The following is a 255,869-nucleotide window of genomic DNA, read 5'->3' on the forward strand; positions in this document are numbered from 1 at the left end:
GGCAGGGTGAGCAGTTGTGGCAAACTCGGCCCAGTCGGACGGAGCGGAAGACCCACGGCCAGCTGGGGTGCCCTCCGCCCTGCTCCAAGGAGGAAGGAATCCGAGCTGGGAGTTTGGCGCCGACGGGAAGGGGGGCACCAGGGTGGTGGGCGAGGCCCAAAGAGAGAAGGCAGGAAGCCCGGAGGAGCGAGTGGGGGTGGAGAAGGAGGGGAAGGGAGAGGGCGGACAGGAGGGGTGGAGAGAGAGAAACGGAGAAAGAGAGGAGGGCTGCGGGGAGGAGAGAGGGGAGGAGAGAGAGGAGGAGAGAGGGGAGGTAGAGTGGGGAGAAGGGGAGAGGAAGAGAGGAGGACTCGGAGGGGAGCGAGGAGGCCGCGGCGGGCTCAGGGGCACGTCGGCCGGGCCACCTCCGCGAGCCAGACGTCGCCATTCCGCTGCTCGGGGCGCCGCCGCCGCCGCCACCGCGCCCGGGGGCCATGCTCCCGCCGCCCCCGCGCCAGCCGCCGCCCCAGGCGCGGGCGGCCCGCGGCGCGGTGAGCCTGCAGCGGGCCTTTCTGCGCGGCCCGCTGGGCGTGCTGCGGCTGCTGCAGCTGTTGGCCGGCGCCGCCTTCTGGATCACCATCGCCACAAGCAGGTACCAGGGCCCGGTGCACTTCGCGCTCTTCGTGTCCGTGCTCTTCTGGCTGCTGACCCTGGGCCTCTACTTCCTCACGCTGCTGGGCAAGCACGAGCTGGTGCCCGTGCTGGGCTCGCGCTGGCTGGTGGTCAACGTGGCACACGACCTGCTGGCGGCCGCGCTCTACGGCGCCGCGATGGGCATCATGATCAGCCAGACGCAGAGCCACAGCTACTGCAACCTCAAGGATTACCAGATGTCCTGCGCCTACCACGCCTTCCTGGCGGCCGCCGTCTGCGGCGGCCTCTGCCTCGGCCTCTACCTGCTCTCAGCGCTCTACGGCTGCTGCCGCCACTACCAGGGCGAGCAGGAGGTGGCGTGAGGTCGCTGCGCCGCGGGGCGGGGGACCCGTCCTTCCTGCCGCCACCGCCCCGCGCCCGTGCGCCCCGGCTCCCTCCCCTCGCCTCGCCCTGCGTTCCTGCCGCCGCCCGCGCCCCGGCGCCCGGATCGCAGTTTCCGTCCGACGGCTTCGCCGCAGTCCAGAGTCCGGACAGCTGCGCCGTCTCCTGGGACCAGGGCAGAGCCGCATCCGAGGGGCGGACGCACTCTTTCAGTCGGGCCGCCCCGAGGCGAAGCCTCGCGGTTCCTCATCCCCTTCCCGGCCGAGAGCGAGACGTGGACAGGCGCCGCGTAGATCCGGGGGAGGCTCCCAAATTGGAACCAGTCTACTGGCGGCGCCACTGCCCCCTCCCTCTCGCTCCGCGTTCGGAAGAGCACCCCCTTGCCCTGGCCCCTCTTCCAGCCCCGAGTGCTGAAAAAGGCAGGCATGACGCCGCGGGCGGAGCTGGGGACGGGCCTCCACTGGTCCTGGGATGAGCGACGGGTGTGGTTTTAGTTTGGGATTGTGCGGGCATCCTGCGCAGTCCTTCCGGGCCATCCCTCGGTTCTTTGATGTCTTGCGCTGGGGCCCATCTGCAAAGGTGAGGATGGATAAGGGGGCTGTACCCTTGCACCTTTGGAGTCTTCTTTCTCCTCCTGTTCCGTCTTTGTCCTCGCGGTTCACGGAGGCCAGTTCCTAACGCCCACCAGCTTCCCTGGCCTCGCCTTCCCAGCCTTCCTCTCACAGGTTTCTGTTCCGTCCCCACCTCCCAATATCTTTTTTGCATTAGGGATACCACACCAACGTCAAGGAATGCTAGGCGAGCCCCACCCCTTTCTTTTTGCAGATGGAGACTCAGAGCTTGCTCTTGCGAACAGCCAGAAAAAGATTAGAACCCGGTCTTTGGACTCTCAGTCTAGCGTTGTTTACTTTAAAGCATTGGTTGTTCCCAGGAATCCGGACTCTGGAGCTACCCTCTAATAGAGGGTTTCAAGGCCCAAAGGGTTTGTCTAAGGTGCTTTCTCCCCTTCTTGAAGATTCACAGTGCTCATTAGCATATGAAAGGCTTTGAGAAGTCCTGCTCTAAAAGAAGCCCAAGTAACTTAGTTTATAGTGTTAACTGCCTCTGGACCTGGACCAGCTTTTTCCACCTAAGGTGCCAAGCAGCCGTGCGTCGTCCTGGCTCTCATTTATCACCAAGGGTCCCGACCCATTGGCTGTGGTCTGTTTGAAGACAAGGGGCACTCCTTCTCTTTCCCAGGGAATTTCTATAGCAGAGGGAGGCCCCGCACCTGCTCCATTAAAGAGAAGATAGCCGGCCGTGCCAGGCCAGCGAGAGCCTGGGGAAACTGTGGATTGAACATTCCTTTACATTGTTTGGGAAATGAAGCCAAGGTTGTCCAGATGGTTTCCTGGTTTCCCAGTCAAAAGGAACATCACCTGTAAGAGATGCTGGCATTGACCATAAGCAACTGGCAGGGGTGGGTCACACCAAACAGAGAAGAAAACTCGGGATCTGGGATGAACAGCTGGCCCAGCCTTGGTAAGGTAAGATGCCTCTTGGCTTTCTGGCGAGCTCATAGGCCTTTGAATAAAAAACCCCAGAGCCCGCTCCTTTTCTAAAAGATAAAGGATTTGGGCTTCCCTGGTGGCGCAGTGGTTGGGAGTTCGCCTGCTGATGCAGGGGACACGGGTTTGTGCCCCGGTCCAGGAGGATCCCACATGCCGCGGAGCGGCTGGTCCCGTGAGCCATGGCCGCTGAGCCTGCACGTCCGGAGCCTGTGCTCTGCAACGGGAGAGGCCACAACAGTGAGAGGCCCACGTACCGCAAAAAAAAAAAAAAGTTAAAGTGTTTTTATTCAGGAGCAAGTTGAAGGGGTGACAGTAATAACCACAATGTCCAAAGGGTTATGACAACAATTCAACCTTTTTGCTAAATCCTTCAAAGGTCTGCTCTTTGAAAAAGTTCAACCCTCTCTGGATTAGAAACTAGAATAGGGGAAGCCAGAACGCTTTTTTGTGAGCGTGTTTGTAGAGTTTAGGAAGAAAAGTCTTAGGTTTCTCTGTTGTAGTGGTGAAGATCTGGGTGGGGATGTGGAGTGCTTTTGTGAGTTTTACATAGTCACCATCTTTACATCTTTGTGCCCGGCACTGCTCGAAGCACTTATGTATTCATTTCATTCTCTCAACAACCCTACTGAGCTGGGTTCTAGTATTATTTCCATATTCTGTATGAGGAAAATGAGTCACAGAGAGGTTAAGTGACTTACCTAGAGTCTCCCAGCTGGTGAGTTCGGATTTGAACTCTGGCAGTCTGACCTCTTCAGAACCAGGCTGTGCTGTATACAGTAGGGGGTCAATACATGTTAGATGCTGTTAACATGGTTATCTTTATTTATTTTAATATTTTTGTCCACACCACGTGGCTTGTGGGATCTTAATTCCCAGACCAGGGATCGAACCTGCACCCTCGGCAGTGAAAGTGCAGAGTCCTAACCGCTGGACCGCCAGGGAATCCCCATGGTTATCTTTGGAAAAAAAAATTTTTTTTAATTGTGGTAAAATATTCATAACATACAATTGACCATCGAAACTGTCTTTAAAGCGTACAGTTCAGTGGCATTAAATCCATTCACATTGCTGTGCAGCGATCAGCACCGTCCATCTCCAGAACTTTTTCATCTTGCAAAACTGAAACTCTGTGACCATTAAAATTGTGGTTATTTGTGTTATTGTTGTTGCTATTGTTTTCTGTCCTCCGGGAAATCCCAGAACACTGAGCCCTTCAGCATCTCAGTTAGGCTGGGGTCCTGCTGCCATGCTCCAGGCAGGGTACTTGTTTCCTTAGTGCCCACTGCTGGTGCCAGCCAGAACCTGGGGGTGACCTTTGCTGGGATACTGGAGGTGTCTTGGAAGCCCAGCAACTTTGGTTCTTCTGTTGCAGATTTCCATGCTGTTGAGGCCATGGAAACTCCCAGAGCCAGTCATTCTGACCTCTCCCAGGGCCCCTTCCCTGGGCCAGCAGAGGGTTTCAGTGTTTTCACTGGCCATATAAGGAGGTGGGGAGAGGGAATAATCTTTGCCCAGCAGCTCCCTTTCCACATCATTCGGTGGAAGAGCCAAGACGGTGAAGGTTCATTTTGCCTTGACGTAGAGAAATTCCTATTCTGCTTGCGTTATGACTTGGGCACAAGCTTCCAGATACCTGGAACTGAGCCGTGCACCCCTGAACCCTAAACAATGGCTTTTGAGCTCCAGCATGTGTTCTTTTCTCTTTTTTAGATCATCACATAAGCTGCATCCTCAGCTCAGATCCGGCCCTTTGAGGACCTCTTCTTAGCCCGCAGCCCATAGTGCTTTGTCTGTGGTTAGCTGACCTTACTCAGGAGCAGACGTATCCTTGGCCTTAACCGTACCTTATACAGCCACATGTGCCTGAAACATTCCAGAGCTCACTGGCTCGTCTAGATGTGCCTTCCCACTTGGCCTCCCACGGCTTCTCCAGATGTGAGAAGGACATGAAGACAGCTCCCACACCCATCCTCTCCTTCCCCTCGGGGCCCTGTGCCATGGGAATGACTACCTGAGCTGGCCCGGAACTTTTGGATACTGGAGGCAGTCTCCTTGGCCTCCCTCTCTGGACTCCAGGACTCGATCCAACCTGACCCTGCTGTGGGCTGCCCCCAGCCCAAAAGTCTGGGACCACTTGTGGGCCCAGGAGAGGATTTCTCCAGTATTCTACAAAGGCCAAAGAGAGGGTGTGCGTGGGAGGGTGAGGGAGGGTAGGGAGAAGAGGGGACCAATGTGCTTCTTTCAGTAGTTTAGTGGTGATTACTAATATGCTTTTCTGAATAAAGTTTGTTTGTCTGATCTGGGTGTATGTGTCTTCTCTCCTGCCCCCTGCAGTAACACTCTGTGTCAGGTCCCCTAGCCTCCCTCCATCTTCTCATTTTGCCACATTTGTCTGCCTCCCCGGCTTCCCCTTCTTTCTGGGAGGGAAAGAAAAATGAGGTCATAGATTTCCAGTACAGTTAGGGCAGGGCACAGGAATCAGGAAGAGAACTCCCTGTGTCTGTCCCTGACTGAGGCTGAAGGGAATTCCAGAAGCTCCCACCCCTGCTCTCAATGGACCCTCTGTTTGGGAAGTTCCACTGCCTGATAGGCAGGCACAGAATGACTATGGTCACAGAACCAGAGGGTCCTGTTCTGGTCCAAGCCCATCATATTACAGAAGGGGAGATGAACCCCAGGGTGGAGTGGCAACTTGTTTAATGTCACAGAGCTGACTGGGGCCAGAGTGGGGTCTCCTGGAGCCCAGGCTCTGGTTATTTCCTGCAGATCATTGTTCTGGTGTTGCCTTCTAGACACACCCAATCTGGTCCCCCCTCTCTGCCTTCCAGCCTCAGCCTGCTGACTGAGGTACCCTGGAAAGGGCTGGAGGGCAGTTAACAGGCTTCTTGTCGGCTCCTCCCTCCTGTGACCTGGGCCTGATGTCCACAGCCGGGACATAGAGTTCTGCTGGCAGATCTCAAAGCACCCCTAGAACAGCTCCAGGCAGGGATCTGATGCTGTGTGTGCTCCACACCCACTCTCTTCAAAGCACCCTCCTCAAAATACAGCACAGGGCTTCCCTGGTGGCGCAGTGGTTAAGAGTCCTCCTGCCGATGCAGGGGACACGGGTTCGTGCCCCGGTCCGGGAAGATCTCACGTGCCGCAGAGTGGCTGGGCCCGTGAGCCATGGCCGCTGAGCCTGCGCGTCCGGAGCGTGTGCTCCGCAACGGGAGAGGCCACAACAGTGAGAGGCCCGCGTACCGCAAAAAAACCCAAAAACAAACAAACAAACAAAATACAGCACAAACTCTCTCTCTCTCTTTCTCTCATCCTCCTCTTCATGGTTTGCATTTCCAGGTTGGAGGAGAATGCCACCAGCTGCCCAAGATCCTCCCTTTCTCCCCTCTTCCCTCTGTGTCAATTAATGAATATCACACAAAATAAAAAGTGGCCTTTATGCAAAGGCTGGTAAGCCACCTGCTCTACTTTAGCTCGGTGGAATATTTGCAGTTGAAAATGTTGCATTACCTTATTTGATCTTGTCACCAGTCTTAGAGGTTGACATTGTCACCCCCATTCAATAGAAGAAATAGAGCCCCAGAGAGGAGAAGGCCTTATCCATGGTCACATAGCTGGCAAGTGGCAGGACTGGACCTGGAAAGTAGATGTTCTCTTACTATCCTCAGCAGCCAGTCGCTAAGCCCTGTGGGCCTCTGGGCAGGCTCTGAGGTAGAGGTGGAGTTTGGTTTTCCCTCCTAGAGACCAGGTGTTCAGGAATGGTCTAATCTGACATTTCCTGTTTAATGCTGGGGGCACTTTGAAATAAGACACTGCTCCTTGGGGACATAACTGAGCCCATTTGGGTCTGGGGAATCGGAGGGGTTTGTTCATTTCTATCTATTACTTTTCCTGCTTTTCTAGGATGGGAGTGGGATGGTCAATGGTGAGGAAGGAGAATTAAGAATTCCTTTTCAGGCATAAAAAGGAAAGGGCAGGGATATGGGAGAAAGGTCTCGTTAGCACTATTTATATTTTTATTGTTTTTGTTTGTTACAATTGTTATTTGTAGAATAAAATAGTAATATATACCCATTAAATTTTTTTACCTGTACAGAAGTGTACAAAGTAAAAAGAGAAGTCATTCGATCATCCTAACCTCACACCTGAGCAATAAGCCATTGTTCACTATTAAGCCTTCTTCCTTAATTTTTATAACTAACGAAATATCTGGATGCTCACCCAAATACACACATATACATTGAGGCTCTTCTACAACTTGCTTTTAAAATTTAGCAATAATATAGTTCTAAACACTTTCTAATGTTCTATAATATAATAATATAGCTCTAGTCCTTTTAATTTAATTTTATTATTTTTTTGGAGAAAGAGTTCCACTACCACAGTGGGAATTTTTATTTTATTTTATTCTTTTTTTTTAATTTATGTAATTATTTATTTTTGGCTGCGTTGGGTCTTTGCTGCTGCTCGTGGGCTTTCTCTAGTTGCAGAGAGCAGGGACTACTCTTCTCTTCATTGCGGTGCGCGAGCTTCTCACTGCGGTGGCTTCTCTTGTTCTCTTGTTTGAGCACAGGCTTTAGGCATGTGGGCTTCAGTAGTTGTTAGTTGTGGCGCACGGGCTTAGTTTCTCCACGGCATGTGGGATCTTCCCGGACCAGGGATCGAACCCTTGTCCCCTGCATTGGCAGGTGGATTTTTTTTTTTTTTTTTTTTGCGGTACGCGAGGCCTCTCACTGTTGTGAACCCTCCCGTTGTGGAGCACAGGCTCAGCGGCCATGGCTCACGGGCCCAGCCGCTCCACGGCATGTGGGATCTTCCCGGACTGGGGCATGAACCCATGTCCCCTGCATCGGCAGGCGGACTCTCAAGCACTGCGCCACCAGGGAAGCCCTCTTTTGCTATTTTTATTACCTATGTTCCAGATGAAATTTGTTTATTTGTGTGTGTGCTCTTGCCTGACATTTGTATCATGGATGGTAATTCTGGACTCAGAATAAATTGGAAAGTTTTCCATCTTGTTCTGTTCTCTGGAATAGTTTAACCATATCATTTTACTGATGGGTTTAATAAAATTGTCTACAAAATAACCTGGTCCTGATGCCTTTTAGGAAGCTTTTTTTGTTTTATTTATTTGTTTTTAGCCAAGCTGTGCGGCTTGTGGGATCTCAGTTCCCCGATGAGGGGTTGAACCGGGGCCATGGAAGTGAAAGCCTGGAGTCCTAACCACTAGGCCACAAGGGAACTCCCTTTTAGGAAGTTTTTTGGTTAATTCTCTCAGTTTCGTTAATGGTAATTGGTCTATACAGGGTTTTTTGTGGCTCACCTACTGCCTTTCCATTCGTGGCATTTTTATTCAAGTTGTCTCTCCCATTAATTCTCTCATCTAATTCTCCAATTTAGAATGAGAACTTTTTGAGGGAAGAATTCCAGGCTATTCTTCTCTATATTCCCATGAAAGGCACATAATAAGTAGTTATTTGGTGGAATGAATGAATATTGGTGTTTAGCTGCTGTAACAAACACACCTCAACATTTCAGTGGCTTAATATAACAAAAGTCTATTTGTTGTTCACATACAAATCTATTTCTGCCTCACATAGTTGTCCATTGTGGATATTCCAGGTCAGTGGGAGGTTTCCAGGATGTGAGTGATTCAGGGACTTAGGCTCCTCCCACTTTGTGGCCCGCTATCCCCTCTGCTTTGAGCTGGCATTTGGGAGAAAAGCGGGAGGAGTAGATTTCCGACATTTAAATGCCTTGGACTAGCAGTGACTCTCATCACTCACTTCTTTTGGGGAGTCACATGACCGAATAATCTATATGCAAGGAGGCTGGAAGGTGTAGTCCATGGTGGGGCAACAGCTGCCTGGCTATACAACTCTATACCCTGGAAGAGGGAAAAGGACTTTTGGGTGGACAGTTAACTGCTTCTTTGCTGGGAGGCCACAGGTTTTATTGCTGAGGTTTTCATTGCCTTGCTCTTCGAGACTTTTTTTGCCCCTGTGTTTGATGAATGGTTGTTTTCATGGCTGCCAAGAGCTGTTGAGTAAGAGTATAACAGCAGACATTCATTTCCGTGCTGTGTTTGTCCAACAACTCACTGTGTCACAGCTGGAAAACTCATTACTCGTGAGGGCTTCTTTCCCAGGTACAAGAACATAAAGATGTTATTTATTGAACACTTTTCAGAGCAATGGCAGTGAGTTATTAATCCAAAAATATACCCAAATATTAAGTTTAAATACTAGAGTAAACCCAAATATTAAAGAGAATCTAAAAATACATATCAGTCAAATGTTTCTTTCATTTATTCATTCATTTAAAAGAATTGAAACAGTTCCTGTAAGATAAAATTTCACGCAGAAATTCTCCGTTTTAGAGTGTACAATTCAGTGGTTTTAGTATATTCACAAAGTTGTGCAACTATCACCACTATCCAATTCCAGAACATTTCCATCACCCGAAAAAGAAGCGCTGTACCTATTAGTCACTCCCAATTCCTTCTTCCCGCCAGTCCCTGGCAGCCACTAAATCAATCTACTTTCTGTCTGTATGGACTTGCCTGCGCTGGACACTTAGTGTAAATGGAATCATACAATATGTAGCCTTTTGTGTCTACATGGCATAATGTTTTCAAGGTTCATCTATGTTGTAGCATGTATCAATACGTTCCTTTTAATGATAAATATTAGTATTCCACTGACTGGATATATCACACTTTCTTTATCCATCATTCCTCTGTTTAAAATTTTTAAAAATTGTGGCAAAATACACATAACATAAAATTTACCATCTTAACCATTTAAAAAAATAAGTTTATTTATTTAGGCTGCATTGGGTCTTTGTTGCTGCACACAGGCTTTCTCTAGTTGCGGCGATCAGAGCTTACTCTCTGTTGCGGTGCACTGGCTTCTCATTGCGGTGGCTTTTCTTGTGGAGCACGGGCTCTAGGTGCATGGGCTTCGGTAGTTGTGGCTCGTGGGCTCAGTAGTTGTGGCTTGCAGGCTCTAGAGCGCAGGCTCAGTAGTTGTGGCGCATGGGATTTATTGCTCCACGGCATGTGGGATCTTCCTGGACCAGGGATCAAACCTGTGACCCCTGCATTGGCAGGCAGATTCTTAACCACTGCACCACCAGGGAAGTCCCCATCTTAACCTTTTTTTTTTTTAAACCGCACATTTGTTTTTATTTATTTATTTTTGGCTGTGTTGGGTCTTCGTTTCTGTGGGAGGGCTTTCTCTAGTTGTGACAAGCGGGGGCCACTCTTCATCGCTGTGCGCGGGCTCTCACTGTCGCGGCCTCTCTTGTTGGGGAGCACAGGCTCCAGACGCATAGGCTCAGTAGTTGTGGCTCACGGGCCTAGTTGCTCCACGGCATGTGGGATCTTCCCAGACTAGGGCTCGAACCCGTGTCCCCTGCGTTAGCAGGCGGATTCTCAACCAGTGCGCCACCAGGGAAGCCCCCTTAACCATTTTTTAAATGTACAGTTCGTTGGTATTAAATATGTTCACGCTGTTGGGCAACCATCTTCAGAACTCTTCTCATCTTGCAAAACTGAAAGTCTGTACTCATTAAATAATCAATCTCCATTCCCCCTCCCTCTAGCCCCTGACAACCACTATTCAGTACTTTCTGTCTCTAGGAATTTCACTGCTCTAGATACCTCATATAAGTGTAATCATACAGTATTTGTCTTTTTGTGACTGGCTGAGCTCTTCACTCAGCATCAATGTCCTCAAGGTTCATTCATGTTGTAGCATGTGTCAGAATTTCCTTATTTTTTAAGTAAAAATAGCCCATTGTGTATGTATACACCACATTTTGTTTATCCATTCATCCATTAATGGACACTTGGGTTGCTTCCACCTTTTGTGATTAAAACTGCTGTGAACATGGGTATACAAATATCTCTTCGAGACTCTGCTTTCAGTTCTTTTGGGTATATGCCCAGAAGTGGCATTGCTGGATCATATGGTGATTCTGTTTAACTTTTTTAGGAACTGCCATATTGTTTTCCATAGAGTCTGCACCATTTACGTTCCCACCAACAGCACACAAGGTTCTTGTTTCTCCACATCCTCACCAACACTTGTTATTTTTTGTTTTACTCATTTATTTTAAAACAAGCATTCATTGAGTACCTACTATGCCAGGGCTGTGCTATGTACTTGGCAGAAACTGGGACTGGCAAGATGTTAAGTCACAGTCCCCCTGCTCTCAGGAATTCAGGACACAATGAGGGAAATAGTCATGTTCAAGAGAAAGATTGAAATGCAAGGTGAGGGACTTCCCTGGCGGTCCAGTGGTTAAGACTCCGAGTTTCCACTGCAGGGGGGTATAGGTTTGATGCCTGGTTGGGGAACTAAGATCCTGCGTGCTGCGTGGCCAAAAAAAAAAAAAAAAAAAAAGAAAGAAAGAAAGAAAAAAGAAATGCAAGGTGATAGGTGCTTAATAGAGATGAAAGAGTTCTGTGTAAACACAGAGGAGGAAGTGAGGAATTATTTGGGGAAGTCTTTACAAAGAACCTGATATTCAAGCTGGATGTTAAAAGGTGAGCAGGGGGAGATGAGGTGGAAGGAAAGGTAATCTAAGCCGACAGAACAGCACACAGCAGCCAGCCTCCAAGATGGCCTCCAGGATGGCCCCGATAATTCTCACCTTCTGGTAGTTATGCTGTTGTATAATCTTCCCACTATGCATTGGAATGTTGACTAGTTCGCACTCGTAAAACCAACAGGATATTGTGAAAGTGACAGTGTGTGACTTTTGAGGATATGGCATAGAAGACCTTGTAGCTTCCTGCTTTGCTCCCTCTTGGATTTCCTGCTCTGGGGGAAGTCAGCCTCCATGTCGCGAGGACACTCGAGATGCCTTCTGGAGAGTCCCAGGTGGAGAGGAACTGAAACCCCTTGCCAGCCTGTCAGCACAAGAGCCAGCACCAACCAGTCTGCTATGTGAGGAAGCCAATCCTTCAGCCCCATCAAGCCTTCAGATGACAGCAGCCCTGGCCAGCATCTGAGTACAACCTCACAAAAGCCCCTGGGCCAAAACCACCCACCAAGCTGCTTGCAGTTTCCTGCAAAAACCACCCAAAAGCCAAATAATACATATTTATCATTGTTTTAAGCTGCTAAGTTTTTTGGTTTTTTGCGGTTTTGATAAGCCAGTAAGTTTTGAAATAATTGTTACACAGCAAGAGATAACTAATGCAGCTAGAAGCATGAGAAGATCTGGTATATGCAAGAAATGGTGGCACGAGAGACCATCGCCAGAAACCCCAAGTTTAGAGAGGCTTCTGAACAAGTCTGTGTAAGAGTGGGTGAGAGCGCCATCTGGTGGAGAAAGCTGTGCTTAGACATTCCCTTCTCTTCCTGCTCATATTTTTCCAGCTTGTTCTACCTAACATTTCTTGCTAATACTTCTCCAAGAGCCCCAGTGAAATTCAATTATGTGGACCATATACACACTTGCTTATAGATTCAAAGACTAACCTCTGAAAAATGTCATGTTAAGGTATTAATTATCCTCTTTTTCTATTTTATTTTCTCCCTTAGTCTCTCCCACCTATCAGCTATCCAGGGGAAAACATCAGTGGCACCAGGATTTGAGGCAAGAAGTGAAGACTCAGAATGCTGGAGAAGGGAAGGAAGGAACCAGGAGAACTTGATTATGAAAAATCAGAGTCAGTTCCCAGAAAGCAGACTCCAGTTGACCAGTTTCTAGTTACCAGGGGAAGCCTTTGTTCATTGATGGGCCATGACTGTTGTCCCTTTCTGGTCTTTAGAGCCTTTTTGTATCCTCCAGTGTTTTCCTCAAGTAATGTCTAGGAGTTCTGGAATGATGTCCCTCAATTCTATAGCTGCCAGGAGAGAGAACCAATAAAACTACTAGCTACAGTCAGCCTGAGGCCAATGGTCCAGGCAGACCTAAGAAGGAGGGATTTCAAAGAAAGTGAAATCTACCTTTGGAGTAAATTACTGAAGGTGGAATTACAGGTAAAGATAATGAAGAAAAAACATTCTTCTTTCTCTGCTTCTCCTAGCCTCATCTTAAAGGAGAGGCAGAGTCCATCAGACAAGACTGGCCCAGCCACAAAGCCAGGCCCGTTCCTCTAAAAAGCAAGGGGATTTCTGAATATAGTTTAGTGGTGAGTGGCTGATTTGTATCTGTCTACCTTCTGGTTGTTTGGAGGGGGAAGTGATTCCTTCTGGCTGGGGCAATCAGGGAAGGAGTGTAGACATTTGACTCCTGCCCAGATGAATGGGTTGGATTTGGACCCAAGCAAAAGTGGGAGAAGGGCATTCCTCCCGGAGCTCACAGCACAAGCAATGTAAGGAGACCAGAATGCAAGGGGCACTTGAAGGTAACAATGGAGGAGTTCAGTTGGCTGAAGTTAAGAGGCTCCTGTAGGGAAGTAGCAGGGGATGAGGCCAGTAAATGCAGACTAAGGTGGTGATGGTATGGTTGGGGGAACCAGGGTCAGATGACACAGAGGTTAAAATCCCAGCTCACAGTTGCATACTAGCTGAGAGACACTGAAGTTCCTTGACAAATCTCAGATTCCTCATCTGTGAAATGGCGATAACCCTAATAGCGTTGTTGGAGGAGGACTAGCTAAGATAATGCCTACAGAGAGCTTAGTCCAGTGCCTGGCGCCTGGTAAGCCCTCCGTAAATAAATGTTAGTGTTATTATTATTAATGCAAAGGCATCGGATGCATGCTTTAAGGGCGATTAACCGGGCAACACAGTGAGAAGTGGGTTGAATTGGGAAGAGCTTGCACAGGACCCTGTACACAGTAGCTACTCAGGAAACGCTGAACGGAATTGCATTCTCTGCTAGGCATCGGGCAAGCAGGGATATGGTTTCTGCCTTTTGTAAGCTCACGGTCCCCAGGGGGTGAGGTAAGTGCCAAATTTGGTGAGGGGAGGATGCAGACGTAAATTCTTCAGATTAGCTTCTCTCCAACTGTTCCCTGCCGGAATCCAAAACGACGCGGGGACAGCGAGGGGTGGGGTTCCCTAAACTCCCAGGGTTTAGCGAACCGCCGTCGGGTAGGACTACAGCTGAGCCCAGGATCCTGGCTGAGGAAGAAAAGGCGCGCAGGCGTAGTGCGGACGAGGGCGCTCACCTGTCCTAGAGCGGGCGGAGCTGAACCCGGGAGTCGGGCGGGAGGCGGGGCGGGAGCGATGACGTCAAGGGCACGCCGCCGCCGAGCAGTCGCGTCCCGGAAGCGAGGGCGGGGGAGGCGGCGGAGGTTCTCAGTACTGCGACTTCAGAGAGGCCTTGGGAAGAGGCGCGTCGTGGTGGGGCGGGCCTGAGGAAACGCGCCGGGGTCCGGTGGCCCTATCAGTGCCTCCTGGCCGTCCCCGCCCCTTCCCCACCGTCGCAGCGACCGCTTAGGTGAGGTGCCACCCCCACCCCACTCTGGTGTGTCCGCCGACTGGGCGGAGTTGGGCGCCAGAACGCCGCGGGGGCCGCCACCTGCTGGCCCAGCGACCTTGGGTGTGGTCTTCTGTGGTTTGGGTCTCAGGGCCCCGTCCGGCTCCCTGGGCTGCAGGGGTGATGGTCCGGCCTCTGCCGGCGCAGACCTGCTTCACCCCTTCCTGGGCGCTTACTTCGCGCCCGCCTTGGGTCCTTTCATCCTAGCTCCTCCTGAGGGGGTCTCGGGTTCCTGGTGGCCCCTTTGTTACCCTCCCCTTCAAACACCCTCCTCCCCCCGTCGTCCCAGATCGCAGCCCCTTGCCTGGAACTGGCTTTTGTTGCTGTGGGCCAAGGGTCTACCTCCTTGTTTACTGCTTAGCGTTTGGGTCGGACTTTGAAATTAGGAGAGACGGTGAGAGTTTTGTGGCTATCCCCATCAGAGAAGAGAGGAGGGAATGGGGTTTTATGGAAGGTGGTGACTGCCCCATAGGGTTCAAGGGGAAAAAGGGGTGGGTAATGGGCAGGGATGGTTCAGGAGGTTGTTGGGAACAGAAGGGAGAGGGAAAGCTTAGAGCATGCAGCAGGGCGGAAGAAAGCTTTGGGGTCCTGGAGGGTGGGCAATTAATTCACTCACTCAGCGAGCATTTATTACATTCCCATTGTGTGCGGAAACAGTGGTGAGTGGAAGATGTAGTCTTTGACCTGCTGGAACTCAAAGTTAAGAGGGGCAGACTGGCAAGAAAGAAGGGAGTTTTGCTTGGTGTGATAAATGCTGTTAGGGTACTGAGTACATGATCCTTTGGGAGCATTGGGGAGGGTCTCCCAGTCCAGACTGGAGTTGTTGGCAAAGACTTCTCAGAGCAAGGGAGTGCTGTTTAAGCCGATACCTGAGTGATGAGTAGGAATTAACTAAGTAAAGAGTGGGAGAAAAATATTTCAGGACATCGTTTCACTTGAGACCCCAGGCTGCCTCTCACCAGCAACCATGTGTGCTTGGTCTTCATGGTTTATACTCTTGATGGGTCTGTGGGGAAAAGAACATTAGATGGAGAGTCAGAAGAGCAGGATTTTATACAGTTGACCCTTGAACAACGCAGGGGTTAGGAGCGCTGACCCTCTGTGAAGTCAAAAATTGGAGTATGACTTACAGTACGCCCTCCCTCCACGCGGTCCCTCCGTATCCGCCGTTGGGCATCCGAGGATTCAACCAACTGCAGATTGTGTAGAACTGTAGTATTTACTGTTGGAAAAAATCTGCATATAAGTGGAACCGTGAAGTTCAAACCCATGTTGTTCAAGGGTCAGCTCTATCTGGGTCATTCACTTCACCTTGCTGAATGTGTCTTCCTCTGTGAAATAGGCTTTCCACCTGTAGCCCTGCCTACCTCATAGGTTTATTATGGCATCACATGAAATAATGCAAGTGGGGCTTCCCTGGTGGCGCAGTGGTTGAGAGTCCGCCTGCCGACGCAGGGGACATGGGTTCGTGCCCCGGTCCGGGAAGATCCCACATGCCGCGGAGCGGCTGGGACCGTGAGCCGTGGCCGCTGAGCCTGTGTGTCCGGAGCCTGTGCTCCGCAACGGGAGAGGCCACAGCAGTGAGAGGCCCGCGTACCACAAAAAAAAAAAAAAATAATAATAATGCAAGTGAAAGTGTGTTGGGCATTGGAAGTGCAATGCAAATGTCAGGGATTCTTATGGTTACAGGATGCAGACCTCAGAGCGAGAGGGGTGTGGGCCAGAGGTGAGCCCCAGCATGGTCCCCGAGGCTCCCCTGGAGTCTCCAACTGCTCCTGCCAAGTCCCCGGCGTTTGATCTTTTCAACTTGGTTCTGTCCTACAAGAGGCTGGAGATCTACCTGGAACCTCTGAAGGATGCAGGTGATGGTGTCCGGTATTTGCTCAGGTACAGATTTTATTTAGGGTTGCTCTAAACTGCTGGGCCTTCTGCCTTCCTGCTTTGTAATTGCACTGGCCACTCAGGCAATGGCTGGGTTATCCTTTCTGCGCTGGTGAGGAGCAGTTCCGGGAGGTACTTTGGGCCTCTGGGTTTATTCTAGACCCTGTGTCTCAGGCCCAACCCAGGAGAGGCAGGCACTGGGAACCATCTGGCCTTTCACCAGGATTTCTTCTTTGTGGCTGAATAAGCTCATACCTGAGGACTGCTAGCTAGCCTTGACCGTTGGGCCTTTTATATCCAGAGCAGGCTTTTTTTCCCCTTCTCTCCCAACATTAGCATAATTCATATTAAAATTAGGATGCAAATAGCTATGAATAAGCAGATACTATTTTCACTAATCCTTTAGGATTATGGCTCTCAAAAGTTTTTGTTCCTGTTCTACTTTGATTTTCATCCTTGGTAATTTTCTTTTTTCTCCTTTCAGCTCACTTTATTTCTTATGCTAAAGTATTTAAAATTATAGATATATACCACTCTGCTCCCTAAACACATTATTTAGTTTGTCTCTAAATAATAATGACTTTTTTTAAAAAAATAAGGTAACATCATACCTAACACAATTAACAATGATTCCTTGTTGTCACCCTATACCCAGTTCATATTCAGATTTTCTCAGATGGTGTAAGGAGGGGCTCGCTTTGTAATCCCACCATGACCAACTAGCTGAAATGAATCGTGGTCTTCCTTAGGGGAGTGTGTGGGCTCTGGAAAGCACGGGGCTGTGCTCTCTGGCGTTTTCTACTGTGTGTGTGTGTGCACGTGCGCGCATGCACCTGTGCATGCAAACGTATGTGTGTATGTATATACATGTGTTTGTATGTATGTGTGTTTTGCCTTTTCGTGGCAAAGCACAAAAGTTAAATATATCCTGCCCTTCTCCTTTTCCAGCACTGGTCTCTTAGTGCTTCTTGGCACTAATGTATTAGGATTTTTCCATTTTATGAAATTAGAAATCTGAGGATGTGGTGGGATTGACTAAGCTGGATGGAGGAGGAGCATCGGGACTCAGAAGCCCCCAGGAGCTTATGGTCTCCGAGCCGCTGGGAGATGGAGCGCTGGTCTGTGAAAGTGGCTGTCAGATTAGTTTGTGTGTTTGGTTGTTCTTTTCTTAGTAAAGAGGATTCGACTTTGCAGAGGGATCTAATCTTGAGCTTCTATGAGGTCTGAAGCCTGGAGCTACAGTAAATTTTTAAAAGACTTCTCTCTTCTGGGATCAGCTACTCCGGTAGGTGGGTCTCCATGACCAAAGTGTCGGTAAAGACAGATAGAATGGGAGAGGCTGGGAATTCCCTCGCGGTCCAGTGGTTAGGACCCTGCACTTCTACTGTAGGAGGCGCAGGTTCGATCCCTGGTCGGGGAACTAAGATCCCACATGCCACGTGGCATGGCCAAAAAATAAACAAACAGATCTTTAAAAAAAAAAGAGAGAGAGAGAGAGGCTTTAAAATGAAAGCGATATCAGTGGCTGTGTGCTATTTTATTTCTGAGATGGGATTGGCCTTAGACCTGACTTAATTTGCTTTTACCCTGGTAGCAGCCACTAGATGGGTCTGAGGCCTAATTAGGGTGGTGTAGTTGGAGTGTATGGAATTTTAAGACAAAAGCAGAGAGAGGTCATTTCACTCCCTTACTCATAACTCTTGTTAAAAAAAAAAGCACCCCATAAATTAGTTAACCTCATTTAGTAACTGTGAAATATCCCAATTAGAGCAAAAGAAAATGCATTGAAGTTCTGAATACATTGCATCTTACCTGTTGATTTTTCTATTTGACTCTCTCCTCTGAGGCCCCACCTTATATCCACTGACACTGCTCTTTAGAATATAGGTGTCAGTGGCTTCGTGATTACGTCTGTGCTCCCTTTACCCTGTTAAATGTCCTTTATCAAGGACTAAGCCAGCACCGTTGCTCGTCTTCAGCAACCTGTCTCTGATTTTCTTTCCTCCGTCTTTGGGGGCTTCTGCTTGGCATTTGGTGGTGGTGGGAGCTGGGTCTGTGTTTGCTTCTAAAAGTTCCAGTTCACTTTGGGTGTGTTTGCTGAGGGAATGCCAACCCTGGTTTTGTCTTCATTTTTTATATGTTGAAATGAAACCTTTATTATTTTCTTTCCTTTGGAATTAATGTATGTTTAAAACAAACTCTCAAAATCACAGAAATAAGAGAAAGTCGCAAATAAGGTCAAAGAAATCCTTTACATTTTGTTCTCTCAGTTTCCATATTAGATGAGTCTTGTGCAGTAAGCATGTGTTCTTATGAAATTGTAAAAAAAAGAATACGTTACATATCAACTCTGTCTCAGTAAATACAAAGAATAAAGGAAAACTCTTAAAGAAGAATGTCATTGGCACCTCTTAAAGAGAATAGAACCTTACAAAACACAGGTTAAACAGGGTTATAACATTAACAGATAATTTCATAAATTCTTCCTCCTCCTGGGAAAAGGTTCTACAGGTCTTCTGGTTCTGAGAGGATGCCCTTTCTCACCCCGGGGCCTAAAGTGTGGCCTCAGCTCCTCTCCCGGTCGCCTGTCCAAGTGAGAGACCCACTTTTCATTTCTCCCTGACCCTCTGAGCTCCAGGGCCTCCTCTTCCTCCTGGTTTTGAAGACCCGCCTGTGTGCCCGTCTCCCCTTCCTGGCTGGAGGGGCAGCTGTCTTCAGTGACCAGGACTCTCTGTGTTGTAGGTGGCAGACACCATTGTGTTCCTTGCTGACCTGCCTGGGCCTCAACATCTTGTTCCTCACCTTGAATGAGGGTAAGAACCAGGGGCCAGGGTTTTTTTGTGAATGGATGTGGGGAGGAATTCTGAGAAGCGGCCCATGTGAGGGAGCCGCCTGTGTCGCCATGGAGTTGGCCTCCCTCTGTGTCTGCTCGATGTCAGAACACAGGCTCCTGAGAGACCCACCCTGGGCTAGAATCCTGGCCGGGCCACTGGTGTGACCTCAGAAGTTCTTTAACCTGTTCATTAAGGCCTAATTTTCCTCATCTCTGAAGGGAGGATAGTAACAGTGCTTTCCTCAGAGGGTCGTTGTGAGGAATGAGATAATCTATGTATAACACTTAACACAGTTCCTGACACGGAATAAGCAGTCAGTACATTATAGCTGTTATTATTATTTCCTTCTGGACTGAATGCTGATGCATTAACCTTTTCCCATTTTGGTTTCTGGGGTCATTTGGGGACATGACATGGGGTGAAGGTACTAGGAAGGTGAGCTGATCAGGGATTTTTGCCACATCTGTTGATTTTCTCTGGCTCAGCAAGTGAGCCTGGCCGGGGCTGCTGGGCAGTCACCAGTGGTGAGGGGTCTGTGGCATGAAGCCTTTGAGGTTGATGTGTGGACGGGTGGGTAGCTGGTGGGGTCCTGGATAGTGCTGTCTCCTGGGGACCTTTTATGACAAGGTATGCTGGGACCCAGCCCTTTTAGTCGGAACTGGCAGATGGCTGCAGAAAAAGCCAAACCCCTCAAGGGAAATGAGTGAAGGGCCTGGGGCAGAAGTTCTGAGGAGCTGAGTCCTTTCTTCATGCTTGTTCTATTGAATTCACATTTCTCAAGTGTCTCCTTTGCCTCCTGTGGTTTCAATGGGTTGAAAATAAACCCGTTTCACATAAAACCTCATCTTCTATGTCTTAGTAGGACTCTTCTTTGTCTGATTGAAACTCAGATATCCTTCCCAGGCTGTTAGATTTTTCTAAATATATTTCCAAAGTAAATCAGTTCAGATGACAGATGTTTAACAAGCATTTACTCAGTGCCCGGTGCTCTGTTCGCTTGCTTTGGAGGGTACCATGTTAACATGGAAGAAGTTCCTTCTTTGGATTTTCTTTTAGCCTCACCATTGCTCGATCCACAGTGGTCTGTGGTATCCTAAACTCCAAAGGAAGGCTTCCAATCTGCCCTAGTGGCCCAAAGATCAGACTGTCAGTCATTGGGAGCTCCCAGCGGCCAGACTCCAGGCACGAGCCACCTGCTGTGTGCTGTGTGCTAGTGTAGTGATTTTTAATATTTTAAAAAAAGGGTCTGGGGCTACAGCAGTGACCAGATGGGGGAAAGTCCCAGCTCTTAGGAGCCTGCATTCACAGAGGAGCCAACGACCGTATGTGTAATCTGCCATGCGGTGATAAGTTCTATGAGGAAAACTAAAACTGGGTTAAGGGGCTGGAGGCTGTGGGGGGGCGGGGGTTCTGTTTCATACTGGGTGGTTGGGGGAGGTCTTTTGGGCAGAGACCTGGAGCAGGTGAGGGAGCGAGCACGTGAACATCTGGGTGGGCGGAGGCTCCTGGTCCTGCTATCTGCTTATCTGCAGTGTTTTTGCTCCCATAGGTGCATGGTACTCAGTGGGTGCCCTGATGATTTCCGTGCCCGCCCTGCTGGGCTACCTTCAGGAAGTCTGCCGGGCACGGCTGCCCGAGTCTGAGCTGATGCGGAGGAAGTATCATAGCGTGAGGCAGGAGGACCTTCAGAGAGTTCGCCTGTCTCGCCCCGAGGCCGTAGCTGAGGTGAAGAGCTTGTGAGTATGGAAGGGGCCAGGGAGGTGAGGGACAGTGACAGTACCAGCTGCCACCACACTGAGTGCTTGCTGGGCACCAGACATTGTAGTGGGCAAACCATGGATGTTATTTCATCTTTTTTTTTTTTTTTGCGGTACATGGGCCTCTCACTGTTGTGGCCTCTCCCGTTGCGGAGCACAGGCTCCGGACACACAGGCTCAGCGGCCATGGCTCACGGGCCCAGCCGCTCCGCGGCATGTGGGATCCTCCTGGACTGGGGCACGCACCTGTGTCCCCTGCATTGGCAGGCGGACTCTCAACCACTGCGCCACCAGGGAAGCCCCTCCTTTCATCTTTTTAACAGTTCTGGGAGGTAGCTACTATGATTGTCCTCCATTTATGGATGAGGAAAAAGGCAATTGACCAAGCTGGGATGGGAATCCAGATCTAGCTGATTTCACAGTTTAGGGTCTTGACTGAACACACGCACACACACACACACACACACACACACACGAGCCACTGCCTGGGTTCAAATCTCAGTTCTGCCATTTAATCGCTGTGACATTGGGCAAGTTACTCAGGTTCCTCATCTGTTAAATGGGATAATTATAGGCTTACCTCATAGGTGGTTGTGACAATTAAATGAGTGTCTGGTACCCAGGAAGTCATCATCACTATGCTGTGGAGGAACTTCCCTAAATGTGACAGAGCTGGTACTTCTGAGGAAGCACCTTACGACTGTTGGATAACATTAACCATAACAACTTCAGTGGCTCTCTTGAAATACAGCAGGGGTTCTCATCCCTGCCTGGGCAGCAAAGGCCTCTGTGGAGCTCCAAAGGAAACTTATAAACCAGTGGAGGGCTGGGCCCCACCCCAGAAATTCTGAGTCAGTTATCTGGAGTGGGGCCTGGGTATCTGCAGTTTTTCAGAAAACGTTTTCACTTTGAAATGATTTTAAACTTACAGAAGATTTCCAAGAATAGTACAAAGAACTCCCACATACCCTTTACCCGGATAGAACAATTATTAACATTTTGCCACGTTGGCTTCATCTGTCTTTCTACACTAAGACATTATTTTTTTTCTTTCTGAACGATTTGAAAGTAAGTTACAAACATCTTGCCTATTTACCCCAAATACTTCAGCATGCATTTTCTAAGAACAAGGATATTCTCTTCTATTTCCGAAGTCCTGTAATCAAAATTAGGAAATTTAACATTGATAACATTAGCATTAGTACTATTATCTAATAGTTGTTCATGATCAAATTTTGCCATTTGTATTAATAAGGTCTTTTATATAAGTTTCTCCTGATCTAGGCTCCAATCCACACTCGTGGATGACATTTAGTTTTTATGTCTCTTTAGTCTCCTATGAACTGGAATAGTTCCTTGGTCTTTGTTTCTCATGACTTGACATTTTAGAATAGAACATGTTTATTATTTTGTAGAATTTCTCTGCATTTGTGGTAGTTTGGTTCCTCATGATTAGATTCAGGTTCTGCATTTTTGGCAGGAATGTGACAAGTGACATTGTTGTTGTATCATATCAAGAGGTACATGATGTCACTGTCTGTTATGGGAGATAGTAACTTTGGTCACCTTGGTGCAGGTTTCTCCACTGTAAAGTGACGATTCATTTTACCCTCTGGAGTTAGTAATCTGAGGGGGGATACTCTGAGACTTTGTAAATACTTGTTCCTCATCAAATATACACCCACTACATTGAAATCCATTGATAGGTCTTACTTTCATCAATTTATTACTATGATGGTTGCAAAGGTGATTTTCTTTGTTTGTTCTTTTTTCTTTTTTTGCAAAGGTGATTTTCTAATTGTCATTATTACCTGACATTCTATAAGAAAGAGCTTTTCCTTATTATCAATATGAACGTAGGAATTTTAAATTTTATTCAGTGGGTTATAATTTATTATTGTCATTGTTAATTTTGATCTCAGTCCTAGATTTGTCAATGGAGCTCTTTTGAACTGGCCCCTGTGTTCTTTCAATGTGTCCCCATCATTTTTGAGTGCTTCCTTATTCTGTGGTACAACAGAATGTTCACATTCATCTTGCACATTCCCTGCCCTGTTCTAGAATCAGCCATTTCTCCGAGGAGCGCTTCAGAAACCAAGATCTGGGTTCTCATTTCACAAGCATGTGCTCTTTGCTTTTGGGGGGCATCCATTTAAAAAAACTCTTCATGTCAGTCTACCTTACATCCCAGGTGGAGACACATTGCTCTACATCCTGCCATTTATCCTCACAGCTCCAGTGCATCTGGGAGGTGGGTACCCTGCTCCTCCTATTATAGAGGAAAACTGCATCCTTGGAAAAGTTAAGTAGCCAGCCCAACATCAACATCTAGGAAGAGACCAAAGCAGGAACCTTGGCAAGGGTTCAAAAAAGGGGGCTGAAGTGTACGAAGTTTCCCCAAACTCTCTGGTCCCTCTGGGTGAGGCAGGGCGTATAGCTTGCACAAGCCCCCTCCCTATGTTGTGTCTGCAGCTTGATCCAGCTGGAGGCCTTCCTGAGCCGCCTGTGCTGCACTTGTGAAGCCGTCTACCGCGTGCTGCACTGGGAGAACCCCACCGTGTCCTCACAGTGAGTGCCCGTCCGCTCCCACCACCGCTGCCCTGAGGACCCCAGGCAAAGCCAGCTGCCTCGAGAGGGCTCCTGTTGCCCTAGCTCAGGGGAAAAGAGCCCACTAGGCTCTTGTGTGCAGACCTGTACGTAGGCTTGTGGGCTTGAATGCGCTGCTTTTGTTCAGACACCTTCTTTTAGGTGCGGTCATAATATTTTAATAATAGAAAAATAACTCACCATGGAATCTCCCACCCTGATACAGCAGCCAGTCTCATGTTTGGATTGCCTTGTAGAGTTTGTCACATGCAAATGCTCTCTATAGCTCATAGTGTATGTGAGAACCCGTTTTTTTTTTCACTTATTGTTATCATATAACTGGTTTTCCATGTTGCTACATAGCTTTTGGAATTACTTGTAATACAACATTAATATAGATGGTGATTATACTATACTTTATGGAACCATTCTGTGATGTATTTAGTCAGTTTCTACTTTTGATTACTAACCCTGTAGTGCACATTTTTATGGGTATAGCTTTAATCTTTTGAAATTTTTTTTTCTTAGAATACTAGGATGGAACTATTGAATCAAATGAAATGAATGTTTTTAAGGCTCTTTGTATATGAATAATAATGACAACTAATACTTGTTTAGCCTTCCCCTGGTGCCAGGCACTGTGCTCAAGGCTTTCCATGGTACTGTCTCACTCTTGGTAGTAACCCTATGAGGAAGGTGCTATTTCAGTCCTCATTTTTTTGGGCCGCACCACTCCACATGGGGAATCTTAGTTTCCCGACCAGGAATCGAACCCATGCCCCCTGCGTTGGAAGCACGTATTCTCAACCACTGGACCACCAGGGAAGACTTAATCCTCATTTTACATGTGAAGGAAGTAACACTCAGAGAGCCAAGGGACTTGCATAAGGTCACACAGCAAGAAGTGGCAGAGCGGGATTCAGATCCAAGTCTGTCTTATTCTAGACTTCAGAGTCTAGATCCTGAGGAGAGATGTGTGTTGGACCAGTTTAGGCGGCCCTGCCCGTGTCAGTTGTGACCTGTTGGTGGTTGTAAATCCTTCCTCCTCACTTTACTTTCCAGTTGTTTGATTAGCAGATCTTGTCAGCTTATTAACTGTTCCCATAGCTGTTTGTTGCCCAGACCCCCGTGTGGGTGTGCCCTGAACCAGTTTCCTTCTGATCTTACGAATTTCTTATCCTGTGGTTCCTCTCTGTCGATCCAGGTTCTATGGGGCTCTTCTGGGCACGGTTTGCATGCTGTATCTGCTGCCGCTGTGCTGGGTCCTTGCCCTTTTAAACAGCACACTCTTTCTGGGAAATGTGGAGTTCTTCCGAGGTAAGCCCTGAAGAACCTGACAGAGATGGGACCCGGCTCTGAGGGCTGGTTAGGCTCCCCTTTATCTCTACGGCTGATCATCTGTTTGCTGTGCCTTCCACAAGGGGGCAGCACCACACTAGGGTCCTCCCTTGGAGAGTGGTGTGCTCTGCCTCTCAGATGTTCAGTGGGATACAGGGGAGGCTGCTACTAGGGGTCCCTTTCCCTTCCCCAGACAGATGAATCACTGCTCACGTGACATGGTGGCTTCTGGGAGACGAGGGAGGGATGTTTTCCCAGTGTTGCCATCCACCTCCCAGGATGCAGCCCCCCAGGAATTGCTGCCTCATCTCTGTGATCCCAGAGTACCTGTCTGCCGTCTGGCTTCGAAAGCACTGAAACAGTCTGGAGAGGCCTTGAGCCGTAGAAGCCTGGGCCTGTACATATGTTGGGGTGATTGCTATACTTGTTTTCCTCCCTGTGGTTGGAAATTAATTATAGAAGCCATGATTTATCAGGCACTTACTACATTTAATCTCTCTTTAACAATCTCATGGGGTAGGTATTGGTACATCTGTCTTGTTTATGAGGCTTGGGTTAGGTGACTTGTTCAGAGTTATGAGGGCAACTGTTTCCTGCTGCCGAGAGGGGGTGCTGGAGGAGGCGGCCAGCTGGCTGCAGTAGTGGGTACCCCCAGAGCACTGCTCATTCCATCCTGATTCTGCCTCCCACCCTGTTCTCCTTGCTCTGGGTAGTGGTGTCTGAGTATAGGGCATCTCTGCAGCGGCGGATGAACCCCAAGCAGGAAGAGAGTGCCTTTGAGAGCCCGCCACCGTCGGATGCCGGGGGGAAGGGCGCTCTGCCGGACTGCACACCTGCACCTGCACCCACGCCCACAGAGGTGAGTGCCCCTAACCACCCAGGCAGAGCCTGCTGTGGGCGGGCTGCCCAGCCTCCCTATTACCAGCTTGTTCATACCAAATAACTCCTGGGCTGGCCTCTAGTTCCTGCTCCTTCCCAGGCCCATCTCCTCTGAAGTGCTTAATGGTAATGACATAGTTAACTAGTAACAAGAGCTACGCTGTGCTTTATTGAGTGTTTACTCTGCTGTTCCAAGTACTTTATAGACGTTAACCCCCGGAGGTGTAGGTTATTTCTGAGAATGAGATTATTCTCCTTTGTAGAAGAGAAGGCTGAGGCACAGAGTGGTTGTCCAGGGGCAGTGGGCCCAGGACTCAGATCCATGCCCTGTGGGTCTAGAGCCTGTGCTCTCAACCACAGTGCTCTCCAGCCACTGTACGTCCTTTTGTGGCCTTGGTCCCATCTCCCTGTCCTGCTAGGTTACAGACTGCTCTCTTTCCCCTGACTTCTTCCTTTCTGGCAGTTGTGTCATTTCCTCTGAAGTGTGAACCGTTGTTTTTCTTTTCTTTTTCTTTTTTTTAAATTAATTAATTAATTTTTTGGTTGTGTTGGGTCTTCGTTGCTGTGCGCGGGCTTTCTCTAGTCGTGGCGAGCAACTCTCTGTTGCGGTGCGCGGGCTTCTCATTGCGGTGGCTTCTCTTTCTTGCAAAGCACAGGCTCCAGGCATGCGGGCTGCAGGAGTTGTGGCATGCAGGCTCAGTAGTTATGGTGCATGGGCTCTAGAGTGCAGGCTCAGCAGTTGTGGCACACGGGCTCAGTTGCTCTGCGGCATGTGGGATCTTCCCGGACCAGGGCTTGAACCCATGTTCCCTGAATTGGCAGGCGGATTCCTAACCACTGTGCCACCAGGGAAGTCCCTCTTTTTTTTGTTTTAATAATTTTTTTTATTTTAAAATTTTTGACTGTGTTGGGTCTTCGTTGCTGTGCGCAGGCTTTCTCTACTTGCGGTGAGCGGGGGCTACTCTTTGTTGCGGTGTGCGGGCTTCTCATTGCAGTGGCTTCTCGTTGCAGAGCATGGGCTCTAGGCGCGCAGGCTCAGTAGCTGTGGCTCGCGGGCTCTAGAGCGCAGGCTCAGTAGTTGCAGCCCTGCATTGGCAGGCGGATTCTTAACCAGTACGCCATCAGGGGAGTCCCTTGAACCATTGTTTTGAGAAATCTGGATGCTGGCTCCGGGGAGGTGGCCCTACCTTTGGGGCAGGGCTGCCATCTCTCTGACTGTAATAGAGTCTCTCTCCCCAGGACCTCACGCCAGGCAGTGTGGAGGAGGCTGAGGAGGCCGAGCCTGACGAGGAGTTTAAAGATGCAATTGAGGTGGGTGGCCTTCCCCGGCACCCTCAGCTGACCAGGTCAGAAGTTGGGTGGTCCTGGAGCCATGTAGCTTCTCACATTCCAAGTCTGGGTTTTTAAAGTTTTCTTATGTCCAAGTGAGAAGCTGAAACTTGCTCTGAGCTAAAACTCACTGGTTCAAAGGGTGCCACTGAACCTCCACCCATCCTTTTGCTGACCTAGCATCTGTCCTGGGTGCCCAGGGCAGGGATGGCTCTGGAAGCCTCTGGAAAACGCCCTGCTGGGGGAGTGGGTCATTTACTGCCTTGGCTGGGCTGTGGGCTTGGTGCCTTAGATGTGGGGAAGGCAGATGTGGAGGAGGGCACTGCTGGGGTCTCTGCCTGCTCTTCTGAAGGATGAGGGTGGTAAGATGTCCCTTTGACGGGTGAGGATGGGACATTGGAGAAAGCAGTTGCATGGCCAAGTGCTAAGGCAGAGAGTTAGACAGTCTTCCTGGTTTTAGGACAGTGGTTCACACTCATAGTTTGCAGAAGTGTTTTATTTGGCATGAGAAGCTTTAAAATAATTTTTTGAGCCAATATTTAAAAATGGAGAGATTGCGGTGGAAACTCTAGATTTTCAGTTTTTCTAGAAGCTCGGAAGCTCTGGGAGCCCTGAGTCTGCAGCAGTCAGTGTAGCCGAGGAGTGGCTGTCTCCTTTAGAGCAGTCACACAGTCCTCACCACTTCCCGTCCTCCCCGGTCACCGAGTCCTAGTGGCAGTGCCATTTATTGTCACGTTTGCACTATGGCGTTTCTTTTTTTTTAAATATATATTTTAAAATTTTATTTTATTTATTCTTTTTTTTTTGGTTGTATTGGGTCCTCGCCGCGGTGCATGGGCCCTCTCCAGCCGAAGCAAGCGGGGACCGTTCCTCACCGCGGTGCATGGACCTCTCACTGCGGTGCACGGACCTCTCGCCGTGGTGGCCTCTCCCGTTGCAGAGCATGGGCTCTAGGCGCACGGCCCCCAGCAGTTGCGGCACGTGGGCTCAGTAGTTGTGGTTCACGGGTTCCAGAGCGCAGGCTCAGTAGTTGTGGTGCACGGGCTCAGTGGCTCCGCGGCACGTGGGATCCTCCCAGACCAGGGCTCGAACCCGTGTCCCCTGCGTTGGCAGGCGGACTCCCAACCACTGTGACACCAGGGAAGCCCTATGGCTTTTCTTATAGTTGGAAATCACTTCTCTTCATGTCTCTTTGTAAAGTGGGGGATATAAGAAATGGAGGTTTTGTGAGTTTTCACCAGGCCTATGATTTACACCCAGCCCGCTTTACTATTATTACATTAGCCTCGTCCATGTGGGCATTTACATTTTCAGCTGCTAAGATTTCTCTAAGACTTGAAGCGGCTGTGGACTCTGAGTCTTGGTGGTGGTGGTAGGGAATATATATAGCAGGGGCTTTCAAGCAGGTTTGTTCATGACCTAGAGTAAGGAACACATTTTACATCTTGACCCAGTTCACACTTATGTCTGTGAAATATGAAAAACTTAAATAAAACGAGTTTCCTGAAAAATACATTGTAAGGGATATTTTCTTTCCTGTTCAATTCTGTTCTATTAAGGTAATGACCAAATTAATTTCACCCAGTTTGAAAAACAGTAATACACAGCTTCCCCCAAGCTTATTTGATGTTAGGGTCCTTTTACAGGGGCCTCTGTTAACGTCACCCTTTGGGACGTGCTCAGACAAACTCAGCATAGCACTTATGTGCTTCCTTTCCTTTGGGGGCCCCCCTCCCAGCAGCTTCCTTCTTGCTATCTTCTCTCTGTTTTCTCTCCTTCTCCCCTGCACCTTGGGAGGCAGGAGACCCACTTGGTGGTGCTGGTAAGTAGCAGCCTTGGTGAGGTGGGCAGGGGCTGGTGGGATGGGGGGAAGGGTGGCCGAGCCGGTGGTCGCCACGCCTCTCGGGGTCCGCCATGCACGCAGATCCCGGAGCCCTGCCACAAGGTGGGCAGAACTGGAAGCAGCTTTTCCCACAGGAGGATGACGAGGGGGCCCCGTGCCCGGCAGAGGATGAGCTGGCCCTGCAGGACAACGGGTTCCTGAGCAAGAACGAGGTGCTGCGCAACAAGGTGTCGAGGCTCACGGAGCGGCTTCGCAAGCGGTACCCGACCAACAACATCGGTACGGCCCAGGGGAGGGCTGGTTGGGGGCGCCCCGGCCGTGGGGCCAGAGGTGCTGGGTTACGAGGAGAGCAAGGAGTAAAGCTGTGTCCACAGGACCCTGGGGAGGTAGCACATGCACAGAGGGACTGAGAGGGAGGGAACGTGGGTTCCTTCTTGTGTCTCTGTCCTTATTAAATTTTGAGGGAAGATGAGGAATTCAGTTCCAGAAGCGCCACTCCGGGACTGCAGAGAGGTGTGGTCCTGAGGCAGGCAGAGCTGTGGTGGGCAGTGGAGTATAATGGCTGGGAACTGAGTGTGGAGTCTGAGCGCCTGGTGCAAACTCCAGCGCTGCTGGATGTCCTTGAGCAAATTATTTAACTTCCCCCTGCCTCAGTTTCCCCTTTGTAAAAGGTGGATAATATAAGTTCTTACCTCACAGGGTCGTTGTAGGTCTCAAACGAGATAATGCTCATAAAGTGCTGGCACGTTCACAGTAAGTGCTTTGTAAGGGGCGCTGTTAACGTGAAAGGCCCTGGTCCATCCCGCAGGTGCCTAGGAGCCTGTCTGGATCTTTCCAGTCCGATTGGAAGCAAGTTGAAGGAAACAGTGCCTTCCCCTGGGGATGATGGAGCCCTGATGTTTCTTCTCCCCAGCCAAGCTGGTAGATTGGCTAGTCCTTATTTTACTGGGCATGGAGGTGCACCCAGGAAGGTAGCTTTGGAGAAGGGCGGACTTGACTGTTAGCACAGCTCGGAGACCTGGCTCTGATCAGGAGAGTGGGAGTCGAGCCGAGCCATTGTGATGAAGTTATAGCTGAAGCCTGGGGAGCCGGTGACTTGGGAGTCACCCTGGTCCTGACGCAGAACTTGCTTCTGCCTGCTGTCAGCTGACAGGAGGAGGACGGTCTGGCTGCGCTGTCGGTTCTGGTGGGAGTGAGTTCCGGGTGCTGCGCCCTGGGAGAAGCCCCTGGGGTTTATCTTGAGGCGTTTGACCCCGGGCGCTCAGGGCCTACCTTCCTGCCCCTGCAGCAGCCAGGGCAGTTGTTTCCTGAGCGTTAGACCTCCTGGACATGCTGTTTCTTTCTGCTCTGTGAACGTCCCCAGTCATTCAAGATCCCTTCCTTTTATTTGTGATGATCGCTGACTGCTGCCGAGTGCTCTGTGTTCAGTGCGCTTTCACGTACACTGTCTCATTTAGTCCTTAGAAGCAGCCAGGTTCTGGAAGTCCCAAGTGACATTACACAAGACTTAATACTCTTGTTCTGGCAAATTATACTTTTATATCTATGAATTGTAAGTAAAGCCCCTTAGATGTTCCCACTTGGTGGGTGAGTAACCTGAGGTTGAAAAGAGTGATTTGCCCAGAGTCTTCAGCCAGTACATGGTCGAGCTGTGTCTCAAATCCAGGTCATCTGATTTGACTCCCATGTTCTTTCTTTTTTAAATTTATTTAATTTATTTATTTTTGGCTGCGTTGGGTCTTCGTTGCTGCACACAGGCTTTCTCTAGTTGCGGCGAGCAGGGGCTACTCTTCGTTGGGGTGCGTGTGCTTCTCATTGTGGTGGCTTCTCTCGTTGCGGAGCACGGGCTCTAGGCGCGTGGGCTTTAGTAGTTGTGGCGCACGGGCTTAGTTGCTCCGCGGCATGTGGGATCTTCCCGGACCAGGGCTCGAACCCGTGTCCCGTGCATTGGCAGGCGGATTCTTAGCCACTGCGCCACCAAGGAAGTCCCCATGTTCTTTCTAGCTCATCATCCTCCCTTTGCCCTGTGTCTGAAGTGCCCTGGTTTTATGCCTATCCTGTTTCTGTATTTGGCTTTTGGTTCAGATAATCCCAACCAGGATAGGTGAAGGCTTGTCAGGTTCCCACGAGGATGGCAAAGGCAGAAAGTGCTTCTTTTCCTAAGCCCCCCTTAGCCCTCCATTCTTCAAGACTGCTTGCTGTCCCTCCCTTGAGATATTCTTAAGCTCTGGGCCGTGAGGGCAAGTGTAGCAGCTCTGTCTTGGGTCTGCCTCCCACAGGCCGGGGTGAGTGAGCTGCTTTGGGGGCCGTTCCATTCTGGCTGCGAGTGGATGAAGGGGATGCACGGGAGGAATGAGGGCAGGCTGCTCACGAGCTCCTCCGTGAACTCCGAGTGGGAGAGTCCTAGTGGGAAGGTCCCCTCTACCCTGGAGGCTCCGTGACCATTGCCTTGGCAGGTCTGTGTGGTCTTAGGCTCCTTCCTGCTCTCTCTGCCCCCGTGGCATCCTCACATGGTGAGTCAGGACCTTGGCTGAAAACGAGCAGGAAGAGTTGGTCGGTGTCGGAAGGGATCGGGGTGCCCTCCTCCTCCGCATGCCTACCTGAGATGGCATCGGCACACAGAGCCCTCCCTGGCTCCAGGTCTGTGCGTGGTACAGGGCTGTTTCACTAGACCACGTGGCTGTCTTGGGGCGGTTGGCCCTGGTACTCCATCCAGTTGAGAGGGGCCAGAGTGTCAGTCTTTGAGCAGCTCCTTTCCCCTGTCCCATGCCCCTTGCTAAGGAGAGCCGGAGGTGGGCTGCCTTGACCTAATTTGTAGTGTGGGGGACAGAGTCTTGGAGCAGCCTGTTTCCTGGGTTGGCATTACCAGCCAGCGGGGCGCTATGCTCTTCTCTCTTTTCCTCTGCCAGGGTCACGGGCTGGCTGACAGCAACAGCAACAGCATCTGCCTTAAGCCCATTGTTTTCAGGTTTCTCCGGCTCCAGCTAGGGTCCCCTCTCCTTGAATGCCGGGAGTGTCCTTTAGCAAGAGCTGCAGGGGATTCTGGCTGGATAGAGGAAGGGACCACATCGCTTTGGGCCTTTGTGTGAAGGTGAGGCCTGGTGCTGTGTACCTGGCCAGACAGATGGTCCAGGAGGCCCAGCAGTGCGCCCTGAAGCTGATAATTCCTCTGGTTAGATCACAGGAGGCCTTTAGACCCCAAGTCTGGAAACCTCCTTCAGTAATCTTGTCCCCTCTCAGGTTTTTCTAGGACCCTAGCCGGCTCTCTTCTGGGCCCACAGCCCTTGGTTGGCCTCTCTGGTCCCCTTTTGTTAGCCACCCTCCTGCCTAGTGTGGACCCCTGCCTTTTCTCCCCTGGCTCACTGCCCCCCATCTGCATGGAGATTTCTGTGTTGAACTATAGTCAGTATTCGTGGCGGCAGCCCTTGCACCTTTCCTTGTTCTCATAAATTTTTGCTTCTGCTTCTGGAGCTCATTGAAGTCATAAGGGCCCAGTGTGGCTTTTCCTCTCCTCCTCCATCCTTTTGATTTTTTTCACTCACCTGCATGTGCCCCCTTCATCAGACTGTGTCCTTGTTGCAGCCCACCTTTTCCTTCTTTAATTTTCCTGGAAGCAGGGGTGGGTGGTGAGCACAGCTTCTATTAAGCCCCTTTGCCTTGATGTCACCTTGAAAAGAATGGTCGGGGGAATTCCTTGGTGGTTCAGTGGTTAGGGTTCCGCTCTTCCACTGCAGAGGGCATGGGTTTGATCCCTGTTCGGGGAACTAGGATCCTGCATGCTGTGTGGCGTGGCCAGAAAAGAAAAAAAAAAAAAAGATTGGTCCCCTCTTCCCCATCTTTCATCTCTTCTTACACCCCCCTTGCCTCCTTCCAACAGTTTTCTAAGCTGCTACTGGCTTCTCTGCTTGAAACCGTGTCTGAAACCTTGTCGATTCATTGTGTCTGGTGGTTTAGGCAGGATCTCTTTCCCAGCTGTATATCGCCCCATCTGTCCACCACTCTTAGTGCCTGTACCTCTTGCCCTGTGCATCTTTTTGGAAGGTGCCTGGTTCTGAGCTTCTCTCCTGGAATCTTCAGATGACAGAAAGCAGGAGTCTGGTGTTTTAGGAGGCATTTCTCTCTTTAGCTGTGGGCAGAGTACTTGTAAGGAGACACTTTGGAAAGGGTTGTGTCAGGCAGGTTTCCTTAGAGATCATTGGAGCCACCTTCTCTGAGGGATGCCTGTTGTCAAGTCCCTGCCAACGTGGTGTGATTTCCAGGGGGTAGATTCTGCTGGATGCTCTGCGATTTGGGCTGGCCCTACAGGTGGGGGGTCTCTAAGCCCCAGGTGGGAGCAGGGGCAGCAGCAGTGTATAGTCTGGGACATCGATTCTCGGTGGCCTTCGGTTTTTCCTTCTTAGTTTGAATCCCTCCTTCTGGCTCTGGATCTGGACTTTGCACTCTGCTCCCAGCCAAGGAGTCTGGGCTGGGCTGGCGCCCTGAGTGTCCCCATTTAGAAGAGTCAGGAGAAGGCAAGAGTTGCAAGGCCTGGGCTGGGTCAAAGCTGAGCTGCTGCCTCTGTTTCTCAGGGAGCTGTACGGGCTGCTCGGCCACCTTCTCAGTGCTGAAGAAGAGGGTAAGTCTTCTTGAGGGTGTGTTTGCTGGGGACTTGGGACGAGATGTAGGGGAGTAGCTCGAGGTCACAGATGAAGTCTGACTGCTTGGGCCACATTGGGCCTGAGGTCTGGTCTGAGGTTTGCTCAAATGAGTGGGTCTCCGGAGCCCTGCCCCTGTGCCCATGCCTTCACCAGCCTTCTCGTGGGATGTCCCATCTGGTTTCAGTCCTGACCCGCTCGGGCACCTCCCCACTCCCATAGTTGTCCCAGGTTCTCTGGGTGGGGCCAGCTGGTGGAAAGGAGCTCCACGTGCCCGGGGGCAGGCGATCCAAGACTGACCCTGGCTCTTGTCTGCAGCGGAACTGCAGTAACTGTGGAAACAGCTTCTGCTCTCGGTGCTGCTCCTTCAAGGTACCCAGGTCCTCCATGGGGGCCACAGGTGAGTGGTGCAGGCTGGGGGTCCGGGCAGCGGGAGGGCGCGCCTGCCTCCCACCTCCTCTTGGGGCTGCTGTGTGTGGGCAGGGAGCCAGGGGTCAGTGAGAGGTCCAGGGAACTCGGGATCTCCTCCATCTCCCTTTAACAAAGGAAAAACGAAAACATTTGATGCGCGGACAGGAGTATATATATATAAAACGCACCTGAATCGTGAAGCGCAGTAAGGACTACCTCCCACCGCTCACTAAAGTTAGAAAATAGAGCACGAGCAGCACCACCAAGCCTCCCAGCGCCACGCCCGCCTTCCCCAGGCAGACCACCTCCTGAATTTCATTCTTTCTCATGGCCTTGGTAATGCTTTTAACTAAAAAAAAAAAAAAAATTTCTTTTCCTTCTATAAAAGCTATACCTACTCATTGTAAACAAAACAAAAAGCCAAAGAAAGGAAAACAATCTCTCCCAGAGAGAACTGTTAGGCGTGGACCCTTCCCGGTCATTAATGCCGTCACACACGGGATAAATACATATGCATGTCCTAAAAAAAAATGGGAGCATGTATTACATACTGCTTTGCACTACGTTACAATGTTAAATGGAGTGTCCTTTTTTCATTCTTCTGGTCATGCTAGTAACATACGCTTATTCTAGAAGATTTGGGAATTACAGAAGAAGAAGGAAGAGAAAAATAATCTTGTAATCTTACCACCCAGAGATAATAACCACTGTTAAAACATTCTGGAAAATTTTTTTCTGGTATTTTATTTAAAAAACATTTTTAAAGGTATTCTTTTGGTGCTAAAATAATTTCTAATGCATAGAACATCTGGGTGAGGCCTGCTGTTGGTATGGTCACCCCCAAAGCCCCCAGTTCCCATGGAAAGAGAATTCTCTGAGGGCAGGCTGGTGAGCTGGGACAGCGAGCTTGTAGGCTGGGCGATGGGTGGTCTGTGTGGGGATTCGGGGAGTGGGGAGGAGGTTCTAGTGTTTGGGGCCATGAGCCAGAGGGCACGAGGAAGCGTCTCACCAAGTTCTTCCTCCTTTTCAGCCCCTGAAGCCCAGAGAGAGACTGTGTTTGTGTGTGCCTCGTGTAACCAGACTTTGAGCAAGTGAGAAGAGGGCCCAGGGTCCAAGTGGGCGCCTGTCCCTGGGGCCAGCAGTAGACCCCGCTCTCCCCACCCTTAGCCCCATGTGGCATGTGCTGGGCAAATGTGGCCTGAATGCTAGGTAGGCTTCCCCTTCCTGCCCTTGCTGACTCCAGCCAGGTTCTGGAGCTGTTCTCCACTCCTACGGATGGCCAGTAGTGGTTGCTCTCAAACAAGGACTGGAGTGTTTGCCCTGCTCTGCTCTGGGCTGTTAGTGGACTCAGGGTTAGGCAGGGAATGTAAGTTAGAGGGCAGCAGTGATCCAGGCCTGGTCTCACCTGGGATCAGGGTGTCCCTGCAGGCCTGGGAATTCTAGAAGACTGGAGGTCAGAGATTGGGAAAAGAGATTCTTCCCCTGCTGGATATTGGGCCAAGCCCTTGCCCTTTGAGAGCCTGCAGAGGGCTTGCACATGTCCCAATTCTGTTCGAATGTCCCTTCAGGCATCAGGACCTCATCATTTCCCCACCAGAGGGTGTGGTGAGGGCTATCAAGACCAAAAGTACTTCTAGAAACAGGGTTGAAGTTCCCAAATTCCCCCAGAGGAGGACGTGTCTAGGAGGGCCTGGTAGAATCCTTCAGTGTTAAGCAGAGCAAAACGGGCACCCCAGCAGCTCAGAGGGCCTCAGCCCCACCTTGCAGGGACCTTGACTTACAGAATCTCAGCCCACATGTTATTCTGGTCTTTTCAGCTCTGCCCGGTAGATGCTGGGCACTCAGATCACTCCTGCTTCCTGTGTTCAGAGCCTTGGGCACCCCTTCTCTGGCCTAGAGCTACAATTCCCCTCCCTGGCCCCTTGTCCCATGGAGTGTGAGACCAGGAAGCAGAGCAGAGGTCCTGAAGCCCTCAACCTTTGGGGGCCTGAGAAGTGTAGGATCTCGCTGGGCTGGGTCTCAGATTCCAGGGCTGTTCTCCAGCAGGACAGCAGTTATGGGATAAGGCCACTTGGGGTCCCTATCCCCTCTCCAACAATTTCACATTCACTCTGGGCTTCTAGGGGCACAGTGTCTCTCCCGAAGCCATGAGCAGGCTCAGGCACCCCTTCCCTCCCCAGGAGCTTCCCTGCCTTTTTGAAGTATTTATTTATTTATTGCATGGTTCCCGGGAACATGTGGCACAAGGAATGGGATAAAGAGGACGGGGGCTTCTCCTACCCTAGGATGCTTCCCTGAACTCATGGGCTGCCTGGGACTCAGAACCCTGGGAGGCGGAGACGTTTCTATACCCTAAGCAGGGACACAAGGTGGCAGGTTGGGGAGACAAGGATCATCCTAGGCCAGCTTTCCCTCCAGGCCAACCAGTCTAGGAGCCAGGGGACTTCTCCAGGCCAAGTGGGGCAAGTCCCTGGGGAACCAGGCGGGCTTTGGTAGACCCCTTTCCTTGGGATCCTGTGGAGATATGAGAGTTAAGGGTCCCCCTTCCTCGGGTCCTGTGGAGAGATGAGAGTTAAGTGCTTGTGCTTTACTTACACTGGAGAGGAACTAAAAGGATGTCTGTGTATATGGAGAATTGTCAATAAAAAGGCCTCAAGCTTCCTATGTTTTTGTCCTGGTCCTTGCATGCCCCCTCTCCCTGAGGCTGGAGAGCCAGGTCCCCCCCAGCACTGGCTGAGTTTGCAGGCCTGGGCTGTGTCTGCAAGACGGGGCGGAGGGGCTGTGGAGGCTGAAGTTGGGGTGTGAGCTGGGGTTGGGGGAGGAAAGCTGTGCCTTGCGCAGGAGGGGCTCAGCGAGATGCCTGTTGGATTGACTTGTGACCACATTGTGAGGGCTGGGGGTTGGGCTGGGGACCAGAACTTGGTAAATACTAAGCGATGCAGGCTTTAGAATGGAAAGATTTTAGCTAATCCCTCTGAGAAAGCAGAAAAGGATCAGCCCTGGGGGAGGCTGAGAACCAGCCGGAAAGAGGATTGGCTGTGAGATGGTAAGTAGAAGCAGTTCCCTGGGAGCTGGGGTTTGGGGGGTGTTTACTGGGTGCCAGGCGCTGTGATACGTGCTTTACACACATTATTTCATTTAATCCTCAAGATGGCCCTAAGAGGTAGGCACTTTTTCTTCCCTTTTTACAGGGGAGGAAATTGAGGCCCAGGGAGGTTAAGCAGCGGCTGCACGAGGCTTGGCACTTTGCAGACCACAGCTGGGTAGAAGCGGTGTCTTCAAGACCTTCGGCCTGAGGCAGTAAAGGGGGGTGGAGAGACTCTGCCTTGGAGTCGAGGTCAGGTTGCAGCCACATCCTCATGACCCCATGCACGTGCAACTCAGACTGCGGTGCCTGAGGGGTCCTCGCAGCACACTGAGGCCTCGGTCTGGGAACTTCCCCTAGTACGGGGGAGCCCCAGCAGGGGGCCCCAAGAGACAGGGAAGCAGCCAGAACCTTGTCCTAGCAGTTTTTACAGAAGAGCATGTTCACTTTAAAAAGTACCCAAGTGGCAAAAAAAAGTACCAAAGCGACCTCAGTGGCCTGGTAGTCCAGAGGAACAGTAAAGATGCTGGAGGAGTGGAAAGTAGGGCTTTCGAGCAAAAGGGGACAGCAGTGGTAGCACAGGCCCAGGAAGGCAGTTTTTCTCATGGAGGGCGTGTGTCATAGTAGGTCAGTTGGAGGGATGCTCAGAGATAATCCAGTCCAGCCCCTCACTGTGGGAGCCACACCATACCCATTTGAAGATGCGGGTTCCCCACAGCATTGGAGGATGGAACCAGAAGGGACTTCCCTTAGAGCAGGAGCAGCCTGCACTAGCCAGAGAGCATCCTGGTGACAGTAGAGGCGGGTGCTGCGATGGACCGGCTCCACACTTGGCCCTGTTCTACCATTGGCTGCAGCCACATTGGAGTTGCTGCAGGGGGCTTGCCCCCAAGCCTTTTTGTGCTGCTTTCCTCATCTGTAAAGTGGGTAGATAGTGATCTCTATCTTGTGTGGCTGCTGTGAGGATTAAATGAGATAGTCCACTCCAGGTGGGAAGCAAGGTGCCTGGCACATAGTAAATGCTCAATAAACACTAACTCATTTCTCTCATTCTGGCTATCTTTAGGAATATCAAAACAACTCTGCCCTGCATGGCTTAGAACAGCAATTTTTTTTAAAACTAGAGAATAATCATAGATTATTTTCAGGAAAGAATGAGGCCAGAGTATAGTTTGAAAAAGCAGAGTCAATATTTTATGTTGGGAAAATGAAAACAATGTCTAATGGTGAAATACAGACTATAGCACAAGTAGCTTTCAGGACATGGGATTCAGAGTGTGAGAAACATGGTTTTCATCATTGGGGGTCAGTGGCCTCATAGAAGGAAAGCCACCTCCTTGTCCCCTTGAGGTGCGTGTGAGGGCCTCAGAGCAGGCCAGTGATGGACATCTTCAAAGTGCAGGTGCCACTGGGAAAATGGAGCCATGGAGGGTTTTACTAGCAGTGGATTGTGCCTTCCCGCTGCCTGGGGTCCACAGCATGGAGAGGACCAAAGGTGGGATGGCCTGGAAAGCAGATTGTCCGTTGTAGAATTGGATGCCTGGTTTAAAAGATGCTTCCCAGTTTGTTCTCAGGGACCAAGTGAGGGGACAGTAGCCAGGTCTGCGACAGCCCTGGAACCTGCTGGGCAGACCTGGATGGATGGCCAGCTCCCACGGCCTGGCTTGGGTTGAGGGTTCTGGCCATCTTTTCATGGGTTGCTAGTGGTGGGGAGCAGCCTCCAGTGAGCCTTGGCAGACCTTGAACTGGCCGTGGTTTGTGGGGTCTTTGGGATTTGAGGTCGCTGGCCACCTGGCTCTCAGAGCTGAAGCCAAACGAAGTGCCATTTTCATCCCTTTGTCTCCATGGAAGCTTCGAGGCCCTGGCTCCAGCATCTGTCCTGCAGCTGGTGGCTCTAAGATCATAATACCTACGTTTATTGAGCACTTGTACTGGGCAGTAAGCTGAGTGTGTCATCTTATTTAAACCTCGTGACTGTCCCCAAAGCTAAGTTCTGCCATTAACTCCATTTCACCAATGAGTAAGTGGAGGCCTAGGGAGGTTAAGTAACCTGCCCCAGGTCACACAGCTAGTAAGCCATGGAGCCGCAATGTGAACCGTGCCACAGGTGCTTGTGGATGCCTCAGAGAAACTGGTCACCATAGCAGTCCTGGCTGTCACCTCCCTTCTGTTCTGCCTTGTTCCCACTAGCTCCAGGAGGTTCTGAGCCATTGAGCTAACAGGAGGGCCTGCCCACCACCAGCCCTAGTGAAGTGGGCTCAGCCTCCAGGGGAACAGAGGCAGCCTTGTGGCAGGAGCTCCCCCAGCTCCCAGCACTGCCCCATCTCCTTGGCTGGGTCTGTTGCAACACCCTAGGGTAGCACATTCCATTCTCTGGCACAGCTGGGGGCTGGAGGTTCTGGATTCCCCTGGCCCCAGCAGAGCCTGCTGTCTGGGCTGGGACACTGGGTCCCAGCCACACACATTCCAGCAGCAACCACCCCCCACGTTGGATTTCCCAAGGAGTGAACTTTAGCCAGGATTACAGTCGACTAAACAGTTGTGGGATGTGAGCTTCCTTTGTGGGACCCGAGAGGCTGGATGCTGATGGGGCTGAGACAGGAGGAGGGGCGAAGGGGTGGGCTGCCCTGGGATTCGGGAGAAAAGCCATGGTTCAAGGATGGCTCTTCTGCTGCTCTCAGGGTGCTTGGAGTGAGATCTGAGCAGGGTCCCCAGAAATCTTCCTGGGAGGCAGGGTAACAGACGCATGGCTGCTTGTACTCTGATCCTGCCCACCTGTCCTCAGCTTTGCCCCCTGCAGGCAGTAGTACAGGGGTTAAGAGCATGGGGTCAAATCCTAACCACACCACTAAGTACAGCTGTGTGTCCTTCAATGCGTTCATTAACCTTTCTGAACCTCAGTCTCCTCACCATTAAAATGGGGATAATAATAGTACCTACCTCAGGAGGCTTAAATTAAAATGCCCAAGTGCTTGAATATTTATATATTAATGGACTTGCTATATACTGAATGCTACTATAATATTATATGTCTTCTTTTCTCTATTGCCCTACATATTACCTGGGGATGTATTTTCTGATGCAAAACCACAAATGTGAATTCTCTCCCGCTTCTGGAAGTAACAGTTCTGGCCTTTAGATAAGATGTTCCTGTCTTTTCCTTGCTTTCCTGCCAGTAGCATTTCTTAGTTGATTAACAAATCAATTAGGAATTTAATAAGCACTTATTTTGTGCAGGCACTGTGCTAGGTCAAGGCCTTTGGTTAATAAAAATACTAATTACCATTTAATGAGCATCTTCTAAATGCTGGGCATTGTTGCCAGGTATTTTTCATACATTTCCCTGCTTAACACTCAGCCGCCGTGTGAAGTAGACAGAATCACTCCCGTTTTCCAGCTGGGAAATGTCCCCAATGTCACATGGTCATTAAGTCACAGCACTGGAAACCAGAACTGGCCTCTTCTCGCCTGATCCTGAGTGTCATGGGCCTACCCCAAAACCCTTCTGTTCTCTATCAGAACTCTCATTTTGCACCCAGCTGAGACACTTCCTCTGCTCCCTTGCACTTGGACTGGCCATGTGACTTAGTTTTGGCTGGTGAGCTTAGTTTTGGCTGGTGAGCGAGAAGTGGAAATCTACCAGGTAGGACTTGTTGGGAAATTACTGTTTTCCTGATCAAAAGGACCAGAGGCAGCTGACGCGCCGCTTCTGCTCTTAGCCCTTTCCCGCCTTGCTCCCTGGAATGTGGCTGAGAAGTTGGGAGGAGGAGGCACCACCCACTGGCAGAGCAGGAAGGCAGAATGAGCCTGGGACACGGACCTCGCACCTCCGGATCTCTTGAGTGGGGAAGCCCCGCTGTTTCTGGAGGGTTCTGCTCCACGCGGTCAGATGCCGTCATTCACCGGTACGCCGCGCAGATGCTCGCTGGGCACCACCAGCCGCCCGTCTCAGGCTGGCCAGGAGGGGGTGTTCTGTGGCCGAACTGAATGCAGGGAGCGCTCAGGCCTTGCAGGGCCTCCTTGGTCTTTGGTCCCAGGGAAGAGACTGCCGGGGGCTCTGACGGCAGGTGCCGGGGACAGAGCCAAGGTGCAGAGCAGGGCCTGACCCCTTTGTGGCGGTGGGTGAGGAGCGCCTTGCTGGGGCCTCGCAGGATGGGCTAAGGGAGCCCCTCCCCGCCCGCTCCCTCTCATGGGCTGCCAGCACCTGACAGAGGTCAGTATTGTGCTCCGGCCAGAAGCAGCCTGAGTCCTGTGTGTTCAGTGAAAAAAGAATCCCTGGTCCTGGTTGACCCTAGAAGGGCCTGTAAATATTTGGTCGGGGTAGGAGGCTGGGAGACAAGGGGCGGTTTCAGGGAGCCAGGTGGGCTGGGCAGGCTTTGGGCGAGGGTGGGAGGCAGCGGCTTCCTCAGAGGTGAGGAGAAACACGCAGGCCGCGGCCGCCCCGACCTGTGTGGGGCACCTGACTGCCAGGGAGGTGACTTATGGGCAGGCTGTCAGACCACCTGTGAGCCCGCACTGGCCCCTTGTTTCTCTGTGGCAGTGCGCTCCTCTGAGAGCTGTGGAAGCAAGCTAGGGTTTTCCTCACCTCAGGAGAACGTGGCTCCATTGTTTTGGAGGATCAGCAGGCCTTGACTGGACTTGGCATCCCAGCTGTACCCCAGTTGGTGAGGAAAGCCTTCTGGGGGTGTCCCCAGCCCCCTGCTCTGGTACGTCTGCCCTGTCCCTCAGCATCTGCTGGCAGTCACCTCAGGACTCTTTCCGGGCACCACCCCTCCCAAGTTCTGGACGCGTTACTGACAGCAGCCTGTCACCTCCGTTTCAAGGCTTCTCCCCTCACTGTCCCATCCAGCTCAAGGTAGCAGCCTCCATCTGCACTGAGCTCGCTGAAGAAGCCCCCTGAGGCATTATAGCTGGTCCGCTCCCCGCGTGCAGGACCAGGACCCTTCCAGCCTGAGGTAGCCTCAGCCCCTCGCCCTCCTGCCTTAGCTGTCGGCTTATCCGGATGGAGGTTCTCAGCCCTGACTGCACACCGCCCCAGTGGGCATCTAGAAATGCTGATTTTGGACCACCCTCCAGAGGTTCAGATTTAATTGATTTAGAGCAGAGCCCAGCAATTTGTAAAAGCTCTCTAGATGATACGAAGGTTTATGTATTAAAATGCAGGTGTGGGGTGGGGCCTGAGCTTCTGTGGTTCTCACCAGCTCTGAGGTGATACTGATGCTGTGGTCCAGGGACCAGCTTGGAGTAGCACCTGTCCACACCATCATCTCCTACACGTCCAGTGCCCAGGGGTGTTTGAGCTCTAGGGGTAGGAGTGACACCTTTAGGCCTCTGGGTCTTCAGAGGCCCAGCCTTTTGGGGGCTCCTCAGAGCAGGCACTGCCCGTGTCAGGGAGATGCTGCAGGACTGTGGGAGCCTTCTGATGGTGGGAGAAGGCTGGGGAACTTGGCATCTCTGTCCTTCCTCTGAGACAAAAGGACAGTCATCTCCATCGCTCAATTAGTCTCGTTGTGAGGATGAGAAGGGTGACCCTCTCTATGTGTTCTCGGGGGATCCTGCGAAAACATGGGAATTGCTCTTTTTAGGCATTCCAAGTATGTCTGTGTGGACAGGCCGTGGGTTACAAAAAGGCCTCTTTCGCGAAGTCGTTTCTGAACACCCCACCGAGGAACCAGCTGATAAAGAAATCACCTGGTTAAAACCAGTTTGTTTTCTTTGATTTAATTAAAAACTTAAAAAAAAAAAAGAAAACCAAACCCTACCTGCATCAGTCTAGTATCTATGGCCTCACAGCAGTAGCAGTAATTTACTGGTCATCAGGATAAAAGGGACATGCGGAGGCTGAGGAGTGCGCGTCTGGGAGCGGGGCTGGGCTGGGCTTCTCTCCGGTCCAGCGGGAAGGGAAACGGGCAGAGACGGGGAAGGAGGGGAGGCGTGCCTGGAGGGCACTGTGACCCTTTCCTTTTGGGGGGGCTACAATGAGGACACGTGAAGGGGCCCTGGGGGCCAAGAACCGTCCCTCAAGTAGCTCAGCCTAATACCAGGACTTCCCTCTCCCAGGCGAGGCCCCACCGCCAACAGAGGGGAGCTGACACCACCGGCTATCCTGGAAACCACCTCCTCAGGCTGCTTAGAGCTCTCTTTTCTCTCTGCCTACTTTCTCCCAACTGAGAAACCTCTGCTCCTATAGGAGGAAACCTTCAAGGACCCCAGAACCCCTCGGTCAAGGACAGCCTGGCTCCATGTCCATCCCTTAGTGCCTGTGCTGGTAGCAGCTCTGCACGAACCACCCTCCGGCAGGGGCTGGGTCAGCCTGGGAGTAGGGGGAGGCCAGGTGGGCAGGAGGAGAGAGTGCGCCCCAGGGGTGGAGACAGAGACAAGGCACAGCTGGCTGGGTGGGGCAGGGAGGAGTGCCCTTCAGTGGGGCTCTGCGGCCCCATAGAAGAACGGGTAGTAGAGGGAGCAGGGGTAGGAGAACATGAACTTGACCGCGAACTTCATCTCCTTGTTCTTCTTGTCCCAGCGGTAGACAGCCGTGAGCAGCAGCTGTCCGTCCACTTTGCGGCCCATGACCAGGAAGCTGCCGGCCAGGCTCTCCAGCTGTGGGCAGGGGCAGCCAGCGCCGTTCTTCATGTGCAGCACCAGCCTCTTGGTGTCCTTGCGCTTCAGGGGCCCCGGCTTGAGCAGTTTCTTCTTTTTCTGGGCTCCAATCAGCTTCCGGTCCGCGTTCTCTATCTTGATCTCTCTGATGCGCATTTTGACCACTGTGTGTCGGGGTGGACAGAGGGATGGCCTGAGAACCGTCACGTTTGCTCAGGACGCTGGTGGCCCCATGCTTGGTGCTCTGCCTGAAGCTCCAGGCCTGGGGCTTGGGGAGATGGAGCTTCTGCATGTACACGCTGACATTTATGAAGCTCCCATCATGTGCTGGACTCGCACGGGCATTATCATGTTTCATCCTTGAGGCGTGGTGGGGAAATGAGGTTTGGAGAGGTGGTGATGTGCCTGAATTCTAGAGCCTGGGTTGAACTGAGGTCTGGCCTGTGCCTCTCCATGACACCAGGTGCAGGGTGGAGAGCTCTCCGTGGGGAGTGGAGCTGGGTGTGGGCTCCCTGGGGAAGGGAAATATTGGGGGTGGAGCTGACCAGTTGGAGGGAGGGTTTGGTGGAGGGGGCGTCCTTGTGATGGAGGAAGGCTGGATTTCATGATCTCTGGGGATGCTTCCAAACGGATTTCTGGCTGCACGTGTGTGTGTGTGTGTGTGTGTGTGTGTGTGTGTGTGTTGCAGGGGGTGGTGTTTGGAGCAGTGGTGGCTCTAAATGCTAGACAGCCAGCTCTGGCGGGGGGTGGGGGGGCCCTTCTCTGTCGCATGTGCTGATTTCCATGGGTAAGTGCTCCCACCGTGACCCACTGAGTCACGGAGCGCAGGGTTGGGAAGCACCGCGTACAACCAGCTCTTGCTGGGCGAACCCACTGCTGTAATTTGTGTGCGACTGTGTAGTGTGGGTGGGAGTGTGGAGTGTGGTGCTGTGTGTTTTTGTGTGTGAGAGAATGTCTGCGGTGTGTGTAGGAGTGTGAGTGTGTGGGGTAGTGGAGGAGGTGGTTGAAGGCCAGAGAGCCTAATGGAGTTAGCGGTGGTCACTTAGGCCAGGGTCCTCCTTCTGCGGGCCTCTGGGTCCCCATCTCTGGGAGCAGCCAGGGAGAAGCCAGAGAATAACTTTGGCCACCCAGGAAAGGACAGTGTTATAAAATCTCTTTCCTTCTCCCCCACCCCCTCTTTCTCTCTCGGGCACGCACACACCTTGCAGTAGTAGTGTCCTCTTTCCAAACAGACTAACGACATCAAAGACCTGTTGCAGGAAGGATTTCATTGCTTTCTCTTTTTCATAGACAGAGGAGGCTAAGACACAAAAGGGGAGCTGACCTGGCCAAGACCACATGCTGGGCTGCGTGGTCCGCACAGGAGCCAAGTCCTGACTGCCCCAGGAATGGGGACGGATGACCACAGCTCCCCTGGCCAGAGGTGCATCAGGTACTAGGCAGAGGTGCCCAGGGACGAGGGGGCTGCACTTCCATCCTGGAGCCCATCTCTCCCCTCTGCTACCTCCATCCATCTCTGGGCCAAGCCTCCTTCCCCTAAAGAGAATCCAGCCCTGGAGGCCCTTCTGTAGAGAGTGTCAAGGGAGGGCTGCCGGAACCCTGGCCAGGGATGGACCATGGCCTTGAGGGGCTTTTGAAGTCCCTGGGATGACGTGCAAAAAAGAGGTACATTCCTCTGGGGAGAGGGCAGTGGCCACGTGGGCTCTACACTCACCGAAGTCGCTGGAACACATCTGCTCCATGAGGCCATCAGCGCTGTGCTCCATCTCACACTGGGCGCAGATCTTGGTCACTGAAGAGAGAAGCAGGGGTGGGGAGAGGGGATCAAAGTCCATATAGCCACTTAGGGTTCAGGCTCCCCCACTGACCAGCCACCTCCCCCTGCCAAGCCTCCACTTCCTCATCAGGAAACAGGATGATGATAATGGTAATGCTCACTGAGTGGCTGTGAAGTTCAAAGGGTCGTGAAGGGACAGAACTGACCAGGTGGGCATGATTGCCCCGTGGCCCTGGCAGCTGTGACCATGATGTGCACTGTCTTTTTCTAAATTTTGTCTCATTTAGTCCTCAGCCTATGAAGTAGGTATCGTTATTCCTCTTTTTTCTTTCTTTTTTTTTTTTTTTTTGCGGTACGCGGGCCTCTCACCATTGTGGCCTCTCCCACTGTGGAGCACAGGCTCCGGACGCGCAGGCTCAGCAGCCATGGCTCACGGGCCTAGCTGCTCCGCGGCATGTGGGATCTTCCCAGAGCGGGGCACGAACCCATGTCCCCTGCATCGGCAGGCAGACTCTCAACCACTGAGCCACCAGGGAAGCCCCATTATTCCGCTTTTAAAGAAAAGGAAACCGAGGTCCAGAGTGGCTACCCAAGTCTGCAAAGCTAGTGAGAATTGAGCTTAGAACTCAGGATTTGTGACTCCTAGACTAGTGCTAGGGTGGGGATGTTTGCGGGGTCTTTCTAGGAACCCAGGCTCCAGACAGGTGGGTAAATGAGTGACGCCGGCAGGGCAGGGACTGTGGTAAACTGAGGAGCACCCAATTTAGCATTACCAGAACTTCCGATTTTTCAAGGGAAGCCAAAACTCTTTTTGTATGAAATATTCTCAGTTTGTCTGTTGGCCACACAGATACCTCGGGCTGCCTCTGGTCCTACCACACAGCATCTGACCTCGCTCTGTGTCTCTGCCTTCTGGTGGGTGCCCCATCATGGGGGAGAAAGGGGCTCAAAGCGGGTGAGAGTGGGAGGGCAGAGCCAGGTGGGAATCCAAGCCTGGGATTTCCCTGCTTTCCAGGATGTTAATATTTGGGCTCCAAGAAAACCAGAATAAAGGAGCCATGCCTAGGATCCCTACTGGGGACTATGCTGTCTCTGCTTGAGCTGCGTCTTTCTCCCCTGCTTCCTGGTCCCATTACTAACCTGAGAATAGGGGGTTTCTCTTCTCTCAACACTCTTTGGTCACAGGACCCCCACCCAGCTGCAACTCTCAGATCCTGTGTGGGTGTGTAGGACTGGGGACTGCATGGGTGAGGTTAGCTTTGAGGGGTGGGTGGGGTGTGGTGGAGTCCAGTTGTTTCTGGGAGGCCGGGTCAAATGGAAAATGGGGGAGTGGTGCTGCCCCTTGGGAGAGTCCCAGAGCCAGGGGCTCCCTAGATTCTGGGTATTAGCCACCCAGGCAAAGCTGCCCTGCTTGGTGCCACTGTTTATTCTCCTGTCTGGTGCCCAGCCTGGGCTTACTCTGCCTGGAAGGAGTCTGGAAGAGGGGGTGCACAGTGAAGGGGGGGCTGAGATCAGAGAGGAATTAGGGGTAATGGGATTGGGGGTGGGTGGGTGGGAGGTGGCACTTAGGATCTCATAAATGTTGGGAACCTGGGATTGCTTCCTATTTTACAGATGAGGAAACCAAGGCTCAAAGTTGAGCAACTTGCCCAAGGGCTCCTTGTCAGGGGCCAAGCCTGGCAATCTGCTCACTCTTCTGCACTGAGCCTTACCCAAAGGTCTCCCAACCTGGGGGACTGGGGAAAGAGTGGGAAAATTAAGGGTTCCCACGTGCAGAAAATGGGGACAGGGTGGAATTCATAGCCCAGAGTGTGCTTAGCAATCGTGGGCATTTGTGGGCTGAGAGAGGTGATAAGGCATTTATTGGAGGCCTCAGGATGGAGTGACAGCATTGGGCTCCCCCAGGGATTCCAGAAGCTTGGGAAGGTGGGAGCTGTGAGGGAAGTGGGGGAGGTTTCAGGAACGGAGTTGGAATTGGGGAGAACCAGTGGGAATGTCCACAGCCGCAGGTGGGAAGGCTGGTAGGCTTCGGGCGACATGCAGGGCTGAGCAAAGACGTGTGTGTGTGGCACCTCTGGGGGCTTGAAGAGCTGTGCTAAGGGGTTGGGGGAGCGGCATCTATCCCGTCGGAGCGCGCGGGGCGCTGGGGGCTGGGGGTAGGGAGATGGCGGCGGCGGCAGCGCTACCTGGAGGCGCGGTGGCGGGCAAGTGCCCGAACTGCACAGCGATGCAGAGGTCGTTGTCCAGGGGGAACTTGTGGCAGTGCAGCATCTCGGGCCAGGGAAAGCCATAGGCCTCCATGAGCGGCGCGCAGCCGGCGCGCACGGCCTCGCACAGCGAGCGGCAAGGGTAGATGGGCCGGTCGAGGCAGACGGGCGCGAAGAGCGAGCAGAGGAAGACCTGCGTGTCCGAGTGGCAGCGCTTGGCCAGCAGCGGCAGCCAGCTGCTCGCCTGCTGCTTCACCTCGGCCAGGCTCTCGTGCTCCAGCAGGTTGGGCAGCCGCATGCGCTTGTAGCCCACGGTGTGGCAGAGCGGCAGGTCGGCGGGGATGTCGAGGCACTGGGGTGGTTTGGAGTATGAGCGCCCGTGCAGCGGCTCGGTCTGCCAGCCGTAGTAGTCGTACTCTTCGCCGCGCCCCGGCGCCCCGTGCAGCGCCCCCAGCAGCAGCGCCAGCGCGGCCGCCCGCGCGCCCCCCGCCGCCGCCCGCATGGCTGCACAGGCCCCCGATACTCCTGCCGCTGAGGTCGCCCAAGTGGGTGGCAGCCTCGTTCCGCGCCCGCGCGCACAGAGTGATCCTGGCGCCTCCCACCTTGAAGCTCCAGCCCCGGCCTCGCCGCGCGCCCCAGCCAATCTCCGGCCGCCCGGCCCCCTCCCCGAGGCGGGGAGGCAGGGTGGCGCCCCCCCTGCGCCTCCTGCCCCGCGGCCTGTGCGTCCCGCTCAGCGCCGGCTCCTGCGCCCCTCTCCCGCTCGCCCATTCCCCTGCCACTGACCCAGCCTCGCCTTGCGCCTCTCCCCGGGGCTCCCTCACTTCCCTAGGCTTCTTCCTCGCCCCTCGCCTTCTCCATCCTTCCTCCTTATCTCTCTCCGCCACAGCCTCTCCTGTTCCTTTTCTCACTCACTTCACTTGGTTATCTCTCCGTCTCGGCCCTTACCACTCTGCTCTGTTTTCTCTTCCCTGACACCTCGGTTTTCCCTTCTCTCGGCAGGAGGCTCCTGGCTGCCCACACCCTCCTGGTCCAGGCAGGCAAGTTCTTCACTCCCAGTCCTCACGCATTTATTGAGCTCCTGCTTGGTGCCGGGCAGCGTGCTGACTGTGTGCAAGGCTCGAGGTGCTGGGGAATCAGAGAGGGATATGATCCAGAACCCACGTCTGGGACATCACAGCTTAGTGGGGGCAAAGATAATCATACCTACTATTTAGTGAGCGCATATTAAGTGCTTCAGACACTGCACAGCACTTCACAACCTTATCAACCGTTTCCAATGATAGCTAACACTTATTGGGTGCTTCCTATGTGTCAAGTCTGTTCTGAGCATATTGCATAAACTACCTCATTCAATTCTTATAATAATGCTATTAGGTGGGCAGATACTATTACTATCCTCACTTTACAGATAAAGGCACTGAGACAAAAAGGTTAAGTAAAGATTGGTGCCAGGACTTGAACCCAGGAAGTCTGATTCCAGAGTGAGAGCCCAGATATGACCAGGACGTCTGGGTTCTGAGTCTGCAGGCTTAATGACTGCGGTGGGAGGTGCTCAGAGAGGTGAAGTAACTGGCCCTTGGTCACATTGCTAATAGATGAAGGAGCCATCATTTGAGTCCAGGTGTTGGGTTCCAAAGGCCAGGGTTTAACTACTCTGCCCTAAGATAAATTCCAGCCTAGGGTAGGAAACGCTGAGGGAGGAGACTGTACCTCCTCTGGGAGCCTAGAGAAGGAAGGAATTGAAGAGGATATCCAGGGAGGCATCACAGAGGAGGCAGCTTTCAGGAACCCCATGTCTGGGGTCTTTTCCTTGTCTGGACCCTGCCTGCCATTGGCTTTCCTGTGGGAGGAGCTTTGGACAAGAGGCTTGGGGGTGGTGGTGGGGGGCTCCTTCCTGAGAACCTAGCTGGGGAACTGACTGTGTGCAAGGCTCGAGGTGTGTATCCCACAGATGGGGCTACAGAAATACAAAAGACATAGGCCCTGCTTCATCTGATCCAGTTGTGAGAAAAAGACACAAGGCAGGGCAGAGGAGGCAGAAGAAAATTAAGCAGACAGAGCCCTAGGGTGGGACAGGATGTTCTTTTGATGTCCAGGATGACCTAGTCGGGTCTGGGGAGAACAAGCTTTCCTGCCCCTTCTCCCTCTCCCAACCCCAGTGTGAAGAGGTTCTGGGGATGACCACTCAGAAGGTGAAGGACTGCTCTCTGCAGGGCCAGACAGTGTAGTAATGGTGCAAGAGCCTGGACTCTGCAGATGGAAAGAGCCAGGTTCAAATCCAAGTGTATACTCTCTGAGTGACCTTGGGCAAATACTTAGCCATTCTAACCCTTCACTTCTTTGTTTGTAAAATAGAACCGCCTCAGCAGTTATTGTGAGGGGCAAACAGGATGGTGCATGGAAAGAAAGCCTCCTGCACAATGCCAGCACATAGTAGATACCTGGGAATGTTAGATTGCCAAGGGATGTGTGACTTTAGGGGAGAAATGCGTGTGTTCTGAAAGCTCCCTCGGACACCTTGGCCCTGGCTCTGGTTTGGGACGCTCAGCGGCAGCTCTGCTCCTTGCACTCCAGCTTACCCCTCACCACCCGCTCTGGGCTTGGCAAGGCTTCTGCACTCCGGGGGAGCTGTGGTTTCAGTCCCTGGCGGGGGTGTTGGAGTTCCCAGATGGTTGTACAAGGTGCTGGCTCCCTGTGTAGCTGGTCTCCTGTGCTGTTCTTGGCATCCCAGTGCCTGGCCTGGACAGAGTGAGGCATTGTTCCTGCTGCTGCTTATGTAAGGACTGCACATGGTCTGAGAGCCAGGAGAGTCTGTACCTGGCAGTTCCAGGGGCTCCGAAGAGCAGAGGGGCCAGGCTAGAAACTTCCTGGAAGAGGAGGATGGGTAGGCTTTACCCGGCAACTTTGCCTTGCGGACCCCTGCGGCGCCCTGATATGGGGCCCATGATGAGATTGAGGAGGGAAGCCCTTCACAGGAAAGGAACCCAGGTGGGGGGCTACACCCTGGGGTAGCTGTTCAAGGATGCTCTCCCCCTGTGGCCAGAGAAAGGAAGAGGCTGCGCTCTGATGTCGTATCCCTTTCTGATGAGGCCGTCCCAGGGCCTAGGCAGCTGGCTGGGACACCTGGCATGCTGGGCATCTGTCCATCTTGGAGCGTCGGCTCTCTGTCCAGGCACACGTTTCCCCCAGCTGATGGAGGGAACCACTTGTTCAAAATGTGTATTCATGGTTTGTTGTGAGCAAAGTTCTACATAGAGAACTCTTAGATTAAACTTGCTACTTATGGGGAATTCCCTGGCAGTCCAGTGGTTAGGACTGCGTGCTAAGATCCCGCAAGCCATGCGGTGCGGCCAAAAAAAAAATTGCTAATTATGTTATCAAATCCTACATTTTTCTGCTTTTTTAGTGCCTACTTCAGTGGTTCTCCTTGTGGTCAGGGTTCCCTTGAGGGCCCCCAAGTGCCTTTCAGGGAGTCCGCAAGGTCAAAATTGTACGTAATTTGAAGATCCACTCAAGGTGCAGGATAGACCAATGGATTTTAAGGATTTTACTCTGTTGAGTAAGAAAAGTTTATTGATGCGGATTCAGATTCTACATTACAACCAACATTTAAGGAATTGTCACCTGTCAATTTTTTTGTAGTATCAATTTGATAGCCATAATATCTAAAAAGGCTATTAAAATACTCTTCCAATTACATTTCTCTGTAAAGCCAAATTTTCTCCATATATGTCAACCAAAACAACATACAACAGATTGAATGCAGGAGGTATAAGAATCTGACTGTCTTCTATTAAACTAGACATGAAAGAGATTGCAAAAGTGTAAGACAGGGCTTCCCTGGTGGCACAGTGGTTAAGAATCCACCTGCCAGTGCAGGGGACACGGGTTCGAGCCCTGCTCCGGGAAGATCCCACATGCTGCGGAGCAACTAAGCGCATGCGCCACAACTACTGAGCCTGCACTCTAGAGCCTGTGAGCCACAACTACTGAGCCCGTGTGCCACAGCTACTGAAGCCCGCGCGCCTAGAGCCTGTGCTCCACAACAAGAGAAGCCACCGCAGTGAGAAGCCCGCGCACCGCAACTAGAGAAGGCCTGCACAGCAACGAAGATCCAACGCAGCCAAAAAAAAAAGGTGAAACAGTGCTACTCTTCTCACTAAATTTTTTTGTTTTGTAAAATGTAATTACTTTTCACAAAAATTTATGTTGACATATAAGGGATTATTACGGTTATTTGAAATGAATTAATATATAAATTTTTTCTCAGTTTTCATTTTAACCATTGTAGATGTGATATAAATGGTAGATATCTATATAAACAAAAGTTCTTTGATTTAATCTAAAACCTCAATAATTTTTAAGAGTGTAAAGAGGTCCTGAGACCAAAAAGTTCAAGAACCACTGGCTTACTTCCTCTGTTCATTTCTGATAGAGGTGTATAAAATCTACTTTGTGAGGTTTGCTAATTTTTCCTTTTCTTTTCTTTTTTTTTCTTTTGATTCAATTTTGCTTTATATACTTTGAAGCTGTGTTGTTAGGAGCATAAAGTTTCTTTTTTTAAAAAAAATTATTTATTTATTTTTGGCTGCGTTGGGTCTTCGCTGCTGCTTGCGGGCTTTCTCCAGTTGCCGTGAGCGGGGGCTACTTGGCTACACTTTGTTGCGGTGCGCAGGCTTCTCACTGCGGTGGCTTCTAGAGCACAGACTCTAGGTGTGTGGGCGTCAGTAGTTGTGGCGCACGGACTTAGTTGTTCCGCAGCATGTGCGGTCTTCTTGGACCAGAGATCAAACCCGTGTCCCCTGCATTGGCAGGCAGATTCTTAACCACTGCGCCACCAGGGAAGTCCCTGGAGCATAAAGTTTTGTGATTATTGTATGTTCTGGTTGGATTGTAATTTTTATCTGTATGAAATAGCCTTCTTTGTTCCTTTTAATCTTTAGTCTTGGGAAAAATAATTCCATGAACTAACATTTAGCTAATGCCTGCTGTGGGCCAGGCATACACGAGTAAGAGTCTCAGTCCCAGCCCATGTGGAGGACACAGACACACGAAGGCAGTGAAGTGTAGTGGGAGGAGCCAGGGCTTTGAGTCAGCCTGACTGGTGGTGAATTCTGACCACATCCTAGTTGTGTGTCTTTGGACGCATGTCTATTGAACTTCAGACCTGCGTTTATTCATTTGTAAAATGTGGTTAGTAACGTTTATTTACTGGGTGGTCGTGAAGATTTACTAGATAAAGGATGAGAGAAGCACCTGGCAGAGTGCCTGGCGTACAGTAGCTCTGTGATCAGAGCTATAACAGAGCCAGGAGCCAAGAGATCTGCCCCATTCATGCCTCTACAAAGCCTCTGGGAGAGGCAGTGTGTAGCAGTGGGGAGTGCACCATGCTTGGATTCTGAAGATCTGAGTTGTATGTTTTCAACTTAATAGCAAGTCCTTCCCACACCCTGAGTCTCAGTTTACTCATCTGCGGACATGAGGAGGAATGCAGTCTCTGCCCTGCATTCTCCATGGGGCTGTCTTGAGGATAGTGAAGAGGAAGGGGGCTGGAATGATGATGGAGGTGAGGCTGTGAGGAGCCTTGGCTTGAGGTGGGACCTCTTCCATCCCTGGCTGTGAGGAGGTCCTGCCAGCACAGGCTTGCCTGCCTCCTGGAGGGCTGGGATGCCCGAAGAGATGAGAAAGAATCTTGTCCTTGTTCCAGAGCCTCCTGGAAGTATCTGCCTTTTACAGTCTCAGTGTTCCTCTGCTGGGACACCTGTTTTCATAGCAGCTGCTGCTGAGTGCTCAGCAAAGAGCGCAGGGTGAGTGGTCTGTGAAGTTAAGAGAACTATTAGTGCTAACAGGGAACCACTTCTATTGTCCCCCAGCATCCTCCCATCCCCCACCACTTTCTATAAGAGGAAACTAGAACTTGACCTTCCTGATTTCCAGTCCAGTGCTCTTCCTACCACACCTACAGCACTGCTTTACTTTCCAGCGTTTTAGTTTTGTTGATTGCAAAGTCAACATCTGTCCCATAGGCCCCCCGCTGCGCCGAGCCTTCCTGCTGCACAACCTGTGCTGTGGGCAGCAGTTCAAGAAGGCCTGTTCAGGATCTCTGGGTGCCCTGGTGGCAGTGGGGGCCTGGTCCTGGAGGGGCTGGGCTCACTGTCACTGAATCGAGTGGCTAGGGAGGTGACGTAGTCCTTCCTTCTATGAGCCCGGGCACCAGCAGGCTCTCCATTTGTCCTGGATCTCATGTAGCTCTGCAAAAAAAGCAGAGGCCAGTCTTGTCTTGGGCCTGCGCCTTGGTCTAGTCTAAGAATGACTGTCTGAAGTACAAAAGGAAGTGCGGTGGAGGGTGGGCACGGCTGGTAGTCTCTGGACAGGGCTGGGATGGAGAGAAGGCTGAGTAATGCTCTCCTCTCCTCTCTGAGTCCCCAGCACACCTGGGAGCCCTGAGATGTGGCTGGTGGGCAGCCCAGCTAGAAGCACATCAGAGAGGCAGCCAAATGTTTGGGTTAAGACCACAAACCCTGGGGACTTCCCTGGCAGTGCAGTGGTTAAGACACCACGCTTCCACTGCAGGGGACACAGGTTCGATCCCTGGTTGGGGAACTAAGATCCCGGATGCTGTTGGCATGTTCAAATATTTAAAAAAAGGAGGAAGAAGAAAAAAAAAAAAACCACGAACTCTGGAGCAAGACTGGATTCTAATTTCCTCAATGCTACTTGACCTTGGGCGAGTTATTTAACCTGTCTGTGCTTCAGTTTCCTCATCTGTAAAATGAGGATAATAACAATAGTGCCTTATAGGATTATTGGGAGGATTAGAGTTCATTTAAAAAGTGCTTGGAATGGTGCACAGAGGAGAGCTTTCTATATAATTGTTAGTTAAAACTATTGAACGTTGGTACGACAATGGTCTTTAGAGACTGTCACCAGATTCTGTGGCTCCTTGCTCCTAAATTTCTCGTAAATACACCTGTGCTGTCCCTTTCTCACTGTTGCTCCTCCTCAATGCTGTCCTTCCTCACTGCTTGGGGCTGCCTTCTGGTCTTATTTTCCACTCTGCAGGAGCAAATCATTTCAAACTGCAAACACGGTAGCCTCACCCTTCAGCTCGAGACCCTCAGTTGCTCTGATTGCTTTTAGCATAAAGTTCCTCCCAAGGCTCCAGGTAGGCCAGGCCTTCTGGCTGGGCGCACTCGTAGAACCCCAGACCTCCCTGTGCAGCCCTCATCTCCTGTTCATCATCTCACTAGGTTGATTTTTTTCAATTTCTGGCTTCCCAGTAGGCTGAGGGTTCCACAGAGGTAAGGCCTATCTTGTCCATCTCCGTTCCTCTGGCTCCTAGAATACTGCCAGTCACGTAGTAGATGCTCAATACATGTTGCGTGAGTGAATGACTGACTGGACAGATGAATGCTTGGTGGAAGGAGGCGGCGGGAGAAAGGAGTCTTTGGAGCCAGATGGGCTCAGGTGGGAGCCAGCTTCCTTTAACCTTTCTTGGTCTCTGTTGGAATTCTTGGGAGGCCCAGGGAAGATCCGGAGGGCTATAGGGTGACTGTGGGGAGAGCTGGTGAGGACTGAGCGGAGTAAGTGGAGTAGCATGAGATGCTTGCTGAGGGACTTGGGGTGATGGACAAGCCCCCTAAGCTCATGTAGACTTCCCCCGCTCCCTCCTTCCCCCTACTCTCTTGAACACTTGTTTAGGGCATCCTAGGTGCCTGGCATAATGCTCTGTGCTTTCCCATATATTACCTCATTTAATTTTTCCAATAGCACTATGAGGGAGGCATTATCATCCTCATTTAGTATGAGAAAATTGAGACTCAGAGAAGTTTAGTAACTTGCCCAGAGTCACACAGCCAAAAAGCAGAGCCAGGGCTTGAACCCAGGATTTCCCCCTGTAGCTTGTGGATTCCTGTCTGCATGTGAGAATGTCTGGAGGGAGTTCTACACTGTCTAGCACTGACCCAAACTGCCTTGCAGGGGAAGGGGAGCCCTGGGGCCAGAGCAGAAACTTCAGTGGGACTCAGGTAATGAGGCTGCAGCAGGTTTGGCCCTGGTTGCCTGGGCCACTGCCCTCAGGGAGTATGAGGTCTAGAGGGGCAGCCAGCCGATGAACAAACACACAAGTATCTTCTAATCACAACTAGAGTGGGTTCCTAGTTGGGGGCTTGGAGAGGTGCCCCAAGCCTCTCGGTGGAGAAGAGAATGAGCCCTGAATGCAGTCAAAGGCACCTATGATTAGGCTTTTGCCTTTACTGCTTATGTGGGAACTTGGGTAAGACACAGCTCCTGGTGCCTCAGTTTCCCCATCTGCAAAATGGGGACTTTCCTTTTGTAGATTTGTTGGTAAGATTAAATAAGTACCTGAAGATGCGTAAAACTGCTCTAGTGTGAGTGCTGAAAGAGTTTTGTGCAATCACAGGAGGTAGGTGGTGCACGGCTCCCACTCTCAACCCTGGCTGTGGCTGCATGGGGCCCTTGGGACCCCAGATTTATAAAATGTTTCAGCTGAAAGCTATTCTCTATTCTGCTGGTTCCTGACCACCCAGGGTCTGGGAAGGAGCTACTAAAGCTTCATAAGCTATTCACCATCTTTCCCCAAATCAACATAGAATGGTGCATTTGCCCGTAAATAAAAGAGCAGATTTCTTTGCTTTTGACTGGAATTACATGCTCTCAGGATGGAACTCCTCTCATGCTGAACAGAAGTCAATTGGCAGTCTACGCCTCTTTGATTAATTTAAAAACCAGAGGCTGGGAGAGGGAAGTGAGTGGCCCTGTAAGGGGAACTATAGGTCAGAGAGGCCCCAGGGACCTTTGTGCTCCAAGTGCAAGGGAGAAAGTCAGGAAGCCCCCAGGAGGTCCTGGAGGGCAGGCTGTGGAGGGGAAACCCAGGGCAGGAGTGGCTGGGGTGAGGGCCGGCTATTGGGGGAACCCTGGGCAAACAATGGCCTCATTAAGGAGAGGGTACGGGTGGGGAGAAGCCGGGCAGGGCCCCGGCCAGTGAATCTCCTCTCCCCCACTCTAGCCAATGGAGCAATTGTCCTCTGCTGTGAGGGAGCTGGGGCCTTGGCCTGGGAACTGCCGGGCGCTTGCCCCGAGGGCCGCCGACGTGGTCACAGCTTCTTTGCCTGGCCCCAGAATGGGTCTTCTGTGCTCAGACGCTGAGGGTTCTGGCTCTAGTGGGGCTACCTGGTCCTTGTTCTTCCATCTGGCGGCGATTCAGGGCATGGGTGCCCACACAAGGCTCTCTGGAAGGGGCCCCTACTTCTGTCCTGCCCACTTCTGGGTAACTGAGGCCCCAGTTAGGTTTGTCTGAGACCTGGGCTCAGCCCGCTTCTTTTGGCTCTCCAGTTCCCCACTCACCCGCTGTGCTGTGGCCTTGGATGTCTTGGCTCTCAATTGTTTCAGCTGTAAAGCAGGGGGAGTTGGGCTAGAAATGCTCAGCTGGATGGATAGGCCGCCCCTGCCTGGGTTTGGTCGTCAGGACCGTTGGGGCTGCTGCTGGCATTTACTGGGCAGGGACCAAGGCTGCTAACTTCCTGTATCGTCCAGCCCAGCCCTGCACGACCAAGGGTTGTCCTGCCCCAAAGGCCGGCAGAGCCCCTGTGAAGCACTCATGGATCAACACTTTTCACCAATGGTGTTTTTAAAGTAAGGAGATCCTGTTTCCAAATAATGTGGCTTGTGGGAACTCAACAGATAAGACAGATGAGAGGGGTCGAGTGTGGTAAGGGCTAGGGTGGGCCAGAGCCCTACCCACCAAGCATTCCCGTCCCCAACAGTGGCCCCTGTCCAGTATGAACTCTCTCCAGGGGTGCATGCAGCCGACTGGGCCCTATTTGGCTGTTCTGATTGGTCAGACCTCTGTTCTGATTGGTTGGTGGCTACCCTCATCGGTCATCTTCTGAAATCAGTCAGTGTCTGCATTGTGCCACCTGTTCCTCCTCACCCCTGCATATGCCCCATGGTGTTTTGTTTTTGTCTAATGGTTGGAAGTATGATGGGCAGATGAGGTTTGGGGTTGACTTCCTGTGCCTGTGAATTGTCCCTGGCCTCCTGGACCTACCTTGACTAAGCCGGCTGACGTGGGCTGTCACAGGACACACCCCACAGCCAGGAGGGGGGAGACGTTCCCAAATTTGCAGTGTGAGGCCATCAGCTTGGAAGCTGGTTAAAATACCCATTCAGATTGCTGGGCCACCTGCAGATTCCAGTTCAGCATATGTCACTCTCAGGTGGTTCTGATGCAGTGGCCTGGGGACCAAGATAAGAAATACTGGCCTTGGAGGGGGCTGTGCCCACTCCCCACTTCCACCCCTCGTCCTGTTCATGGTTGCAGCCACTCTCCAAGGCTCATGGACCTCCTTGAGGCTAAAATGAGAACTCTTTCCCTTCTGGAAGCTCCACACGACCTGCCTCCTCTGCCTGGGGATGTGGTTAGTTGGCTTCCTGTCCTTCTTACCTTCCCCAGCACCCAGCTCAGGGCTCTGATTAATAAACAGTGTTAGCAGACGTTTGTATGTCCAGGCATGGTGCTAAGTTCATTATCATCTCATTTAAATCTCTTAGCAATGTTGAGAGGTAGATGTTATTATCATCCCTGTTTACAGATGAGAAGTCAGAGGTGATTGAGGAACTTGTCCAAGGTCACACAGCTGGGAATCTTCCAGATGGATCTGACTCTACTGCACATATTTTGAGTACAGGCAGGGCAGCCAGCCTGTCCCTCCATCTGCGATTTCATAATCACCCTTCAGTGAGTCTGACCCATGCCAGCACCATTGCTATTATTAGTAATATTATTGATGAGGATTTTAATCTTAAGACTTCCCCAGGGTTCATGTTTAACGTGAGATTCTCCTAAGGACAGTGGTTGAGAACTGCTTGGGTCCTGGTGAAGATTAATCATCTTTATAGGGTGTTTGGGAGTCACATCTGTTATCTTGCTTCATCCTTACAGCAACTGAGGGAGACACACAGTCAGTCCTCATTTTACAGGTGAAGAAATTGAGGCTCAGAGAGGTTAAGTGTCTTACTCAAGGTCATCCAGGCAGTAAGCGATGGAGCTGGAATTGAACAAAGCTCTGACTCTCCCAACCTTCCATGCTTTTCCACTGTCCCACGAGTCTGAATTATGCCAAGGCCAGGAAAACTTTCAGGCCTTTTTAGCCCCCCTTGAAGGGCTCTGAAGACAGCTCAGGGTCCACTAGAGACAAAGAGGTCTGTGCCCTGTTGACCTAGTTATGTGGCCAGGCAACTTGGGGTCAGGGAAAGGTGCATTCTTTCCCCTCCACTCACATTACCCAGCCTTTGGCTTCCTGGAATTTTTGTTAAAATTCCAAATCACTTGGCACTAAGTTCTCTTCCCCACAGTTTTTGCAAACAGGAACCAAGCACCCTTCAGCTTCTAGACTGCACACTTTCACACCCTCGCCTGCTTTAAACTGGTGCCAAGTCCCCTTCAGGAGAAAGCAGATATGTGAGCAGGACAGCCAGATGGCCAGAGAGTTTGGTTGTTACTTCCTGGGCCCGTCTCTGAAAGGACCCCAGAGGCCCACAGACCCCAGTGCAGGTCTTTGGCCTGCCACTCCCTGTGCAGCCTTGGGCTTGTACCTCCCTTCTCTGGGTCCCAATCTCCCCATGTCTTAAAAAAAAATGCCATCCTGGTGAGAGGGTCAGATGAGATAATGTATGTAAAGAGGTTTTATCACTATTATATTTGATTACCTGAAGGTCAACGTTGTTAAAAAAACTCTCTGCAGTGATGGACATGTTCTGTACCTGTGCCCTCTAATCCTGGAGCCACTAGCCACATGTAGCTACTGAGCTTTTAAAATGTGGCTAGTGCTACTAAGGAACCAAATTTTAAATTAAATTATTATTATTATTTGTAGTGAGATGAAATTCACATAACATGAAATTAACCGTTTTAAAGTGAATACTTCTGTGGCATTGAGTACATTCATAATGTTAGGCAACCACCACCTCTATCTAGTTCTAAACATTTTCATCACCCCAAAAGGAAACTCTGTCCACATTAAGCAGGTTCTCCCCGTTCCCCTTGCCCCCAGCCCCTGGAAACCACGAGGCTTCTTTCTGTCTCTGTGGATTTGCCTCTTCTGGACATTTCATAGGAATGTGGTCATACAGTATATGACTTTCCGTGCTGGCCTCTTTCACTTAACAGAATGTTTTTGAAGTTCATCCATGTTGTACCATGAATCAGTACTGCAGTCCTTTTCATGGCTAAATAATATTAATTTTAGTTAATTGAAATTTAAATAGGCCCATGTGGCTGGTGGCTACTGTACTGGACAACCAGGAACCTCTGGAGCCCTTCTGGGTAACTGAGGAAACAGAACCTCCAAGTGTCTGCTGGTAGCTGAGGGGATCCTAGGGGAAAGTGGAAGGAACCTGGAGGATGAAAAGGCTGAGAAGGGTGCCCCAGGTTCCCCAAAGGAGCCCAAAACTGTCACTGATGCCTGGCATGCTTGGTGTGTTATGTAAGTTAACTCATTCCATCCTCGCAGCATTTTTGACATGGGTCTGATTTACCATCATCCCTATTTTATAGAGGGGAAGACTGAGGCTCAGAGGGATTAAGTCACTTGCCCAAGGTCACACAGCTGGTAAGTGAGAAGAGATGGGTCTATGAACCTGGGTCTGGTCCCTTCCCAGGGCCCATGATCTTCACCACTAGGCTACACAGTCTTTTGACCCTGATCTTGGGAGCTGCCCAGGTGAAGGCAGATCCAGGACTCCAGCTGCACCTGCACAGACCTGCACACCTTGAGGCAGGACTTTCTAGGGAGGGCCATCCCATGTCAGCCTTCCTGAGCTAAGAACTGCTTGGGACCTGGGTCCCTGCCTCCTTGGGAGTCAGGAAAGTGTGGCTGACGGGACAGAAGAGGATAAGGTGTAGCCTCCCTCAATTCCCCATTGCTTATCAATGAGTAACCTGGCCTGTCAGGGCTCTCCGTGTCCTCTTTGGGCCCTCTTGGACCCTCCTTGATCTGGGAAGGAGACTCTGTTAATTACAGACCCAGAGTAAACAGGGCTGGGATAAACAGCAGATAGCTTTCCTGGCTGTGCTGCCCTTTGCCCTTTGGGAAGGGGCAGTGGGAAGAGGCAGAGAGTGAAGGGGAAGGAGTGGTCCTAGGAATGTCTTTGGAGTGGGGGAGGGAAGACTGGCTTCCTGGGGCCCCAAAGAGTCAATCTGTATGTCCTTCTGGAAAGAAAGCCCTCTGCTGGCCTCCGTGTTTGCTGTGCTCTGTCAGAGAGCTGGCCAGTGAGACTCTGACGTTCATCTCTTGTCATCCATACCCTTGTCGATCCCCCATCCATCCATCTTTTCATCCTCGCTTTCAATATCCTTCCATCCTTCCTTTCTTCCCTTCATCCATTGTCCCCATATCCGTTTTTCTTTCCTCTTTCTCATTTAATTCATCCATTCTTCCCTTATTCTGTCTGTTCATCTGAAAGTCCCTTCTTCCTGCCCTCCGTCTCTCACTAATCTTCTTATCTTTTCTTACCTTTTTATAGTGACCATGTGTTTCTTGAGAAAACTAGGGAGGAGTTTTCGGGGAGTCCTTTGAGTCATGGGCTTCTGAGTCGGGACCCCTGTGTGGCTCTGGTGGAGTTAGCTGCCTGACTTCACACACGCTGGCCACATGCTCAAGGTTAGATGGAGTCTCTCTTTCTCTGAGGGAGGATAGAACCTTGTTCCTTCAGCCTAGGGACCACATAACTGATTCTCCAAGGGGGGGACACTTGCAGAGTGAAAGGGGGGTACTAACAGTCGTACCCGGGCAATGGAGTGACCTGGCACTGTCCTGGGCACAGCAGAACATCTGGTCCCCCTTCCTCAGTCCTAGCAGGAGGGCCTGTGCTTAGACAGCCTTTCTCTCCCAAAGCTGAGCCTGGATTTGGGCTTGGTTCTGTCAGTAGCAACTTGCATCAGCATGAACCCCTTGGTCAGAGTTTGGTGTCTGACCCCATCTGGGAACCCACATTCAGTATGACATTGAACAGTCCTGGCAGGGCTTTCCAGAGGTTGTTTCATGCTAACAATGCAGATACTATCATACCCCTTTACAGATGAGGAAATTGAGGCTGAGGATGAATCGATTATCTAAAGCCTCACAGCTGGATCAATAAATCCCTCAACCCACTCCCAGTTCACTCAATAAAATAATGTCGGACCTACAACCCTGTTTCCAAACCCCAAACCTGTGCCCATTTTATAGATGGGGCACCTGAGGCTGGAGTGGGGAAGGTGACTTCCTAGTTAGTCTGTGGGCTGTGCGGTGGTGGAGACTTTGGCAGTTTAACCGAAGGGCAGGCATGGGCCCAAGGACTCCAGGAACTAACAACAGCAGAATGTAACAGTGGCTACCATTTATTGAGCCCCCATTGAGTGCCAGGCCCAGTCCTGGGTGCTTTGTGGTGACTCAGCCAGTTCAGGTGGGTGAGCAAGATGGCAGCTGGAGAACAAACCCCCTTAGTCCCCTTTCTCCCTGCTCCCCGCCCTCCTGCAGAGCTCTTGGGTTGATCTGGGGGCAGGATGTGTCCTCCCAGGGCCCAGGCCACCACCCATTAATCCCTAACTGCTGCAGCTGGGAGATAAGATAGCACCAGCCCATTAATCAAGGCTGCCTGGCAGGGACCGTGGGGGTGGGGTGAGGACAGCACCACCTCACAGGTGGAGATAAGCCCCCTTCTACCCTCAGGGGGCGGGGGTAGTGGAGGATGCTGGGAAGTTTGGCCTCAAGTTCCAATCCCTGGTATCTGGGCATGTGGGTGGAGACTACACTGGGTTGGGGGCAGGTAATGCTGGGAAAGGCAGCCCCAGGGTGCAGGCTGGGTTGAGAGGAGCCAGGAGACCTGGGTTCCAGCCTCAGTGCCCCCCCACCCCCACCCCGCCTCTGTCTTTAGATAAGCCACCGCACCTCTCTGGGCCTGTCTCTGCATCTGAATGAATGGGAGGGGGCTGGGTTAGACTACCTGGAGGGAACTTTCACCATGAATGTGCTCAGTGACCTGTGCTGGGACAGGTGAGGGGTGGGCTCACCTGACGCAGGAAGAGGGCAGAGGCACTGCCTTGGCTAAGGGACAACAGGCTGGGTGGGATTTGTCCCAGACCCCATGTTAGTCACCCTCACAGGAGAGCAAGTGGGCAGTGGTGGTGATGCTGGGGGCTAGGGATGGGACAGGAGAGGGGAAATGGGCCTTAGAGCCACAGTGCCCTTCAGGGGGCCACTCACTACTTCTGGGGGCTGGAATTGTGGAGTTTGATTACTGCCTTGTGTAATCTTGGGTGGGTACTCAACCTTTTGGCACCTCAGTTTTCCCATCTGTAAAAAGAGGATGGTGGTATTTCCCGCCTGGGATTTTTGTTAGGAAGATAAATGTAAAGTGCTTATTAGCTCAATGCCTGACAGATGGCAGATGCTCAGTAAATATTAGTGATTATTCTTTCTTTTGTGGCCAGCTCCACAGGGCCTGGACCCTCTTCAATGTGGATTCTCTGTGACCACAGCTATGGGGAGGAGATTGGGGCAGCTCAACCCTAAAGCAATTGCTGGTCCAAGGATGCTGATTATAAAGTGTGTTAGTTATATTTTTATAACTAATAAATGACAAACTTAACACAGCAAACATTATCTCCACAGTTTCTGTGGGTTGGAAATTCAGCTGCTTAGATGGGTAGTTCTGACTCAGAATGTCTCATGAGGTTGCAGTTAGGATGTTGTCCAGGGCTGCCGTTATCTGAAGGCTTGACTTGGGCTGGAGGACTTGCTTCCAAGTTCACTTCTATGGGCTGCTGGCTGGAAGCCACATGGCCAGCTTGAGTGTCTCCATGATGTGGCACCTGGCTTCTATGGGTCGAGTGACCGAGAAGCAAGCATGGAGGAAATGTAGTGCTTTTCATCACCTGCTCTCTGAAGTTGCACCATCACCCCCCCCTTTATCCCATTTGTTAGAGGCAAGTCACTAAGGCCAGCCCATGCTCAAGGGAAGGGAGGAATATCAGAGACAGACACATGCAATACCAGCTTTTCTATGCCTGGGTGCTCTGTGCTGGGAACTTGACACACATGATCTCTAATCCCCACAGCCACAGGAATTATGTTTCTTTTATGGATGAGAATACAGTGGTTCAGAGAGGCTAAGTGATTTGCCCAAGATCACCCAGCCAGGAGGTACCCGTGGCACTGTCTGGTCTTGGGAGGCCATTTCCCATCCCAGGCACCTCCCAGCTTCAGCCACACCCAAGCCAGCCTTGGCTTTGAAGCCACATGTGAGCATCTTGGGTAACAAGGCTTCCTTAGATGTAGGATTAGAAATAATACATGAGGCACACCTGCACAGGGCATGCCAAAAGCAGGGACTTTTAGAGCCACACTGACCTGGGTTCGGATTTTGACTCCACCACCTTCTCTGTTCCTCTGGTCTATATAGTGAAGTAGTAGTACCCACCCTGCAAGGATAGATGAGGTAGGTATGCGTGTAGTAGGTGTACTGTGCTAGCTGTTATTATCATGGGGTGGGACCGGGTAGCTCTCAGGGCTGGGCTGCTAGAGGACTGTCTTCCCTCTGAGTAATGTGCTCTCCTGGTGGAAGCAATGTCCCCCCTCCTGGTCTTGGGTCCCCCATCCAGGCCTTGCTTGGCAAATACAGAGCATCTGAGGCATTTGCTGCTTTGCCAGCCCTGTGGGTAGGGCTGAGGCCAGCGAGTGCTCCAGGGCTGCAGGCCTCAGGGCAGGAGTCCCCTCACTGTGGCAGGACTCAGGCCAGGATACTCCTACCTTCCCAGTGTTTCCAGCGTCTCCAGTGTGGAGGGACCTCCATGCACTTGCCCACTTCTGCCAGCAGAGGGAACAGGCACTGTGTCTGGGAACCTGGGAGGCTCCAGGCCCCCTCGTAGGGGGTCTCCGGTCCTGGAAGCTCCTCAGTGGGGTGGAGTGGGGTGACTTGGAGTGGAACTGGCAAGGGTGAAGACTTCATCGCCCATGAAGGGAGCCGCCTCTGGAGCCCTAGAGCCCAGGTTGGGGCCATGGGAAAGGAAGAGAAAGGGATCCAGAGGAGGAACAGAAGTAATCATTTCTCACTCCATAATCCGTTCAGTGAATGTCGTTCAGTGCCTACCGTGTGCCCCAGACCGTGGTGGCCCTGGGATCCCATGTCAGATGTGGACCCTCACAGGGCCGACGTTCAAGTGGGGAGGCTGGGACAGGCAGATGTGCAAATGGAGTAATTGCAAACATGATATAAAGGACATGAACAGAGGGCTGGGAGAGGCAATGTCTTGGGGCCTGGCTCCACGGCTCAGCTAGGTGACCAGGTGGGGTTGAGGTGAAGCCAGTCTGGGAATCTTGGAGTGGGAACCACTTCTTCTACATGGTCTTTCTAGCTTCGGGGTCCCATTGTCACCAGAAATCACCACATGTCACCATAGGGCCTGACTACCAGCCACCTGCAGGATCATCCCTGGAGCACACGCCTTGGAGGCCCTGCAGTTGGACAGGCCTGGCTTAGCCTGACTTCTTCACTTGCCAACTGTGTGATCCTGGCTGAGACACCTAACTTCTCTGCTTTGGCATCTCCAAGCACTAACAGGGATTCCTTCACAGCGTGCAGACTGGAATGTATTCATCCAGCTCTGCCTCTGGCCAGCCGGGGGGCCTTAGGCTCATGTGATAGTTTTCTATTGCTGCGGTAACAAATGTCCACAAAGGTAGCAGCTTAAAACAACCTACACACATTTATGATCTCAGTCTCTGTGGGTCAGGAGTCCAGGTATGGGTTAGCTGGGTCCTCTGCTCAGGGTCTCACAAAGCTGCAGTCAAGATGTCAGCTGGGAGTGGTGTCATCTGAGGCTTGGGGTCCTTTTCCAAACACACATGGCTTTTAGCAGAACTAATTTCCTTGTAGCTGTGGAATTCATCGAGGCTGCATCTTCAAGGCCAGCAGGAAAGACGTTTCTGCTGTGTCACCGGCTTTAAAAGGACTCACCTGATTAGGTCAGGCCCACCCAGGACAATATCCCTTTTGATTAGCTCAAAGTCAACTGACTGTAATATTCCATTATATTCACTGCTTCCACCCACACTCAAGGGGAGGGGATTATGTGGGCCATGTACACCAGGTGGTGGGAATCTTGGAGACCATCTTAGAATTATTAACATGATGAAATTATTTTGACTAGTAATCATGTAATGATCAGTAATGATTATTTTCTTAAATTGTTCTCTAGTTTCAAAACAAGCAAACACAGAAGAAATTTCAATTTTAAAGATATTGTTTAAATTCAGTAAAATATTTCACATATAAACAAAAATAGTGCTTACCAAACAAAAGCATTCTACTTCTCACTTCACAGTCTGTATCACAGCTTTTGATTTTAAACACAAAACAAGCCTCTAGTGGTCCCATAGAATGACAGAATTGAAGGAACTCAAGTTCTGGGGGTTTTGTTTGTTTGTTTTTTGTTTTCAAACCTAGTGGGCTATCGTTTTCTATTTTGAATTTACTGTTTAAATGCAGGAATGTGTCATATCATAGGGTTTGGGGACACAAATTGCACCTGAATGAGCTTGAATGAATCAGAACAGTTAGGAACTTATCCCAGAAACACACAGGCAGGAAGTAAGCAAGATGTCCTTCATCAAGTGAATGGATAAACTGTGGTACATCCATACAATGGAATATTATTCAATGAGAAGAAGAAATGAGCTATCAAGCCATGAAAAGACATGGAGGAACTTTAAATGCATGTTGCTAAGGGAAAGGAGCCAATCGGAGAAGGCTACCTACTGTATGATTCCAACTTTATGACGTTCTGGAAAAGGAAAAACTATGGTGACAGAAAAAAGATCAGTAGTTTCCAGGGCCTTGGGGAGGGATGCATAGGCAGAGCACAGGGGATTTTTAGGACAGCTAATGTATTTTGTATAATGTGGAATGGTGGATACATTGTATATTTGTCCGAATCCATAGAAAGTACAATGCAAAGAGTGAACCCTAATGTAAATTGTGGATTTTAGTTAATAACAGCCTATCAACACTGGTTCATCAGTTGTGACAAATGTACCACACTAATGCAAGATGTTAATAATGGGGGAAACTCTGTGCACTCAAATTTTCTGTAAGCCTAAAACCGCTCTATATAATAAAGTCTATTAATTAAAAAAAAATACCACATGTACAGATAAGTCTGCATGTATCAAATGCTGCCCAGATAATTGGAACTTTCTGAATTAACTGTCACCTGGAATACGATGTTTATTAAAGGATAAGTAATGAAAATGTGCTAATTGGAAGTTAACGTGTATTAAAGCCCAGCGGTAACCATGGGGCTTTAACACACTTTTTAAAAAAAATTAATTAATTTATTTGGTTGCGCCGGGTCTTAGTTGTGGCAGGCAGTCTCCTTAGTTGCAGCACATGGGCACCTTAGTTGTGGCAGGCAGGCTCCTTAGTTGTGGCATGTGAACTCGTAGTTGCGGCATGCTTGTGGGATCTAGTTCCCTGACTAGGGATCGAACCCAGGCCCCCTGCATTGGGAGCACGGAGTCTTATCCACTGCACCACCAGGGAAGTCCCAATACATGTTTTTTTGGTCTAATTTTTTATTGTCTAATTTTAGAAATTAGACTGACAAGAGATTTTTGAGGGAAGGATATTTTATCGCTGATATAGTTTAAAACTGCTGCTTGATGATAACAAAATGGAGACTGACTTTGGGATTGTTTTACTGGTTTTAAGACTCTCTGCCATTGCACCCCTGTTTCACCTGCACTGGGGTGGACCACGCCCGCCCCATCCTTGGTCCACCACTGCCAACAAGCTGGTGTTCTCCATCTCTGCACAGCGTGTCATTGGATGCTGCATCACATCTCGTGAGGTCTTGTTAACGGGCAGGAAAGGAACTGTTTTTTTTCTCATGTCTTTTTAAATGTTTAATTTTCAGTAAACTTTATTTTTTAGAGCAGTTTTAGGTTCACAGCAAATTTGAGCAGAAAGTAGAGAGCTCCCATCTACCCCTGCCCCCCACTATGGACATCCCACAGCACAGTGGGTACATTTTGTTTGTTACAATCGATGAACCTACATTGACACATCATTGTTATTCAAAAGTCTGTAGTTTACCTTAGAGTTCACTCTTGGAGTTTTAGCTCTATGAGTTTGGGCAAATGTATAACAACATTTGTATGTATAACAACAAATGTATAACAGCAAATATATCCACCATTCAGGAGAATAGTTTGACCTAAAATCCTCTGCCTGTTTATTCTTCCCTCTTCCATAACCCCTGGTAACCACGGATCTTTTTATTGTCTTCATAGTTTTGCTTTTCCTGAATGTCACAGAGTTGGAATCATACGGTCTTTTCAGATTGGCTTCTTTCACTTAGTGATAACGCATTTAAGTTTCCGCCGTGTCTTTTTGTGCTTTGATAGCTCATTTCTTTTTCTCACTGAATAATATTCCTTTGCATTAATGCGCCACAATTTATTTATACTCTCGTGTCATGTGTTCCTTTCTAAGGCAGTCGCTGGCAAGGGGAAAAGAATTATCACATGTGACTGCCAGGTATCACTTGGAGCAGAGTCCAGCCTCCTCTGAAGCTCAGGCCACCTAATATAAAAACATTCTTGAAGGGTTATTTAGTGGGGATGGAGTGGGGAAGTGGTGGTTGGGTGGGTAACCAGCAATGTTTGCTCCAGGGACCACACCTTTTTTTTTTTTTTTGAATAAATGAAAATTTTTTTCTCTCTGTGAAACAGTTCATTTTAGAAAATCTGAAATATGCATAAAGGTAAAATAAGACATAAATTACAGCTCCAGCTTCTGATAATTATATTGTTAGTATTATATGATATCTCCTTCCAGAACTTTCCATTTAGTTATAGGGACACATATAATGACACATTAAATCAGGACTCTTCCTCTTCCAGGTTTGCCTGAGGCATGAAGACCAAGATGCCCCGCAGAGGGAGTTGTAGGACAGACACTGTGGTTGGGAACCAGGGAGATGGCTGAGGGCAAAAGAGGATTAGGAACTGGAGATATGGGGGATTTTGAGAGAGTTTTTTTGTAGAAAGCTGTGCTATGAGTCCCAACCCCTTGGACAGTTGGGGTTCCAACCCCAAAAGGGAGGGGGTCCCCCTCACCTCAAACCTGTTAAGGTGAGCTTCAAGGAGACCCCTTGGTGTATACTTGATGTATGTCTCCTGGAGTTTGGGGGGGCCCAGGAGGTCATATCTGACATAAATCTAAGGAGTCTAGGGAATTCCCAGGTGGTCCAGTGGTTAGGACTTGATGCTTTCACTGCCGGGGCCTGGGTTCGATCCCTGGTCAGGGAACAAAGATCCCGCAAACCACATGGTGTGGCCCCCCCCCCCCAAAAAAAAAAACGGAATCTAAAGGTGAGTCTGTGGCTTTCAACTTGAGAAGGCAGAGCAAAGGGTGAGCAAAAAAACCCATCTGCTTTGGGAGCCGACTCCACTTCCATGGATGGCGAGGCACATGATGTGAGCGTGTTTCCTGTGGACTATCTGGGGCCGTGCGTGAGGGAGAGGTGGCCTGCAGCTGCTTTAGATTTGGCTTGAGAGGACCACCCCTGGTGATGGGACCACGGTCGAGGATGAGTATGATTGGGCCACTGGAAACCAGACACTTAGGGGAGAGAGGTAGTTAAATGCAGTTTAAACCTTCAAAGGGGTTCCTGGGAACCCCTCAGGTCTTACCTCTGTTTCCCCAGGTTTCCCCAGGCTCCTCCCCCAGGTCTCTCTACACCCTCCCTGTCTTGGTGTCCCCACCTGGTTCTTACGGATACTCTTCCCCACCTCTCAAGATAAAAGAGTCCCAACCCCACACCTCTTCCTGTGTCTTGCAAAACTCTGCCATCTCAGTCTTCAGCCCGATGTCAACAGGATCTCCCTCTGCTCAGGATTTTGCTGGTTGAAAGTTAGGAGAGGGCTTTGACAAAGGAGGAAAAGTTTGGATCATTTTCTCCCAGGGCTGTGACCAGTGTTCTACTTACTGAAGGGTAAAATCCCTTCATTACCATAAAAAACTCCCACAGGATAGATTCGCATGAGGAATGCCTTGCCACATGCTTTTTATTCCCTTCTTCTGGGACTTCTGTTAGAAGTATGATAGGCCTTCTTGCTCTGTCTTCTCTGTCTCTTCCTTTTACTTCTGTATTTTCCCTCTTTAATCTCTCTGGGCTATTTTTTTCAGAGCCAGAATTTCTATTTGGTTCCTTTCAAATCTGCAATATCACTTTTTATAGTTTCCAGTTCCCTGTCAGATTTTTAAAGTTTGGCCTTTAATTTCTTTAAACACAGTAAGCGTAGTTGTTTTTAGCTTGCATCTGATAATACCAATACTTCCTGTACTTTTGGGTCTGTTTCTACTGTCTGTTGTTTCCTTGGTTTTTCTCATGGATGTTGGAATACTATCTTGAAGACTTGGATTCAAAATCCAGAAAGTATTTTTATTTGCTTTGCATAAATGCTTGGGGGTGCTACTGTTCTGGAATCACCACAATTCAATTTCAAGGCTGGATATTTCTTGGTAAGAAACCAGGGTGCGGGCTTCCCTGGTGGCGCAGTGGTTGAGAGTCTGCCTGCCGATGCAGGGGACACAGGTTCGTGCCCCGGTCAGGGAGGATCCCACATGCCGCGGAGCGGCTGGGCCCGTGAGCCATGGCCGTTGAGCCTGCGCGTCCAGAGCCTGTGCTCCGCAACGGGAGAGGCCACAACAGTGAGAGGCCCGCGTACCGCAAAAAAAAAAAAAAAAAAAAAGAAACCAGGGTGCAAGTCTGTGCGAGGGCTGGTTTATGTCTTCTCCATACCCCACCTGGGGTGTGTAGTTCCACTACTGTGCAGGGTGTGGGTTTCAGAGTTCCCACCTGTGACAGGCTCTGGGTTTTCACTTCTTTCCCTCCAGCCCTGAGGGGACACTCAGAGCCAGCTCCTGCTACAGTACCTGTTTCTCCCAGGCAAGCAAATGTCCTCTGGACAAGAGCAGCTTTGTGGGCTGGGTTTCTCTTTCTGGATTCTTGTCTTCTCCCAGATCTTAGCCCAGCACTTCCTCAGTGGTTTGTCGTCTTTGTCGTTTTCAAGATGTTTTTCCAGTTTTCTGGCTCACCTTCCTTACACTGTCCTCAGTAGAGAACTGGCCTGAATTACCTTGTCCACCGTGACCAGGAGTTCACATGAAGAATGAGTGACTGTGACCTTCCTACTTGAGAAACAGCAACCCCTGCCTTAGTCACTACAGGAGGCTCTGCTGCCTTCCCGGGCTGATTTTCATCACAAAGAGCCCCACATTGGCCAAGAACACGTCCGTCCTAGTCATGCAGGATGAGTGATGCCATCCTCACGTAGTTACTCTCTTTGCCCCAGTTCTCCTCTTGCCACAAGTAGAAGTAGCAATAGTCAAGGCGTTAGGAGGTTTTGGTTTCAGTCCTGGCTTTGCCACTTGCTCGTTCTTTGCCATGGGTAAGGAAGTTACTTCCTCTTTTAGGTCTTTGCTTTTTTTAAAAAAGAAAAATGTTTATCTGCAACATGGGATTAAGAATCAGACCTCCTCGGAAGATAATGCCTGTGAAGATGCCCAACTTGCTGCTTGACACATTTAGATGCTCAAAAAATGTTTGATGAATGTTCATCTGAACCAGTTACATGACTATATCGATTTAGGGGCAACTACTAGAAAAATCTCCCAAATAACAATAGCTTTAAAAAGAATTTATTTCTCTTTCATGTATCAGATATCTGAAGGCAGGTAGTTCAGGGCTGGGGTGGACTCCACATTCGTCCGGACCTTGGACACCTTCCATCCTACGGCTCCTCCATCCTTAGTGCATTGCCTTGTGGCGCAAGGGTGCTGCTCAGCTGCCTCTCAGGCGGCAGGAGGAGGCAGGGCAGGAAAGGGCACACATTCAAGGGGACTTCGCGGCAGTCCCGTACAACACACCCGCTTAACTCCCTGGACTGGACCTGGCATACAGCTTGCACAGAGCTGCTGGGGAAGTGGGGACACGGAATCTCTGAGCTGGGTGGCACTCAGCTGTTTGTAAGGTTCTTTTTCTAAGGAATACGAGGAAAAGGGAAATTGGTAGGCCATTGGCAGTTTCTGCCACAGTGACCTTGAAGGAATCACTTTTCCTTGTTGAACTTCAGTGTCCTCTTCTGTAAAAATTGGTGGTGATGGTTGGGGCACTATTGGCATTTTGGGTGGTGTGATTCTTCACTGTGCAGAACTGTTCTAACGCAGTACAGGGCAATTAACATCTCTGGGCCATGCCTAAGTGCCAGTAGTACCCCCAGGCATTGTGACCACCAAAACAACCCTGCTCTTTTCTAACTGCCCCTTGGGAATAATACTAATCCCTGTTGAAAACCCTTGGACAAGACGATTCTAAAGTCCTAAGAGTGGCATTCTGTGAGAGCCTGTGATTCTATGATTCGATGTCACTTCTATGAAGTGATATAGTAACTTCATGTGTCACGTGGGCAAGTGGAGGGGAGAGGATGAAGATGCAAATGTCTGCTTCTTTAGTTCTCCCCAGCGTTGGGAGGAGAAAGGAATCATTATGCAGCTAGAGCCAAGGTCACTGGCCTCCAGGTGGTCAGAGGACGAGAAAGGACAGAGGAAGGAAGGAGCCAGGACAGAACTTTCCAAGGAATGGCAGGAACTCAGAACACCTGGTCCCACCAGGGGCCCACTGCCCCTCCCAAGGCCCTTTGCCGTGCCCCTGGAGGGAGAGCCATCTCCGGGGAAGCTGGCATGCTGGCCTCCGTCTGTCATGATGGCCTCATTAGTGGCTCCCATGTCCATTGGCGGGACCTCATAAGGGGGGCCCGTCTGACCTTTGGGGCAGCAGATGCTACATCTGGCAGGGCTGATCCAAGCCCAAGGGCGCTGCCTCCTCTACCACAGGCTCTCAGCCCTTTCCTGCCCGAGATCCCTGTGAGGGGTGGCAATTAGGTGGACCATGGGGTGCTCAAACCAGTGAGATCTGATGGAGCCAGGGGAGGACGTGTGAGGCTCCAGAGTCATGCTGCCTAGATTCAAACCTGGTTCCCACACTTATTTAACTGTGTGACTCTGGGGGACTTCCCTGGCGTTGCGGTGGTTAGGGCTCTGTGCTTCCACTGCAGGGGGCACAGGTTTGATCCCTGGTCGGGGAGCTAAGATCCCGCATGCTGTGTGGTGCGACCAAAAAATAAGTAAATAAAAAATAAATTAAAAAAATTGTGTGACTTTGGATGAAAGCTTTTTTTCTTGTTTGTTCTCTCATCTGCAAAATGGAAATAATAATAGTTCATACCTCACAAGGTTGCCATCAGGCTTAAATAAGACAATATGGGTAGAACATGGAGAAGAGTGCCTGGCATATGGTAGGTACTCAGTAAGTGGTAGTCCCTGCTCCTCTGGGTGGAGCCCCACCTCTCTCTTAATTCCTGGCCAGGAGATTCTGATGCACACAATATAGCTTCCAGGTTTTAAGCAACTTGCCTGAGGTTCCAGAGTCAGCCAAACTTCATGTGCTCCATCACCCCGTGGTGAAGAGACATGCTCCCCAGAGGGAGTGGGGAGTGGACCAGCTGAGGCCACACAGCAAGCAGAGCCAAGCTGGGCTCCACTGAGCCCCCAGCTGCCCTCGGCTGTGCCCAGCACAGTTCTGGAGCTCAGAGAGCCACCTGCTTCCGTGCAGACAGAGATGCAGACGCAGGCTTGCATGCAGCCTTAGAGCACTGCCTTCAGCCTCATCTCAGAACCTGTGCTGGGAGTTGGAACTGCCCAGGCCACAGGCAGGGAGGTGTAGAGGGGCCCACGAAGGGCTCCCTTGAGTTAGCCAGCAGCTCAGGACCCGAGTTGCTTGTTGCTAGGGAAGGTGCGGGTATGAATGGAGTGGGTCTTGGAGGGGGGCAGGCAGGGCTGGGTCCTGAAAGCACACGGGAGGCCAACAGAGCCACGGCTCGGAGCACCTCTCCCCTGCTCTACAGCTCGCCATCCTGCCTGCCCTCTGTTCAGCGGCCCTGAGGTGTGGAGAGGGGCGTGAGGACTGTGCTGGGAGCCACGGGGCTTGAGGCAGATGTGTGGGTGTGAGGTCAGGACCCACGCGAGTGCGGTCCTGGGTGTGGCATTCAGTATCCCTGAGCTAACATAATAACTACGGCACTATTGTTATAGAGGTCCATGAATAATGAATATGCACTAGCAAGGAGAATAACTATTTTTAGTGCTTTAGTGTGTTTAGTGCTTCCTATGTGCCAGGCATCGGGCCATGTGCTATCTCTGACTGTCTCCTTTAATCCTCTAGTCTTATGAGGAAAGTACTGTCAGTTTTGTTTTCAAAGAGGAAACTGCACTGTGAAGGCCTAAGTGACTAGTTCAAGGTCATGTAGGAGGTAAAGCAGAGGCTTGGACTGCTTTCCGTTGTGTCAACTTGATGGGTTACACACTGGACGAAGATGCCACTTATTAGCTGGGAAACACTTTGTCTCTCTGGATTTCCTTTTGCTCATCAGCAAAATGGTTTTAGATACTTTTATACTGATTATGTCACAGGGTAGTGGTTAGAACTAATTGCATGAGGGATGTGATAAATATTCGTAAGTTCACTCATTATTCAATCAGCGATGATTTATTGAGCCCCAGTCTGGTGCTGGGCACCCTTCTAGGGACCAGAGATACAACAGTAAGCAGAATAGGCGAGGTCCTGCCTTGGTTCCCCTCGTGGGATCTAAACTCTAAAATGGGGGTGGGGTAGGGAGACATAACAAACCAGTCAATGAATGAACAAGTATGCTGATTTCTCATAGTTCTCGGTGCCATGAATTTTAAGACAGGTGATGGGATTCACTCTACTTCAGATGTGTTGGTAGAGAGGGGCCATCTGAACAGGTGACACTTGGAGTTGGAGCCCGTTGATGTAAATCACCAACCATGTAAAGAATGTTATTAAACAATACATTACTAAATAACCAAAGATCACTGAAGAAATCAAAGAGGAAACCAAAAAATACCTAGAGACAAATGACAATGAAAACATGATGATCCAAAACCTATGGGTTGCAGCAAAAACAGTTCTAAGGGGGAAGTTTATAGCAATATAATCCTACCTCAAGAAACAAGAAAAATCTCAAATAAACAATCTAACCTTACACCTAAAGGAACTAGAGAAAGAAGAACAAACAAAACCCAAAGTTAGGAGGAAAGAAATCATAAAGAACAGAGCAGAAATAAATGAAATAGAAACAAAGAAAACAATAGCAAAGATCAATAAAACTAAAAGCTGGTTCTTGGAGAAGATAAACAAAATTGATAAACCTTTAGCTAGACTCATCAAGAGAAAGAGGGAGAGGACTCAAATCAATAAAATTAGAAATGAAAAAGGAGAAGTTACAATGGACACCGCAGAAATATATCATAAGAGACTACTACAGCAACTCTATGCCAATAATATGGACAACCTGAAAGAAAGGGACAAATTTTTAGAAACGTATAACCATCCAAGACTGAACCAGGAAGAAATAGAAAATATGAACAGACCAATCACAAGTAATGAAATTGAAACTGTGATTAAAGATCTTCCAACAAACAAAAATCCAGGACCAGATGGCCTCACAGGTGAATTCTATCAAACATTTAGAAAAGAGCTAACACCTGTCCCTCTCAAACCCTTCCAAAAAATTGCAGAGAAAGGAACACTCCCAAACTCATTCTACTAGTCCACATCACCCTGATACCAAAACCAGACAAAGATACTACAAAAAAAGAAAATTACAGACCAGTATCACTGATGAATATAGATACAAAAATCCTCAACAAAATACTAGCAAACGGAATCCAAGAACACATTAAAAGGATCATACACCATGATCAAGTGGGATTTATCCCAGGAATGCAAGGATTCTTCAATATATGCAATAGATGCCGAAAAAGTTTTTGACAAAATTCAACACCCATTTATGATAAAAATTCTCCAGAAAATGGGCATAGAGGGAAGCTACCTCAACATAATAAAGGCCATATATGACAAACCCACAGCAAACATCATTCTCAATGGTGAAAAACTGAAAGCATTTCCTCTAAGATCAGGAGCAAGACAAGGATGTCCACTCTCACCACTATTATTCAACATAGTTTTGGAAGTCCTGGCCATGGCAATCAGAGAAGAAAAAGAAATAAAAGGAATACAAATTAGAAAAGAAGTAAAACTGTCACTGTTTGCAGAAGACATGATATTATACATAGAGAATCCTAAAGATCCCACCAGAAAACTGCTAGAGCTAATTAATGAATTTGGTAACGTTGCAGGATACAAAATTAATGCACAGAAATCTCTTGCATTCCTATACACTAATGATGAAAAGTCTGAAAGAGGAATTAAGGAAACACTCCCATTTACCATTGCAACAAAAAGAATAAAATACCTAGGAATAAACCTACCTAAGGAGGTAGAAGACCTGTACTCAGAAAACTATAAGACACTGATGAAAGAAATTAAAGATGATGCCAACAGATGGAGAGATATACCATGTTCTTGGATTGGAAGAATCAATATTGTGAAAATGACGATACTACCCAAAGCAATCTACAGATTCAATGCAATCCCTATCAAATTACCAATGGCATTTTTTACAGAACTAGAACAAAAAATCTTAAAATTTATATGGAGACACAAAAGACCTTGAATAGCCAAAGGAATCTTGAGGGAAAAAAAAGGAGCTGGAGGAATCAGACTCCCTGACTTCAAACTATACTACAAAGCTACAGTAATCAAGACAATATGGTACTGGCACAAAAACAGAAACATAGATCAATGGAACAAGATAGAAAACCCAGAGACAAACTCACGCACCTATGGTCAACTAATCTATAACAAAGGAGGCAAGGATATACAATGGAGAAAAGACAGTCTCTTCAATAAGTGGTGCTGGGAAAACTGGACAGCTACATGTAAAAGAATGAAATTAGAACACTCCCTAACACCATACATAAAAATAAACTCAAAATGGATTAGAGACCTAAATGTAAGACCGGACACTATAAAACTCTTAGAGGAAAACAGGAAGAACACTCTTTGACATAAATCATAGCAAGATCTTTTTTGATCCACCTCCTAGAGTAATGGAAATAAAAACAAACAAATGGGACCTACTGAAACTTAAAAGCTTTTGCACAGCAAAGGAGACTACAAACAAGACGAAAAGACAAACCTCAGAATGGGAGAAAATATTTACAAACAAATAAACGGACTCAGGATTAATCTCCAAAATATATAAACAGCTCATGCAGCTCAATATTAAAAAAACAAACAACCCAATCCAAAAAGTGGGCAGAAGACCTTAATAGACACTTCTCCAAAGAAGACATACAGATGGCCAAGAAGCACAGGAAAAGATGCTCAACATCAGTAATTATTAGAGAAGTGCAAATCAAAACTACAATGAGGTTTTACCTCACACCAGTTAGAATGGGCATCATCAGAAAATCTACAAACAGCAAAAGCTGAGGGTGTGGAGAAAAGGGAACCATCTTGCACTGTTGGTGGGAATGTAAATTGATACAGCCACTATGGAGAACAGTATGGAGTTTCCTTAAAAAACTAAAAATAGAATTACCATGTGACACAGCAATCCCACTACTGGGCATATACCCTGAGAAAACCATAATTAAAAAAGACACATGCAACCCAATGTTCATTGCAGCACTATTTACAATAGCTAGGTCATGGAAGCAACCTAAATGCCCATTGACAGACGAATGGATAAATAAGATGTGGTACATATATACAATGGAATATTACTCAGCCATAAAAAGGAACGAAATTGGGTCATTTGCAGAGATGTGGGTGGACCTAGAGACTGTCATACAGAGTGAAGTAAGTCAGAAAGAGAAAAACAAACATCGTATATTAACACGTATATGTGGAATCTAGAAAAATGGTACAGATGAAGCAGTTTGCAAGGAAGAAATAGAGACACGGATGTAGAGAACAAACGTATGGATACCAAGGGGGGAAAGCGGTGGTGGTGGTGGGATGAATTGGGAACTTGAGATTGACATGTATACACTAATATGTATAAAATGGATAATTAATAAAAAAATTTAAAAAGTACCATTTCCATGTCTGCTTTTTGGAAAAGAGAAAAAAATAAAATAAAAAACAACCCTACTAGAGTACAAATGTAAGCCAATCATGGAATGAAAAGAGAAGATGCTGTAAAATGATGTTCCTGGGCAGTGAATTTGTTTTCACCTTTTAGAAATTAACTTTTATCAAAATGATTTATGCACATGGTTTCAAAAACCACATAGCAGTTCAACCCTTCTATGGCAATAGCACTGGTTAAACCCCATTTTCCACCAGCCCTACATGGGGTGCAAAAAAAAAAAAAATGTCACCCATGAGGGGTAGCGAGGAAGTTCTGGCTGGTGGCTGGAGCGCCGTAAGTGGAGGGGGGGAGCAGTGTGAGGGGAGCCGGGGGTCAGGCAGAGGCTGGCTGTGGGAGCCCTGTGGGCACTGGCAGGGAGCTTGGATTTTACTCTCATGGTAATGGGAACCCGGCTGGCTGTTGATACAGTTCAATGGCTTGATGATGTTGGGCTGACATTCTGCCACTCTTCAACCTGTCCCCACTGGTTGTAAGTGGCTGCGGCCACTCCAGGCATCACATCTACATACAAGGCAGATTCTGCTTACTACTTCTTTTCTTTTAATGTGGGCCTTTTTTTTTTTTTTTAGTCTTTATTGAATTTGTTACAATATTGCTTCTGGTTTTTTTTTTTTTTTATGTTTTGGCTTTTTGGCTACCGGGCACGTGGGGGATCTTAGCTCCCCGATGAGGGATCGAAACCCGCACCCCTTACACTGGAAGGCTAAGTCCTAACCACAGGACCGCCAGGGAAGTCCCATGATTTTGCTTACTTCTGACTAATCAGAATGGTTCTTAGCTGCAAGGGAGACTAGAAAAGGAGTCTGGTATAGGAATGAGTTTCTCCGACCCAAGACTGGAGGCAGGAAGGAGAGCTGGGGCTTGAGGTGGGGCGTGGTCTGCTGCACAGGTGCTTGTCTGTCACACACGGGCATAGGATGGTCTGGGCTGGGCCTGAGGTTCTGCATCTCAAACGAGCTCTCCAGAGATGCTGATGTGGCTGGTCTGTCGCCCACACTTCCAGGAGCATATGGGTAGACACCACTGGAGATCTTTAAAAATTATTTATTTATTTATTTATTTATGGCTGTGTTGGGTCTTCATTGCTGTGCGCAGGCTTTCTCTAGTTGCGGCGAGTGGGGGGCTACTCTTTGTTGTGGTGCGCGGGCTTCTCATTGTAGTGGCTTCTCTTGTTGCGGAGCATGGGCTCTAGGGCGCGTGGGCTTCAGTAGCTGTGACATGTGGGCTCAGTAGCTGTGGCGCACGGGCTCTCGAGTGCAGGCTCAGTAGTTGTGGTGCACGGGCTTAGTTGCTCCGCGGCATGTGGGATCTTCCCGGACCAGGGCTTGAACGCGTGTCTCCTGTATTAGCAGGTGGATTCTTAACCACAGCACCACCAGGGAAGCCCCACTGGAGAGTTTTAAGTAAGAGAGTAGTTACTTGATTTCTGTGGTTCTGTGGAGAATGCCGTGTAGGGGACAAGCTGGGACACTGGGAGGCTAGTTAAGAAGCCAAAAATCATGGTCACTTGGGTTAAGGTGGTGGCAGGGGATATGACTCTGGTGGGTGTTTACATTTTTTTTAATTTAGGAAATTGTGGTAAAAATACCCTTAAATTTTATTATTTTAACCATTTTTAAGTGTACAACTCAGTGGTATTATATATATTCCCAATGTTGTGCAACCATCACCACCATCCACTTCCAGAACATTCTCATCATTTCAAACAGAGACTCTGTACCCATTAAATAATAACTCCCCATTCCTCCCCCTGTCGCAGTCTCTGGTAACCTCTATTTTCCTTTCTGTTTCTATGTATTTGACTGTTCTCGGATAATTCATATAAGTAGAATCATATATTAGTTGTCGTTTTGCATCTGGCTTATTTCAGTTAGCATAATGTCTTCAAGGCTCATCCACATTGTAGCTTGTATTAGAACTTCATTCCTTTTTACAGTTAAATAATATTCCATCCTATAGATATTATGCATTTTGTTCATTCATTCATCTGTTGGTGGGTATCTGGGTCATTTCCACCTTTTGTCTATTGTGAAGAATGCTGCAACACACACGGGTGTGCAAGTATCTGTTGGAGTCCAGTGGTTGGTTTTGAGATATGTTTTGGAGCCAGACCATCAGAACTTGCTGATAGTAGGAAGGAAAGGCAGGGATAGAATTAAGAATGACTCCTGGTTGATGGTGTCATTTACAAAGATGGGGAAGAAGTTGTAGAGTGCTCTGCAAACATCGGGTAGTATCATTATTTTATTTAGAATTGTTCTGAGGGGTTATCAGCTATGAAATTGCCAGTAAAGGAACCAAAGCATCACTTTTGTAAGACAGACATCTAGGGCCTGGGAACTTAAATCAGGACTTGGCAAACGATGGCCCACAGACCAAATCCAGCCCACCACCTGGTCTTATATAAGAGCTAAGAGAGCTAAGGATAGGTTTCACAGTTTTAAATATAAATGTGAAAAAAGACCATGTAGCCCTTTAGCTGACAGTTGTTCAATTTTGCCTCTTGGCTTGCATAGCCTAAAATATTTACTGTCTGGCCCTTTACAGAAGAAGTTTGCCGACCCCTGGCCTAAATTAACTGGTTTGGCTCAGATTGAAGAGATGTGCTCAGTGGAAATAAAAAAGCAAAGCAAAACCAAATTCCCCCTCACCCCTGCTGACCTACTTCTGCAGTTTGTTTTTTTCCTTTCCCAAGAGTATGTGCTGATTGTACATACAGTAAATCATCCCACCACTCCGAGTTCCGCCCTCTGCAGGTCACTGCAGTTACCAGCTGCAGTCAGTTGTGACCCTGAAGCTGATTAATGCCAGCGCAGTGCTGTTTATCAGGAACAAGTGATTTATTTTAGCATCCAAATTTTAAATGGTGTCTATGCTTCCCAGGAAGCTGTCTGGTTTAGAAAATTGCCTATAATAAATGCATGCAATAAATCCATTGTTTTGAACCTGAAGAAAGATATTCAAGTTTTATAAGAGAGAATCAGTTTCTCCTCATCTTCACCAAATACGTGTTGTGTACGTAAATAATTTAAAACAATGGTTTGAATGGGTGCTAAATTACCAGCTTTCCAAAATGCAATCACGGCTCTTATTTTTCCAATTAATCATGGAAAAAAATCCATTTGCTGGTGTGTCCCTAGTGAGGCCTCCTAAAATATCCAAGATTCCATGGTGTTTACTCAGTCCAATGCGTTCGGTCGAGCCTTGAAGTGCTACATGGGAAGACGTCTGGAGAGGGTGACCTGTCCACTCATGGGCCCCAGCTTTCAGGGTTTTAACTGTCGGCCCCAGTCCCGGATGGTCCTGCACTTCCTCACCTGATTGCTCAGGGATGCTGTGGCCTGGCTCTCGGGGAGTTTGGGGCTGCTCATTCTTGAGCTCCCGAAGTTTTAATTCTTTCAGTTCAGGTTCACTCAGTGCCCGAGGGGCTGGGTCCTAAGAAGGAGTCAGCTTCAGCCCCAAGCTGTGCCCCTTTTTTGACGTCAGAGCCCAGCATTAGGAGTAGATGCAGGGCATGCACAGGCCCCCACCCTTTGGAGACCGTGCTGTGTTTTCTAGCAAGTTGCTCTCAGCCAACATCAAACCTCTTCACCGGAGAGCTTCCCACAACATCCCTCTTTGAGGGTGCAGGGCTTGCGCCGGAGACTTTTGTGGCCCTTTGCAAATTTAGCCCCCTGTTCCTCAGTACTCACTTCTGCATACCAAGGGAGATTGGGAGCAGTGGTCTTTGGCCGGTTGTGGGAAGTTCTGGGCAATGAATGTCTACTTGCCTCAGCGTTGCATAAGCAAGAGGGTCTCCTGGGACTCTGCCCTCCACTGAGAATATTGGTCCAGGGACGATTTGCTGGTTCACTTGGTGGAAGTGGCTGGCAGCTTCTGTCTTGCAAAGTTCATTCGTTCATTCAACAAATGTTTACACTGCATCTCTTACATGCTGGCTACTGTCCTAGGCGCTGGGGACACACCAGTGAGCAAAACAGACAAAGCTCCCTGCCCTCATGAGGCTATATGGGCATGCATTCAGTTCTGCTCTAGAGTGCAGCATGGTGATGGGGGGCCCAGAGGTGGGAGGAAAGATTTCTGTGTGCCTGTGTGTCCAGGTCGCTGGGAAAGGCTTCACATGAGAAGAGATATTGGCTGGGGTCTTGAATGCTGAGTGGGATTCGCCGGACCACACAGCGGAACAGAACTGGGGAACAGAATTCCCCGTTTTTTGCAAATAAATCAGCTCCAGGAGGAGCCACTCAGAGGAAAAGGTACCTGTAGGCTAGGCTGGGGCCACTGAGGGACTTTGAGTGCTGTGCCAGAGGGTGTAGACTCTGCATTTGTAGCCTCATTTTCAGGGTCCCCAGCAGCGAGCAACTCTAGGGGAGCCTTTCACAGGGACTTCAAGATGAGTGGCTCCCCCTACAGTTGGGTCCTGCCACTCTTCCCTTCCACTCTTCCGTGGTCATGGTCCCCCCCAAGTCTCCAGCCAAGGGCTGGCTGGGTGGGTGCCTTTTGGAGTGCACCCTGATATGCTATCTTATCCCCGGCCTTTCTAGCGATCACATTGAATAACTTGTCTCCTCCCTAGGCGCCTGTGTGCCACACCTCCTGATTTAGGACCAGAATGCATTAGCACCTGTTTTGTTTTCTCTCTGAGTACTGTCAAGGCGCCAGGTTCTCTGTGCCTATCTTTCTCAGCATAAAGTTCTCCTTTGGATACAGTGATTTTAACTGTGGGCTTAGCCCCACCTTGGGGCTCTGAGACAGCAGCAGTTGGAAGTTTGGGCCAGGTGTCCTCAAGTTTGGTCCTTGGAGCCTGCATCATCCTGCTGGAATGCAGAATCTCCTCAGATCTACTGAACTGGAATCTCCAGGGTGGGGTCTCGGTCAGCTTTTTGGACATGCCCCCCCAAGTTGTTCTTATGCATGTAAGAGAAATGCTCCTTAACATTCTGGGGAGCTGGGGCTAGGTTTCCTTGATTGGATTTCATGCATTTAGCACCCAGAGACAGTGGGACCTTGGCTCAGCTGGCCTCTGCCTGGTACTGCCGGGTCTCCTGAGTTACTACCCTCGAGGCTGCTGTTCCTGGTGGAGAGGGTGAATCTTTCTTCCTTAAAGCTGCATCTCCCTCTCTGGGATTTCCACCCTCTGGATCACACCAAGCAAGCTGAATGCTTCTCCCAGATGCCTCTCTTCAGACATCTGAAGGCTGCTGTCATGTCAAGATCCTTGGTGTTTTGGACCAGTCTTTCTTATTTATTTATTTATTTATTTATTTGGTTGTGTGGGGTCTTAGTTGCTACAGGCGGTCTCCTTAGTTGCGGCTTGCCAGCTCCTTAGTTGCGGCGTTCCAACTCTTAGTTGCGGCATGTGGGATCTAGTTCCCTGACCAGGGATCAAACCTGGGCCCCCTGCATTGGGAGCGCAGAGTCTTATCCACTGCGCCACCAGGGAAGTCCCTTGGACCAGTCTTTATTGTGATCTCTAGACTCGCTGCTCTCCTGCGTGCTCTCTTGAATGATGACTGTGTGCTCTGAACTTTCTCTGTATTCTCATTTTCTCTTCCCAACATCCTGATAAGTTTGCCTTTATTATCCCCATTTCACAGGTGAGGAAATATAGGCCCAAAGAGGCCAAGAAACTTTCCTAAGGTTACATGACTAGTTTGTGCCAGAACTAGGATTTGAACCCAAAGGCAACTAGAACACCAAAAACCAGAGCTCTGTTACGATCCCCATTTTACAGATGGGGAAATGGAGGGATCTGCCTAAATCACACAGCAGCAAGTGGTAGAGCTGCGCTATGACCCGAGAGCCTGCATTCTTCATCATTATGCCCAAGCCTGCCTTCCCACACAATCATCATGCCTGTATCAGAACCTCCGCTGCTTAACACAGGGGATGATGGGCACTTAGGAAGCCGCCCAGAGAAACGCTGGTTAATATAATTATTGAAATTATTCTTAGAGCTTGACACTGCTCACACGTTATACAACATTATGTATTATATATATTTTATATACATTTATATATTTATGGACAAATATATATTATGTCAAAGGAAATACATTTCCAAACTTGAAATAACTATAAGATAACTGAAATTGCTACTGTTGGGTGGAGGAGGGTATTTCAAACCATCTCTGGGAGTGACGGATACTGTTCAATACACCCAGTGCTTACTGAGCACCTATCACGTGCCTAGAAGGAGAGGCCCCTGTGTCAGACCTACGGCTGTTTACTCACAGTCAAACCCCTTCCTTGCAGCCTGACTCAGATTTGGTTCAGGTACTGGGCGGCCATGTGTGCTTCATAACCCCTTCCCCAGCCCCAAAGGCCAAATGTTAATAAGCCCAAACCAGCCATTCTTACCCCTGACAGAATGTTAGCATCACCCAGAGAGGTTTTAAAAGTGAGGAGAGCTCCAGACCACAGTTATGTCAGACACTGTCAAGGTGTGTGTGTGGGCCCCCCAGGTGCACTCAGGGCCAGGTCTAAAGCAGTCATGATCATTCCAGTCTTCTTGCTAGCGGTTGTCTTAGGTCTGGGTGTGGGATACAATGCTGGCCAATGAGACATCAGGAGAAGGGTGTGTGGGGGGATGTAAAGGGAGAAACTCTCTGCTCTTAATACTTCACTTCTGATGCTTCTGGTCACCCAATATGTGAGGGCTTTTCCTACACCAAGCAATTCTGTGACACCAGCTGGGTGTTGTCCAATTCAGTTCAGTTCTGGTACTATCTACCTGGAGTTAGCATCAGATTCCACAGGTTAAGGGCTCAGTCCCATGAGAGTGTCCCTCTCCTCCCAACCCCAACTTCGGACACCAACTGCAAGTCCAGGTTGTTACCTGTGCTTCTAACTCACTCTCTGTAAGTTGCACGTTCCCATGACTCTCTCCTTGAGTTCAATTAATTGCCTAGAATGGCTCACAGAACTCAGGAAAAGTTTACTTATGAGATCACCAGTTTAATATAAAAGGATACAACTCAAGAACAGCCAGGTGGAAGAGAAGCATAGGGCGAGGTGTCGGGGAAGGGACGCCCTCTGGGTGTGCCACCCTCCCAGCACCTCTACATGTTCACCACCTAGAAGTTCTCTGAGCCCCTTCAGTTAGGGCATTTTTAAATGGAGGCCTCATCACATAGACGTGATTGATTAAACCATCAGCCACTGGCGATTGAACTCAGTCCCCAGCTCCTCTCCCCTCCCAGGAGGCTGAGTTTGGGGACCGAAAGTTCCACATCTCTAATCACATGATTGCTTCCCCTTGGCAACCAGCCCCCATCCTGTGGTTGCTGATCTAGGGGTTTTCCAAAAATTCACATAAATTCAGGTGTGGTTGAAAGGACCTTGTTATGAATAACAAAAGATCCTCTTTTCACCTTATGGCTCTTATCACTTAGGAAATTCTTAGGGTATAATGAGCTCTGTGCCAGGAACAGGGATGAAGACCAAATATATATTTTTTGCTGTAAATCACAATATCACGGGGGAGCACCAGGGCACATTTTAATGGCTCTCCAGACAAGGGATACAAGGGTCGCTTCCTGTCTTTGGATGATATGGTGTGAGCATGGACTGCTTGTCACTGTTGCAGGCCTCTTATGACCATGTGGATAAAGTCAAGAGAATACCAGGGGGACTTCCCTGGGGGTGCAGTGGTTAAGAGTCTGCCTGCCAATTCAGGGGACACGGGTTCGAACCCTGGTCCGGGAAGATCCCACATGCTGTGGAGCAACTAAGCCGCGAGCCACAACTACTGAGCCCGACTGCTGCAACTACTGAAGCCTGCGTGTCTAGAGCCCATGCTCCACAACAAGACAAGCCACCGCAATGAGAAGCCTGTGCACGGCAACAAAGAGTAGCCCTCACTCGCCGCAACTAGAGAAAGCCCGCACGCAGCAATGAAGACCCAACGCAGCTAAAAAAAAGAGAGGGGCTTCCCTGGTGGCACAGTGGTTAAGAATCTGCCTGCCAATGCAGGGGACATGGGTTCGAGCCCTGTTCTGGGAAGATCCCACATGCCGCGGAGCAACTAAGCCCGTGCGCCACAACTATGGAGCCTGCACTCTAGAGCCCGCGAGCCACAACTACTGAGCCCACGTGCCACAACTACTGAAGCCTGCACACCTAGAGCCCACGCTCTGCAACAAGAGAAGCCACCACAATGAGAAGCCTGCACACAGCAATGAAGAGCGGCCCCTGCTCGCAACTACAGAAAGCGCATGCACAGCAATGAAGACCCAACACAGCCAAAAACAAAATAAATAAATAAATAAATCTTAAAAAAAAAAAAAAAAAGGAAAACAGGGGAAGCCAACCCAAAACCCGTGTTTTTGTCCAGCCACTAAATTAACATGATCTGGAAGACGCTTGCCTCCAGGCTAACTCTTGTATGAGATAATAAGTGACCTTATTATGGGAGCTACTTTAGTTGGGCATTCTGTTACTTGCAGCTAGCAGCATTCCTAGTTGTTATGGTCCCTAAAGAGCTTACAGGGCTACTGGGGGGGACAGGGCAGGGAGCACACTCAGGGAACATTTGGTCACCGTATGGCAGCAATAAGTAACTCAGCACCAAGCAGGCTGTTACAAGCACTGCAATGTGGGAAAGAAGGACAGGATTGATGGGAACTGCCAGGTTTGGGAAGAGTTCATGGAGAAGGAGGCGGGAAGGTGGCGAGTGGGTAGACTTGAGATTACAGAGGTGAGTCCGAACTTGGGCTTTGAAACCTGCCTCTACGGCTCACCAGCAGGGAGACTTTAGAGACCAAGAGTGACTTTACCTCTCTCGGCCTCAGTTTCTCAGCTCTTAAGTGGGGATGATAATAGGGCCTAAATCATGGGGTTTTGTGAGGATTTGAAAAGACACTTAGTACTGTGTGTGGCCCACGGCAGGCTCCCAAGTGAAAGCCATTGTGATGACTATTCCTGAGGCATGAGTCACTGTCAGAACCCTGGTTGCAGCCACACTCCTGCCACCAGTTCTGAACCAGCCAAAGCGCTTTCCTCCCTCTGCAGGTCTGGGCTCCCCTGCCGCACGTGGGGATGAAGAAGAAACTTGCCAGCAAAGCAGCTCTTTCTTCAGGGATGCTTCTATTTCTTTTTGCTTGTGCTGTGCCTTTGTTCTCCATGGTCTGGATTTCAGGGCTCGGCTCTTCCCCTGAGCCCAGATTTCCCCCTTCACACAGATCCTGAATTGGTCTCCAGGCCTGTGGCTTTTTTCTGGCCATGAATTTGGACTCCTTTGTCTTGCAGATCTATTAATTTTTTTTCTTAATTTAATTTTAATTAATTAATTTATTTGGGCTGTACCAGTTCTTGGTTGTGGCGTGCATGTGGGATCTAGTTCCCTGACCAGGGACTGAACCCGGGCCCCCTGCGTCGGGAGCACAGACTCTTACCCACTGGACCACCAGGGAAGTCCCTGTCTTGCAGATCTGGAGGTATCCCTTCTGACCTGCCCCAGTTGGCTGCCCTGAGGATAAAGCCTCCCTGCTGATGAACTGGCTCACAGGTTGCTGTGAGCCTCCAACTTCTCCCCCAGAATACCCCTGACAACAGAGGAGTGTGAACACTGTTTGAGTCCGCCATAGTGAGAAATGTATCTGAAGCCTCATGTCTGATCTTCAATTCATGTGGATTTTGCAGCTTACTTCCTGACTTTAACAGGTCATTTATAGTAGAAAAAGTTTACAATAACTAACCATTAGGAAAGAATACAAAGAACTTCCATAGCTGCCCTATTAATTAATGCATGGACTACAGTTGCAATGAGTCTAGCTGTTTTTTAGTTTTGAACTGAATTAAAAAGAGAGAAGGTCAGCTTCTTTCCTCTGTCCAAGGTTACAATATGTCAAAACCCCAGACCCCTGTAACTCTGTGGTTGTGAAAGGCAACAGTTCTTCGTGCACTAGCTTTGGGTAATCACCGATGAGAGACACCTGGAGTACCATCAAAGCCATGGGCCGGTGTAGCAGGTTCAGGCTTCTGTTGATGGTAGGCCACGTAGCCCAGGAAACGCCAAGAAATTGTTCCTTGGCCTGGTGATGCCATTGAGCTTTGCTTCTTGCTGCCTTCCAGGTCCTTGTCTGGCCTGCCCCTGCTTCTTATCAGGTCTCATCCATGTGACTTGAATTCTGCAACTGGTGTCTGTCTGCCTCTGCCCTTTGTGTCAGATAGGTTACGTGTAACAAAAGACCTAAACAGACTGTGGCTAAATCATTATGACACTGAATTATCTCAATATGAAGTCTGGATTTCTTCCTGGAGGATTCACAACTCATGGAGCATGATTCCTAGATGTCTGGCCATTAGGACAGAAAACAGCGTTTGCCAAGGTGTGCAACCTGCAAAGAGGGGTGCAGAAGATGGCTGTGCCTCTCACGTATGCTGATCTTGGCAAATCTGCCAGGGATGTCTTCACCAAGGGCTATGGGTTTGGCTTAACAAAACTTGATTTGAAAACAAAATCTGAGAATGGACTGGAATTTACAAGCTCAGGTTCAGCCGACACCGAGACCACCAAAGTGACGGACAGTCTGGAAACCAAGTACAGATGGACCGAATATGGTCTGACGTTTACGGAGAAATGGAACACTAACAACACACTAGGCGTGGAGATTACTGTGGAAGATCAGTTTGCACGTGGCCTGAAGCTGACCTTCAATTCATCCTTCTCTCCAAACACTGGGGAAAAAAAAATGCTAAAATCAAGACAGGGTACAAGCGGGAACATATCAACCTGGGCTGTGGTGTGGATTTCGACATTGCCGGCCCTTCCATCTGGGGTCCTCTGGTGCTGGGTTATGAGGGCTGGCTGGCTGGCTACCAGATGAATTTTGAGACTGCAAAGTCTTGAGTGACCCAGAGCAATTTTGCAGTTGGCTACAAGACCGATGAGTTCCAGCTTCACACTAATATAAATGATGGGACAGAGTTTGGTGGCTCCATTTATCAGAAGGTGAACAAGAAGTTGGAGACTGCTGTTAATCTAGCCTGGACAGCGGGAGACAGTAACATTCGCTTCAGAATAGCAGCCAATTTCCAGATCGACCCTGACGCCTGCTTCTTGGCTAAAGTGAACAACTCCAGCCTCATAGGGTTAGGGTACTCAGACCCTAAAGCCAGGTATCAAACTGACACTGTCAGCTCTGCTGGATGGCAAGAATGTCAACGCTGGTGGCCACAAGCTTGGTCTAGGACTGGAGTTTCAAGCATAAATGAATACTGTACAATCGTTTAATATTAAACTATTTTTCAGCATAGCTACCTTCAGAATTTAGTGTACCTTTTAATGTTGTATGTCTGGGATGCAAGTATCGCTAAATATCATGCTAGACTTCCAGGTTAAAGATGATTCAGCTGTAGGGTGTTACCCTTTCAGAGGTACAGAAGAAACCCAATTTCAAAAAAGGTCCTTTCAGCTGTAGACTTGAGGGGGAGCTTGCTGGCCCCTCTAGAGATGTCAGGCTCCTTTTTTACCTAGAAATGGCTGCAAGTGGAAGTTGATAATTTGCAGGCATTTTGTAATTTGTAAATTCTTATTGAGTAAATGAATGAAATTGTGACTTCCTGAGAATTGAACCTTGGTTTCCTATCCTGATTGAGGAGAGGCTGTTGGATGGTGTACACAAACTCATCTGAAAGGGACTTTTTTAGGCAGGGACTTTTCCCACCCCAATCCGTCACCTCTTTTACACCAAAAGTAGTCTGCAGGGTGTGGTAGCTGTTTCTTCTGTGCCATTTTGGGGTGGAGAAGGTGGATGTGATGAAGCCAATAATTCAGGACTTAATTGTGTTTTTTCTCATGTTGTGTTTTTTTTGCCCTTGCACCAGAGTATGAAATAGCTTCTAAGAGCTCCAGGTGCAAGCTGGGAGGAGTCTGTGTGACTGTAATCACATGGTGACAACACTCAGAATCTGAATTGAACTTCTCTTGTATTCTCGCCACTCAGTTTATTTTTTAGCAGTTTAATGGGTACATTTTAGAGTCTTCCATTTTGTGTGGAATTAGTTCCTCCCCTTCAAATGCTGTAATTAACATCACTTAAAATAAAACTTGAATAAAATATTGAAACCTTAAAAAAAAAATGAAGTCTGATCCAGAGTTGATGAGCAGCTCAAAAATGTCAGCAAGGACCAGGCGCTATTGATCTCTCTGTTCAGCCATATTCACTGTGCTTGCTTTTCTTAAGCTTATTACCTTTTGATGGCAAGATGGCTGCCACAGCTCCAGCCATCATGTCCTCACACAAGCACATTCCTGGCAGGAAGGAGGAGGAAGGGGTAGTTTCTCCCATTAAGGGGTAGTTTCTAACTCTTTAATCAGGAAGCAAGAAGCCTTTCAGCAGATTTGTCTTTATGTCTCATTGGCTAGAATGGTATCCTGACTACAAAGGAAACCGGGAAAGTGAGAATCTAGGAAAAGCAAATGAAATTACTGTGTTGGCTTTAGCCTAATCATGATTCATCTCCTGGGGCTAGAAAAAAACCAGGGTCTGTGGTGAGGAGAAGGGGCAGATGGCCTTAGGGTAACACTAACAGTATCCTCCAGTCTTTCTAATTTCCCGTGTCACCATCAACCTACTGGCTCAAACTGTCTGGTCCACCCCCTGCCTGTCTGAGGAGAAAGAATGGAACACCTCCATTGGGGTTTGTTATTAAATCTGTCAAAGGGAAGAGATGTCCTCTTTCAACAAATCTCATAGAATTGCACTCTTTGCCAGGCCTGAGCAAGACAGAGATAGCTCTCACCTCAACACATCTCAAGACTGCTGACTCTTGAGAACAGAGATTTTTCTTAAGAAAAAGCTGATCATTAATTAGCTCTCCCACACAATTATTCCCCAAATTAAGTTTGGGTACAGTGACTATCTCTAATTGGCTATTGTTATAGACAGAGAATCCACACGTCTGCATTGCTTTCAAATGCAGCATGGTCTAGGAGGGGCATGTGCAGAAGCAAGGGCACAGACCTGGTAACTCCTGCCAAGATTTGAGTCTTGGCATGGCCAATGTGACCTTGGGCAAGTCCTTGAACTTCCCGGGGCCTCTGTTTGTTCCACTCTAAGTCTGAGACCTAACAGCCACCCCCAGGGTTGCGGTGAGGATGAACTGGGACAACTGAAGCCAAAGGACTTGAAAGGGAGAAGGCTGTGGTACTCTAAAGCTGCAGTCACTTCTTGCCTTCACCATGAGCACATTTTCAATTACGTATTTGCACTTGAAATTGGCCACCTGCTGGCTGACTAACTTAGAAATCAGTTCCATGGCTCATTTGGGAGCAAGGCTCTTACACCTCGTTGGCCTTCTTGCCTCTTTTTAAGCTTGTCCCAAAGAGCTGGTGCCAGTCTCCAGCTTCTTGATTTGTGGGTATCTGTGAGAGGCTTTTCCCCTCTTTTCTTCCATTGCTTTTTTCTTTTATTGTTGAGGTAAAATTTATATGCAGTAAAGTCCACAAACCTTTATATATATATATATATATATATATATATATATATATATATATATATGTATTTTTTTTTTTTGCCATATGCGGGCCTCCAGCTGCTGTGGCCTCTCCCACCGCGGAGCACAGACTCCGGACGCACAGGCCCAGCGGCCACGGCCCACGCCGTGGCATGTGGGATCCTCCCGGACCAGGGCACAAACCCGCGTCCCCTGCATGGGCAGGCTGACTCTCAACCACTGCGCCACCAGGGAAGCCCTATATATTTTTTTAATGTTTTTAGCTGTGTTGGGTCTTCGTTGCGGTGCGCAAGTTTTTCATTTTGCGGTGGCATCTCTTGTTGCGGAGCACGGGCTCCAGGCACGCAGGCTTCAGTAGTTGCAGCGCATGGGCTCTAGAGCGCAGGCTCAGTAGTTGTGGCGCACGAGCTTAGTTGCTTCGCGGCATGTGGGATCTTCCCAGACCAGGGCTCAAACCCGTGTCGCCTGCATTGGTAGGCGGATTCTTAACCGTTAGTTCTTAACTGCGCCACCAGGGCAGTCCAAAGTCCACAAATCTTTAAATGTACTATGTAGGTTATGTGTTTTTCTGTATGTATACACCTGTGTAAGTACCATCCAGAGCAAGATACAGAACATTTCCATCACTTCAGAAGGCTTCCTCGTCCCCTCGCCATCAGTACCCCACCCTGCCTTACTCCCCACCTGCTGCTTCATCAATGCAGCTTGTCCTCACATCACTTAGTAACTCTTCTTGAACTTCCTATGAAGTGGCACCGTATACCCTGTATCTCACATAGTTCTTGCAATACCTTCTCTTCTATTTTCCTTTTTCTGATCAGTTTTAGGCAGCCCGTCAGCCCCTCTTCCTGATGGGCAGAGCTCCTCCCTTCTGGCACGTTACTCCTGACATTCTGATTTCATCTGCTGAGATGGGCAGAGCCCTCAGACATGCCTCCCCTGTCAGGGGATGTCCAGGACATGTGGATACTTCCAGAGACCCGCAGGCTGGGCTTTTTCTCCCTCTTGCTTCTCCCAGGGGCAGCTGTGAGGCTTTGTCCGCTCTTGCCATTGCTCTCAGAGGAGATGGGCCTGGGCTGGGGGCTGGAACCCCTGGGCAAAGATTTCTGAGGAGTGGCCTGAAGTGAAGACAAGCTGGGGACAAGCTGGGTCCAGGTCCTTGCAGGAGGCGTGAGAGGCTGGGGGCCTTTAGCGAGGGAGTGGATAAAACTGGAGACCCAAGAGAGGTCTGCACCACAGGGGATGCTCATGGAACATCCAGGGGTGCTGGATGTGAGTGAATTACCAGGTGTGAGTGAATTAGACATCAGCCCAGGCTTCCTCTGCCAGGGAGCCGGGAAGGGGCTCTCAGACAGGCCCCACCTCTGCTGGCCAGCACGGCTGACCTTAGGTGTGATGGGGCAGGAAGTCCCTTTTGACCTGCCTGTCCCATCTTGCCTTCACTTATTTGCTCCTGTAACAGCATTTGCTGGGAACCCCCTAGGCATGCTGGGCAGTGAGCTAGCACCGAGGGCACAGGGGTGAACACAAGGTCTCTCAACCCAAGGAGCTCACTGTCTAGACCAGGCTGCAAACGGCTGGCCCACTTCCATCAGATTTGACCCTCAGACGTGCTTGCTTCCACCCCCATAGTTTAAAAATTGGAAAACCGTCCATAAAAACCTGATTTCTGGCTTCTTTCAACAAATCAGAAGATCTGGCAACCATGGTTTGCATACCTACAGCTGGTGGGCTGGGAAGTGGCTGCTCCCCTCTGCACCCTCCCAGATGGGCATGCTCGCGCCAGTGTGCTGAAGTCCCCACCACTCCCTACGGTGCTGTGCCTTTTTGTCCTTTTCTCTCACCACTTCCCTGCCTGGCTCCTGTAGACATCTAATTTCGACAGGAGGAGTTAGTGCAGGCTTCACAGAGGAGGGCAATGCGTCTTGATCTCCTGGGAGCGCGTGTCCCCCTCCAAGTCTTCTCTGTATCCTACTCCTCAGGGTGAGTGATTTCATCAGATCCTTTCCCGGGAGGGGATTTACAGTGTGTGCTGGGGGGCAGGGAGGTGAGTGGGAGATCAGATGCTGAGCTGACGGCACCAAGACCCATGGAAGTGGTGCTTAAAGTGTGGACACCTGGATCAGAATCACCTAAGGGTGCAGGTTCAAAACGTGGACCTACTGCAGCAGAAGCTGGAGGGAAGTTTCCAGGTAATTGTTGAGGTCGCTCAAATTTGAGAACCAAAAGGAAGAGGAGGCTGGGGCTTATAGGGCAGTGGGACCAGGCAAATCATGTTTTCCGGGGCACAGCTGGGGACCCCACTCCACCTTCCAGCCACCTGATGGAGTTTTAGTCTGAACACCTCTACCCCTTCTCGGCACAGCTGAGGCCCTCACCAGGCTAAGGGCATGAGAAATGTCTTCCCCAGCCTTCCTGCCCCTGCCCCTGCACCTGGAAGAAAGGTCATGCTTGCTTTTGCCAAGCTTCGTCATTTCCCTGAATCTTTGAACTGTCAGCTGGGCAGGGGGCCTACTCTAGGGAGAGGGACAATGGCTGGCTGGCAGGTAAGGGCCACCTTGTCTCCCCTTCACCTTCTCAGCCAGGTGGCCTGACAGTTGCTGGGCTCTGGCCAGGGGGCTGGAACCATGGCCCTGGGCAGGGAAGGAGGAGAATTTGGCGATTTGTTCAAAGAGAGATGCTTTCCTGAGTTGGGGAGGCAGGACGGGGCCCTTGGATTACTTTTCCTTTGGAGCCTTCAACTGGGGGGTGGGGAGGTGTAGGCTGGGGTGGCCGGGGTGGGGCTAGGCTGCAGGAAGTGAGTAAGGAGGCCTCGTTCTCTGGATCTTGCAAGTGGAGGGTGGTGCCTCCCTAAGGGTGTGGTGTCTAGGGGACGAAATGCGAGAGGTGGTCACCCCACCCTTGCAGGGACCTAAGAGTGAGAGCCTCCTTAAATGTTGTCTCACTCACCTTCCCCTAGTCCCTGTCCTGCACTCGTGGTCACTGCACCTCAGGGAGCCCCTGAGATGTGCTCGGATCGCAGGCAAAGGATGGGAGAGCAGGACATCGAGAACATTCTTGTCTCTCGGACAAGACCATGCATTCTCAACCTTGGCTGTACGTTGGAAACCCCTGCGAGCTTTACAACATCCTGATGTCTGATCCCCATCCTCAGAGATTCTGATTTAATTGATTTGGGGTGCAGCCTGCTCTTGGGGTTTTTAGAAGCTCCCCAGGGGATTCTAGTGTGCAGTGAAGCGTGAGAACCTCTGATCTAGACCGTGCAGGGTGGGTGCTGTTCACTGGTTTTCCTTTCATGGGTTTTCATCGTGAGCAACAGACCACCAGTCTCGACACAGACTTCTAAGGGTAGTACAAGAACACTTAGAACAAAGCAGACGGGATATGAGGAGAGTGGAAAGAAAGCCCAGTTCCCAGTCTGTGCCAGACACATCGTGTTTTTATTTAACAACCAGCCCTGGGAGGTGGATATTCTCAGGCTCAGTTTACAGGTGAGGAACCTGAGTCTTGGCCATGTTAACCACTCGTCCGGGTCCCACCGCTGTGGGATGGCAGTGCCTCGAATGAAATGGATATGTGACCGGCAGCCGGCGGGAATGGAAGTCAGTGCTGCTGCTTTCAGACTCGTTTTTTTTTTTTTTTTTTTTTTTTTTTGCGGTACGCGGGCCTCTCACTGTTTTGGCCTCTCCCATTGCGGAGCACAGGGTCCAGACGCGCAGGCTCAGCGGCCATGGCTCACGGGCCTAGCAGCTCCGCGGCATGTGGGATCTTCCCTGACCGGGGCACGAACCCGTATCCCCTGCATCGGCAGGTGGACTCTCAACCACTGCACCACCAGGGAAGCCCCCAGACTCGTTTCTTAAACAAAGCATTTCTGGGGTCGGCTGGGGGCGTGGGGAGGAGGCTTGGCAAAGAACTGAGCCCCCAGCTCCTCTCTGCCGCAGGACAGAGGGTGGGGAGGAGTGAAGGCTCTTCTGGCTTCTTCTCTCCCATCAGAGTCTGGACAGAGTCTTGTCTAAGCTAGGTGCCCCAAGTGATTTTAAGGAAAGTTTCTTCTCTCTCAGTCCCTCACCTTTAAGCTAAATAGGTCCCTGGACCTAAAGCAAGTCAAGTAGTGTGATAAAAAGAGGGGACCCCCCGCTTCTTGCCTCAAAATCAACACACACACACACACACACACACACATACACATGCATGCATTCACACATGCACGCAGGCACATACCAGAGTTGCTGTAATTCCACCAGTTAGGTTATTGGATTCAACCAGAAAATACTTACGGAAGGGTAGTGGGGGAGACAGCTCAATCAGATACATCATATTGTGGGGAACTTCTCCCAGCATCCTTGGCAGACAGACAGTAAACACACAAAAACTGTGCCACAGAGGCTTCTGAAGATGCAGAGCGAGCATTTAAGGTGAGGCTTGAAAGATGCTGAAAGTTGCTATTTAATGGGTAACTTTCTGCAAAATAATCATCACTCTGGCTTCTAAAGCTGATGACAATGCTGTGAGCAGCTTTTTTGCAGTGGTGGCAAAGTCTGCTGTCTTCTGCCGTTAACTCTTTCTGCTTTCTCAGGGTGGTTCCTGCAGAAGCAGTGAAGCAGGGAGGAGAACACCAGGCCTGGTGTCTAGAGATCTGGCTGGAGTCCCACCTGGCCACTTAGTGGCTACCTTGCCTTGGGCAAGGGGCTTAGCCCTGAGTCCTGGTGTCCTCATAAATATACTGAGGAGTTTGCTTCCATCTAAGATGGAGTAACAGGGATTGGATTTACCCTTCCACCTGAAACAAAAAAACAAACAGACCAAATACATGAAACAATGGTTTTCAAGACGCTCGACATCAGGCCACAAAGTTCAGTGACCCCAGAGAGCTCAGTGATTCTCTGTTTACTTCCTTGTGAGAGTTGCTATGTCATGGCACAGGGGAGGGGAAGGAGGCCAGGAGGGCAGGGATGGAAATATACTGTTGTAAGGTTCTTATACTCCATGTGCAGTGGTGTGATATCACTTGAAGTTAGACTGTGATAAGGTTAAGATGTATCTTATAAACGATAAAGCAACCACTCAGATAGTAGAAGGTTAGAGTTAGTCAGCTAGTGAAGGAGATAAAACAGAATCATCAAAAATATCCAATCCAAAAGAAGGTGGAAAAAGGGAATAAAAAATAGAAAACAAAGCAAGATGGTAGACTGAAGCCTAACCATATCCATAATCACATTAAATGTAGAGATTATCATATATTTTGGAAATTCACCTCTTATCAGATATATGGTTTACAAATATTTTCTCCTACCCCATGGGTTGCATTTTCACTTTGTTGATTGTTTCCAAGAAACACACTTTAAATATAAAGACATAAATATGTGCAATGGAAAAGGATGGGGAAAGATATACCATGCTGACACTAGTGGAAAGAAAGCTGGAATGGCTATGTTAATATCAGACAAAGTAGACTTCAGAGCAAAGAATATTACCTGGGTGATCTGTATTTGTATATCTATATCTAATCTACTTCTATAATATAGGAAACGGTGATCCTTGCCTCATTGGATTTTGGTAAGAACCAAATGGGGTAGTATCTGGGAAAATGCCTTGTACACTGTAAAACATGATACGGGTGTAACTGGACCTTAATTATTAGAAATTGGACTACCTGAATCCTTATAAAGAGCCCAGCAGCTGTGTTGGAACTATTTGGTTCTCAAGGGAAAAAAGGAAATACCACACAGCAGCTCCGAGGTGGGCAGTGCAGGGCAGGCCGGAGTAGCTGGGGCCCAGAAACATCAGTGCAGTGGTGCCTGGAGGGCTTCCCTGGTGGCGCAGTGGTTAAGAATCCACCTGCCAATGCAGGGGACACGGGTTCGAGCTCTGGTCTGGGAAGATCCCACATGCCGCAGAGCGGCTGGGCCCATGAGCCACGGCCGCGGCATGTGGGATCCTCCCGGACCGGGGCACGAACCCATGTCCCCTGCATCGGCAGTCAGACTCTCAACCACTGCGCCACCAGGGAAGCCCGGTCTTTTTTTTTTTAATCGAGGAGAAATTCATAACACGATCAACCAATTCAAAGCACACAGTTCAGTGGCATTTAGTGCATTTAGTGTTGTGCAGCTGCCACTTTTCTGTTTCACAACTTTTTCATCACCCTGAAAGCACCCCTGTACCTTCAGTAATCACTTCCCATCCCCTTCCTCTCCACATCCCCTGGCAACCACAAATCTGCTCTCCCTCTCTGTGGATTTGCCTGTCCTAGTTATTTCATACAAAAAGAATCATACAATATGTGACCTTTTTATGTCTGGCTCCTTTCACTTAACATAATGTTTTAACATTACAACATAAAGTCGTCGAGTGAATCAGTACTTAATCCCTTTTATGGCTGAATAATATTCCATTGTACTGGTAGACCAGTTTGTCCGTTAATGACGTTTGGGTTGTTTCCACGTTTTGGCTGTTGGGGATTGTACTGTTATGAACATTCGTGAACAAGTATTTGCTTGAATACCTGTTCTAAATTATTTTGAGCACATACCTAGGAGTGGAATTGCTGGGTCACATGGTAACTCTATGTTTAACTTTTGAGAAACTGCCAGACTGTTTTCCACAGCAGTTGCACCTCCCTTTGGTGTTAAGATTATGTTATTCTAAGTGCAGGGATGATACAACACTATAGAACATTTGGAAATTATTTATTGAGCAATTTTAAAAAGTTTTCAAGGAGTTAAAATTATAAAAAAATTTTAATAAAAATATGTGGTTATTATAACAATTCAAATAAAGAAATTTCTAGAAGAAAAAAGTTTTTTAATCTGTTCCCCACCCCCTATCCTACTCCTGTCCCTGTGGCTGACCAGTGTTAACCCTTTGGTTTGTATCCTTCCAAAAGTTTTCAAGGCATTTATGTAGTTTTTGAATTTTCTTTTTTACATAAACATGTACTACTCTCTGTATTATCTTGCTTTGAAATCTTTCTGTTCATTTCTTGTAAATTTTGATTGTTCCAGTGACTGTCTTGGAGCCAGACTGAGGGTCCCTGGAACCCTCAGATCTGAGGTCTGACCTTGTCCTGTTTAAAAAAAGTCTGGCCCTCAGGTGTGCACAAGGCTGTGTCCTTGGGTGGCTGGATAATGAATGTATTATAAATTTCCTTTTGTTATCTGCATTTACAATTTTTTTTTTCAAAAAGGAATGTGAATTGCTTTATAATAGAAAAATAAAGTAGGGAAGAAGGATTGAGGGCCTGAAGGCCCTGGGCACAGCTTGTATCTTAATTTAGCACTTATTTCATTCCTCTCTCTTGCATAATAAGTTGTTTAAGTGTTTGCCTCCCTCGAGGGTGGACAGCGCTTATTCATCTGTTGCCATCCCTACTCCCTCGGAGTGTGCCAGACACACAAGTGGCCCCTCCAGGACTGTGGCCGAGGCTGCAGAGAAGAGGGGGGGTTCCAAAGGCCCCCTGTGCCCCCAGCTCAGCCTCATAAAAGGACGTGCATCTGCTCGGGGGTCAGGCCCTGGCTGGTCACGCTCCCTGCGTGGGCACCTGGGTCGGCCTCGTGGGGAGCTGGGTGTAAGGGAGGGGCAATTATTTATGGTGCCCCGGCCAGGGTACCCATGGCAGGCAGCACCCTGCTGAGGAAGTAATTAGAGTGCTGCCAGGAGCAGGAAGCAAGGAGGGTGTTGGAGGCTCCGGCTCCCTTTCCAGAGTTAAAAATAGCTGGTCTGTTGGCGGAGGTGGAGAGCCTTACACACAGGAATGGAGGTGGGAGAGCCAGTGCCTGGGGGGCACGGGGGTGGGAGCAGTCTTCTTGGGTTTGTCTGTCTGTCAGTCTGGTTTGGGAAGGTGCAGGGGGGCTCACTGGCTGGAAAGGGGCATGTGATCTGTGCAGGGAGGGTGTCTGGCCAAGGCCCTTCTTCCCCTGCCTGGGGTTCCTCCATCTGTCCCCACAAGACTAGCCTGCCAGGGCTCATGTTCCTGCTCGAGGCTCAGACCACTAATGGGGGCATCACGACAGCCCCACAGACCCCTGCTGGTCCCAGCTTCCTGCCTCGACGTTCCTGTGAGGCGCTATTAAGGGTCGGCGTGGGATTCCAGAGCCCAGGTTCGTTTATAGCATTTCTGAGGGAACGGTCTCTGCCGGTGCTGGGCAGCTGTGTGCCTGACTCATCCCAGAACACTTTATAAATAACCTGGTGGGGAGGAGGGATGTGGGCTGTCCGCCCCTGTGCCCCCAACACTCTGTGAGCAGGTGGCAGGCACTGAGGGCCCCAGGGCTTCCTAGATGTCAGGGTAGAGCAGCCCCACTCTGGTCGGGAGCCAGGGCCAAGGATGCTGGGGGAGGGGATTGTCAACTTCTGGAGATTGGCCCTGCAGCAATTCTGAGGCCCCAAGGAGTCTTCTGCTCAGCTATGATGTGGTTAGCACCCCTGCCTTCTGTGAGGTGCACTGGGGAATTTCTGGATGGACAAATTGAGCCAGTATGGGCTAAACTCGCTGGGTGACCCAGGACAGGTCACTCCCCCTCTCTGAGTCTGGTAAAATGAGAGGGTTGAGCTAGGTGAGTGCTAAGGTCCTGTCCAGCAGTTCCAGTTTTGATTCTGTGTCTGGCACATTGTAGGTGTGGATGAGTGGCTAGACATTCCTGCATCACAAGATGAGTGTGAGGGGGACCGGGGGGCAAGAGGAGGTGCAGTAACCCACACCTGGAGCTCCGTGTGCTGGACAAGGAGAATCTCTCGCTAGTCAGGGCAGGTGGACACTGGGAGCCTTCAACCCAAGGACAGCCACCTGGGTTGGGGGGAAGCAGGGTCTGAAGGGTGTGCTCAGATAGAGCCTGATTATTGTCCCTGAGGGAGAAGAGACATTTGACTTGTGTCACCACAGAAGGCCAGCTAGGACCTGGAAGGCTAATGTCAGCTCGGCGTAGCCTGTGCTCTTACTGCAAGAACCTTTCTAACTTGTGAGGTAGTGAGCTCCCTGTCCCTGAATGAATGCTCTAATGTAAGGGTGTGGAGGGACGGATTCCCCACGGAGTGAAGGGCTGTAGTTCAGTAGTTCCCAGTGTGGCAGGGAATCTGGATCCCTGAAGGAGTTTGTTAATAATACAGATCCCCAGTCCCCCCTCCCACCGTCGCCCCTACTGAGTGGGACTCCCAGGGGTGGCGGCTAGGAGTCTCTGAGCTATGTCATCCCCATGTGGGCCCTACAGTTCTGTGATGCTATGGTGCTGACCTCAGAAGGTTGGGGCTAAATATATCCCAGCCCCCTTACCCTAAATGTATCGTGCCGTGTAGGTTTTGAGCACTTTGCAACTACTGACACAGTGACAGTAGAGGAAGGTCAAGCAGCAACCTCAGGAGACGGTGAATGTGGTCTTAATCGATGGACTCGGCCCCCTTGGAGGCCATTGAAGAAACAAATGTCAGGCATCATGCTTTTGGGGATTAAAGTGCCAAAAAGGTTTTGGGATCTATTGAGGGAAACAGAACAGAGGGCCTTCAACAAGACACTTTGCTCTGTCAGCTAGTCCAGTGCAAACCCAGCCCCCAACAAGGGGGAGCCTGGTGCATTAGGAAGAACGTGGCTACACGCAAGTCCACAGCCCTGATCAGACTCCTTACACCCCGTCACTTGCTGTGTGACTTTGAGCTTGTCCCTTATCCTCTCTGGGTCTCTCATTTGTAAAGTGAGGGGGTTGGACTTTCAAGTCCTCCCTGATCTGATGTGTTGTAATACCTCAAAAGACCAGGAGCTGGGTATTTGTCTAGTTTCTGGCATCAAACGTTGTTCTGACCTGTTTTGTTGCTGTGGAGTCTCTCCTCCTTCTTCCTTCCCAAAGGATTCCTGCCCCCCCTTTTTAATTTCCCAGGGTCTGCTGGAAGTGTGACTGGCTCGGCCGATCAGGCAGGAAGGCCTTGCAGGAACAGAGTCAGGACAGTTGGTGGGCAGGGAAGGGGTGAATATGTAGGTGTGCTCAGGCAGTGGGGACAGACTTGGGGGCCGTGCCTGGTAGGGGCTCTGAGATGAGGGACCAGGGCTGGGGAAGCCATAGGCTGCACCTCAGAGCTTGACCTACGGCCAGAAGGGGGATTCCCAGTTAATTACTGTGAAAGTCCCAAAGAGTATGAGGCCCCCCAAGAGCACAGTGGCCAAGTATTAATGTGCAGGACGCTTCTGAAGACAGACCTGGATTAGGGATGGGGTGGCAAGGAGGCATTCGTTCATCTCCAGAGGGCACGCCTAGGGCCAGGCATTGCATTGCACTGTTTCCAGCTCTCACACAACCCATACAAGAAGATACTGTTTGCCACAGTTTGCAGATGACGATAGCAAGGCCCAGATTAAATGATGTGCTCACGGATACACAGCTGGTGAGAGGCAGAGCAGGATTTGAACTCGGGTCCCGCTGATTCTAAAGCACACATCGTGCGCCTCCTCTTCTGAGGGAGTGTCATTCTCCTAAAGCGTGATGCACCCATCAGCCCAAGATTCTGCCAGTATCTACCCAAGGTCAGGGTACGAGCATGTAAGCTAACATGCATGAAGGAAATGTGATTTAGAATAAAACTTCCCTAGATAAATTCGAAATATCCTAGGATAACCCAATACAATGTCTGCAGGGTTTGAAACTGAGGCCTGCTTCGTTGCAGGACTGATTGCTGGGGAAATGGAGGCGAAGGTGCGCTGGTCCCTGGCCTTGAGCTCACATGGTGCCTGGGAGGCCAGCTGCAGGATTTTTGCAACACCTGGTATTTCTGGGGAGGAGGGCATGACCTCTGTGCTGGAGGCAATCAGGGAGGTGGGGCTGCAGCTGTCTCTCAGAGCATGAGGTGGAATATTGCATGGCTGTTAGGAGTGGGAAAAGAGAGTTCCGGTGGCACAGTGGTTAAGAATCTGCCTGCCAATGCAGGGGACATGGGTTCGAGCCCTGGTCCAGGAAGATCCCATATACATGCTGTGGAGCAACTAAGCCTGTGCGCCACAACTACTGAGCCTGCACTCTAGAGCCTGAGAGCCACAACTACTGAGCCCGTGTGCCACAACTACTGAAGCCCATGCTCCTAGAGCCCATGCTCTTAGAGCCCATGCTCTGCAGCAAGAGAAGCCACCGCAATGAGAAGCCCGCGCACCACAACAAAGAATAGCCCCTGCTCGCCGCAACTAGAGAAAGCCTGTGCTCAGCAACAAAGACCCAACACAGCCAAAAATAAATACATTTATAAAAAAAAAAAGAGAGAGTTCTAGGCAGCTGGAAGAGCATAGGCAAGAGGCTCAGAGGCCTGGAAGGGTGTGTGGAGTTGGGGAAACTGGGAGCAGCTCTGTGGGGCTGGAGACGGGGGTAGGTAAGAAGTGGGGCTCTGAGAGACAGGGCTGGACAGGTGAGCGCAGCCAGACTGGGGAGGGCATGTGTCTGTGTGACTTTCTGACTTTGGCTGAGCCTGTCTCCTCAGATGTAAAATGGGAAAATTAAGGCCTTCTCTTGGTACAGGGTTGTTGTGAGATTTTAACTAGATAATGAAAATAAAATGGGTGGTACTGGGCCTGACACAGGTTCAGTAACTGGTGTTACTCTTGTGGTGGTGGTTGTTGATGACGATGATGGTAATAATAATAACTGGGCTTCCTAGTTCCCCTTTGGTCTATTCTTTTTTTTTTTTTAATTTTTTTTATTTATTTATTTTTGGGTGTGTTGGGTCTTCGTTTCTGTGTGAGGGCTTTTTCTAGTTGCGGCGAGCGGGAGCCACTCTTCATCGCAGTGCGCGGGCTCTCACTGTCGCGGCCTCTCTTGTTGCGGAGCACAGGCTCCAGACGCGCAGGCTCAGTAGTTGTGGCTCACGGGCCTAGTTGCTCTGTGGCATGTGGGATCTTCCCAGACCAGGGCTCGAACCCGTGTCCCCTGCATTGGCAGGCAGATTCTCAACCACTGCGCCACCAGAAAGCCCCCCTTTGGTCTATTCTTAACACAGCAGCAAGAGTAATGCTGTTAAAACTTGGCAGATCATGTCCCTCCTCTACTCACAAGACTCAGGGACTCCCCCAAAGCCACAGCCCTTGTAATAGTCTTCCAGCCCCTACATGACCTGACCTTCCCCTAACCTGTCTCCACACATGTCCGTCACTCTGCTTGAGCCAAACTGGCCTCTTTGCTATGCCTTGAATGTATCAAGTTACTCCTGCCCCAGGGCCTTTGCACTTGCTGCTTCTTTTTACTGGAATGCTTCTCCTCAGGTTTCCACAGGGCTCACTCCCTAGCCTCCTTTATGTCTTTACTCAAGTGTCACCTCCTCAGTGAGGTCTTTGGCTAAGCTGTCTGAAATCACAGACTGTCTCCCCTCGCCCATGCCGGCACTCCTCATCTCCCTTCCCTCCTTTATATCCTTTCTCTGTATTTATCACCTTCTAACATACTATGTATTTTTATTGTTTATTGTTTGTCACCCATTAGAATATACACCTCATGAGGGCAGGGCTTTTTGTCTGTTTTGTGCCCTGCTGTATCCCAGCATCTAGCTCACAACTGGTGCCCGTTAATACATGTCATTTTTATATTATCATCTCTGGAGCATGGAGGGTGGGGTGGGGTAACCTTCCCCTGCTGGGTATGGCCAGCCCATGACTGGGGCCTCCGAGCTTGCCTTGCTTCTTTGGAAAGACATTTCCTCCAGTCCTTCCTGTCTCTTCAACAGGAGCCCAGAACCTGCAGGCTTCTAGCTGACAGCCTCATCCCTCTCTGCAGGCTTCCCCACTTATTTCAAAACACAGCCCCCTCCATTTGCTCTGGGGCTTCCTCTCTTCCAGGAAACTCAGTGAGCATGGGGGCGGGTGGATGGCTCATTTCAGAGGAATTTCCCTGGTTCCGCAAGCAGCCCAGTGCCTGGGAGTCCAGGAGCCTTCATGGCCTGATTTAGATCCTGGGAGCAGGGCTCCAGCTGCAGTCCTCACATCCAGCTGGAACCCCATTCTGAGGCGTTTGCAAAACCTCCTGCCCTTGTGCATCCCCACTCCTTCTATATTACTGGGCTGAGTCCAAGCCTGGGAGGAAGGTACCATGGTCACTTGGTCACTCCACTGGGCCAGGCTTCTGTCTGGCTGTGGATCTCAGTGCAGAACTGGGGTCACAGAGGCAGAGGGGGCCACCTCCCCCGGTCCTTCCAGCTTTCTCTTTCTGCCCGACCACAGGGCCCCTGATGAGGTACCCCTGAGGGAATCCCTGCTCATTGTGTTGGGGGTATTCTTCTGACAGTGACTTCAGTTTCACAGAAACCTCTTCCAGATTCCAATTTCCCTTGGCTTTGTGTGTAAAATGACTCTAATGAGGGAGAGAAATCTAGACATACATGAGTAGCTGTAAGACAGGAGAATTTACATATCTCAGGTGTCAGGCCTAGGAGAGCCCTTAGGGTCATGAGGCCCTCCCTCCTCTTTTAAATGATGAAGAGCCCGAGGTCCCTAGAAGGACTGTGAGCTGTCAAGTGTCACACAGCTGGAGGACACTGAGCTGGGACTCAAAGCTGGGCTTCCTGACTCCTCATTCCAGTGCTCTTTCCACCAGCCAGGACACTGGGACTGGAATCCAGTCTCTGACCACAGAGCCTGTGCACGCAGCCATCGCTCCACGCTGGCACCAGATGGCCTCTAACGCCTGAGCCCAGCCTCTATAATGAGGCCATCACGCTTGTAGAGGCTCCTGGGCTTAACGCCTGAGCCCAGCCTCTATAATGAGGCCATCATGCTTGTAGAGGCTCCTGGGCTTGGCTTAAGATAGGCGTATGCTGTTAGGGTGGCAGCCCGCCCCCTTCATTAGAAAAATGCTGCCCAACTGCAGAGCTTTCCCTGGGAGGAAAGGCTTCCTGCCACTGAGCCTGAAATCCCCAGGGATTCCTTTGATTCCGTTTCACATAATCACACTCTCTCATGTCACCGGCAGTGCCTCCCTTGTAGGCCTTCACCCCCTTAAGGTCTTGCATGTAATGAACCTATTCCACTTAGCTTGGCAAAGCCCAGAATGTGGGTCTTTTCATGTTATAATTAATCCATTTCCCCTGTTCCTGCATTGTTTCAGATATTTCATCTCTGAATATCCTCCAATTTCAGAGTATCTTTCTGGAACAGTGGATGCCAAGAGCCCAATGCCAAGAACGTAATTCCACAATCGGGAAAGATCTCATTAGAAACAGACAGAGGAAGGGGCGTCCCTACTGGGCAAGAGTTGGACCCAGGCTGCCAGTAACAGGACCATCTGGAAGGTCTTCCCTCCTCCCTTCCTGGACACCCAGGGCTGCCCAGATACCAGTCTGAAGGCAGAGGGGGCTTCCCCAATGCCCTCCTGGGCACAGAGGATGGATGGAGCCCTCTCTGAGCAGGGACATAAGTTTGAATCCGTCTCCATGTCTCCTCTCTCAGCCTCCTCTTACCACCCTGGTCCAGCTTTTTATTCATTCATCAGACATTTATTAAGCACCTGCTACATGCCAGGCCTAGGGCTAGGCACTGGGGATACTATGGTAAACAAGAGGCACGTCATCCCTACCCTCAAGAAGCTTATGTTCTAGTGCATTGGAGTGACAATAAATAAGCAAAGCGACAGATAGATGTGAACAGGTGAAGTGCAAGGAGGCCAAGTGCAGAGTCCAGGGAAGGAGAGTAAGAGGGGCCACCTGGAGTGAATGGTCCAGGAGGGCCTCTGAGCGGGAGCACTGAAGCTGAGACCTGAAGGTGGGAAGGACCCTGCAAAGGAAAGATGTGGGAAGGTGGGTTTCTGGAAGAAAGGACAGGATGTGCAAAGTTCCACGCAGGAAAGACCCAGCGAAGGGGAGAGATGGATGGATGGCCAGCGTGGCATGAGCTGAGGTTGGAGGGGTGAGGCAGCCGAGACCTGGAGGGCTTTATGCATTATTGCAAGTACCTGCCTTTCCCACGGACTCACTGTGTGACCTGAGCATGTAGCTTAGCTTAGTTAAGCCTATGCCTTCTCTTTGGTGGGATGGAACTAGTAACTCTCCCTGTACAAACTTCTAGGAGGCTTTGATGAAATCCATGGAAAACACCAGTGCCTGGTAGTGGCACTGGTGCTCCATATGGGGAGCAATTCTTATTCTTATTTTCACCCCTAGTTCCTCAAGGAAAAACATCTCAACCCCTTGGCTCTTTTCCCATCCTACCTCTGTCCTCAATCCCTTCTCCTCTCAAATGTGGGACTCTCCCCATTCCAGCAGACACTCAGACAGAACTGATCAGACTTCAGCCTTAACAAGCCCACTTGTCTGAGCTCTGCATGTTCTAAATGCTGATGGGAGGGGAGGGGCTTCTGCCCTCATTGTGGGCTGGCTCACATTCCTTCATCTTCCCTTGATTCTCTGTTCTTTCTGATCTTTAAATTGTTTTAATTAATTAGTCAGCAGGCACAACAAGAATATTTCTGGAATAAGAGTACAGCGAACACCTGTGTACTCACCACTCAATTTAAGGATAAGAACGCTGCCTTCCCATATGCAGTCTCCCTTCCCTGCCCTGGAGCTAAACCACCTTCTGGAATTTTGTGTATATCTTTTTTTTTTCTTTTCTTAATGGTTTGCCGCTTATGTTTATAGACCTAAGTAATGTTTTAGTTTTTCCATGTTTTGGAACTTTATATACATGGAATGACACTGTAGATATATATTTTTTTAAATTGGGGTAGAGTTGTTTTACAATGTTGTGTTAGTTTCTACTGTACAGTGGAGTTCCCTGTGCTATACAGCAGGTTCTTATTAGTTATCTATTTTATACATATTAGTGTATACGTGTCAATCCCAATCTCTCAATTCATCACACCACCACCACCACCACCACTTTCCCCCCTTGGTGTCCATATGTTTGTTCTCTACATCAGTGTCTCTATTTCTGCCCTGCAAACTGGTCCATCTGTACCATTTTTCTAGTTTCCACATATATGCATTAATATACAATATTTGTTTTTCTCTTTCTGACTTACTTCACTCTGTATGACAGTCTCTAGATTCATCCACATCTCTACAAATGACCCAATTTCATTCCTTTCTATGGCTGAGTAATAGTCCATTATATATATGTACCACATCTTATTTATCCATTTGTCTGTCGATGAGCATTTAGGCTGCTTCCATGACCTGGCTATTGTAAATAGTGCTGCAGTGAACTTTGGGGTGCATGTGTCTTCTTGAATTATGGTTTTCTCTGGGTATATGTCCAGCAGTGGGATTGCTGGGTCATATGGTAATTCAATTTTTAGTTTTTTAAGGAACCTCCATACTGTTCTCCATAGTGGCTGTATCAATTTACATTCCCACCAACAGAGCAAGAGGGTTCCCTTTCCCCAACACGCTCTCCAGCATTTGTTGTTTGTAGATTTTCTGATGATGCCCATTCTAACTGGTGTGAGGTGATACCTCATTGTAGTTTTGATTTGCATTTCTCTAATAATTAGTGACGTTGAGCATTCTTTCATGTGTTTGTTGGCAGTCTGTATGTCTCCTTTGGAGAAAGGTCATTTAGGTCTTCTGCCCATTTTTGGATTGGGTTGTTTATTTTTTTAATATTGAGCTGCATGAGCTGTTTATATATTTTGGAGTTAATCCTTTGTCCATTGATTCATTTGTAAATATTTTCTCCCATTCTGAGGGTTGTCTTTTCGTCTTGTTTGTAGTCTCCTTTGCTGTGCAAAAGCTTTTAAGTTTCAGTAGGTCCCATTTGTTTAATTTTGTTTTTATTTCCATTACTCTAGGAGGTGGATCAAAAAAGATCTTGCTGTGATTTATGTCAAAGAGTGTTCTTCCTATGTTTTCCTCTAAGAGTTTTATAGTGTCTGGTCTTACATTTAGGTCTTTAATCCATTTTGAGTTTATTTTTGTTTACGGTGTTAGGGAGTGTTCTAATTTCATTCTTTTACATGTAGCTGTCCAGTTTTCCCAGCACCACTTATTGAAGAGACTACCTTTTCTCCATTGTATATCCTTGCCTCCTTTGTCATAGATTAGTTGACCATAGGTGCGTGGGTTTGTCTCTGGGTTTTCTATCTTGTTCCATTGATCTATGTTTCTGTTTTTGTGCCAGTACCATATTTTCTTGATTACTGTAGCTTTGTAGTATGGTCTGAAGCCAGGGAGTCTGATTCCTCCAGCTCTGTTTTTTCCCTCAAGACTGCTTTGGCTATTCACGGTCTTTTGTGTCTCCATATAAATTTTAAGATTTTTTGTTCCAGTTCTGTAAAAAATGCCACTGGTAATTTGATAGGGATTGCACTGAATCTGTAGATTGCTTTTTGTAGTATAGTCACTTCACAATATTGATTCTTCCAATCCAAGAACATGGTATATCTCTCCATCTGTTGGCATCATCTTTAATTTCTTTCATCAGTGTCTTATAGTTTTCTGAGTACAGGTCTTTTACCTCCTTAGGTAGGCTTATTCCTAGGTATTTTATTCTTTTTGCTGCAATGGTAAATGGGAGTGTTTCCTTAATTCCTCTTTCAGACTTTTCATCATTAGTGTATAGGAATGCAAGAGATTTCTGTGCATTAATTTTGTATCTTGCAACGTTACCAAATTCATTAATTAGCTCTAGTAGTTTTCTGGTGGGATCTTTAGGATTCTCTATGTATAATATCATGTCATCTGCAAACAGTGACAGTTTTACTTCTTCTTTTCCAATTTGTATTCCTTTTCTTTCTTTTTCTTCTCTGATTGCCGCGGCTAGGACTTCCAAAACTATGTTGAATAATAGTGGTGAGAGTGGACGTCCTTGTCTTGTTCCTGATCTTAGAGGAAATGCTTTCAGTTTTTCACCATTGAGAATGATGTTTGCTGTGGGTTTGTCATATATGGCCTTTATTATGTTGAGGTAGGTTCCCTCTATGCCCATTTTCTGGAGAGTTTTTTTTTATCATAAATGGGTGTTGAATTTTGTCAAAAGCTTTTTCTGCATCTATTGAGATGATCATATGGTTTTTCTTCTTCAATTTGTTAATATGGTGTATCACATTAATTGATTTGCGTATATTGAAGAATCCTTGCAATCCTGGGATAAATCCCACTTGATCATGGTGTATGATCCTTTTAATGTGTTATTGGATTCTGTTTGCTAGTATTTTGTGGAGGTTTTTTGCATCTGTATTCATCAGTGATATTGGTCTGTAATTTTCTTTTTTTGTAGTATCTTTGTCTGGTTTTGGTATCAGGGTGATGGTGGCCTCATAGAATGAGTTTGAGAGTGCAATTTTTGGAAGAGTTTGAGAAGGATGGGGGTTAGCTCTTCTCTAAATGTTTGATAGAATTCACCTGTGAAGCCATCTGGTCCTGGGCTTTTGTTTGTTGGAAGATTTTTAATCACAGTTTCAATTTCATTACTTGTGATTGGTCTGTTCATATTTTCTATTTCTTCCTGGTTCAGTCTTGGAAGGTTATACCTTTCTAAAAATTTGTCCCTAGAGGGACATGTCCCTCTAGGTGGTCACAAAGCACTGAGCTGATCTCCCTGTGCTATGCAGCTGCTTCCCACTAGCTATTTATTTTACATTTGTTAGTGTATATATGCCAATGCTACTCTCTCACTTCGTCCCAGCTTACCCTTCCCCCTCTCCGTGTCCTCAGGTCCATTCTCTACATCTGCATCTTTATTCCTGTCCTGCCCCTAGTTCATGAGAACCATTTTTTTAAAGATTCCATATATATGTGTTAGCATACAGTATTTGTTTTTCTCTTTCTGACTTACTTCACTCTGTATGACAGACTCTAAGTCCATCCACCTCATTACAAATAACTCAGTTTCGTTCCTTTTTATGGCTGAGTAATATTCCATTGTATATATGTGCCACATCTTCTTTATCCATTCATCTGTTGATGGACATTTAAGTTGCTTCCATGTCCTGGCTATTGTAAATAGAGCTGCAATGAACATTGTGGTACATGTCTCTTTTTGAATTATGGTTTTCTCAGGGTATATATATATGCCCAGTAGTGGGATTGCTGGGTCATATGGTAATACTCTTTTTAATTTTTTAAGGAACTTCCATACTGTTCTCCGTAGTGGCTGTATCAATTTACATCAGGATCAGTTCTTAAACATTTTTTTCTAGCTATAGTCACTTCCTAGATAATTTCATCTAGACCCATGGTTTTAAATACCATTCACATACTGATGACTCCTGAAGTTATATTTCCAGCCCTCTACCTCTCCCCTGAACCCCAACTTCCTACTCTACTAAGGTGTATAACGTGCATATCAAACTTCCAACGTAAATCAACTAAGCACATGCAAACTCTGTATTCCCCATTCCTACTCAGCCCTTAGTCTTCCTCCCTCAGTAAATAGCAGCTCCTTTCTTCCAGTGGCCGAGACTTCAAAACTCGGAATCATCTTTAACTCTCTTTCATGCTGCATCCTCAATCTATCTACAGGTCCTTTCAGCGTTACCTCCAAGTTGTATCTAGAATCTGGCCACTTCTCACCCCACTGCTCCTACCCTAATCTAAGCCACCACCGTATCTTGCCTGGACAACTCTAACAGCCTCCTAACTGGCTTCACTGCTTCTATCCTTGCCCCCCTGCCAACCCTAGCGTCCATAGTAATCTTCTAAAAACTGCAATTAGATAATACCACGCCTCTACTCTAAATCTTGAAGGCTTGCCATCTCACTTTCTGAGTGGAATCCAAAATCCTTATGAGGGCCTACACGTCATCTAAAACCTGGCTCCTGCTACCTTTCTGATTTCAGCTCCCATCTCTCTTCCCCTGGCCCACTCCAGTCTAGCTAAACTGGTCTCCCTGCTATTCTTTGAACACACCAAGCCCGCTCCTTTCTCGGAGCCCTTGTACTCTGTCCTCTAAGCTTCGTCACTCTTCCCTCAGATACCTGCATGTTCAATTCTCTCACTTCCTTCAGGCCTCTGCCCCAATTTTACCTTAACAAAAAAACTTGCCCTGACTATTTTTTTCTGAAATACCCCCTCGCCCCCGTCTCTCTCTCTCATTACCACGCTTTACTTTACTTCTTAGTGATGATTACAACTTGACATATTTTATCCTATTAGCTAATCTGTTATCGATTGTTACCCCACTAATATAGGTTCAATAAGAACAAAGTCTTTGTGCATTTAGTCGTTGCTGTATCCCAAGCTCCTAGAAAAGTGCCTGATACATAGTAGGTGTTTAACAGATATACATAGAATGAATGGATTGGTTGAATGCACTCATGCAGATGTCTTGGCTTCAAGTGAAGAGAGTGGTTTCCAGATGGCTGTCTAATTAATATAATCAAAACCACGTGTGAGGAACCGGGAGCGGTGTACATGGAGATCATCAGATGTGCATTTATTTATCACCAGAGGCCACCATGGGATCCACAGATACTTTCAGGTTGCTCCTTGGTGCCAAATCATTTGCCGAACTCTAAGGTGAAATGAAAATCTGCCTTTAACTTCCTTGGCATGTCATTATCCTTGGGGACTCAGTGTGTTCATCTGTGAAATGGGCAGTTGGAGATGTGGGTATATTCTGCCAATCTATAGTCTACAGTGCGCTGGAGGGAGGTGGTTCAGCTGGGAGGATGAACCACACACGCTCTGGAGCTTGACTGCCTGTGCCTGAATCCTGCCTCTGTTCCTCACAGGCCGCACGACCTTAGGTAACTCACTCAGCTTCCTCATTTGTAAAGTGGGAATAATAAACGGATAATAATAGCATTTAGTTCAAAGAGTAATTGTGAGTCTTATATAAGATAATACATGTAGAGCATGTAGGATATGGTCTGGCACACAGGTGCTCAATAAATGTTAGCTATTAAAAATGAGATGTTCTGGGGGAAGTTCTGAGGGGTCATTGCTATTAATGTGTTTTAAGGGCAATAAGCTATCCTAGAATATCAGATGATATGGAATCTTTAAAAGTGTGATAATAGGTTTTGCTAAGATGTATGTGGGTCATTGGCTTGGAGGAAAAGGGAACATACATTCCTGGCTCTCTACTCTGCATTGTGTGTAGCTCTGGCTATGAAACCCTAAAAGATGGACCAAACTATCTTTGGGTTGTGATCAAGCATGAGAAATTTCCACCCTGAGGAAAAATATTTGAAGGTTGCAAAATGAATGCTGGATTTGGTAGCCCATGATGATGATAGTGAAAAAGACACTTGAGGGAAGCTGTGAAAAATTTGGTATGACCAAATATATCTATATCAAGAAAATGAAGAGCATTGAGCAAAAGTCACGTGGAAGGAAAACCTGAGGAATACCACTATACATGAATGTAAATACTGCTTATAAGACATCTGAAGAATCTTATAAAAGCCAGCTCTGTGGAGATTCCCCCAAGAGCAGGTTGGAGAAATAATGAGCATATTAAGCCTATCAGAGACCAGGGTGGCTGTATTTTGTGCTGGAAAACAATATTTCCATAAGACCAGCAAGTTGATGTCTCTGAGTGAGAAAACTTGGAAGACTGTAGGTAAGCCAGGACCAGGATATTAAGCATGACATTGGGAGCTTTCCTGTCAACAGTTTTGATCATGTGAAACAAAATGGTGGCATCAAAATAGAAACTCCTCTCCCTTTAAAGCTATAGATAAAATTTGAAAATACATATCTATAGGTTTATAGATAAAATATGGAGTTTTCTGCTTCTGTGGACCATACATATGAGAGGATGTGCAACACTAAACAAAAGTCTTTCAACATGCTGTGGCTAGTATGAGTATCATCTTTGTGGCTATCTTCGGTAACACTGATAATTTCCAGTAAATCTTGTGTTTGCAATAATGAAAAAAATGTGATAATAATATTGTGATTAGGTAGGAGAATGCCCTTATTCTTAGGAGATACATGGTGAAGTACTTAAGAATAAACCCTCACAATGTCTGTCACTTACTTTCTAATAATCTAGCCAAATATATCTCTATGTTTCTGTGTCTATCTATCTATCAAGCAAATGTGACAAAATGTTAACAACTGTTGAAGCTAGGTGGATAGTATAGTTTATTGTACTATTCTTTCCATGTTTCTGTATGTTTGAAATTTTCAAAATAAAAGGTTGAGGAAAAGAAAGAACCCTAGAAATAGTCTAGTGAAGTCCAACACTCATTTTATAGGAAGAAGGTCAGGTGTGAAGTATTTACCTAAGGTCATGCTGCCTGAGGCAGGACCCAGGTCTGCTGGCTGCCCATGGCTCCCTGTGTGTGGGTTGCCGCTGTTGACCCTTAGGCAGCTGTGAGCTGCAGAGGAACATACCCAGCTTCCCCTCAGAGACCAAGGGGTGTATGGGTGTGTGAAAGGGCACCTGTGTTGGTATTTCCTTGTTTATTAAGCATATAGATAGGTCATCTGGTAGAAAGGTGTGATGTCGAAAATGTGAAAGAGGCACCGGAGCCAGACCTGCCATCCTTAGAGAGTGGGCGTACCCATTTGGCACCATCTGCTTGTGGTTTTTAATTGGAGATGGTGGTGTGTATGTCAACTCTGGGATCTCAGAGGAGAGAGGGAAGAGTAAGGGTTGGGGGCAGGGCCAGGAAAAGCAGCAAGGAGAGGCTGGCTTCAGTTCTGGAGCTCCCTGAAAGAAGGAACCCCAGGGTATCTCTGGGGATGAAACAAGGGTACATATTTAAAGAAAGGAGACGATTCTCTGCGGTCTGCAGCAGCCTCCTCTAGCTAATAGGGTTCAAGGCAGTGAAAAGGAGAGAGGGGAGAGGAGGGAACGTCCATGCAAGCCTCGAGAGGGGGCCACAAAGAAACAGAAGAGAAAGAAGAGGAAAAAAACGCAGACGAGGCAGCCTGGGCCACGATGGGGGAGGGGTTGGGAAGAAGGGCGTTGGAAAGGTAAAGAGCCCGCACCTAGGGGCCTGCGAACGAGTCGAGGACCCTCAGCCCTGGCAGGCTAGAGTGTCTTGCCCCAGAACGGTCCTGCCTCTCTCTCCTCCGAGTCTGCAAGTCCCTGGAGGCCTCGGTAGCGAGCGCCCAGGTCCTGGCTCTCTTACTAGGGGGAGGGGCAGGCAGGAGAGGCGGGGCCTCCGGGCCGGGCAGGAGCGGAGCTTCTGGCTGCGGGCGGGGCTCCTCTCCGGCGGGCGGGCGCCGGAGTCCGGGGCCGCCGCTTCTCCCACCCGATCTGCCGAGGCGCCTGGCCCCTCCTCCCCGCCACCCCCCACCCCCCGCCGCCCCCACGCCCGCCGCCCCTGTTAAAGATAAACCGGGACGCTGCCTGCAGGAGCAGCGGCAACCAGCGATCGGGCCCGGAAGAGCCTCGGCTGAGGCTTCGCCTCTCCGGCACGGCGACCTTATCAGCACCGCGGAGAGCACAGTGACCGTCTCCAGGACCTAGGCGCCCGCCCGCCCAGCAGCCCACGGGCGCACGGGTCTGCGGCGTCCGCATCAGCACCGTGGACAGCGCCCCGGGCCCCGTCTCTTTGCCGCCAGCCCACCTGCTCCCCGAGTCAGCACGGCGGACAACCCCCCTCGACGGGCCCCGCAGCTGCTCGGAGCTGTCAGCGCCCCCGGAACATGGCCACTGAGGTAGGGAGCGAGCACCGGCCCGCAGGCAGTGCCCGGCTGCTGTGAGAAGAGATCCCAGCTAGGGGCGGGGAAGGAAGACGGAGGGTGGGGTAGGATGGGATGGGGTGGTTTCCCGGATCGGGTCCGGAGGGAAGGCGTGGGGGAGGGGCGAAGTGGCCGGGGGGAAGAGAGGGGCTCCTCACTGGAGCTCATTTCACCCCTGGCGTGTCAATCTTCCCCATCGGAGTCCCGAAGCTGTCCGCACCACTTGTTGGCACTAGTGCCAGGTTTGCTCCCGGGGCCTCAGCTGGGGTTTCCCCTTCCCATGGACTGAAAGTCCTGAAACCACTTCCCTAGAGGCTTGGAGACGAGCCTGAGCCAGTTTTAGGGGAGAGAAGGCGGCTGGCTGCTGTTGCTACATGGTGCAGCCATCCAGCTTCTGAGCCCAAAAGCCTGGCTAAGAGATGACAGACCTGCCTTCACATCTGCATTTCCTCCCCGGGGGCAGGGGGACAGGAGGGGACAAAGAATCCTCAGGTCAAAACCCCAAGTGGTTGGTTTTAATGAGCTGCCTGCACCAGTTCAATTTTGCATATTACCCTTTCTTGCTTCTTCACCCCTTTTGAGTTTCCTGTACCAGAAGACCGCATTTCCCTTGTGTCCGATGGGAGGAGCTGCCTTCTTCAGGGTGTGCCTATACCTGTGTCACCTTCAAGGGACTTGAAAGCTGAACCAGGGACCTATTGACTGAGGGCAGGATCTATGTGCATTGCTTAAGAGATCAAGAATTACCTCCTCTACCCCCTCATTTCACAAGGGAAATGGAGCTCTTAATATTCCCACTTCATAAGTGGTAAAGCTAATACATGAAGGGGAGGACCTACTTAACACTCACACAGCGTGTCAGCTGCAGAGCTGAAAGTTTCTTCTTTGAATTTTGGAGTGGAACCCAGGACACCAGATTTCCCCAGTTCTAATGTTGACTTTTTTTGTGGTGTTTCCCCATTTCCAACCCAGCTGGAACACAAGCCAGGGGGACAGCAAGGGCTTTTGAATGATCCTATGCAGTGCCTCTGGGCACCCTGCTGAGCAGCGTGACATCAGTACCAAGTGTTACTGTTGTTATTCTGCTGTCGTCGCCACCACAGAACGAGGTGCAGTTGCTTGGCATCACTCGGCTTTCTGACAAGGCACAGGGTTAGCTAGGAGAGCTCGTCCCTCAGGACCCTGTGAGGGGACAAGCCCTGCGCAGACCCGTGGAGCTTGGTTTCTAGGGTGGAGGAAGGCAGAGTGCTCAGAAAGTGCCAGAGATACTGAGAAGAGGAGGAAGAACAAAGGAGAAATGGCCAAGGAGCTGGTCATGTTCCAGACAGGGCTGGCAGACTGCAGCAGAGAGGCTGCTGGTGTTGGACAGGAAGGGGAGACTTCAGCCACGTGGGGACAGTTGGGCCAGCAGTGTGGGCAGAAAAGGTGGCCACATCTGTGATGAGGCCCATTTGTCCCGGCAAATCTCCCTCTCAGGTCTGCTGTGGTTCACAGATTCTAACCAGCAGGCTTACATCTCTAGGTCGAGGCAGTGTTTCCTGGAGGCTGCTGTTAGCCTGCCGTTAGCTCTGCTCGTAATGCTTCCGTGAATATAGCATTTTCCTGTATACAAAGCACTATCACATGAGTGATCTCCTTTGAGCCTTAGAGCAACCCTGTGAAGTAGGCGAGGATAGTGTCATTATCCCCAATTAACAGATGAGACAACTGAGGCTCAGAAGCTTGCCTAATCCCTGTGAAGGAGCCAAGGAAGGCATCATTATCCCATTTTACAGATGATGCAGCCGGAGTGCTGAGACTTATTCAAGGAAATATGGCTAAAAAGTGATAGGGCCAGGACTAGAACTTGAGTCTTCTGCCTCCCTGGCCAGTGCTTTGTTTGCTGCATCCAGGTGTATCCAATTAGCCAACTGTGTTGCCCAGTAGAGAGTAGAGGACTAGGGGTCCTGACATAAGACTTTGATGGGGGAAGGATGCAAAGGAGTTCTGGAAGGGCTGGAGTATGGGGACGCAGGTACCCTGACTGGCCTGGCTGGTTCAGCTTGAGGGCAGAGGGATGGAGGAGTGCCCACAGGGTTGAGGGGCTGAGGACAAATATTGCCCATTTCCCAATTTGGCCTTGGGTGGACTCTGATGGCAGCACAGAGGGAGGAAGCCTCAGCTCTGCCAAGGCACAGGACGTTCACATTATCTGGGCTGCAGAGCGAGTCATTTTCCCCAGGCTGTTTTTACTGTTAGGACTGTGTTAAGATTACCAGGAAAAACCTGTTGGGAGAAGTAAAACCTCATGCCAAGCTCCTGTGGCCATTCTCTTAGGATTTTGAACGGGAGGTCCTCAGCTCCAGCAGAAAGTGTTTTGAGAGGAGGAGAGGGGAGAGAGGGAGGGAAGAAGAGACAGAGGGAGAGAATTGAGAAAGATTGGATATTCCTGGATGGAAGGCATGGAAACTGGATATTTTCTACTCCCTAATTTCTGTTTAGGAGTTAGCATTCGGGGAGGGGTGTGTGTGAGGACCTCAGAGGAGGGATGAAGCCTCCTGAGCCATACACTGACCTCATTTGGAAAACTGTAATGAGCCCATTTCCTGCGTGACAAACCTCTGCGAATGTGTGTCATGGGAGCAGGGTCTGCCCTGGAAACCAGTCCAGATGGCCGAGGACAACTGGGAAATGCTTGGCTGGGAGGGGCTTGTCCAAGTGGTGGAGTTTGGCCCCTCAGAGATTTTTAAATGCACCCAAGTAGCGTTAGCCAAGAAAGGCATTGGAGGTTTGATCTCTGAGGCATGAAATTAACAAGCAGCAGACAAGGCGCTGGGCTGGGGCTCTGGTACAGCCTGAGGAGGAGGCCCTGCGCCTGGGTTTCCATCCTGAGCCCGGCTCGGCTGCCTGTGACTCAGGATCCTCACTCCCCCTCCACTCCCCAGCCAGGGAGGATGGTGTCGGCTCATCAGCTGAACCTTGTGATTCTTGAGTTGAGTCTCAAACACATCCTCTGGCATTCACTGGTTTTTAACGAGCCTGGAGATGCGGGCCAGATGGGACCTCCTGTTTGTCTTGGTCCGACCTGCCTGGGGGTGCTCATCTGCCCTCCAGTGCTCGCTGCTCGCCGCCTCTGCCAAGGTGACTCTGTCAAGTGTACAGACCCCAAATGTGAGACCTGGGATGCCCACTCTCCTGGCAGCCTCCTTTTCCCTGCCATGCAGTTCAAAAATTGGTGTCAGCAGATCTCACCACTGATTTTCTCTTTCTTCCTCATGCAGGGCCTCTTGGTCCTGTCCTGACTCAGCTGCCAGCAGCTGGGGGATGGTGATGGGAGAGAGGGGAGGGTTGAGGAAGGTGAGAAGTAAGAGGCAGGAGACCCTGCCTTGTCTTAGATCCTACTAACTACAGATGCGTTAGAATCTTAGAGTCTGTGTGCTCTAAGTAGATCTGGGAAACTAGGGCTCTGGCGTACAAAGTGTGCCTGATACCATCCTCTAGCACCTCCTCGAGACCCCACAGACACTCTCCAGGGAGGGAAGAAGATCCCTAGTCATCCAGAGCCAGGACAGTGTTCTAAGGCTCAGAATATTGTTGGGTTTGGAAAGCGTGTTGACCCCTCCCACTCTGGCTACTTGAGAACACATTGATAAAAGCCAAAAGGAAATGGGACTGTACTCTGTAAGGTAGCCCCCTAAAATCTTAATGGTGCAATAAAATAGAGGTTTATTTCCTGCTCAGTAAAGTCCCAGCCCGGCATTCCTGATCAGTAGGTGGCTCTCCTCTAGGCAGTGATCCAGGCACCCAGGCTCTCTTCATCTTGTGGTTCCACTGTCTTCAACACATGGCTCTCTTGGTTTCTGTGGGAGGGGAGAAAAATCACAGAGGAGTGGTGGTCTTTATGAGCCAAGCCTATACGTGACATTCATCACTTCCATTCGCATTCCGTTCAGTCATACGGCCACACCTAACTGAAAGGGAGGCTGGGAATTAATCTAGCTGTGTGACCAAGAGGAAGAAGTGGCTGTAGTCAACAGCTAGGCAGTCACTAGAGACGTATACCTTCATGGCAGCACACAGTATGTCTGCGTCAGTCACAGACAAAGGAGGGTATTGGAGGGGAAGAAGCTGAGCCCGTTTCAGAATGGCTGAAGCACTGTTCTTTCCTTTTCTTTCCATTCTCACCATTATTTTTCTTAAGTTAGACCCACTTTAATTTTCCCCTGGACTACTACAAAGATAGTCATCCCTCCACCTGGCCCCCTACCCCAGTCATGCCCACTTCCCAGGCACCACTCACGAAGCTACCAGAAAGATCCTTCTGGGGCTAGGGCAGTCCATCCTCAAGATTGACAGGCTCATGTAGGTTGGTTTAGAAGCTCGGAGGAAGGTCACAGCCCCTTCCTTTTTCCTTTGAAAATACAACTGTATGAAACCTTAACCAGACAGAGCAGACACACTAATGAATAACATTTTTATATTACCAAAGCATTTTTTATTTTTCAAAGCTAACATAGGCTCCTACTAAATGTCAAGGGGACTCCTTCAATTAAAACCTTGATTAGGGGAATCAAGGACTATAGGAGCCCTTATACAGTATTTCATCCAATTACAATGCTTTAGGGTCACACTCTTACACAGAGCAAAATTCACTGGGATTTAGGAAAGTCTTGTTAGCACCATCCCAGGACCTTGATCCACCTGTCATCTGATCCTACTACCACACTGAAAACCTTTCTCTCTTTACTTATTCTTCCCCCAGCTCTTAAGCAATTTAAGTATCTTCTATCTTAAACCCTCCGCTCCAGTAGGAACTTGTCAAGCTCTTTGTGATCTAACCCTTGCCTTCTCTACACTCTCATCATCTACTGCTCTTATCTGCTCTGCAAACCAACCTCAGTCTTGCTGAAATCTGCCTCCAGTCATTGGAGTAGACCTTGTTCTCTGTTGTCTCCGTTAACTTTGCACAAGCTCCTCCCTCTGGGTTGCCTTTTCTTCCCTCCCTCACCCCCCTCCCCGCCACCCCCCCCACCGCTGTAGCTCCTTTATGACTCCACACAGACTTCAGGGAGCCTTTTCTGAGTAAGCGTTTCTGGGGGAGATGCTACTTCTCCGCAGCATTTATCAGTCTGATTCATTGTGTATTTACTTGTCTTCCTCCCTGGAGCTCACAGACTGTCTTTTGCTCAGCATCCCCAGAGCCTGGCAATAGTAGGGACTCAATAAATGAAAGCTGAGTGACTGAACGGATTCACCTTAATTACACAGGATGAACTGGCTGTGTTCACTCTGCCTTTGGGGCTTGGGCTCCACGTGGTTCCAGTGTCTGGAATATTTCACCCAGTGGGAAGCTTGTCTCAAATGCGGGTGATGGAGGCTGGAAGTGGAAGAAAGAGGCCCAGTTCTTCCGTGGAACTGAGCCCACTTCTCTGAAATGCTAGAGCCTGTGTCAATGTCAAGTTTGCAGGTGTGGACAAGGGACAGAAGTCACCCCACTCCTTCCTACAAGGGCAGGAGATTTCTTCATTTTCTGGCCTCAGCCCACTTTATCCACAATTTTCTCTGGGAAATTTGGATGTATGTGGGCCCCTTCTTTCCTGTGATGAGACGTGCTGGACGTGGAAACAATCTGTGGTGTCTCTGACTTAAGCCATAACCTGGCCTGAACCCATCTCCCTCTGAGTTCATGGGCGCATCACATCTTCCTTTGCCCCACAAGCTCCCCTCCCCCAACCCTGTCAGCTCTACTAGGCGGGATGGGTCCGAGGCATCAGTCTTGTCCAGTGCTGGGGTCCCCAAGCCACAGCCTGACAAGCTGTGAACATTTGATACTTGCTGAATGAATGAAAGAGTGAAAGACCCCACCATGCATGTGTGTGTGTGTGTGTGTGTGTGAGAGAGAGAGAGAGAGAGAGAGACAGAGAGAGAGAGAGAGAGACAGAGAGAGACAGAGAGAGACAGAGAGAAAGAAAGAGAGAGAGAGAGAGAGAGAGAGAGAGGATCTGGGCTAGCCACCAGGAAGTGTTTTCCTCTCGTTAAAGTTTGTTCCTGGCTCTGTTGGTGGTTCCAGAACCTCTCGCTTTGGCTCAGCTTTGGCTCTGCTTCAGGCTTTTTCTAGATCTTTCTGGGATAGCTAGAGGCATCTTCTGGAGTAAACTCAACAAGCCTGCTTCCCGCAACCTTCCTTGAACATTTGTGGGGTAGACAAGTTGTCCTGCGTTGCTGGGAACTTTCCTGACTTTAGCAATGAAAGGCCCACACCCCAGTAAACCCCTCAGTCTTGGACAAACCTAGAAGGATGATCACCTTGAGTGCGTGTCTCCTGAACGTCTCCCCAGGTCCACAATCTGCAGGAGCTCCGGCGAAGTGCCTCGCTGGCCACCAAGGTCTTTATCCAGAGAGACTACAGCGATGGGACCATCTGTCAGTTCCAGACCAAATTCCCCCCAGAGCTGGACAGCCGGGTAAGGATGTCTTTTGCTAAAGTTGGATCATAGACTATGATGGAACTGAGGGGCTTGTTAGAATACGTATATTTTTCCAAGAAAAAAGTAGTATAGGAAACAACTTGCTCAGCCACTTCAGGTGGAAGAACTAAATAATGTCCTTAACACTGTCTTGCTGTCACCTTCTAGAAAGTTAGAGCTGAAACACCTCAGAGATTTTCTAGTTCAGTGGCTCTCAGATTTCAGAGAATCACCTAGAGAGCTTGTCAAACAAATGCAAATTCCTGGGTCTTATTGGAATTTGCTTATTGGATGATACTAGCTGTCATCAGAGATGCTGACTCAGTTGCAGGACTGGGTTCAGGAATCTCTTTTTAGAAACACTTCTTAACCCCAGCTGCACATTAGAATTTCCTGGGGAGCTTAAAAAAATCCCAATGCCCAGCCCACACCCAGGATCAATTAAATCAGAGTGTCTGGGACTGGGGCCCAGGCATCAGCATTGCTTTAAATTTCCCTGGGTGGTTCCACTGTGCGTCCGGGGCTGAGTATCTTAATTTTTAATGAGGAATCCCCAGGTGCTGTGGAACTGGGTGATTCACAGATCCCACTTGGAGAATCTCTGGTCTCCTAGTACAGTGATTCTCATGCTGGGCTGCCCGTTAGAATCACCTGGGAGCTTTTGAGAAAACCTTGAGGGCGTCAGCTTGGGTAGAATAGGACGGTGGTAGTCTTTGCTGCTTGGAACCACCCTCTCGCTGCTCAGACCATTTGAATCAGAATCTCCTGGAGGCGAGACCTGAGTATGCCTATGTTTCAAAAGCTGCTCAGGTGATTTTAGTGTGTACCACAATCGAGAACAGCTAAGCCCTTGAACCAAAACAGGCAATGTCAACGTCCCCTGGAAACACAGAATCTCAGGCTCCACCCTGGATCTACTGACTCAGAATTTGCATTTTAACCAGATCCTGAAGTTATTCATATATGCATAAATGTTTGGGAAGCATTGCATTAGTTCATCCTCTCATTTAAGAGAGGAAACTCAGGGCCAGGAAGAGGAAGTGACTGACTGAGGGCCGAAAGGGCCTTGGCGTCCGACTCTGCTTTTTCACAGGACTCCTGTTTCCTTGGTGGGTATAGATAAAACTGGGTGCCTGGGTGATCAGAGTCTTGGCAGGGAAAGCTTAGAGACCTGGAGGAAGGGCTGGAGGGTGCTTTTCCCTCCTTCTCCCCACCTCGGCCGGAGGGGAGAGCCTGATGCGCCATCACAGGGTCTGCTGGTGGCATCAGAGGCCGTCAAGCAAGGGCTCTGCCCACAGCCTCCCGCTCCAACTCAGCTACTTGGTTGTTTCATGGACCACTGGCCCCTTGCAAGGCATCAGCTTCTTCTGCTGAGTTTTGCTCCTGGTCCTGGGTGTATGTAGCCCTCACCCCAGGCCCCCTTAGAACTGGCCTGGGGTTGGGGGAGGGCAGAAGAAGGACCATGACCTTTCGTTCAGCAGCCCAGGCAGATTTGAATGAGTTTGGGAGGGTGGGGCAGGGGTGGCCTTTGCTGATCTGACCCCTAAACAACTTTTGGGGAGCCATGTAGATCTCCTCATCTTAGCATGCCTGTCCTTTGGTGCGGGGGTGATCCCTGAGACACAGCAGCAGGGCTTGGGTCCCAGACAGGATGGACATAATTTTCTTTATATGTTCACTCCAGATCTTTATAGAAGTAGTGGCTGGGAACCGCAAAGCTTCTGACTATTTGGGGGGAGAGCTTTTGTTCTAGACAGGAATGGGAGGTCCCTAATCTTATGTGATGGGCAGTTCTGGTCCTGTGGGGGTGAGGGGGTGCTTAAAGAATGTAAAAAATGGGATGAGAGACACTCTGATACCTACTGAGTTTGGAGCATGACCTTCCACTCCAGGCTCCAGTGGAGGGCTGCATGGTGAAGGGCACAGACTCGGGTCAGAGCTGTGTAAACTTGGCCAAGTTCATGCAGCATTCAGCAAGTATTTATTAGGCGCCTCCAATGTATTGGGCACTGGAGATGTAGGAGTGAACACATGGACCTTATTTTCTATTAGAGGATACAAAAAAATTTAAAAAGCAACAAGAAAATATGTAGGTGGTAACAAATACTGGAAATAAAAGAGAGAAGGTCAAGTACAAAGGGGGAGCTGGGCAGAGGACGCGGGGTGCTGTCAGATAAGGCGAGATCTAAGCGGAAGTAAGGGAAGAGCCAGGGCAGGGGGTGTCTGGGGAAAAGTACTGCAGCTGAGGACACAGGCCCAAAGGACCTGTGGCATTTTCAGGAAGCAGTGGGCAGTCGGTGTGGCTGGAGTCAAGAGAACAGGAGATGGGATCAGAGGAGTTGCAGGGCCGGGCCCTGGAGGGCCTCACAGGCATGTAAGGACTCCTTGGATTTTACTTGGAGAGAGATGGGGAGACTTGGGAAGCTCTTGATCAGAGTTATGACATGATCTGACTTTAACAGTCTCCCTTGGCAGGGCTGGGGGCAGGGAGACCACTTAAAGAGGTCAGAGATGATGGTGGTCTGGACCACAGAGCAGAGCTTCCGTCAGGCTTCCCCTGTAAAATGGGGGTGGGAGTCGTACTTCTCTGATAGGATTGTTATGAGGGTTAAATGAAGGAATACATAAACAGTGCCTGGCACAGAGAACGTGCCTAATGGATATTAGCTATTACGGTCATGGATGCAGGCAGGATAGCTTCTCAGTTGTCCAAATGCATGGGGCTGTCCTGTTCTGGGTAACCTGTTGTTTTCTTTTTTAAGTAATTAATTAATTAATTTTTGGCTGCGTTGGGTCTTTGTTGATCCGTGTGGGCTTTCTCTAGTTGCAGCGAGTGGGGGCTACTCTTCGTTGTGGTGCCCGGGCTTCTCATTGTGGTGGCTTCTCTTGTTGCGGAGCATGGGCTCTAGGTGCAAGGGCTTCAGTAGTTCTGGCACATGGGCTCAGTAGTTGTGGCTTGCGGGTTCTAGAGCGCAGGCTCAGTAGTTGTGGCTCACGGCCTCAGTTGCTCCGTGGCATGTGGGATCTTCCCAGACCAGGGCTCGAACCCGTGTCGCCTGCATTGGCAGGCGGATTCTCAACCACTGCACCAAGAGGGACGTCCCCTGGGTGACCTCTTAACTGGGAGGAAGTGCCTCCTCCTGGGAAGACACTCCTGAGGTCTTACCCAATCCGTCTCATGCTCTCCAAACGTGGAGAGCCCCTACTAATCAGGTCCTGAGCCCTCTCACAGCCATCACAATGGTGTGTGTGTGTGTGTGTGTGTGTGTGTGTGTGGCAAAGTCACTGGAATTCCTGCTTGATCCGCTGCAGAAAATGTTCACATCTTGGATTTCATGGGAATTTTCAGTTTCCAAGGGAGGTCAAGTAGTCATTCTTACTCCCATTTTACAGATGTGGAAACTGAGGCGAGAGTGGTTAAGTCATCAGTCCAAGGTCACACAGCTAGCTGATGGCCAAGTCTGGACTGGACCCCAGGTCTCCTGACTCCCTGTGTGGCGCTCCATGCGCTCCTGCAGCCTCGCCGGTCTTCCCTGTGTGCCGCCAACCCCAACGCTGGTGCGGGCCCACCACTGCCACCTCCAGGGAGGCTGACCTGGGCCTGGCTCCCTGTCCCTCTCTCCCTCCAGATCGAGCGGCAGCTCTTTGAGGAGACTGTGAAGACCCTCAACAGCTTCTACGCAGAGGCGGAGAAGATTGGGGGCAGCTCCTACCTCGAGGGCTGCCTGGCCTGTGCCACGGCCTACTTCATCTTCCTCTGCATGGAGACCCACTATGAGAAGGTGGTTCCTTCCCCCACAGCCCCGCATCCCTTCCCCCAGGGCTCCTGTGCTCCACCCTCATCCTCAACCGGTCCCTGTCCTTGCAGGTCCTCAAGAAGATCTCCCGATACATCCAGGAGCAAAATGAGAAGGTCTTTGCCCCCCGAGGTCTCCTGCTCACAGACCCCGTGGAGCGTGGGATGAGGGTTGTATCCTTTCCAGCTGTTCCGTGCGAGGGCACAGAGCTGCCGGCCAGTGGGCCCCTGGTGAGGCTGCTGGGAGATGGGACCACCTTTGGGGCCTCTGTTCAGGGAGTTCCTAGGGTTCCCCACACCCCTGGTCATCGGCCCCTGCCTCCACCCCAAGTTAGTGCTGTTTGTGCATTTTAGGCTTCGCTTTTATTGAGCTGCATTTAATCAGTGCTTAATACATGCCAGATATCATAGTAAGTGCTGTGAAAATATGAATCCATGTACTTCTCATAAGACCCCTATAAAGTGGCTAACTCTTCTTATTGCCTTTGTAGCTGACCCTGGCTCAGGGCCGCCCAGCTGGTGACCGCCAGAGCCAGGATCTGAGCTCAGGCCCACTCGTCAATGCTCTCGCATGTAACCCTCATTGAAGCCCGTTCAATGAGCAGGTCCTGTTGTTGCCCTTTCGCAGATGAGAAAAGTGAGGTCTCGGTGGGAGGCTGGCGTTCCAGAGGGTTGTAGGTCTGCTCACTCCACCTGGTCAAGGTGTACCTACATCCTGCCCCCCAGTCAGCAGCAGAGGGTAGAATTGTTTAAAAATAACTTTTACTGGAAAACTGACAGGAAAAGAGTAAAGAAAATGCAAATCCCAGAATCTCATGCTTACAAAGCCCAGGGCCAGCCTCTTCTCGTCTTTGCGACTTTACTATGTGCAGGCATTGCACATTACTTGTTTTATTTCATTTAATCCTTGCAGTAACCCCAAGATTCTATTATTATCCCCACTTTACAGATGAGATGGGTGAGCTGAGATCTGAACGTAGGACACCCAAGTCCTCACACTTCCTGTGCAGTACCACCCCCTCTTGGGCACATCCCCAGCCTGGGACACAGCGATTAGACGCACTAGAATGCAAGCTCCTGGTCTTGGCTATGGGCAGGAGCATCTGAGCTGAGTGAGCGCAGGTGCGAGGAGGGGCTCGGGTCTGGCTCCCCGGGCCTCTGAGTCCTTCCTGTCTGGGAACCAGCACCAGCTCTGCCTCCCGCTTCCCTGCTGGCCTCCATCAGCCAGTTCCTGTCTGCTTGCATCCCTCCTTAATGCCGCCCCAGATCGAGATCTCCATCTACGAGGACCGGTGCAGCAGTGGCAGCTCCAGCAGTGGCAGTAGCAGTGGCAGCGGCAGCAGCAGCGGCGGGGCGGGTGGCCGGTGACTGGCCGAGAGTCCTTGCAGGGAGGTGTACGACTGGACTGAGGGCCCTGCAGACCTGCGGCGGCTACGCTACCAGAGCACCCGCTTCTGAGTCGTTCTCTGGGCCCACCCTGCTGCCCAGGGCAGGAGGGAGGGTGACCCGCCCAGTGTTGCCTGCGGGCCATCAACGGCGCCCCCTGCCCCTCGCCCCCTGGCAGGACGGTCCACTTCCTGACCTGGCTCTTACCCGACAGGGCTGGTCTGGGTCACACAGAGGCAGGTTTTCCAGGGGGAGGCTGGGGTGAGGACAACACAATTTGGACAGCCCCTCTCTTCTGCAGCTCCCCTCCCAACACCCCAGAAGAGGATCCAGGTCTGTCACGTAGAGAATTCCCATCCTGCACGATTCCTCACCCCAAATCCCGCATCCACCAGGACTCCCTCCATCAGGGCCCTGCTCCCCATGGCCGTCTCCCAGTGTCTGCTCTTTCTGATGCCACCACGGGGCCTCTGCCTGTCTGTGACCCTGCCTCCACCGAATTCAAGGTCTGGGGAGACAGGAGTGGTCAGCCTATGGGCGCTGCAGTGGGGAGCTCTTCAGCCCCCTCCTGACCTCTTCTAGACTCATGGTGTCCCTGTCCTCCACCCAGAGCCTGGAGGTCATCTTAGCCTTGCCAAGAAGCGTCCAAGTCCTGCGACTTCGCAGGCCACCAGGTGCTGGTGGTGGGGCACATGGCCTGGGGCTCTGGGAGGTTATATGGGGGTCTGGAGAAATGCCTCATGGAGAGATGTAGCCTTGGGGGGGTTTAACCGCCAGAACTGGAGCCAACTTCCTGAGATTAGAACCTGCACGTGTGTGAGAATGAGTGTGTGTGCACGCAGGCACATGTGTAAGTGCACATATGTGAGTGCACTATGTGCATGAATGCACCTGTGTGTACTGTGTGTGAGGGCAGGTGTGTGCATGGTGAGTGCACTCGTGTGAGTGTGTGCACACATGCGTGTGTGCACGTATGTGAGTGCACTTGTACGTTCCCCTTGGCTGCTGGGCCGATGACCCCCTCTCTGCATCCTGTCTTATTCGTGCGCCACGGTCTGGCTGCTTCTCTGTGTGGGTCCAGCCTGTCCCCCTGTAAATAAATGTCCTAATGTCCCTTCCCCCTTGCCTGGGCTGCCAGGTGGCTCTTCTTCCTGGCCTCTCCCCTACCTGCAAGGTTCTCCCCACCTTCTGACTGTACTGTGTACATTCTGACAAAAACGAAGTTGGGGTTCTAGGAGAACAGAGCCAACCTTCCAGGGCCTTCCGTGCCCCCCTCTCAGTCCCTCATGACAAGGCAACGGGGCCATGGACACTGCATATTCAGCCCGCCCAGGCTCCGGGGCTCCCTAAGGCTGTGTAAGTGAGGCTTCTTTGGAAGGTCAAAGGAGCTGCTAACCCGCAGGGGAAAAGGCAAATTCCTTTCTTGAAGGGAAAGAGGGGTGTCCAGCCAATGAGGCCCTGGCTGCCGACACCCAGCAGCCCCATCCTGGTGCCTGAAGATGGACAGAAGGAGACTGCCTGCCTCAGCTGGCAGGAGGTGCTAGAGTGGATATGAAATACCAGCTAGCCAGGTAGCTTTCTGGAGCCAAAGAGGGGCCTGGTTTTCTTTTGGATGCAGGAGCAGCGTGTAGGAAAGTTCCAGAGAGCTGGAGAGGGCAGCCCAGCCCCTGAGCCTAAGTGGGTGCCGGTCCAAGGATGCCCCGGGTGAGCTTGCAGCCCAGTGGGCTCCAGCACAGCCCCTACCCCTATACCCACCCTGGCCCACCGTATGGCTGGGGCTGACCTGTGCGTCTCCTGTGGGAGGGCTGGGCGTAGGCGATGTGGTGGCCTTTTGCTTTATTATTTCTTTTTCCAATAAAAGGCCTTGCCTAGCTTGAGGCTCTGTGCTGCTTCTCTCCCCCACGGTGGTGGGAGGCCAGATCTGTGCCCCAGGACCACGGCGAGGAGGCAGGGCTGAGTGTGCTCCTGAAAAGGCAGCGCCCTGACACGGGCAGGACGGGCCCTGTCTTCTTGGAGCTTGCAGTCTAGTGGGAGGCAGACACTCTGCATCCCTAGTCTGGAGGCTTTATGAGGCCCTGGGATCCTTAGGTGGGGGGAACAGGTTAGACTGAAAGCCAGGTCAAAATCAAGTCACGGGGCTTCCCTGGTGGCGCAGTGGGTGAGAGTCCGCCTGCCGATGCAGGGGACGCGGGTTCGTGCCCCGGTCCGGGAGGATCCCACATGCTGCAGAGCGGCTGGGCCCGTGAGCCATGGCCGCTGAGCCTGCGCGTCCGGAGCCTGTGCTCCACAACGGGAGAGGCCACAACAGTGGGAGGCCCGCGTACCGCAAAAAAAGAAAAATCAAGTCATGGATTAATTAGATAAATACCCATTTCTTGAGCTCATATCTGTTCGGGGTTGGATCACACAGGTCACTCAGTTCTAAAGAAAAGTATGTGGGTGTTGGAACCTAGTAGAGTTGTGTCTTAGCTTAGGCTCTGGACGCGCAGGCTCAGCGGCCATGGCTCACGGGCCCAGCTGCTCCGCGGCATGTGGGATCCTCCCGGACCGGGGCACAAACCTGTGTCCCCTGCATCGGCAGGTGGACTTTCAACCACTGCGCCACCAGGGAAGCCCTGTGTCTTGGCTTTTATAAAAATAAATAACATTTAATGAGCACCTACTGTGTGCCAGATACTTTGCTAAAACCATGTGGCACAGATGTGGGAGGACATTTAAAGATCATCTAAGTGAGGCAGAATGGAGGCCCAGAGAGGGTGAGTGACTTGACCTAGGTCACACAGCTGGTTGATGATAGTGCCAGGTTTAGAACCAAGGTTGTCTCCTGACCCAGTGCTTACTCTGACACTTTGGGGATGACACCCTAATGGAAGTTGCCCGAGGCTGTAGGATGGCCAGTGTCACACATTCAGGTCTGTGGGACAAGAGAGGATCCCACCAGACCATGGGAACAATGGCTCCACCTCTGGGTGGGGGTCTGGTGGGGGGGCCCTCTCTGAACAGGACCCTGCGTTTCTTCCCTGTTTGTACTTTCTGCTTCTAAGGGGCAGCTGGACTTGCTGACTCTGCTGAAACCTGGGGTGTGGGTGGGTTGTCACAATGGAGGCTGTTCTTTAACATGCAGGTAGGTTCATTTTGTCTGTCCTGTTTGCAACATTATTATTATTAGTAATAATAAACAAACAATAGTAGCTAACATTTATTTAGCACTGACTATGTGCCAGGCACTAGGCTGAGACTCTACATAATTCATCATTCAATCCTCACAACGACCCTCTGTGGTGTGGACTATTATTCCCACTTTACAGATGAAAAGACTGAGGCTCACAGAAGTTAAGTAACTTGCCCAAAACTATACAACTAGAAAGTGGCAGAGCTTGGCTTTGAATCCAGACAGTCTGACTCCAAACTGTGGGGAAGACGATACCAGCTTCAGAGACCCCCTCAGCCATCCTAGGGTGAGGATTTGGCAATAACCCAGGGAAGGACTTGGAGGTGTGCCTCGGCTCCAAGGGAGGTCTGGTACCTTCAAGCCCAGGGCATCACGGGAGTGTAGGTGGTTGGGCTCCTCATGGGCGTGTGGGGCCCACAGGGGCAGCTTGGTGAAGGGCGGTGAGGGGAGAAGCCGGCTGAGGCGTGGCTTCTCTGCCTGGCTTTCCTCTGCTGGCTTAGTTATGGGGGAAGTGGCAGCCACATCCCTGCAACCTCCTTGCCAGCCAGAGACAGGCCCCATCAGGCCTCAGGAGCAGAGGAACCCTCAGGCAGCTCTGGGCTGCTGCTCCCCCATCACTGTCCCCTGACTCCGCTTTCTGGCTTCCTTTGGCCAAAGGCAGGGGTGTGTGTGGAAACCACAGGGTTTACAGAAGCTCATGGTGCCACCGAGTGGTGGCATCTTGCACTGCACCCCCAAATCAAAACAGATCGGGCCAGAGCATCTCCGCGGCTGGGAAAATTCTCCGCGACCCCCAAACAAGCAGCTGCTCCCACCTGCAAGGACTTTTCTGTGACTTCCAGAGTGGCGCGGGGCAAAGATGGAGTCCAGTCTGTGGTGACTCTTTCTCCCTATGGCCAGCCACCGGGGTGCTGCCTTTCTCCTGGGGGTCTTGCAGCCTGGGAAACCCGACCTCCCTTCTCCATAGCTCTGGAAGGACTTACAGTGGCGAGGTGTCTGGCACGAGGCACCCACACCTGGTTTTGGCTTTACTGTTCACCACGCGTGAAGGCAATGCAAAGAGCGCCCCAAGGCAGACCTAAATTGGAGCTCCGGCTTCGTGACAGTTGCATATGGTGGAAAGACCTGGAGCTTTAGTTTCCCCAGCTGTAAAATCGGGATACTAATACTTTACAGAATTGCCTAGACAAGTGCTTCTCATCCTTGGTCGTAATCAAAGTTACCTGGGGAGCAAGAAAAACCACTGATGCCTGGTCCTGTCCCCAGGGATTCTGATTTCATTGTTCTGGGGTGCAGCCTGGGCATCAGGAGTTTTAAAATTTCCCCTAGAGATTCTAGAGCGAAGGCAAGGTTGAGAACCCCTGGTTTCGACGGTACCTAGAGCCTATGAGCTTTTCACCGTCCTCTGAAGATATCTGAGACCTGAATGGAAAAGTTGATCGGTTCCATGAATTCAGCCAGACACAAAATGAGTATGAACTCTATGATTGCACGTATAACACGTTCTAATACAGGCAAAACTAATCTATGGTGTTAGCAGTCAGGATAGCAGCTGCCCTGGGGTTGGGGGGCAGCGAGTGGAAGGGGGCCTGGGGGCTTCTGGGGACTCCTGATGAGCTGTTTCTCCATCAGTTACATAGGTGTGCTCACGTTCAGAGCATTCATGGAGTTGTACACTTAAGATTTGCATATTTTCTACAAGTATGATACACTTCAATGAAATTTACCAAGAAAGTTCATTGGCTTCAAAATAGGAAAAGCACAAAACTGAAATTAATGTTTTATTACATATCTACAAAATGTAACATTGTCAAACAGTCAACTGCAATTTAACTCGAGTTGTGTGTGTGTGTGTGTGTGTGTGTGTGATTTAGTGCGGGTTGCGGATGTATATGGAAATGTTTGATATGATGAGGGGTGGGGCACTTAAAAAAGAAGGTTCCTGGTACCTAAGAAAATCTTAGAACAGCCCAGGTTTATGCCAGGAGCTCTTAATCTTGACCCCTTGCCCTTGTATGCAGAACGATGTACCTTTAACTGGGGAAGAGAATCCACAGCTTTCAGCAGATTCTCAAAGGGGTATGTGACCCCCCCCAAAAGGTTAAGAACAACTGGTTTTGAGGAGCCGGTGAGAAGCTGGCCACGAATGTGCCTGGCATGAAATGGGTGTTCTTTCCCTCCTTTCAAAGTTCAGCCTTCCGAGGTTTCCACAGAACCCTTCTCAGGCGACTTTGGGAGGATTTATTCTCCTGGCGGCACTGAGAGCAGGTTGTGCTGTACTCACAGCTCTTCCTCTAAGAGGCTATTTAAAGGGCCTGTCACTGCAGCATCTGCTGGACAGCAGAACTTAGCGTCCCAGAGCTGCACGGGGACTCGTGGTTTTGAAAGGGATGATGCAGGAGGTGGAAGGGTATGGAGGGGGTCAGAAAGCTGTACCGGTCCGCAGACCCCTGGTCAATTGCTTAACCACACTGAGTCTTAGCTTGTCATTTGCAGAATGAGAGCGTTGTGAGAAGGCATCTTTGTAAATGATAATCTGTTTCTCCAATGTAAGGTATTGTTATTGCTGGAGTTACGCTAGGATCTCATTATACCGTGGCCTCAGGATGTAGATTTATAGCCAGGTTCCAGATTCTTGCATAGAACAAGCAAAATCCAAGGGTTCACTGACCCCCTAATATATGCGAGGAGCTCCTGTACAGTATTATCCCATTTTGCTCTTTAACGCTCTTGTGGGTGGTTATATTTGAATTCTCATTTTATAGATGAGGAAATTAGATGGTTAAGTGGCTTCACGAGCGCCCACAGCTAGTTAGTGTCGGAGCGAAAGCTTGAACCTAAGTCTCCGATCCCAAATCCGTCTCTTATTCTGCTACTGTGTGTCACAGTTAGACAAAAGGTTCCGTTCTGCCTGGATTGACTCATGAAGACAGATTTCAGGCTCAGAGAGAAGCATGTGGGCAAATGCAGACACAGAAAAATTAGATTTGCAGGGGCACGAAGGGGCTGGTTATTTTGGAGTAATTCAAGTTATCGATTTCTGTAATGGAAAAGTGATTGCGTACCAGCTACCACCTGAGAGCTGTGCTGAGCAAGGCCCTGGAAGGGGAAATGTTATACACAGCTTACAAGACCTTGTGGTGGGGATGGCCTTCCTCCTGTCCCAGTTCCTCTTGAACTCTTGGTGGGGGGTGGGGATCTTGTCTTACTTATTTCTACCACTGCCCTCCCCCACCCCAAGTGCCTGGTGCAGTGCCTCACCCTTGGCAGGTGAACGAGAAGTGCAGCCCATCACAGGCTGGCAGGAAGACAAGAACATACAGACATGAGGTCCTCAGGCCCCTGGGGCAACGTGCCACTGAGAAGCAGCTTAGGCAGATGCAGACACAGACAGGTAAGTGGTCACCGAGTAACTGAATTAAATGGTGACCCCAGGCCATCCCCTGCACTAGGCAGCTTTAATAATGTTGCCCTGGCTGTGATCCTGTGGCTCTGCTCATGATCTCCACCTGGGAGGGGAGGGAAGGGGAGGAAGTGTACATCCTGACCCTACTCAGCCCCTGCCTGGGCACCATTACTCTGAGGTGGTAAATCCTTGTGGGGCTGAGTGCTTTGCCCGGAAAGTCTGGCCCTGGGGTCCTAGAGGGTGAAGTACCGTGGGTGGATGGGTAGGTGGATGGATGGACGGATAAGTGGATAGATACAGAGAAGATGTATATAGGGAGATGACTGATGGATCAGAGGTGAGGGAGAGGGCTGCCTAGCTTGAGACGGATGCTCGCAGACAGTGGAGAAGCAGGTGAATGGATGGATACTGGTCGGCCCTGTGCTCCCCAGTGCAGGTCTAAATACAGGACTGGAGCTCTTCAAAGGGAAGATGCTGTGTAGGCCAGTCCCCAAATGAACTCCACATTTATAACTGTGAGTGATGGCTGTGTCTCGTTGGGAAAGATTCTTATAGGTCTAACATGGCCCCAGTTAATGACTTATGGATTGTTGTAAAATCAGGCCCTGCTAGAAGTGAAAGCAGGAGGTTAAAGGGCCTGGAACAGATTTCATAATAATATCTGCATTTTAACAATCTGGGCAGTGTACTGAGCACCTTATATGCTCTATCTCGACGAAGCCTCACAAAAGCTCTATGAGGTTATGCCTCCATTTGCAGTGGATGAAGAAACGAGTCTCGGAGAGGTGAAGCCGCTTGTTTAAGGCCACTGCGGAGTGTGTTGGTGGGGTGCCTGGGATTCAAGCCTGAGTCCATCTGATCCCATAGTCTCAGGGTGAAGAGAGAATTTTAAGGAGAGATGGAAGGAAAGAAGGAGGGAGGGAGGGCTGCAGGGTTTGGGGATCAGCTCTGTAAGAAAGAATGTGGTCTTTGACACACGAGACAACTTCTGCCCTGGGTGAAGCTTTGCGAGCTCCCGGCTTCCTTCTCCCTCTGTCCTCTCTGTGTCTGCCTTCAAGGCCTATACATCTTGAGCTTGGGGACTGGAAAGTGCAGAGAAGGTATATGTGGGATTTGCTTTTCTCCCTCCGGCCTAAGCGTGTCCCTCTGCTTGTCCCCACCAGCAGTCTGGGAACGTGACTGTGCTTTTGTCCCTCCCCCGGAGCTCCGCACGCATGTCTGGGCTGGGCAAGGAGAGTCAGCCCTTAGATCTTTTTGCGGGGGGTGTTAAATGATTCTGGGGGATAAATCCTTCGTGACTTCTCTGGGTCTGGCCTTGAAGAAGGACAATGAGTTACCTTTACGGGAATTATTCTGGGCCCCTTCTGGAAGGCAGGTGGGCAGGCATGCTGAGGTCATGAGATTCTGGGCAGGGGTGACACAGATTCTCCTTCTGTCCCCAGCCTCATCCCCTGTGCTCCTGACCCTGTCTGCAGCCTCCCCTCTCTCAGCTGATCGGGCCCTCTCGGCACCTGGTACCTCCCCCGGCTCTCTCGTCCTGGCTGTGTTCCACGGTCCAAGCACGGTGCCTGGATTCACTTGGTGGGCACTTCCCCTGACTTTGATTCTGTGTCAGCAGGACAGAAAGGACAAACACTGGCCCTCATGTTCCTAAAATGCTTGAGGCAGCTGTGCTTCTGAAATACTTTGAGTTTCTGGAGAAGGAGGCAGAGTGAGGCAAGGAGTCCCAGGCAGGAGTCAGATTCCCAATTAGGCTGTGGCCCTCAGGAAAGTCACTGCTCATTTTTGGGCCTCCGTTTCCACATCTGAGAAGGATGGGGCAGAACTAGATGACGTCTCAGGTGCCTCTGTGTTTAATGATCTAGGATTCCGTGCTGGTCGGGGGCGAATCCCTGGGCCAGTTCACTAGCTCCGGGTGACTCCTGCTCTGTGCAGCTCAGTCAGTGCCATGCCCTCCCTGCTGGCTTTACCGCATTTTATGAGGATTCTCTTGGGAAATGGCACCTCGTGAGAACTAAGTTGAACACTTCAGCACAGCCCAGGACCCGAGAAGGTTTGGTCTGCTCCCTCATGGCCATTTTCGGTCCTGAGATTGCTTCAGCTCCCTGTGGGCGGCCAATGTCCTCCAAACCTCCCACACTGCAGGCCCCCGGTGACCTGGGCCATGGCAGGCTGTGCTGGGAGCCGCATGAGATTTGGCACTGAATAGATCTAGGCTCCATCCTGAACTTTGCTACTTAGTAATATTGATAACATTTCTGATTTACTGAGGGCTTACTAGGTGCCAGGCCAGCCCTATGTCAAGTATTTTATATCATCTTGTTTAATGTAAAAACTTTGTGTGGTAGGTATTATCCCCATTTTACAGATAAGAAAACTGAGGCTTAAAACAGCTCACCTACCTCAAATCCCTCTTTCTCAGCAAGGCCTACCCCGAGCCACCCTATTTGAATGGCATCCTGCCTATCTCCGCGCTCCCGATCTGCCTGAATGCTGCTTCCTCCTTCCCACCTAACCTGTAACATACTATATACTTTACTTATTATGTTGTTTAGTGCTGGCCATATGTCACCAGGGCTTTCAGGAATCTTTGCCGGTGATGTTCACAGATGTACATTCCAAGCCACTAGAACCGTGCCTGGCACATAGCTGGTGTCCAGTGTATGCCGAGTGATACCCGGTTAAGTCATCTGCCCAGGTGTCAGTTACTTAACCAGCGTGTGACCTTGGGTAACTTATTGTTTCTAAGCCTCAGTTTCTTTGGTCATAAAGTAGAATAATAGCATTTATCCCATAGGATGGGTTTGGGGATTCTTGGAGACGTACAGTTTTGGCACACGGCAGGCATTCTGTAAACGTTCGCTCCCTTCCCCAAGGAGGGTTTTTTTCTTCTTGCTTCTCACTGTTCTCTGATGGCCCACCCTTCAGCCACTTCAGAGAACAAGCGCTGAAGGAGGGGGCTGGCATTATCTGTGGAGTTAACCAGCCTGTGTTCTCTTGCCCCCCTTCCTCCTCCTCCTAGGATGTGCCTGTTGTTAAGGAGATGCAACATCAGCCCCTGACGGGACGTGGCTGGGGTCTGGTCCACACCAAAGGAGAGAGGTGATGGCTGACCCCGGGGAGGGAGAGAAGGGGAGGGACTAGGCTTGCCTCCTGGGCTGAGAGTCTGAGGAGGGGTATCATTCTGGAATCTGCTGGAAGAACCCAGCTGGCTCCCTGAGAAACAGAAGCGTTCGTCCTCCTGTCTCCATGTGACTCTGGAATGATGACCAAGGGTCCTGTTCAGAGGTGGGAATGGAACCCCTGCTTGAGCTGCAGTCCAGTGGCAGGCGCCGGTCAGGGTGCGATGCCCAGGCCCTGGGAGGGGGCCGTAGCAGCCAGAGTGACACAAAATCAAACTCCTGGCCCTCAGAATGGCCCCTCCCCAGAACAGGGCTGGCAGCTGAGTAGATGCTTGAAGAGGTCACGTGGGTGATTCGCAATTCTGTGCCTGGCGAGGGGCCTCGACACAGGTACTGCCATTGCTTCTCGCAGCTTGAATGTCACTGTGGGGAGACTGTCTCAGATCCTGGGCCTCCAGGGACTCCATTTCTTCTACCCAACCCACCCCTTGACCCTGGGCAGCGTGAGAGACGGTGCTTTTGTGTAACCAGCCAGCCCGAATGGAGAAGGGAGAGCACAGGCTGGGGACAGACTGCCCGGACAGACTCCTTCCTCCGTCCCGTTCCAGCAGCATGCATCTCGGTAAAACTGGGATGATTACAGCACTTTCCTCCGGGGATTGTTGTGAGGATTCAACAAGTTGATTCCTATCTAGTTTAGACCTGACCCAGACATGCTGAGCTCACTAAATGGAAGCTATTATCGTCATTTTAAGGGGTACGTTCCTGGGAAGAGGCGCATTCTTGGGCAGAGTAAAAATGGTATTATTATTACATGGCTTTTCTTGAAAAATGGGAAGTTCTGGCCACGCTGGCCCATCTTCCTGCTCTGCTGGAGTAAGGGCTGCCCCCTTCAGCGGCTCCAGCTCTCCATTTGCATAATCCCTTCTAGCCCATTCCATTACTTGTCAGCCCCTGAAGGCATTTGCTATTTCTGTTACAAACTCAGGTCCAGCAGAAGCGAACAAAGATTTCAGGAGCCTAAGTGGGGCTAGCAGACAAAGAAAAGACTGAATTGTCTGTGCTCAGAAGGGAAAGGCAAGGCTTTGGGCGCCCAGGGGCCTCAGGGCAAGAGGAATTAGAAGAAAGAGTGACGTTGAGCCTGGCTAGCTTGGGTGGGGCTCTGTGCCCACCCATCCGTGGCTGGTTCAGCACAGACCAGTAAACACACTGGACTGAGGCATTGGGCTTGGAAAGCCTGGGCTCCTGGCCCACTGGGGAGGTCTGTTATTTGGGGGCAGGTGATGCTGAGTTGGTTCAGTACCTGCCTGTCCTCTGTATCTTCAGCCTCGTATTTCTTCCAACACAAGCATCTTTGGGTCAGGGAACTTGACGCCCTCATTGTCACAGTCCTCATGGGAGGGACCCAGTGCTTGTCACACGGGAGGGAGGCTCTCAATAAATGCTTGTTGAATGAATATATGAACGAATGCAGAGAGCTAGCTTTCTGGTACAGCAATCCAAGAATTTAGCTAGACTTTTTAGAAAGCCTCCGAGTCCCATTCCCATCCCGTGCCCTGGGCTCCTCCATCTGGCTGGAGGAAGGCAATATGGGGACAGCAGCCATGTCACCTTCACTTACCATTGCATGCCCAGAGCCTAGCTCAGTACCTGGCACATAATAGGTGCTCAACCAATATTTGTTGAAAGAGTGAATGAATGAAAGAATGAATCTAACGGAAAGCCTTCTTACCCTGGAGTCAGGATACTGCAGTTGTGCTCTTAGCAGCTGGAGGGATTCTGAACTCCTCTTTTAACTCATCTGGCCCCACCCACCAAGCAGGGTAAAACCACACAAATATACCCAGTTATGAGAGACTCAGCGTGCAGGAATTCACGGTTATTACTCATAAGGCATCTTCTGAAGTTCGCTGTCACCTCGGATCTCCCGATGTCCTTGTCAGGCTGTCACACTAGCTGTCTTAGCCCTTATTTCTCGTGTTGTGTGTGCAGCCAATCAGTGGACACTGTTATCTTGTTATTTACCATTGCATTTGGAACCATCACCTCTGTGGGCTTTGGGTTTTACTTATCTCACTATCTTAGATCCACTTGTTCTTTTCTAAAAAGGCAGCATCTTCCAGAATGACGAGGGAATAGCGTGAATGGGGACAGCGCTGTCTGTTACCCCCTGACAAGATGCGGTGGTGGCACAGGGCTCCGGCTTTGGCTCGGGGACCAGCTGGCTCGTGACCTTGGGCAGATCACTTCATCTCTCTGGAGCCTCATCTCTGGGGCCCTTTCAGATCTTTAATTCCATGTCAACACACAGGAGTGGGCTTCCCAGAAGTGGAGCGATTTTTAAGTGGGTGTATCTTTTCTGTGAAACTGTAGCTGTTTTTATTTTAAAACTTTTCATTTAAGCTCCTATTCCGAGTGTAGAAACAGCACTAGCTATGAGGAATTAATAGTTTGTGATTTATGGGGCATATTATTATTATATCAGAAAATGGTAGTTTTTTTTGTTAAATATATTTTCTAAAGGCTCGGTGCATTCTTTTTTTTTTTTTTTGCGGTACGCGGGCTTCTTACCGCTGTGGCCTCTCCCTCTGCGGAGCACAGGCTCCGGACGCGCAGGCCCGGCGGCCATGGCCCACGGGCCCAGCCGCTCCACTGCACGTGGGATCCTCCCGGACCGTGGCACGAACCTGCGTACCCCGCACCGGCAGGCGGACACTCAACCACTGCGCCACCAGGGAAGCCCTAGGCTTGGTGCATTCTTAAGTGTGATTTTATTATATCTTGGGGTGCCTTTTCTCCCCATAAAGAATAGATCTGTGATTTATAACACACCTTCACTACTGAAGCTTGTCATGAAAGTATTCTAAGGTGTTACATCATTCCCACAGGTGAAGCTTCCAGGAGCTTCCAGGTTTCCAAGAATATTTCAGGGGAGACCAAATTGCAAGGTTCTTTCTAGAAAGCAGGGTAACCTGACACTAGCCATGCCTATATCCAGCTACATATTAAGGGGGTCTTAGAAAGGAAAGGGCCCTTAGGCTCAACTCTCTTGTCATTTAGATGAGGGAAACTGAGGCCCAGAGTGGAGAAGTGACTTCCTCAGAGCACTCCATGTCTGTCCCTTGCTCATCCCACATCCCTTACCTGGTCCAAATCCCAGTCCCTGACACGTGGACACTGATGCACAAAGCCAACCACTGCTTATGCCTGGGGCAGACACTCTATCTCATGAGTTGCTTTCCAAGGGCCATGTGATGGAAGGGCTGCTGCTAATTCAGCATTCCAACCAGCTCTACTTGCCTCGGACACATTTTTGTTTTCACTAGCTAGACACTAACACCCAGCAGAGAGTTTATTGGCATAATTTCTCCAGAAAGAGGCTGGAAGACTTCGCAAGTTCAAACTTTAACATTTTTATCAAGAGTCCCAAAGGGCCACCCTTTCCCTCTCCCATTATGACCACCAACCCCAATATGGCTTTCTCTACCACGGGCAGTCAGGGCCCGCAGAGCAGAAACAGCATAGGCCAAACCGGCAGACACGCGGCACATAATCAACTGAGCAAGGAACCGCCTGGGAGCCATCTTTGTTAAGGGCAAAATAAGCCGCTCATGACACTGGAGGATACAGAAAAGACAGGACTATCTTGATTCTTCTGAAGGAGTGAGGGAGGCTGGATGGGGTAAAAAACATGTTCTCAGAAAGCATGCAAAGAAGCTTCACAAACAACTAAGGTGACACAAATATCTCCCAAACTTCCCTTTTCAAAGATGGCCACCCCCGCGGTCCATTCAGAGGGAGCGCGCAGCAGAATCTACTGGGCATGGAGAGAGAGACAGGCAGTGGGAGAGATTTAGTTTGCCACAAAGGTTGTTAGTTTTGTTTTTGTTTTTTCCTTTATTGATGGAATTTAAAGTGCATATAACTGAAGGCAAAGTCCAAGGCCTAGAGAAAGAGATGAGGCCCGAGAGAGAGGCTCAGAGATTCTAAAGGCGGCAGAAGGATACCCACCTAAAAAGGCCACTTGAGCTGCAAAAAGCGTGGGGCAGAGAGATAGAAAATGGGAAAAAGAGAAAGGGGGTAGGGGTGGGGTGTGGGTGTGGGGAAGCGTTTGGGAGGAAGAAGACAAACAGCAGTTCAGAAATTCAGACAAAGGTGAGTAGTAGGGGTTAGTCTATATCCCAGGTAGGAAAAGGGGGGCTGAGCTTAAGGTAGGAGCATTAGTTTTGGGAAATGTGAGAAGGGGAGAAACAAGAAGAGCAATAGCCTCTGGCCAGGACACAGCGCCCCAGGGGCCTTTCAGATGATGGCAGTAGTGGTAGGGCTTCTCCAAGCCTCTGTTATGGTCTTCCTTGGAGACCCCACGAGGGTCTAGGGAGACTCCCTCCAGCCAGGGGAAGGCAGGGGCTGGGGACCTGGATCTGGGGCCTCCCAGAGCTCCCCAGTGGAAGGCAAGTTCCCTTTGCTACTGGACTATGGCAGGGGCTCCACTCACCCACACAGGCTGTGCCGTCCTCGTTGGGCTCGTAGCCCCGACTGCATCTCTTGTTGGTCCGGCACCTGTAGCTTCCGTACGTGTTAACACACACGGGCTTGTCTCGAGGGCACACGAATGGGAACTGGATGCATTCGTTGGTGTCTGAAAGGCAAGGGGGGGAGCCACTCACTGGGGGCTGTGGGCAGTGGATCCTTGCTCAGGCTCTGCTGCCCACCCCTCCCCCACCGTGACCTTGGGCATGTCCTTTCTTCTCTCTGGGCCTCAACTTCCTCGCTTCAGTCCCCTTGGCTGGCTCCTCCTGTACTTACCTCTACACGTGGGGGGCATTCAGGCTTGGTCCGGGGTCTTCTCTTCTACCTACCACACTTTCTCTAGGTGGGCCCTTCGTATATGGATGATTCCAGAACTTCCAACTCCAGCCACGACCTCTCCCTGGGGCTCCAGACTTGTAAATCTGTCTACCGTGCATCTCAAGCTTACTGGGTCCAAATGGAACTCTAGATCCCCCCTGGCCCTCAAGCATCTTCTGCCCCCCGTTCCCATCTTCCCCAACTCAATCAACGCCACTGTCAGTCACTTGGCTGCTCAAGCAGACATCAGAGTGATCCCCGATTCCTCTGGTTGCCTGACCTCTGCAGGTGATCTAACAACAGATCCTGTCAGTTCTGCCCCCACAGTACCTCTCCCATTTGGCCACCTCCTTCTCACTCCTCTGCCACCAGCCTGTCCCCAACCACCAGCAGCTCTTGCCTGGATTTCTGCAGCTGCCTCCCTCCCGGCCTCCTGGCTTCCCCCCTCCCTCCAATTCTATCTGCAATTCAGCAACCAGCTGATCATTTGAAAATGTGAACCACATGTTTTTTACCCCATCCAACCTCCCTCACTCCTTCAGAAGAATCAAGATAGTCCTGTCTTTTCTGTATCCTCCAGTGTCATGAGAGGCTTATTTTGCCCTTAACAAAGATGGCTCCCAGACGGTTCCTTGCTCAGTTGATTATGTGTCCCATGTCTGCTGGTTTGGCCTATACTCTCCTGCTTAACTGCAAGGGGCCCTGAGAGCAAAGTCCAGACACCTTTCTAGGGCCTCAAGACCCTCCTTAACTTGGCGTTTGGCTCGTCCATCGTCTCCTGGCACACTGGCCTTCTTCCTGTCCCTTTGACACACCAAGCCTTTTACCTGTATCCTGGTCTTTGCTTCCACCCTTCCCTCTGCCAGGAAAGCTCCTCCCTCCAGTCTTTCTGTGCCTGGACCCTTCTCATCCTTCAGGTCTCAGCTCAAAGGTCCTCTCCCTGTCCACGCCACCTAGAAGAGTCTTCAGAGAGCACCTTGCTTGAAGGTTTCTTAACTCATCTCGTCCAGCGTTCGGGTCACATGTTTGTGGCCTGTCTCCCAGACTACAGCGGACGCCCCTCCAGGGCAGGTGCTTGGCCTGCACCCCCAGCTCCCCGAGCGGGGTGCTATGTACGATGCACACAGATGTCTGCTGGATGGTGAAAGGAAGCGGCGGCTGCACTGGGGGTGTCATGGGGTCTGCCCAGCACATGGGGAAGGAGCTGGAATTTCTGTGTACATGCACTGTCTGTGGGGACATGAAGAGCAGAGGGGACTAATTTCTTCCTCAAGCCCCCCTTCGAGCCATCCTCCTCCACTTCTCACTTGTGGTCCTTTGCCCATGCAGCGCCCTCCACTGGAACACTTTCTCCCCTCTGCCGGGCGAACCCCTCATCACCCTTCAGGTCTCAACTCACACCTTACTTTCTCTGGGACACCTTCTTGGACCCTCCCTAGACTGGTTTCAGACCCCACCTTTGTGCTCCCACAGTCCCCTCCCCTCCCCCACCCCAGCCCTGCTCAGGCTGTGTGGTCATCGCTGTTTACTTGTGTGCCCCTCCCACTGGCTCTAAGCTCCAAGAGGGCAGGGACTGTGTCCTCCTTGTTTACTCTTGCATCTCAGTAGCAAACGCATTCACCTGGGGCTGATGAGTATCTGCAGAGGGGACTTGGCAAGAAAGCTGCCTGAGCATCTAAAGGGCAGGTGGAATCCTTGGCCTGACCCCTCGTTGCTGGTCACTGGGATGGAAGACATTGGGTTGAAGACCTTCTGGGTGCTGAGCCTCTAGGCTGCCCCTTGCTCATTCCAGATCCTCGGGGGACTTTTAGAAGGTCCCTGGACCCTCACAGAGCTGCCTCACGGAGCCTGGCCATGCTGTAGTTACGTGCCCGCCAGCACTGCACAAGGCTGCAATTTCCCTTCTGTACTGTGACCACATGCTGCACTCTGGTTTGCTCCAGTGCCCCCCAGCCATGCCCACCCTTGCTCACCGGCCCCCTCGCTTGCTGTTCTGTTGGAAGGAGGATGCACGCCCGCCCTAGCCACCACGGCCCCCTGGGAGCCAGGCCTCCCTGTGAGCTCTGTCCAGATGGTTGTGCATCTGTTCCCCATGCTCATTCTCTCTGTATGCATGGCAGGAAAGCACTGTCAATTCCCAGAGCGGCAGTCATTCAGCCTGCTGGTCACTACCATCACTCCCACCTTGCCGAGTCACCTGGCGGTGGTCTTGGCATCTGAAGCCTCAGGGACAAACAACACATTCGCCTCCTCACCCTTCCGCCCCTTGTCTGCAACCTGAGCCTTGCCAGGGCCCAGGCTGACATTCCCCAGTGAGAGGCCGGCCTCTGCCTTGTCCCCTGGTACCGGCAGGCAACTCACCCATGCAATGGCCATTTTCCTGCTGGGAGAATCCTTGGCCGCACTGCAAGGTAGGCAGAAGCAGAGACACTAGTGAGTTGAGAAGATCCCATCTCAGGTCCCCTCCTAGTTACAGCCGCAGAGCAGCTGTCACCCTGACCCCAGCATGAGGGCTGCTCTTAGCTCTGCGCCTGGGAGATCCCCTTCCCGCCAGGCCCCTTCCCTTGCACCGAGAATAGGAGACTGGGCGGGGAGGCCACGGACAGATCCGTGCAAACTCCTGCTCACTCCCCTTGCATGGGATCCACACGCCTGCACCGGGACACCTAACAGAGTCTGTCCCTCCTGTGGCATCACCCTGAGACAGGCCGGGTCTCAGGAAGGCAAAGTGTAGAGAGGGGTGGAGAAGCTTTTAGAGGTGTCTGCTCACTCCCCGCACCCCCTTCTCTGAGAACCTTCCCCACTCACAAGGGGTGGGTGCCTGCAAGCCAGGCTGTCCCCCACCTCTGGGCAGGGCTGACTGGACAAGAGGTGGACATCCCAGCACGAGGAGGGACTCAAAGGCTTTGCGGCTAGAAGCTGAACTAAGTGAGGCTGAGACAGATTTTGGCGCCTGGTCACGCCGGGCTGTGGAGGCTTTGCTGTGTCTATGTGGAGGTCTCATAGACAGCAGGCTGGTGGCTGGAGGTGGGGTGGCCGGGGACTCGAAACAGAATACTTTACACAAGACAGCAATGTTGACTGTTGGAAAAGACAAATGATTAGGTGCTGGTGCGGCTTCCTGGGGAAGGATAATTCTCCCCCCAGAGCCAGTGCACTAATGGCAAAGGTCTTTGAGCTCCTGGGGCCACTGAGCTGCCATGGCTCTCACCCTGAGCATCCCTTGCATTTTGTGAGCTCCTCTAGAACCCTCCCTGTAAGCCCCCTCTTCTGTGTGAGTTTAAGTGGGCCCCTGTTATCTACAATGGCGTGATCCTCTCCAGAGTGTCCAGAGCTCTTCCCTGAGGAGCCCCCAGAGGCCCTGCCCCGCCCTCAGAAGCAACAGCTCTGTCAGAAGCTTTGGAAAGAGCCAGAAGTGAAGCGGGAGACCTGGGGCCAACTGTTAACTCTGCTCACAAATGGCTGTGCGGTTTTGGTGGGTTCTCTTTCTTGGTCTTGGTTTTCCTTCTCTATAAAATGGGTGAAAAATGCTTGCCCTTCCAATACGCCAGGATTTCTGCGAGGAGCAGAAGAGACGTGGGTGTGACACTGGTGTGCAAACTACGCATGGAGGGGTCACTATGAAGCCTGCCCTTTGCTAAGGTGATTTCCATCATTCTAGAAACAAAGTCTGCAGATTCCTGGGAATCCAGCTTCAGCCCATGTGTGGGGCTTGCTTTTCTGGCTCTGAGGCCCAGATGCCTTTGCTCACCTCCAGGGGGGCCTGGTCCCGAAGTCTGTCCTCATCCCGCGGGTAGGGAATCTCGAGCACCGAGTTCATCTCTGTGCTGGCCACGTTCCGGCTGGCCATCTTGCCATCGGGCCACGTCACCTCCACGCTGCTGGCCTCATCCTTCCCTATGGGATGAAAGGATCAGCTGCAGAGCAGGGGGCGGGGAGGGATTCTCCACAAAAGTATCATCATTCATTTATTCACTCACCTAATAAAAAATATGAATTGAACACTGTTCTAAGTGCCGGGGAAATAGTGAACAAGGCAGATGAGGTCCTGCTCTTTTAGAACAATGCCGTCCAGGACAACTTCAGCAGTGATGGCGATGTTCTCTATCTGCTCTGTCAGCTGTGGTAGCTGCTAGTGGCGTGATAAGGAACTGAATTTTAAATTCAATTTAATTTTAACTGACTGACTTGAAATGGCCACACATGGCTAGTGGCTACCATATTGGACAGCACATTTCTAGAACTTACATTCTAGTGGATTTTGGAGGGAAGAGAGTAAAGCCTGGTGGTAAACATGTTGACTCTGGAGTCCTGGGTTCAGATCTTGGCTGTACCACTTACCGAGCATGCTGGGAAGGACATGGCGGGGGGTGGGCATCTGGGAGGCCTGGGGACAAATCTCAGCTTTACATCTGACTTAATCTCAGGTGTGTTGCATTTATTCGTATTTGTATTTATATTGGATGTTTATAGTCTGCTAGGGGCCGTCACTGGGAATAACCCTCTTTTTAGGGAGCTTCCACTCTGGTGGGGATAGACAGGCACACAGATGGACAAATAATGCCAGATATTGACAAGCTCTGTGAGGAAAACAAAAATAGGGTGATGGGATAAAAAGGAAGTAAGAGTAGGCTGGGGGCTTTTCTAGTCAGGGTGGTGAGGGATAGGCTCTTGCGGAGAAAGCATTTGAGCCGAGCTCCAAATAAAAGCTGAGGCGACAAAGAACCAAAAGGCAGAGAAAGACCGTACTACGAAGCTGAGACGTTTACAAAAACGAACGGTGGTGGAGCTCAGAGGACATTCAGGGTGAATCCATCTGCAAGCAACGTGTTACATCACTGGCAGGAAGCAGGTTGGAAAGATTTGTCAGGTGTTTAGGCATCGTCAAAGCCGGCCCCAGCTCCCTGCTTAAGGCAACAGGCCCGTCACTGAGGCAAGGTCAGGCTCATGGTGATGGACTGGGGTGGAGAGGAGTGGGGGGTGGGCCTCACCTGCTGGGAGGGGCTTTTCTCCCATCAGTCACCTGGGGAAGAGGGCCGTGCTCAGCACATGCAGGAGGGAGGCTGCAGCCCCCTCGTCGGTAGTCACCCTCCTGGGCTGACCAGATGTGGGCCTGGTGCTCGGGGCTCCACCAATCCATACACTCCCCCAAGCACCATTCGTAGGCGGAAAAAATGATGTCACCCACATGTGTGCGCTACTTTCCCCTTAATGCATACAGACACTGTTAGGAAACAAGTGAAACTGAAGAGTGCTGTCAGATTTATAGCAGCTTTTGGTCCTGTCAACCAGTGGGTTTTACAATGATCGCTGCTATGGGGGTCGAGGGTGGTCTGTGAAACATTTTCATGTATGAAAGGGGTTCCCATATTTTAGAAAAGGGCTGAAACTACGTCTAGACTTTGTGGGGAATCTATGTACAGACGCTTCTGTGCAGAGGTCTGCTCTGGGGTGGGAGCTAAGACAGGACGGCGTGGAAGGACTCAGCTGCATCTTTCTCCCCAAGTCCCGGTGCGTCAGTCCGGGGCTTCCGGAAGAAGGTGCACCTTGACAGCCACATCATCCACTTCCTGAGCCTCCCTGTGTTTGGTTCTCTATTACCGCCTCCAACCCAAGGCCCCCAGAGAAGTCTCTTTGTAGCGTTCCAGTCTCGGGCCGCCGTGGATTATCGAGGGCAGGGACCAGCTGCTACCGTCCGGAAGTGTCAAAGGTGAGTAGCCCCTGCCCCTGTGCCCGCGATGGGGCAGCAGCACCAGAGAGAGGCCGCTGGAGCAGAGACTCGCACACAGTGCAGAGACCCGAAGACGCGGTGCAGCTTCTCTTCCTGCGGAGACTCTCCCCTTCCAGGCCTGGTCTTGCTGGTTCTGGGGTTGGCTTTATTAAGCCAGAAAACATTTCTCATAAACTCCTACTGCCCTGCTCCCTCCTTCCACAATAATTCATTTTGGGGGAAGGGGGTGAAAATAGGATTGGGGAGGTATCAACTGCCCCCTCTTCTACTGTTTTTTTTTTCTTGTGGTACGCAGGCCTCTCACTGTTGTGGCCTCTCCCGTCGCGGAGCACAGGTTCCGGATGTGCAGGCTCAGTGGCCATGGCTCATGGGCCTAGCCGCTCCGCGGCATATGGGATCTTCCCGGACCGGGGCAAGAACCCGTGTCCCCTGTATCAGCAGGTGGACTCCCAACCACTGCGCCACCAGGGAAGCCCCTCTTTTACTGTTTTGAAGCAGTCTCTTGAGGTTCAAGAGATGTGGCATTTTTAGGGTGTTCAGCACCCAAATTAAATGGCAGATGTAAAAAGTAAACACTTGGGCTTCCCTGGTGGCGCAGTGGTTGAGAGTCCGTCTGCCGATGCAGGGGACATGGGTTCGTGCCCCGGTCCAGGAAGATCCCACATTCCGCGGAGCAGCTGGGCCCGTGAGCCATGGCCGCTGAGCCTGCGCGTCTGGAGCCTGTGCTCCGCAATGGGAGAGGCTACAAGAGTGAGAGGCCTGCGTACCGCAAAAAATAAATAAATAAACACTTTTCTACTAAAAAACAAAGGAGACACAGAAGAGCAAATGTTTCTCACCTAAGCCAACAGAACAGCTACATGAATACATTTTCCAGCCTGACAGAAGTGCCACAAATAACTCAAAAGAGCTGCCGAATGTTCATAGACAACCACGAACTTACATCCTGCCTCTGAATCTTGCTTCCTCCCTTCCGCCACCCAGGGAGGGGCAGGACTAGGAGATAAGTCAGCCGCGGGGAGAGCACACCTCAGTAGGGCTCCCTCCTTCGTCACTGATTACTTTGCCAACTTGGGTCCTTGGTTTCCTCATCTGTAAGAAGGGAGCTCTACCTCATCCAGGAAGGACAGCTCTTGCTTGGATGTCAGCCCTGCCCCGGCCGATGTGGACCCTCAGCAGCCCCATCCTCATCATCTCTTAGACATGGGGGGGGCGCCCTGCAGTTCCCAAAGGGCTTTTGCGTGTTGGCAATACTGCTAGAGAGTATGCACCCCAAACTGTACCAGGTGATTCTCAGTGTTAGGGCACTGGATCCTCACGGCAGTCCCATGAGAAGGTACTAGTTTTATAATTTCTATTTTAGAGTCAAGGGGGATGAAACTTGGAGAGGAGAAGGGAATTGCTCACAGTTACCCAGAGAGGGAGCATCTGATCCCAAAGCCCGTACCTGCTAAACCCTTGTTCTACTGCCCACCCCACCCTGATGACCAGCCCACCATGGGCCAAGCATCAGGCAGGGATCTGGGATTCAGCAGGGACACAGACCCAGGCCCCATCCTGGAGGAGCTGAGCCCCATGAGGGCAATGAACACAGTGATTATGTTATAATAAACTGGGAAAGTGCACCCACAGTATTGGTACCACTTGGTGAGAGAGGTGGGTGTTAAAAGTCATTTCGTTGGAGGATTCAGGAGGAACAAGAGCTTGTGAGGCAGAGAAGGGAAGGAAGGGGCATTCCAGGCAGAGGGCACAGCACTGGCAAAGGTATAGAGGTATGAAAAGGGCATGTGTGTTGAAGATCAGGGAGAAGCTCAAAGTGGAAGAAGCAGGGTGTGAGCATGTGTGTTAGGTGGGGTGGGTGGGAGAGGAGACAGGGCGGGGGGGTGATGTGGGGAGGGACTTCGGAGCCCTCACAGGTGTGGCTGGCTTGAATCCTCCCAATTACTCTGAGAGGGAGTTTATCCCCACTTCCCGGATGTAGACACTGAGGCTGGCAAGATGCAGTGCCCTGCAGGTGTCTGAGCTAGGACTGGACCCCAGGCTCCTGCCCCCAGGTCCCGCTGTTCCCTCTGCCCCGGAAATCTCAAGTCTTCACGCAGCTGCACAAGCCAACGGGGCCTTTAAGCTGCCAGCCTGTGGGGCCAGTGTGTCAGGGAGCTGGTGCGCAGAGGAGGGCCCCTTAAGAGCAGCAGGGAGTCGCCTCTGGCAGCTTTTAAAGGACAAAGGCCAAGGAGGCACGGAGAATCGCGCTTTTCAGAAGCATTACAAGCAAAACAGATGGTGGGAATACAGTTGGGGGAAGATTTCTGCACTTTAATAAAGCGATTTTTATGTGGGCCACTGAATTTTCCTTCCCTAAATGAGCACCAACCGGCTTGGAGGCAGCTCTGAATCACTTGCAAACCATCAGCTGAAAGGAAGGAGGGGTGTATGTGCAGGGGCTGGGGATGCCATCAAAGCCTGGGGTGGGCTGGCCCAGGGGGTAAGCCCCCGACGGGGGCCGGTGGGGCAAGGAGATTATTGGCGCTTGTTTTCACTTACTGGGTTTGGTAGAGCTGCCTCAGCTCTGGGCTCGCTCGGAGCCAGAGAGCCTGGGTGTGGGATACGTGCGGTGGGTGTACAGGGCTGGGATGTCGGTTCAGAGCAGCCGGGGTCCAGTGGGGCACTCAACAAGGGCTGTGAGCAGAAACGCTGATTTATGAGCCTGGCGGGCCATCTGCACTGGGGGGAGCAGGGGGAGGCCAGGGCAGGGTGGAGGGCGCAGCGAACGAGGCCAGGGGCTCCCCCGAGCGGGGGCGCGTGGAATGGTTCTATAGGGTGAAGCTGAGAGCCCTCTGCACAGTGGAGTGGGCCTGCTGGGAACCCCCCGGAAGAATGCAGCACAGCAAGGTCCCCGAGTTTTCATTGTGTGATGCGATGCAGTCTGGATTCTCGGGGTGCACAGGGAGGGTCTGAGAAGCTGAGTCCTCTAACCACAGCTCAGTGCTGACCAAGCAAAGGCCTGCAGAGCTGGGAGGCGTTCCTTCTCCAGCCACCGAGAGATGAGCTGGCCAGGCACGTGGGGAAGAGAAGGGCCCAGGAGGCGGCTGCTGAGAGGCACACGTGTGCACCCACACACAAGTCCACGGACAAGCCGCTCACTGCACCTTGCTGCAAAGTCAGGAGGCAGGGGTGGTTTTGGAGGGAGGAAGGAGCAGGGTCAGAGGGGGTGAGCACGAGCGTGGCGGGTGCTGGAAGGGGGGCTTCCCGCAGCCCTCGGCCCTTCCCTCGCAGCCTCAGGCCCGCATCTCCTTCTTAGTCATGCAGACGTCAAGGCAGCCCTTTCTGCATTCCTGTTCTGGACCTGCCCCTTCTCAGCCCAAATACCACAAAACAAACTGTTCAGGATTGGAAACCATCAAACTGTCCATCAGTAGGGGACTTGCTAAACAAATTGTGAATGTGGCCACACGATACAATACTGTGCAGCACTAAAGGAAAACAAAGGAGACAAGCACAGACTTGGAGTGATGGCCAGGATATACCGTTAAGAGAGAGAGACAAAAAGGCAAGTCTGGGAATAACAGGGAGAGTATAATAATTTCTGCTAAAAAAGGTTCCAAGGCATATTTTTCTATAAATGTGCTCCTGTGTATTTTGCATGCAATAAAATCATATCAAAAGTATGGAACTGGGAAAAGGCCACCCTGGGACACTATATTTGAATCTGCTCCCTGCCCCTTCCCCTCTGCGTTCCTAATCCCCTCACCCTGTTCTGCATTTTCTTTTTTCATAGCACTTAACATTTAACATTTTATATATCTACCTAGTTGTTACGTTTATTAGGTGTCATATGCTACTCCTCCTTCCGCTAGAATGTAGGGTTAGCCATGGTAAGGCTCTTTGTCTCGTTAGTTTTGGGCACAGAGTAGGTGCTCAGTAAGTGAGTAGAGACTAAATGAATCAAATGACACTGGCGGAGGGTGAAGAGGGAATGTTTCCTTTTTGCTTAATATTCCAAGCATAGTGGCGAGATTATGGGTTATTTTTACTTTCTGTTTTTAATGATGTTATATTTTCTAATTTTCCTATAACCAATATGCATTATTCCTGCAGTCAGAAAAAAATTAAAGCCTTCTAATTTGACTTTATTACATGCAAAACACACAGGAGCACATTTATAGATAACTATGCCCTGCGAGTGGCTCCTGGGCTCCTTCGCGGCCCTGCCCTCCCACAGCAAAGCCTGGCTTTGGCTTTCCTGGCTCCGCAGCTCCCTCTGTTCCACCCGCCCTCTCCACCTGGCTCTGCGTGCTCCTGACAGTTTGGCCCTGACCTCCCTTTCCAGACTCCGCTCCTACCAGACCTTTCCTACTCTGTGGACACAGTGAACACTCCCACCTCTGGCCTTTGTTCAAACCAGCCCAGCCCCTGGATGCTCTCCTCAGCTCCCATCCACACCTTCCAAATTCCCACCATCCTTCTAGACCTAGTTCAAGGCCCACTTCCTTGGGAAAACTGCCCAGAGCAGAGAGAATTTCTCCCACCTCAGTCCTCACAGCCACTGGGCCAGTATGACGGGGCATCCAAATCTGCTTGCAACGAGAGCTCCTGTGTCCCTCTGCCTCTCTCACAACCGTGAGCCTGGAGGAGAGGGAGCATTTCTCTGTTCATCTGTCTCTTTGCCATGTCTCTCTGCGTCTCTTGGTTTCCCCTGGTCCCCGTCTCTGTCTGTCTCCCCGCTGTTCTCTCTCTTTCCTCAATCCTTCCTTCCATCCAGCCTTCCCATCAGCTCCCTCTCTTCCTGCCCCACTGCTGGCCCTCCATCAATCAGGAAGGCCTGTGCTGTGCTGTCCATGAAGTTCCTTCCGGACGTGGGGGCCTTGGAGCTGCAGGCATGGAGCCACCTGCCCCTCGCTGTGCCCCCGGCTGCTGGCCCTGCTGCCTGCTGAGTGGCCTCAGGGAATCTCACTGCCAGGCCCAAGGCTGACCCACTGGGGCCTGTCTCCAAGAGCAGCCTTCCTTCTGCGCCTCTCTGGGAGTGGATCCGGCAACAGGGGAGGCTGCATGGGACCCGTGGAGCAGTTTGAACCAGAGCTCAGACCCAGAACAAACCCCACAGCCTTGCAAAACAGCAAGGATTGGCGTCAGGGCAGTCAGGGCCTCCCAAGCAGGAGCAGGATCCGTATCCCTAAGCAGGGGAGGCAGACTGTTGTGAAGAGGCGTGGAGGCTCTTGGGCCCCTGTGATACCCCCAAATGACCCAGCTGAGGCTGCCCAGCTGAAGAAGCAGATCTGTGCTCTCGGCGGGGACAGATACTGGCCAGAGAAGAGACCCAATAAGACCTATAATACACGTCTCAAAATAGCAGAGGCAGCTCATGGGACGTGTGGAAGGAGAAACCAGCCCCAGTCCTGGCCTCACCACTGATTTTCTTTGTGAGCCTCAATTTCCTTATCTGTACAATGGGGTGTGGGTTGATATCCAAGCCAGATAACTGGATAAACATCCTACCTATGAGACCATGGCAGTCACCTTGGCGTGGATGGCCTCACTTGGGTCATCTAGTAACTGAGGGGTCATGGATGTCCAGTAAGAAAGGGGCAGAGCAGAAGGACCTTGGCTGGCTGTGCACAGAGCAGCTACGGGAGGTCTGGCAGTCAAGTCACAGTGGTTAAGACCTCAGACTGTGGCGTCCAAGGAAGTGGGGTCCAAATCCAGATCTCCCTACTTTCTGGAGGTGTGATTTAGAGCAGGTTACTTAACCTCAGCCTCAGTTTCCTGACCTGTAAAATGGGGGTTATGGTTCTTAATTCATCTTGTTGTGGTGAGAATGGAATAAGGTACCTTATGCAGAGCACCTGTAGATTCGTGCAACTACCACCACAATCAAAACACAGAACTGCTCGTCACCACAAAGACCTCCTTGGGGCTATCCCTTTACAGTCGCACCCACCCCTCTCCTTTTCACCATTTCTAGCCCCCAGCAACTACTGATCTACTTTCCATCTCTATAATTTTGTCATTTTGAGAACATTATATAAATGGAATCAACAGCATGTAACTTTCTGAGATTGGCCTTTTTTTTTTTCACTCATCATAATGCCCATGAGAGCTATCCAAGTTGCTGTGTGTATCAATAGTTTATTCCTTTTGATTGCTGAGTAATATTCCATGGTGTGGAGGGACCACAGCTTGTTGAACCGTTAACCTACTGAAGGACATCAAGGTCGTGTCCAGTTTGGGCTATTACAGATAACGCTACTATGAACAATCATGTATAGATTTTTGTGTGGACATGAGTTTCCATTCATCTGGGATAAATGCCCAGGAGTGCAATTGCTGGGTCCTATAACGGTTGTGTAGTTTAGTTTTTGTCTTAAAAGGAACTGCCAAACCATCTTCTGGAGTAGCTGTTCCAGGAACGAACGAGAGACCCGGCTTTTCCACTTCCTTGCCAGCACTTGGTTTCGTCACTATGTTTTACTTTAGCTGTTCTAATAGGTGTATAGTGATATTTTATTGACACCACAGGTACACTGTATACCTGGTTATGTTATATATATGCATGCACACACATATATGTAACATACATACATCTATATGTGCATATAGATATATATACATACGTATGTGTGTATATATATATCAAATGCTAGTCTTTAATGTGTGTACACACACACACACACACACACACACACACACACACACACACACACACACACACATAAAAGACTAGCATTTTTTTTCATACCACCCCCAGCCAAGAACCAGTTTTCACCCTCTCGGGCCTGACATCACTCCCGCTGATCACGCATGCTTTCCCCAAGGCTTCTAGCCAAGAGAGGGCACCAGGGGTTTGGTGAGACATTTTAACCACTGAACCGACCCCCACGCGGCCAGGGAAGCAGCTGGTTTGGGTAGGTTCGATGCAGGCCATTGTTTGAAGGACAAGGCCATGGCCTCGGACAAATGGAGGATTAAATCCTCTGACCCCAAGGTGAACTAATTCGACAGAGGCACCAGGATGCGGACCCCAGCAAGGAGGGGGCATGAAAACCTCCCTGCTGAGCTCAGGTTCACTTCAAAGCAGGGCTGCCTCCAGTGGCTGGTGTCACAGTAACGTGGTATCTAGAAGATGCTCAGGCTGTGAGCCCTGCATCTCGCCGGGATTCGGGATGCAGTTTCAGCACCCACCGTCCCGCCAATAGCTCACTCGCGCACTCCCACCACTGCCCCCCGCCCCGAGCTCTGACTCACCCAAGCCAAAGTGTGCCACGGGCTCCATCTCGCACAGGTAGCCTGAGCCCCCGTCGATGATCCTCAGGTGGGCCCCACTCTTCTTGGTGTAGAGCACAACCTTAGCGCCCCTGGCGAAGGCCCCAAACCGGGTTCTCGGCACCACCCGCAGCCAGTTGTTGCTGAAGCCCTGCAGGGAGGGAGGAAGGTAGGCCCGGGCATCAGCGGGCTGGGCAGAAGGAACAGGGAGGGAGGGTAAGGGAGGGACAGAAGGAGAAAGAAGGGGACAAGAAAAGGGGCAGAGGAAAGAGAGGAGGAGGGAGCCGGGCAGGGAGACAGACTGGCTGAAGTTTGCAAAGAGCAGTCCTGGAAAAGAGGAGGGAAAGCCAATAGACTCGGGGAAAACAGTGTTTGGAGGAGTGCCAGCAGAAGGCTGAGGGGCAAAGGGCTTCTGGGAGGCAGCTCTTCTTGGAGTTCACTGTGCTGCTGGGAATTTGCTTCCTCCAGGGCCCGGGTGTCCATTTCCTGCCGCTCTGGTCAAGCAAGCATCCCGGGCTCCTTGGCCCTCATCCAGCCCAGGCTCGGCACGTTGGGCTGGGCTCTGTGGGTCCCCAGGTCCAGGCACACCTGATTTCCCCGGAAGACGGACAGCGGCTGAGCCATGGACTCTCCGTGGGACAAGATGAGGTCCAGCATCCCGTCTCCATCGAAGTCTGTCACTACACCGCCTGCAACGGCACAGATTTCACTCTGTCCATCGGCCAGGAGACCCACAGGGGAGGGGGGCTCCTGACCAGTGCCAGGTCCACGCCCTGAGTGTGGCAGGAAAGAGCACAGCGCTGGGGATCGAAGACTGGAGCTTGAAGCTCCTCTCCTTTCCAGTGGCCGTGCATTCATGGAAGAGGGGGTCCATTTCCTCCCCCTGGACTTTTGAAGGAAAGCATGGGTGCAAATAATTCAGACTATGAGGGCTGCTTTCTGGTCTTTTATACACACCCTTTATATTTGCACGGTTTTTGTCAGTCTATCGGGGGTTAGCATATGCCTGGCCTCCTTTTAGTCCTCACTACAACCCAGAGACGTGAGGAGGGCGGATGCAATTAGCCCCATTTTATGGGTGTGGCGAACAAGATCCGGAAGAGGAAGCGCCTTTTCCAAGGCCACAGGCGAGGCGATGGCAGGGCCGAGTCCTGGGACTCCTGATCCAGTGCTCGCTCGTTGACACCAGGCTGAGTGCCAGGAGGGGTGAGACGGTAGGACGCCCAGCCTCGCCTTTGCCTCTCCTCCCGGCAGAACATTACCAGAGATGCTACTGCCCGTGGAATCCCACGCCTCTGACCCCACGGCCCTGGGACTGGGAGAACGGACTGTCCCCTCCTCTGCTTCCCGCCTGGCACTCCCAGGGCCTCCTCCCCCACTCGCACCCCTGCCCCAGGATCTCAGCCCTCAGAGTGGCAGTGATAGGATGAGCCCTGCTGTGGGACTGGCTGCACCACCCCTCCCGCCCTCCCCCCAGGCTAAGGGCAGCACTGAGACAGGGGAGAGCAGGCCAGAGCCCTCAGGTGCCCTCACCTGTGCCCCGGCCCTCGGGCTCCAAGGCGTCACCAGGATTGAGCTCCTCGATGAGGGGGTCGCCGTGTTCCCTACGGATGATGCTGCGGGACAGGAGACAGGCTGTTCATGGACGACAATGTGCTGGCAAAGCCCCAGTGGGCTCCCTGGACCTCGAGGCCCACTAGCTCCATTCTCCAGCCCCTGAGCACCCTGAGACCCTCCTGCACGTGGGCTGCCACCTGCATGCCGACAGAGCCACTCTGCTCACAGACCCTGCCTGCGCCTTTCTTGGGTTTTAATTCACGTTGGTAAATATTGATTTTTCCTTCTCTAATGGATGAATTATAGACAGCCTGGGGAAGGGCAGCTGATGGATGGAGAAGGGGCAGGGATGCAACTACCTTCAGCTGACCTTCACATTCCTTCTAGCGGCCCTGGGTTTCTGAGTTCTGAATGCTACGCAGGGTTCCACCCCTACTCCGGTGCCACCTCCTCTAAGCCCTCCCTGATCGTCCTGCTAGAAGCGATGCCTTCCTGCTCTGCCTCTGTCACTTTCCTGGCCTTTATCGCTTTCTGCCTTGTGTTGAAGCTCTATATGAATGCATCTTATCTCCTCAGTTAGACTGCGAACTCTTTGCAGCCTGGAACCATGTATTATTACTCTTCTTTGCATCTCCTGCAGCATCTAACACAGTGCCTGGCTCTCAGGAAGCTCCAGACATGTCCGTGGGGTGCATGGAGGAATCCAGAGACAAAAGGGAAGAAAGGGTCCCTTTGGGTTGCTAGGGTTTTGTCTGCTTTGAACTCTGAATCGTGATAATATTTGCTGTAGAAAAGTCCACTGTGAAAGTCCTGTTCTTTCTGCACGTTGAGCTGAACGCTGATGATGGCTTTGAGCTTTCCTCTCTAATTTTTCTCACTGGGTAGATTCTCGCAGCCTTGGGCGCTCTGTCCTGGCTGTGTGGAGCAATCTTGCGGCTGGGGTGGGGAGAAAGGACCAGGAAGGATCTGTATCACTCTCCCCTTACGTTGCAGGTGGGGCTGTCACTTAAATCACAGTCACCAGAGGGCTGTGCTGTGGCCAATGCTTTCTTTCAGGAGGGAGCCAGGGTCCCCTGAGCTGGAGCTTCTGGTGGCTGGATGGCAGAGGGTGCTGGCAGAACTGCAAGGTGTCTGCAGGGTTGAGCACATGTCCTGGGAGGTGTCCTCTGTCCGCGCGGGGCGTCTGTGCTGAGCACACCCACGTGTGCAGTCTGGGCAGTGAGCTGCATGCCCGGCAGTGCTTTTGTGTGTGTGCACACCTGCCGGAGGTGTGTGTCTGCCTCAGCCCGCTAGCATCCACAGTCCCTTCAACCACTCGTGTCCTGCAAGCTCTGTCACGGCTGGGCAGAGCCATCCCTGGGTTCAGGTGACAACGGAGTTAGGGGTTTCTAAGGCTAAAGCCCAGAAGTTCCAGGGCAGAGCTGGGCAAACTCACCCAGATTTGGGCAACCAGGGCAGGCTTCTCGGAGGAAGGGTCAACAAAGCTGACACCAAAATGATGAGTGAGTCTGTGTCACTCAGAAGCGAGAGAGAGGCAGGTGGTGTGGGCAGCCTGAGGGGTCCAGGCCTGGTGCAGCCCAGAACGGAAAGCTTGGGGTGTCTGGCACTTAGGTGTAAACTGGGGAGTGGAGAGTGACAAGGCTGGGGACAAAGCCAGCCTGTGGGATGTATCGAAGGGAAGGTAGTGGGGAGCCTCTAAGGGGTTTAAGTGGAAGAGGGGTGTGGTCAGATTCGCATTTTCAACAGCTTGCTCTGCAGGACTGGACACAGGGCGGCAGCTAAAGAAGAGGGAGTGTGCAGGGTGGAGCCATGGGACCAGATCAACGCACATCCTGCCCGGCCTGGGACTGTCCCTGATCACGCCTGTCACCCCACCATTGTTAACAGGGCCTCTGCACTCTTCTTAAGCACCTGGAGTGGGTGATGAGTTCCCTGGTTTCCCAGGCATCGCTGAAGGGCCGGCAGACTCACACACACCGAGGCTTTGCATCCCTGGTGACTCCTACAAGGAGCCCACCATGTTTCCTTCGGTGACACGTGACAAGCCCACGTGGTATGGGGCAGGTAGGGGCTCAATTTCTAGAGTTGCCAGCTGAGTGGTGGCCCCAGCTGTAGCCCCTACACTCTCTGCTGCGAGCTCCAGACCCAGCCGTCTGCCACAGGGACTCGGGGCACAGCCACGGAACTGGGAAGTGGCTTCCACTGACGCTGTGCGGAAACAAACACACTAACCCATAGGGTGACCATGTGGTGACCCTGTCCGCAGACAGCCCGGGGCCAGCCTGCCCTTGGGGTGGCGGGAGGGAAGCTGGGAGGTTTGACAGAGGCCAGACAGGCAGAGGAGGTGCCTGGGTGCTCGGGCCACAGAGACTCCTTGGTGCTCCAGGCCCTGGCGAGTGACACTTTATCAGCCAGAGAAGGAAAGCAGAGTCTCTGTTAACGAGCAATTGATCTTCCGCAATTAATCTGGAAGTTGTGAAAAAGCTTCTTGCAAGGCACCTAATTAGCAAATCTGGTGCCTTCAGGGGGTGATTACAGCTGGTCCGGATTGATGCTTTGTTAATAATTATATTTTAAAACACGCTTAGTCACAGCTCTCGCCTTTTATTAATAGTGGAGGGCCCTTCTGGGGGAGGGGACAGGGGCCTTGGGGAACTGAGCAGGTGCTCTGGCCCATTTCCTGCCTCCAAGGCCCCTGGCCCACCCTCCTCTTGCCACCTGCTGCTGAGGCCCATTAGCATGTTTTAGGCCAGGAACCCGGGCTGCATGTGTCCTGAGGTTTGTTCCCCAACAGCAGTTCTCAAACGTTGGTGGGATAAGAATCACCTGATGCCTAGTGTACGCGTTAAAAAGACAGATTCCTGGGCCTCAGCCCCTGAGATTCTGATTCAGGAGATCCAGGGCGGGCCCAGGGATTCTTTACTTTAAATAAACACTCTGGGTGGTTCTGAGGCCAGTGGTCTCTGGACCCCAATCAGAGAAAAATCGAACCTTTCCTCCCTGCATGCAGTGCTCAGTTGCCTCCATTCTTGTCTACCATTCCCTCATCTACCATTAATTGTTTCATTCAGCATTTCCCGAAGGATGTTTAGCAGAGCACCAATCCCAAGAGAAAAATCTCTGAAAGAAGTATCTTGTACTGAAATCTATTTGGAATACTCCATTCACCTCTTGGAAAGTAAAAATACTCATGGTCACGTTAAAGGCTCTGAGAAGTCCTGTAGTCAATACACCTGCCTGTCTTTGCTTCATCCAGATGCACCCAAACAGATTTGGCTCTGGAACCCCTTTGGGTGGTAGAGTGGAGCCTGGCTTCTAGGCACACTTTGTGCACGTCCCCCTGACCATTTCCTCCCCAACAGCAGGAGGCCCAGGACTCCCCGCCTCACCTTTCCACCCCCCATTCTCTCAGCCTCTTGCTCAATCCCTGTCCTTCCAGCTTCTAATGCTCCTTCATCAGGGGACCTTCCTCCTCCCTCCCCTTGGAGCTCCTCTTTTGAGTCCTAAGCCTTCCTCCCTGACCCCCACCCACGAAGGCTGAGTAGCCGCGAGCCAGGCTGAAGCATCTACCGGAAGAGGCGGTTGGCTGAAGAGCTGCGGTGGGCAAAGTTGTTGAAGAAGATCTCCAGCTCCTGGTCATTGTCGAAGTCGGCAGCAATGACTGTGCGGACAGGCGAGGGCATGGAGAACTTGGGTGAGGCGATGTCCTGGGAGGAGAGAGGGCTGCAGGTCAGCGGACAGATGCGTGGGGCGATGGGGGTGGCCTAGAGGCCAACTCTCCCCACCCCCGTGTGTGCGCGTACGCGCAAAGATAAAATCCTGACCTAGCACGTCCTCTGTCACCTTCCCTGTAAGGGCCCTAGGTATGCTGTGTTTAGGATCACATAAACTTCAGGCTGCTTGTAGGAGAACAAGGAGGTAAGAGGAACAGTCCTAATTCACACTGGTGAAGCACCTTGCTGTTCCCTGGTCCGGACCACATGGGGCCCTCCCATCAGTCACTCGAGGCAGGGCTGACGTGAGCACTCCCATTTTACAGGTGAGGTAACTGAGTCCTGGAGAGGAAGGGGAATTGCCCACTGTCATAGCTAATGAGTGGGGGCCGTCACCAGGGCTCTGATTCCAGACGCTATGCCCTTCCTAGTACGTGCCCTTCGTCCTCCGCAGTGAGAGGTGGAGGCTGGGAAGGCACTGGGCAGTGCTGTGCATTTAAATCCAGGCTTCTCTGCAGACTAGCTGTGTGGCCTCAGGCAGGTTACTTAACCGCTCAGATCTCACCTTCCTCACTGGTGACACAGAGATGAATAACCGCTGCCCAGGTTGTGAGCACCGCATGTACAGCGCCTGGCACAGGGTGGGCACCAGGTGGATCCCTGGCACTCTGTCCTGGCCCTGCCCACATCAGCCTCATGAAAGGTGGCAGAGGTGGCCTTTAGCTGTGTTTTTGCTGCCTTTATTACCTTACTTTGTTTCTTGGGAGTCTTTTGATTTTTTTTTTTTGAGATATTTGCCTTGGGGGGTTGCAGTATCAGATACCTCTGCGCAGGGCTCACGAGGAGACCCCAGACCCAGGACAGCCCAGCAGGGACTTCAAAGTGCTAAGAGGGCCTCAGTGGGCCTGGCGAAGTGTCCCACCTGTGGAACTTGCCTTTGAAATAGAAGAGCTGTGGAGGGCGACCTTTTGTTTCTCAGCAGAACATCCATTCCGGGTGGGTTTGTCCCTTAAAGACGCAGGAGCCTGTCTAAGTCCCAGGGTCCACGTGGGGAGAATTGGGAAGGGCAATTGGGGTTTCTGGGAGTGGTCCTCTGCCCTGGCCCTGCCCCTGGGCCTCCTACTTCAGGCCCTCTCCCCTGGCCACAGGAATGAGCTGCCCACTCTGGGCTTCCCAGGGGAATAGGCTGTCCCCAACAACGCAGTGATGAAGCTGATCGGGAGCCTGGCCCGCTGTCCAGGGTGGGCTGAAGAGGGCCTTGAGAGCTGGTAACAAAGAGACCTCAGGATCTCGAAGTTGTTATTATTCTAACGGAAACCTACACAGGCCCCTTGGGGTTGCCCCACTGGATGCCTGGGCTTCCAAGATAATGTATGTAAGATGCTTAGCACAGTTCCTGGCACACAGAAGGCACCTGATAAATGGGGTCTCCATTCTTATTCTTACTATTGCTCCTGTGAGCTCTGGGGCTGGGCTATCAGAAGAGTTCGTTGACATTTGGGGCTGGATTATTCCAGCCGGTGCATTGTGGGACGTTTAGCAGCACGTCTGTCCTCTGCACACTGGATGCCAGTAGCACCTTCTATCCCATTTGTGACCACCAGGAATGTCCCCAGATATTGTCAAACGTCCTGGGGTAGGGACGAAATCACCCCTGGTTGAGAACCTGGGTTAGAAGGAAAAGCTGAGTAAAGACGGAAATCATCCAGGATCCCAGGAGCAGCTTCTCCGTGGCCAGGATGCACCTTTTTCACCCAGAGAGCCTGGGTCTCGAGCCTCTGCAGGGAATGAGTGGCTGGCCCTGAGCACCCCAAGGCGGCTGCCTACAGGGGAGGGGCTTGTGGCAGTGCCCCAGACATAAGGGCCCTGGTGACTCCCCTGGGACCATCAAGCTTCTGGCAAATGCCGCCACTTTCTTGCTTCCTCGGGGGCTTTTGGCAAGACCAGGTACCTCCAGAAGCACCCTGACTCCCGGAGGTCAGCTCTAACCACCCCATGCTCTCCATCACCCTCCTGAGAAAGGCCCAGACTCAAGCTCACTAGCTGGTGGTACATCCCTTACTGTCACCAAACAGTCTTTCTGAAGAACTCTTGATGTCACAGATGGTTGATAGCTCAGGGAGGGGGCACAGAGAGGGGTTCGAGGTTACCTTGTCCCCCACCTGCCATTTGTCCAGAAGGGGCAACTGTTGGGAGCTCTGTGGCCTCAACCTCCCCTGTCCCGCCAGCCCCACTGTGCCCTTGGCCTGAGCCTCAATTTGAAAAGCTCAGGCCCAGGCTATGGAAAAATGCTCCCGATCCAGAGTGAAGCCCACCTCACTGGGCCTTTGCCCTGCTGCCGCGCACCTTGCAAGGCTGCTCTCTCTCATCTGCCCGTGACCGTGCGCTGGGCACTACAGACGTCACAGCAGCTCAGGCAGGAGCCCATCGTCCCCCAGGTGTTACCTTCCTTGTGGCCACCCCGCCCCCAGGCTCTGCAGAGCCACAAGTCCCTACTCAGCCTGGGGGGGAGGCACAGGCGGGGCTGCAACCCCAAGAGGACAAAGCAGGGGAGCGAGGCAGAGGCTCCTTCTTACCCGGAAGTGCACCTTCCCATGGGCGCTCATCTGCAGATAGAGGCGGTGGGGGCCGTTCCAGTTGCCATAGACGATGTCCACTTTGCCATCACGGTTGAAGTCGGCCAGGGCGACACCTCGCCCGTGCTGGTGGGGGTCATCCACACCTGGGGAGGAAAGGCAGGCGCCCTCAGGGCAGCGCCCCCTGCAGGCTCCACAAACACTCACCTTGCCAGGGCCCCGTGAAGAGCAGCAAGGGAGGGTGAGCCTCATCCTGTCCCGATCTCTCCACAGGGGCAGAAGGTGGGCAGCCACCTGGCTGCAGAGAGGACCAGAGACTTGCCTTCAAGCTGCACTTGCCCAGAAAGTACTATTTTTACTCGTTTTTGGGGCAGCATGGGCTGGGGGAAGGAGACTTGTGGAGATTCTGAGGACTAAAGCCCTCCCCAGCCACCCCTGACACTGGGATACATTAAGTTGATCATCACTCTTTTGCTCAAATTTCAGTGCTTCCCCAGTACTCTTGGGTCAAGTTCAAATTCCTGCCCGGGGAGCACAAGGCCCCTGCCTACCTTATCTGGTCTTTAACTGGTACCACTCTTCCCCCTTCCGCATATGCACCGGCCACCCGGGATTCCTTTCATTTCTCAAATGACCCAAGCTCTTTCCAGCTTCTGGGCTTTTGCTCAAGCTGGTCTCTCCTTCTGGAACGCTCTTGCCAAGGCTCTTGGTTACTTGGCTCCTTGTTTTTCTTCTGCTCCCAGCTGTAATGTCACCTCCTCAAGGAAGCCTTCCCTGACCACTCCCATGAAAATAAGCCCCTCCCACCCACGCTGCTATTCATCCTGACAGCCTCCCATTCTCCTCCATTGAGCTGATCACACGTGCAGTTATGTTCCTTTGTGGGGTCCAGTTTTCCTACTAGACCTTACACTCCATGAAGTGAGGGTCTGTCTTCTTGTTCACCTGTGTTCCCACAGAGTCTATCTCAGTGCTCGTGGTGACCGGGTATTTTTCTGTAAACACTTGCTGAATGAATGAAGAGACATAAATAATTTGACAGAAGGCGACCAGGGACTTTGGTGACAGCAGAGAAAATACAGCACCATGACTAAGAAACGCACAGTGTGCCTTGTGAGATCTGGGAAGAAAGCTTGTGGGTCCAGTGTCACCTGTTTGTGCTGTCCCTGCATCTACCGGTGGTCAGTGGGACTGAGCTGATCCTGGGGGAGGATGGAGGGTGGCTTTGCCCAGAGGGATGGCCTGACCTCCTAGCTGCCCAAGGCAGACATGATCCTTCAGGTCAAGTGCAGAGCTGACAGGCAGTGGAGGCCGGCTCTGAATACCCATGCTGAGTCTTCTGGAGGACAAACTGCCGTTAGTCATCAGGCCCTCAGAGATGGCAGGTGATAGGACAATATGATGGGGGACGGGGATCACAGACCCAGGACACAGCGAGCTCTCGCCAGCTGCAGATACGGAGATCCTGAGGATAGGGGCCAGCAGAAAGCAAGGTGGGACCCCCCTGAGAACCTTGGGGGCTGGGCATCCCCTTGGGGGAGGCGAGGATGGGTGGGGGTGGGGGAGAAGAGGCAGGGAGACCCAGGCTGGAGAAAGAGGGTTTGCAAAGGCATGGGGGCAGCCTCCAACCTCTAGGATGAAATACCCCATTAATTCTCTGCAAAACTCCCCAGCCCGAATGTCGGTGGCCTTCCGTGTTGGCCCATTTCTCTCCTATCTATGAGGCACCCTGACAAGGAGCTGGTTCCCTTTCACGAGAATAATCGGTGCCAGGCTGCACTTCACAGCAGCATCTGTTTGGGTGATGAATGCCCCCTTGACATGTCTCGTTAAACCCCTGCAATCACTCTGACTTTCAATTACGGGCATAGCACCTTTCCTCTCTCCTCCCGTCTGGTACCTTCTCCTACTCCAACTTGCTCGTTTACCTCTGCTTCCGTCTCTTTAACACCTTATCAAATCCTCTAGGTTTTCTCCACCACCACCTCCTCTTCATTTTACGATTTTTCAGCAATGAGAAAATTTGCTGCTGGAACGTTTAACAGGTGAGCTTCATGGGAGGACGGGCCGGGGAGCTGCCTCCTTTTTTAGCTTTGCCCGGGAAGAACAGGGGAGCTGACTGGCTGCAAGGGTGCATTTGTGGGGTGTTCAAAATGGGAACTCCCGGGCAGAGTGCTGGAAGGGCAGGTACTTGTAAGTCACAGAGAATGGATTAGTACCTGCTCAGGAACTGGATGCTAGCCGTCAGCACGAGCTGGCGCTTGGAGGACCTTGGATCTATGTGTCTACACCCCGGCTCACCTCTTCTTCCGGAGGCCGGAGCTCGTCCCTACGCCACCAAGAAGGAGAAATCAAACCTCCCATTCCTTGGCAAGGTGGGGAGGAAGTGGGTGGGGAGAAGTGGCTGAAGGGCAGACTGATTACATCCACATACTTTTATTATGTGTCCCAGTCTTTGCAGACACAGACAGATTATTATAGTGATGTAGGAGCCTGAGTGAGTGGCACATGCAAAGGCAGTGGGAATACAGAGGAGGCAGTGCCAATCTCTGCCAGGCGGCACAGAAAGAGGCAGGAAAGGCTTCACAGATAACACCTAAGCTGAGTGCTGGAGGACAAATAGAAGTTTTGCAGATAGAGAAGGGGGAGAGGGTACTTCAGGTGGAGAGGATTGGCAGGTGCAAAGGTCCTGACGCAGATGATGGATGAACACAAAGGGAGGCAGGGGAGCAGAGCTGGGAGCCTGGAGCACTATTTTTGTGTAGATTTTATTCTGCTTCATATTATAGCTATTCGTTCATTTGTCTGTTTCCTCCTCTAAAATGTCAGTGCCTTGTATGGGCGGGTGGGGGGGTGGGGTAGGGTGATCTTAGCCTTATTCAGGTCAGCGTCCCCAGCTCTTAGCACCAGCCTGGCACTTAGCACAGGTTCAATAAATGGCTATTGGATTGAGTTGCATGTTTAAGATGGATGTGGGGAGAAGAAATGGAGAGAGGCAGCTTAGAGTGGAAACCAGTGCTGAGAGACACAGGCAGGACTCAGAGTTGGCATGGGCCAATCCCAGTCGCTGGAGAATGGATAACAGTCAGGCGTTCCAGACGCTGTCTCCCCAGCCACAAACATCCCCTGCGTCCTGAACCATGGGGATGTGGAATTAAAGGTGACAAGTAACATTTCCCTGTGCGGTGCAGACAACGACTTGTCCCGCTCTCCCTGGGGCCTGTGGGACCTGGAGGGAGCAGGGCAGACCAGAGTCCCCTGTAGGGTGGTGGGGGTCACAGGACAGAGGCTGTTTTACTCACCAGCACTGGCCGCAGCATCCACGAAAGTGCCGTCCCCCTGGTTGTGGAAGAGGAAGTTGGGCCCGTTCTCGTTGTCGCAGAAGATATCTGAGGCACTGCTGCTGAGGATGGGGCCCACGCTTACGCCCCGGCCGCCTGGGAGAGCACAGCGACTCTCACCGAGTGGCAGAAGCAAAGCCCCAGGCCCGCGTGGAGGATGGGGGCCGCCTCGGAGGCCCATGATGCGCTGCTATGGTGATGCCTCGGAAGAGGCAGGGGTGGGGGGCGGGGAGGGGCGGATTCTGACATTCCAGATGCTTCCTGGAGCCCAGATCTGGGCTCAGGGTTCCATAAACCAACGTGGAGGGTGACTGCACTGATGATGAGGCAAGTGAGGAGCAAGATGGAGTTACTTTGTGCCAAAGGAATGATTCCATGAGCTGAGGAACACAGAGGCCACCACACAGAGCCTTCTCTTCCCTTTGGTAGCTGAACTGCACTAATCCTAAACCCATCTCTACCTGCAACATTTTGATCAAGTCACAGATTCCCTGACAGCCCCCAGCCTTACCCTGATCACACATATGCTGGTCGAGATACTGGGTGTGTTCCTGTTCGAAGGACCTAAAGAAACAGGTTCCAGCCACAGGTACAGGGATGCTCACTTTGTTTTGCTTGATGTAGGAAACAAATGCGAGCACCTGCCTGTCCATCAACAGCGACGCAGATGGATTACGGTGCATCCGCATGACGGACTCTTCTGCAGCTACTGAAGAGACTGTGTAGAGCCCCGTGTATTGACTTGGAGGAACGCCCATGACATATCGTTAAATGAAAAAGCAATTCGCCAGGTAATGGTGTTGTGTGATCTTATTTTTATTCTCCAGAAAAAGGAAAACAAATGATACTTCTGAATGTACGTGTTTGTGCAAACTTGTTTCTGAGTTTGGGGAAGAGTGGGGAAGGCCACACTCCGAGCTGTTCGCATTGGCTGCCCTGATGGGGTAGGACTTAGGGAGGGAAGGAGAGACAGTATGTTGGCCTTTTTTGGGAACGTCTGTATCGTTTGGCTTATTGTAACAAGAAGTGCTTCTGTAGTTTGAAAGGAAAAAATCCAATAAGGTGTATATTTTTTTTAAGAAAGCAAGCAAGCCAGCTCTCCGTTAGGGTTTGAAATGCCCAAGATCAATGTGGACATGTCACCAAGTCTAATCTTAAGGTGTCTTGAACAAACCACCCCCAACCAGTGAGTTTCAAACAGAGCCTTGAGAGCCTGCCCTCAGCCTCACTCCTACCCCAGGTATGGTGCAGGAAACAGCCTGACCAGAAGCAGGACATGCATTCTAGTCCCACCTTGGCTTTTTTACAAGTTGTGTGATCTTGGGCAATTTACGTTACCCGTTTAGCCTAGGTTTTTCTCATCTGAAAAATGCAGATAGTGTGACCTGCCTTTTCTATTTCAGGGTTTTTGAGAGGATCAAATGAGGTGAGAAAAATAAGAGGATCAAATGATGGTAAAGGTCTTTGTGAATCCTACAACCTTGCTACTAAGCGCTACACCTGTGCGCTTGTTAGAAATGCAGAATCTCAGGTCCCCACCCACCCAAACAGGACCCCTGGGGGGTTTACGTGCGCAGTAAAGTTTGGAAAGTGCTGCTCTGAAGGGCTGTTCAGTACAATGAGAGCAGTTATTAGAGCACCAGCATGTGATTTTTTTAAAAAGTTAATGAGCACTCAGGCAGACCTGAGTGACACGAAGTCAGGTGCCCTCCCCAGCCCGCTTCTGGACAGGGCAGAGGTTCCCACTGTGCTAATTTGGGATGGAGGTTCTTTTGGTCCCCAGGCTCCTCCCATCCTCTGAGATTTGTCCCTGGAGGAAATCATGAGGCCTTTCTCACCTGTGCAGGTGGAGCTTGCCCACCAGGGGCCGGCTTTGGGGCCAGAGTGGGGCAAATGGCATTGCCGCAGTCATGGTTCTCCTGGTGGGGCTCCTCGTTAACACATCCTGGGCCCTGTGCCCCCGGATTTCTCCCAGGTAATCTAATTAGCTCTCAAGGAGAGCTCAAGCCTCGTGAAAATGGAGCCACTGAAACCACAATACTCCTGGGAGAGCCTTCATTAGGAGAGCCCAGGCGTGGGGCAGGGCAGGAGGCTTTCAGATGCCTTTCTTTTCCTAAGCCATCAGGGAGGGTGCTGGGCTACAACCTGGGCACCTCTTCTGCCCATTCAAAGAGTGCTGCTGAGTGGCTGCTGGCAGCTGTCCCTGCCCTGGTTCTGCCAAACTCCAGCCCAGGATCAGGCTTTGGTGAGAAACCCTCGGTCTTGTCTGGGTCCCCAGCAATTCCAGGTGGGGCTCCGGGACTTGCTGCCATGCAACTCCATCCTTCTTCCACCGCTCCAGCATCCTCCAATTTCCTCTCTGCCTCTGGCTCCCAAGCTGTGACACATTCCCTTCATTTTCTACAAGGCAGGTTATTTCCCTCTTGGACAAATTTCTAAATCTTTCTAATTAACTAATTGGGTTGGGTTGAAGCCTTGCACCATTTGTAACCTGTAATTACTAGAAAATTGCCATGGTAACCACACTACTAATTAGTGACAATTTATTGCCATGGCAACTGGACCATAACAGAGATGTTACCCACACCTCTTTCTTGGCAAGTTTGCTGCACAGTTGGGGAGCAGGTGAGTCGGCAGCCGGGGAGCCAGCCTCTTGGGCACGAGCCCCAGCAGCCTCAGGATGGAGAGCCAAATGGGGGTCTGAGGCAGGGACAGCCAGGTGCCTGCACCCCTCGCTGGGGCCGCAGGGGAAACCCTACTTCCAGGTCCATCATGTTAGCTCTCTTCAAACTAATAAAATCCATCCATCTTAAGTGTAGCCTGACTCTCCCACTCCCTGCCCGGTCCATGACAGAGGCCCCTTATTCTGCAAGTATCTTCTACCTGGACGTTCCCCTCCTCCCCTAGCTCTTCCCCTTAAGTCTCCCTGTCTTCTCTGTTACATCCACCCTGTCTCCTGGCCTCCTAAGGTTTAGCACACACCTTATGGGGCTACTGGGGGCAGTTAGGAACATCTTTATTTAGCCCTGGAAAATGATGTTCCAATAGGGAGTTGAACTCCACTTTACATCAATTAATTCTTTTATACTTGAGGCAAGAACATCCTCCTGGGGGCAAGCAGTTCCCCAGTTGGGGCTGGAGAGGCACACTGGTTGGTAGGAAAGACTGGGGATCAGGATATTCGAGCTGTGTGACCTTGGGCATGTCACTGAACCTTTCCGGCCATCTGGTTTCTCACCTATAACACGAGACTGATAATAATAATAGCCCCTTCCCAGGTTGTCATAAATATTAAGTGAGCTGGTTTTTGGAAGGTACCTTGGAAAGCGTCAGGTGCCACAGAGTCATTAGTGGGACTATTTCCCACCTGTTGGGTGAATAATGTCCCTTTATTTTTCCAGCACTTTCAAGCTTCAAAGGCCTCTTGTTCTGCTGCTGGGTGTGAATGCTGCTCCCTGCCCATCCCTTCCCGAAGGCTTCTCACTCTGTCCACCAGGCGGGGTGGAAGAGGTGGTGACAAGGGAAAATGCTTCCCTATGGCCCCCTCTTCCTCCTGCCACATTCTGACACCCGCTCTGATCCGCTCAGTGGGCCTGAGCCCACAGGGCAGCCCCGCTTACCCTTAAGAACTGCACCCCTAAACCTCTGAACCCCTACACTTGGGAGATGTAGACCCAAGTCCAATCTGGGTGCAGCCAATCCCTCTCTTAGACGGCATCAGGGCAGCCCTCGGGCTTGGAGGTGGGGAAGGGAAAGAGGCTGCAGGGAGCGGGGCGTTTGCATGCTGCGGCAGCTGTACAGCAGAGGGCCCGGGATGAAGAGGCAGGGGATTCGCGGTGCTAAGCAAAAGCCTCCGGGGGCTGCCCGGCCTCTGCACCTTCTCTGGAGGCAGGAACTTGGGAAGTGTGCCCTCCAGGCCTTGGTCTCCCTCCGTGAAGTGGAGGCGGGAGTGAGAAGGTCTGCAAGGCTCCTTCCAGCTCTACTTTTCAGTGCATCCTCCTGGGCCCCTCTACGGTCTGCACCATGGGGGCTCCGCGGCGAGGCTGTCAGACAAGGAACCTGGACCCTGTGGGACTATTCTGCTGATTAATGATTCTAGTGGATGCTAAGGCCTGCAGGTTGCCAAGAACATCTAAGATATCGTAAAAGAATAGCAAAGCACTGGAACATGCAGGGGTGGAGGAATGGACAGTGTATGTGTGTGTGTGTGTGTGTGTGTGTGTGTGTTGGAGAAGGAGGTGTGAGAAGGGCAGGATAACAGCTTAAACTTCCTGAAATTCTGACACAGAATCATACTGTGTTAGGGCTGGTGTTGCTACCCCCGGGTCCTCTGAGAGTGGTCCAGATGCTGGGTGGGGTTCCGAGTGTACTGGTGTGGAGGGTATTAGACAAGGACATTCCCACTCACCCCTAATCCCTCTGGTCTGTCCCTGCAGGACATTGAGGGAGATGGGGAGGCAGGAGGACAGGCTCCATCATTTGTCCACTGGTGGGGATTTTCAAACCTTGGGCACCTGGTGGGTACAGGAGGGAAGTCATTCCTCTCTGTGTGCCCACCCCCCGAGGCAGGGAGGGGGCTGGAAGTAGCTGTCTCACGAGGGAGGGCAGGAAAAGGAGGGGCAGGAATAGCTCCAGTTCAGTCCTGTGTACTAGGTATCATGCACGATTCACCTCACCTCATCATTTTCTAGGTGAGGAAACCGAGGCTCAGGGAGGCATAACTGCAGCCAGCAGGCAATGGATCACAGTTGAAACCACGTCTGAGTGACCCCAGAGCCACTCTCTCCCCACAGCATGCTCTCAAACATTTCTAGTCAAGTTCCCTCTCAGCAGAAGAGGGATCTGTACTCCTGGTAAGGCCCAGAATGGCCAGCCATAGGCTTGACGTTAAAAAAAAACAACTCTCTTGTTTTAGCTGAAGAAAATGTGTACCAAGATTGCATTTGTATTCTATAACATCTGTGTTTGTTTTGAATAAAAAATGATGTCCCTCCCTGTCAATCATCTTATGCTTCTGACACTCCGTGTTTCCTGGGGCTTTGGCGGGCCTGTGGCTGTACTCCCTGGGGGTCCCGGGCCCTGGCTGAGGAGCCTGTCACTCTAGCCCTGCCTGTCCCCAGCTGACAGGTCTGGCTGCACGCCCACTGAAAGGCCAGCACTGCCTGGGAACCTGGGAGACTCTGAGGCCCCCACTCTGCCGCCCCGGGTCACCTCTCTGGAGCGGCTGGTAGGGGTCCTCCAGAAGGCCTCAGCTGGGCTGTAGGCATCTCTGTCTCCTCCATTTACTTCCTGTAAATCAGATCTGCCCTCTGTTTTGTTCTACACTGCTCCCAGCCAACAGCAAAACTCCTCACCCAATATCATAAATCCACCTTCATTTTCTTTCCAAATTTCTTCTAAGTCTTCTTTAATCACCACCTTGCAACCTGGACAGATGCTCCCTAAAAGGGTGAGGCCAAATTGCAGAGCTCCTGGGGAGGGAGTAGAGGCCAGGGCGAGACAGGGTCCAGAGTGAAGAAGGGAAGAGAGATGGATTCCAGTGGGAACAGGGCTGAAGATGCCCACGCCTGTGCCCAGGACTGGAGGACATGCCAGGAGACACATGCAGAATACCTCCAGGGCAGGGGTTAGCCCTGCTTGCTTTGTGCTTCCCCCTGGGCTCCCTACACCCAGGAGATGCCCAGCAGAGGGTCCTGGCATCCTTCCTTCAGAACCTCAGAGGAGGGTGTTGATGTCTGCTACACTTGGTGGGTACTGCCTGTGTGCTAGGCCCTGTGCCAGGCATGCTCTATGTTTATCTCCTTTAATACCCCCCATTTTTCAGGTGAGAAAACTGAGGCCCAGAGAGGTTAATAAGTTGCCCACTGCTGCCTGGGAGGGAGGACATGGTGGAGGCAGGATCTGCACCCAGTACTCTGGCTCCAGATCCTGTCCACTTAGCAGCTCTGCTCGACGGCTAGTTCAAGGTCCTCAGAGAGCCTATGGGATGTTCCTGAGATCATTCGGGGCCAGAGAGGCAGTGCAAACTTTTTGGTCCCCACCTTCCCCCACCTTGAGTTCCTGCCTGGCTCTCTCATGGGGAGAACTAGTTCTCAGGATTCCCATGTAGGGCAGTTCAGGCTCCAAGAGGCTGCAGGCAGCGGGGGTCTTGGAGAACCAGGAACCATGGGGGAGTGGCCTTCCCTCTGCTCAACTCTGCACCAGCAGCTCTGGCTGCGCCGCCCTCCAGGGGCCCTCGAGTCCCCCGAGAGCGGGCGCGCTGGCCGCTAGATGGCACTGTAGACCCAGTAGAGCGGCGGCCGCAGGCAGAATCCCGAGTCCGGACGACATGCCTCCCCTCCTCCTCCCGCGGAGCCGGACAGCCCGGTGCGGGCTTCGCCATTGCCCGGCCTGCAGACAGGTATGCCCAGGCCAACCCACTGCTACCCTGAGCAGCCCAGGCCAGGCAGCTGTTTCAGGCAAAAAAACAAAATCAAAAACAAAAAACCGGGAGCCGCAATTAAAGTCCAGAGGGCCAGTCCCGGGGGCTGAGTTTTCGGTGGTCGGGCCCCTTCCTCTTTCACCAACCCCTTCTGTCTTGCAGGCTGGAGCAGGATTCTCAAGCTGGAGGTCATCAGAAAGGTCAGCTGGTTGTGGCAGTTTAGGCATCAGGGGCCGGGGCTCTAAGTGCTAGTTTCTCTGCAAACCTCCTGTGTGACCTTGGGCAAGTGTCTTCTCCTCTCTGGACCTGGATTTGTTCTTTTGCAAACAGGAGGTTCTCCAGGGTCTGTCTGGCAGATGGGTGTTGTGTGCCTTGGCTCCGGGGACCTGACTGCACATCTGGCCATGGCTTGCTTCCCTCACTGCCTGCGTCTCTCCCCACTCCCCAGGCCCCAGGCACCAGCCTGGAGCTGAGCACTGGCCACGTGGCAGAGCCTCGGCAGTCAGGCCCTTACATTGGGGTCCATTCCTGGGGCTCAGGAGGTTGCTCTGGGCTAGTTTTCCAGCCATATGTCCATGTGTTGTGAACAGAGTGACGACGGGGGCTGCAAGGTAGCGTTGCGGGGTTTGGAGGGCAGGGAAAGGGTGGGCTGGGAAGGCGGGCAGACAGAATAGTAACTTGGTGGGCCAAATAGGTTCTTGTCAGCCAAATGGCTTTTGGAAGTCTGCAACGCTGCTCTAACATGTCCTCTGGGCGTGCCAGCTGCCCCGGCCTGCCTGCATGCTCCACGGAAGCTGCTGTTCCTTCCTTGAGCTGCCCCGTCCTTCCAGCACAGCCTGGCACAGTTGGCCGGTGCCCCTATCCCCACCCTGTGCTCCTCAGCGGTCTCCTCTTGGTCCCCTCCTTCCCCGTCCCTGGTTCCTGCCAGCCCTTCTGCCAGCCCCACCAGCGTGAACAGTGTCCCCTATATGCTCACACCCAGCCTTCTGAATTCTTTGATTCTGTGTATAACCCTCGCTCCCAGACCTTGCCTCCCTTCCAGCTCATCATTTTCAAGTGCTTCATCTCCCCAGTCTCCCCTCCTTCTCCTGCAGATCAAGGCACTTAATTGCCAAACCAGCCCAGTGCATAGAACTGAGAACTGTTCAGAAAAATTGTCTGCACAAGTCGAGGCTGATGCTCCTGCATGTTTATTCCTTTTCCCAGGCAAACATGGTTTATTACTGACATTCAGCCTCTCTGCTGCACGTTCCCAGGCAGAGCTCTCGCGCATTCTGATGGAGCTGAGCTGTGCAAACTGTTTTATTGTCTAGCCGTTTGTTCCCACAAACTTTGTCAGACAGGTCAACATCAATCTTTCCCGCTCACTGAGGAGGAGAGCTGGCTGGCGAAAGGCATGGTGAACTCGCGAGAGGCTGTGGCAACCCTTCTGGGTAGGGCTTTGAGACGATGCCGCCACCCGGGTGTCTGGCGGCAGGGGCATGGCCCAAATGACCCTTCAAGGATCCTTCCAGCCCCCAAATTTGGATCCAGGCCAGCTGCCACTTGGAATTCTGTAGTGTAAATTGGGATGGATATACCGGGAAGGTCAACCACTGAGGGAATTTCTACACCCAAAGTGCAGGTTGGGTGTGAGTGAGGCCAGAGTTCACGTGAGAAGCCGTGTACACCTCTGGCTTCCTGATTTTTGGCGCCCCAGACGGGAACTGGATTGCTCTGCCATCAGCAGTCTATTGGCAGATGATCAGAGTTTAGTCAGCAGCCGTGCTGGAATTAGAAAAACAGCCTTCCCTAGAACAATCTCCCTGTCAGAGACTCTGACAATAGGTCCCCCATCCAGAAAGATGTGCGGGGAGCGTGACTTCAAAAAAAGTGCTGGAGAGGTTTTGGAACAAGAACACAATTCTTCGAGCTCAGTTATCTGAGACGGGACCCAGCTGCAGGTTAGGGATTTAGCGCTCACTTCCTGGCCGCTTATGTGCAGGTAAATAATTTTACCTGCTGTTTGGCAATAAAGAAGGCTTTAAATCTCGGCCTCTGTGACTTGTCAGTTTTCTCCTACAGAACCTGTTCACCCATCATTCGGGTTACAGCAGGGAATGGGGCAAGAGGTTCCAAGGAGAGGATGATGTGGTGATGTTCTTGGCTGTCTGACGTCACCCACTGCCCCCCCCAAAAGCCCACCCCTGCCAGATGTCTCATCATCTGGAGAGGTCGCGTGGGAAGAAGCCGTCTATGGGTGGTGGGATGGAATAAAGCCTTCATCCTCCCTCCCCAGAGACACAAACCCACCCTCTCCGGTGGTCTCTGATGTATTAGACTCAGCCTTGCGGGGTTCCAGCCCCCAGCCCCTCCAGCTCACAGCCCCCCCATGTCACTCCGCCTACCTGTGTATTTGCTGACCCCAGCCTCAGCAGCGACGTCTCTGAGCGCCAGAATGCCCCGGGAGAGGTCACTGGCCTCCGGATCCATTTCAATGAGGGCGTCAGGGCCCACATTACCGTAGGCGTAATTGGCGATGTAGATGGAGTAGCGTCCGGAGCCCTGAGGAGGAAGGGAAGGAGGGTAGTTGAGCAGGACCACGGCGCGGGGTCGGGGGGCGGGGGGCCCAGAGAGCAGCTCCCCCGCTCCTCTCGCAGGACCATAGCTCTTTCACAGGTTCGGCCTCTGCTCCCGGGGTCTGGCGTGCGTGACCTTGCACGACACAACTCCAGAGGTGCTTTTCATAGAGGCTACGAAGCGCACGACACCCCCAGAGTCCTACAGCAAAGCGGCCCCGCTTTTCCTTCCATCCTGTTCCAGAAGAACATCCCTCCCTCTCCTCCACAACCACCTTTTTATAGACAGTTTTCTAATGTGCCTTCTCCTCCAGCTGAGCTCTCTCCAGCTGCCAGCCGGGGTAGCTGCTCAATAAATATTTGCTGATTGATTGATCTACCAATTCCCATTATTCTCAGTCTCGCTCTCCCATTCTAGCTCGCTCCAGCCAAGATGACAAGCAAATTCGTGAGCCATCTCCCTGCCCCACCTCCACCCTGTACTTCTTCACTCCTCCACTTGGGTAGCTCGATAGGCTCAGCTACGCCAGGCTCCTCCTTCCCACTTCCACCCCCTTGTTTTTCCCACGTTACCAGAAAGAAATAGTATATTGCTCCTGCCTTTATAACACTGTCTCAAATATGTATGTATATTTTCCCCTTTGCATCCAGGAGAAGCCCTGGGCACCAGCTCCTCCTTGCTGTAGGCATTCTCTTCTCTAGTCCAAGACACAGCTGATGAAAGATTCTTTCCTGCCTGTTATTATAATGGTGTTTCTTCAATGGATACCTTCTTTCCCCCAAGAGATCCACACAATTTCTCAATCAGTTTTCTAGCTTTCCTCTTATCCCTTGCAGCATTTCCCTCCAATTAATCAGACAGTACATATTTCTTGAGCTCTAATGATGTGCAAGGTGCTGGGGTATAAATGTACTTAAGACCAAGTCTTTGTCCTTAGGTTGCTTATAGTCTAGTTTAAAGGAAGCTGACAAGGACCTGCTGTATAGCACAGGGAACTATACTCAGTATTTTGTAATAACCTATAAGAGAAAAGAATCTAAAAAACATAGGTATATATGTATGTATAATTGAATCACTTTGCTGTACACCTGAAACTAGCACAACATTGTAAACCGACTATACTTTAAAAGTAAAAAAAAAAAAAAAAAAAACAACGAAGGAAGCTATAAACACAAAACAACCCAGGAAAAACAGCTGAATTTAAGGCAGCAAAGTGTGCTCTGTCACCACCTCTTCTCAGCCCTCTTTGCTTTCCTCTATTTCCCGTCCAATGGTCCCATGACAGCCCCTCTCACCTAACTGGTCACTTTATCCCTTCTTTGGGACCATTTTCTTTGGGGAAACTGATTAGGAGACACTTGGGTCTAACAGGTGGGTGAAGCCAAGGAAGGAGTTCAGGGTCTCCTGGCGGAAGCAGGTGCATCAGCAATTACATGTCTGATTGAGTGTGTACAGGGTTTCCTGGGTGCACAGAAGAGGGGCTCTTAACCCAGAGGAAGGGCACCTCGCCATGGGGAGTTCAGAAAAGGCTTTCTAAGAGAAGTCTTGGCCAGGTGAAGTGGAGGGGAAAGAACCTTCCAGGCAGAGATGAGACAGAGAGTGATGAATGTCGGGAAGCCACAAACAGTTCGTTCAATGCTGTCAGAATGTACAAAGCAAGGCGGGGCCTGTGGGGGGAGGACGCTGGAGAAGGTGGCCAACCTGTTCTGTAAAGACTTCTCGGCCCCTTCATTTTTGGTTCCCTGAGTCTCTAGCCTGCTATCTGGGAACCGATGCTTTACAAGTCTTTTTACTCAAAGTGGTCCCTGGACCAGCAGCATCCGTGTCACCTGGGAGCGTGTTAGAAATACAGACTCTCAGGCCCCAGCCCAGACCTGCTGAATCAGAACCTGCATTGCCACAAGATCCCCAGTGATCCCTACACAAAAATGAACTTTGAGTTGCACTGCGTTACAACATGGTTTTGTGATTAGGGGAGAACTTTGAAAGGTTCTTGCCCATCACAGGAGCTTGGTATATGTGTGTGGAATGGCTGGATGAAGAGAGAATGAATGGGGCCAAAGGGGAAAGTGCACCACCACTGTGACGCTTCCTGACCGTACCAGCTGTTAGCAATCTCATCGACAAATGGGCAATTAAGCCCAGATGAACTGAAATGCACTCTGCTAGAAATTAGGATATTTATAAAATTCATTTATACCTAGTTCCTTACTTCAGTGTATTGGGTTGACAGAAAAACATAGATGTGTTACAGTTATAGAAGACTGAAGAAATTCACATGTGAACTTGACCCAGTAATTCTGGGAGGGGGAGCTGGTTCCAGGGGAAGGAAGGTGTTTCTGCAGCTTTGCGTCAAGGGCAGTGGGTCTCACCCTGTAGCCAACCTCAGAATCACCTGGGGGGCTTATGAAAACATGGATGCTGGGTCCTATCCCCAGAGTTTCTGATTCAGGAAGCCCCAAGAATCTGCATTTCTAACAAGTTCCCAGGTGAAGCTGGTGCTGCTGTTTCAGGAACCACACTTTGAGAACCACTGGTCTGGGGCTGTCAGTCTGGATCCTAGTCACAGCTCTGTCCCAACTGGCTCTGTGCCCTTGGGCAGGTCCCTCACCCACTTTGGCCGTATCTCCTCACGTGTTAAGTGGGAATCATAACCCCCCTGCTTCCTGGCAGGGCTGCTGAGAAGATGAAGTGAGACAACGCATGTGAAAGGTCTTTGAAAAGATAAAAATGCTATATAAACATGAGGCAGAATCATTATCGATCAGGGAACGCTTCTTGTAAGAGATCGGCTTTGAGCTGGATCCAGAAAGGTGGATGAGTGATGAGGCACCTGAAGATGAAGGGCAGAGGTGTTCCGGGTTTGGGACAGAGAACGGATGAGGGCTGCGAGGGGAGCGGGAGAGAACGGCACACCTAGGGGTTGAGGCTATTACCTGGTGCGAAGCTGTCAAGCTTTAGCATAATTCAGAGTCACCTTTGGGCCCAGTTGAAACCAAGGCTGTGGGGCCCCACCCCCAGGGGTTCTGACTGGTAGGTCTGGAGGGTGGAGTGGGGTAGGACCTGAGAATTAGCATTTCTAACAATGCTGATGCTGCTAGTCTGGAGCAGGTATGCTAACAGGCCCCAGGTAGGGGTTGTGGGACTGAGGAAGGAGTAGGTCAAACGTTGTAATAGAACCTGGGGTTAGGAATGTGTGTCTGACACGGGTTTACCCGGAGGCAGGGCAGCAGGGAGGTGAAGGCATCTGATTATTTTCAGCCAGGCAGGGCTCAGTTCCTGCCTTTGCCTGCCGCTTACTGTGGTGACCAAGGTCAAGTAGCTTACTGCTAGAAGCCTTAGTTTCCCTACCTGTAAAATGGGGATAACGATAACATGTACCTCATAGGCTTACTTTGAGGATTCAATGAGATGGTACGTGGAAACCACTTAGCACAGAGCTTGGCATGTGGCCAGTTTAACAAGCGTTAGCTATTATAATATTATTATTGTCTTTGTTATGTTAATATTATATTCTTAACGTTATGATTGCTCTTGTATTTTCCCATACCACACTGCATCCCTGTCTCTCAACTTCCACACCGGCATTGACCTCTCCACAGTTCTCAGGCCTCAGGGGTTGCCAAGGTGGTGGCTGGATGCAGCAAGTAGCCCCTCTCCTGGCGGCAGACCAGCTGTGTGGGCGTTTTCTAGTTCCCTGAGGCTGGGCCTGAGTAGGGAGTGAGCAAGCCACTAAGTGCCCGCCTCCTGTGCTTCTCTTTTTGCACTTCACGTGGCGCCCCCCTCCTGTGGTTAAGTGCGTTGGTGTTCAGATGACCTTGTTAGGACACAGCGAGTCTCTTTGTGATTAACCTTCAGGCCCTCCCACCAGTGCTGAGAAGATTCCTGCCTTAGCCGAGTGTGGCAGTCCTGGTCCTGAAGGGGTGAGACAGGAAGCCAGGAGGAGACACGGGAAGAGGCCTGGCAGCAGCGCGGCCAGGCCTGGAGCCCCCCAGAACCCCCAGTCCCCGGAACGGCTCGCTGAGCTGCCTCCCGGTTTCCTCCCACCAGGCAGGGCCAAGTGTGGCTTCACAGCCCGGCCTGGTGCTCTTCCCGGCACCAGCTTGATAAGAAATAAGTATTTATACCTGGCACCTGCCTTCTCCCAAGGCCTGGAGGCCCCCGCTGTGAAGATCACGCTGAATGCCCAGTCCCCTCAGTGCCATATCAGTCCCCATCTCAGTCCCGAAAGAGTTGGCCCCCTTGTGCCTGTCCCCAGAACGGGGGCCAGAGATGCTCCCATGGAAGCTGGGCAGCAGCTGGGTCCCTGACTTAGTGAGGACTGTTTTGTAAAGCCAGGGAGGGGGCGGCAGGGAAGCAGGTGACAGGCGGGATAAATCACCTCCACTCCACGCTCTGGCTCTGGCTGGTTGGCCGGGATGCACGCCCGGGGTGGGGGGTGGGCGCCCCACAGGGCAGATGGCTGCAGCTGCTCCTGCCCTCGCCACTTGGCCTTTCTACCCCACACTCCGAGTTGAGCACCTGTGTGCCGGGTGGACTAGCCGGGCGGACTAGCCGGGCGGGAAAGGATTGATGGAGCTATGGGTTAACTAAAGTACTTGTAATTCAGGCAACCCTCCACTCACCCACCCACGAGCCACTTTGCTTGTGCCTTCACTTGTTCCATAAGTACTTATGGGGGAGAAGGCCTGATGGTGCAATGCCTGGCACATAGTAGGCACTTCGTAAATAAGAGTTGAATAAACGAATGAATGAGCACAAGGTTCAGAGCTGAGAGAGTCTGATTCATGTCCGAGCCACACCACCAATCTGTTTTGGGTCCTCAGACAGGTCCCTGCTCCAAGCTGGGGCTCAGTGCCCTCCTCTGCCCAGTGGACACAACGATGACAGCCCCTGGTTGCTGGAAAGGCCTCGGGGGAGAAAGGATGTGAAAGTATGTTAGCACCTACTACGCGTAAGGCCCTGCGGGAGCGGCCTTGGGCTCTGCCCTCGGGAGCCATGCTCTGTCCGGGGACGTCTGCCTGGGTCTCCCCTCCTGGCCGACACATTGCTGTGTGCCCCCCTTCTCCCCAGGCCCCCATGTACCCCTGGACTCACCCTCCTGTCCACGCAGGCCACAGAGCGCCCGGCAAAGAGGCTGGCCACGCCGCGGGCCACGTTGACCTCGTCACTCAGGACGTCTTCCCAGCGGTTATTGCGGAACTTGAACAACTTGTCCGTGTACGTGGCCACCCCTGGAGAGAGGAGGGAAGGGAGGGCTGGTGGCCGGTGCGGCACCTACCGCAGGGGCTGGGGCCACAGGTGAACGGGTCGCCTGCGGCACGGTGAGCGCTTAGGCAGCTGCGACCCCTCTCCTGGGGACACGCAGGGATTCTCAGTTGAGAGAAGAGACTCTGAGGCTTATGAAAATGGTCGGCCCAGCCCTCAGGAACTTGGGAGGCCGTGTGCCCACTCCTGGGCGCTGAGCTGACCCTCAACACGGGGTTTTGGGGCCTGGAGCTGACCCGGGATCTCGCGGTCTGCACTGCGCTCCTGCCGCACCACGAGCACGACCCTGGGATTGCCAGTATTTCACGCCCAAACTCAACCAAGGACGTCTCTTTCTCCAGGAGCTGCCGCCCACATTCTCTGCTGAACCACAGGACCTGATTTGGGTCTCAGAAGAAATGGTCCGGGCTGGCGGGTGGGCCTCTAAGTCAAAATCGAGGAAGGGGCTGGAAGTTGAGCTCTGACAGGTGTGTCACCAACACTCCAGGAAAACTGGATGGCAGTGGGGTCGGCACTCCGACGGGGTGAGGGTTTGTGGAGAGGCAATGGGTGCAGCCTGAGGGGAGCAGGTGACGGTCAGGAACTCGGGGTTTAGAGTAAACGGGACTGAGTCTCAGGCTGGGTTCTACCGAGGTTCTACTTCTGGGCTCTAGGTGTTGACTTCGGGCAAGTCTGAGCCTCAGTGTCCTTACTGGAAATGGGGACAATAACAGCTGCATTCCAGCTTAATTCAAGGGGTAAATGAGGTGATGCCCCTGAAAGAGTTAGCACGGCGCCGCCCATCCCCCAAGGGGTTGGAGGTCGATTATTCCCGTTCATAGACAGGGGGACCCTGTGAGGTGCTTCCAGGACCTCAGCTCTGCACTGCAGGGGTGCGGTGAGAGTGAGTGTGGGGAGAGTGAGTGTAAGAGTGAGTGTGAGGATAAGTGTGTGAAAGTGAGTGTGTGGGAATGCACAGGAGTGAGTGGGTGGGTGAGAGAGAATGTGAGTAAAAATGAGTGTGAGTGTGAGATCGAGTGTAAGAATGAGTGTGAGAGTGAGTGGATGAGTGTGAGTGTGTGCGGGTGAGGGCTGTGCACAGGAGGCTCCTCAGGTGGTTCCACTTGGGAGAGGACCAAGGGTGTGCTCTCCGAGTGGCCTCACACAGGCACCTCCTAAGACCCCGGGGACACACAGGGGCTGGCGTATCGTCTGTGGGGCCTGGAGCTGGCCTTCGGGATGCTCCCCAGATTCCAGGGAGCTGGCACGGGGGCAGAGCTGTGCCACTCTGCCTGGCCCTCCCGGCGGCGCAGAGGAGGAGGGGAAGGCCCTTTCCCAGCAGAGCGGAAGGCAGATCCAGAGGCCCTGCCGGCGTCTATGGGGCGGGGCTTGGGCTGAGGAGCCGCAGCTGGGGTCTGCACAGAGCTGCCTGGCTTGGGAGGGTGGCCCACGGGGGCCGCTGAGCAGCCTGATCTGGACAGAAGCGCAGGTGCCGGCTCAGAGGGCCTGAGCCTGTGTCCAGCTCTGACTCCTGTTTGCTCGGGGCTTTGGCCGGTTCCTTATCCTCTCCGCAGCCTCGGTTTCCTCATCTGGGAGTTGGGGGTAACGGCTGTGCCTCCTCCCTCCCAGCATCGCTGTGGGAACTGCAGGGGAAAACTCTGGGGCCCCGGGTCAGCACGCGGGGACTGTCCTCTGGCCGCTCTGTGCCACCCCGGGCTCCCGGGCCCTCGTCGCAATCCCCGGGGACCAGATGTGTCTAGAGATTGAGATTTTTTTCCTTTCACGTGTCAGAAAGGTAACACAGTGCATACACCGTTTATTACATAACACCCCCATCAGGGACTGGGGCAGCACCCTGTAATTAAACACATTAATATTTCTGCAGTGAAATATACAAACAGTCACACTAGGTGGGATAAATATAGCCCATAAATAGCTCACGTCAGCTCAGGACAGGTTTTGCTCTCAATTCACTTTCCCACGAACTTAAAAAAAGCACTTGAGGTTTTCAGAGCGTTCTGGATTTCAGGACTGCGGAAAAGGGACTGTGGACTGAGACTGCCATCCTCATGCCTGTTCCCGAGGCAGTGGCAGCCTTGTCATCGCCTTCTGATGCCTGGGGGGCCTCCGAGGACGGCACTGCAGGCTTCCGGGTGCCCAGCTTTCACAACAGCGAGCAACCCTTGCCCTTCTCTGTCAAACCAGGGCCTCTTCAGACAGTACCTCCAGCTCGTCTAGTCCCACCTGAAATCCTGAGGTTAAACTCTACCAAAGCTTAGCCTAGGTGAGACAGCAGCTGCGGGCAGCTGGGGCTCTGCAGAGCTCTGATGGGCACCTCTGCATTCAGCGGGAGAAATTTCTCAAGCCGCCGAGTTCCTGCCTCAGCTAGACAAGAGGAAAAAACGAGCCCAGGGTGACTCTCTACCCCTCTCTTTGCCTCATCACCCCCAATTCCCCCTGCCCACATTTCCCAGCATTTCCTAAAGTGTGCTTTGTGGAACCCTGGTCTCTGCCAGCTGCCTGGAGAAAAGATTTCGTGATCGTCTGTGTTCAGGAAAGACTGCACCTTCCATCCACCCTTGGAGATTCTCAGTGGACATCAGTCTATCGAAACTTTGAAAAGTCCTGCAATAAATCACGGGCTTAATTTGACCTGAGCCAGCCTTTCCCAAACACACTCGGCCATGGAACCCCTTTTTGCAGCTCACCTGTCAGCATCCGGCAGAACTAGCCTTGTTCTTAGCAAACTGCTGCACGGGGGTGTCGACTTCGGGCCACGTTCTGGGCTTTGTGGCCGGAGGGGTTAGGGCGCCACGTACTGTTAGCCTCTTCCCCCCTTCCAGCCTCCTGACTTCTGAGCTGACCAGGGACGCCCAGAAGAATAAACTAAGGTAGAATGTGCAGCAGTGATGCACAGCCTTGTAGATCATAAACGGGAACGGCAAAATCAATGGCAGCCCTTCTGCAGGCAGAGGCCTGGAGGCCTGGGCGACAGGAGGGATGGGAGCCTGTGATTTAGGAAGAGCAAACGCTCTGGCAGCTGCAACCTGGGTAATTAGGTGTGTCAGGAAGACAGATAAACAGTGAGCTGTGTGGGTCGATGGCACTGGCAATAAACACCCAGCACTGGCCCCTGGCCCATGTCAGCGTGTAATCCCACCTTCTGGCTCCTTGTAGCTGCACTCTGCCCTGGGGCCCCTCACTGAGTCGGGGGCAGCAGCTCGGGAAGAAGAGAGGCTGTTAGTTGTAGGAGAGAGGGGCTCTCCCAAGTCCCTGGGGGTGACTCCTACAGCCCGGAGGCCTGGGAGAAACAGGGCATTCAAGGGCAGGGTAGGGGGCTCTGGAGGTCACGGCCCCTCTGAGAGGCACATCTGAGGACTTCCATTCCCACCCAGACTTCGGCATGTTGGCATTAAGGGAGCATTGAAGGTCTCAGAGCTCAGTGGAACCAGCAGTTGTCGCCAGATGGCCAGTTGAGAAGGCCAAGTGGAGGAGGCTCAGGGGCCCACCACTCCCTGCTGGGTGCTGGGGGAGGCCTCATGGAAGTAGGAGTCTCAGTCCCTCACTCAGGGCACTAACAGTTCATTTGATGACAGGAGGGATGGGCAGAGGCGATGCCATGGGACTGCGGTAAAACTAATACTACTTCACATTCCTACGGAGCTTTCTACGTGCCAGGCGCTTCACACACATTCACTCACTAACCCTCGCCACAAGCCCACAAGGTAGGTACTATTTTCAGGACCAATTTACAGATGAAGGACCTGAGGCACAAGAGGCAAGGGGACTTGCCTATGATCCCCCAACTAGCAGAGCCCCGCAGAGACAACAGGACAGTACATCACGGAGATGCTGTGAAATCAGGCCACAGTGATCAGGGAGGGCTTCGTGACAGAGGAGGCACCTGAACCAAAGCATCAGAGTAACAACAGCACGGCTCCAGCGTGCAGAGCACTTAGGATAACCAGGCTCTGCGTGAAGCACTTCTTCTTGTTTTTTTACAATCATCATCTTGCCTAAACCCCTCAGGCACCTTGAAAGGTGGTGTAGCCCCATTTTACAGATGGAGAAATTGAGGGGCAGAGAGGTTAAGTCAGTTGCCCAAGAGCCAGTGGGTGGTGGAGACAGAGTCAAACCCAGGTCTTTCTGACTCCAAAGCCTGTGCTTCTGAGCACTCACTCCACTGCCCGTTAGGCAGAGAGGAGGGGCGGTGCTAAGGCCAGGCGGGGAAGCATCGGCAAAGGCACAGAGGGGACACTGAGTTTGCCTAGAGGGGAGGGTTTGTGCAGGTGCAGGAGGAACAGCATGGCAGGCCAGGAGATAGCCACTAATCCAGCACTGAGGGTGAAGGAGCCACGGGTGGTTTCTGATCTGGGGAAGACAGTGTTTCTGGAAGATTCACCTGGCAGTGGAGTGAGGTGTGGGCTAACAGTGGGGAAAATGAAGTGGGGAGGCCGCTTCTGGAGTAGCTCAGGCACGATCCCGGGTGACGCTACAGGGAAAGTGGGGAAGCAGCTCTGGGTGCCGGAGGCTGGAGAAGGAGGGGCGGGAGGGCGTGGCGGATCAGAGCCCGTCCACAGTGCGGGGTTAGTGATGGAAGCAGGGACATTGGGCCAGCCGAGGGTGGAAGCAGGAGCTTGGCCTTTGAGGGGATCATAAGGTCGCCGAGAAGGCATGCCCAAGGGCTTGCTGGCCACGAGGGATGGCAGGTTGCAGAGCAGTGAGGCTGGAGCTGGGGCGGAAGGGAAAGACCAGTCTTTCTTCCTTCTCAATCTTTCTTCTTCCATCCCAGGGAGAAGAGAGAAATCCGATGAACCTCTGCCGAGTGCATGACCCACATTAGCTCAGTTGGTCCTCTCCACAGTCGCATCAGGAAGATAGATTCTTTGTTTTACAGAGAGAAATTGGGCTCAGAGGATTGAACCGTTTACCTAATGCACAGCTGTTGTTAAGTGGCAATGCCGAGCCTCCAACTAGGGTCTGACTGCAAAGCCCCCCACCACATATTAAAGAGCTGGGCAGGTTATGGAGAACAGTAAGGAGATTCCTTAAAAAACTAAAAATAGAGCTACCATATGACCTAGCAATCCCACTCCTGGGCATATATCCAGACAAAACCATAATTCGAAAGGATGCATGCACTCTGATGTTCACTGCAGCTCTATTTACAAAAGCCAGGACATGGAAGCAACCTAAATGTCCATAGACAGAGGAATGGATAAAGAAGATGTGGTACATATATACAATGGAATATTACTCAGCCATAAAAAGCAATGAAATAATGCCATTTGCAGAGACATGGATGGACCTAGAGATTGTCATACAGAGTGAAGTAAGTCAGAAAGAGACAAATATCATATAATATCGCTTATATGTGGAATCTGGAAAATGGCACAGATGAACTTATTTGCAAAGCAGAAATAGAGACACAGATGTAGAAAACAAACTTATGGTTACCAAAGGGGGAAGAGGGTGTGGGGGATGAATTGGGAGATTGGGATTGACATATATACACTACTATATATGAAATAGATAACTAATGAGAACACACTATATAGCAGAGGGAACTCTACTCAATGCTCTGTGGTGACCTAAATGGGAAGGCAGTCTAAAAAAGAGGGGATGTATGTATATGTATAACTGATTCACTTTGCTGCACAGCAGACACTAAAAATAAGTAAATAAATAGCTGGGCGGGGGCTGGTGGAGGGCAGTCCTGGCTCCCGAGGAACCGCATTTTCTGTTAGGACCGAGGACATGGATTTCAGGGCTCCGTGCTCTTCATGATGCTGCTTGGACAGCCTCATCCCATCCTTGCTTCTTCTGGGGCCATGTGGGAATGAGGCACAGTGGGGATGGGGGCGGGGAGGCTGAGCAGTTCATGCGCTCGTCTCCCCAAATGGGATCATGCTGGGGGAGCCGAAAATCTGGGCCTTGTGTCCAAGGGAAACATGGCTGGAGATCAGGGACCCTAGGATCCATTTTAGGGCTTAGAGGATCCTAGGAAAAGAGGGCGGAGCCTCAGGGTTAGTGCATGTCAGGCTTTACCAGGCACAGGAAGTCCTGGCCATCCTGGTAAAATGCAGATTCTGGTCTAGTCAGTCTGGGGTGGGGCCTGAGATTCGGCAAATTTATGAGCTTCCAGCTGTTGCCAGTGCTGGGCTGCGAAAGCTGCTTTGAGAAGCGAGGTGTAGAGCATCTGGGCGCAGCAGGACTGGGCCTGAGTGAAGAGCTGTGGACAGTGGGCGCCCTCTCAAGGCAGACTCATTTGCTGGGGGGGGGGCAGAAGAGCCTGGAAGTGCAAGGCGCCCCCGATTTCCGTTCTTCTCTCTGGCACAGTGACTGAAGCCTCCTCTCTGAGAGGTTACAAAAGCCCTGCTGAAGGCCTAAGTATAATATGGAGCTCAGAAGCCATCCGAGAAAAGAGTCATAAATCCAAGTTCATAAAAGGAAAAATGTTCTGCACTGCAAAACCCACCATGAGCGAAGACAAAAGAAAAATGACAAACAAGAGGAAACTATATGCAACTTGTATGACAGACAGAGGGCTGGTTTCCCTAATTTATAAAGAGGTGTTACAAATCAGTACGAAGAAGGCTGATAATCAATAGAAAAAAGAGACTCAAATATAAAAAAAATGTTCAGTCTCACTCATTTTAAGAAAAATTAAAACTACACTTAGATCCCAATTTTTTTCCTATCAGATTAGCAAATATTTTAAAAAATGATGACATGTATTGGTGAGACTATTGGGGTGGGAAAGGCTCACTGGTATCAGGGCTGATAGGGGTGTAATTAGGACTGTCCCTTTGAAGGACATGCCATGCCTAGCAAAACTACCCCTGTATATTCCTTTGATGCAGCAATTCCATTTCTATGAACTTACCTTACAGATACAGCTGGAATTGTGGAGAATGGCATGTTGTACAAGCTTATTCATTCGGTGGCACTGTTTGCAAGCAATCTAACTATTCGTCAACAGAGGCCAATTCAACAAATGGCAAATCTATACAACGGAGTACTATACAGCCATAAAAAGAATGCGAAAGCTCTCTGTGTGCTGCTGTGAAATACCGTCCAAAGCTGATTGTTAAACAAAAAAGTAAGGGGCAGTACTGTGAACAGAGCGTGCTACTATTTGTGTAGAAAGGGAGGGAGGTATGTGTAGATTGAAGATGGCGGAGGGTCAGTGACCATCCTGCTGAACTGAATGAGTTAATAAATAAGGTAGGGTGTGGGGCTCACAGTCCACAGTGACCCATTCAGCACCACACTCCTACTACCCCAGGCCAGGTCACGCGGGCAGGAGAGCTCAGGGCCACGCGGAGCAGCAGCTGGAGTAGCCAGCGCAGGAACTCTGAGGGATGGGCTCTGGGCAGGAGCTGCAGGAGGTCCTGGGTTCCTGGATGTGGAGGGGGTGTTGGAGCGGGCCTCTTGTCCGCCTTTGTCCTGCACACACCCCTACCTGGTTTTTTACAGAGTAGTGTTGCCTGAAACACACTGGCTAGTACTCTTCCAGGTCAGTTAAGCTGTACGCTGCTTTCCTGCTCCAGGCCTCTCGGGATTGTGGTCAGTCTTCCTCTGTTCCCTCCCTCTTACTACTTTCCGGTTCTTAACCCTTGAGCTGTGCCTACCCGATACCCTCATCTGTGTGGTGTCTTATTTACATGATGGTCCTTTTCTCTTTCTACTCCAAGAGTCTCTCTCTTCAAGCGGCCAGGAGGGAGGCCTGTGGCCCCTCCATCCAGGACGTTTCTAAAGTCTCTGCCTTTCTTCAAGCCACAGAATTATGACAGCCATTGCTTAGAGAGCATGGATTAGGTCCTAGACACCATAATAAGTACTTTTCGTTCATTATCTCAGCTGTTCATTCAAATATATATATTAAATGTTTATGGGCTTCCCTGGTGGTGCAGTGGTTAAGACTCCGCCTGCCAATGCAGGGGACACGGGTTCAAGCCCTGGTCGGGGAAGATCCCACATGTCGCGTAGCAACTAAGCCTGTGAGCCACAACTACTGAGCCCGCGAGCCACAACTACTGAGCCCGCGTGCCACAACTACTGAAGCCCGCGCGCCTAGAGCCTATGCTCCGCAATAAGAGAAGCCACCGCAATGAGAAGCCCATGCACCGTAACGAAGCCCCTGCTCGCTGCAACTAGATAAAGCCCGTGCGCAGCAACGAAGACCCAACACAGCCAAAATAAATAAATAAATAAAAATTAAAAAAATGTTTACTAAGTGACATAAGTATTTCTTTGGTCCTAGAGATACAACAGAAAACAAGACAAAGTTTCTGTCCCCATGGTGTTTAGCAGAAGAGTAGAAGAGATGAACAACAAACAAATATATAACATATTTTCAGACAGCAGTAAGTGCTCTGAAGAGAAATAAAGCCAGTTAAGGGCATAGGGAGTGATAGGGTACAGTCTTAAGGCTTTCAGGGAAGACCTCATCTGAGAAAGGGCCTGAATGAAGGGAAGGAGTGAGCCTTGAGAACAACGGTGGGAAAAGCATTTTAGGCGGAGGGAACAGCAAGTCAAAGGCCTCGGGTAGGAAAGCGGCGAGCAAGAGGAAGAGTGGACGAAACGGAGCCAGAAGGGCGACTGGCTCACAGCCGGAGGGGTGTGGTGGGTGACGGTAAAGACTTTGGATACAGTCTGTGGGGCTACAGGAGGGAGTTGAACTTATGAAGTTGATACGATTTTCCTGTACTACAGGTGAAGGGGTTGAGACCGAGAGAGGTCAAGCATCTTGCCCAAGGTCACCCAGTAGGTGAGGGGCACGTCCCAGGTTTGTACAGACTGACTCCCACGGGACACTGCCAGGACGCAGGACCCCAGTGCTGACATCCTAAAAGCTGGCTGAGGGACAGGGTGGGTCCGTCCTTCCAGAGGTCTCTCCAACGCTTGGGCACAGGCTAAAGCAGCCCCCAGTCATAAGCCATGGGCAGGTGTGGGCTGGCTGGGGCTCCTGGAGAGGATCGCCAGTTCCTCATTGTGGGCAGGGTGGCAATGGCTGAGCGTCATGCCAGCTGGACCCAGGGAAGTGCTGACCTGACACAAATGGCTCCACACCCCACCCACTGTCGATGAATCAATCGAATCACTCAACTGAAAGATTAACTCAAACCCACAGACATCGCTCAAACCCACAGACGGTCACTGGGAGGTGCACGCCTGGGGCTGAGGCTGGGGGGCAGTGTCACCCTTACCCCAGCTCTGGGGGCCGAGCGCCAGCCTCTCCCAGAGGAACCTTCCTGGGGGCTCCATTTGCCTGCCTCTTCTTGTCTTCCCTCTGTTGTTAAACCTTCTCTCAGGCCAAATGCTTGTGCCTTGTCTGTTCTTCCTGGATTTATTTATCAAGTTTTAATTGTACTCTTAGGATGTTCAAGTTCTGGCTGGGCCAGAGGGAGGCACAAAATAACCAATACATGGACTTTGCCCTTGAGGAACTTAGTGGCTAGGAGAGTGGAGTCAGATTCCTAGAGAAATATAAGACTGCACTGGAGAGACAGGGCAGGATTTTTGTCTGTTACATTCACTGGGGCATCATCAGTGCCTAGAACAGTGCCTGGCATACGGTAGGTGCTCAGTAAATACTTACTCAATGAGTGAATACATTAGTGAGTAAATGGGGTGATGGTGAGGCTGAGCACGGAACCAACATGACTCTGGGGTATTGCTGTCAACCTCGACTGCACGAGGGAATCACCTGGAAAGCTTTCCAATCTGATAACTGGGTCCCACCCCCAGAGGTTCAGATTGGACTGGACTGGGATGCTCCTTGGGAACTGGGCACGTTAAAGCTCCTCAGGAGATCCTAGTGTGCAGCCTGGGCTGAGCACCGCTGCTCGAGGATTCCCGATGAAATGCTCTAAGAGCGTGGGAGGGCAGCTGCTTCGAGACACCTGACGGTCGGGTCCCAGCCCCGGTGCTCCGCGCTCAGTGAGTAGAAGAGTCTGTCCCCTTCCTCTGGCACAGTGCCTGCTGAGCCCACGTTAAACACCTCCTTCCACGGTTCTCCCCATTTCTGCGTCCCTCCAGCATCTTCCTGGGCACTCACTCCTTCCACAGCCATCCCTTGCTGCTGTTCCCCTCCTGACCTTGCCCCACATTAAAGGTTGATCAGCCCATCAATTAATTGTGTCCTAATCCAATCTTGGCTTGGCTGGAGAGAGGGCAGTAAATCCAGCTGGGTAATCATGTCCTGATATTTGTGTAGGGATAATTACTATCTCTCAGGCCTCACTTGGTGGCAAGATGAGATGAAAACCCATAAAACACCACTTGGGGCTGTGGCTCATTGTTTCTCGGCTGCACAAAGCTGGCTGTCAGCCAGTCAGCTCCGCCTGCCCCTGCCCCTGGCACCAGCCCCAACCCCTTCCCTCGCCATTCATGCACATGGCAGGGCTCAACAGCAGGGGCAGTCTGGGGCTGGATCCTGGCTTGGGCTCAGCAACCAGCAGGGGCAGCATTATGGGCCCAGGGTAAAGCCAGTGTGTGTGTGTGTGTGTGTGTGTGTGTGTGCGCGCGTGTGTGTCTCTATGGGAGCAGGGAAGGTGGTCCCCATAGCCAGGCGGTCACCTGCCTCCAGGAGGTTGGGAGGGTCCTGAATGGTGAATTCACAGGTCTGAACCACAGGGTGTTGTTCAGACCAACCCGAAAGGCTGCTGCCATCTGGAAGAGTGCAGTGCATGTCCAACCTGGCCCCAAAGGGGCACTGGGCCCTGCATCCTTCAGGAGGAAGCCATGGCCTGGGACTTCCCTGCAGATGTTATGGCCCCAAGGGAGCAGACTTCCACCTGCAGCCCCAAGAACACAGTCCCCCAACTCATGAAACACTGAGCACCAACCATGAGCCTGGCTCTCCACTAGGCCCGAGGGCATGGGATTGAGTAAAGCCACAGAGTGTGTTGATTAAAAGGATGGATCTGGAGTCAAACACTTGGGTTTGAATCCTGGGACTTACAAGTTGTGTGGCCTTGGGCAAGTCATATGACCTCACTGTGCCTCAGTTTCCTCAACTATAAAGTGGGCCACACCAGTACCCACCTAATTGAGCTATTGTGGGACTTAAATGAGATGATGAATACAAAGTGCTCAGGTCCTGGCCCGGCACACAGTAGGTGCTACTTAAGTATTAGTTGTTATCGTTACTCTTGTTATCATGTAGCCTTCTGGGTATCAGTTTCTCTCAGCCATTCCTTGGTGTGTAGGACCTCACTACTCAAAGTGTGGTCCCTAGACAAGCAGCAGCATCATAGCCTGAGAGCATGTTAGCAATGCAGGATCTCAGGGCCCAGCCAGGCCTGCTGAGTCAGAACCCGCATTTACACAAGAGCCGAAGCGACTGGGATGGCACTCTGGGCCAGGACAGGCCCCAGATCTGTCTTCCACCAAGTTGTACCCCCAGCACCTACCGCCTCTGGTCTGGCGTGCTGTAGGTGCTCTGCAGGAATGTGGGGTGAAAAAATGAGCTCAGCTGAAAGCTATGGGGGCCTTTGAAGGATTTCAAAGCATTTTAGAAAGTTCCCTAGAAGCAGCACGGAGGGCTATGCCAGGGAGTCATCTGCGAGCTACGGGAGTGAGAAGTGCTGAGTGGTTGAGCCGCCAAGAGTCGGGGAGAAGGGAGGAGGGGTCAGTTAGGAGGACCGGGCTGCCGCTCGGACTGGGAGATGAGGAGGATGTAAAGTCCGAGGGAGGGGACAGGTCTTCTGCTCAAGGCCTCCCTCTCCAGGGGCTGGGAGGTGAGAAACAGCTTCATGTGTAAGAGAAGAACGGAGCCTCCTGGGGCTGTCTCTGCTGGGATGGAGCGAGGTCCTGGGGAAGCCGGTGACAGTAACCTAGTGCCGGGAGGAAGAAGGTGGGGGCCAGGGGAGGCCCAAGGCCCCCAGCCCTTACCGGAGAAGGCATTATTGGTGTTGAGGAAGTAGATCTCCTCACGGCCATCCCCGTCGATGTCGCAGGCTGTGACCCCGATGGCGTTGCCCTGCCGGTCCCGCAGCGCGTAGTAGGGGGAGCTGCGCTCGTCCACCGCGATGTTCACCAGCCGCTTCTGGGCCCGGTCGTACTTCAGAACCAGGTTGGGGCCATTGTACCTGGAGGAGGAAGGGGGAGGGACGTTGCGGGGAGGAGCTGGGCCCACCTGGCTCTATCCGACCAGAGCAATGGGCTCAGAGTCTTCCCGGACAGGTCTATGTGGGGACAAATCAGCCCCGGAACGTTCCTGGGGAACTGCTGTATTCCTGGGGAACCCTTGGCAGCCTTGCCTTGGGGTCCCCGGGTATTTGACGAGTGTCCCTGAATCAGATGTGGACCGAAGCAAAGTGAGAGTCAGCAGGTCCCACATGGGATGCAAACAAGGAGCAGGGTGGTGGAGGGGAGTGGGCAGTCAGTGATAAGCCCCTTACCATAGGCTTTGCTGAAATAAACCCCCTGACATTTATCTTGCTCATTTCAATGTAAAAGGCACTTTCATATTTATGATCTCATTAATTTAAATTTAACAACAATCAAGTGAGGTAGGCATGGAGTCTGCATTATTAACCCATTTTGCAGGTGAGGCAACTGATGAACTTCATCAGGGAAAGTGAGGCTCAGAGAGGTTGAGTGCCCTTCTCAAGGTAACGCAGCTAGTAAGCGTCAGGTGCTGGAACTCAAACCCAGGCCCTCTCTGCTAACCCAAGGGACCTGGAGTGAATTCTGGAAGCACAGAAGGCTTTGTCATTGAGGTCTGGAATGACTCTCTCTTGACAGAAAGTCCCAGCATTTAAACAGTAGGATGAAACTGGCATCCCAGACAGGAGATTACAAATGCATCTAAAGCCATCAGGTGGACCTGCTGGATCGCTTTGTCCGAGGCACTGGAAGGAAAACACTACAGACCTCCTCAGTCCTCACCTCTCTTCGTCTGACTCTCCTGCAACCACGCGACCTCCCTGATGCTTGCTCTTGCCTCAGGGATTCGCACTTGCTGTTCCCTCCACCCAGGATACTTTTCCTCCAGGTACCCACATGGCTGTCTCCCTCCTTCATGTCCTTCAGGCCCTCACGCAATCTTCCCTTCTCTGAGAGGCCTTCCTGCCCACATTCCTGAAACCTGCAACCACCGTCACCCCGTACCCTTGCCCCTCACCCATGCTCTCTTTCCCACGGCTTTTTACCACCGGTTGACCGGTCTCTAGCTTCCCATTTAACTCTTCCTTCTCTGTCTGGTCCTGCTAGAATGTCAGCTCCACAAGGGCAGAACTTTTTGTCTGTTTTGTCCCCCAGGACCTAGCACAATGCCTGGCACACAATAGGTGCTCAGTAAATCCTTGCTGACTGATTGAATGAGTGGATCCTCAGACCCCATGTCTGAGTCATAAGGGCTTAGGTGTCCCGTGGTCGATTTCTTCCCATTGCCTTCCCATGTGGAGAAAGTGGTGTGTCCAAGGTCACCCCAGGCAGCACAGCCAGGAATGTCTGGACTCCTCCCTCCTCCTGGAACACCTGTCAGGCTCTCCAAAGGAACCTGGCCACCCCCCATCCATTAGTCCCCGGGCTACTGCCTTTGTTTGAACCTGAGCCTGTACATCCCGAGTGAAGTTCAGCTGCCAGCCTCTGGACAGTCCCCAGCCGAAAACACTGTGGGGAGGGAGGAAAGAACTCTCCAAGGTCTTTGAGAGAAATCACTTCTTGCTTTCCTGAAACAGAACCAATTTAGCCCTTTGTCACCAAGATGCAGAGCCAGTGAAGTCTGGGGGATGCTGAGTGACTGGCCACGCGCCTTCTGGCAGCCACAGTGTGCGGAAGGGGAGACGGAGCTTACTGGGGGCTGAGTCAGCACTCGGTAACGGGAGGTTGCGCCTCAGACACCTTGACAAAGAGTGTCTGAGGGCTGTGCATTGAGGGCGCGGCATGACCTATGGGACGTGTCTAGGCAGCAGAGATGGAACACTTGGGTTCCAGCACCGTCAGCAGCTGGCTCCAGCCCCCAGGGGCAGGAAGTGCCTCGTGGGTGCTAAACACCAAGCCTCAAAGCCTCCAGGTCTTCTGTTCACTACCATTACTGCTCCTCACAAGATAGCACAGTTCTGCGCGCTAGGCCTTGCTAAAAGCACTTTCCCATGCGTTGCCTCACCTGAGCCCTAGTAATCCCAGAAAGAAGGTAGAGAAGGCACTTTTCTAGAAAAGGAAACAGAGGGTCAGAGAGGCAAAGTGAGGTTACACAGCTCGTACATGGCAGGTCCTAGGTTACACAGCTCGTACATGGCAGCACTAGGCTTCTAACTGTCTTCAGGTCCAACCCTGTGCTCTTTCCACACTGCCTATGATGCCAACACTCTCTGTCCTCTGCATTTTTTTTTCTTCTGGTGGCCTCTCTCAAAGCAGCGACATGGGAAATGCCCAAGAACTTCACATGAAGTGGAGATAATGGCCCTACATTTCTATCGCACTTTACAGTTTATAAAACACTTTCTCAGCCTTGATTTCATTTGCTTCTCTGCAGGTCTTGACTCTTCCAGAGGTTAGTTTTGTGACCTTAGGCTGGTCAGTTCCCCAATCTAGGTTCTGAGTTTCTCTTCTGCAAAACGAGAGTGGGACTAAATCAGAGGGTCACAAAGTGTGTGGACAAACGCGGTCTTGGGGACGGGCTTCTGCCCTCTCCTCTCAGCTTCATCCAGAGCATTTCTATGTCGATGCATTTTATTTTATGCGTCACGTTCCATACAATGTTGTTTAAACAAGGGATTCCAGAGCCACTGGCCTAGAAGCTGTGTGAGAGCACTTCTTAGTCTAATGCTCTTGAAACAATAGTGCCTTGCGTCTAACCCACCTCGGGAGACGGACAGAGCGGGCGTGGCCCCCCCAGGCTACGGCTGAGGAGCCTCCACATGAAGTCCAGCACTGACACCCCTCCTCGCACCCCCTGTCCCTTGGGTCTCCCCCAAGGAGAATGTCTTTACCACCCCCAGTGGGGGGAGAGGCCATGGCCTCTGCACTTATTGGAGGCCAGTCCTTTCACCCTGAATGGGGGGTGATGGGCGTTCACACAAGGTCCCTGCTCCCATGGTGGTGGCCCTGGGGGAGTGGATGGCCCTGGACCATCTTTTGTTTGAAGGACTTGGGGGTGCTAGTTCCAGTGTACTCCCTAAGGTGTAGAGGGGTCGGGGTACTAGGCTGGCTCAAATCCTCCATCTGTTACAGAGTGAGCACGTGCCGCAGAGTCCTCCCAAGCCTACATGGCAGCCTGGGATGAATCCTGACACTCTGTCCCCTTGCGTCCCACCACCCCCCCCCCCCCCCCAAGGGACTACAGACACAAAGCCAGACCAAGGGCTCCTAGGTAGGGGTCCCAGCAACACGGGGTGCAAGGCTGAGAGGTGGGGCACGGAGCTGCCACCCCTTCCCCCCACCCACCTGGCTGGGTCTGCTGCACTGATATCCAAGCCTCTCACAATCTCCCCCCAGGACAGCCAGCCTTATCCCCTCCCCCTCTTCTGCATGAAGAAGGCTTATCCCCTCCCCCTCTTCTGCATGGGGCTGACGCTCCAGTTGGTTCCATCCCACCCCGCCCTCCGCTCCTCACACGAAGCCTGCCCCAGCTGCCTGGGCTACATGTGATCTTCTCTTCCCTGGACACCCACAGCGTTTTGCACCTTGCTTATTACCACGAGGCAGAGTTGTTTGTGTTCCAACATCACTTCCCCTCATTAAAACATATGCTTCTTGAGCCGAGGAAGCATGTGGATACAGCTCTGTGTTTGCTGTGCCTAGAGCCATAGTTGGCAGAGAGAAGATGCCCAGCAAGTGTCTGTCATAAAAGTGAGTGAGTGAGCAATAAAGGAAAATAATCACGGGTGGCATTCGCAGAGCAGTCACCACGCGCCAAGCACCCTTCTGAGTACTTCACACCCACTACTTCACTTCATCCTCATGACGATCCTAGGATTTTACAGGTGTGGAGACTGATGTTCAGAGGTCAGCCACAGTCCCACCACGGTCCTTCTGGGGCTGCAGTTCCCACCAGTCGGGGAAGATGGATGTGAAGGATGTGGGATTTCATGTTTCCTCTCTCTGACACCGCCCGAGATTGTTGGGCACTTCTAGAAATTCAGGAGGCTTTGAAGCTCAATTAAACAGGCTTAGGGGGCTTCCCTGGTGGCGCAGTGGTTGAGAGTCCGCCTGCCGATGCAGGGGACGCGGGTTCGTGCCCTGGTACGGGAGGATCCCACGTGCCGCAGAGCGGCTGGGCCCGTGAGCCATGGCCGCTGAGCCTGCGCATCCGGAGCCTGTGCTCCGCAGCGGGAGAGGCCACAACAGTGAGAGGCCCGTGTACCACAAAAAAAAAAAAAAAACAGGCTTAGGAAGTGGGACAGGGTCCTGTGTTCTCGAAAAGCAGCTGCGACTTCATAATATCAAAGGCTGGGCCAGCAGGCACAAGTGATTGGCTCAGTGGAAATTTAAAAATCTGCTTGCGAGACACCAGCGGGGCACAACCCGTCCTCGTGTGAGTGCCGCCCAGTTTTCACGCTGGTCCACTGTCGACAGGGAGGGGCCTTGGGGTCAGGCCAAGAAGAGCAGCCAGGGCGTGGGGTCCTGGGCCTGCCACTTCCTGGCTCTGACCTTGAGCCTGTCACTCAATTCCTCTAAGCTTCAGCTTCCTCAACTATAACTCTGTGAGGATAAGAGACAGTGTGTGTTATGATAACACTTGGTAAACTGTGAAGAGGTTACACAATTATAAGTTCTCATCGTTACTTAAAAAAAAAGCCGAGGAACAAGCTCTCACTCTCTATAGTGATCACTTCGAGTTTCCAAACACACACTAACATTTCTCATCCCCAAACATCCCACCTGTGACCTCTCATCTTCTGCTGGAATATTTCTTCATTCCCCTTTGTCACTAAACTCAAAGAGATGTCTTTACAAGTGCTCTCCATTTTCTTACCGACAATTTACTCCACCTGCTATCCACATTCCACCCCCCCCCCGCAACTCCAGCAAAGCTGCCCTTGTTATGGCCATTGGTGGCTTTCATGAGGCCACAAATAGGGATGCCCTTTCTGTCCCATCTCCTGGGGACCCTCAGCTGTATCTGGCACAGTGGCCTGGGCTCTCGGCCACTTGCCTCTTATAACACTCTGCTCTCTTGGCTCTGAGGATGCCGTCCTCCTCTGGTTTTCCTTCTTTCTCTCTGGTTCCCCCTCCTTTTCCTCTTTGTAGGCACTCCCTCCTCTCTCTGCCTCTTAATGTTGGAGTCCCCAAGCCCGGTCCAGGAGCCCCTTCTCCTCTCTCCATCCCCTTTCACTAGGGAATAATATCCAACCCCATGACTGACAACTCCCAAATTTATACCTCCAACCCAAATCCCCAGTCCAACCTCAGACTCATATATCCGACTGCCTACCTGACATCTCCCCCTGCATGCGCCACAGTCATCTCCGATGGAATGTGACCAAAATGGAACTACTGATCGCTCCTCCCTGCAATGGGCATCCAAATACCAAAGCCAGAAAGCTGGTGTCAGCCTTGGTTCTCCCACTTCCTTGACTTCACATCTAATTCATCAGTCAATCCCGTCATTTCTACCTCTTAAAATATTTCAAATCCTTTCTCTTCTTTCCCCCTCCACTGCCACCATCTCTGGAGAGCCTCCTTTCTCTGCTTCCCCACTTCCCCCACCAGTTGAAATCCCCCACGGCATAGCCAGAGTCATCTTTTTAACACATAAATCAGATCAGCCATTCTCCTGCCTAAAACCCTGTGGTGGTTTCCCATTATGTTGGAATGAAACCCAGACCTTTTATCACGCCTGTCCTGGGAGCATATTTGCTTTGCTTCCTGCCTTGCTGACCGCATAACACCACACCACCTCCCTTTCAGCTCCTAAAGGTCCAGCAGGCAGGTCCCAGCCCTCTGACCAGAGCACCCTCCCTCCACCTCTCTCCTGGGCCGGCTTCATCTCATCCTTTAGGTCTCACCTTGAAAGGCATCTCGGAGAGACCTTCTCCTCCTCCGTATTCCAGTCACGGCCTCCTCTGTCCTACTCTGGTTTGGTTACCTATGTATTGCCCATTTCTCCCAGGAAACTATAAGCTTCAGGAGGGCAGGGACTGTGTCTGCTGTGTTCACTTCTGTCTCCCCATCACCTAGGGCGTAACAAGCACTCAATAAATACTTGTAGAGCGAACGAAATAGAAGGAGCCTCTGGGAGGTACCAGATCATCACTGGGTGGCCGAGCAAAGTCAACTGAGCCACCAGTCTCTTGCTTGGTCTTTGATCCTCTGCTTACATTAGTCCTCAAGTTATGTACAAACATGATAACAACACCAGGAGGAGGCCAGGAGCTGGTGTCCTGAGTAAAGGTGAGAGAGAGTAACAAGGTATTATAGATAAAGACAGAGGACCAGCCTTTCTCTCTGTTGAGAACTGTTGACCTACATGAAAAAAAATCATTTAGGCAGTTACATAAAGGGGAAGCCAGATGAAGGGATGTAATGATTATTGGGTACCTACTATATATTAGATACTGTGCTATGTAGTTTATACATGATATTTCACTGTACATAAATAGAAACTTGGCTGAAATTTGAAAAATATACTACTTTGAAAACTAAGAATAGGGAACTTTTTTCATTAAAAAGGAAAATAATGAAAAATATATAGCTATTCAACATTATAATCAGGGGAGAGATGCAGGGAGATGAGACAGATGCACGTATAAATCCGAATGCAAGAGAGAGACACACAAGAATACAGAAAAATGGAAACTGAGGGGCAATGAAGCCCTGAGCATAGAGAGAAAAACACTGTAAACACAGATAAAGAGATTGGCCTGTAAAGACACTGGGACACACAGAAGGGAGGATACACAGACCCAGAGAGAAAAAGAGAGAGATCCCTGGAAAGATACAAAGTCGTGGAAATATCAACAGAGCTCTGAGATATTATCATAGAGAAACAACTCATCTTATGGCCTTTCTGGGCATTTCCTTCAAAGGGTTTTAAAGATGTGTGGCATTTTCAGGACTACAGGCGTAAGGGGCTATTTTATTCTTGGTTATTTCAATACCCTTATTTTATAGATGAAGAAGTGAATTTCAGAGAAGAGTGACTTTCTGAAAGTCAAACAGCTAATCATTAGACAAAATATATATTGAAAGACAAACTGATCCCTTAGTCTAAAGCAGGGATCAGCAAAATCAAGACCTTTGGGCCAAGTCTGGCCTGCTGCTTATATTTGTAAATAAAGTTTTATTGGAACACAGACCTGCTCATTCATTTACATGTTTTCTGTGGCTGTTTTTCCTGTACAACAGAGCTAAGTAATTGCAACACAGACTGTATGGCCCAAAAGTTGAGAATATTTACCATTTGGTTCTTCACAGAAAACGATTTTAAGGGCTTGTCAGCCTTATATTATGGGTATATTACAGGTTCTAAGTCATCGTTATCATAACAGAACACAAAATTAAAATAAGCTTTAGTAAAAATTAATTTGAGCTCAGTACTTGGGAACACACAGTTTTCTGAAACAAGTATTTAGAGAGAGTATAAGTTGAAGGGAAGAAAGGTGTTAGGTCTTAGAATAGAGATTGTGAGGTAAAATAATCTGCAGGGAAAAAAAGAGACTGAGAAGAATTAAGTAAGATGAGAACGGTGCTCTATACATGGGGTTTATCTAAGGTTAAGAAATGAGCACGTGCCCTCTGAGTGAAGTGGTTATAGGGATACGGTAGCTGATATCCAGAGATGGCTGTCATCCTTTTCTTTCCTCTTTGTATGGACGTGTTACTCCACCCATGAAGAGGTGGAATCCATTTCGCCTCCCTTGACTCAGGGCTGGCTTTGTGACTTGACTCGGTTGGCAGAACGTGGGCCAGTTCTGGGCCTAGCCTTAAAGAGGCCTACCAGCTCCCACGTTGTCTCTGGGGGAAGCCAGTCACCATGTAAGAAGTTCGGCCACCTTGAGACCACCATGCTCTGAGGAAGCCCAATCTAGCCCCAGGGAGAGGCCATGTGGAAGAACACCGAGGCATCAGATAAATGAGCAAAGACTTCGTGGGCCTTCCAGCCCAGCCAAGCTGACGACACAGTGCAGCTGAGTGAGTGACACCAGCTTATGTCACATGGAGCAGAGCACCCCTCCACCCATGCCAGCTGACCCTGCCCAAATTCCCGACTCAAAGAACTGTGAGAAAGGATAACTTGTTTTAACTAGCTACATTTTTGGACAAGAAAGTAGACAACGATGACCTATCATTTCAGACCTAAGGGGAAGAAGAATTTATCTCTGGAAAATAGGAAAAAACATTACTCAGTAATCAGTAGAATTCTCTAAGATAGCCTTTTTTTTTTTTTGCGCAGTACGCAGGCCTCTCACTGTTGTGGCCTCTCCCGCTGCGGAGCACAGGCTCCGGACGCACAGGCTCAGCGGCCATGGCTCACGGGTCCAGCCGCTCTGCGGCATGTGGGATCTTCCCGGACTGGGGCACGAACCTGCGTCCCCTGCATCAGCAGGCGGACTCTCAACCACTGCGCCACCAGGGAAGCCCTAAGATAGCCTTTTGATTCACAGTAGGCAGGTCTACACAAGGGAGGCCTGGATCTGTTGGGTTGACACATGGATCTCAGAATATCTTGAGGGTCTGTGCAGAGCATAAGGGTGGAAGGGTAATGAGAAATACAAGGATTCCAGAAACCCCTATTTTTCTACTCCTCCTTTGAATTCTTCTTTCCTTTCTAGCCACATCTGTTTCCCATTTTGAAAGCGTAACCTTGAACATGGATCATTTCTTTGGAACTGTGTGTAATGCTCCTTTTTCCTTTTTACGCATTTAATTCTTTGAAAGCCATTGAAGTTAAATAGGACCAGAAAACATATGGGAAGGCATTCCAACAGGAGACTCACAGACTGTATCCTAGAAGGGGACATAGCCAGAGGCCAGGCGTTAGTTTAAAGGAAAGGAGACTGTTAATGGGAGGTTTCTAGCCATGATGAGAAATCTGGGGCTGGAGATCTTACAGGGGAGTGAATTGGATAAGTCTGGAAAGGGCATCTCAGAAAACAAACAAACAAACAAAAACACTTGATCCTGAACTAGGAGCTAACCAGGGTGGAAAAGACCCCACAAATGTAGTGCAAAGAATAAGAAGGTTACTTTAAGATGAAGGATAAAAACCTTTTGTCCTAAGGGATGGATGGTTTTTCAAGAAAGGGATGTTTGGCACCGAAAGGTCAGAATAATCTGCAGTGATGAGTGTCTCTGTTCTGTAAAAATTCCACGCAGACTGATTGATTTATGCCCTGTTCTAAAAAAGATCTGTGCTCAGCACGTGCTCTGTGCCCTTGGAATTTCTTATATTTTGATGAACATGGAGGCAACCAGAAGGCAGAGGCTACTGTTTGCAGCTCTAGCCCCTCCATACCTAGGACGATGCCAGGAAAAGACGGGTCCTCAGTCATGGTGTTCATGTTGATGGTTGATGATGATGAAGAAGACCATGACTCCATCCCTCAAGGCATGTTTATCTCAAGAAAAGAGGAAGACAGGGAGGCAGGAATTGCATACACTATCAAAGGAGGGATTCAGGTGACAGATGGAGGCTGGGTGAATCAGGACTCTTTGGTTGCAAGTGGCAAACACTCCACCTGAAACTAATTGAAGAAAGTACTGGTTCAGGTGTCCAACCTGCCAGAAGAGCAGGGGAACAGAGAGGCCCTGGGGTGCCTGGAGCCAGGGTTCTGACCAGGAGGTCGTCAGGACTTCCTCTCCCCTGGCTTCTCCCCTCTTCTCTGTTGGCCTCATCGTCTCACACCACCCTTCTTCACGAGGCCTGACCTGTATACACTCTCAGCCTCACACCTCAGCCTTAGCACGGAGTGGACAGGCTTGCTTTCCTCAGTTCCGATGTGAAAAACCCCAGGAAAGGGCCCTGATTAGCCCCGTTTCAGTCACATGTCCATCCTGAGAGCCAGGAGCTGGAGCCTACGGTTGACAGCCTTTGACTAGGACCAATGCTCATGAGAGCAGCATCTCAGCAGTGGAGCGATCACAGCAGGGAGGCCGGGACAGGGTGCCAGGAGCTGGCCTGGGGAGAGGCACAGGCAGAGGTGGAGTACAGGTTGGGCTGGCTCAGGGTGGGGGCAGGTGAGGGCAGGCATTTGGAGTTTTGAATCCAGAATGGGGACTGCCTGCCTCCAGCCCTTTGGAAAGGCTGGGAAAAGGCAGTGGGAGCATCTTCTCTTGGGAGTGAGGTGGGCTCTGTGTGGGCAACACGGGACAGCAGAAAGCACACTGGACCTGAAGTTAGAACAGAAAGGCTGAGAGGCAGTACAGCTCCGTAATGAGAAGCTTGGACCACAAGCCAGACTGCCCGAGGGCACGTCCCTGCTTGCAACTCTCCAGCTGTGTGGGCATCCTTGAACCAGTCATCCAGCTGGTCCAGGCCTCAGCTTCCTGATACCAGCTCCTGTGCCATGGGTTGTGCCAAGGATGAAGATAAAGCCTGTAAAGTAGTCAACACAGTGCTGAGTGTGGAGCAAATGCTCAATAAACCCGAGTTAGTCAGTCTGTCTTCTCCCATCTACACTTAGTACCTGACACGTAACGGGAACTCGATAAATACTTTTGAAAGAATGAATTATTATGATTATTACCTCTGTAGCCTTGAGCATAGAAGACTGTGAGCTCCAAGGAGTTCTAGACTGTATTTTATACTTCTAGTCTCCATCACAGTGTTTGATAAAGGAGCCTGTGTACATACATTCCCGAGGATTCAGTTTCCTCATCTATAAAGTGGGGCTAATAATATTTGCTCTACCTCAAGGTCAGATGAAAGAAAATGTGTAAACTATGACATAGCTGCAGGTTTTGCATGTGCGCATACACACACATGCACACACACGCATGCACAGACACACGCTCACACACACGCTCACGCACGCACGCACACACGCACGCACGTGCACACAATATATGGCTGTTGTCTGCAGCAGAGATAGCCTCACTGAGCCCCCCAGGAGCCCTCGTTCTTCTACCCTGTTTGACAGGAGCTGAATGATAGACCCATCGAGCTGCAGGAACACCCCGTGAAATGGAGGCGACAGGAATTTGCTGAGGGTCTGGTCAGAGACAGCTGTGGTTTTCTCCAGCAGGCAGGAAGTCCGGAGCTGGGCGCTGGACTGGATGCGAGGTGTACAGGAGGCTGGCCTCAGTCAGCCTGGCCTGATGCCCGGGTTGGACAAGCAAGCAGACATAGGTCACCAGACACAGGTCACAGGCCCTGGTGAGGGCAGAGGACAGACAGGTCTTGGCTGGTGAAAGGCAGGGCTGTCATGTGAAGACAAGGACCAGTGGGGTCCTGTGGCTCACAGTTCATGGGCAGATGGAGACGGCCAGCTTCAACTTAGAAAAGGCCTGTCCTTCTAGCCCAGGGCTCTGTCCGCCCAGAGTCCTGGTCCAGACTCTAGCTGGGTGCAGGCCCTTTTCGTGATGACGAGCTTCCCCCGTGACAACTATCTGCTTGGAATTGCTAATACAAGTCACTGCTGGAGCGCTGCACCCATGCCCCACAGGGTACAGGGGCCACACACGTTGTCCCCACTTTGCCTGCTGGGATCTCCGCTTGCTCTCTCCGGACCCTGCGGACGGTGTCGTCCTGCTTGCTGGCCTCCATTCCCTACGCACCTGGCTGTCCCCTCCCTGCGGTAAAATCAAGTTCCTTCCAGTTTTCCCTCATGCTGCAGCTAATGGAGGCATGCCTGGCTGTGTCTTGAGAAATAATGGTTGGAGGAAGCAGCAAAGCCTTCCAGTTGCTCTGGAGTGTTAACTGATGAATTAAACTCTTCATTTTGATTTGGAGGAAATAGTCCTAGAAGAGACTCTTGCCTTAAAAACATATAAAGCTGTCAATTATGAAAGGCGTTCATTCAGAGGGGTCCTTGTTGCCACGACGGCTTGAATTCCCTTAGCCATGCATTAACACTAATCAGAACCTGGCTGCTGGAGAGAGTGTGCATTAAAGCTCTAGGGACAGAAAATGTTGTGTGTTAAGTATTAGTGAGAAAGTATCCAATGTACCTAGATATTTATTCCTTAAAGTGCTTGTAGTATAGAAATCACCTACCTGACTGGCAACTCAAGATAAACAGTTATTTTAATTACAAATGGAAGGTACATGACTATAATCTAAGGTCTTAGGTAACGCAGACATCTTACGTTTGAACCGTCCATCTAGATTAAAGACCTTGCAGGGACTGGTACCTCGGGATTGCAGAGGACCAGCAGGTAGAGAGACCCTTGCTACTCTAAGTGGGGGTGGGGACGGGTGGCACCAGCAACGTTTGGGAGCGTGTTAAAAACGCAAAATCTTGGGCCTCAGATCTCTGAGTCAGAATCTGCATTTTAATAAGATGCCACAGTGATTCATGTGCACATTGAAGTCTGAGAAGGGCGAGTCTGCATCAGTATTCCTCAGAGAGTAGCCTGTAGACCATTTACCTCGGAGATACCTGGTGAACTTGTTAAACATGCAGATTCCTGAGCCCAGGGATCAGCATTTCAAACAAACTCCTGGGTGGTTTTTATGTTCACCAAACTGTGAGACCCAGCCCTAGTCCTTTCAATCTCCTCAAGATCCAGGAAGGACCAGTTGACACGCGGTGTTGTGAGTTCAGTACGAAAGGATCTGGATGGACGTGATCTCTGCCATCTAGGGGTTTATAACAACATTGCTCCAGGTGAACAGGTAGAGAACAAGCTATGGTGTGAATACCTAGAAGCATTATATTATTGACGAATTCACAACCCATTTGAGTCTCCCAACCACACTGGTGGATGTACATCCTCCCTGAGGGTGAAGAGTAACAGACAGGTTGTCGTCACCCTTCCTAGCTCTTCTCCTGGAACTGAGTCGACTCCCACTCCAAGGGACCATTCATTCTTTTGAGCTACCAAGCAGAGCCCAGCCCAGGGCTCAGCTTCTTGAGCGTCCCACTCAGAGCAGATAGGAAACTGGTGATTCATTTCATTAGCCTTTTCCTATAAACCCTCCCCCCTCCCCCTCATGCCCACCACCCCTTCCCAGGACCAGCAGGGTGCAGACCTCTGCAGCTCTGCCCACATTGTTCCCCACACACAGGTCAGGAAAGGGTCAGATCAAGCCTAGGAGTCTGCCAGCATCAGCCCCTGGGGATGGCGTGAGCTTTCTTCTTCTCCTTTTGATGTCTGCATTTGGTTCCTTCAGAGAGAAAGAGGCACGACCATAACACTCTGTTTTAGAGATAAGAGAAAACCAGCCAGCATCTTTTGAAATTCAATGTACAAGTGGAGATGGGGCAACGTGTGATGGGAGCCTGGCTGGGGATCTCTCTTGACTCAGAGCTTCAATAAATGGCAAGGAGCCTGGCCCTCAACGGCAGTCCTTTAGGGGAACAGTACCTGGCTTGGGCTAACCTGGCCCAGATCCCAGGACTCAAAACACAGAGACCTCATGGTCTCGTGGGGTGCGTATGCGGCTGCCTAGTGCTTTCTGGTTTACCTACACATATGGCTTAATCCTCTCAGCGATCCCGTGGGGGTTATTATTTATCTCCTCTCCCCTTTAAATGCAAAACTAAGGTCAGGGGTTAGTCATGTGCCCATCACACCGCTGGAAAGTGTCAGGGCTGGGTCTTGAATTTGCTTCCTTTGATTCCAAATTCTAGTTTCTTTTTACCCCACCATAAGGCCTTATTTTTCTTCTATTCATGAACTAACATATTATTTTGACTAGACCAGGGATTCCTTTCGGCTAAGCTCTCTCCAAATTATACCAGTGAGTGCAGAACTAGCATGTGATATAGTCCCTCAGCAGGTGTGGTGGCCAAAGAAGAGTTACTGCTTCTTTCCTTTGTGGCTCTGGGGAATTCTCAAAGGTGGAGGTGAAAAATCAGTGCCAGATGGTTCTCACGGAGAAGTCTCCACGGCCTGGCGGCCGAGGAACCACCAGGGGAAGAATGTCTCTGCAGCTGAGGAACATGGCACGACCCGGCCGGACCCCAGACCACACAAGCCCCGCATGGCAGCACACACCTGACCTGGCTCAGCTCCACGTGCAATGTTCAAGACTGACAGTCGAGTGAAACGAGGGCAGAGGTGCTGTAGTGAGAGCTGCCTCGAGGAGGCGTGACTGCTCGTCTTGAGAGCCCCCTCCGGGCCCGGATGTGGACAGTGAGGAAGCTCAAGGGTGGCAGCACGACAAATAAGGCTCCCGTCCGCACAGTCACTGGCCTCAACAAAGAGACACAGACGTGTTGTCAGAAATGACAATCTGGGAATTACAAATACCCGACCGAACGCTGTGATTGTCGGGGATGAGGTGCAGGGGGAGAGTGGATATCTGAGCAGGAATGTACAGTGACCGGGAGACTCCACCCTTGGAAAGGTCTTGTTGGAGATGAGAGGACTCCCGCCTGCTTGCCCGTGTCCAGGAGTGAGGTGCGTGCGCACCTTTGACGTCTTATTCCAAGGATTCCAGCATGTGCCCTCCGCGCCTGCCTCTGTGTGAGACAATCCCCGTGTGTGGAGTGTGCGCTGGGGCCGAGCGGGGGCAATGAGCCCCTGTATTAGTTTCCTATGGCTGCTGTAACAAACGTTACCACAGCGTGGGCGGCTTAAAACAGAAATGGACTGTCTCACAGTTCTGGAGTCCAGATACCCCAAATCAAGGTATGGGCAGGACTGCATCTCTTCAAGTTCCAGGAGAGAATCTCTTCCTTGCCTCTTGCAGCTTCTTGCAGCAGTAGGTATTGCTTGGCTTCGGGCCGCCTCCCTCTAACCGCTGCCTCAGGGGTCACATTACCGCCTCCTCTTTTAAGCCCCGCCTGTGCCTCTTTCTTTTAAGGAAACGTGTGATTGCATTTAGGGCCCACCCGGATGGTCCAGGACATGCTCTTCTCAAAATCTTTAACTTAATCCCATATTTTCCCATATAAGGTAATGTTCGCAAGATCCAGGCATTAGGCCATGGGTGCATTTTTGGGGGCTCACCAATCAACCCACTACAGTCCCCTCTGAATTAACTCTTATTTTCCCATAAGACGTACCAGTTAGGATAATACTAGTAGTAGCCGGAGGGCGGGGGCCTACTAGATGTTTCATACGCATTAGCCACATACTCTTCCCCACAACTCTGGAAGGTCAATACTTGTATTCTCCAATGCAGAGAAGAACCAGAAGCTCTGAAGCCCACACTCCTTCAGCTTCACCAGAGCTTTTTGGTTTGTGTCCTGTGGGACCTGAAGGTCCTCAAGGATCCAGGGGAAAAGAAGAGAGGATGATGAGAAGGGCTCTGGGTCCCGAACCCTCTTCCACCACAGCAGCCCCACTTTGGTCTGATTTAGACGTTTGGAGACTGCAGAAGATTTCTCTTTGCTCCAAAGGGTTAGGCTGAGAAAATAAAGTTTGCAAGCCACAGCTCTGCATTTCACTGCCTGGCATTGTTTGGGCATCGGCCCAGGTTCAGGAGCCCCACCTTTGGAGGCAGACACACCTGGGCTCTGTGTCTTTGGGCAAGTTACCTAACGTCTCTGAACATCATGTTTCTCATCTGTGCAGTGGAAATAGTAACGCTGTCTACCTCAAAGAGTTGGCGTGAGAACGGAACAAGCTTATAGTGCACCTATAATGCTTAAAAATGCTCAAGAAAGAAGAGCTATTATTTTCATTGTTATCTTCATTGGCTTGTGCATTTCTCTACTGATCAGTTCCCTTGCTTTTCAATCTGGGACCTCTTGAAAGTGAAAATGTTTCTCCAGAATAGGTGGGTTTCCCCTCACTAGAGCTTCTAGAGGAGAGGGGTGGTGTCAGCCCAGGACAATGACATGCGATGTCACTCTTCCTGGCTCACGTATTAGGAGCTGTCATCCATACTTATGTCTAAAGGGTCTGAGTTCCAGTCGTGGTGAATTCAAGGTGCAGCCATTGCCTCAGACAGGAGTCCCTGAAGAGGCTCTAATGATGAAACTTGCAAAAGCTGGGCCCTGGAAGGAGGGGTGGGACTTTTTTGACATCTTTGGTAATCACGAAAATTTACTTGCCGATATCTGTGGGGTTCTAGGTGACCTTGCAGTACGCAGCTGCTGCCTCGATGACCAAGTACAGCTCCTTGTAAGGTGTGATGTAAGTGGCAAAGGGAAGCTTACCTGACTCTGCTAAGGGCTTACGATTACATTTGCTTCCATTTGAATGAGACACGTGAGTTTCAGGAAGCAGGCTGACACCAACCTCTTCAATATATTCCAAAACAGCTGCTTTTTTTAAAAAAATTAATTTATTTTTGGCTGCGCTGGGTCTTCGTTGCTGTGCGCAGGCTTTCTCTAGTTGCGGCGAGTGGGGGCTACTCTTCATTGCAGTGCACGGGCTTCTCATTGCGGTGGCTTCTCTTGTTGTGCAGCACGGGCTCTGGGCACGTGGGCTTCAGCAGTTGTGGCTCACGGGCTCTAGAGCACAGGCTCAGTAGTTGTGGCGCACGGGCTTAGTTGCTCCGTGGCATGTGGGATCTTCCCGGACCAGGGCCCGTGTCCCCTGCATTGGCAGGCGGATTCTTAACCACTGCGCCACCAGGGAAGCCCCCAAACAGCTGCTTTAAGCACAGGTTCCGACGGAATTTTAGAACGTGTTATACTGAGAACTTAGCATTTATTGACTGCTTACAGCCCACCAGGCACTGGGCTAAGGACGTTATCTGAACGTTCTCATGTTCCCTCCCAGTGAACCGATTATCCCTTTTTACAGGTGAGGACCAGGAGGTCATGTGACTCCCCAAAGGTCACTTAGTTGTGAAGTGGTGGTGCTCGGTGCAGACTTGGTCTGCGTGAGCCTCTGAAGGCTGTGCTCTCAATCCCGCCCGTGACCACCCTCTAGGACCAGCGTTCTAGAGAAAGGATTCGCACTGCCTGTTCTTTCACATCTTCATTTTGGAAAGAATCTGCCCCTGATCATTAAATGTTATATTCAGTCATAGTGGTAATTAAGCAAAAAAACCCCACAAAACACTGCTACCATCAACAAAACCCAAACTAAGAAAAATTTTGCTTTGGGTCAGATTTTCCTCTAAATCACAGAAATCTACAGCTATTGGTTCACAAAAGGAATGAGCACTAACATAGATCTTGACTGTTCCTCTTAAGGCACAGTGGTGTGCCAGGGTGACAGACATGCCCCCAGATGGAGGTGACAGGGCAGGGAGAACTTTCTGGAAAGTGCACTGTGAGAAGCAGAACACTCATTTTACGAGAAGAGGTGGGGCGTCCCTGGTGGCGCAGTGATTGAGAGTCCGCCTGCCGATTCAGGGGACACGGGTTCGTGCCCCGGTCTGGGAAGATCCTACATGCCACGGAGCGGCTGGGTCCGTGAGCCATGGCCGCTGAGCCTGCGCGTCCGGAGCCTGTGCTCTGCGGCAGTAGAGGCCACAGCAGTGAGAGGCCTGCGTACCGCAAAAAAAAAAAAAAGAGAGAAGAGGCATGGCTCTGGGGCAGAGTAGGAAATGCTCCAAAATGACGTTGGGGCAAGGGTGTGTCTGGCATTGGTGGGCTCTCTACAGGGGCCAATGGTAGATGTTTTTAGAACGCGGCGAGAGGTAACAGAATTGAGGGGTAGGGAGAGAGGGAGTGAGTGATAACCAAAAGAGTATGTTTTCACTGGGCCCTGGGAAGGCGGGCTTGTTCCTAACAGCATCAGCAATGTCAGTCAACAGCAGAAGCAGCCGCTGATATTCATGGAATGCTTACAGTGAGTAATGTGCACTTTTGCCAAATGATCTCATTTAATCCTCACAACAACCCTATAAGGTAGGAACTGTTATTACCCCTATTTTACGGATGAGGAAACTAAGGCTCAGCAAGATTAAACAACTTGCCCGAAATTGCACAGCTGGAAAGTGGCAGAAGCCGATTCAAACCCAGGCCTGTGGGATCCTAGAGCTCATGTTCTTACATAGCCTTCTGCTTGCCTTTCAGCTGGCTGGTCCCCTGCACTCAGAAGGTGGTACCTTTTTGAAGCAGTGGGGCTGTCTCCCTGCATTGGTTGTAGCTATTGCATTAAAGCGCGATGAACTGTTCACACCCTTGAAGTTGGGTTTACAGTGTGTGAAGAGTTAAAGACACATTAGTGGGGTGATGGGGAGGATGGGGGAGGGGCTTAGAAACCAGAAGTGGCGATGACATTTGTTCACAGGTACTATAACCTCTCATCACTTCCCGTGTCAAGCAGCAGAAGTGGGTTTGAATTTGGGTGCACTGGGGCAGGTCCTATGAGCCCTCCTCCTTCCCGTCCCTGTACCACCTCCAGGGCTGCATGCGGGAAGTCCCTTCCTTCTTTGCCTCCTCTAACTCCTGAGAGGGTCCTGTTGCAGCCACAGCAGACAAGGGGTGGGGGGCACTGGAAACAGAATACTCATACAAAAGGTAATTCCACGCTAAACCTCTGGCTCCCTCAGCCCAGGGCACCTTAGGTGAAGGATGCAGTTTCAAGTCAGAGAACTGGGCATTCCATGCCTTCTCAGGCTGGAGGAGAGGACGGACATATCATATCCCAGTTGGCAAAAGAAAAGGGACAATTTCTTCTCTTTCAAAGATATTTCAGTGCATTTAATAAAGATAGTAGCAGGGGACGTTAGAAATTACTTACCCTCTTAAGAAAGTGGTGATCTCTTGCTGCCCTAATCCATACCCCAAACCACACTTGGAGAGCTAGAGCATGTCCTTTTTTGTTTTTTTTAATGAATAAACTTTATTTTTTAGAGCAGTTGTAGACTCATAGCAAAACTGAGCGGAAGGCATAGAGAGTTCCCATGTGCCCCCTGATCCCACACACATATAACCTCCTCCACAATCAACATCCCTCACTGCGGTGGCGCATTTGTTACAAGCGAGGAACCCACACTGACACATCGTTATCACCCAAAGTCCATGGTTTACGTCTTGGTTGTACAGTCTGTGGGTTTGGAGCATGTCCCTTTTCTTATCTGATAGGAACAGGGAGGGATGACAGGCTCGTGGCCATGTGGTGGGGTGAGGCTGCAGCCAACGTCAGCCCCTAACCCTTGGTTACTCTCACACCGACACCTTCTTCACCAGAAAATACAATCAACTGGTCTTCCTGGGGCAGATAACAAGAAAGAGGCGTGGAGAGCGTCCACAGGGATGAAACTAACAGGAATAAATACCATGGGCCTGAAAAAGTAGGAATCACCCCTCACCCCTGTTGCTTCAAGGTGAGCTGTTCAGTGATTCATTCTCACCCCCAGAAGACACTTAGATGAGCCTGGGAGACTGTCTGGAAATCCAGGAACAGCAGGACTCTCCGTGAAAGTCTCAGGGCCTGTGTCAGAGGGAGTGTGAAAGAGCAACACGCTACTCTGTGATTCCAAAGACAAGCGAATCTTTGGAGTTAGACCTGGTTCAAGCTCTGGATCTGTGAGTTACCAGCTATAAATATAGAATTGCTATAAAAATTCTATGATGTAATGAGAATCAAGCCTGTGGATCAGGGTTCCCCAAGTCTACCCCACGTTCAATGATTCTGCAGGAGGATTCTCAGAACTCAGCATATAGCATTCACGGCTACAATTTATTAGAGAGAAGGGGTAAAAAGCAAAACAAGCAGAGGGAAAAGATACACAGGTGAAGTCTGGAAGAACAAGCTTCCAAGAGGCCCCTGCCAGTAGATTCACACAGAATGTGCTTAATTTCCCCAGCAACAGGTTGTGGCAACCCGTGTGAAGTGCTGTCTGCTAGGGAAGCTCCTTAGAGACTCAGCACCCAGGGTTTGTACTGAGAGCTGGTCAAATAGGCACCCTTTGCTCAGACATACCAAAAATCCATACTCCCAGAAGGAAAGCAGGTATTCGGCATAAACCACAGTCTAGGCGTGGTAATTCCTGGGGGTAGTGGTAACTCTCCCCGGGTCCGAGTTCCCATATGCCAGCCAAAGGCCAACCTTGCAAACGGGGTTTTCTAAGGATAACAGGCTTAGGCCCACTATGTAAACTCTTTTCTGCACAGCCTGCTTTGTCGTTGGGCACATAGTGGACGTTCCATACATTGCAGCTATCATTACCAGCAGCGTCATGTTTTTTCTACCTTTCTCTACGGGAAGGAGAGCTCATCATACCATCACTAGTGTCCTCCAAGTCAAACCAGGTACCCACGTGGAAAATGAAAAACACTTGTGCACACAAGTGCACACACACACACACACACACACACATCTATACGTGCAAGTGTGTTTCTAAGATAAAGTAACTGCTTGCATACTAAACCTTTTCCTCTTCAAACGTCAGATCATAATTCTTTCATCTCTGGTCTTAGTTGCCATTTACAGTTCTGATTAGTACGATTTCCATTTCTTCAGCCGAGTCATTGATAAGAAAGAGGTTCAGCAAGGTTAGGACCCGGGACAGAGCCCCAGGCAGTCTTCTTTAAAGCCTCCCTTTCGGAATCAACTTTCAGGACCGTGATCCTGCTAAGAGAATGATCATCTGGCTCATGGGTCAACATATTAGTTACAATAATACGTGGGGAGACTGTTAACTGCTTCACTAAAATGAAACTAAGCTACGTCCCTAGATAGCATCCTGCCAATCCACCAGCCAAATGCCTCCTTGCAAGGAAGCGAGGTTAGCTGTGTACGGATTATTCTCAGGCAGCCGGTGCTAGGTCCTGGTGATCACATGGTGTCCTAAAAGTATGTAAGCTATTTGTTCCACCTTACTGTTGGTTAGTTGACAGGCACTCTTTTTTCCCCGTTTGAAACAATTTGCCTCTTCTCCTCTCCAACTGCACCATTCTTCCAGCATCACCATGTATCCTTAAGAGCACAGCTGCTGGTTCCCAGTCCCTGGGACGTGCCTTGTCTTGTGATTTAATTTCAGTTGTGCACCTCACCTGCCTAGGCTGCGTTCCCTTAGTAGATTATTGGTTCTACCAGTCCAAGTTTGAAGACCCCTCAGGGAATGGAAGTCAACAGAAGTGGTAAATTCTGCTTTCTATCACTTGTAACACTGTATTCCACCCCACTCCCTACCCACTCCAACAACCTGTTCTTTTTCTCATCTTTTGTTACTTCAAACAAGAGATACCAATACTTCACTCCAGGACATCAATGGTTGGGAAAAAACCCACCCCAATTACAGGGCATTCATTATACTATTCTGTCTACTTTTGTATATGTTTTAAATTCTTCAATATAATTTTTTTCTAAAACCAATGAAAATAATTTCAATGATATTAGAAAACATATCAGTCTGGATCTTGGGTCAGAGGGAAAGGAGAGGCGGGGGAATGTGTTCATGGAGTAGACCAAGTCAATGTAGGATCTTGGGGAAATTATTAACTTCTCTAAGGCCTCCCAATCCTAAACCAAAAGCCAATATACACTCTCTTCTCGTTCTTCCTCCCCTTAGGGTGGTGGTGGCTAAGGAAGAGAATTCTGACTCCACTTAAACATAAACACCCCAATGCTCACATGCATTGATCTCATGCCTTTGTCTACAATAAGCACCTACCCCAGGCTTGCATCTAATTTGAATGGTAACTGGTTAATTTCCATATGCATTTATTGCTGGTGTCTACCCTTTTTGGTGGTGTCTGTTTTAGAACACAAGATCCCAGAAGACAGTTTCCATGTCTTTAACTCTCTTCAGAAAGCCCTGGGACCTCACTGTGCTCAGGAACTAAACAGATCCCTATTCTTGGGCGTGCAGCCTCCATACCTGTGGCTGTGCCCTTCACTCAGTGCCCGTCTGTAACTGGGTCTCAGGTCACAGGGCTGGGTCTCCCTGTCCAGTTTCTTAGGCAACACTCTAGGTAAAAGAAAGGAGAGGCTGAGAGGATCCGAAGCAGCCTTCCCAAACAAGACCAGGAGGGGGGGCCACAGCCAGCTACCCAGGAGAAGTTTTCTGATCCACAGAAAACAGGACACCCTGCATCAGTAAGAAATACTCAGAACCATTTTTCAAAACTAGCAGCTGGAAAGGAATTAATGCAGATCACCGTTTAGTGCACACACAGACTCATTCCAGCCTCAAAGAGCTTCACAGTCATTATTAAAGAACACATTTCAGAGCATAATATTATTAGGCTATTGATTGGTGTTTGTTTCGCTGTTTGATTCAGTAACGGCTCCAGTTGCGGAGAGCTTTAAACGAAACGGATGTTCTGAAGACCTGCACAGATGTTCCAATTTTCCACTGGCTTTCACAGGAGCTTTGGCAATGCCGCGGGGACCGGGGGTTCCTGGTGCCACGAGGATCTTACAGGCAGGGAACTCGGGGCCGGCTGCTGAGCAAGCCTCTGCGGTCTTTCCGTACAGAAAATAGAAAAGGTGGAGAATTCCACATGAATCCCAACAACAGCCGCTCTCTCTGTCACCATGCATTAAATGATCCAGGACCGAAATTCAATACACACCTCGGGCACTCTTGCGGAACGGTACCCGCGCATCTTGGCGGCATCAACATCCCGGGAGGAATAGAAAGGCATTAAAAAAAAAAAAAAAAAAGGCTCTCCTCTGAACATACACAGAGATAGAGAGACCACATTGGGAAACCCTGCTGGGACAACAGGACTAAAGATTCCAAAGGTACGGCCAGCCCACAATGGCCAGCACCTCCTCCTTACCCCTGAAGCTGGTGGGCTGGCAGGACCCCAAGGTGCACAGAAAATCCAAGGACAAGCAAACCTGGAAGCTGGACGCAGAGGCTGCCCAGCCACAGTGTCCCTGGGGCCGTGGCATCACCATTTCCTGTCCGTTTTAGAACCAGCTCCGCACCATCCCTAGTTAGTGCCTACATCTTCTTTATGTTTTCACGTTCTCCTCTTTTGCCTGGACTGGCGGTTCTCAAAGAGTGGTCTCCTGACCAGCAGTATCAGCATCCCTGGAGCTAGTTAAAAATGCAAATTTCTCAGACCCCAAACCCAGACTCCTCACATCAGAAACTCTGAGGATGAAACCCAGAAAAATGTGTTTTTAAGTAGGCCTCCAGGTGATTCTGATGCCCATTCAAGTTTGAGGACCACTGGCTTGGGCCGTCGCAACGGTCTGTAATGATCTCTTGCCTCCAATCCATCCCTCAATCCGGCCACCAGAGCCGTCTTCTTAAACACAGACTAATCAGCTCCGGTGCTCATCGCAGCCTGGCACGTAGTAGGTGCACAATAAATCTTTATTGGCTGACTAAATGAAATACAAACTCTGCTTTTAAAACCTTGATGGCCTGTACAAGATAACCTAGAAACTCCTCAGTAAGGTAGAATCGTATTTGACTGTTACTTCTTGTTAGTACGATTTTTATTAGTAGCTATCATTTGTGGAGCAATTTACTGACAATTTGGTAAATACCCTGCACTATGATATTTATTCTTTATTCCCTTTTTAAACCTGTCAGCCCTGAGAGGTAGAGGCAGGTAGGTGCCCTTTATGGATGAAGAAATGGAGGCTCAGAGAGCTGATATAACTTGCCTAAGAACATACAGACACCAAGTGAGGAGCTGGAGTTCATTCCAGTTTGTCTGTCTCCAGGGCTCATGCCTTAAACGTATTTCCGTTCAAAATCAGATCTCAGTGACCATTTTACTATCTTTCCACCTACATGAGTTCTCAGGCTTCAGCTTGTGCTGTAAGCCTCTGTGAAGTCTCACTTGATCCTGTTTCAAGACAGAATGAAATACTTGCTAATGACACCTATGATCCGCGGCCATTATGGTGGGTGGCTTATGGGCGACTGACAACCCTTCGATGAGTATTTCCTAAAGTGTGGTCGTCAGATCACCTGCATCAGAGTCACCTGGGGAGCATGTGAGAAATGCAGAGCCCCAGGCCATGACCCCGCCCCCTCCCCACCCCACAATTCTAACCCAGTGGGCTTGGAGTAGGGTCTGGAGATGCCTCTTTCCTAAGCACCCCCTCCCCCAGAGTTATTCTGCACATTGATGTTCAAGGCTCACTGCCCTGGACCATGAGCTCACCTTGTCCACTTGGGTCCCCCTGCAGCAAATGCACAGGGCTGCCTCTTGACCCTTGACAGGTCGTCAGAGAATGAACGAATGAGCTCTTTTCTCTTAAAAGGATTGGGGTGGGGTGTCCCATAAAACACTCATAGGAGAAAAGAAGTCTCAGCAGAGACAGGCTTTCCAGATGTGGCACCAGCTGCTGGCACATAAGAAACAAGCCCGAGTGTGAATAGAAGCCACATGTTTCAAGTCACAAAAACTTGACACATTGACTCTGGCAAGGCTTGGCAACCACACGGTGCTGATAATGTTATTAATGCTGAATGTATTTGCCTGACCTTATCAGGTCTTATAAGGAGCACAGGAGTCTAATTAAGTTCAGATGCCAGCACCTCTAACTTCTTTCTCAGTAGCTACTGAACCCATCATTTACCCTGATGTTCCTGAAATGACTGGTCTTTAAAAGCAAAGGAAGCTGGTCATTAGCATGTGTAAGGCGCTTGTCATAATTTGTGCGGAGACCAATCTGGTGCCGAGAGATGAAGGGTATTTCATTTTCCCAGCGTCACCCCAGCCCAGCTGGTGGGAGACCCAGCCTTATCACCCCATCACACTTACCACTGGGCTCTTCCCTCCATCCCCTTCTATTCAACATGCACACAGATGAACTGGAACGGGACACTGATGGGCCTCCTGATCAAATGGGCAAATGACATAAAGCTGGGAGGGAGCCAGGATCCAAAAGGGACCTGGGTCAGGAGTGATTTATAGGGGCTGCTGGCAGGTCTTATACTTGGACCATCTCCATCTTTGAAACAAATATTAAATAGTAACTTCAAATAATAGCAAATGCTTATAGAGTACTGTGTGCTAAAAACTGTTCTAAGTGCCTTTATACATATTAATGTACTTAATCCTCAACACCATGCAAGGTAGGTTCTATTGTAATTCTTGTTTTAAAGATGAGGAAAGTGAGGCAGGAGCAGTTAGGTAACTTGTCCAGGGGATTTTAAATGTTATTGGATTCAACTTCCTTCTTCAGTTCCACCTGCCAAATCTCCCCTTTCTTTGTACTGCCAAGTGTACTTGAATACTCCCATTGATGGAACACTCACTACCTCCAGAGGCAATCCCCCATCTTTTGGGTAAGCTTCAACTTTGCAGAGAGTTATTCCTTATGTTGATTGTAGTGAGTCTGTTTGAAAAACATGGGGTGTTGAGTTGAGATATTAATATGAGGTGGCAGCCCCCCAAAGTACAAGTCATTGAAGTCACTGTGGCTTATACTAATAGAGATATAGTGTACCAACTGAAGGAGGTGACAGAGCCCTGCTCTTCCCTGGGCTAAGCAGCCACACTCAGAGTGCTGTGTTCAGTTCTGGGCAAGTCAGTGAACTCGGCGGGCAGTTGTCAAACTGAGCTGCCTGGAGAAGGGTGATCTGGTCAGTGAGAGACACTGAAACCAGGACTCAGAGGATCTGATAAAGGAGATGGAGATAACTGACTTGGAGATGAGAAGGGGGAGAGGTGAGTCTGATGGCTGTGCTGGGGAGTGGACTCAGGCCAAGGACAGAGCCAAGGTGAGTGGTAGGCAGGAAAGGCTGACTTTCTAAAAAAGAAACGTTTAAGTTTGGGATAGTTTTAGATTTACAGAGAAACAGCATATATAGCACAGAGTTCCCATATATCCCATACTCAATTTCTTCTGTCATTAACATCCTACATTAGGACGTTACATTTGTCTCGAGTCATCAACTAAAGTCCATGCTTTCTTCGGATTTCCTTAGTTTTGACTTAAGGTCCCTTTTCTATGCCAGATCCCATCCACGACGCCACATTACATTTAGTCGTCATGTCTCCTTAGGCTCTTCTTGCCTGTGACACCTTTTCCCTTTCCTTAGTTTGATGACCTGGACAGCTTCCGGGGTACTGATCAGGTATTTTGTTGAATGTCACTTAGTTGGGATTTTCCTGATGTTTTTCTCATGGTTAGACCCGGGTTGTGGGTTTTGGGAAGAAAAACCACAGAGGGAAAGACCCATTTTCATCACCTCATATCAAGGGTACCTACTATCAACAGGACTTATTCCTACTGATGTTGACCTTGATCACCTGGCTGCGGGCGTGTTTGTCAGATTTGCCCGCTACAAAGTTAGTCTTCCCCTTCCTTGACATACTGCACCCTTTGGAGGGAGGTCCCACACTTAAGGAGTAGGGGGCTATGCTTCACCTCCTTGAGGATGGAGGATCTATATGAGTTATTTGGAATTCTTCTACATGGTAGATTTATCTATTCTCCCTCACTTATATATTTGCTCATTTATTTGTTTTATACTTTGGGTTATAATTCAATACTTCTTTCTGTTGTTGTTCAAACTGCTCCAGCTTTGGCCACTGGGAGCTCTTCCCATTGGCTCCTGGCCTATTTAACATACCCATCATTGTGGATTTTTGATCACGTCCTTACATTCTAGCACTACCAGATGCTCCAGGTTTGTCTTGTATATTTCCTGCCCTAGTCCTACAATCAGCCATTTCTCCAGGAAGCCCTGGTTCCTTTTATTGAAGAATGTTTTTAGAAACATAGACATAGGGACTCGGTGTGCTCATTGCTACTGAATTGTCCACTGCTTCTAGGCCCTCAGATGACAGAGCAAGGAAGTATACTAACCCATGTATATATACGTATCTATAAATATTTTTATATGTAACCATCTGTATCTATATTAAGCTAGACATGAGGTCACAATGATGTCTCCAACTCTAATCCATTGCCACATGAATCATTCTATCTTAGGGGAGGCTGATTTTTAAGCAGCAACAACAAAAAACATTTTGTGAGGTGATGGCTGTGTTAACTAACCCTATTGTGGTAATCATTTCAATATATATGTGTGTATCAAATCATCTAGCTGTATACAAAAATTATACAATGCTATATGTCAATTATATCTCAATGAAGCTGGTGGGGACACCATTAAAAAGACATTCTGCAAAGCTGGAGCTGGTGCTTATGGAAGTAGCGAGTGCTCTGTCACTGAGTATACTCCAGCAGACGGGGCAACTACAAGGAAGGGGGAGATCTGGTGGGTGGAACTGGAAAAGCTAGTTCAACTTGCCCATGTTCAAGATCCCTTCCAGCCCTATGATTGTTGAAATCGTGCCATATAAGGAAAGGGTCTATATGGCTTCCCCTAAAGATTCATCGCCTTTTGGGACTTCCCTGGTGGCATAGTGGTTAAGACTCCGCCCTCCCAATGCAGGGGGCCCAGGTCTGATCCCTGGTCAGGGAACTATATCCCACATGCATGCCGCAACTAAGAGTCCACATGCCACAACTAAGAAGCCCACCTGCAGCAACTGAGACTGGGCACAACCAAATAAATAAATAAATATTTTTTAAAAAAGAAGCTATTAGTGCTTCATTAAAAAAAAAAAAAGGATTCATCGTCTTCTACCTTACAGGAGTCTAAGAGCTGGGCAAGGAGAAAGAGCTGATATCTAGGACAAATAAAGGAAGCACTATTCAACAGGTAGAAAATTTATGGCATTTGTAATCCAAAGAAAAGAAGACAAGCTTAAAATATAAATGAAACTCAAAAGGTTTTAAATTCACAGACGACAGAGTCAGAATGGGTTATGAAAGGGGAGTGGCTGGCTTGTGGGCAGGACACATGCCAGGCGACTGACATCTAAGGAGTTAATCCTGCTGTCCTTTTAAGAGTCCTGAGTGTGCATAGTCAGAGGGATAATTCTTTGTCTTACCGTCACAGCCCAAGGTCTAGTCAGGGAAAATGTAGCAGCACAGTGTCCAAGAGAAGGAGACAAGGAATTGACCGGCCTGAACACACGGTGAGGGCTGGGTTTCCCAGGAAGGCGATGCTGCCACAGTTTTAGGATGAGTTAGAAACAGAATGGCAACCCACTGTAGGAAAAAGGAACCCTCCTCAACCAGCAGTTCTTCCTTCTTGCTAAAGCCCTGTCCAAAAAGACTGTAAAACACCTCTGGAGGAAAGAAAAGAGAGATGAAGGGATAAAGAGAGACTTCCTCCCCCAAGGGTGAGTCCCATTCCCAAATACTTTGAGCCAGTACATCCGGAGATGGGCTCAGAGATTTGTCTTATTTTTTATTTTTATTTTTTTGCGGTACGCGGGCCTCTCACTGTTGCGGCCTCTCCCATTGCGGAGCACAGGCTCCGGACGCGCAGGCTCAGCGGCCATGGCTCACGGGCCCAGCCGCTCCGCGGCATGTGGGATCTTCCCGGGGCATGAACCCGTGTCCCCTGCATCGGCAGGCGGACTCTCAACCACTGCGCCACCAGGGAAGCCCTCAGAGATTTATCTTTAAAGTAATCTCTTTTAGGTGATACTGATATTGGAATTTCTCAAGCACATTTGGAGCTACGCTGGTGGTTTAACACCAGGACAATCCCAGTTTGTTTCTTGTTCTGGGAAATTATTAGGTATTTGGGTATTATGTCAAAAGTGCCCTGGTTTGAGTGACAAATTATATAGTCACGCTTCTTAACACTGATATGTTCCTGAGCCACATAGGAGACACTCATGAATCTGCAGGGCATCCTTTCGGCCAAGCTATTCCATCCCAGCTACAATCTGAGAGTATATTTGCCCTTGAAAGTGAGGGCTCTCTATCGGGGATGGGGAGAGGTTCATGTTGGGGCAGGGAAGGGTTCTAGAATCTCCTGGGGTCAGGAGTATGGGGGCCAGGAAAAAGTAGGTTGATAAGCTCCGTAGGTGTTTTGATGCTCCTCCCTTTCCCCAGCCCCTTAAGCATCACCGCTTTAAAGAAGGAGTGGATGGATATGAAGACAGTGCTGCCCTAAGCCCTGAGCCTCCCTTTGGACCCCTTGCTCTTCCTCTCTTTCTCCTCCTTTCTTTCTCCAAAGCCTGCATTTCCCCACGTCAATATCAAAGGGCTGCCAGTGTGCTTCGCCCTGTTGACGATGGCTCTCGAGATTAGAGAGTTAGCTGATCTTTGGTCAAACGTAAATGGAAATCTGAGACATTCACCATTGCCTGCTGGGGACCTCTAATGGGAAGCTCTCATATTCCCTCCATGCTCAGGGGAGATGGGATAAACCACGGGTGACCCTGCAGAGCCACTGATCTGAAACACAGATCCGATCACGTCTTTGCCCCCACCCCTGCCCGCTCCCAGCCTGCTAACCCTCAGGATGCCAGCACCATGCTGCAGGGTGCAAATCTCTCCTAATGTTGGAGGCAGCAGCCTCAGCTCTGGGGCTTCTCCCTCTCTCCCATCCACTTCCTCCTCCTTGGTGACCTCATACAGTATCAGGGCTTTAAATACCGTCTACATGCTGACAACTTCCAAATTTGTATCTCCACCCTGGACCTCTTCCCTGAACTCCAGACTCATATATCCGGCTGCCTACTCCACATTGCTCTTGAATGTTTAATAGACGTTTCAAATGTAACTTGTCAAAAACGGAGCTCCTCATCGGCCCCCTAGAGCCACTCATGCTCTCTTTCCTTTCTCAACTGCTGATTTCCACGTGCTCGGGCTCACAGCTCCAAGTCTTTTGTGACTCCTCTCACTCCCTACACCCCATTCATTAGCAAATCCTGTTGCCTCCGCCTTAAATATAACCAGTGTCTGGTTGATTTCTCCCACTTCTGCTGACCTCTGGTCTAAGCCCCACCATCTTTCAGCTGAATTGCTCTAAGATCTCCCCAACACCCGTCTCGGCTTCCCTCCTTTCCTTCCTTCAGTCTATTCTCAGTGTGGAAATAGAGCTATCCTTTAAAGTGGAATCCACAGCACATCACCCCTCTGCTCAAAATCCATCTCCTAATGGCCTCCTCACTCAGAGGAAGAAGCCAAAGGCTTAGAAAGCAGCCCTCAGGACCGACATGGTCTGCTGCTCTGGCCACACCCAGACGTGATTTCTCACCGCCCTCCCCTTCCTAACTTCACGGCACCAGTGTTCCTGCCTCAGGGCCTTTGCACGGGCTGGACCCTTTGACTGATGACCGTGGGGCTCCCTCCCTTACCTCCCACAGGGCTGGTCTCAGACTCCATGAGGCTCCCCTGACACCCAGCCCCAACACTTTACCTCTCTTTCCCAACTGATCCTTTCTCCTTAGCACTTACACCATCTAACATATTACATGGTGTGCTTATTATCTTGTTTAATGTCTCCCTCAATAGGACGTAAATTCCATGAGGGCAGGGATTTTGTCTGATGGTTCACAGCAGTATCTCCAATGCCTAGACAGCGCCTGACACAGATGGGAGGGGCTCTGAGAACACTGGTGACTGTTTGAAGGAATCGTTAATCTGTAGGCAGCACATATAAAGTAATAAGTAAAACACTAGATCTTTAATAGAAAAATGATTAGAGGACACAAAAATAATTTACAAAGAAGGAATATATCCAGCTAATGAAGATACAAGAAAAAGTTCACCTTCACTAAGAATGCTCAAAGAAATGCATGTTAAAAAAATGACGTTATTTTTCTAGTATCAAAGTAATAAAAATAAACCAAAAAATAATATCTAATGCTGACATGCATACTTTTTTTTTTTTTTTTTTGGCTGCACTGGGTCTTCGCTCCTGCGAGCAGGCTTTCTCTAGTTGTGGCGAGCAGGGGCTACTCTTCGTTGCAGTGCTTGGTCTTCTCATTGCAGTGACTTCTCTTGTTGCAGAGCACGGGCTCTGGGCGTGCGGGCTTCAGTAGTTGCAGCACGCGGGCTCCAGAGTGTGGGCTCAGTAGTTCTGGCGCACGGGCTTAGTTGCCCCGCGGCATGTGGGGATTTCCCGGACCAGGGATCGAACCCATGTCCCTTGCATTGGCAGGCGGATTCTTAACCACTGGACCACCAGGGGAAGTCCTGACATGCATACTTATACACTGATAGAGTACAGATTTGTATAAAGTTTTTGGAAAGCAATTTTGTATACATGTCAAGAGTTAAAAATTTTTTTTAATATCTCTTGATCGATGACTAAGAATCTATTCTAGAGAGAGAGTCCTAAATTCAGATAAACGCTTATACACACAGATGGATGAATGGATAAACAAAGTGTGGTATAGACACACACCTTAAAAAGGTGTATTTTAAGGAATATTATTCTGTCTTAAAAAGGAAGGAGTTTCTGACACATGCTACCACAGGATGAACCTTGAAGACATCATGCTGAGTGAAATAAGCCAGTCATAAAAGGACAAATATTGCATGATTCCCCTTGTAGGAAGTACCCGGAGCAGTCAAATTCAAAAACATAGAAAGTGGAATGGTGGTTTCTAGGAGATGGGGGGAGGGGAGGGAGGAGTTATTGTCTAATAGGTCCAGAGTTTTAGTTTGACAAGATGAAGAAAGTTCTGTGGTTGGTTGGGGGTGACAGTAGTACAACAGTGTGAATGTCCTAATGTCAATGAACTGTACACTTAAAAATGATTACGATGGTAAGCTTTATGTTATGTGCATTTTACCAGTTAGAAAACAAAAGCTACGGAAGTTTTCTAATTACTGAATTAGAAAAAAGGGACTGAACAGAGAGCTGCAGCTAAGTTCACTAACAGTTTATTTATATCCCTTGGAGAGATAGAAAGTGTAACATATGTTTGTCAAAGATAAGTCTTATTATACAATATCAATGTTTAGCTTGTGGTGTATACATTTATCTTTGAGAAAAAAAATATATTTTTTGGCTGCACTGCACGGCATATGGGATCTTAGTTCCCCAACCAGGGATTGAACCTGCGCCCCTTGCATTGGGAGCACGGAGTCTTAACCACTGGACCTCCAGGGAAGTCCCTGAGAAAAATATTAAAAACAGAAAACAAAATAAAAAAACTATGTACAGTAGTAGAAATCAACATAATACCTGTTGATAGGAAGATAGTTGTATAAATTGTGGAATATCCATGCCATGGAATATTACACAGTTGTTAAAAATCATTTTTACAAATACTTTTATAACCTGAAAGAATTCTTGTGCTATAATTCTGAGTCAAGAAGCAGGATGCCAAATTTGAAACACAAGAAGAATTTAAGTTTGAAAAAAAAAAAGCCTTATTTCATCGATTCCAAGGCACAGATTTCCAACCCCTACCCCCAACGTTTTAACCCATCTGAAAAGGGGTGCCTCTCTCTCTGAAAAGAAGCATTGTGTAAGTGTAACTGCACATAAAGTAATGATGTGCTCCCCAGTGATGGCGTCTTAGATTAAATGAAACACAGTGTACGAGAAGAAGACTAAGAGTAATATGCCAAAATGTTAACAGTAATTATGTGTATGTTTCTTTATAATTTTTCCACATTTTAAAGAAATTTTATAATGAGCTTGTATGGCTTTTAGAGTCAGAAGGGGAAAAAAAAAAGTATGTTTAAAAATCTCTCTTCCACGACTGCTCGTTGCCTGACAGGATGAAGCACAAACTCCTCAGCCCCTGTGCCCTCTGGCTTCTGCCTGCCTTTCAGTGACACCTCCCTCCCACTCTTCTCCTCACAGACTCCAAGCGCCAACACATTATTCCTGGATCTCCAAATACAGCGTGTGGTCTTTCATGCCTCCGTCTCCATGAAAATGCTCTTCTCCCCGCCTGAAATGCCCTCTGTGGCCTCCCTCTTCTGCCTGGTGAATTCCTACTTATTTTTCAATGATCCATCTCAAAACCCCTGTCCTCTGAAGTCCTCCTGTTGACTCCCCACCCAGAAAAAAACAGCTCCCTCTTCTGCGTTTCCCAAGCACTTGCTGCCTCTCCCTGCTCTGGCCCAAGATTTTGAGGACGGAGTCTACACTAACCGTCCCCCCATCCTGCCCCTGGGCCACACCTGGAAAATCTGACTCCTTCCCCTTTTCCCACTGGAACTCTTCTCCCATGTCACCAACAACAACCTGCCGAGTTCTAATTCGAATTAAAACGTCTCGGTCCTGTTCTCCGAGCTCCCTGAGACACTTCGTGGGCACCAGTTCCTCCAGCCTGAACCCATTACAGCCTGGGGCGTCAGTGACATCTCCTGCACTGAACTTCTCTTCCCTGACCGCTGTCACTGCACCTTCTTTTTGGACGGTCACTGAAATGTCTGTGTCCCCAGCCTCCCTTCCCTGGACCCATGGCTCCTCGTTGGAGGTTCAGCAAGTCTAAGGACAGGCCCCAGAGGTTCACCATTGCCCACAAGGGTATGCAGAATTCTGTGATTGTGACAGCATGCATATCTCACCTGGGGACACAGCCACAGCATTCTTTGTCTCACAAAAGAACAAAAGGTTACAAATGATTGCCCTACACGTTCTCCACTGACCTTAGCTACTTTTGATTTGAAGATAAAATATCACTTATATTTTTATCTCCCCTCCAAGAACTTCTGAACGATGGGTGCTGCGTGCTGTGTGCGGGAGATATTTTTGCATGGGGAAGAGGCGTTTCTCTGAACTCACAGCTCAGCCTGCTCTGCCCACACACACGAGGAGGAGGGGATGGAGTCTCAGAGACTCCCAGGAAGGCCTTGTGTCTGTGTGTAGTAGGGAGGAGGACTGGATAGAGTGAGGAGCTGCCGTGAAGCCATGACCCCAGACGAGGGAGCCGGCCAGGCATTCACCCTGGCGTGTAACATGCAGGCTAACTTTGTTGTACATTTCATCTAATCAGAACACTGAAGTCTGGTGCTTCACCCACCCGTTACTGCTCAAGCAGCAAGGTCATCAGCTTCCAACTTAGAAAAATATCAGACAACATTGCTTAGGGCATTCAAACAGAAAACTTTCTCCAGGACTGGCAAGTCAGCCTCCTTCAACACTGCACAATTGCCTTAAAAATAAAGGAAAAAAAATTAATCTAGATGGGGAGAAATAGCTTTGGTGGAAACTGTCTCCAGGGCTGTTTAACTCTTGAAGATATAGAATGGATTGCATCCCTAATGCCGGGTGTCTCCCTGGCATGCCCTGCACCCCACCCCACTTCACCTCTGCCCCTCCTCTTGGGGTCACCCCCCTGCCTGTGCCTGGGAGGGGTGAACTCCGGTAACCAGGCTGGCTCTGGACTACCTGCCGTTCAGGATCAGGGAGGACCAGCTTGGATCCTAAGGCCAGCATTTATTCTCCCTGCTCAGAGATAGGAAAAAAAGACCCTTTTCTTCTGCTTGATATATTTAGTAACGACCTTAAAGAGTCTGTGAGGCTGAATGAATTGGTGCATCTCACTGCACTGGAAGCAGCTGCCACGGCAGGCAGCGCAGACAGGAGGAGGGAGAGACTGGAGGAAAGAGGGGAAGGCGGGAAGGAGGGAGCGGTTCAGAGAAAGGGAGCGGGACGCTGGGGAGAGGACGGAGGGAGAGCTGAGAGCGGCAGGGAGGAAAGCCAAGAGGACACACGGGCAGCGCCGAGATGGGCTGGAGTGTGCACAGGCCCCTGGCTGTCTCCGGTGGGACTGGCCTGGAATCGATTCCTGGGTGACTCTGGAGGGGTCAGCGCAGGGAGGGGTGGCGGTGGGGAGTGGCGGTGGCCTGAGCCTCCTTTAAATCTGGCTAAATGGCAGCACTTAAGAGCCCTATGAAGGAATCCAATTTGCTCACAAGGAACGTCTACAAATTTATATGTCGGCTTTTAACACAAAATGCTACCAGACCAATCCCAGGGCGGAGAGGGACCTGGGGCCTGGCTCGCTGATGTGGCTGGCTCTCACTCTCCTCTCAGAGACTGTGGGGTGTGAGAGGCAGGCAGCTCCTGTCCCTGACCTCCCTCCTGGCTGGAAGGTTCAGAAGACTTCAGACCTCCAGCTCCTGAGTACGGAGATGTGGGCTTTGCTGGGGGAGGGGGCAGGATGGAGGGATGGGGGTGGGGGGCTTGCCAACCTCTCTTTTCTTCCTTTTCTTCAGAGGAGAAGTAGCTGAAAGATTCAGCATCACTTGGCATCACAGAGGAGAAAGAGGATTAACCCTGTCAGTACTTTGGCCCAGGTCGAGACTGAGCCTTCTTAAGGACACGGCGTTGCTGTCAGGTGGCATCATTCTGTCCAACCTGTCAGCCACATCTTCGCAGAGCGCTAATGGACCCTTTGCTTGGATGGCAGAAAGGTGCCCCTTCCTCCAGGCTGGTACAGCCCCCCACTGGGGGCAGGGCTGGGGGGGATTTCTGAGCCCTCAGCTCGTGGGCAGAGGCCCTGCCAGAGCTTGCTCCTGGGCTTGTCCAGTGAGGAACCAGCTGCTGTCTCTTGGGGGGCCATGAACAGCCCCAAGCCATGAAGCCACGGAAGGCAGAGGAATCTTCTCCTCCCTCGGGGTGTTCTCCTTATCCCCCAACCACATCTTACATCTTAGCACCCTAAAGGGACCATGTACACTGAGCTCAAAGCCCCGGTGGACATGAGACGGGCTGAGCTGGCCTCTGAGGACTGGAAAGGGTCTCCAGGGTAGGGGATCGGCCAGCCTGGAGAGCGCATTCCTGGCTTTCTAGAGCTCAGAAAGGCAGGCTGCAGCAGCCCGCTGTCCTCAGGGGCCTCGCTGATTAGGAAGCTCAAAAGCCCGCAGTGAAGGAGTAAACAAACATCTTCAGTAGGTTCTCAGTGCTTACTCTGCTTCTAACAAAGCTCAACAGAGTTGATTCGTGTTTTTTTTAAATGAAAGTAATAAAAAAGGAAACCAAATGTCTTGTACGTGGAGGCGATAGAGTTTCAGAGTTACCAGCTTAGCCACTGGCTCCAGCCTGCCTGCGTTCAAATCCCAGCTCCCCCTGGACCAGTAGTTAGCCCTGGAAGTTACCTGACCTGGCTGGGCTTCACCTGTCTCACCTGTAATATGGGGATGATAATATAGGCACCCACCTCACAGGGTTAATGAGATGATCAAATGAGCTAAATGTAAAGCACTTTGAACAGCGTCTGGTACATGGTAAGAGCTTAATACATGGTAAATACTGTTCGTTTCACTAAAAATGCTCATCCCTGGGTTGAATTTCCATCTATCCCATGGGCAAACCAGATCCATTGCCACCCTTTCCACGACATCTTTACAGACTTCCCCAGTTAGAATTAATCCCTCTCCTACCAGCTCCCAGTCACACTCTGTTCCTGCCTTGAAACCCAGATTTGTCACATCCTATTTTGCGCGCCAGATATTTGTGGATGTATCTACGGGCCCAACGCTAACAGATTACAATCTTCTTGACAATAAAGACTGCACCTTTTACATCTTTGTTCCTTCTCAAGTCATTGAAGGTGACTTGAGAGTCACCTCTCAAGTGAAGGTTGAGTCAGTGAAGGTTCCTTCACACAGCTCGAGAAGCATTTGTTGAATTGAATAAAATGTAGACAAATACAGGTCAGCTCAGTCATTTTTGCTAATTTGGGTCTATGGATCATTTTGGTGAAAGGTGAGAAGTAGATAATTCCCTCAGCAAGTCGAGAACCTTTGCTGGACCTTCAGGATGTCACATCAAGGTGGGAGTGCTTGCCAAGCATTTCTATGCAGTTGGTACTCCCGGGCAGTTTACTGACAAATTAGTATTGGGTTTGCCTAGAATTTACGGGTAAGTTCTGAACAGCTGGGCCAGGTGGGCCTCTGACAGCTAAGCAGGCCCAGGTAACGGATAAAGGGGCTTCCACACGGGCATCTTTTGTGGCAGGTTCTAGGAGTCCTTTGGCAAGCTGCTCATCATGGCAGGAGTGGAACTGTGATGTCTGGAATACTATGGTCAGGGAGGAAAGCAGAGTTCCGGGAACACTGTCTGGCACATGAGCGAGATGGGAGCGAGGCTCGGGAGCTGTAATTTCACCTCCACGGTTTCTGGGAGCAGGGCACTGTGAAAGGTCCCCCAAATCACATCTTGTCAGTTTTTTCCCTCTCTGCTGCAATGACATTCCTGCTGTGAAAAGGAAAGCCAGCTATTTACAGTCTATGCTGGTTTTTTTCCTGGGGTGGCCTTAATGGCATCTCTCCAGGGTCCCAATCCAAATTGGAGACTGGATGGACACCAGCTCTGAGACTCCAAGAGAAGCAAGACCTGGTTAGCAAGGCACCCAGAGAGCCAGAGGACAGCTGTGCCATCCTTGGAAACATAACCGAGAGGAGAAATGTTGGCTTCGTAGAGTTGGTTCTTGCTATCAGAACTGAAAACCTAAACTAAGTCAAGAGGTTGACTATAGGAATCAATGAGCACTTCACGAGGGTAAATCAGAGTGGCAGGGAGCCAATACGCTGATCAACACGGACCGCCTGACCCAGAGGCTGCGCCTCAGACAAAGGAAGGATTTCACACCAGCCGAACTCTGCCGGCCTTTTTGGTGCCCCCGAGGGGGCGGAGTGGTCCCCAAGGCCTCTTCCTGGGTGTAACGTCAGTGTCTGGAAGGACTGCAACATCTGATACTGGAGCCCTGGCTAGGTCGAGAGGAGGTCAATTCCAAGGACGTGGCCTGCCTGATCAAAGAGCCAAAATACGAAATAATGACCTCAGGCAGACATCACCTGGGGACTTGTCCAAAATGCAGAATCTCAGGCCCCACCCCAGACCTACCGAGTGAGAACCCGCATTTTAACAAGGTCCCCGGTGAACTGCGTGCCCATGAAAGTTGAGAAGCTCTGCCTTCAGCTCCATTTCTTATTACCTTGTCACCTTGGGAGAGACCCTTTACCTCCCTCCAGTGTTTTCATACAAACAATTGGGGACATACAGTCTCTTTCCTCTTACATCACAGGGCTGTTATGAGGCTCCCATAAGAAGGCATGTGAAGAACCTTACAGTGCTAGGAAGCTCCAGCGGCAGGTGCACACCTAGCAACCTCGGCTTGCTTTCTTGCTTTCTGTTCCTCACATGCACCAACCTCCCCCTGCCTCAGGGAGTTTTGCACGAGCTGTTCCCTCTGCCTGTGGCCCTTGGAGGTGGCTGCTTCCTCTGTGCCCTCATTATTCTTAAGAAGCCAGTTGTGATATTCTTGATAGAGGGACTCTTCAATCAGGTCCTTGAAAGACTAGCTCTTTTTGTCACTCAAGGCTCAGCTCAAACGTCCTCCCTTCAGATCTGCTTGCTTCATATCACTTACCACTCGCTGAAATTATCTTGAGTTTTTTTTTTTTTTTTTTGATATGTTTGCTGGTTCCCTGCAAGAGCTTTATGAAGGTAAGACTCTGGTCTGACTAGTCTACCTTTCTTCCAGCTCTTAGAACACTGCCTGGCATTCAGGAGGCATTGCATACATTTTGTTGAGTGATCTGATGAATGAACATTTGTGTCTGGAAGTGTGTGTGTGATAACCTGTGACTGAGGGCAGGGATGGGGTGCGGAGGGAACGGGACTGGTCCTTGACTTATCTGTTTAGATGCCTCCGTGGTGATTCCTGCAAAAGTCATGGTCAAAGGGTCTAAGACCCAACTGAAGGCTCCCTCAGAGAAATTCTCCCTCCAAAGCACAGTTTTACACTGGCCAGGAAACAGGGCTGGGCCACCCTTGCGCTAATGCGGCACGTGAGTTCAGTGACGCCCGGGTGCTAGAGCAGTGGTCCGAAAAGGGTGGCCTCCCGACCAGCATCAGCCCCACCTCCAACCAACTGCTTCAGAAACTATGGACCCGGGGTCCTGCCGCCTGTTTTAACAAGCTCCCTGCCACCTGTGATTCTGACGCCTGCCAAAGTTTGAGGACCACTGCAGTAAAAGAGCAAGAGAATCCCCCTCTTCGTCCAAGCTCTGGCCTACGATGTGCCTCCAGGGTTTCAGACCCTGGTGTTCAATCAGGAGCTGGGGAGCAAATGGACAAAAGGGAGCGACGTCACACCCTGCTGGGTATTTTGCTTTTCTGCCTTCAGCCTTCACATGACTGCCTCTGCCTGCGGGCTGGAAGTGAGAGACGGTTGGTCGGCACCGAGTGACTCTTCTTTTACCAGTGTTTTTCTAGAGTGAGTCAGGCTGATTTAATTTTAATCAGCTGAGGCAGCAGAGCCGTGGTTCTCAGCCCTGACTGCACTTGAGAATCACCTGGAGTGCTTTAAGATACTGATGCCTGGGTCCCGCCCGAGTCCGATTAAATCAAAATGTCTTGGAGTGGAGCCGGGCACCAAGATTTTTAAAAAAGGCTCCCCGGATGGTTCTAACGCGCAGCCAGGCCTGAAAACCATCACAGTATTGTCAACGTGGGTTCTCCCAAGCCTTCCTCATGGTAAGAATCACCAGGGGAATTTGTTAAAACTACCACTTCCTGGGTCCCTCTCTAGACCACCCTGTCAGAGCGGCTCCAAGGGCCTGGAAGCTGTCTCTTTAACAGACACTCTGGGCGATTCTTCTGAGCAAGCTTGGGACACACTGGTCACACGGCCTGTGTGAGCTCTGGGGCTGAATTCTAGCTTTGCAACTTAAATCAACCTCAGGAAAGTTTCTTAAACCTCTGTTGTTTCCTCATCTTTAAAATGGGGCTGGGGTGGGGATAATAGTATCTATCTTAGAGGACTGCTGAGGAGTACATGAGAAGATTCATGTAAAGTGCTCGGCACAATGCCAGGCACACAGTAGGTGCTCAATGAATGTTACTTGTTCCCCCTCCCCCAATAAGGTGGGTTTTGGGAAGCCATATCTAGCAATGCACCTCATTTCAATGCAATCCATTTAAGTTATGGGAAAATGTTTGGGTCCTGCCTCCCCTTTAAATCAGAGACCCTGTCTGTCATCTGCTTCGAAGCCTCTTGAGCTGCCAATACTATATTCTACACTCCAAGAGTTCCATTCTTGTCAACTGAAGGGTGGGTTTTAATCCACCATCAGTAGTGTCTGTGGAAGTCCTGGGAGTCACTCCCACAAAACATCACAATTGGGTTCTGAAGAAAAGTGAGGGGGGACTTCCCTGGCAGTCCAGTGGTTAAGACTTTGCCCTTCCAATGTAGGGGGCGTGCGTTCGATCCCTGGTCAGGGAACCTAGGTCCCACATGACGTGCGGTGAGGCAAAAAAGAAAAAAGAAAAGAAAAGTGAGGGGATAGAGGGAGTGACCGACTTTAAACCACACCTTAGATCATGTAGTCCAACCTCCTCAAACCACGGCTGGGAGGTAGAGGCTTTTAATTTCCAGGTACTGACGCCCACTCAGAGGGAGAGAAACTGAGGTATCTATAAAACAGGGCAGAGGCTCAAAGAAATTTGGCACAAACAAGAGGTGGAAAAGTGACCCCATGAAACCATCTAGCATCCCTCCAACATTTTATAACATGTGTAGATTTAAGTGCCACAGACACACACACACACACACACACACACACACACACACACACACAAACATAGAGTAGCCCCCAGCCTGCTTGTTATTCCTGGATGGAGTGTTGTTAAATAAGAATGAAGCTGTCCCTGAGCTCTGGAAAGAGCGTTTCAGAGGCTTTACCAGTTAAGACAATTATTGAGGAACACGTTTTCAGCTCTATCCTGCGATATCAGACAAAAGAATCTGCAGAATCCCTCTGATTCTTGACAAGGTGCAGAAAATTGTCAAGTGGCTGAAAAAACAAGGCATCTGGAGCCCAAGGAATTTCTGCTAAAACTTTCCAAATTAGTGACGAGAAACACGTAATTGCTCCCCCCGTTCTCGTCCCGAGGATCTGAAACGCTGGAAAAAAACTCTGGGGTGACCCTACGGATGCTGTGATTATGATCATTAAAAGTTTTTCCTGATTATAAAAAAATACTTCGTGCTAATTTTTCAAAAATTGGAAAAATACATAAAGTCATAAAGAAGGAAACTTAAATCACCTTTAAATCAGCCACCTAGAATAACTTTTAATATAATTGTGTATTTCCTTCTAGTCTTTTTCTGTGCGTATTTAAATGTTTTACAAGGTGAGGACCGTACCGTTTCAAGTTTTACATTCTGCTTCTTTCCCTTAGTTACGACATCATGAATATTTCCCTCACGCCTTTAAATATTCTTTGAAGAGAATTTTTGATGATCGCATAAAATTTCACCATGTTGGTGTTCCATAATTTACTTAACCATTTTGTTACTAATGGATAATAAAGTTGCTTCTGGTTTTTGCTATTATAAAAAAGGTGCAATAAATAGCTTTGCACGTAAATTGTTGACCATATATGTCTGATCATTTCCCTAGGACAGAGTTAGAGACGCAGAATTACAGTCAACGGGTCTGCATATTTTTAAGACTCAGTATCTTTTTTTTTTTTTTTTTTTTGCGGTACGCGGGCCTCTCACTATCGTGGCCTCTCCCTTTGCGGAGCACAGGCTCCGGATGCGCAGGCTCAGCGGCCATGGCTCACGGGCCCAGCCGCTCCGCGGCATGTGGGATCTTCCTGGACTGGGGCACGAACCTGTGTCCCCTGCATCGGCAGGCGGACTCTCAACCACTGCGCCACCAGGGAAGCCCAAGACTCAGTATCTTTTGACAAATTTCTTTCCAGATTTTTGAGCTCCTACCAGTAGTTCATGAAAATACCCACCTCGCTGCATCTTTGCCAACACAGAGTAGTATAATCTGTCTGTGTTTTTGCCAGTTTTGTTACTGAAAACTATTGTCGATTTTACACTGCATCTTGAAAACTCTTAGTGAAGTTGTATATTATTTTCCTGTCTATTATCCATTTGCATCTCTTCTTTTGTAAATTATTGGTTATGATTATTTTAAGAATTCATATACAGAGTGAAATTTCACACATTACCTTATAGGAGATTCCTGCATTTGATCGCTCATGAGCTTTCTCCTAGCATCTCACTGTGGCTTTAAGTCATATAGACTCGGACTCATAAATGGTCACTTTCACTTCTCGCCAGTGGCAAGAAAAATCCAGAAGCCATAATCCTGTTCTTTCTTTTTTTTTCCCATATCTGATTTCATGGAAGCCTCTGACTCACTCAAATGATAGCTACTGTTTGAAGATGCTCATCAAGACAAATGTCCACCAAAACGTGTCAACATTTATTTTCTCTATGATGCTCTACGGGTAGAAATCTTTGATAATGTGTACATTTCCAGCCCCTTCAAGGTCATCACAGAATTCAAACAAGGTTAGGTGTTCATGTCAATGCTCCTTGACATTTCTTTTTCTGATGGTAAGTTATGTCACTAACCATCTTCCATCACAAAGTTACATCAGTCGGTGGACAGTAAATCTCTGCTGACTCTGAGGGAGAAGTAAAACCCACTCTGATCTAATCAAATCTAACCATCAAGCTCAAAAACGCTGCTGCTTTAATTTCAGTTAACAGATCTTCACACAACTGTCAACATCATTACCAAAACACATCAGAAAACTGGATGAGAGCGCAACACGTAGACAATCATAATCCCCCGTCATCAATCTCTGGCGGGTCCCCAGTTGACAATTCAGACTAGGAGCGAGCCTCTAGGGGACACACTTTGTAAATCAACTTCACAAAAGAGCAATATTAACCCCAGAAGCACCTCAACTGTGCAAATCCAGGAATTAGTCAACCGAGAAACAGGAATGCAAAGAGTGACTCAACATTTGAACAAAGTTTATGGTCTCGCCTCTCTGTTATGGGTGACATGACATAAACAACTAATAAAAGTTGAAGGAAACAGGGGAGGGGTTGTCTAGAAAAAGGTTTTAAAAAACACAGAGTAAATGAGCAAACAACTTTTGACAAGCCAAAGTCAGGTGCATTGAGCAATGGCGGTCAATGTCAATTCTGGGTAAACCATGTGAACCCTGAATTCTAGACTCCCAAGATGAACCTTATATGCCTAGCGTGGTACCGAACATGCTGAGGAGGATGGCATAACCATGCTTTTGAGAATAAATGCCCCAGATGAATATGAAACATGCCCAGGGGCAACAGAGATGTCCACCACAGGGAGGGAACCCACTGTTATATTCCCTTCAATTACCAGGAAAGCCACAGGGCATTACAGCTGAAAGGACCTGAGAAATCATCTCATTCACTCACACATACTTACTGAGCATCTGTGTTGTGTCAGATGCTGTGCTAACACTGAAGAAAACAGGTTCGGAGAGGTTAAAGAATTTGTCCAAGGTCAGACAGATAGTTAAAGACACGACATCCACTGAGAAACTAGCATTTCAACTTTTTATAACAAGAGATAGAAAAAGAATGTGTGACAGAAATGAGTTACGAACAAATAAAGAATCCGAGACTGTCTTGGAGCCTGCCAAAAGTAGAGATTCTTCTTTCCCTCCCCTTGTTGGGCTGTGATCTTTTGATCACAAAGAGATGGAAATTGTAAGACACCAAAAGACAGAAGTCAATTCTGAAGCTTCACTCTTCCTTTTTTTTTTTTCCCCTATCAAAAGAAATATCAAGAACGACCACATTTCTCTTGCCTGCTGCCTGAAAGTGGGATTCTTCAGTTGTCAGGGTGGTCCAGGACCCTGAGCCTGGCAATGACGAGGGAGTGGATGAGGGCAGATTCATTGTTCTTCTTGTTTGACTGGATGTGTACACAGCCAGGTGATCACATCAAGACGGGGGTGAGGGTGGGGAGAGTGTGTTCTGTCCACTCTACTGTTTCGATTTGGTGCCCACAGTGTCATCTAAACGTATGTACACACAACACACACACACACACACACACACACACACACATTCTTATTTGGGGAGACTTAAGGGCAAGACTTTTCCCAATCTAAGAGAAACTTAAAAAACAAGGAAGCATGATGCCTACATAAGAGGCTCTAGAAGCAGGATTTGCTAATGGATGTCATGTGTTCTCTTGTTTTTAGGTTTGCAGTCCATCCCTGAGCAGAGGACACACATCCTGCTTAAGAACAACGGATTATAGCCACTGCTTCCAGTGTGAAGGGGGAAATCCTTACCTGGCCAGGTCTGGAGCGTGAGTTTGGTGCTGGGGTGGGGCAGTTTTCTCAGGCTGTATGTAGGGGATTTTCCAAAGGGTTTTTAAAACGGAGTCTAATTTTTAGGCTTAGAAACATGTCTCCGCCATGGAGTATGACTTTGAGATAATGAGATAATGAGATGAGCTATTTAATAAATATATCGGAATATATCCGTCCAAACTGGTACCCCTCCCCCTGCTGAGCAGTCACCCAGAGACGCCAGTTATTTGTCCCAAGGCTGCTGCCATTGTTCCAGATACTCTGGGGACTCCCTGGAGAATTGTCTTCAAGATCGATGCCATGTTATTTGGAATAAGCACAACGGTGGCAGATCCTCACCCTGTGAGGCTGGATTTTATTTTTGGAAACAGTCAAAAGGCTTTTTTGGCATTTGTAGCCAAGTCTGGTGAATAACCAGCCGATTGAGCTGGTAATGTTGTTTTGGGTCCAAACTGAGGTGTAGTTTGAAGGTCACTTGTTCTTGTGTGACATGGAAACAGCCCCCTAAAGCCATTTCAGAGGAGGAGGCCCAGCACCGACTGAGCAAGGGCCGCACCGCTGAGCCAGGTGTATGAGCTTCCAGGGGGCCGCCAAGAAGAGGACGGCACTGAGCCAGGTGTATGAGCTTCCAGGGGGCCACCAAGAAGAGGACGGCATTGAGCCAGGTGTATGACCTTCCAGGGGGCCACCAAGAAGAGGACGGCACTGATTGGGGCAGGGGAGACTTGCTGGGGTTCTTTGGTTATAAATAACAGAAACGGACTCTGTCTAACTTCTGTGAAAAGGAACTGATTGTCAGGCTACTGGGGAGCTTGTTGGTTCAAAGGGAAGGCCTAAGGACCAGGCTCAGGACAGACAGACAGCTCCAGAAGGAGCCAGAATCCTCTGACAGCCCAGCTCAGATGCTATAGCAAACATGGCTAAATTCCAAATGTTTCTTCCATCCTTACATTGCTCTGCTGCAAAATGACAGCGTCGGGGAGAATCCAATTAGATGTGCTTAGGGCTCGTGTCCCCCTCTTGGCTCCACCCCTGGCATCTGATGGAAGAATCTTCAAAAGGGGAGAAGCAATTTCCCACAAGGAAGGAAGGGAGGGTGTTTTTAGGAAGAGGGACTAAAGACTAAGCACCCAAGAATGACAAGCATGAACCACAGCTCAGTCCTGCTATGATTAGTACTACTCCTGCCTAATGTTATGTATAATATTCAGCTTTGCTCTATTCGTCAACATATTTCTCACTTTGTAAATTACATTGGCCCTGTTGACCATCTCCAGTTCCAAAAGCTGATGGAAGTTTTTCCCTTTATCTATTATCGCCTAAAAAATACATAGGTCTACCGTCTGGTCCATCTTCTCCAGGCAGAGCCAGACCCTGTCTCTTTCCCCCAGAGACTCAAGAGTCCAGGGAACAAGCTCAGTTTTCTCCTCTCCCAATGAAGAAAGCAGGCCCTCTTCCTGTCTGCGAGAATGGCCACCATCGCAGCTGGCAGTCACGTGAGGCCACACCTTGAGGCTGGGACTGTGGATCAGCTGGGGCACGAGTGAGACCCGACCCAAAGGTGCATTTGCCTCTGCAAAATGCCGAGGTCCCCCGGTGTAGACCACATGTGCATGCTCCCAAGACTACCAGCCCCAGCCTGCACAGGGGAAACCACACTCCACACCCTGCTCACAGAGGGAAGGCTGTGTGCACGCACCCGGACCACTGTGAACGTGCAAGGCAGGCCCGAGGCCCTCTGGGCAGGCGCTGCCCCCCACCGCCCCGACCTGGCCTGCACTCAAAGAAGAGACCTCCTTGCGAACTGCCAAGGGCTCCGGGGAACTTATTCAACCTCAGTGGCCCTGGCCGATGAGCGACAGACACACCGAGCTCACCACCTCACTGCTGAGTTTCTCCAGGAAGTTATTCCAACCAGAGAACCAGAACAGGGTCGCCAAAGCTGGCCTCAGCACTCTAACATGCTGTTTATGGAGGCTGTGAAATCTATCAAAGCTTCAGTGTGTGCGGGAAGGGGTGGGCTCTGTGAGAGGCAGTGTGGAGTGAAGAGGAGGCTGTAACCTCAGCCGGGAACACTAGTGTCTCCCTGGAAGTGGGAGGGGGCTGCTCGGGGGTGAAATACACAGTGGGCGGGGAGACACTGGGCTCACAAGCAGCCTGCATCCTTCCCTGGGAGAGCGAACGTGTGGGGCTGGAGCCCGAGAGCTTCGGCAAGGACCCTCACCTCTCTAAGCCTCAGTTTCCTAATCTGTAAAACCAGGGCAAGGCCTCCCTTTAGTGTTTTGATCTGAGATAATGGATGAAAACTATCCAGCCCAGTGCCCGCACGTGGCAGGCCCTCAATGAAGGGCAGCTCTGCTTTTCTGAGATGCCAACATTACATAGAGCAGTCCTTTCCACACTTGGAGATACCATGGCACAGTAAAATTTCAGAACACAGACTTTGCAGCACTCACACGGGATTGCCAATGTTTTATTTTGCCAGCTAAGGGCAATGAAGAAAACAACAACTACCATCTATGATGTGATAACCATAAAAATATTTTTAATACCAAAAAAATCAGAAGGGACAGGATCTTAGAATTAAAAAATCAGTCCTTTAGATGAAATATTTTTGGCTTTATGAAAAAATTACATCATCCTTATTTAGTTAATTTTGCTACAAAGTGAAAACAACTTCCTCCCAGACCCTCCCAGCTCAGGAACCTGTGGCAGGAAGGAAAGAGTCTGGGCCCTGGAGCCAAATGGGACACAGTCTTCTCCCAGCTCCACTCCTTAACAACTGCATGACCTTTAGCAGGACCCTCTGGGTCTCACTTTCTTCCTTTACAAATAGGAAACAATAGCACCTCCTTAAATGAGAATGCATGTGAGAGGCAAAGCAGAGAGTTTGGTACACAATAGGTGCTCATTAAACGCTAATACTAGACCCTCCCAAAATTTAAGAGGACTGGGTCATTTCCAGTTTTTGAGACTCTTAATATATTTTAAAAATGAAGGAACGCTAAGACAGGGTTGCCAAAATCATTCACATAATTTTAAAAATATTCAAATTAGAAAAAAATATTTGGAACACATCCACACGAATATACATCCAACGCATCCAATAAAAATACATGCATCTAGCATGCGTGAGAGTGAGGTTGGAATGCTGCAGCCCCTTGGCCCCCTGTGACAGGCCCTGCTTAATTCCTTCCTAAGCCATGGTTCTCACAGATGACACACTCTGAGAAGACACCGATTTTATTCTCTTCTCTTTTGTTTTTTTTCCTGACTGGAGTTCATGTGGAACATTTCTCCAGACATCCCTACCCTTAGTTCATAATTCTGAACATGCAAATTTTCTCGGAAATTTAGCTGGTGTCTTTTTTGCATCACTGGATCTCAATAGGTTTCAAAGGACTAAAATTGAGGGTTAGAAGGGAAGATAAATGGGTGCTGAAGTGGACGATTTAACTGAGGGATTCTAGGGAGGCCTGGAAAGGGGAATGGGTCTGTGCCCAAGGCCTCCGGGGGCGATCATGAAGGTGTATCAGCACTTGGCTGTGTGGGATTTTCCCAAGAGGCGTGTGTGTGCACGCGCGTGTGCGAGTGTGCACGTGTGTGCACATTTGTGCATATGTGTGCATCTTCTCTCTCTACAGAAATTCAGATTTCCTGTTTCTTTGTTTATTGTTATCTCTGCCATTAGCATGTTAGCTCCATGAGAGCGGGGCCATGGATGTCTTGGCCACCTCTGTGTCTGTAGTGTTGAATACAGGTGTGGGCACACAGTAGGTGTTCAATGAACGTTTGCTCAGTAAGTGGCTGTATCACGGTTGTCTGCCTGCTCAGCACTCTGCCCTCTTAGATCTGGGAACAGAACCCCTTATATTTGGAGGATCAACCCTTTCCCCTTTCCTAACCAGATGGTTTCCTTGAGCCACAGGGATGGGCACACGGCTACTCAGAACCCCTTTCTTGTCATTGGAACTTTTTCTCTGGTGGCCAGGCTGGGAAGACATATAGCCAGGAGCTGCTGGCTGTTTTGGTTCCAGACTCAGGGAGAAAGATGCTCTGAAGTAATCAGGCTGACAGGCCAGGATGCAGAGGCAGGAATGAGAGTCAGAAGGTCAGGGAGAGTGATCCCAGCCGTCTCTGGATTCTGGCTCCTGTCAATCCTGACGTCCCCCCGCTTCCCCTGTGCCCGCTTTCTTGAGGCTCAGTTGGTCAGATTTTCTTTGAGTTATGTGAGTTACCCCCATATGCCTCCGCTACATCCTGTTTTGTTTTGGTGAGGGGGAGGATAAGTTAGCAAGGGTTACTTTTTATTGCAATCAAAAGAGTTCTGACTAATCCAGTTCATTAAAGGTAAAAATTGACCAGAAGGTACCGTCAGATGTTTGCTGACAGGTAAGACTCTGAAAGATCTCATGGACAGATGAAAGGTGGGACAGTAAGAAATGATGATGCTGGTGGTGGTGGTAGCTGACCTTTGAGTACTTTCCACGCGTCAGACACAAGACCAAGCATTTTGTGTGCATTATTTTGTTTAACTGTAACCACAAGTGCTATGAAGTAGGCTATCAGTTATTCCTGTCTCTACTTTATAGATGAGGAAACCAAATCTCTGAGAGGCTAGGTAACTTCTTCCAAGGTCCCACAGCTTGAAAGAGAAAGAGCTGGATGTTGTGTTAATTTCTGCTGTACAGCAAAGCGATTCACTTATATATATATATATATATATATATATATATATATATATATACATTCTTTTTAAAAACATTCTTTTCCATTATGGTTTATCACAGGACATTGAATATAGTTCCCTATGCTCTACAGTAGGACCTTGTTTATCCATTCTATATATAATAGTTTGCATTTGCTAACCCCAAGCTCCCACTCCATCCCTCCCCCACCTCTTCCCCCCTCCTTGGCAACCACAAGGTTTTTAAGAGCTGGACTTTTTTTTTTTTTTTTTTTTTTTTTGCGGTACGCGGGCCTCTCGCTGTTGTGGCCTCTCCCTCGGCGGAGCACAGGCTCCGGACGCGCAGGCTCAGCGGCCATGGCTCACGGGCCCAGCCGCTCCGCGGCATGTGGGATCCTCCCAGACCGGGGCACGAACCCGTGTCCCCTGCATCGGCAGGCGGACTCTCAACCACTGCGCCACCAGGGAAGCCCCATAAGAACTGGACTTTTAATGCAGGTTTGCACGACTCCATATTTCCCTTCCATATCTCGTGCACATTTCCTCTTTCGCTTCTTTTTCTCCTCCTACTGCTCCAGTCTCTCATCCTCTCTCCATCTCTTGTCTGATGGCTTCACTCTTTCTTCTCCTTCCAGTGACCCTTCTCTGGCTCCTTTTAGCCCCATTCCTTTGACAGTACATGAGCACATATTTTAAGACCATGGCTTTTCAACTCTTTTCAAGTATGAAGATACCTTTTTAATGTTAAAAAAAATCTCTTTATAAGAGTCGCTGTGTGTCTATTGATAAAATGCCCACGCACAGGTAGATTCTCAGCTGGCTTGTAATTATTCTGCAACCTCTATGTTGGCACCCGCTACTTTAGAATATATGGGAGAATCCATATAACCATCCCTCTTACTGCTACCTGCTTGGTTTATTACAATATAGAAAAGGCTTATACATGCTACTGTAGAGCTCCTTTTTGCTAACCCTCTGCCTTCAGGCTACTAATTTCTTCTGAAATGCGGTCTTTTGGTCCCTTCTTTAATAGGTTTAATTATTTAAGAAGGCATGAACTATGATACTTACATTTTATATATCACCTCTTGATTATTCAGGAGCTGATTAATTCACGGACTGCCCAAGTCATGCCTTCTCTTTTCTATCACTATTTGTTTCATCATTCTATTTCTTATTAGCATATTTTAGCAAAAATGGACAGTGGAAGCAAGAAACCTCTCTGGTTACAAATTATGAATTCTGATACAGGATTTGGTTAAAGGAAGTTGAAATTCTTTCCCAAAGTACAAATTTCTTTAATTCATCAGGCACATTGATTCTCTTTGAGCTTTGTGAAGGCGGGAGTTGTTCTAGTTCACTGCTAATCCCCAGGGCTCAGCAAGGTGCCTGCCACATGGTAACTTAATAAAAAAAAATTGCAGAATGAATGAATAAAAGCTGAGTCATATAATAAGGGTAAACAAACTTTTTTTCTAGGTGGGACATTGATTTATAGGAAACTAAGTAAAATACAGGACAACTTATTTTAGGACAGCGTGTCTTCAGACGGCACAGTATAAAAATGTGTAAATGACTGTGTTAAAAATTAACAACAGAAGATATATAGTTCTAATTTAAAAACAGAAGATGTTCCACAGTGCTATCTTTTTCCATTGATGGAAAAAGGGATAGAGAGAAACACTTAGGTTTCTAAGATGAGGGTTGGTTCCGTTATATTAGGTATTAAATAAACATAATCACCCTCAACATGCTAAAAATTGAGCATTTAGAATGTGCCAGATGCTGTTATAAGTACTTCATATGTCTTATCTCATTTGTCTTCACCACAGCCTTGCAAGTATTATTGTCTGAAAGTCATCATAAAGTTACCAGCGTCCCTTGAAAATTTCTTTAGCTCTCTAGCTTTTTGAACCAAGAATGAAGTTGTCCTCTTTTTAATTCCTAGTTTTAAATTAAAGATTTATTTCCCCATGAAATGTTAGATATGTTCCAAAGATTGACTTGGATTTTAGATACTTTGAGATATGTTATTTCACTAGCTCTTGCCTTTTGACATTCATGAATTGTATGGAAAGGAAACTTTTATAATGAGACTTGCCATATGTTTCAAAGTTTTCCTAATTTGTGGAGGCAAAATGGTTTGTGTGTGGGTGGGGATGCAGTGGGGGAAGGACAGCGTTCAGCCTCTGGGTCTGTTCCAAGGCTCTGGTGCTGTCCAGGAATCAGGGGCTGAAATGGCTTAACCAAGGCCTTCCCGGGCCAGCCAGCTGGAACGATGAGCGATGGGGGGATGGAGGAATGCAGCCTTGGCTATAGCCTGGTGCATCCACAGCTTCCCAGAATAGGGAAACAACTTCAAAAGATACTAAAGGAACTAGAATTATGGCCCATCTTATTTGGAGGGAATTGGGGGAAATGGCTAGCTTACTTCTCCCTCCTTCTTCTTCCATAATTTGCTTTGGCTTGGAGGGAAGAATATGGACAACAGATGACTGATGGAAAAGTTTATGTTAAGAAAAACACAAAGAAACAAAACAAGGCTGCTGGCACTTGTAGCTAGTGGTGCATTTTACTGCCTCTCTGAGGTGTTAGACAGGAACTGGGAAGAACCAGGACTGGAGGCTCAATAGTGTTGTCTGTTCCTTGGGACTACTCAGTCAACAAACAATTATTGTGGTTTAATGAAAGGGAAATGAACACAGGGACCTTGGCTGTAATAAGAGAAGATCTAACGTGTGACATCATAGAGAGATTCCAGACGGGGAAAAAGCCTTATGACCGCAACCTCAGATCAAATTCAGTGTTTTAAGAAACTGGAAAACTGAACTATTCACTGGGGAGATGAGCCTGATAAGTGTGCTGAACATGGACTGAGTTTCTCCTCTAGAGCTCATATGACACGCTGCCCTGTTACTTCCACATGTGCCTTATCTCCATTACGACTAAGATGGCTTGAAGGAAGGGTCTGTACTCTTGTATCTGCCAAAGCACAGAGCACACAGCTATGCACGTGGCAGGTAGGCATACGTAGGATTTGTTTATTGATTTGACTGAGGTTGCTCTCAAGACTAAAGTCCTTGAATCAATTGCTTCTGAGTATAGCTAATGCTTATTATTGTCACTAACCCCCTTACCTAAGACCCTCTATCCATCCTTGAGACTCCTGCCTATCTCACTTCATTCATTTATTGAACTCTATGTGTCAGGCACTGTAGGTGCACAGACGAAAAAGAGAAAGTTCCTGCCTTTAGGAGTCCGCAATCTCAAGTGAGAGGGCAAATTTTAAGAAGAATTCTTGATCAAAGTATATATACAGAATGTTTACTGTTTAATTGAATACCATTATGGTATTTCTTTGGTTTGAGTTTCCTTTTCAATCTGATCCAGCTAGCAAAAACTCCTTCAGAAACATAGGTTAACACTAATCACAGATCGTCAACCGCTCTTATATATCCTTAAGAATCTTTCCTCTGATTAGGCAGCCACAGGATCTCCTTTGGGGCTAGGACGGTTATGCTCTCGTCTGCGACACAGCACCAGATAGGGTGCTTGCTCTAGCATGTAAAGGGGCTGCCTTGTCCAAATTTACATATCATTAGTTTTGGCATTAGATGAGAAACTAGGTCTAGAAAACAATGGGGAGAGGAGGATTTATTGAAGGTATGCAAGGTGCTCCCAGAACTGAAGGAGAGGTGCAGGAGACCCATAGGATTAGGGACCTCAAAGGTACAGGAACCATGGCCTTGATGCCCCTAGAATTCTCTCTTCTTCTTTCTGGGTGTAACCTTTATTCTCTCAGCTTCCTCCATGGGATGGGAGATGGGGACATGTCTGTGGTAGTACTGTAATATAGTCTTACAACTCATGATCCAAGAGCAAAGGTAGAGCTTTCCTTAGATTCAGGATGAAAAATCTCAGATCAAGAAGCTGATTGGACAGTCTTAGGTCACAGAGAACCCCAGACTAATCCCTAGTGGCCAAAAGGATACTTTGGCAGCCCCAAAGGATCCTGTGATTAGAACAGTTCGCCAAAGGAGAAGGAATGTTCTTCCCAAAAGAAGGAATGAAGACAGTGTGGAGGTTCAAAGAGAAGATTCTGCTGCCCTATTCTGATGATTCCACCAGTGCAACGCTGCTCTCCAGAGTAGCTCCCAACCAGGGAGACTCATTAGCCTGCTCATCCCACCACTGCCCACTCGTGGCCAGCAAACAGGGTGACCAAAACACTAGGGCATGTCAAAGGATACTGGGTAGCTGCCCATGACTTCATATGGCTGTAATCCTATAAACAACATGGAAAGATGGCTGCTGAGGGGGCAGGGGTCCTTTTTGATGTACACAGTCACACATTTCCTCGGTCGACATAACCAAACACCAGTGACCTTATATGGTATCATCTACACTGGAAACGGACTTTAATCTTGACTTTCCCATGTTCCTCCATTGAGGCACAGTCCAAGGGTCTGGCCTGGCTACTTGAGTGCATGTGGCTTATTGCACAAGCTTCTCTCCCCATAAACACACATCCCTATACTTCTCCATTTCACACCCAAGTGTCCCATGCTATAGAAATGTTTCTATTTTGCAAAAAGTAAATTAAAGCACCTCTGAAGAGATAAGGAAGAGAATCTCTTAAATACTACTTCTTTCAACTGCACATACCCTCCCAAGTCTTCTTGGTAATAGAAAAATAAGTTTTGGAGATCCTAAACCTACTGACAACCCCAGACTTATGTTTCCATCCATATGATAGATTGCTGAAGGACCTTATCACTACAAAACAAGTAGGTCCCAGATAAAACATATCTTTAATATATTACTGGGTACAAACTTAAGGGAAATCTCCACAAATTACCCTATCCCACAGAAAAGTGAGCCAAAACTAGATCTGGCAGCAATGAGTGGTAAACAAATAGGTTGAACTGGCAGCATGGTGGAGATGCTGAACCCTAGAATCCTACATTAAATCCTAAATTAACCCTTGGAGAGACCTATAGTGTTCCCAGGTTAGTAGGACCCCCAGGCCCTCGGCAGAGATAACTACAAATCCTCTCTGGTAAGAAGCATTTCCATTTTAGGGCCACAGATTTCCCACATTTTAAGCTCAAGCAAATGTACTAAGAAGGGAAGCCACTCCAAATAAGCATAAGAAAAAAACAAAAAGCTAAGAACACATTAAACCCCCAAGGACTGTAGGTATCAGAACTGTCAAATACAGAATATATCTATGTAAGAAATGTTTAACGGAACAAAGAATGAAATAAATGAGTAAGCAACAAGACACTATCAGAAATCACTGGGGAGATTTGCAAAAGATATGAAACTCCTAGAAATGAGAAACAGTTTTTGAAATTAAAACTCAACAGTTTGGATGCAACTGAAGGAAGAATTAGTGAACTGGAAGATATACCCGGAAAGTTACCCAGGATGCAGCATCACAGAGAGACAGGAGATGAATAAAATGAAAAAGGTTAAGAGATTTGGAGGCTAGCATGAGAAAACTTGACATGTCTGAGTGAAGTCCTAAAAGGAGTGAGTAGAGAGAAGGGACAGAGTTTTAAAATGATGATGGCTGAGAACCATTAAGAGCTGATGAGAGACATGAATCCTCAGACTCAGGAAGCACATGCTGGGTTAAAAAAAAGACCCATATCAATACATATAGTAGTGAAACTGCAAAATCCAAAAGACAAAAAAGAGAGGCAAGAGACAGACCACCTACAAAGCAATGACATTACTAGTGATTGGCATCTTAGCAACAAGTGACAGAGGAATAAAAACTGTCAGCCTAAAATTTTTGAATGCAGAAAAATTATCTTTCAAGAATGGAGATACAATAAATATATTTTTAGATTAAACAACAACTGAGAGATTTTACCAGCAACTGGCATTCAGTAAGAACAGCTAAAAGAGGTATGCTGGGAAGAAGAAAAATGATAGGAAGGTCTTTCTGAGATGTAAGAAGAAAAATGAGCAAACAAGATGGTAAAAATGGATAGTAATAAAAATACTGCTTTTAGATAAAAACAATAACAATAATTATAACTTATAGGGTTTGCAAAGGGCAAGACTAAAGTACTATATGTATACCAGGAAATGGTGTTCAGAGTTAAAGAGTACTAAAATCCCTGTATTGTTATAGAAAGGGGTTGATAATTTTAGAGTTTGTTAGGCTAAAAATGTACCATAAAATTTCAAAGGGAACCACTAAAAGTACAGAAGTAGAGGGTATAAATCTCAAATCAGTAGAGGCAAAAAATGAAATTTCAAAAACAAGAATCTTTACCTCACAACCAAAAAAAAAAAAAGAGAAGCCCCTAAATCAATCAATTTTTAAAAAGCAAGAAAGAAAAAGAAAAGAAGCATTGAAAGCTTGGAAATTAAAAAAAATAAGATAATAGAAACAAGTTTAAACATATCAATGTTCCCATTAAATGGAATGGACTAACCTCATTAGTAACAGGACAGCAGGACGGACATGGTTAAACAGTTGAAAAAAACATAAGCCACACTTACGCTGCATACAAGAAACATACCTAAAACATAGGGGCTTTGGAGAGTTCAAAGCAAAAGTATGGAAAAAAGATATTCCTGTCAAATATTAACAAAAGGAAAGATGGAGTGGCTATAAGAACATCAGACCAAAAGCATAATTAGCGATGGCTGGGGTCACTTCATAATGATAATGGCTTTCATGCACCAGGAAAATATAAGAATTCTTAAGACACTGCAATATATACAAATAACAAATCATTATGTTGTATACCTGAAACTAATATAATGTTAGTTGTCAATTATATCTCAATTTTAAAAAAAGAATTCTAAAATTGCATCTAATAAAGCAGCCTCAGCATATACACAACAACACAGAACCACAGAAAGGAATGGACTACGATTACGACTGGAACAACACAATTAACAAACCTAATTTAACGGGCACATATAGAATAGCAGTTCCGCCTCTCACCATCTCTATGACTCTCAGCAGATCTCTGGGCCTTGATTTCCTCATCTGCAAAATGGGCATAACCCTATCTACAGTGCTTTCATCAAATCTAAAATATCATCAGGGATCAGACACCATTTTTTAATGTATCTTTAGAGAAAAAAACCCTGCCAATTAATTGCAAGCTGTCAATTGTAGGTCACATCCCAATTTTAGAGATGTTAAAATCACTAGGGGTAGGGGATTAAGAGGTACAAACTACTATATATAAAATAAGCTACAAGGATATGTTGTACAGCACAGGAAATGTAGCCAATATATAATAACTATAAATGGAGTATAATCTATAAAAATTTTAAATCACTGTGTTGTACACCCAAAACTAATACATAACATTGTAAATCAACTATATGTCGATAAAAAAGTGTGAAAAAATGTGTGACTTAGACTCAATTAAACAGTACACATCGTATGGACTGCTGTGATGGTTTAAAGTGAGATGATGGAAGTAAACTACAAGACATTGCTTCTGCCCTCCAGCCCTTCACAAGTTTAGTCTGCAAACAGGTGAAGGTAAACGAGGGGAGAGCATGTAAAAATCTGAAGTGGGGAATGTTTGCTTTTAGCTTCTTCACATCCTTGAATGCTTTCTTAGATACCTGCGCCTCAAAAGTCACTGATTCCTCAGAGGGAAAATTAAGTCAAAAGCATAGCATTCTTGAAAGAAAGTGACTCACCAGGTCAGTAGCACTGGGGAGAAGGGGTGTATGAGGAAAAACACAAGAGAGGGAGGCAGGGGTCAGATTGGACCCCCAGAGCAGAAGTGATTCCAGGAGTGGAAATAGCACCTGTTCCAGAGGGAAGTGTGAGGTGAGCTTGGGAGAAGGAAGGGGAGGGGAGGGAAGGGGGAGAGGAAGAAGGCCTGAGGCCTGTGAGGGTGGGGTGGAGGGTTGGTCTGGGCTCCTGCCTGCTGTGGGCCTGAACCTTGGGGAGCCTGGTGTGGGACGCAGTGGACAAGGAAGACCTTCCATCCAGCCCACCGCTTAAAAAAATGGGAGAAGAGAGTTTAAAGCAAAGTGACTGGAGACAGGGCATACATCTACTTTCTGCATGGATGAAAAATTCAGACTAAAAGTAGCTTTGCCGTTTTCAGCAAAGGCAATTTTAGTGTCTTAATTATATTACTATTTTGGAGCAGCTTTTTTTAAATACTCTTCAATACTCTGTGAAAATCAGTCTTTTGTTAAAATGCTTTAAAAAAAATTAATTTAAAAACAAACAAACAACAAAATCCAAATAAGCCTAAAGTTCTCTTCAACATGGAGAGGCCGTTGCCCCCTTGTTAAATAGACCTAACCTATCCTTCCTGTGACCATCCAAATGCCCCTCCAAGGCCTTTGTGATTCTCATCCAGAGGTGCTCTCCACCTGCTCTGCCCTCTCGGAATGTTTGCATCTCCCCAGGGGCACAAGTCACCTATGACCTCACCCAAGTGAGTGTGTTTGCCTCAGCAATGACAGTGAGATCTTTAAAAGTTCTGAACCCCTCTCCCCACCTCCGACCACCCATGGTACCAGGTGTCACACAGCGAGCTGCAGGGTGAATTAATGTGGATGGCCACCTAGGAATGAAGTGTGATGTAAGGGCTTCTTTCCAAAACCAAACCTGTTCTTAGGGGAATGTCACTGAATAAAAATAATACTTCTGTTGGTGATGTATTTCTTTTAAATATATTCTTTTATTCTTCTAAATAATATGTTTGTGGGTGGTGTATTTCTTTTACTGCTGTAAAATTAGTAAAATAATACTATTAAAATCTTCGGAGGTAACGGCCATCACCTCTCTGAGAAATGTCGCCAAGCACCTGACCTTTACCTAATGTGTTAGTTTCATATTGCTGCTGTAACAAATCACCTCAAACCTAGTGGCATAAAACAATACAGATTGATTATCTGACACTTCTGTATGTCCCAAGTCCAACGCTGCTCTGTGCTGAAATCAAGGTGTTGGCAGAGCTGCATTCCCTTCAAGAAGCTCTAGGGGGCCTCCCTGGTGGCACAGTGGTTGAGAGTTCACCTGCCGATGCAGGGGACGCGGGTTCGTGCCCCGGTCCGGGAAGATCCCACATGCCGTGGAGTGGCTGGGCCCGTGAGCCATGGCCGCTGAGCCTGCGCGTCCGGAGCCTGTGCTCCACAATGGGAGAGGCCACAACAGTGAGGGGCCCGCGTACCGCAAACAAACAAACAAACAAACAAACAAAAAAGAAGCTCCAGGGATAAATCTATTTCCTTACCTTTTCCAGCTCCTAGAGGCCATTCACATTCCTTGTCTTGGGGCCACTCCCTCCATGGCCACTCTCACATCAGATCACTATGACCTCCTCTTCTGCCTCTCTTTTTCTATGTTTAAGGACTGTGACTACATTGGGCCCACTCAGATAATCCAGGATAATGTCCCTATCTTGAGGTCCTTAACTTAATCACCTCTGTGGAGTCCCTTTTGCCGTGCAAGGTCACATATTCATGATTCTGGGGTGTAGGACATGAGCATCTTTAGAAGGCCATTATTCTGCCTATCGTACCTCCTGACACCTTGCTCTGTGTGTGTGTGTGTGTGTGTGTGTGTGTGTGTGTGTGTGTGACCAGGGTAACGACATAGGGGCCTCAGTCCTTTGAGCTGTCAGGAGAATCTGTGACTTGAGGTGGGGAGTGGAATTTTTGCCCATTGCTTCTGGCTGCCCAGGGCTGGGGAGAAGGAGGTTCAGATGTAGCATTGAGATATCTCTCAAAAACCTGTCATGCACTACTTAGTAACCCTTTTATAAAAGTTTTAAGAATGGGTTTAAAAGCCCTGGCTCCTGCTCCAGCTCCTGTCTTATTAGTATTCAAAATCAGGGGCAGGGCTTCCCTGGTGGTGCAGTGGTTGAGAGTCCGCCTGCCGATGCAGGGGACACGGGTTCGTGCCCCGGTCCGGGAAGATCCCACATGCCGCGGAGCGGCTGGGCCCGTGAGCCGTGGCCGCTGAGCCTGCGCATCCGCAGCCTGTGCTCCGCAACGGGAGAGGCCACAACAGTGAGAGGCCCGCGTACCGCAAAAAAAAAAAAAATCAGGGGCAGTCCATGCTTAACCATAGCAGAAGAGCTGGCACCCTGCAATCATTCTTCCATGATACCGAGGACAATGAATCTTAGGGTTAAGGGTGAACCATTTAAGAAATATATTTTTGCAGAGGAAGCTTTAGAGGAAGTCTTTTTAGCAGTTTGAATCAGAGTATTGAAGTTCCTCAATCCAGTTTTTAACAGCAGCAGCTTCTTTTACAGATGTAGAATAGGACTCCCCCCCCCCTTCTTTATTACATCTAAATTGATAAAGTTCAGACCCTGGAGCCTATGTGGCAGTACACACAGTAGGTGTTTGAATAGCTGTTGATATCAATAATCCCCCAAATTACCCTTTATTTCTAGGCTAGGAATACATAGAAAAAGATTGAGATTGGTAACATTGGCAATATCTATTAAGGTATAAAATGTACATATCATTCCCAGCATTTCCACTTCTTGGTATCGTCCCAGAGAAACATCCACATATGTGTGTAAGGATGTGCAGTACAGCATTGTCTGCAATGGTCACAGATTAGTGACAGCTTAAATGTCACTTGAGGAGTGGCAAAACAAGTGTGGCACATCCACACTAAGTAACTTAAAAAAATTAAGTTAGGTCCATATGTTCGAACAATGAATATGTTACACTGAGAAAAGCAAGCTCTGGAACAATGTGTATCAGTTTGATTCCTCTTGAAATTACATATTTTTAAAAAATATATATGTAACATAGAAATTTTCAGAAGTATAAGCACTAAACTGGAAACAATTGTTATTCTGGAAGGGGACTGGGATGAGCTTAGAGTAGGGATGGGAAGTTGGTAAAGATGGATTTTTACTTTCATCTATATTGTGTGGATTTGGGGTTTTTTTTGCGGTACGCGGGCCTCTCACTGTTGTGGCCTCTCCCGTTGCGGAGCACAGGCTCCGGACGCGCAGGCTCAGCGGCCATGGCTCACGGGCCCAGCCGCTCTGCAGCATGTGGGATCTTCCCGGACTGGGGCACGAACCCGCGTCCCCTGCATCGGCAGATGGACTCTCAACCACTGCGCCACCAGGGAAGCCCCGTGTGTGGATTTTTTTGCAATAAAACATTTGTGTTATCAAAATGTAAAAGGTATTTTAAATTAAAAAAAGAGAAACTGAAATAATCTAACTTTTTAAGTTGTCAAAACTGATGATCAAATCTATTAGAACGTCATATTGATATTTTACAAAACAGCTAAGACTGAAAGTTCAAAAGTACTTTTCCTATTTTGTTGAAAGTATGTGTGTGTATGTATATGTACTGTATATATTTATATTTACTACATACATCTAAATATTTGTACATGGATACTACATCTATCTACTATGTCTATCTATACACACTATATACATCTATATATACTGCATATATCTATATATGCTGGTAATAAAATGCATAAATGCTGCTTTGGTTTAATCATAGATAAATATCTCATTCTTTATCATTGTTCTTATTACTTATAATGGCAAAAATATCTCCTATATGTTTATGATTAATCTGGTAACTGAATACTGTTTGCCTTTAAAATAATTCAATTAATTTTAGTAAATTAAAAAAGTTTTCTGACATAGTTGCAAAATGAAGAAAAAATGAAACGCTGGTTTACAATACGTAGCATCCCTTTAAAAGAAACCCTTCCAAGTGTGAAGAATGCGTTAAGGTTTTATCAAGTGAATGCTCTTTGTGTAGAAAAACTGATCTAAATCATGATTTAAACTTTAGAACCACTACAATCTTTCCACTTGGGCAAAACTTCTTGGAAACTGACAGGGTAGAGGGGTTATTTCAGACCTCTGGGGATATCCCAGGAAACAAAATCTCCTCTAAAGGAATTGTGCAAGATTGACACCAACAGGGATTCCTTTCCAGACTGCGTGAGACTGTAGATTGGGTGTTCAGTGCCACTGAGAAAAGGAGAAGCCACCAGGCTTTTTATTTACCCAGGGAACCGTCTCGAAGATATTCAATGGTCTGTGCCTGCGCCGACGTCTCCTGGGGGTGATCAAATCCTCCCCCTCCCCCCGCAAAGAGGAGACTGTACCCAGACCCGCGATCACGCACCTGCCGGTTAACAGATCAGCCCTCCACATGCAGAGGCACTCGCCCAGCTGTGTCGGAGGATCAGAGCCGGCCCTCTCCCTCCCCCACCCCTGCGGAGCAAAGGGCGGTCATTTTCTGCTCCTCCCAGAGCCAGAAGTGTGCACATGCCTTCCATCACAATTAACTTAAGACTCTGAAACAACACAAACTCACCCACAACACGCTCAAAATCAATGCCATCAATACCCAGAAGGAGGATACCAAAAAGGCAAAACAAAACAAATCTATTCAGAGAGTAAATACTCAAAGCAACAGGGCTGGAGTCAGACACACTACAAGGTCAACAAATCCAAGACAAGTTCAAGTGCGGGCATTTTATAAACTGAAGAGCTGCCCAATATCCCAGGGGTCAGAAACGCAAAGGCCTTCAGGTGCCAGCTAATGGAAAGGTCTGTAAGATAATAGAGGGTGGGCCTGTCAGGAGCTGGACTGCAGGGGCCCCAGGTAAAGGCATTCACATTCAATTTTTAAAAATTTCAATTCCTGCTGTGTGATTCCTAAACAGAGTCTACCATCAAACAGAGTTAAATATGGGTGCAGGGTGGATAAAACTGAATGAAAGTCAAAGTCAGATATGTTGCCAAGGAGTCCACAGGGCATGAAAGGCAGGGCAGTGATCCTAGCTGTCATTATTTGAAAGGGTAGTGACCACTTGGTTTAAATCTTCAAAGGTAACAGCAAAACAAAAGTTAAAAGAAATGGCTTACTAAGCTCGAATATGAGGGATTCAGATTAGTCACATAGATTCTTGACATAAGTAACTGAGCTGGATTATGAAAAGATTGCACACATTCCCTTGGAAGGCTCTAAATAAAGGGAGCCTCCCAAAACAATAGGTGTGACCTTATTGGAAGGCAAGGGGTGGACCGAATGACCTGCCAAGGTCCTGATTTAAATATGTCTGTATAGTCAGCCCCTGGTTATCCAGCCCAAAGAAGAAGACAGTGACAAATCATCCTAAGCTGAAGATAATAAAGAGTTATATTTGCCTTTGGAATGTATTTTGGTACTTAAATTAGAACGTGTCTTTCTGATGCTCTGAGAATTCACAATGCGTCAATAACAGCCACAAAGGAGGCCTGACCTGGAGCTGGGAGGCTGCCCAATTTCGCCATCCTGTCCTCTATGTAAATCTTCCTCTTTGCTAGTGGTGAGCAATGTCATCTTTTAGAAGAACACCTGGCAGCCCAAGTTTTCTCAGACAGGGGCTGCCTGGCTCAGCCCTTTGCTGGGAGAAGAGACAAGGGCCTTTCCCTGGTCTCTGGCTGATTCAGAATAAAGGCCCAGGATGGTCTGGTTCTTGCTTCTAGAGGATAACTCCAAAGTGCTACAGGCCCCACAGGAAGCAGCAAGCTAGACAAGGTTTAGACATCTACTCTAAACTGCCTACGAATGATGGTCTAGCTGCTCTGCCACAGAAGACACAAAAGCAAATTTCTTGAGTTCCTTGGAAGAGAAAGAGAAAAAGGCTTCACTGAAAAGGAAGGTGAAATGACCGCCCAGCACTGGGAAAGCAAGAAGCTGGGTGCTCAGGAGATGCAGTAACAATCCCCTGCCCCTCAAAGGATGGGTGGGATGGAAATCTGAGCTTGCCACCCATCGTCCAAGATGAAGGGAGAACCTGGTCATCATTGTGGGGGCCCAGGAGGAGGGAAAGATAGGAAGAAGGGAAGTTGCCTCACTGTTCTCTGTCCTCTGTCAGCTCCCAGGGCCTACCAGAGGGAGGCTGGTGTCATCTGGTAGGAGGCAGGGCCAACTAGAACATCTCAGAAGTGCATCACCACCCCTTACCCAGAGACCCTGGCAGAGCGGCACAGGCTCCAGGAAGCAGGATTTGGCCAGGAAGGCTTCTCTTGGACTCAGAGAGTGACTGGACAGTCACAGAACAGAACACAGACAAGCTGCTTGGCTCCGGCCCTGCACAGGTCACCCCCGGCAATAAGGGTCATTACAACCATTCCTATTTCCCCCTTTTCTATCACACTCTGCTCTTTAGTTTTCCTTCCGAAGTAAGTCCCAGACAGTGCTGTCTAATTTAAATGTGGCTGTATAATATTAGAATGAAATAAAATGAAAAATCCAGCTCCTTGGTCACAGTAGCCACATCTCAAGTGCTCAACAGCCACACGTGGCCAGTGGACGCCATATTGGACAGAACCAAGATAGAACTTCTACATCATCGTAGAAAGTTCTATCTGTCAGCACACTAATCTAGACTTCCATGAGATCTAGAATCTAGGAACTTCTACTCTTCATGGTGTACAAGAAAAGAATAAATGAAAGAAGAAATGCACTTACAAAGTATCTTTTCTATACATCATCAGCACTAATCCTCACCACTGCCCTGTATGGTAGGCAGGGGTAGATTTCAACATGCCCATTTTACAGATGAGGAAAGTGGGGGCTGTGTAGTTAAGTAACTTGCACAAGGCTCACAACTATTGGATGACACAGGATTAAAACCAGGTTTTCCAATGCCAAAGTCAGTGGTTTCTACTGTTACATGCAACTGCTACAAATAATGTTACTTGCCATTTACTTTGTTCAGTGCTGCCATAAAAGCTCCATCCAGCCTTCTAGAATGAGGTTGACAGGCCCCTGGAGTGTATTTATTGATTGGCTGGTTTTTGAAGTGATAACTAAACTTTGTACAATGTAGTTTAGCAGCTCTGTAGTTAGGGAGCCGTGGGGTTCAAATCCTGACTCATCCACTTACTATTTACTTGATAGAGGGCAAGTCACTCACCATCTCTGAATCCTAATTTCCTTTTCTTGTATATTTACTGCATAGTGTTGTCAGGAGGATTAAATAAGACAGTGCGTGGAAAGGCTTAGCACAGTGCCTGGCACATATTGGTGCTCCATAAATAAGGATTATCAATGGTGATTGGCGGAATTTACAATGCACTCACGTGCAACAGCGATTGAACCTTCACAATGGGGGGCGTCTTGCTATCTCCATTTCTGCAGGTGATTCATCTGAATCTCGGTGCATAAGGGGCTGACTCAAGGTCATGCAACTAGAAAGCTGTAGATCTAAGGCATGAACTCAAGCTATTTGGACTCCAAATCTTTTCTTGATACACAATGTTGCGTCTCAGGAGAGAAGGGACCGGGGGCGCCGAGGCATGGTTTAGAGGAAGTTTAACTATCCTTCTTCATCGCCAACTTCTCCCCTTCTCTGAAACAGGCAATTCATGTTTTCTTAGTCTTGTGTAAAATGCTGTGCAAAGGCAGCTTTGAGCATCCCCTCCTACCATAATTGTCACCCTTAAATCCCTCGTATATAGAGATTCCAGTGTCTCACTGGTGAGGAAGTAACACCTGCAGAACCAAGGAGGCCAAAATATGAACAGAGTGCCTTGAAGCAGGGCATTCAAATCTTCTCCCTGGAAAGCCTGTGGATTAAGCACTTTTCTTCCAATCTACCCTCCCTCCCAACTCACTGCTACAGCAAAGAGGCAAGGACACAGCCTACCAGAACCCAGCTGAGTCCAGCCAAGACCCAAGTGCATGAGAATGTGTGTTGCTGCAAGCCCCTGGGCTTTTGGAGCTATTTGTTATCTGGCCCTATTACAGCAAAAGCTGACTAATGTATCTGTCAAACCCAGGGCGGAAGGTACTTACCCTGCCACGACAATCTCAAAGTCCCCGTCGTGGTCCACATCAGTCACCGCCACTCCATAGTTGAGCTGGGTGGGGTTGCTGTCATAGTCAGGGGGCAGGACTGAGTTGGTGACGGCCGTGAACATGGGTTCAGCGCGCAGGGACCCCTCAGTCAGGGGCAGAAACCACAGCAGCAGCAGGAACAGAAACATCTGGAACATCTGAAACCAAAAGTTGCAAATGTTAGGTGCAGCAGTACCTTTCTTCCCTGTTCCTGGAGGGCTTGGCAACTCCTAGGCTGCCACTTTTCCACAAGACCTGTCCCGACTATGCTCTTTAAAACTGCAACCTGTCCCCATCGTGTCAGGTCACCCTTATCCTGCTCTGCCTTTTCTTTTTCTACAGCACCTATCACTTTATAACATGCTGGATGACTTCCTCATTCCTCATGTCTTGTTATTTAGTGTCTGTCTCCCTCAGCCAGAACATAAGCTCCACCAGGGCAAGGCTCTCTGTTTCGTTCATGTATGCACTCAAAGCCAAGGACAGTGTCTGGCACACAAGAGGCACTCAGTACACATTTAGGAAGGAAGGAAGGAAGGAAGGAAAGGAAGGAAGGGAGGGAGGGAGGGAGGGAGGGAGGAAGGAAGGAAGGAAGGAAGGAAAGGGAGGGAGGGAGGGAGGGAGGG

The 255,869-nt window shown here is 49.9% G+C and overlaps 5 protein-coding genes and 1 pseudogene across 17 annotated transcripts in view; 4 read left to right on the forward strand and 2 right to left on the reverse strand.

The window, feature by feature from the left end:
• Positions 1 to 300: 300 nt before the first annotated feature.
• Positions 301 to 4,738, forward strand: MARVELD1 (MARVEL domain containing 1). 4 transcript variants are annotated; one of them, XM_027112227.1, is made up of 3 exons: positions 301 to 1,593; positions 2,254 to 2,540; positions 4,275 to 4,738. In XM_027112227.1, the coding sequence occupies exon 1, from the start codon at positions 474 to 476 to the stop codon at positions 993 to 995; it is 522 nt and encodes a 173-aa protein (XP_026968028.1). In that variant the 5' UTR covers positions 301 to 473; the 3' UTR covers positions 996 to 1,593; positions 2,254 to 2,540; positions 4,275 to 4,738. The 4 variants fall into 4 exon arrangements, with proteins under 4 accessions (XP_026968028.1, XP_026968027.1, XP_026968030.1 ...); XM_027112226.1 differs by having other exon boundaries at positions 301 to 2,540; XM_027112229.1 differs by having other exon boundaries at positions 301 to 2,535.
• Positions 4,739 to 13,804: 9,066 nt separating this feature from the next.
• Positions 13,805 to 114,148, forward strand: ZFYVE27 (zinc finger FYVE-type containing 27). 6 transcript variants are annotated; one of them, XM_027112237.1, is made up of 12 exons: positions 13,807 to 13,964; positions 15,693 to 15,890; positions 18,627 to 18,697; positions 20,268 to 20,454; positions 22,948 to 23,043; positions 24,266 to 24,378; positions 25,113 to 25,258; positions 26,518 to 26,589; positions 28,585 to 28,729; positions 33,019 to 33,065; positions 33,403 to 33,484; positions 114,042 to 114,148. In XM_027112237.1, exons 2-12 carry the CDS (start codon positions 15,694 to 15,696, stop codon positions 114,083 to 114,085), a joined length of 1,200 nt encoding a protein of 399 aa, XP_026968038.1. In that variant the 5' UTR covers positions 13,807 to 13,964; position 15,693; the 3' UTR covers positions 114,086 to 114,148. The 6 variants fall into 6 exon arrangements, with proteins under 6 accessions (XP_026968041.1, XP_026968038.1, XP_026968036.1 ...); XM_027112235.1 differs by lacking the exon at positions 114,042 to 114,148 and adding an exon at positions 34,110 to 36,159; XM_027112239.1 differs by lacking the exon at positions 114,042 to 114,148 and adding an exon at positions 44,471 to 44,797 and having other exon boundaries at positions 13,808 to 13,964.
• On the reverse strand, positions 42,286 to 48,127 carry SFRP5 (secreted frizzled related protein 5). Its single transcript, XM_027112242.1, has 3 exons — positions 47,144 to 48,127; positions 44,895 to 44,972; positions 42,286 to 43,344 (listed from the first exon to the last, which is right to left on the reverse strand). The coding sequence occupies exons 1-3, from the start codon at positions 47,664 to 47,666 to the stop codon at positions 42,998 to 43,000; spliced, it is 948 nt and encodes a 315-aa protein (XP_026968043.1). The 5' UTR covers positions 47,667 to 48,127; the 3' UTR covers positions 42,286 to 42,997.
• Positions 85,618 to 89,457, forward strand: LOC113623279 (voltage-dependent anion-selective channel protein 1 pseudogene; annotated as a pseudogene).
• A 91-nt stretch (positions 114,149 to 114,239) lies between the features above and the next one.
• On the forward strand, positions 114,240 to 127,870 carry GOLGA7B (golgin A7 family member B). Of its 2 annotated transcripts, none has more exons than XM_027112243.1 (5): positions 114,240 to 114,346; positions 120,688 to 120,813; positions 124,446 to 124,598; positions 124,685 to 124,786; positions 125,879 to 127,870. In XM_027112243.1, the coding sequence occupies exons 1-5, from the start codon at positions 114,335 to 114,337 to the stop codon at positions 125,978 to 125,980; spliced, it is 495 nt and encodes a 164-aa protein (XP_026968044.1). In that variant the 5' UTR covers positions 114,240 to 114,334; the 3' UTR covers positions 125,981 to 127,870. The 2 variants fall into 2 exon arrangements, with proteins under 2 accessions (XP_026968044.1, XP_026968045.1); XM_027112244.1 differs by lacking the exon at positions 125,879 to 127,870 and adding an exon at positions 125,562 to 125,870 and having other exon boundaries at positions 124,685 to 124,843.
• Positions 127,871 to 139,091: 11,221 nt separating this feature from the next.
• Positions 139,092 to 255,869, reverse strand: part of CRTAC1 (cartilage acidic protein 1) — a 134,018-nt gene continuing 17,240 nt past the window's right edge. Inside the window, exons 2-15 of one of the 4 annotated variants that reach the window (XM_027112232.1) lie at positions 255,202 to 255,401; positions 190,850 to 191,046; positions 178,799 to 178,935; positions 173,530 to 173,686; positions 164,683 to 164,817; positions 161,381 to 161,526; positions 158,662 to 158,798; positions 155,068 to 155,150; positions 154,123 to 154,223; positions 153,517 to 153,685; positions 144,298 to 144,443; positions 142,908 to 142,950; positions 140,194 to 140,337; positions 139,092 to 139,371 (exon numbers count right to left, since the gene is read on the reverse strand). In XM_027112232.1, the coding sequence (XP_026968033.1) occupies positions 139,340 to 139,371; positions 140,194 to 140,337; positions 142,908 to 142,950; positions 144,298 to 144,443; positions 153,517 to 153,685; positions 154,123 to 154,223; positions 155,068 to 155,150; positions 158,662 to 158,798; positions 161,381 to 161,526; positions 164,683 to 164,817; positions 173,530 to 173,686; positions 178,799 to 178,935; positions 190,850 to 191,046; positions 255,202 to 255,401 (1,827 nt within the window). In that variant the 3' untranslated portion in view covers positions 139,092 to 139,339. Of the gene's footprint in view, positions 139,372 to 140,193; positions 140,338 to 142,907; positions 142,951 to 144,297; positions 144,444 to 148,185; positions 149,428 to 153,516; positions 153,686 to 154,122; positions 154,224 to 155,067; positions 155,151 to 158,661; positions 158,799 to 161,380; positions 161,527 to 164,682; positions 164,818 to 173,529; positions 173,687 to 178,798; positions 178,936 to 190,849; positions 191,047 to 255,201; positions 255,402 to 255,869 lie in introns of those variants that run through there. The other 3 variants (XM_027112231.1, XM_027112233.1, XM_027112234.1) reach the window with 3 other exon arrangements.

The sequence above is a fragment of the Aethalodelphis obliquidens genome, unplaced genomic scaffold, assembly GCF_003676395.1.
Source record: "Aethalodelphis obliquidens isolate GAN/ISIS:26980383/991018 unplaced genomic scaffold, ASM367639v1 scaffold11, whole genome shotgun sequence".
NCBI classification, from domain to species: Eukaryota; Metazoa; Chordata; class Mammalia; order Artiodactyla; family Delphinidae; genus Aethalodelphis; species Aethalodelphis obliquidens.

Coding starts and splice junctions, on each gene's coding strand:
- ZFYVE27 (XM_027112235.1), top strand. CDS start 15,694: ATGCAGACCTCAGAGCGAGAGGGGTGTGGGCCAGAGGTGAGCCCCAGC. Junction 18,698..20,267: donor GTTCCTCACCTTGAATGAGG/GTAAGAACCAGG, acceptor TTGCTCCCATAG/GTGCATGGTACTCAGTGGGT. Junction 28,730..33,018: donor GTACCCGACCAACAACATCG/GTACGGCCCAGG, acceptor TCTGTTTCTCAG/GGAGCTGTACGGGCTGCTCG.
- MARVELD1 (XM_027112226.1), top strand. CDS start 474: ATGCTCCCGCCGCCCCCGCGCCAGCCGCCGCCCCAGGCGCGGGCGGCC.
- GOLGA7B (XM_027112243.1), top strand. Junction 120,814..124,445: donor CCCCAGAGCTGGACAGCCGG/GTAAGGATGTCT, acceptor CTCTCCCTCCAG/ATCGAGCGGCAGCTCTTTGA. Junction 124,787..125,878: donor TGGAGCGTGGGATGAGGGTT/GTATCCTTTCCA, acceptor ATGCCGCCCCAG/ATCGAGATCTCCATCTACGA.
- SFRP5 (XM_027112242.1), bottom strand. CDS start 47,666: ATGCGGGCGGCGGCGGGGGGCGCGCGGGCGGCCGCGCTGGCGCTGCTG. Junction 44,973..47,143: donor GCCCGCCACCGCGCCTCCAG/GTAGCGCTGCCG, acceptor TTCTCTCTTCAG/TGACCAAGATCTGCGCCCAG. Junction 43,345..44,894: donor GATGTGTTCCAGCGACTTCG/GTGAGTGTAGAG, acceptor CCCGACACACAG/TGGTCAAAATGCGCATCAGA.